This window comes from Chionomys nivalis, chromosome 11 (genome assembly GCF_950005125.1).
Source record: "Chionomys nivalis chromosome 11, mChiNiv1.1, whole genome shotgun sequence".
NCBI lineage: Eukaryota > Metazoa > Chordata > Mammalia > Rodentia > Cricetidae > Chionomys > Chionomys nivalis.
In genome coordinates, this window is record NC_080096.1 from 14,491,370 (window position 1) to 14,753,869 (window position 262,500).

A 262,500-nucleotide genomic window follows, 5' to 3' on the forward strand; every position below is an offset into this window, starting at 1 on the left:
AGCTGCTTGAGGCCCATGTCTCCTGTGGCAAGATCTTTCCCTCAGTAAAGAGTGTGATGATTTCCTCAACAAGGATGCTGAGACAGCCCAAGAGCAGTGACTCAATGAAACGCTGGTCTCTAAAAGCACCCTCACCAGGTGCCAGGCCCTGATCCCAGGGTTGGGAGGGAAAATACAAGATATGCTGTGGCATCTTACATTGTGTAAGTGCTAAAAGCAAGAGTGTGGGACAGCAAGGGGACATGAGCCTATACCAAGGTTTAGACAATGCAAACTAGAGTGCAAACCCCAACTTTTCTGGTTTTGTTTTTCAAGACAGGGTTTCTCTGTGTAGCCCTGACTGTCCTGGAATTTGCTTTGTAGACCAGGCTGGACTTGAACTCACAGAGATCCACCTGCCTCTGCCTCCTGAATGCTGGGATTAAAGGCGCGTGTCATTATGCCTGGCCCAATCTTTGTTTTTATGCAGTACAGAAACTCCCCTAGAGCAGAGGCTATGACGCTTTGTAGATGGTAAATTTTTGTTTCTAGTTGTTACTGGGAATTGGACATAGGACCTAACCTGTGCTAAGAATACACTTTGCTTCCTGTATCCTCAGCCTGTGAATGTCTGCTTAGAAAAACAACTCCACCACCCAACTGTGTCTACCCAGGAATTTAAAATGCATTTATTTTGAAAACTTGTTTTTTCTCCCCCTTAAAAAGGACATCTTTCAGGTTGCTGAATAACTGTCAACTGTTTTCTTTGCACCAGAGACACTTACTGAACAGGTAGCTCCTGAAGTAAAAATGTGTTTTACCCCCAGGCCCCGCAGAGCTTGTGTCTGGAAGCAGTGAAGGCAAGCCAGTTGTTGCTGCCTATTACTGCTTTGGGGCTTTGTGTATCCATGCGTGTGTTACATGCACGCTGTAGTAAGAGCACCCATCTGAGCAGGGTCTGAAGAGCTCTCTGACTTACCGCCTTCAGACAGGCTCGCTCACTGAATTGACTTTCACTCTGGTCATAATGCTCTCTCTGGATCAGCATGCGTCCATCTTCCCAGGAATGGGGTTACAGGCACACAAAACCATGCACACCTTTTTACATCGGTGCTGGGGATTTGAACTCAGGTTCCCAAGCTTGCAGGGCAAGCACTCTTACCAGTAGGACATCTCAGTTTCTGCAAATTGTCCCCCCTAGATAGACTCTCACTCTTTAGCCTAGGTTAATCTTGAATTGGCAGCAATTCCCCTGTGTCAGTCTCTCCTGTCCTGGAATCACAGGCATGAGTTAACCATATGTTTATCTTAAACTGGATCCCACCACACTCTGCTGGTAGCAATCCCAAGACTACACACTTGGCCAACAAATTGCATTAGTTCAATGTTCATAACTTCATTTAGAACTCAGAACTCATTAACTCCAGAATGACCTTGAGCTCAAAGCAAGTCTTCTCAGTTTCCCCCACTCCCATGCACACCACCAGCTCCTTCACAAAGCCTGCACCCCACAGGAGCTTCCTGGATGGGAATCATCTGCATGAGAGTCCTGGAGACATTACCACATTATAACTAATTCAATCAGGTGACTGTTCTGAAACTTCCAAGGCACCTAGGCTCTCTCAAACCACGTCCCAAGCTCACTATTATGGCTGATGCTGCTGACTCTTCACCACAGAGGAACAGGCTCCATGAACGCATCCACTTGGATTCTGAGTGTGCTCAGCCCAGTCCAGGAAAGCCCTTTACCACAGTAGAAAACTGCTCTGCTGCCTCACGTTGGCAGGTCTCCTCCTGTGGACACTGTTAGGCAGAAGCCGGTACAAATCTCATATTATGTGGATATGGAATACAAAGTGTTTATTTGGGATCAGGCTGGCTTTGTCTATAAATACATTTTGTAGGCCGGGCGGTGGTGGTGCACGCCTTTAATCCCAGCACTTGGGAGGCAGAGGCAGGCGGATCTCTGTGAGTTCAAGACCAGCCTGGTCTACAAGAGCTAGTTCCAGGACAGGCTCCAAAACAACAGAGAAACCCTGTCTCGAAAAACCCCAAAAAAAAAAAAAAAAAAAAAATTACATTTTGTAGGGTGAAAGCCCAGCAACAAACCCCATCTCCAAGTACTACCTTCATGGAGGGAAGGAGAGACAGCAGCAGCACAGACCCAGCAGGTCACCAGAGGCCTCACACCCATAGAGGGGCCTGGTGAAGCTCAAGTGGAGTGTTGTCATCATCCACACAGCTCGAGTGCTGCTGAACTCCACTCCTACCACAAAGCAGCATTTAGCTCTCGATTTTTTTCCCACTTTATGTATGTGTATGTGTGCGCGCGTGTTCACACGCATACACATGTACAGTGAGCACAAGCACACGGGCATCAGCATGCCTGGAGGTCGGAGAACAATTTGCAAAAACTGACTCTCATGCCAGCATGTGGGCCCAGGGGTCAAGCTGAGGCCTGCATGCTTGTCAGTGAGCACTTTTACCTGCAGTGGCATCTTGTTGGCCCAACTTCTTAGATTCCTTCCAAAGTTACCTTTGGGATTCTTTTTAATTTTTTTCTAAATGATTTTTTATTTTATGCACATTGGTACTTTGACTGAATACATGTCTATGTGAACGTGTTGTATCCCCCAGAGTTGGAATTACAGGCATTACAGTGGTGAGCAGCCATTTGTGTGCTGGGAACTGAACCCAGGTCCTCTGTAAGAGCTGCCAGCGCTCTTAACCATAGAGCCATCTTCCCACCCCACCTTTGGGACTCTTAACTACTATAATGATTAATGAGAGATTTAAAAATCAGTGATATTATGGGGTTATCTGTTGCCTAGAGTCCTCATATACACAGCTGCACTCCCATCTACACACAAGCACCCCCTGTATCCACACTGGACAGAAACACACATGGCTGCACGCACATCATCAGCCACACCATCAGAAGCAACTGGGAATACGTAGTTAGCAGCCAGCCAGCACCTCCCAAGCTGTCAAAAGGAGACGCCGCTTTATTTTAAACTTGCAATGCTTGTCTTTATTTTGTTCCTTATATTTTGAAAGTGAAAAGAAATAGTATTGAGTCAGTTCCTTTTTTATGTTTTTAAATATCTGTTCTATGTATTTACAAGCCTTAAGATTGCTCTAACGATTTCAATGGTATTCAGGGTATTTCCAGGGTAGCACTTTTTTTTTTTGAACAATTCTTGGATTTTTCTGGTCCACAGTACTTCCTTCTGTTCCGAGGTTATGTATGTTTTGATTACTAGTGTGATTTTTAACTTTTGGAAGCAAGCTGAGAGGCAGGCAGAAAGATCTGATCAGGGGTGGGAGTGGAACGAGAGAGAGAGAGAGAGAGAGAGAGAGAGAGAGAGAGAGAGAGAGAGAGAGAGAGAGAGAGAGAGAGAGAGAGAGAAGGAGGGGAAAAAAAGGATCTTTCTTACCTTGTTCACCCCAAACCTTCAAGTCTGGACTAATAGCTGTGTCTGAACACAGATGTGGGTGTATCTGAAGGGGAGGGAAATTTATTTCTCTGCTTTTCTATTATACAAGTTGTTTACAGAAACTGCAAATTAAAAATTACACACTGGCATTTGCAGTCCTTAAAATAAATTAAAAGTTCTCAACTGTTTTTTTCCTTTCTTTTTTTCTTTTTTCTTTTTTTTGCTAAATGTGTTTTTTTTTTAAGTATGAGTCCTCGTTTAAAAAGAAAAGATTAAAACAGAAAATATTTTCTATAAATAGTACATGTATTTTGGTTTTCGAGCTCCCGCCCTCAGGTTTGCTGTCTCCTTGTTCCAGCACCTTTATCCTCCATGATCACCTGTTTCCTTTTCCCTCTCCCACTCGTGCACACGTGGGGTTTCTGCGAGAGTTGGCCTTGCTGCACTGTGATTGGCGAAGAAGTGAACTTTTTAAAAAAATACTTAAATTGTTTCTTTTGTTTCTTTTGTGTATTTGAAGTATTAGTTATCCTCGGACTCCTCTTCTGCTTCCCGCAGCCAAGTGAAAAATGCTGTGACAGATTTGAGGGCCACGCCCTTCCCATTCTGCTCTGCAGGGTCCTTGCTGCTCTCCCATTTATAGAAGGCATCCTCTGAGATCACCTCCTCGTCATACAGGCAATCAAAAAACATCCGGAGCAAATCTGCAAGTGGGTGGAAACAGCCATTGGTTGGGGCATCACAGCAGCAAGGGAAGCAGTGATGTGTGGACCAGAGAGTGAGTGAATGGACAAATACTCACTTCCTAGTACCACGCTCTACACACTTTAGATGCTGTAAACATTAACAGCCATTTGCAGAGGAAAACCCTAAACAGTCTATATTACTTTTATACCTTTTATTTTATTCAAATTTAACATATTCAGATACTGGGGAAGTTGTTTCTTATTATATAGTTATCAAATTAAACACTTCACAAATTCTAAGGCTGTATGAAAAACAAAGAATGACTTTGTACAGAAAACATGAGCCAAGGTGATCTCTGCACTTTGGGGTATTAAATATCTCAACTGTTTGAATAATTGGAATTATTTTTCTCTTACAGTGGAAAAGGGAGAACACTGGTAGAGACATTACGCCCCCTTAAATGTATTTATTCTTCCTTTAAAACAGTTCAACCCACAGCACAGCAAGAGAGAAAAAGATAATTCTATCATGATGGGGTTTTACTATGTAGCTCTGACTGGCCACAAACTCACTATGTAGAGCAGGCTAGCCTTGAACTCACAGAGATCCACCTGCCTCTGCTCACTGAGTGCTGGATTAAATGTGAGCACCATCACCCCTGGCTCTTAGGACTCGCTGCAGCTGGCTTCCTGACCGTCACCCTAGCGGAGGAGGCAGTGTCAACTAGTATGAGAACCAAACCGATTCACAACCACATTTCTTGATTAATCTTTGTAATTATAATAGTTTAACACTGAAATAAATCATGCCAAAACCCAACAAAAATAAAATCAGAACAACTTCAGTTGATCTACAGGGAAATGGAACAAGACCACAAGTCTGATGGTGGCAGGTTCCCAAACCAACAGTTCCCAAGATGTCTGCGGTCGATATACCTAATGTTAACTTGGCAGCCACTTACTTCATCAGGCAGCATCTCATCTGAAAAGCTAGTGTCCTCTTCTGCAACACCTCAGAAGGACACTATCCTGTCACATGACCTCACATGACTTTGAGAGAAGGAAAAACAACTACAGTTTTGGATTCAGACTTCAGGGCCTCTCTAACTCTGAGGATTAGATGCTTTAGTCCTTCCTCTCCTCTCCCAGGAAGACTCAGGAGCACTTCCACCTTCAGAGGATAACTCTGCGAACGTCAGAACACAAGCAAAGTATCTGGGAACCACCACTCAAGGCCATCCCTGAAATAAGCCTACTCCATCCACATGTACAAACTGCAGTAATTCCTGAGGGTGTCCAAGATTCAGTGGCCAGCACCTGACACTGGGGTACATGGGTAACGGAAGCCTTGGTAAATGCCAGTGCTCAGGATGCTGAGATCACTGGCCAGCCTCTCAAGGCCATTAATCTGCATCCAAGATACCCACATGGGGCTACCTAAATGCAAGTTAAATAAAACGGGAAATTCAGTTCTCAGTCATAACAGCTACATTTACATGTACCACGGCCACAAGCATCTCAAGGTGGCTAGGTTGCCATACAGAGCAAGGTATACATCCAATGTGACAGCAGAGCCATTAGACCTGGTCCTATGGAAAGATCAACTCTACACCAGTTGCCTTTGAGCCCAAGCTGGCCTTGAAGCTATGTTTCTCTTGACCTAGCCACACCCAGGGATTATGGAGGAACGTTACCTATCCAGTTCAACTATGTATGTGTGTATCTGTGCACCATGTGCATGCCCGCTGGGTGTGTTGACCAGGAGACGGAGTTGTATCTCCTGGAACTGGAGTTAAGACTGGCTGTGGGCGGCCATGTGGGTACCGGGAACCGAACCTAGGTCCACTGGAAGAGCAGCCAATGCTCTTTACACTTGAACTCTCTCTCTCTCTAGGTTCTAAGCTAGACTTTTTCCCCTCCCAGAGTTTGAAACAGGGTTTCTCTGTGTAATAGCCCTGGTGGTCCCAGAACTTGCTCTGTAGCCCAGGCTGGTTTCAAACTCATAGAGATCCACCTGCCTCTGCCCTGAGTGAGGGGATTAAAGGCATGTGACACCACACCCTTCTTAACTAGACTTAATAGCATCATCTCACATAGGTTTTCACACTGCTGATTCTGTAAGCTGTTGCAAGTCATCCCACTGCCCATGTCCAAACCCCAACTTTCAAGGCTTACAAATTCTACCTGATTGGCTGGACTCACTGCACCAAGATGGAAACTTACTGGCAGGTTGGTCAAGTTTTACTATTGATGCTTGTAGTGCATAAAGTGCTTGTAGTTCCTTCTCTGTGTCTGAGTCTAGGTACTTGAGTAAGATCGGCACTCTCTGCTTGATGACAGCAGTGTCCACTCTGAAGGTAGAACAGTCGGCTGCAGCGACAAGAACCAGAGTTAACACAGAACCCTTTCTACTGCTGAGAACAGCAGACATGCACATCTATGGAAGGAGAAGTAAGGGGCTCTAAAGCAAAGACTGAACTCTGTACATTCTTCTGTTGCACTGAACCAAGTGCCTCACACACTTGGCAAGCTATCCCTGAACTTTTCATTTTGAGACAGGGTCTCACTAAGCTGTCTCATAGGCCTTAAATATTCTCTGTATCCCAGGTGGGCCTTGCGCTTTTGATCCTGCTGCCTCCACTTATAGGCCTCTGACACTAGTACACTTCTAATGGTATATTCTATAGAAAATGATATAATCCCTGAAAGGGAAACACATGTGGAAGGCAGATTTCGCGACTTTTTACCTATGTAAATTATAATGAAACAGTACCAAGGTTTTTTTTTTTTTTTTTTTTTTTTTTTTGGTTTTTCGAGACAGGGTTTCTCTGTGGTTTTGGAGCCTGTCCTGGAACTAGCTCTTGTAGACCAGGCTGGTCTCGAACTCACAGAGATCCACCTGCCTCTGCCTCCCAAGTGCTGGGATTAAAGGCGTGCGCCACCACCGCCCGGCAGTACCAAGGTTTTATGGCAACTTAAGAGAGCCATATTAATCAGGTATCTCATCATAAAATTGGAGAGCTGACAGATATGTTGATTAGCTTGATTTAAACATTCTACATTGTAGACATTATCAAAACATCACTTTTAGCCTACGAATGTGTACAATTATAATTTGCCATGCCAATTAAAAATATTACTAATTAATAATGTGGGAATTCAAATGAATACTTTAAAAATGCAAAAATAAAGCAAAATTGGGAGCTAGAGCTATAGGTCAAGTTTACATGGCATAGATATTTAAACAATAAGCCAAACTTGGTCACAGGTAACTATACTTTTAACACAAGGGAGACATAAGCAGGAGAGTTTGAGGTTAGCCTGGGCTACATGAGAGCCCACCTCAAAAAAACAATAAAAAATATTCAACCCATTCATGAATGGAAGACATGGCCTTGATGATGGAAAGAAAAAGTGGAAGGAAAAGTCTACGTGCACCCAAGGAGCAGTGCACAATTCCGCTCAACTGCAGAACATGAGGTAGGCAGGCGAGGGAGGCTCAGACCTGTTCTTACTGAGAGATCAACTATTCACCCTTGGCTGAGACAGCAGGTAGCATGATATGGATGCCACCATTTGTGCAGAAACTGCAAGTGCCAAGAAATATAAAATGAGATCATGAAACGCAGAGGTGACAATGTGTACTTTAGATGCTCAGAACCACAACCGACAGACACCACTCACCTATGATAGCTGCTTTGCAAACGGCCGTCATTAAAGCTCTAAGGAATGTAGGCGAACTCATCTGGTTTTCATCTAGATTAGCCTGGAAGTGAAAACAGAAAGAATGTCTGGCAGTGTAAGGTGCTTGCACTTGTCTGTGCAAACGCTCCCGGCAGCCAGGCAGGTTTGAGGACTTCTTCCTCTGCCCTCAGTCAATCACGCAGCATCATGTATTATGGTCATTTAGAGCTGCAACCATCCAACAACATTCCACCGTCACAACCCACAAGGAGACCCACCTTGTCTACGTATGCAAAAGTGACCACACTACAGGCGAGGGGCTGTTGCCCATGTCTAAATTTTAATTTTAGCACTGGGGGTTTGGGGAGGGAGAAGAGAGAGAAGACAGAGGAGGACGTTCTGTGAGTTCTAGGAAGCTTGGTTTACAAAGTGAGCTTGAAGCCAGCTAGAGCTACACAGGAAGATGCAGCTGCACCATGAAGCATGAATGCATTGTTGCCTGGATCATGTTCTCACCATGCGACTGCATTCTTGGACCAACACTGCTGTTCATTTTCATCTACAGCAAATAGGGCCGATTTCCAGAACAGTCTGGAACTTTTCAGGTGTTGAGAAATTCATTCCACAATGTCTAATGAAGTCAAAAGGACCCTAGATTCCACTCCACTGCATGGATGCTGCTTAGCCTTACACTAAGATGATGGGCAGCAACAGAAAAAGGCAAATGCACCGGGAGACAATCCCTAAAAAAGGGTTTCATATATTTCCATAGTATCCCAGGGACTTTCCATCAGAGAGTCAGCCTGAACACAGTGCCTGGCAAGAAACACTGAACATGTCATTGTTTGCTTCTGGGTTTGAAAGTTTAGCCATGTAAGGTCATTTAGAGACAGGCCAGCGTAGGACTTTACAACTGAGGCAGATCAAGGAAACCTCTTCCTGACACCTGCCCTCAATCCCACTCAGCAGGAACTTGCGGGATCAGTGAGGGCAGGCAGTCAGATGGTCAGCTCTTTGGGACCACCACTGTAGCTAGGAAGGACTTTATTCCATTAGAGTTTCATGACCAGGCCAATCGCAGAAACAGAGGCATGTGGGGCCAATGCCACATAGTCTGGGGACGGACTATGGAAAGCAGTGGGTGCCAAGAGACATGCTGACAAAATGCACCTGCTTTACAGCTGGCCACAGTGAAGCACTGTCTGGTGAGCAGTGTGCGCTCCAGGACTGCCTGATCTCTATAGAGACACCTTCTCTCAAAAAACAAACTCAAGATAACCAACAACAACAACAAAAACAAAAAAGGACAAAAACAAAAACCACAAACATCCACACACAAAACCACCCATATAGCCGGGCGGTGGTGGCGCACGCCTTTAATCCCAGCACTTGGGAGGCAGAGGCAGGCGGATCTCTGTGAGTTCGAGACCAGCCTGGTCTACAAGAGCTAGTTCCAGGACAGGCTCCAAAGCCACAGAGAAACCCTGTCTCGAAAAACCAAAAAAAAAAAAAAAAAAAACAAAACAAAACAAAAAAACCCACCCATATAACTATATTTGGATTGAAGCCAAGCCTCAAAGAGTTACTTTTTCAAACATGGGAACAACTATTTCTGAAGAATAAATAGAAAAAAAAGTGTGTTATTTTAAGATAATGGGCTTTTACATTTTTATTTACGTATGTATGTATGAATGTATAGGCAGGGCTTCTCTTTGTAGCCCTGGCTGTCCTGAATCTCACTCAGTAGACCAGGCTGGCCTCAAACTCAGAGATCCACCTGCTTCTGCCTCCTGGGTGCTGGGATTAAAGGTGTGTGCTAGCACTGCCAGGCTAAACTGACATTCTTAAAAACTCCAAACAGGGGGCTGGAGAGATGGCTCAGAGATTAAGTGCACCAGTTGTTCTTCCAGAGGACCCAGGTTCAATACCCAGCACCCATATGGCAGCTCACAACTGCCTGTAACTCTGGCTCCAGGAGATCCAACAGCCTCACACAGACATACATGTAGGCAAAACACCAATGCATATAAAGTAAATAACAACTTACTTGTTATTTTTTTAAAAAACCTCCAAACAATTTTTTTACTTAGCTTTCAGTTAGGCTGCTGGAATTAAAGTTGTACACCACCACTGCCTGGCCATTCAACAATATTTTTAAAAAACAGGTTACAGAGCAATTCTAAGTACTGGACAATACTTGAAATCCACAAAGGATGAGATTCCAAGCAAGGGAGCAAATAAACCAATTAACTAAATGTAATTAGACAACACTTGTAGACCATTTGAGTGTTTCTCCTCGACAGCTACAAGGGAATGAACTGCTCCTTCCTTGTACAAATAAGGACAAGTATTCTAATCCTAGCATCTCACAGTAGAAAAGATTTGGAGAAAACGGCAAAGAAGCCTCCAGGTTAAGCAACAAAGTGAAGGAAGAAGGATGCTGGGCCTGCCGAAGGCTGTCGACAGCCAGACTCAAAGGCACTGAGAGATCAGCCACTACTATGGCTTTCCTGCTCTCTTTTCTTGTTTTTTAAAAAGTTTCTTGCTGGGCGGTGGTGGCGCACGCCTTTAATCCCAGCACTTGGGAGGCAGAGGTAGGCGGATCTCTGTGAGTTCGAGACCAGCCTGGTCTACAAGAGCTAGTTCCAGGACAGGCTCCAAAGCCACAGAGAAACCCTATCTCGAAAAACAAAAAAAAAAAAAAAAAAAAAAAAGTTTCTTTTAGCCGGGCTGTGGTGGCGCACACCTTTAATCCCAGCACTTGGGAGGCAGAGGCAGGCGGATCTCTGTGAGTTCAAGACCAGCCTGGTCTACAAGAGCTAGTTCCAGGACAGGCTCCAAAACCACAGAGAAACCCTGTCGTGAAAAACCAAAAAAAAAAAAAAAAATCCTATGGAAAAAAAAAGAAAATCCTATAAAGCTGAGTGTGAAACCGGGGAAGGATTTGGGAGAGCTAGGGAGGTGAAAGAATATTAAAATGTATGGAATTCTCAATTATCCCTGCTAAGACTGTTGAACTGAATCCTAAAGAAACTACTGCAAATGTTAGTGCAGTAGAACCTAAGAGTGGACAAACATATGCAATTTTTTGGTAAAGCAATGTTAATTTATAACGAAGTTGGACAGTTTAAAGAACAAAAAGTAAAATCACAAGTATGTAGTGAATTCTGAAATGAAAGTTCGACCACCGACACATTGTCCATCTACAAAGTCATGAGGGGACGGCGCTAAGCACGTGAGCTGAGACCTGACTTTCAGAACAGAAAGCAGGAGACCCACGGCTGAGGCTACCCGAGTTCAAGAATAAAAACTGGTGCTGCTGGCACAGTGGTTAGCACAGCTGCCGTCTAAGAATCAACTATAGCAGAATGGGTTAAGATTAGGAAAGAGATGGCTACCCACCTCTGGGAGGGAGTCCCAGAGGAGGTCCTGTGCTCACAGATAAGCACTGCGGGAACCAGGAATGGTCAACACGCAGGGGTCCTGCAAAGGAAGGTATACAGAAGCTGCTACCCATCCAGAAGGCTGGGAGACCTTTTGGGCTGTGTGGAACAGACTATACTGGATCCTCCCCCAAACCCTTATTATGAGCTTCTCAATCTACAGAATCCATCTTTATGGAAGATGTCACATGTAGTCAATCTACAGAACCCATCTTTATGAAAGATATCACATGTATTTTACAAAGTTTCAATGTAGTCATATCTTAAGCTTTATTGTACACTAAATTTTTTTTTAACCAAATTGTGCTAAGCTGTCTAAAATAAACTACTTGGGATTAGATTCCGAAGTTTGGATGAACATGGCTACTTAGTCATGTTGAACCAAGCCACCTTCGTGCCTCCCCCAAATTGTTACTCTGTTGATCATGATAGTCACAGAGACCCCTGCAGCTACACTAGAAGCAATATTCAGAAAAATGTAGCCATGTTAAAGCAACCTTTAATCTTAATTACTCATCTTAGAATGAGACACGATTCCTGAGTTCCAGCAAGGCATCTGAAGCTATCTAATGATGGATCTTCCCTTGTCGGTGAGGTATAAATGCTAACTACAAAGCCAAGTGGAGGACAGCAATGTCCCCAGGTGGGGGAGCTGGAAAGTTCGCAGTTTTGTCCTCAGAGCACTCCACTCATCCATCCCTCAGTTCCCCTCAGACCTAAGTGACAAGGCGGGCATATGAATGAAGTCTGAGGATGATGAAAAGTGAAGACAGCAGATGTCACGATTCAACCCAAATCATGAGTATTCTCAGACCAGAAAGCTATCTGACTGAAAACTAATTTGAGTCCAGTGTAGGAGTTTCCAGGGAATAGCCCCAAATCAAAGTGGAAGATAAGGCTGGTGTGGTTGTGCACACATGTTACATAGCATCAAAGAGGCGGAGCAGGAGGACCAGGAATTGGAGGTAGTCTTTAGAGACATGGGGGTCTGGAGGCCACCTTGGGTAACATGTGACTCTGTTCAAAACAACAAAAACAAGTATCTATACAATGTATTTCATGACCTAAACTGCTGGTCTGCATGTGTGGCCAAACTCAGACAGCACAAACAGCTTTCAAAGGAATGCCAGAACCTGGCTGTCATTGTTAAGATGGTTCACTGGTCGAGTGCTTACTGCTCATGTCAAGAGCAGAGTTTGCATGGGTGGTGGTGGAGCATGTGTTTAAACCCAGTTCTCAGGAAGCAGAGGCAGGTGGATCTCTGTGAGTACAAGGCCAGCTGGTCTACAAAGTGAGTTCCAGGATAGCCAGGGTGATACACAGAACACATAGAGAAAACCTGTCTAGAAAACAAACAAACAAACAAACAAAAAAAAGAGTATCCTTGCTGGGCAGCTAACAACAACCTACAAATAATAAATAAATAGAGCAGTGATTAAGGGCTTGGAGAGATGGCTCTGTAGTTAAGGAAACTTGCTGCTTTTGGAGAGAACCTTGGCTTGATTCCCAGAACCCACATGGTGGTTTACAACCATGACCATATGACACACTCTTCTGGCCTTCTTGGGCACTAGGCATGCACACAGTGCAGACATATATGAAGGCAAAACACCCACATCATAAAATAAAATATTAAAACTATACATACACACACACACACACACACACACACACACACACACACACACATATAAAAGCAGTGATTAAAAAAAAGAGAGAAAGCAAGATTTCAAGAAAAGATTACCAGGTACCAACAAGAGAGAAAAAGCAATCAAGTTATTAGGGTCAGTCGCGTTATTTCTCAATGCCTGGAGTGGTTAAAGACCACAGCGGGTTGTTGTAAGAGAGGCCGCTTATTGGTTCCTGGCTGCTCAGCCCCGAAATAATCACACAGAAACTATATTAATTAAATCACTGCTTAGCCAATCACTTAAGTGTATTGCTAGCTAGCTCTTACATCTAGTATTAACCCATCTACAATATTTTATATTTTATCATGAGGCTTGTGGCCTACCGGCAAGGTTTCAGCATATCTGTCTCTGGTGGAGGATCAATGGCTTCTCCCTGACTCCACCTCCATTCTCCCAGCATGTAGTTTAGTTTTCCCACTTAGCTAAATTCTGCCTTGCTACAGGCTCAAGCCAGCTTTCTTTATTCATTAATGGTAATCACAGCACTCAGAGGGGAATCCCACATCAGCGGACACAGTGGGGTAAGGGGGAATTCTGCTTCTGCGACCTCACAAAAAGCCTGTAAGCACCTTCACAGATGAGCATTACCACTCAAAGGAATATAGCAACAGGTTAAAACGCACAACATGCCGGAACACTGAAGAAAAGTCAGAGTACGTCACAGCAACTGCATGCTGCTCATCAATTTCATCTAAGCTAGTATACAAGTGATAAAATATGGAATGCATTCTAATGAAATGAGGCCCAGAGAAATGGGTCTGTGCTCTGAATAGGTTTTTACTTGACTTGTTAAAAACTAAAATTGACTGGGCATGGTGGTGTATACAAGCAGAGGCACGGAGATCTCTATGAGTTCAAAGCCAGTCTTGTTTACTTAGCAAGTTCCAGACTAGCCAAGGCTATACATGTGATCTTGATTTAAAACAAAACAAAAAATAACCAGACAAACAATCCCCCAAACAAACCAATAAATAAATAAAAGTGATAAAGAAGACTGAGTACTTGTAAAAACCCTCTGAACGGTCTTTGAATTTCAAATACGCTACACACACATAGGCACAAAAGCCACGGGGCATGGGGTGAAAGGTCTGAGGAAAAGGACTGCCGTGGGGACTCCGGAGAGACAGACAGCAGAGCGTGCTTGGTGTCTGTACCTCTATCCAGTCAAAGATCCGCTCGTCGTCTGCCCTGTCCTCCATGATGAGTTTCTCCAGCCGCTGAGACAGCTCCTCAGCAGAGAGTTCTTTCTTCAAAAGTGCTTCAGAGGAACAGGAACTTTCTGACTCTATGAAGTCCAATTTCTGGAACCAAATAGGTAACACTGATATCATTCGCTGTGCCGATTACATGATACTGGTATTGTTCAATGTGACAATTATGTGAGACACAGGTAGTGTTCACTGTCACTACCACGTTCAGTTCCATGGACAGGGAAGGCTGGCCATGAGCAGCAGACACACTCCACACAGAGCTGTGAACGTCTGCTACTTCAGCAGCATTTCCATGAGTCTCCAGCCTTTCAAATAAATTGTATGTAGGGGACAGAGAGATGCTCAGTGGTTAGGAATGCATAGGCCCTGCGCTTGATTCCCAGCACCCACTAGGGTATAATTCACAACTGTCAGTTACTTCTAGCTCCAGAGAGATCCATTGCCTCTGGCCCAAGGGCATCTGCACTAAGAGACACATACACTTAATTAGATCTAATTTTTAAATTGAAAAAAATCTATTTAATATTTGTATATATGCACATGATATGGAGGCCAGATAATAACTTTTAAAAAAGTTATTTTAGTTTTAATTACGTGTCCTTATGGGCATGTGCACATGCAAGCGCAGGTGCTCTCAGCATCCAGAAGAGGGCGTCTGACCTCTTGATGCTGTGAGTTACAGGTGGCAAGACATCCGCAGCCTGCCAAGGAACTGACCTCCACAGCAACTGTACACACATTCTTATCTGCTAAGTCATCGCTCCACCCACACTTTGCCTTTCTACCTTATGTGGGTCCCAAGGAATGAACACAGGCCACCAAGGCTTGTGTAACAAGTGCCTTATCTGCAGCCATCTTGTCAGCCCAATCTTCAAACTTTTATATTGTGCATTTCTATGATCCATAAAAAGGCAAACTAACTCCCTATGGTTCTCTCTGCTTTGCTACCTCCAGATCACTGTGAACTGCAGTCCTGCAGGAAGTTAGGATGAGGAGGCCCTGAGGGCTAAGTCTGCAGCTTCTCCATAACTCATGTCTGGTGTTAGTTCTACAGAGACAGCAGCAGCAATAGGCCCTAAGGATCCTGACCATGCTAACCACAAGGGCGAAAAATGATGTTATCAACTGTCATGGAAACAGTAACCAAAACCCACACTGTTCCGGCAGGCAGTAAGTAAGATACATGGCTGTGCCTGGCTTTACACCATTATTTACACAGGAGTACTAAAGATCATTCAAATCAAGTTTTCTCCAGTGCTTTTTAAAATTCAGTACCGATTAAAAACTAAAACCCGGAGCCGGGCGGTGGTGGCACACGCCTTTAATCCCAGCATTCGGGAGGCAGAGACAGGCGGATGTCTGGGAGTTCGAGGCCAGCCTGGTCTACAAGAGCTAGTTCCGGGACAAGCACCAAAGCTACAGAGAAACCCTGTCTCGAAAAACCAAAAAAAAAAAAAAAAAAAAAAAAAAAACCCAAAACCCGGGCTGGAGAGATGGTTCAGAGGTTAAGAGCACTGGCTGCTCTTCCAAAGGTCCTGAGTTCAATTCCCAGCAACCACACGGTGGCTCAAAACCATCTATAATGAGATCTGGTGCCCTCTTCCAACTCATTTGGATTCTGTTTTTGATCCCAATGTTTTATTTCTTCCACACACTGCCTCTCCTATCTCTCCTTCTCCCCGCTTTTGCAGTTTTTAGTGGAATCCGAGACACACACTGCCTCTCCTATCTCTCCTTCTCCCCGCTTTTGCAGTTTTTAGTGGAATCCGAGACTACGAATAAGCATTCTGGCACTAAGCCACACCAGCCCTGCCCAACATTGTTATAAAGTATTTTTCTGTTTCAGTGTTGGTAAACAGTATGCTCCTCAGATTTCAACACACATAAAGAAGCCTAAGAGGACAGCCATAAGCTTTTTAAAGAATGATCAAGAGCTGGAGAGCTGGCTCAGTGATTAAGAGTATTGCACTGGACACTCTTCTAGAAAACTCAGGCTCAACTCCACCCACATGGTGGCTCACAACCATCTGTAATTCCAGTTCCAGGAGATCTGACTCCTTCTTCTGGCCTCCTTGGGCACCAGGCATCCACCTGGAGTCCATACATACATACAAACAAAACACCAATCCACATAAATAAAAGCCATCAGTGTGTACAACTGTAAACTTTCCATGACATGACCCAATGCTCTGAGGGATTAAAGTATCTACAAGGAAAACCTAACATTTCACCAGAATTTACAGAACTTACTTTGAGCTATGAAGCAATTAACAGTATTAACATATCAATAAAAGTAAAAAAATTTGAAAACAAAGCTTCACCACTGATGAAGGCAATGCTCAGGGAAACACTTGTATGAGTCCCTGTACAGTATTTGTAAAAGTTACCTCTCTTCCTAGAACCTTGAGCACTGGGCTGACTTTCACTTATTCCCAAGTTCACCATAGCAGCTTTTATTGTTGTGGGGTTTTGACACAGGGTCTCTGTGGGAGTTTGAATGTACTTGCCCCCAAGTGGTACTTCCTTGTTGAAAGAAGCATGTCATTCTGGGGGCAGACTTTGAGGTTTCCTAAGCTTAGTTTCTCAGCTGACTTCCTGTTGCCTGCAAGATGTAGGACTCTAAGCTACTCCTCCAGCACCATATCGGCCTACATGCCACCATGCTCCCACCACAATGATAAATGGATTGAACTTTTGAAAATGTAAGTGAGCCATCTCAATTAAATGTTTTCCTTATAAGATTTGCCGTGGTCATAGTGTTTCTTCAAAGCAATAGAAACCCTAACTAAGACAGTCTCACAGGCTAGGTTGGTTTCCAATTCATTATGTAACCAAGGAGAATCTTTAACTCCGCACCTCCCAAGGGGTGAATTATGATGCTTGATCTCATGTCTTTGAAATCACAGGCAACAAAGGGAACATAGCCTGAATCAGAAGCCCACTTTTACACTGCCAGGAATACCAGAGGGTCTCCTTTCAAGTATGACTTCTGCATTGCTTCCCAGTACCCCGAGTTCAGCCTGAAGCACTGCTTGATTGATATCAGCAACTTCATTTCCCTGTGTTCAAGAAAGAATTTTCAGCAGGGTCTCACTATGTGGCCTTGGCTTGGCCTTGAGCCAAGAGATCAGCCTGTTTCTGCTCAGTGAGGACCAGGAAAGTAGACACACTTTCTTGGTTTCCTACAACTGAAAGATTGCTTTGTGGAGTTCAGTATTATTTAGTATTACTAAGTCTTTAGATATGTGTAGAATTCACAGAAAGACCATGGATTCTCGATTTGTCTTTGTAGGAACATTTTTAACTACAACCTAAATTCTTGTTCTGGATACTGGTTCCCTTCAATGAGGCTAATGGGTACATTAGCATAGAACTGACTCAGACATCTGACTCACATTTTGGAATAGAATTCATAATAATGTCACTACTTTCTGTTGCAGTGGTGAGCACTCTTGCCTTTTCCTTTTTCCCTAAAACTTTTCTTCTAGCTCTGTGGTGGTGGTGGTGGCGGCACATGACTTAGTTTTGTTCTGTTTTATTTTTGGATACAGGGTTTCTCTGTGTGGCCCTGGCTGTCCTGGAACTCACTTATGTAGACCAGGCTGGTTTTGAACTTACAGAGATCCACTTGCCTCAGTGTTACCTACAGTGTGAGTTTAAGACTAACTGCTCAGCCATCTCTCCAGCCCTGTGGTTCTTCCTTCTATGAGCATGTCACTAGTATACCTAGACTACATTCACAACTGAAGTAAATGCACAGCAACCCAGTCACTGTCTCTGTACCCAAGATGACACTTCCTTGCTTTGGTTCTGTTATACTGCTCAAACTGGCCTCAAATTTCTGGTAAACAAGTGATCCTCCTGCATCAGGCTTCTGAACAACTGTGACTTCAAGAACATCCACCCCATAGTGCACATCTCAATACACTGCAAAGCAATGGGCTTGCCATTTATTTATTTTTTACTACTGTGGGGTTTTGTTGTTGGTTTCAATTTTTTTCCCCTTTGGAGATAGGGTAACCCTGAATAGCTTTCTCTATGTAGACCAGGATGGCTTCAAATGCACAGAGATGCCCTGCTGACCCCTGAGTGCTAGGATTATGTGCACCAGTAGGTATGGTCATTACTGATTATGTTATGACTGGCCTTAGTTTAACTTTGTTGGTCTGAGACAGTATCTCACCATTTAGTCAGACTGATCACCTGTAGATCCTACCTTCAGCCCCCACGAGGTGGGATTCCAGGGACTGGCACACAATGCCCAAACTCAAGGGATTCAGGATTTAGATTTGCAGAGGTTCTGTGTGCCTTGACTTGGTGTCTTACAGTGGCTTGTTTAGTACCAGAATGTACTCTAGCTTGGAAATTTCTGCATTTGGCTATCAAATAGGAGGAAGCTAAAGAAGGTTCTGGTTTTAAGATCCCTCCAACTAGTATCAGTGGGGTTGTAAACAGTCTGTCCACAATTCTCTCTCTTATAAGTGGCATTCTAGTCCCACCTCCCGCCCCCCACACTCAAGAGCACCTCGTGGCTTCAAACTGGAGCTCAGGACACTGGCAGCTTTTGTGATGTCACTACTTATCAAGTCCACTTCTGGATCACCAAGTCAGTTAAGTATTCTTTTTTAAACTATGTGTGGTATACGGGGCTATAGTCATGTGTGTACATGTGCATATATAGGTGTATATGCACATCCATCTACCTTGCTTTGAAACAGGGTCTCTCACTGGCCTGGAATTCACTTACCAGGCTAGACTGTCTGGCCAGCAAGCTTTACCAATCTTCCAGTCTCTGACTACTCAGTACTGGGATACAAGTCCACACCATTTTTAACAGAGGATTAAATTCAGGTCCTCAATGCTTGCACAGCTTCCTGGTGTTGAGAACAGAGGAAGTCCTGAGTGTGCGGTTATCCTTGGTGAATGTGCTACACGTCAAGGACCCATTAGCCTCAGATCCAGGGGGAAATGGCAAAGCCTTCTTTTCTGGTCCGTGCAAAAATGATGATGGTGTGCACAGAAATGTCCACTAACAGCCTTTCCCACTAGATATTACGGCCTGACGACTGCCCCTGCAGAGATTGCGCCGACTGAGATTCATTAAAATTGTCTCTTCATTTATCTGTATGCAGAAATCCCGCCTCTCTGTCCAACGCTCTATAATAAACACGCTGAGTTTCCCAGAGAGGCCAGTTCACCCAAATAAAACTTTCCTGCCCATGCACCTACTATCAACAGAGGGTCCTGAGATGTGCTGGATGTGGTACCTACTATCAACAGAGGGTCCTGAGATGTGCTGGATGTGGTACCTGACAGCTGCCTTTACTATGGTTCTCATCTAAGTTGCTGAAATGTTGGGGTCAAACCTAAGGCTCTACTGAGCCAGTATCCTAGCCCCTCAACAGTACTACTTTGATTTATTTATTATTATCATTGTCTTCATCTGCAATGATGTGGCTAGAACCCAGGGTCTCATGAATGTTACATAAGGGCTCTAACAACCTCAAACCAACCATCGTCAAAAGGAACTGTTACTCACCTGCTCCAAGAGAAAATTATGTACATCTTCCCCTTCTGGTAGAAAGTCCTTCCAGCTGAGGTCAGCCTCCCTCCATAAGGCGCCTACTTTCTTATGGCTCTAAGACAGAGATAAACCACCCATCAGTTTTGCTTGCAAGAAGGAACAAACTTTTGCGTGATATACCTCTAGAGACTAAAAATAAAATAAAATTCAGTACTGATCCTTACTAGCGGGACTATTCTCTTCCAAGTGGAAATGTTTGAATACATGCAATTGTAATGGTGATTCTGGCCACACCAAGAACGCCCATACTTAGGAGGCTGAACTCATCTTGAGTTCGAAGCCAGCCTGCACTACATAGTGAGTTCCAGGATAGTCTGGGCTACAGAGTCTCCCAAACCTAAAAATAAATATATACATAAATAAATAAATAAAACGGTGAATGACTTAGCGTAACTGCTTATGAGTCAACTATTCATTTGCTAGATGCTTAATTTAGGACACTGCCAGCAATTACTAAACATCCTAACCCACTAATTTTACATGTTTATACTGCTTCCCCCTCCCAGACAGCTCTGCTTATACACCTCATGAAGCAGACACAGGCCTCTCTGGCACCCCATCAGGGATCACCTTTTGACTCAAGCAGAACCACACTCAGCTGGACACATATGAGCAGGTATCCTTGCTGCTTCACAAAGATGATGTAACAGAAAACACTAGAGGCTAATGACATCATCATATAGTAGAGCAAGAGAAGAGTTGGTTTCAGTTGCAGTGTGGCACATGCTTACAATACCAATACTTGGGAAGGTAGCAGGAAGACAGTTAAATAAATCTGAGGCTAGCCTAGGCTGTGAACTGGAACTCTGTCTCAAAATCATAAAAATATACAAGTAAAAAAAAAACCATGAAAAAGAGACAAAAACACACATCAAAATCCTGGGTTTTGTTATTTGCTTTCTGTTCCTGAAAATTAAAGTGGATAACAAATTTAAAGTGAGAACTGAAGGGAGCAGAGGGAAAGCTGAACTATAGAGTTCAGTAAACACTTTAGTGTTGCAAGACAGAGAGAGCTATCACAAGACAGGAAGTCCCCAGAAGTGGGCTGTTCAAAGTGTCTAGCTTTTTTTTTTTTTTTTTTTTTTTTTTTTGGTTTTTCGAGACAGGGTTTCTCTGTGGCTTTGGAGCCTGTCCTGGAACTAGCTCTTGTAGACCAGGCTGGTCTCGAACTCACAGAGATCCACCTACCTCTGCCTCCCAAGTGCTGGGATTAAAGGCGTGCGCCACCACCGCCCGGCTTAGCTATTTAACACAGGTTCCACAAATGGGGTCCTGAAGGGCTTCTGCATGTCAGAGTGAGACAGAAAACTGTGGTTTAAAAAAAATAAAAATAAAGCTAGGCAGTAGTGGCACACACCTTTAATACTAGCACTTGGGAGACAGAGGCAGGCAGATCTCTGTGAGTTCAAGGCCAGCCTGGTCTACAGAGTTCCAGGGCAGGCTCCAAAGCTATAGAGAAGCCCTGTCTCATCTACAGCCATACCACCCTGAACGCGCCCGACCTCGTCTGATCTCGGAAGCTAAGCAGGGTCGGGCTTGGTTAGTACTTGGATGGGAGAAGCCCTGTCTCAAAAACCAAAACAAAAAAGAATGAAAGCCTACTAAACTGTAATCTATTACCCCAGTAGTACCTCCAGCTCAGACAGCAGCACAGCAGGAGCCCCCAACATCTTCCCAGAGTCCTGCTGTGCTCTGACATCCTCTTCTAGGCAACATTGCCAGGATGGAGCACTCCCACCCCTTCTGCGTGAATGGCTCACCCCTGCCTATTTCCCTCTCCAGCCTACACAGACATTGAAGGCTCAGTTATCTTTGAGTAACAGACATTTCCCTGAGAAAAATTCATCATCCTGCACAATCACTTTACCACTTATCTGCAGCCAGATTAGACTAGACCTCGACAGTCAAGGTAATAAAATTAACCATTTGTGACTCCAGAAGCCCTGGAGCAGAGTTAGAGTCCTGAGTCACTATGTGGGTGCTGGGATCCGAACCGGCATACTCTGCAAGAGCAGAAAGTTCTCTTAATCACTGAGCCATCTCAATTCCAAGTATTAACACAGTCATTTTGTTTCAAGAAAAGACAAACTCACAGTCACAAACACTAAGTCTCTTCAGATTCTTTAGAACTATTATAGCAAACCATTCTAGTTGAGACTGAACAATTCTTCCCAGAGATCCTGATAAAAGAAGAGTGAAGGCAACTCTGACAGAAACAAGCCACTCTTATTCCCAAGATCAGAAAAGGAACAGACTCACTGTTCACATCACTGCCCTCTGACTACACCAACAGGCCTGATGTTCAGCTAACGCTCACCATTTGTTTGCATAGAAGGTGCAGTATTTCAGAAAGCAGGATCCCAGCTCTTCCCACGGGAAGCAAAGGCTTGCTAAATTCTCTGTAAAAGACAGGAGCAGTTGAGTGAGAACTGACATAGTTTCTGTTCCATAGCAGTGCACATCGGAGGCGTGCCAACGGAGAGTGTGTGGGCCAGCTACTCAGACTTCCTGGCCACCTCAGGTTTGGTGGATGAACAGGAGTGGGACTGTGGAAGCCCTGGATTTGTCTTTATTGTTAGCACTTAGGTGACTCTACTTACCTGCGACATCAAATGAAAGAGTGACGTTCATTTAAGGCTCAGTCACAAGTACAGTTAAGACAGAAATTTCTTTTCTTTATGGTATTTTCTGAGTGAGGTGAAAAGAAACCACTGTGCCATAGTCTAACCCAGTCTTTCCTAAACTCAGTTCTCTAGGGCCAACATTGAAAGCTCCCCAAGAAAGGGTTCTTCTGCCAAATAAATGAGACTATGCCCAGTGAAATCGTTTTTCTTGCTTTTTTTCTCGTGAGAGTCTCAAAATCCCCAATGTGCACTTTGGAAATCTTTAAGAGGAGGGTCACATGATACACGCAGTCAATCTTTAAGAGTCATGTGGTTTGCAGAGTGTGACAGTATGAACTGCTATAGGGACAGCAGTGTTCTGAAAGAGAGACGCATCAGTAACACAAGCAGCACTGATCCCAATTCACACCCAGTTCAGGATGCTGCCATTTTAACTGTGAGCCTGGGATGTAGCAGAGCAGTTCAGCAAAGGCAGGCACAAACAGAGACTAATAGGAAACTTCCAGAAACAACCACTTCCTGGACTCTGAGCTATGTCTGCAATGACTGCCACCCTCCAAGGAGCACAGGGCTCTTGTGTCCCAAACATATCTCCAGTGTACACAATGTAACAATTTCTCCTTGAAATTGAAGGCTGAGAGTCACAGGCTGTGTTTCATGAGTGTCCAGAGGCACCATTGGACAGCACTATGCCAGAGCAGGGAAATTTTGAGACCATTTACCTTAGCAGATGTTACAAAGAACAAATACAACTTACACAATAAGTTCTCTCATGGAAATTCCCCCTTCCTTTAACAAGGGGGTGACTAGTTCAGCCAGGTACAACCAAATATGGGGAATATCAATGGCCATGTCATCTGCCAATTCCAAGGTTTCAGAAAAACTGAAAAAAGAACAAGAGAAAAAAAATCACTGAAAATGCAATTTAAAAGTTAAAATAACACGGAGACCCAAACCAGTAAGGTACGAGTTTGTGGACGCTAAGCCCATCCTTTGTGAAGGCACTGGTCAGCTGCAGAGGGACGCGAAGATGGGTGCGATGCTCTGGAGCTCACGTTAGTGTGGGGCGGGAGAGGCCTGAGCAGGGAAAGGCAAACTGAAGACAGAGCGAACAGGCAGAACGGGCATGATGGGTAGCGCCAGTGGGGGGCAGAGAACCTCTGTACGGACGTGACTTCCCAAGTACTTAGCCATTTAAAGTGTGGGACTAAACACATACTACCATATATCCAGAGACACGGGAGGAGAGACAGACTTCTGTATCTTAGGGAGACACAGGACAGGAAAGCTGAAAGATGACGGCGGACTGCTACAAACACTATTCTAAGCTGCAAGTTATGATGGTCGAAGAGTTCTGGCTTTTGTGCTATGAAATGTAGGTATTTCTTAATGTGAAGTAAAATAAAGAGGAATTAAATATAAAACTTAGGAGAGAGCTGGACGCAGGGTCACATTTCTGCATCCCCGGCTGTTTGAGAGGCTAAGATGAGAAGGCTAAGATCAAATTTAAGATGAACTATAACAGAACCTGTGTCTCAAAAACACAGAAAGAAAGAAAGGAAGGAAGGAAGGAGGGAGGGAGGGAGGGAGGGAGGGAGGGAGGGAGGGAGGGAGGGAGGGAGGAAGGAAGGAAGGAAGGAAGGAAGGAAGGAAGGAAGGAAGGAAGATGATACATGGTAAAAGAAAAGGCTTCTGGGAGTCAGTAGAGTCATGTGTGTGCTGAAGGCTGCAGCCATGGACAATGCAAACCATTCAGGTCTGTTAATGGTTTTCCTGCCTCCCTCCCTCCCTTCCTCTCCCTCCGCCGCCCCGCCCCAACTCTGGATGTCCTGGAACTCACTCTGTAGACCAGGCTGGCCTTAAAACTCGCAGAGATCCGCCTGCCTTTTGCCTCCCAAGTGCTGAGATTAAAAGCATTTGTTACTACGGCCTGACAATGGTTTTCATATACAACAGATTTTAAAAGATTTTAAAACCAGAGGCAAAAAACATGCACAAATCTGTCAGCAAAGTCAAAAGAAGGGAGGAATGAAGGGCAAGCCAGGAGCAGTGACTGCTGTGTCCTTAAATACCACATGTGCTTTCCAAGGTTAACACCATATTCCAGTCAGGAGTCACCCAGCTGGGGGGAGGGGGGGTGGCGCTCCACACTACTTCATTTCCATGTAAAAGGAGCTTGCTCTACAGGAGCTACCATTTCAAAACATTCATACACATCATCTAACTGTGCTTTTCAGATATGCTACTGTCAATGCTTTGACATCCACTTGCCACGCAGAAGAGACTAGCCCATGCTCTCATTATGTACGCACACTCTGAGGTTCATGTGTCTCTGGGGGACACAATGGAAACTCCAGGATTTCTGGGTTAATGACTTGATCTTGCCCACTCATGTTCAGTGGGCTCTCAGCATATAATGTGCCCAATAGACAACCGAAACTATCCTTGTTATTCAATAATAATACACCATTTTCATCTCGTAGCACAACTAAAAGACACCCATATTCTTATTTTTGTGTTTCCACTTTGCAGTCAGCCAGTACACCTTGGAGCAGCTGACAAGACACAGCTGGGAATCAAATCCATACTGCTGATAAAACCACCACCTTTCCCCCTTCTGAACATAGGGTTTCCATAGTACAAGTTTACAGGTATTTTTTCTTTCTCTCTTCTTTTTTTTTTTCCTTCGGAGGGGGAGGGAAGGACAGGGTTTCTTTGTATAGTCCTGGCTGTCCTGAAACTCAATCTGTAAACTGAGCTGACCTCAAACTCACAGAGATCCACCTGCCTCTGCCTCCAAGTGCTAGGATTAAAGGTGTGAGCCACCACTGCTCAGCAGTATTTCCTTTTTTTTTAATATTCATTTTATTTATTATGTATACAATATTCTGCCTGTAGGCCAGAAGAGGGCACCAGACCTCATTACAGATGGTTGTGACCCACCATGTGGTTGCTGGGATTTGAACTCAGGACCTTTGGAAGAGCAGGCAATGCTCTTAACCGCTGAGCCATCTCTCCAGCCACCAGTATTTCCTTTTCAAGTTTATATAGTTAAGAACTTTTAGAAGAAAAAAATTTTGGGTATGCAAATTACTTCTATTTGCATCACTTAACCATCTTCTATGTGTTGAGGGAATGAGAGAGCAGGACCATGCCCGTGTCCATGTATGCAGTGACCACAACGTCCACGGGGCTGCGGTAAACTGTGCTCTGTACAACGAACAGCAATCCACTGACCAAGGAAATCCCTAGGTCTAAATCTAACCAGGAAAGTAAAAGACCTCCACCCTCTTTAGTGGGAACCCTGAGGACATCAACAAAATGTGAGGGAAAGAAAAGCCATCTTAAGACAATGGATTAGAATATTTAAAATGATAAAACATTCACTATCATTACAGACATAAGATGGATGTCTCAGAGAAAGCCAGAAGATGGCTGCACAGCCTAGCCTAGTCTGGAGATTGCCATTATATCAATCAGCATTGCACATGATGTTAAAATACTACAGTAGACATAAAGGTCATTGATGGCGTGAGGATACCAACCCTTTGATAAAGGTCAGCTTAGGTGTGGTGTGAGGATACCAACCCTTTGAAAAAGTCCTGCTTGCTGAGTTTTTCTGACTGCACCAGCTGATACAGTAACTGGCCCATGTGATCCCTGGTGATCTGGCTCCGTTCCAGGGTGAATTCGACACCCACCTTCACAAAAACATGCAGTGGGCCCTGGGCACCCAGCTCCTCAATGCACTGCGTGGCTTCCTGTTCAAACAACAAATAAAGGCTTGCTTCAAAACATACTTACATTAAAAGCAGTACAAAGCTTTATAAACAAGACAGTTTCAAATCTAAGCTTTTATCTTATTTAATGTTAATAAAGCTTTTATAGCAAATTCCTAAAAGAAAGGAGAGAGGAAAGAAATAAAAATGTTCGGTCAGGTATGGAGACATGTCTTAAGACAGGTAAAGAAGGCTGAGGCAGAAGGATGCCTGGGCTATACACTGAGTACAAGACCTGCCAGGGTGACACTATTAGGGCCCATATCAGTAAATAAGTAGAAAAAAAAAAGTATCTAAATAAAATCTGAACATGGTGATACACATCTGTAGTCTTAGTTGTGATCAGCTGGTTGGAACGTTGAGGCAGGATGATCACTTTAATCTGGCTTGAAACTGGGTAATTCAGTGAGACTTTGAGTCTCCTTCCCCTCTCAAGAGGATGGCCTTGCCGGGCGGTGGTGGCGCACGCCTTTAATCCCAGCACTTGGGAGGCAGAGGTAGGCGGATCTCTGTGAGTTCGAGACCAGCCTGGTCTACAAGAGCTAGTTCCAGGACAGGCTCCAAAGCCACAGAGAAACCCTGTCTCGAAAAACCAAAAAAAAAAAAAAAAAAAAAAAAAAAAGAGGATGGCCTTACATGGCTGACACTTTGGGTGCATTTTAGATTTATCTTTGTAATTTACGTGTGTGTGTATGCACCTGAATGTATGTATGTATACCACAGGTGTCTAAGAGTCTGATGAATTAGAGCTAAAGTTGGTTATGAGCCTTGTGGGTGCAGGGAACTGAACCTGAATCCTCTGCAAGAGCAGTAAGGGCCCTAAACTGCTGATCCTTGTCTGCAGCCCCTAGGTCAAAAGTAATTCAAAGGACCAGTATCAAAATATGTTCCTAAACAGAGTGTGATGGTTCATACCTGTACTCCTAGCACTCAAGAGGCTGAGGCAGGAGGACTGTCACAAGTTTTGAGGCCAGTCTCCACTACAGTAGGAGAATGTTTGAAAAAAACAAAAACAGATAACATATGTGTGTGTGTGTATTATTTTATACTGTTTACTGACTTTGAAAAAAGATGTTAATTAACATTTATGCATATAATGTATATGGATGGTAGGTTGGTCATAAATCATCTTAAAAATCTAAAAACAAGATACTGTAAAACAGAAAACCGAATACCAAAATTCAAAGACCTTAATGTGAGTTGGAAGTGGTGGTGCATATCTTTTGTCCCAGGACTGTTTCACAGGGGACCTCTTCCCCCAAATACAAACAAGACCTAATGTCTCAATGAGATCAACCTGCCTTGGAATGCCAGCACTGGCACAATCTTCCATTACAGAAAGTTACGTGGATTATGGAGCGACCTGGCTAGGCAATTCTCTGAACTGGAGAACAAAACCCCATCTGCCTGGCCTACTCAGTTTCCAGAGCAGCTCTCTGCCTTCAGCTACTACAAGGGCTGGGGGAGGCGAGAAGGTGGCCACTGACTGCAGCAGAAGTGTCTGCAGGTGTCTCTATTCCGTCTTCCCACATGTGTAACAAGCTGACACTGGGACACAGGCTACTGCTCCCTAAGGGCAATGCAGCTCTTTGTTGGTGTGTTCAACAGAGAGCGGTACTCCTTGTCATGCTGTGTCTTTAGAGCCCTCTAGGTTACCACAACCCTGACATCTGAGACACATTCTTGCTTGTGACTGCTGCCTTTCTGCTCACCTTATCTTTGGTAGGAGAAAGCACAGATGCAAACTATTCAGTCTCCAGGCAGCTGCGCATGACATGTGCCATGTGTCCCAGGAGACCCATGAGTTTGGCTCAACACATTTCAGATGACATGTCACATAGCTGAACATGGGCTGGTGAGACAGCTTAGCCATGGGGCATGGGAAGAAAGATGACAACTTGCAGTTCACGCCTTCCTTCTGGTCATGCGGGACCAGAGGATTAACTCCAGGCCTGCTAGCAGGGCAGCAAGTATCTTTACCTGCTACATCATCTTGTTGGCCTTACTTTCCTCTTTCTAACTTCTGCCTGTCAAATTTCCCCACAATAGCCCACTATGCTATTTACCATATTTACTGCAGTAAACCTAGGTAGCATTCCCTAAAATGGGGTTGAAACACTTTAGGAAGTTCAGTAAGTATAGATAGCATAGGTTAAAAACATACGTTAGAGGATAGCCTGGTTTATAAAGAGAGTTAAAGGACAGCCTAAGCTACATAGTGAGAACCCGTCTCAAAACAAGAAACAAAAACATACATGGCAGAGCAGGACAAATAGGAAGTCTTAAGTTCTGGCTCTGCCTATATTACTATGTGATTGCAACAGTATAATAATTTCTTAGTCACACACACACCACTCCACCTCCCAGCTGGGGTTCACATGTAGCCAAAGTTAGCCTTGAACTCAAAATCTTTCTACTGTTCCTACCTCCTGAGTGCTGGAATTGCAGGTACACAATAAGCCTGCTAACTCTAACCACAATTTTCTAAGAATGTGTGTATGAATGCATGTGAATATGCACTTGAGAACTACCAGTCACAAAATAAAGGTTCTGCAAACGTTACCTTGCACAAGCACTGGTAACAGATAGCTAACAGAGCACTTAAGAAGGTAGGAAGCGCTTCCCTGGAGTGAGCTCTGCAGGTCCTTGTGCTAACACCCTAACACTGCATAGGACATGAGATGAAGCTGTTTGTGGTGTGCAGCTAAACTCAGTATCGTATCTTCCACAGGCGACTCAGAATGGCTTTACATCTTGTTTTTCTTTCTGCAAATGCAACTTTCAGCATAATGGAAACTTCAGGACTCATGAGGTAGCTCTATCACTGGTTTTAAGTGCAGGAAGTACTGGGTCCAATTCCAAGGAACCCATAAACCAGGCATGATGCCATGTGCCTGCAGTTAAGGCAGCAGGGTCAGGAGGTGAAGGGCATCGTTGGCTAGATACATTGGGAACTTGAGGTCAAAAATCAAGAGGCCAAAATCACTTTCAGAGGGTACCATATGGATTATGCAAAGCAATATATAAACGACTCGCAGAAAGCAACTAGCACACAGCAAACTGTCAGAAATGTCTATCACTGTCTAGTCCACACAGCCCGTCTGCACGCACAGCTACCTTCTGTGGAGAACAAATGAGGCCCTACCTGACTCCAACAGTCCCATCCGGGAAACCTGGCTCAGCCCTATTCCTCCTGAGTTTAATAAGAACTTCCCCCTGGCTGGGTGGTGGTAGTGTACACCTTTATCATCATCAAAAGCCAATTTTCTAGCTGGGTCTGGTGACCCATGCCTGTAATTGCAGTAAGGAGGAAGATGAGACAGGAGGATTGCCACAAGTTCAAAGCCAGTCTAGTCTACAGATTGCATTCCAAGTTAATATGTGCTACTGAGCAAGACCCTGTCTCAAAATAGAATAAAATAAACCTGTGTCGGTGGTACAAACCCAGCACCTGGGAAGCAGAGGCAGGAGAACTAAAAATTCAAGGTCAGACCTGGCTACGTGAGGCTGTTTCAAAAGCAACCAAAGCCAAAGCAAAACAAACACAACCAAACCAAATACAACTCCTCAAAACAAACACAACCAAACCAAATACAACTTCTCTGAACAAACACAACCAAACCAAATACAACTTCTCTGAACAAACCCAACCAAACCAAATACAACTTCTCAAAACAAACACAACCAAACCAAATACAACTTCTCAAAACAAACACAACCAAATCAAATACAACTTCTCTGAACAAACCCAACCAAACCAAATACAACTTCTCAAAACAAACACAACCAAACCAAATACAACTCCTCAAAACAAACACAACCAAACCAAATAAAACTTCTCAAAACTGAAACTTTTCCTGCTCCCAAATTATGGACAATATTAATTAGAAAGCCTGGGACACACACAGTCAAGAGAGATGTACACAAAAAGCAGGTATGGACTATGTTATTCAGAAAAATGGATGATGAAATTTTCGATACTAACGCAAAATTATTTAAGTTGACAAATGTTGAACAGAAGAAACACTTCCTGACCTCAGCAGAGAACTAGATTGTGTCACGTGACCTTTGCCATTTGACAGCTCCTCCAGCTCAGAGGATATTTGTGGAGTTATCTGCTCTGTCTGTCACTGATTGGACTGTGAGTTTCTCTCAGGCAGAAGGCCTATCCTACTGACCATCATTTTAAAGTCTAAGTGGAGAAGTTAGAAGGGCAAAATCACCTAAGGGTCTTGAAGTGTTGTAAGGCTGCCTGACTTGGAACACACAATGTCCTTCCGTGCTTCCCACTTACAAAATAAAGAAAAGTGGTGGCACCCATAATTCAGGTCAACATGAGAACAACAAGGATGTGTTCAAGGGTTCAGACAGGTGGATGTGGAACCAGGAGAAACCAGCTGTAACATGCTGCCTCTGCTCCTAATGCCACAGTCAGTTTAGTATCCACTCGGTTACACTGTCACTAGGATCCATCTCTTCCCATTACATTTGTGAATGAGAGAGGATCAATTTAAAACATGGTACCTGTCAGAAATGCATGAGTTAAGCCGGGCGGTGGTGGCGCACGCCTTTAATCCCAGCACTTGGGAGGCAGAGGCAGGCGGATCTCTGTGAGTTCGAGACCAGCCTGGTCTACAAGAGCTAGTTCCAGGACAGGCTCCAAAACCACAGAGAAACCCTGTCTCGAAAAACCCAAACAAACAAACAAACAAACAAACAAAAAAGCATGAGCTAAGCAAACTGAACCTTGAGGACTCGATTACTTAATCTATGTCTTATTCGCTCATAATGACACTGTTCAGACCCAACCCCACGGCACTCTGACTCGGGCTGCCTAAGAGCTACTTCCCTTAGTCACTGTCAACATTTACCTTAAAGTCATTGATGTGCAGGAATTCATCAATGATAGACTTGGACTTCCTCTCCACTTCTTCTTCTGACAGTGCAGGCTTGTCAGGGGCTGACATTGCACACATGTCTGATTTCACTACGAATGAGACCACAAAGAGCAGGAAGTATCAGTAAAGCAGGGTCATGCGGGTAATATTTACATGCCTTTACATCAGTTTTGCAATGCAGATACTTTGTAGATAGCAGTTTGACAGAATCAGACACACGAGAGCAGAATCAAGAAGCCCTTTACTTTAGAACAGACGGGCACAGAGTAAAGTAACACCGTGGTCTGATCTATAGCCACAAACAGGAGTTGGGATATTGTTAACCTTTAGAGCCACAGCGCGACACTTTCTTTATTTTGATTTCCCTGCAACATTCCGAGGTTTACTATACAAAGGCCTATAGCACACACAAGGGCTGGGGTTCTGTAGGCCACACTGGTGCAGTGTGGTACCTGTGTAAACACACCCTGGCTTCTCCTACTGCAACTGTGCATGCTGCTCCCTCAGCAGAGCTTCCCCTGCTTCATATCTGCTCATCTCTACCAGGCATCATGACCTCTAAGACCATTCAAAACCACTCTATCAGTTTTGATCCAAAAAAATCTTTTTTGTTTTGTTTTGTTTTGTTTTTCGAGACAGGGTTTCTCTGTAGCTTTGGTGCCTGTCCCGGAACTAGCTCTTGTAGACCAGGCTGGCCTCGAACTCCCAGAGATCCGCCTGCCTCTGCCTCCCGAGAGCTGGGATTAAAGGCGTGCGCCACCGCCACCCGGCCTCCAAAAAAGTCTTTATGCCAATTTCCCACTTTATTTTTGTAAGAACTGATAGAGTGTAGGTGCACGGAAATAAAAACAGAGCCCAGATTAAAGACATGAAGGAACAGTTACAGCATCACCAAAGCAAGTTTGGGGAGCACATGCATACTAAATACAAACAGACCCCACAGAAGTTACCAGAGAGATGAGACTAGAAAAGACACTCTGATACCTTCTCTTTGTTAAGCAGAAATAACAAGAGCCTTCACATCCTTCAGGGTCTTTAACCAGCACAAACACTCTAATGACAGTGGACAATGAGGGGCTGAAAGGATTGGTGAGAAACTCAGAATGACTAACATAAAGAAAGAGGGCCCCGTCACCCCGACACTCCAGAGACAGGGAGATCGAGAGCACTGTGAAGACAGCTCAGGAAAGAGATCCATGGCAGCAAATGACGCTGCTGTGCAGGTGCTGCCAGTGTGGGTCCTGGCTTCTGCCCATGGAGGAAGTCTTTGTGGTTTTCACTACTCCTTATCTCCATTCATGGGTATGAGTGTTGTGCCTGCACCACTGAGTGCTGTGTCCACATAGGTCAGAAGTGGGTGCCCAAACTGGATGGCTGTGAGCCACCATGTGAGTTTTGGGAAGGATCCCCTGGAGGAGGAGCCGGTGTTTTGAACTGCTGTTTCTCCAGCCCCTGCATTTTGCTTCTGAATTTTATGTCAAGAGCTAGTTCTGTCTTGTTCCCAAGAGCCCTCTCACCTAGCTCCCTCGGCTTGCTTCGGTCAGCATCGGAGCTGGCCCTCTCGGCGTCTACACCTCCAGTCAGCTGCTTCACAGTCTCCAGCATCTCTCTGCGCTGCTCCTCCTGAGACTGATTGTCTAGCAGGTCTTTGCTGCTGCCCCTCAGGAAGGTATTGGGACGGGCTGTTCCAGCTGGAAGTGGCTTGTCACTCTTCTCCCTGCCCATGCTCCCACGACTTAAAAGACAAAAAAGGTATGTATTAAAAGACACTTTATATTCAAACCACAGAACAACACTGTAAGCATCACCAACTACCACTGAAAATGCAGGTTTTCTACATAGAACTTTATTTTACACGCGCATGTCATGGCATTCAAGTAGAGGTCAGAAAGCAACCTTAGGGAGTCAGAGGTCTCCCCCACCTTAACATGGGTACTGGCGATGAAATTCAGGTCATCATCCTTGATGGCAAGCACATGACTAGCTGATCCACTTTCCAGCTTCCCACATGACTTTAGATAGAAGGCACTGACTATATTTCAAAGCATACTACTCTTGAAACAGGCTCAAATCCAAGTTTCCAGAGGAATACTCCCTAAGATGGTTTCATTTCACCTGTAGTAGGAAAAAGGATACTTCTTTTTTAATTTGTGTGGTCTTTGATTTTTTTACTTAGAGTAATTTGATGGATCTTATATATAAAGTGCGACAGTTTTACTTTCAAGGATCAAAGGACTCTAAAAATCCCTGCATGAGCCAGGTGGTGGTGCTTGTCTTTAATCCCAGCACTTGGGGAGTAGAGGCAGGCTGATCTCTGAGTTCTTGGTCAGCCTGGTCAAGAGAGCAAGTTCCAGGACAGCCAAGGCTACAGAGAGAAACCCTATCTCCAAAAACAAAACAACAAAAACCACCAACAAAGCCGGGCGGTGGTGGCGCACGCCTTTAATCCCAGCACTCGGGAGGCAGAGGCAGGCGGATCTCTGTGAGTTCGAGACCAGCCTGGTCTACAAGAGCTAGTTCCAGGACAGGCTCCAAAGCCACAGAGAAACCCTGTCTCGAAAAACCAAAAAACAACAACAACAACAAAAAAAACAAAAAACAAAAAAACCACCAACAATAAAAACACCAAACCAACCAAACAAACAAACAAAGACTGCAGAGTCAGGACCATGTGAGCCATGGCCTGCTGCCTATGCTCCTGTGAATGCCCTACGCCAGGGAGCATCTGGGCAGCTCTAACGCTACAATGGTTTCAAATATAGATTTGTATGTATAAATAAAAAGGAGCCAGGTGGTGGTGGCGCATGCCTTTAATCCTAGCTCTTGGGAGGCAGAGGCAGGCGGATATCTGTGAGTTTGAGGCCAGCCTGGTCTACAAGAACTAGTTCCAGGACAGGAACCAAAGCTACAGAGAAACTTTGTCTCGAAAAAAACAAAAAGTAGAAAGTATGAAGTTGGAAGGAGAATATAGGGGAGGAGGGCCCAGTGGTTTATAGGAATGTGAATAGATCTAAATACAATGTATTCATACATGAAATCACCAAAGACAAAAAGCTATTAAAGTGGAGGACGGTGAGAGCTCAGCAGTAAAGGAGCGTGCTGGTAACCTAACGACTGGAGTTTGTCTCCAGGACCAAGTCTTCCCAGTTGTCCCGAGCTCCGCACATATCACTGCACCTGCCGGCCCCTCCCAATGCACACACAAGTGCAGAGTGGAGGACAGAGCTGCTTCCTAGAAACACCGAGAGTCTATGTGACAAGACTGCAGGCCTACATGGCACAGCTCAGAAAATTTTATTATCAACTGGATGGTTTTGAGTATGGAGGTCTGAGATTAAACCAGGGCCTTAAACTGGTTAAGCATACGCCACACAGTCTAGGTATACCTCCAGTTTACTGAAATATTTTACAAGTCAATGCTAATTCCTTATTCGTTTCTAGAACAGCAATGAAGTGTGAGCTGAATGAATGGCAGGAAACAACCATTAAGAGAGCCCAGACTCACAGCCTGAGAGACCCGGGAATTACCCGAGAGAAGCACAAGTAACCTTCACCAGCTAAAGGCATGCACTTTATTATCTCAAGAGAACTCTGACGTCTCCCTGATAATTTATTCAGACAATTCTCGACTGTTGCGACTCAGAAGCAGAAGACTGATGGGGGGTGGGGGGGAGGGTGCAGAGGCGGACAACTCAGGCTGGACAGAAGTTGACCCAAGGAACGTAGCACATGAATATCAGAACCACCAGAGTCACAGAAGCAGCAGGTCACAGACCAGGTACTCAAGAGACCGCTGCAGAAGCCTCAGGAATGAGTGACACGGTCTAGACATCTACTAACGGAATACAGTATTGAGCTTGAAGAACACAAGAGACAGACCTAAACGGCTGGCTAGTGACTGCTCGAGTGCAAGGATATTTCCACGCTGGAAGAGCTTTCCAAGGCCTAGACCTGCCTGCACTGTTCTCTATCTGGGCCACCAGACTTTCCTAAGGAAAAGTAAGGCCAGATATCCTGCTCTTCCCTGATTCCACCCGACCCCAAAGCCAAAACGTGATTATATCCCCACCTTAGAAACTATGGAGTGTCAAGGTTAAAGGAAGACATTAACTTTAGGAATGACAAGAATGCATGCAAGGATTATTACCATAGCTCACATGTGTTACAGGGAGAGAGACAGACAGAGGAAGGGACAAAATACACCCATGTGCCAGGGAACAGATAGCCATTAGTAAATGGGAAAAGTAAATTCTCACCTGGTTAATGCCCTTCGGGAATCAAACTCTAAAGGTGTGGCTGATGGCGACCCTGAAGGTGCTGGAGGTTGCAGAGGAGAAAATCTATTTAAACTGGAAGGACTTGACCGTAAGGCATCTATAGGTGTTATAGATTTAGAAAAAAAAAAACAAAACAACAAAACAAATTACATGGTCAATATGTAAATACTCTGTTTTCTTGCCTCCCGGGAATAAGGAATAAAAGCAGGAATTTCTTTCCTTTTAAAATCTAAAACAGGTCTATGTTGTCCAGGTGAGCCCTAACTCTGGGGACTTCAGGGGAACTCCATGCCCCCCACTCCCCTGCCACCCTTGTTCCTTTTTTGATAAGAACTCATATAGGCCAGGCCAGTATAGAACTCACTATGTAGCCGAGGATGACCTTTAACTTCAGATCCTCATCACGCCCATCTTCTGCACGCTGGAACCACAAGCATTCTCCACCACACCCATTGCTTGAGTTACTAAGGCTCAAACCCAGTGCTCTGTGCACGCTAAGCAGGGACTCTACCAACTGAACTGCACCCTAGCCCGGAGGGCAGAAACTTCTCTAAGCAAAAGAGTGGAAACGGACAGTTTATCAAGCAAGAGAGCCAAGGAAGGTTAGAAGCTCAATGACCAGTAAATGTTCCCATCCAAAGTTCTAACCAGGCCCACTGCTTAGTGTCTAGCAGTAGCAAAGGGGGCACGGCTACAGACAGTAGTTTTTTTTTTTTTTTTTGAGACAGGGTTTCTCTGGAGTTTTTGGTGCCTGTCCTAGAACTAGCTCTTATAGACCAGGCTGGTCTCGAACTCACGGAGATCTGCCTACCTCTGCCTCCTGAGTGTTGGGATTAAAGGCCTGCACCACCACCGCCCGCCCAACAGTGACTTCTAACAAGTGCAGCTCACACCTATCATATGCTGACAAGTACATTACAGGGTTTTAGCACATCAGAGCCTAGAGAGTTTGTTCACCACAAATCTCTCTCCTTAAAAACATTTTTAGCCAACCACAAAAAATGAACAGAAAAAGCCCCTAAGTATGTAAGTCACCTGAGTAGGGCACAAAAACAGATGTGGTAAGCAGGTGGAAGGGAACAAAGCAGGACACAGCACAAAACTACCCAACATAATGCTGTCATTTATGTAGAAGTAAAAAATAGACATTGGGATTGAAAAGGATTTAAGGAAACTTAAACTTTCTTAGTTTTCCTTTGATCACTGGGTTTCTCTGGTCGTCAAGACAGGTTTTTGATGGCTCAGGCTTTTTCCAATTTGGTCACACGTGCTAGAGGTGTGAATCTGGACCAAGATAAAACAATGACTGCAACAAAAACACTGCGAGATGGCAGTGGTGGCGCACGCCTTTAACAATCCCAGCACTCGGGAGGCAGAGGCAGGCAGATCTCCGTGAGTTCAAGGGCAGCCTGGACTACAAATAAAGTTTAAGACAGTTAGAGCAATTACACAGAAAAACCTTGACTCAAAAACCAAACCAAAAATACAATATTGTACTTGGGAGGCAGAGGCAGGCGGATCTCTGTGAGTTCGAGACCAGCCTGGTCTACAAGAGCTAGTTCCAGGACAGGCTCCAAAACCACAGAGAAACCCTGTCTCGAAAAACCAAAAAAAAAAAAAAAAAAAAAAAAAAAAATACAATATTGTGAGAATTTTGCATATTTGCAATAAGACTGTATGGTTCCTGAGTGTAAACTTAAAAAATATTTTTACTAATTCCTTAAGAATCATACAATGTATTCTAATCATAATTACTCTCAATCCATTCCCCTAAATTCTCCCAGATCCACTCCTAACTCCTCTCAAATTACTGTTCTTCCAAAACAAAACAAAACAAAACAAATGCCCCACCAAGTTCAATTTGTGCTGCTTATATTACTCATGGGCATGGATCATGACAGACTTATCAGAGACCATAATTATTTTGGGTTTTTTTTTTTTTTTTTTTTTGGTTTTTCGAGACAGGGTTTCTCTGTGGTTTTGGAGCCTGTCCTGGAACTAGCTCTTGTAGACCAGGCTGGTCTCGAACTCACAAAGATCCGCCTGCCTCTGCCTCCCGAGTGCTGGGATTAAAGGCGTGCGCCACCACCGCCCAGCTGGTCTGTTTTTTGAAACAGAATTTCTCTGTATACCTTTGACTATCCTGGAGCTGTCACTGTAGACCAGGCTCACTTTGAACTCAGAATGCAAAAGATCTGCCTACTTCTGCCTCCTAAGTGCTAGGATTAAAGTCATGAGCGGCACCATTGCCCTTTCTTTTTTTTTTTTTTTGATTTTTCGAGACAGGGTTTCTCCGTAGCTTTGGAGCCTGTCCTGGAACTCCCTTTGTAGACCAGGCTGGCATCGAACTCACAGAGATCCCCCTGCCTCTGCCTCCCGAGTGCTGGGATTAAAGGCGTGCGCCACCACCACCCGGCACCATTGCCCTTTCTTAAAGAAAACTAATCCTTCCTCCCTCAGAGGTCATCAAAGGTTAGTGTGGGAATGTGTGCCTTGCAGATGATAATATCCTGTCAGAATGTGACTCATTCTTAGTCCAAAAGTCAAGTCTGTAAAATACCTGCTCTTTCTCTCCTCCCCTGCTGCGGAGTGGCCCTTGAGCAGCTAGGCAAACAATCCATCATAAGTCACACACTGGCCTGCTCTTTGTTTCTGAGACATGGTCTCACTGGCTTGTAGCTCTGCTGGTTTGGACCTTACTGTGTTGCCAAGCTGCATACCCAAACTTACAGCAGTTCTCCTGCCTCAGCCTCATAAGGGCTAGTATCACAACACCTAGCTGCAAACTAGCTTTTTGAAGATATGTAACTTAAGCAGGCTTGAACAGAGGATCTTCCCATCTTAATCTCTTGAATTCTAGGAATTCAGGCATTTGGAGGAAAAACAAAACAAAACAAAACAAACCACCTAGTGCTGGCCTGGCATGTCTTTAATCTGAATACTCGGGTCTATATAGTGAGTTCCAGGCCAGTCAGGGATACAGAGTAAGAATCAGTCTCAAAAAAACAAAACAAAATGCTTAAAAATAAAACAAACAGCTTAACTAAAAAAGATATTTTCTCTAAAGTTTAAATGTTACTCAGGCAGTAGTGGTGCACGCCTTTAATCCCAGCATTTAGGAGGCAGAGGCAGAGCAACACACAGAAACCCTGTCTCAAATTACCACAAACAAACAAACAAACAAAAGCAGTAAATGTGGAGAGGGCTGAAGCAACAGCTCAGTGTTTAGAACACTGAATGTTCTTCCAGGCAGCTTATAACCACTTGTAACTCTAGGTCCCAAACTCCAGACCCTCTTCTGACCTCAGCAGGCAAGAAGCAGGCATGTGTATACATCCAAACCTCCAGGCAAAAATGCTCATACTGATAAAAACAAATCTAAAAAAGTTTACAATTTTTTTCTAAATATCGAGAGAGCCCTATAAAAAAAAAAGCTTCTATGTGATGTTATCGAGAGGCACTGAGGAAGTCCAGGCAGGTTAGACTATAGACCTTTTCCTAACAGTTCCAGACGCTGGGAAAGTGACACAGGGCAACGGTATTACATACCCAGGCAGCCGTAAAGGGCCCTCCACACATACCAGTCTCGCTTGCCTTTGCTCCACCGCTGCTGCCTTTGCCCCAGCTGCCCAGCTGTGCCTTAGGAACCAGCTGAATCTTCTCGTCAATGGTGGGCTGTAACAAAAGTGGCCAAGGATTATTCACAGGTAAATTCTAGAATGGTTTTCTTCAGTGTAGTACAAATAATTTTAACAAACAAACAAACAACAAAAAAAGTTGGTGTTTCAGTTTAAGAAACTTGAATTTCTCTGTAGCTTTAAAGCCTGTCCTGGAACTAGCTCTTGTAGACCAGACTGGCCTCAAACTCACAGAGACCCGCCTGACTCTGCCTCCCAAGTGCTGGGATTAAAGGCATGCGCCACCGCCACCTGGCAAGAAACCTGAATTTAAGCAGTGGTTCACACCTTTAATCCCAGCACTCGGGAGGCAAAGGTCCACACAAGCCTAGTTTAACATAATAAATTCCAGGCCAGCCAGGACACCCTGCTTCAAGGTAAAACAACCAATTTTCTTGGATTAGGCAAACCAGACCTGCATGATGGCCACACTGGTTTCCAGGGTACTCAGGTCTGCTCAGAATGGCTTATTAACTTGCCAAATGAAACACAGTTTCAAATGACTCTTCTAATATAACAATGCCAGAGTTTGCAAACTGTTTTGTCAATTTGTTTACATAGCCCTGACTGGCCACAAATTCATAGCAATCCTCCTGCAGTAACTACCAAAGTGTTATAGATTTACAGGCATGTACTGCCACACTTGGCTCTGCAGAATGCATGTATATGTTTAAAAATTTCAACACACACACCATACACCTATTTGGGGCGTGTGGGGGAGCAAGGTTTCATGTAGCCTAGGCTGGCTGTAAATTGCTGTGTAGCTGAAGAGGACACGAACTTTCTCTGATCCTCCTAAGCACTGGGATTACAAGTATGCACCCAGTTTCGTAAATTTTTTAAAGCATCATACTTGTTGGGCAGTGATGGCACACAGCTATAATCCCAGCAGAAGCAGTGGACCTTTGTGCGTTTGGGCCAGCCTGGTTTACAAGAGCTAGTTCTAGGACAGGCCCCAAAGCTACAGAGAAACCCTATCATGAAAAACAAAAACAAAATAAAACATTATGCATCATAGTCACCTTAGTGATTTTCAGAAATTTGGAGGGGTCCAGAACTCGGCTGTTCTTGGCTCCTTGAACAGTATTCCATCCACCTTCGTCCACTCTTTGAACACCTGCAAGGAGGACATAATATATCAGTCTCTTATCACCTCAAGTCAGTCTGGTACTAGGTGAGCAACACTGACAAATGAGAGATGCCAGGAGATGACAAACAAAGTTATTAAAATATTAATGACATCCCTGTTGAGAAGTTTATTTTCTTTTTTAGAGACTGAGTTGTACTGTGTACCAGGCTGGCTACACATGGATGTAAACACGACACTTGGTCAAGAACCCACACAGTGTGACAACGTGAGAACAGGCACTGACTCTCAACAGACATTACCAAGAGATAAAAACAACCGACACAAATGACTCCTAGCTATTGGCTGAGGAGGGAGAAGTCTGGTGTGGGCAGAGCTAACAGTAACTGTATCTTCCCCATGGAAAGAGCTAAATGAATGGTTCTGTGGAATGGGCATGCTTTCCTCTCTCTCCTGATTGATCCTTAGGTGCTCAGGAGGAAAATCCTGACTTCTTTCCCTTTCAAACGTCATTTCTAATTGTAAGCTCTTGCCAAGTACACCTTTAAAATATATGCAAAGCCACGCATGGTGGCACATACCTGCCAACTCAGAATTTGGGAGGCAGAGGCAGGAGAATCAGGAATTCTAGGCCAGTCTGGGCAACACAGAGTTCCAGCCTGGCCACATATACATAGCAAGACCCTATCTCAAAAACAAAAGATAAAAGAACCAAATCACATAGAATGAGGATGGAGCCCTTTTCAGGTTGCTTAGTTCATGGCAGCTCTAATCAAGCTTCTAAGATCAGGATAAGAAATGGCTTTGGCTCTGTGTCATGGCCAATAATGTGTTCTCTAGCCAGGCGGTGGTGGCGCACACCTTTAATCCCAGTACTTGGGAGGCAGAGGCAGGCGGATCTCTGTGAGTTCGAGACCAGCCTGGTCTACAAGAGCTAGTTCCAGGACAGGCTCCAAAACCACAAAGAAACCCTGTCTCGAAAAACCAAAAAAAAGAAAAAAATAATGTGTTCTATAAAGTACAAACATATTGCTGTTGTTCTGTTTGAAACACATCTGGTTGTCGTCATCCTAATGAGAAAAAGACAAAATGTACTAACAAATGGCCTACAACTAGTTATCAGTTTTGTGGTCCCTAGTGCTCTGCCCCTGTCTTCTGTGACCCTTTACCATCTAGGTCCAGAGCTCTAAGCACACTCTTCCTGTTGTGGGCCTTTGAGCTTTCTCTCCTCTGTACATCTCCCTCCTTACTCAGATGTGCACATAACTTCCCAGCCTCACCTGTTTCAGGCTGGCTTGGCAGCACCAGCCTCTCCCTCATCTCCCTGGTCAAAGTCCTCTGGGATGGTGAGATGGCTCAACAGGTAGAAGCAGCTGCTGCCAGACCTGATGACCTGAGTTTGATACTGGAACCCACATGGTAGAAGGAGAAAACAAGCTCCTTCAATTTGTTCTCTGACCTCTAAGGCACGCCATGTATAAAAACTATAAAAACTGCATCCACTCCCTTTAACTCTTGTATTGCCCTCATTTCTCTCTTCTCACTTGTTCCATGGAACTGAGTAGTTTGATCAATGAAATATTCTGCTTCAGTACTTATTTACTGCTGCCCAGCACACGACCTAGTTAAGTGACAGGCACTTGGAACTTGTTGAACAAACAAAGGAATGAGCGATCACTTCACTGCCTTCTGAAAGCTGCTGAGCCACACATGGACTAATGGCTACCTGATCTTGGTGCCATCAACACACTCGCGGCTTTCAGTGGCACCAACACTCTAGCTCTTTCCCATCACTTTGCTGTCAACCACTTTCTTTTTTAGTCACATGTGTACATCTCCTATGAATTAGGCCTTAACAAAATCTCTGATTCTTTCTCCATTTTGCTCACCAGTAAATAGAGGTCATTACCTGAAAGGCATGCTGCTAAGTCCTTGGTGGGGCAAGCCCTTGAAACACAAATGTAAACTTTGCTTTCCTGACTGCTCTACAATGGGTGAAACTGTCAGCACCAGCCAATAGCAATTGAATGTTCACTCCAAGCCAGATGTTACTGCTAGACAAGGCAAAATTCCTTAAGTCCACCTTGCAAGCAGTATCTTGTGCAAGATCATACAGCTATGAAGTAGCAGAACTTACGCAGGGAGCCAGCAGCTCCAGAGTTCATGCTTTTAGCCATTGCTCTACAAAACCGAGCCGAGTATGTCACCCACAGAGATGCTAACTACTGTGCCTGCTGTGCTCAATGACAGCGGGGCACACTAACATGACCTATGTTTACCTGTGACAAGTTCAAAAGAAATTGACTCTTTTGGGAATGTTCGGAAAGTTTCTTTCTTCTTCTTCTTCTTTTTTTTTTTTTCCGAGACAGGGTTTCCCTGTGTAACAGTTCTAGCTGTCCTGGAACTAGCTCTTGTAGACCAGGCTGGCCTCAAACTCACAGAGATCCATCTACTTCTGCCTACGGAGCGCAGGGATTAAAGGTGTGTTTCAGCACCACCCAGCAAGTTTGAAAGGTTTCTACTTCTGCTGCTCCGAGGCCAATTTCAGACAGAAGGTGCCTTCTGCATTGACTTCACACAGCTGCATCTGTGGGCATGGGTGTTTTGCCTACATGTATATCTATGAACCATATTCACCCTTGGTGTTCTCAGAGGCCAAAAGAGGTTGGATCCCCTGAGATTTTAGAGTGACAGATGGTTGTGAAGCACTGTGTGGTGGTGGGAACAGAACCTGGATCCTCAGCAAGAACAGCTAGTGTTCTTAATCACTGAGTTATCTCTCTAGCTCTGATTCCTTCTATTTCTATTGGTACAAAGTCTCAGTTCCTTATACACAGAACTTCAGAGACAGTTGCAATGCTGAGTTTTGAGGAATATTACTTGAACTATGTAAGGATGCGCTACATTTGTTTAACCATGTAAAGATGTGTTGCTTTGCCTGCGTAAGGCACCTGATTGGTCTAATAAAAAGCTGAACAGTCAATAGCTAGGCAGTAGAGGAATAGGTAGGGCTATTGGGCAGAGAGAGTAACCAGAAGGAAGAATCTAGGCTTGGGGCGGGGAGGAAGACACCTCAGGCTGGCCAGCCAGCTAGCCAAACACAGAGTAGGACATAAGTAATAAAAATAAAGATAAAAAGACTCGAGGTAAAATGTAAATGAAGAGAAACATGTTAATTTAAGTTATAAGAGCTAGTGATATAAGCGTAATGATGAACATTCTTAACTAATATTAAGTCTTATGTCATGATTTGGGGGATGGTTGGTGCCCCCTCCAAAAAAAGAAAAAAAATTGCTACAATGGAGTTTAACAAACACATATGATTGGTGCAAAAAGCCACAAGCTTGGAGCTTATAGGAAATCAACTGCAGCCTGTCTACCTGGCACACAGAAGTTACTAGCTTCTACTCACAGCCCTCCTACCCCCAAAGGGACAGGCATTCTCTTGTTACTACCACTTGCTTAACATCAGTCCTTTGTTTAGAACACTTAAGAGGGGCAGAAACTAAGTTCCTGATCTCAGTTCTCCCAGCAAACAATGTCCACTCGGTCTGAACTTGAGAAATTATACCCGAGACAGGCTGCTTACTCGCCTTAGGAACTGAGTGTTTATTCACTTCACAATGAAAACCCTTTCAAATAAAAGCCAGGTTTCTTCCATTTCTGGGCTCCTCCCTTAGAACTTCACGCCATTCTTAAATCTAAATTTTAAATCCTACATAGAGAATCCGTCTGCACTGAGGACAGCCCCATGTTCTCTGCACATTATTTCCTGCGGGAGTCAAGCCGTGCAGTTCCAAGAGAGTTGTTTTCCACTGCTTCTCTTACCTTGCACGGATAGTGTGGAGGGAAGATGCTCACTGCAGGCCTATGAATGCCTGGCTTTGCATAAGTGAACACCCATTTCCAAGCTGCACTCTCTTAGTCAATGGTTGGTCTCAGGTGTCTTTGTGTTGCCTGACAACCACCTCTCTGTTCTTTGTGACCTCATTTCTGGCTCTTACCTAAGAGTCCCAGCACTCCATCCTACCCTAGCCATCTCTGCCCTCACCTGGCCTTCTCTTCTCCTTGGTCATCAGCTGCTGGACTTTCCTCTGCTCTTCTTGTTCTTCTATTTTGGCCTCTTTGTGAATCTGCTCAATAGTTTTTGGGCCCTGATCTGCTCTTCGGGACACCCAATTACACTATGAAAGAAGAAAATAAGGTTATTATTCAAGTAATGCAAAATGTCACAAAAAGGGCGGGGAATCTTGCTTGGTGCTTGCCTAGCATGTACAGGAACAATAACATAGTAATTTTCCAAATAGAAATAAATTAAATGCCTATACTTTTGCCTGGTAGTAGTGGCACACACCTTTTATCATAGAACTCCGGAGGCAGAGGAAAGTGAAACTCTGTGAATTTGAGGTCAGTCTGGTCTACAGAGCAAGTTCTAGGATGGCCAGGGTTACAACAAAGAAACCCTATAGTGAAAACCAAACAAAAACAAAACAACAAAACCTCCCAACTCCATCCTCCACCAAAAAGAGCCTGTAACTTTCCCCACAGGGAACCAAAGGAACCCAATAAGATAGCAACACAAAATGAACTATGCTCATTCTCAGCTGGTCACAGATGATGTATGCTCTAGAAATTCAGCTAACAAAATGATCAACTCTGGCAGAGTGCAGGGCACATTCCAACAACTGGTGGGTGAAAGTCAAAGGAAAGAAGGGTCCGATACAGCCGTCATTACTGTCATCACGAGGAGAGGAAGGGACGTGGACCAGGAAGAACGAGGATCCCCCAGGACCTAGTAACATGAGGCCTTGCCACAGTCCAGAGGGTTCTGCGTCAAGGGCGATGGTCAGGTTTAGTCCATCAATAACATGACTCTGATCCCAGAACTAGAATGCCACATCAAACCGGTCTCTCTCTCTTCAGGAGACAAAACTGGTCTCCCTCCATCCTGGCTACCTCTCAACAGTTAAAATGAGCAAGTTTGGTGGAGATGGGTAGAATTAAGTGTGTGGGATCTAATCATCTGGTCACAGGTTTTGCTACTGAGGTCACACCTAGGTTTAGTGAGACAAAGAGGCCTCATCAATGCCATGGGGACTGGGTGTAATGAAGCGGGGCCTAGGCTTTCAGCTGCGGTAGTCAACATAGGGCTTAAAGCAAGAGAAAAGGAGGAGACAAACACTGCAGCTGGTGTGACAGGGTGCACGGAGGGACCGAATAGTACCATCTAGGAGTTTGCACTGTACAGTTATCTCACTGAACATTTGTAAGACCTCAAGGGTAGCAACAGTGCTATTGTGGAAAGGAAAACACGAGGCTTAGGAGTTTAACATGTTCACTGTGGAGATGAGGTTTTGAGCTTACAAAGAGTGGGTCTCACTGCCCACCACTGGATTCAGATGGCCAACATCAGAGCTGCAGTGTGTGAAGACACACTCAACAGAGGGCAACTTCCTCCTGTCAGTTCAGTGCTGGGCAAGAAGGAAAACACCTTTTCACCCCTACGATCATCACCGTCTTATTTATCCAATTCCTTAAAACAGATGGGACTCCATTGGGGTTTTGTGTTTCTTCTTTTTTCCTTTTTTGTCACCTTAACACAGAGTTGTCTAGGAAGAACCTCCATTGAGAAAATGTTCCACCCAGATTGTCTGTAGGCATTTTCATAATTAATGTAGGTGCATATAGAACCTGGACTGGTGATCCACGCCTGGTCAGCGTGCTAGTGCACACCTTTGATCCTTCATTTGGGAGGCAGAGGCAGGCAGAACCCAGTGAGTTTGAGGCTAGCCTGGTTTACATAGTGCTTTTGGTTACGGTGTTTATCGAAATGACAGAAACTGAGCATACCAGTCTGAGGTCTATCACATCCTGAAGCATGAATCGAATCCTGGACGAAGTTTTTCTTTCCTTGACGATTTTCTCCATCTGGTTAAAGTACTGGTCCATACGTGGCTGCAACACATAAAGCCACCAAGATTTCTGGCTGAGAAACCCAACTTTCTTCTTTCCATGTACTTTTTTTTTTTTTTTTTTTTATTATAAAGGGTCTCCTTCTGCAGCCCAGGCTGCCTTAAACTTGTGATCCCCCTGCATCAGTCTCCTGAGTGCTGGGATTATAGATATGTGCAACCATAAGGTAGCAAGGAAATTCTTAGGTGATTTAAGAATAAGATTTTAGCTGGGCGATGGTGGCACATGCCTTTAATACCAGCATGTGGGAAGCAGAGACAGGCGGATCTCTAAGAGTTCAAGGCCAGCCTGGTCTACAGAGTGAGATCCAAGACAGGCTTCCTGTCTTGGGAAAAAAAGGAAGGAAGGAAGGAAGGAAGGAAGGAAGGAAGGAAGGAAGGAAGGAAGGAAGGAAGGAAGGAAGGAAGGAGAGAAAAAAAGAGTTAGATCTTGCCAGGCACTGGTGGCGTACACCTTTAATTACAACATTGGGAGGCAGATACAGGAAGATCTCTGTGAGTTCAAAGTCAGCCGGATCTACAGAATGAGTTCCAGAACAGCCAGAGCTATAGTGAGACCCTGTCTCAAAACAAAACAAAAAAAGATAGTGACTTGAGGTATGCATGGTGATGCACACATGTCACCCCAGGGTGACATCTCAAGAGGAAATAAATAATCCTACTAGCTAGTTTTTACTCCCATTTTCAGGTCTGGTGAGTTTCTTAACCCATTTCTGCTTACAGCCTATAAAATGGTAAAGAGAAAAAAAGAGAAGGACCAAACAAGCTAGAGAATCTACAAACTGATCTGCATTTAACTAGGGACCTCCTCACTTCAGATCTAAAGCAACACTACAGCCAATTTCTGAACTTGACTGAGAGCTGCTACTGCAGCCTTCTGAGTCCCTGGGTCTTTACCTTTGCTTTCTCGAAGTCCAGGTCCTTGCCGATGGTGGTGAGCAGGCGACACAAGCACTCCAGGGACTCTTCATCATGGTTCTTCAGTAGCTTCACCACGCAGTCATGCATTATGGCCTCTGTCAGCATCTTGAGTTTAAAGAGTTCTCCAATAAACTTGATGTTGCCAATGGATCTCCGACGGGCTTTGTCCTTGGCTTCCTCCAGTTCATCATGAAGCCTTGTCCTCTCCTCTGGCTGTTGGGTAAAAAGGGGTAAGAGCATCTAAGATATGGGGCCTAACGCTTTTTGGACTGAAATGCCCTCTGGGGCTCTGACATAGAACAAAGAAAGGGCCTAACTCCTCAGAAAGAAAATGACTTGCAGAAATGTGAATACATCAAGATTTATAGAACCCAGCATCCTCTCTCAAGGACAAAGTTAGACTGACTTCTAGTATGGAGTTGAGTGCCCCTGACATTGGGCAATAAAACACCGCTATATGCACACACACACACACACACACATGCACACGCACTAAAAATAACAGGTCCCTTTGCATCTGCCACAGCTAGCTGTGGGACCATTCTGGCAGTACTTGATGCGAAGTCCTTACAGCACTGGCAGCTTCCAGTTCTTTCTGCTTCTTCTCAAAGACATCATCATCTGCTTTATCTTTTTCAAACTCCTTCTGGCAGCGGTTTAGCAGCAGTTTCCGGAAATTCACTGTGTTACCGGGCTTCTCTGCCATGGGAACCTTCAGCTGCATTCAGAGAGTAAAGAACAAAGGCAGCGAGATTACTTAACGCAGATACACAAAAAAGTAAGCATTCTAAAAAAGGCATTTCCACAGTCCAGTGAAAAGGAGAAAAATGACACACCCTCAGACACACCTCTTGTCTTTTGTGAATATGCTTCCTACCAACATCTGCTATCAGCACAGCTGTTAGCCTGGGTATACCTAGACATAACTGGGGAGGGTTACCTCTTTGTTTAAACCTTATTTATTATTGTATTTACACAAGGTGTGTATGTACGCGTATGCTCATACACACACATGCTTCATGGTGCATTCATGAAGGATTCTCACTTTCCACATGGATTATGGAGATAATTCAGTCTATCAAGGTGGTGTGACAGCGCCTCTGCTCACTGAGCCATCTCACCAGCCCTTTTATCTATGCTTTGTTAAGGGCTCGTGCGCAACCTAAGTGGCTCTGAATTCTGATCCTCCTGCTCCACCTTCCAAGAATTTGGAATGCAGGAGTGCCCTACCATGCAGGGATTCTGCACAGCATTGGGGGTAGGAGTTGCATGTATGCCAGCCACCCTACTGCCTGAGCCACACCCAAAGCCCCTAGATTAAAAAACAACACCACAATGATTTAAACAATTTTGGCTTAAAGGAACAAAAAGAAATAACAAAGTAGGGAGAATTCCAGGGCCACAGCAAAACCTGGGAAAGGGCAGGGCTTTTGAAGACTGACTGTTGCCCTAGCTTTTCTCAGAAGGACGTCCTCACACTGGACCATACTTAGCAAGACTATCAGTATGCAGTAGGGTGTTTACTTTTGTTTCTTTTGGAGACAAGCCACAGAGTGTTGCCTAGGCCGTTCCTGAATTTACAGCCGTCCCAATTCAACCACTAGAGGCATGCACCACAACACCAAATCTTTTAGGTGGCAAAAGAAAGATCGTGTTAGATTTGAGTTTGGCCTACAATTAGCCATTTTAGAAATTTCCTGACAGCAGAAAGACCAGAGTGGAAGGGCTAGTTCACATGGAGGCAAGCAGTGAGGGTTTCTAGCTACTCCCAGTAAGAACTGCTTCCCAACACCTTCAATGGCTCCCTCCTATTGTTCCTATCACCTGTAATACCCTCTTCCATGAACTTCTCCTGAGCAGTTACTGTACAACATCCAAAAGGGCTTTTCGGGGCTTACAAAGAAGATCCAACAGTTCTGAAATTGCACTGGAGGACAGAGCCGTGCTACCGTAGAGCACGGGACGACAGAGCCGTGCTATGGTTGAAGACTAGTCAAGTGCTCCCTCTGATGCAGGAAGAATTATTTACAGTTTCTCCTCAACAGTCCAGGGGCCAACACAGCAGCAGGAAACACTAGCCTAGGAAGCAGGGCAAACTAGGAACTGCAGTTTAGACAAATGCAGCAAAGCTGCCATAAACCAGATGTCAACCCACAAAGCACAGCAATGAGATCATGGTGCAGTCAGGCCCACAGCCTTCAAGATGACAGAGACTGTGATGGCCCATGTGAAGTGGCACAGGCCTGCAAATCCAGCATTTGGGAGGTGCAGGTAGGAGAGGGAGGGTCAGAAGTTCAAAGTCATCTTTAGCTATAGAAGTTGTTCTAAGCTACAATAGACTCTGTCTTAAAACAACAATCCCCCCCTTTGAAATGAGAGAAATGAAAGCAAATGCCTTCCAAAGTCAAAGCCAAAGCTAGACCATGCCATCTACTATATGACACCCAATATATGGCAATGACTACAAAATACAGCAGAGAATCAGGAAGTATACCTATCAACAGGTTGGTATATGAGAGAACACTAACCTGACTAGATTCTAGAAATACCTAAAGGTTCTTAATACCCCTATTTCTATACACTTTGGTGCTGTCCAAGAACACAGTCAGAACCAACACAGTTCCACCAGCATTGTGGAAAACCCACCAATCTCAATTATAATAAGTGCAAAATAGAGTGGAATGGGAATGACAGGCTAATTGTCCATGGTGGTGCATACCCCTGATCCCAGCACCTGGGAGACTGTTGCAGGATAGTGAGTTCCAGAGCAGCCTCAGCTATACAGAAAGGCCCTATCCCAACAGGCCCAACCCTACGCCAAGGGGGTCTGACACTATACTATCAGCCCTTATGGGATGTTTCCTGTAGTAGAGATTATGTAGAAAATGGGAAGAACTTGGAAGGCAACAATGCTTGCAGAGAGGAACCAGAGTCAGAAGTGCACTACCCACAGTACAATGAAATAAACACAACTCGTGATGGTCTATGCAGTGGGAAGAAATAAAAATGAGATGAGTCGGAGATGGAAAGATGGCTCAGCAGTTAAGAGCACCTGCTGCTCTTCCAGAGGATCAGAATTCTGTTCTTAGCACCCATGCCTAGCAGGTCAAAACTGCCTATTAACTCCAGCCCCAAGAACTCTGACACCCTCTTCTGGCTTCCATAGGCAGCCTGAACACACATAGCATGTACTTACACAGAAACACATACACATACAGAAAAAGGAAAAGAAATCTTAAAAGAAATGAGCTGAGTGAAGCATGGGAGAACTCCCCACATACAACAGAGGTGGAAGCCCCACACTGCAAGTACAGGGGAATGTTTAAAGCTAGGCTGAGAGAGCAAGGCCAAGGGTTCAAAACCTCAAGTTCCAGTTATTTATGTTCATATGTAATTATGGATTGGATTAAATGTCTGTGGACTTTTTTTTTTAACATTTATTTATTATGTATACAGTGTTCTGTCTGCATGTATGCCTGTAGGCCAGAAGAGGGCACCAGATCTCATTGCAGGTGGTGGTGAGTAATCATGTGGTTGCTGGTAATTGAACTCAGGACCTCTGGAAGAGCAGTCAGTGCTCTTAACCACTGAGTCATCTCTCCAATCCATCTGTGGACATTTAAAGAATAGGAAGGTATATTTATTTATGTGCTTTTTGCTGTTGATAGGGTCTTACTCTGTACCCTAGGCTGGCCTATCCTAGCACGCCTTCTCCTGAGTGCTCGGATTGAAGCAGGAGCTAATATGCTCAGGAAGGCAGGAAATGATCAGATTTTTAACATTTTTTGTGACAACTATCTTTTCATTTCCAGAGGCCAGAATTAGAACAGTTAATTTAATTTTAAATTTAGTTCATGTTAAAGTTAGCAGCTGCTCTAGTTCTATAAGATGACACTCCAGAATAAAATCGTTGCCTAGGACATAATTCCACATTACTAACTTAAACGTTCTCAGTCTTTTCAGGTTGGAGGAATCATAAGCCTATGCCAATTTCAATCAATCTCCACAGACCCCCCAGTGGTAGGGACAGACATTACTTTAGCACAGATTCTTTTTAATCAATAAGGACACTACACATGAGTACTAGCAATATATTCTCCCCTTTCCATTGCCCCAATAACACTCTGGGAAGAATGTGCAGTGAGGGGAGAATATACCTCTTGGCGGTTCTGCTTTTACTGCTTCCTCTCTTCTTACCGTTACTAGGCATCGACACATGTTTGCATACGCCACAGAGAAACTGGGCTCATCAATAGCCTTCTCAAAGACCAGGTCGATGACTCCCTTCAGGCGCTCCTCGGTGTCCACGGTAAGTCCCGACACTTGCTTCATTAGTTGGTTGAACATCTGTGGTGTTAGTTTGTTTAAGATACTGCGAACTTTTCTGAAAAGTTCCTGGGAGGGTTAGAATAAAAGGAGCATGAACTAGTCTTGCATACATCCGCGTAAACAAGGCCAGTGCCCAACACCCACTTTCGGTTACTGAGCATTTTAGGAAGGAAAGACTTCAGTTACTTAAAGGTCAGAAAAGTCACCTGCAGTTTTAATGCCCCCCATGGCCCCAGGAATTCCACCTGGGGCTCCCAGTACCCTATATAAGACCAACTGCAGAGCAGCCCATTGTGCCTTTCTCAGACAACAGGAGCAAGAGGCAGCTAAAACTTTAAAAAGGTTACATGAACTTTTAAATCATGATTGTTTTTAGAAATTTATTACTAATTAGGGTTAAGTAAAAAGAATTTAATTAAAATGAATCTTTAAATAATGTAGAAATGATCCAGGCAGTGGGGGAATATGCCTTTAATCCCAGTACTCGGAACGCAGAGGCAGGTAGATCTCAGTGAGTTCGAGGCCAGCCTGGTCTGCTACCAAGCGAGTTCCAGGATAGCAAGGACTGTTACACAGAGAAACCCTGTTCAAAAAAAGTACATGCATGAAAATGCCATAATGAAACCCATTATGTAAAAAAAGCATGCCTCATATAAACACAGTGAGAGAGCCACAGAAAAGGACATAGTGATTTCTTCTTTTATCTTTGTATTGGGGATCAGACTACAGCCTTGCCCAATCTCGGTAAGCCTTTGCAGAATGACATTTAGATCCACCAGTAAAGACAAAACAGATTATCATTCCTAAGGCTTACAGAACAATGCCATTAGAAAAAAAGGATAAAAAGCCAGGTATGATGGCTAACATTTTTAATGTGTCAGAATCTCTATGAACTGGAGCCAGCCAGGACCTGTCTCAAACAAAACAAAACAAACCTTTCCACATACTAAAAAAGGCAGAAGAACTTACAAGGGAAGGCTCAAGCTCACAGAGCACAGGCACAATCCCCTCACCTGCGTTTTAATGCTTTCAGGGTCGTCGGCCTGGCTGTCCCGCTTCTGGCTGGGCTTCCAGGCATTCTCCGCCTTTCTCAAGTGCACATCTTCCTTTACAGACACGGTGATGATCTTTCTGGGCTCCCTTCTCTGGCCAGGCTGAGACCTTCGAGGTCCAACATTCAACAACTGGGACAAGAACATTACATTCATTCAGAGAACCCAGAGTGCCTGCGTTGCAGGGCTGCTCAAGCTTCATGTTCACAGCAACCTTCTTGACGAAAATACGAGGCATTAGGTGTTTGAGTTAGAAATAATCTTAAGAGGAAGAAAAATGGTCTTGAATACCATCACTACAACACCTCTACCTCTTAAAGTGCCAAAAGGATAAAAAAAAGGGGGGGAGGGGGTCCCATCTCTGATAAACTGCCGTTCCCAGTCCTGCTCAGGAAACCTGTGCTCCAGGGAAGCTGCACTGCACAGGTCATGGTGGCCGAATCACAAACATTCACAGAGTAGAACACAGTGGCAATCTGCCCCAAACACTAGCTGTTAAAAAAAAAAAAAAAAAAAAAGACAAGGAAAGAAGAAACTATTTGTACCAGTTGTGGTAGCACACACCCATACACCTGTCATCCCAGCACACGGGACAGAACACAGAAACATCCACCTGAGCTAAGGGTGAGACCCTGTAGTCATATTTTGTTTGGAATCTAACAAACAAAGCTTGCCTGAAGATCAGAGGGCAGAGTTAAGCCATTAGAGGCCAGGAAGTGGTGGCATACATCTTTAATTCCAAGACTTGGGAGACAGAAGCAGAGGGATCTCAGTTAGTTCAAGGCCACCCTGGGCTACTTAAGATTGAAATCTGGCTAAAAAAAGAAACAGCTCATACAGAGGTGATCCTAGCACTAGGAAGGTGGAGACAGGAATGATACGGCTGGGTGGAGAGAGGAATGTCAGGAGGGAGGAGACAGGAGCTCAGAGCAGTCTGAGGATCACCCCTGCAGTCTGAAGGACATGATGGTCCCCTTCAGTTTGAACATCAGCAGACGTAAAAGTTCTCTCTAGTGGCTGCCGCACTGCTTCGCTGATCCTTCAGTTTTAATCCCCTAATATCTGACTCTGGGTTTCTATTATTAAGAACAATTAGAATTTGTGCTACATTTGACACCCAACTTTTGGGGTACGAATTTATGAAAACGCCACTTTCCTTGTAGGTTTGGAGCCACTGGCCCACCAGCTAGGTTTTCCTTTTTTCTTTCCTGGTGGGATTTCCTTGGACCCTGTTCTGGGACTGCTGCCAAACTAGGTAACTGTCTTATACCAATCATCAACCACGCACTAGGAATGGTTGTGACAAGTGGGCATCAGAATAAAAGTTTGAATCACCATTGAGATTGTCAGAAGAACAAAGTAAGGACACAACACTGATGACAGGGTCGCAAACATAAACAAACAAGTAGATGGGGAGACGGCTCAGTGGTAAACAGCATCAACTGCTCTTCTAGAGGACCCAGGTTCAACTCCTAGCACTCATGGCAGCTCACACCTGTCTATAACTCCATTTCATTGGACCTGACATCCATGGGAAAACACCAATACACAAAAAAACAAAAACAAAAAAACAATATGGGTTAACTGAGAGACACTGAAGACTAGGAAAATTCCATCAGGGACAGTTGCTAAACCAGGCTCTAAGGACACTCACTTACAAATGAATCTTCTACATAAGATCTAGGTCAAACAACTCTGTTAAGACACTCACTCAGCCAAAGACAATCTGGATTTCATGATCCAGATGATGTTCCTGATGCAGATCCTGTGGGTAAGTTATCTTTCCATCTGGTGGATATAATTCAAGAACAACAATGTTTCCAGACATTCAATCTAACACACACGTGGATATGAAAATGTGTCAGAACAAATGCACTTGGGTAAAATGAAATAACAAAAAGTCACGGAGAAGTCATGGAATGAGGGATTGGGAGACGGATCGGGTATTAAAAAGCAGGCTGCACAAGATAAGGACTGGAGTTCAGAATCTTCAGCATCCATGTAAAAGACAGGCATGCATGGACGTGACAAAGCATATCTGTAATCTCAGTGATGGTGGACTGGGGGGGAGACAGGTGATCCTGGAAGCTTGCTGCTAGCCGGTGTAGCTGAAATACGGTCTCAAAAAGTAAGGTCAACTGTGATACAGAAGGGCACCAGATATGGAACTCAGGTATGACCATGGGCACATACCCTGTCACACATGTGCATCATACACACATGTACCCCATACAACAAAGACTCTTATCTGAAGATAGTCACTTACGAAGACTACTGCAAACACCTGTAAGCAGTCCTCGAGACCATAACCTGCACCATCTCTTCACCCGCTTCAATAAATTCCCTGGGTTAAAAGGTCACGTACAAGACAAACTGATGTCTGAGCTTCTGTGAACCTGGAAAGCTGAATGTCACAGGTCCCAAGTCACACTGTCCTGGCTCCCTTATTATGCCATTTATTGTCCATCTCTGTGTTTGACCATCAGGCAATTCTCTTGGCATGTACTCACAAAGCGCTAGCTTCCACTAGCAGAGGGGCTAAGAATGTCATCCGACAGCCTGTGAGGCCCGAGGCCACAATTTCTCTGCTTGGTTATAACTCCCTACCTAAAATCTCCACCAGTATATTTGAAGAATGATACTCTTTTGCTGTTAGTACAAAAAGTCACAGAACTGCCACTAAGTTAGAATATGATATTTGACAAAACCTGGATCTGTTTTCCTGGGCCTTGACCACTCATACTTGGCTCTGGGATAAACTCTTACTGGAGTTTAAGATGAGAGCTGTAGTTTCCACTGACACTATAAATCATCAAATTTGAAGTATTAAATATATATATATATATTCTTTAAAAATAGTTCCATATAGTGAATGACTTACATCCCACCCATCCATGTACATATATAATTTGAACCCACACATGGGATCCTGTTCTGTGATTATGACAGATTGAAAAGGAGGTGCAGGGGTGATAGGTGAGCACTATCATGTCTACACCTGGCTTTTCACATGAGTTCCATTCTAGGAACTGAACTTGGGCCCTCAGGCTTAGTGGTAAGCACTGTACCAACTAAGTTTCACTATTTTACAAAATACAGCTTGTCCTCAACTTACACGGCTTCCTCTGGTTCAACTATTGGAAAACAATGAAAAAGCTGGGAATAAAAACTGGGAAGGTACATGGCAAGGAGGCACCTTAATCTGTAACATTCAGGAGTGATTTATGAACAACACTGAGCAAAACGGGAGTAGCACAGATGTCACCAGCCAGAGAATAACCAATCATCCCAGACATCTGCAGCTCTGCGAAGAAGTAAGCAGGGGCAAGTGTGATGCCCAGCTCAGAGCCCCTGGGTATGCCACCTCCTCCTTGGAAAAGCCTGCCACTGTGTATATGACAACCTGTAGGTTACCAGTACTACACTTGTCATTTGTCTAAATTTCGACTTCATGGCCTAGAGTAAATAAGAGCAAACAAAAACTACATCACCACAGACATGTCTAAAAAATAAAAAGATCCAGTCAGTACACCCCTATAGGTAAACTCTTTAGGGGTGACACAGACATCACCACCAGTGGAGTGCAGCCTGGGGCTGTCCTCAGTTCCAAAACTGGCAACCCATATGTACTAAGTAAATCTGAGGAAACAAAGTCAGAGAGGATGAGCTGAGTGTCAGCGGACACTCTAGGTGACCGTGATGTCTCAGAATCCTACCAAGGTTGGTGCTACAGCAAAAGTATGTGCAGGCCACTTCAATAGAGAAGTCAGAGACAAAGACCAGACCAACTCAGTACAGAAAAAGGCATGCAGAGGTGCATTGTGTTTTTCATTGATATTCATAAGGACGCTATGGAGGGTCGTCTTTGCCTCTTCTACTTCTTGATCACAGGACTCAACATACAATGACACCACTTCCTGTCCTCAGATAAGATGTCTACCACAGCTTTCTAACTGACTCGGTTATTGTAGGGAACAGGCACTTACAGGCACGCCTCTTCCGCCAGGCGTATGCCTTCCGAAATCAGCAAAGGCTGGGGTGAAGTCGGGTCCGCGAGGCAAAATGCGAGGGTCCAGGGTTCGCATTGGCAATCGGGGCTGGTTGATCTGCACACATGAAGAAGCACATAAAAGCTAAAAGCACACAAGTTCCCGTTCATTCAGGGCCAGAAAGTTACCACATACTTCTGTGATGCTGTGAGCTGACAAGCTAAGTCCTGGACTCTCCACCAAAGGAATTAGCTCCTGAGGCACTAGGATGTCAGTGGCTCTCTCCAGGGACAATCATTTGGCCTGTGAGGCGAGGGTTTTACCCATGCTTCACCTCATGCCCTTACTCTCTTTTTTAAATAAATAGCCCTGATTTTAATAATTTTCATCGTGCACCATATAAACCAAATATAAAGAGGAAGGAAGCTGGGGCTGGGGAGACAGTTCAATGGTTAGAGCGCTTGCTGCCCTTGCAGAAGGCTGGACTTTAGTTCCCAGCACCCACGTGACAGTTCACAACATCTGGAACTCTAGGCCTAGGGGATCTCATACCCTCTTCTTGCCTGTATGGACGTTAGGCAAACACGTGATACACATACAATCATGCTGGCAAAATCCCACAGACATAAAGTAAGAAATACATACTAAAAATTCAAAATAGGAGGGATGTCTATCTAAATGCAAAGGTCTAGAGACTTTAATCACCTTAAGTAACTATTAAGACAATTTTTATATATACAATATCTGAATTATGTCTCCTGCCAGTGAAGCTTCATTTTGTAACTATCTCCTCGGGTTTCTGACCCCTCCTTGTTGCTACCATATCAAAGTTTAGAACCCGGGAAAGAGCTCTATGAATGCAGCCTTGTCTCCTCCACCTCACAGAAGGTTTTATCTCATCACTAGAAGAATAAACAATAAACAGACACATTAATACAGTCTAAAAAACCAACACTCAGGGCTCAGTAGTTAAGGCACTTATTCTTGCAGCAGACCAGGGTTCAGTTACCAGCACCTACACAGTGTGGCTCACAAATATCCTCAACCCCAGTTCCAGGGAATCTCTGACACCCTTTTCTGACCTCACTGGGCATTGGAAGCATACATGCAAGTGAAACACTCATACACATAAAATTTAAAAGAAACAATAAAAAATAATCAATACTGAAGAAGGGGCCTAAACATGCTTTTCAATATACTAAAGAAGACAGTAATTTGGGAACACCTAGTTCTCAAGCATTGTGTGTGGTACTTGGATGCTTACGATCAAGCATTTCCCTAAGAGCTGCTCATACTGCACCTGTCACACGAGCACTCAGACCACCTGGCTTTCTCCCGAGCATGCGGCTTACCTTGTCGAGAACCACGTCGCTGATGGGAGGCAGCCCCTCTGGTTTTTGGATACAGGGAGGCATATACTGGAAGTCCAGTAGGAACTCCCTGTCATATTGCTTCTTGCCTTCGGTATCCACAGGCTTCCAGGACTCTAAAAAAGCATCATAAGCAGAAACCGTTTGTCCAAACCTGTTTCAACACCTCCTCAAGGAAACAAAGGAGCCAGCTAAAAAGCCAGCACAGGATGACAGCCGAAAGAATGAACACTCCAAACCAGTCTTGGCTCTTTCAAAACTGGGAAAGCCAAAGCAAGGAGCAAGCACTTTCTACACATCCCCATGAGAACCTCTGGACAGTCTCATAAGGACATACAGTAGTGCTTTTAGTAAATAAACCTTAAGCCAAGAAGACCGTAGGAATCGGGTAAGACGTAGATTCCTGGGAACATGGTCAGCATATGGTTGGTTGCTCACATAAAAATGTTATTTTAGAGAAAAGGTAAATAAAAAGACACAAAGCAAAATCAATTTACTTCAGACAATGAAAATTAGTCAGCTGAATAGAGATCTTCTTCTCTGTCTTCAGCTTAATTTGAAGAAAGCTGAGAGTACCCACACCCTTCCTCTACAACACCCTCACTTACAGGTTCTCTGAGTGAAAATGTCATTGTGTGTTTGGAAACAGTGTGTCACTATGGAGTTCAGCTCAGACTTCTGGGGCTAAAGTGTGAACCGCCAGGACTGTCTTAGCTCTCATCTTTATTAGGAAATTTGAATTAGTAGTTTGCCATAGAATTCACCTTTCTATTTGTACTATATGAACTATATAACCTCACCCTTGTAAAAAAATCAGTTAAAACATTTAATTATGTGTATGTATGTGTCTGTGTGTGGGATTGTGCCCATGAGAGCAGGGCCTGCAGAGGCCCTAAGAGGGAATAAGGATCCCCTAGATACAGGCAGTTGTGAGTTGTTTGAGGTTAAGGCTGGGAACTGAACTTTGGTCTACTGCATGATCAGTATGTGCTTTTAAGGGTGTAGCCATTTCCAGACCCATGACCTTACCTTTATTATGTAAAATTAGAAAAATTCTATATGAAATTTTATTGGACATTAAAAGCAAGCCACTATCTCTTTCTCTCCTTTCCTTCTTTGACAAATCTCATTGAAAACAAGCCCCAGGCTGTAGTGGTGGTGGTGGATGCCTTTAATCCCGACATTCAGGAGGCAGAGGCAGGCAGATCTGAGTCTGAGGAGTTCCTGGTTTACAAAACAAGTTCCAGGACAGCCAAGGATACAAAGAGAAACCCTGAGGGGAAGAAGAACAGAATCAAGCCCCAGATCATGCCAGGGTAGCAATCTATTTTATATTAATTATATTTATTAAAAATTAGGTAATTTATTGGGCCTAGGATTTAAACCGCCCCATTCCCAACCACTACTGCTACACACTGGATTACAAAGTCAAAGGATGTCAGAGAGCTGGACCCTGCAACTGGGCAATGACATTACTGTTATCACAATTTGTGAAGAATAGGCTGGTGGTCACCATCAGTGTTTACTGATCTGGTATAAGACTGTACCTGAAATACTGTTCCTGAAATTTAAAAAGAAGTTTTCAGGTAAATGGATTTTTTTGTTTAATAGTTACAAAATTCAATGTGCAGTATGAATGTAATACCATGATTTCAAAAACCCCACCCACAGCAGTGGTACCACACACAACAGGCCACTTGGGGAAGTATATGCATGTAAATCCCACTTCTTCTGGAGGCTGAGGCACAAGGACTGCAAGCCAAGGTCAGCCTGGAATACAGAGTGAGTTCTGCTGTAGCCTGGGTGACATCATGGCAGACAGTCTCAAAAGTGAAAAGAAAAATAGGGTTGCAACACAGCTGAATGGTAGAACATTTTCCAAGCATTAAAAACCAGATAAAAATTTAAAAAATTAGTACTTCAAAGTAGGAAATATAGGCTAGTGGCTTCCAAACATTCTAGACTACACAAATGTTCACCGGACCTGGGGGAAGCGAGAGGAAAGAGCTGGAGAGCTAATATGATCAAGATGCATTGTATGTGTTTATTAATTTGCCCAAGAATAAATAACCATTTTTAAAAAGTCAGGAGTGGTGGACGGTGCCTATAATCAATCTCTCATCAGGCTGAGGCAGGAAGATCGACACAAGTATGAGGACAGACTGGGCTACATAACTAGATCTTGACTCAAATAAATTAATGAAGAAATAAGGATTTCATGAAGTTAAAAATAGAACTGAAGTAAGTTTCTCAGAGCTACACTTACTTCTACGACAAAAAAAAAAAAACAAAACAAAAAACAAACCATAGCAACATTTTTCATTTATTATGCTTTGCAATTTTACTGTTTATTGCTCTGCAATTGCAGCCTGTACAAGGAGTTGAATGCAGCGGTTTGAAAAGCCCTGGCCCGGGCTATCTCTAAGTCTCACATTTTTACATTCTAATTCTGCAACTTTACTTTGTACTGGTAGTGGAATAAAACTTTTCACCAATCCCAAACTTCTCATGCAAGGAGCCATCTCTCCACACGCTGACAGCAAGGCCCTCCATAATGTCCCACAGCAATTAGGCGTGCAGTGGTTACTGAGGTGCTGAGACCAGATCAAACCTCCATCATGCCAGGACAGGATCTGTATGCACCCACCATGTCCGGCTGTGAGTGAGACCCTCCAGAGTTCATGACCCCAACTCTGCAGCACCTCCACGCTATGCAGGTCCACTCTACCTGGCTGGTCTGTAGAAGCATTCAGTCACTAAGAGTCAGTTCAGTCAGGGAAAAACAGACAAACCCCTGAACTGCAGCACGGGTAAGGCCCACTCTCAGGGCACTGCTTACCACTACAATATAATACCCATCTGACCAGCACAAAGAGAAAAGCCCCGTTTCCTCAAGCTGCGCTGCAGATTCCCATTGGCTGCTGCTCTCGGGCAGTAAGGTTTGGACAGGACTCTAGATTTACTAGTCAATAAGCGCCATATTGGGCTAACCTATCTGTCCTGTAAATCTTACTTTAGAATGAGTATTTCTCTGTGGAGACATCTCCTTAAGACCACGCAGGAGGAAAACATGAAGGGACACAGGAAGCCAGGGCCAACTTACCTGCTTTAAATGGTAAGGTGATCCCATCCCCAGAACTATCAGTAGAGCCTGAATTGGCATCACCTCCTTCCCCCTCAGAAGTACTCTCGGCACCATTGCGTAGAGGCTCAGCTTCTTCTCCATTTTGTTCCCCAGCTTTCACTCTTTTCAGGGCAGAGGGGTCTCTCTCAAAGTGAAACCCTTGGTTCATTTTATCTTGCTCAGGTTCAAGTACTCTGTCATCTGGAAGCTCCTCTTCAGTTTTAGGCTGGAGCAATAGGCAACACAGAACTCACATGAAATATACATAACAAAGACATACACTACTCCATCAAAACAAAAATAACAAAACACAGGAAAACATGCCACTCAAGCTGAGTATCTGGACCAGCAAACAGTATAAGAACCATTTCATCAGTTACCACATGACAGACAATTCAGACAAGCTACTGAAATGCCTCAAGCTGGGGCCGATGGAAGCTAAATGTAGTAAAGGCTTTGTGAAAGAACTGCTAACTCTCTCTCTCCTTTTTATAAGACAGGGTTTCTCTGTGTGTAGTACTGGCTGTCTTCGGAACTCACTATATAGACCAGGCTGGAAATCAAGAATACTCCTGCCTCTGCCTCCCAAGTAGACCATCCCCAGCTAAGAATTGCTAATTGTTAAAAGCTTATGGCCATGAAAGAATTCAGGTCAGAAATCTAAGCAAGTAAGTTCCTCTTGCTACCACAATTCATTACATATCAAAAGACACTAGAGGGCAGAGGCTCCTACATGCCTCTAGCTTTGAAACAGAGTATTGGGGAATTGAATTAGAGTCCTTTAATCATACTCTACAAAGAGGCCATAGGTAGTTAAAAATCTGTTGTCAGAATCCAAGAGCATGTATAAAGAATACACATACAGGGGCTGGAGAGATGGCTCAGCGGTTAAGAGCATTGCCTGCTCTTCCAAAGGTCCTGAGTTCAATTCCCAGCAACCACATGGTGGCTCACAACCATCTGTAAAGAGGTCTGGTGCCCTCTTCTGGCCTGCAGGCATACACGGAGACAGAATATTGCATACATAATAAATAAATAAATAAATAAATAAATAAATAAATATTAAAAAAAAAAAAGAATACACATACACAAGAATAATTACAGAAAAAAAAATCTCAGAACAGTGTCTTTATGGGAGTCTATTTTATAGGCCAAGAGAAACTATTATTCCTCAGTTCATTTCTACCAAAAGTCTTGGTGTTGAGCAAGATGTCAAAGGTCTTCATGAGTAGCTGAACTCTTGAGCCAGGTTCTCTGTGAAGTGAAGTGTCTGGTAAAGGGGGTACCCTGAATACAAGCCTTCCCAACCAGCACTCACAAGGAAGGGGTTCCGACGGAAGGTACTTGGCAGATAAGCAACGGAGCTGCTGCAAAAGTGCACTGTCCTGCACACAGGATGCTTTACCTTATCTGATTCATGTTAAATCAATTTTGTTAAACTCAAACATTTTTACTTTATCAATTGAGTATTGAAAAATACTAGCAATGTTTTCCTACAATATATCAGATAACAAGGAAAGACACATTTTAGCGTTTTATCAACAGATATGGATGATGTAAAAGACCTACACCTGCCGAGTGGTGGCACACACCTTTAATCCTAGTAATTGGGAGGCAGATCTCTGTGAGTTTGAGGCTAGCCTGGTCTACAGATCAAGTTCCAGGACAGGTACCAAAGTTATATAGAGAAACCCTGTCTCAACAAAACAAAACAGACACAAAAGACAACAACAACAAAAACCTACACCTACATGATAACACACATACCACTTACTATTCAAGGTCATCCTAGCTACATAGAAAACTTTCTAAAATCAGTAGCAGGTGTCATGCAGAGACTTGAGGGCTAGTCTGTGATCTAGGAAACACTGTCTCAAAACAAAAAAGAAAGCAAGCAATCTAAACTTTCAAATGTAGGTATCAAATTCTAAGAAAACAGACTGGAAATAATTTGTTTTCAAGTAGGCCACTTTCAACTTTTGCAAAAGGAAGACTGGGTGAAGCTACATGGTTAAGAGAAGGGCCTCAGTTCCATGCAGCTGGCACTTTCGCATGCTCTGAGTACATTGACAATGATCTTGAGTTACAACTTTCCACTTCAGTACAGGTCATCCAGGAGATTCCACTGCTGCAGCTTCCAGCAGGGGGAATCACAGGCTCTACTATCACTAGACCATATCACTATTCTTCCCTGCTCCCCCACAACAGTCTGGCTGTTCTGGAACTAGCTCTTGTAGACCAGGCTGGCCTTGAGTTTACAAAGATCCTGTCTCTGCCTCCCTCCCGAATGCTGGGATTAAAGGCATGTACCACTACCGCCTGGTCTGTATCACAGTTTTAAAAATTCTTACTTAAGACCTTGCAGGAGAATTGTCTACATTCTGTCAATCATGTTTCAAATAAACGCTGATTGGCCAGGCAGGAAATATAGGCGGGAAAACCAGACAGAAAGTAGAAATGACGTAATGAGAACAGGAGAATTCTGGGAAGGAGGAAGTTGATTCCTCCCACTCCTGCCCAGACCACCAAAGCAGCAGGATGTGATCTGCCCCACTGAGAAAAGGTACTGAGCCACATGGCTAATATAGATCAGAAAAATGGGTTAATCAAGATGTGAGAGTTAGCCAGTGAGAGGCTAGAGCTAATGGGCCAATCAGCTTATAATTTATGGAGATCTATGTGAGATTTTCTTTGGGGCTAAACAGGTGTGGGGTACTGGGCAGGACAAAAAAAACACAAACAAGCCGCCCCATTCATGTAAAGTGTAGAGGTGAAAGTCATTTCCTAAAACCAGAAGCAGGCAATCATGTACAAACGCAGACTTGACACTTGGAAATTCAATTTGTAACCACAAAAGAAGCACAAGACACCCGTGGCATGAATAGTAAGCCCTAATGTAAGGAGGATACAGAATCACTGAGGAGACAGTCTTGCTGGTTCTTTTTTTTTTTTTTTTTTTTTTTTTTTTTGGTTTTTCAAGACAGGGTTTCTCTGTAGCTTTGGAGCCTGTCCTGGAACTAGCTCTTGTAGACCAGGCTGGTCTCGAACTCACAGAGATCCGCCTGCCTCTGCCTCCCGAGCATCTTGCTGGTCCTTAAGGAGCAATTTTAAAGTATTTTCTTTTCCTCCTATTTATTTGTTTGTTTACTTATTTATTTATGGTTATTTAAAGACAAGCTTTCTCTGTGTAGGCCTTACTGTCCTGGAACACACTCTATCGCTCTATAGCTCAGGCTGGTCTCAAACTCAGAGATCCGACTGTGTGTGCCAACAAATGAGTGTATTTTCATGTACATTTTTAAGGCTATAAATGACTGAACAAAACATTTGTATGAACACCAATATGTAGTCCCACATTAACTATTCCTAAACTATATTATTTTTAAAGGCTGAGAAAATAATGCATGAAAGGGCGAGACTACCTGTGAAAATTAAGGTAATGCATCTGTATTTAATCCACTGCTCTAATGTTGTTATAGTAGGAAAGCATCTAGTATTTAATCCACTGCTCTAATGTTGTTATAGTAGGAAAGCATCTAGTATTTAATCCACTGCTCTAATGTTGTTATAGTAGGAAAGCATCTAGTATTTAATCCACTGCTCTAATGTTGTTATAGTAGGAAAGCATCTAGTATTTAATCCACTGCTCTAATGTTGTTATAGTAGGAAAGCATCTAGTATTTAATCCACTGCTCTAATGTTGTTATAGTAGGAAAGCATCTAGTATTTAATACACTGCTCTAATGTTGTTATTTTAGGAAAGCATCCACTGCTCTAATGTTGTTATAGTAGGAAAGCATCTAGTATTTAATCCACTGCTCTAATGTTGTTATAGTAGGAAAGCACTGGACTACAATTCCTGAATGAAGACTATATGAAAAGGAGAAAATATTTTAAAAATTATAAAAATATTTCATTTCTGTGAGTGTGTACGTGCACATTCATGTGGGTGCAGTGCCCATGGGGTCCAGAAGAAGTCATCAATCCTAAAACTGGAGTTATAGGCAGTGATGGGTTACCCACTATGGATGCTAGGGTGTTCTGGAAGAGCAGCCCATTCTCTCACCCCTCTAGCCTCACTACTTACAATTTTACACTGTGTGGTTAGAGAGTAAGTGGCTGCTTCGCAAGGAACCAAAGCAGTTTTCACATCCCCACAGCAGGACAAAACAGGGCTACAACAAACTCTTGCCCACAGTCTGGTTCTGGCTGGCAAACTGCTTTCTTAAATTGTACAAATTAAGGATAATTTTTATTTTTGCTATGGTTGCTATACCAAAAAGAGCATGTGTCTTTTAAATACAAATTCCAATTTGCATACACATTAATAAGTTTACTGGAATACAACCACATTTCATCACTGACACAGTGTATACACTGTGTGGCCTGAAGGGTTGTGGTGGGAATATTAGTACCACAACCTTTTAAAAGGAAGAGGTCCTGACCTCCACACTAAAGAAAACAATGAGTACGTGAAGGTTCATCCATTCAGTATTCAGTAACTCCTAGAAATGGGTCCAGAGCACAACATGAAAAGAGTAAACTAAATTGAATGAGCCAAACCCGGTGACGTCTCCAGAGGAATCCACGTGCGCTGCTCAAGCCTTACCCGGACTGTGTGTGACTCCCCAGCCTCTAGGAAGTATCTTATCCTCTGCAGGAATATCATTTTCTCAGCAAGCTTCAAGGCAGGAACCAACTACTTATACCTCTCTAACCTAGTGCTAAATCTTGTCCCTCAGCAGCACAATGATGTCATATCCATACACCTTTTTAGTGGTTGCTAGGGAACTCACTGTGACATCAACAGAGCGCCGTATAAAAAAAATAATAGGACTGTAGAAGCAACAAAGGATGCCGTTAGATTGTGAACAAGACCGAGTTTTTCATAGAAACAACGGCCTCGCCGGGCGGTGGTGGCGCACGCCTTTAATCCCAGCACTTGGGAGGCAGAGGCAGGTGGATCTCTGTGAGTTCGAGACCAGCCTGGTCTACAAGAGCTAGTTCCAGGACAGGCTCCAAAACCACAGAGAAACCCTGTCTCGAAAAACCAAAAAAAAAAAAAAAAAAAAGAAACAACGGCCTCATAAGAAAATTATTTGAAAGCTGCCTTAGGCAGCGAGAAGCCTCCACAGGCAACACTTGCCTTGAAAGGCTGATGACATGAGCTGGATCCCCAGAATCCACACAAAGGTGGAAGAAAGACCTGACTCCACAGGGCTGTTTTATGACACATGGAACATGACATAAATGCAGGTACACAAACACAAACACAAGCTGACTCAATGGAGTGAGGCTGAGAATCTCTCTCCCCAGTCCAAGTCTAAGTTGTAAATATGGCCCTTCCTTTAGAAAAATACAGCAACCCCTAAAATGTAATCATATAGTATCTTCAGTAACACGTAAATGGAAGAGTTTAAGGGACTATCAAGAAAGTCAGCTGGGAATGTCCACTACGAAGTGCTGGCACAAGGAACCATTTGACTTTGGGTCCCCAGAGCACAGAAAGGCCTATCACTGGAACTCAGTGACCAGCCCAGCTAGCTCATCTTCAGGTTTAGTGGCGACGGACTAGAAAGTTATGGATGAGGTGACAGAGTAAGACATCCAATATGGATGGTTTATACACATCTAATGTACATGCATGTACCTCAATATACAGATTCAAACAAATGTAGACGTATCACACACAACACACAAAACAACAAATAAAACCACAAAAAAATCCTAAATACACAGTTCCTAACTAGGAAGAGTCGACCAAACTTAACTATTTATAAAAAATGTTTTCACAGAAGAGCAACAATTATTCAAGGAAATCAAACATGTTATCAAAAGTCTTGAAAACAAACAACCCACCCCTCCGACATTAGATTTTTAGCTTGATAAACCAAGATCTGATTGGAAAATGTTATCTCAAGAAAGCCAAATGTTGCGAGGTGATGGTGGTGCACACTTTTAATCCCACCCAGTACTCGGGAGGCAGAGGCAGGCGGATCTCTGTGAGTTCGATGCCAGCCTGGTCTATAGAGTGAGTTTCAGGAGAACCAGGGCTACACAGAGAAACCCTGTCCCAAAATGACAACAACAAAATTCCCCAAACAAACAAACAAACGAAAGTGGGGGCTGGAGAGATGGCTCAAAGTTTAAGAGCACTGACTGCTCTTCCAGAGGTCCTGAGTTCAACTCCCAGCAACCACATGGTGGCTCACAACCATATATAATGAGATCTAATGCCCTCTTCTGGCCTGCAGGCATGCATGGAGGCTGAACACTGTACATAATGAATAAGTAAATATTTTTTTTTTTAAAAAAGAAAGAGGGCTGGAGAGATGGCTCAGAGGTTAAGAGCATTGCCTGCTCTTCAAAAGGTCCTGAGTTCAATTCCCAGCAACCATATGGTGGCTCACAACCATCTGTAATGGGGTCTGGTGCCCTCTGTTGGCCTGCAGGCATACACACAGAATATTGTATACATAATAAATAAATGAGAAAGAAAGAAAGAAAGAAAGAAAGAGAAAGAAAGAAAGAAAGAAAGAAAGAAAGAAAGAAAGAAAGAAAGAAAGAAAGAGAAAGAAAGAAAGAAAGAAAGATGTCTTCATGAAATGACATCACTGGTCTTGGGAGAAGCTCAAGAGAGCTGTCACTCACCTCTGCCTCTGCATCTAAAACCTCATCCGGGGTTCGGGTTCGCTCTTTCACTTTCTTCCATGTCTTTGGTGCAGTGGTGATGGTTTGTACTGAAATACAAGATCAGTTCTGTTACTTACCTCTACAGTCTGCTGGGGACTGACACGTAAAACATCCTTGCATTCAAACCCAGCAGCACAGAGAAAATCACCTATGGTCAGGAGGCAGATGACGGTCAAGTGAACACTCGTATGGCAGTAGCCTCACTAATGCAATGTAAGGTAAGTGTGTTAGACACAGCACAGCTTTCCACCGGTGGCATGTGATTCAGAAGGGATGGAACATCCCTAATCTAAAACTTCAGAACCTAAAGTTTTGTTTTGGGTGGTTATTTTTGAGGCAAGAGCTCACCATGATGTGCTGGTTGGCCTGCAACTCTATGTAGACCAGATAGATCTTGAACTCAGAGAGATCTACCTGCCTCTGCCTCCAGAGTCTGAAGCAGCTGGACTTTCAGTTAGAGACACTCCTCTAGTCGTGTCTGCACATGCACTTCTGAACTGCAAAGCTGAGATCTGAAAGGCTGAAGTTCTCAACACATCAGATCACGGTGACACAGACTGGCAGGAGAGCTAAGTCTAAACCCGAGTCTGGTCTTACTAGGCAAATGTGTGATCTTGAGAAATCCCCAGTAGAGGTCAGCTAAGACAAGGTTTTTCTTGATATTCAGGCTCCGAAAGCTCTCTGTGTAAGGTTTTTCTATGGGAGGCAGCAGTGACCAACACCCACCTTCATCTAAGATCAATGTCAATGGCCAAGGCTTTCATGGTGCTGGGGAAAACTGACCATAAAGGTAACTTTTTCCAAGTATTTCTATTGGATCAAAATTCTAAATGGAAGATTGAGTTCACAACGGCTTTTCTCTTGTTGTTGTTATTTGTGGTGGTGTGGAGGACTAAAAGCAGAAACACAGCCATAAAAGAAATAAAATATTCATTAGACTTATGGATCTCTCACAGATTCCATGTCTGTGTCAATACACGGATATGAATTTATCTACAATTTAGTCATCACAGGGTGAGCAGAAAACGTTAGAAGGACCCTACAGAAGGCAGCCCAAGGGCCACTAAAGAGGACTAAAGATAGATGGAATTTTGAATTAAGGAAAGTCACTTAACAGAAACACAAGCAAGTACACAAGCCCAGAGTAGAAGGGCTCCATATCTCCATGGCCGTACTGTGAACACACAAACTGTTTAGGATCGTCAACATTCTCAAAATCACTCCGCCATCACAAACATGCTACCATCACTGTAGGAACGTGACCTTTAATCTGTTTTTCTTCAGGGATCACACTCAGCAAGGAAATATTAAGCCAGCTATTATTTTTCTTTTGCAGCCCATATGAGGTAAAACATTTTGTCAGAGTATAGAAGTTGTGGGGATATATATTCTGGAGTTACCTGTTTCTCATGGGTCTTTTGGTCTGATATAGACACAGCCTATTTAAAACAAGTCTGTAGGGATAAGCCCCGCCCCTTAGGGGGCGTGTTCGCCTCGGGCTAATGTTTACCTATAAATCTGGCGAGCATGCTCACAGCGCTTGCTTCTGCTTTGCTGGTCTCCGCGGGAACGGTGGTTCTGTAAGTCTATTTCCCCATTAAAGCTGTATATATTTTTACAATCTATCTGCATTCGTTTACGCTGTTACATTTTGGCGCCCAACGTGGGGCTCGAACCCACGACCCTGAGATTAAGAGTCTCATGCTCTACTGACTGAGATAGTTATAGTTTTCCTTAGTTATGATAAAGATAAAATAGATGTAAATATTGTAACTGTAATTCTTACTTGATAACTGTTTTGCTATATGTAATTTTGCTATGTTAAAGTTAAAGCCTTCCTTTTTTGTTTAAACAGAAAAAGGGGAAATGATGGAGGAAGGTCATTGGTTAAATAATAAAGAAACTGCTTGGCCCTCATAGGTTAGAACATAGATGGGTGGAGTAAACAGAATAGAATGCGGGGAGGAAGAGGAAGTGAGCTCAGATGCCATTTCCTCTCCTCTCTGGGGCAGACGCGATGCCGCTCCTCTCCAGAGCAGACGCAATGAAGCAAGCCGCCAGGTCGGACATGCTGAATCTTTCCCGGTAAGACTGATGCTACACAGATTATTAGAGATGGGTTGATCGGGATATCAGAATTAGCCAGTAAGGGCTAGAGCTAATGGGCCAAGCAGTGTTTAAAAGAATACAGTTTGTGTGCTGTTATTTTGGGGCATAAGCTAGCTAGGTGACCAGGAGCTGGGGCGGCAGGAACACAGCCCGCAGCTCCCCCCCAACGCAATTCTCCAGAATGGTTTTGGTTTTCATTTTGCTTTCACCCTACTAAGAGACACAGAGTTTGAAAAATCTTAGTATTTTAGGTTTCATTTATTTTAATATTGGACTAAACTTGGTCCTAAATTCCATTCACGGAAAAGGCAAGGACATTTGAAGGATGATTTTTTTGTGTGTGTGTGGGAGGGAATTAAATATAAACTCAGAAATAGTTTTCTATAAACAACAAAACAACACAAACATGAAAACCTATCAGTGATTTCTTTCAATAAGCTATGAAATACACCGAAGACTTAAATCTAATAAGCAGCAGAAACTGATACTAATAACTGGTAGCCGCCTTGTTCAACTGGCTAAAAAGTTACTTAAAGAATCTGAAGCAGTAAGTTGTGGCGCACTGGACTGGGAAGTGAATAAAAGAGATACCCCTTCCTTCTGAAAAACTGAGTGCTGCACACAGAAGACTGCTCTTCTATTCTACCATGACTGACGGGGTGGAGCAAAATGCGGGAGTGAGAAGCTACAAGCCTACCCCTAACTGTGCGTGTACTGAGAACAGTGTTCCACTCTCTACACTAATACCACAACTGCCCTCCAAGCCCTGCGCACAACATTCTGGGGGCTCTTCTAAAGTCACCCCCATTCCTTTCCCAAATGCGTAAGAGCCAAGCAGGAGGAAATCACAGCAACAACTTTACTTTGCATCACAACTTTTCTATTATACTCTATCAGACTATCTGTGATGGAAAATATGAACAAAACAACCCGAGGCAATGAAATCGTCAACTGAACTAGAGGAATTTGTTATGGTGGCCAAGAAGCAGACAGGAGAACAGTAGCAATAGCTGGTTCTCCCTTTCACCTCCTTCCACTGAACCTGGGCCCTTGCCAGGCCTTTCCCCATTAGCTAACCTTCTCTAGGAATGTGTTCACCCCAGCAGTGGGCTCTACTCATCTCCAAGGCACTCTGCACAGTTGAGAGCACAGTAAATATTATCCAGCACAGTCCAGAAGCCTAACTCATGCACTTCAGACATGATCCTTTGCAAGATGGGGGACAGGAGAGGGGTCAACCATAAAGCACAACGCTGGAAGCCATTTTATCCTGAAGTATCAAGAGATTTTGGCCAATTTTCTTTCTGTCATTTGGAAATAACAACTGCAGGGCGGTAGGGCACACCTTTAATCCCAGCACTTGGGAGGCAGAGACAGATGGATCTCTTTGACTCTGGGGCCATTCTGGTCTACAAAGCAAGTTCTAGGACAGCGAGGGTTATTAAACAGAAAAATTCCATTTGATTGTTGTTCTTAATAATAATAAAAACCGGGAGTCAGAAATAGGGACGGGTTAATGCTGAAAGGGTTAATGCTCAAGAGTTCTTACCTCTCTTACCAATGCTCAGACCAAAGAGGTCTCTACAAATCCTCAGACTGCATGCTCTGACCGAATCCTCAGACTGTACCCGAGCTCCTGTCTCCTCCCACCTTATATTCCTCTCTCCTTCCAGCCACAGCACTCCTGTCTCCACTTCCCTAGTGCTGGCATTAAAGGTGTGGGATCCCAAGTGCTGGAATCACCTTTGTGTAAGATGTTTCTCTTTTAGACTCAATCTCGTGTAGCCCAGGGTAGCCTTAAACTCAGATTCATCTGTCTCTAAATCCTGGGATTAAAGGTGAGTGCCACCACTGCCTGGCTTCTATGGCTAACTAGTGTCTTACCTCTGCACTCTGATCTTCAGACAATCTTTCTTTGTTAGAACGCAAACAAAATAGCACTACACCTATCTCAAAACAAACAAAAAAACCCCATAAAGATAGAAATAACAGTTACATATATATTTCATGTTTAGTTTACAGTATGGCTATTTTTTTATTAAATTTTTAAAATTAAACAAGAATCTAAACCTTTAATGTATTGGACTTTTGTGGAAAGTTCCAACAAACCAACGGCCAAAATTACTACATATTCACTGTAGGGTGAAAATGGCCCAGGAAAAAACACCCTGCCCCTGAGTAGACTCAAACATGGGTGATGGAGGAAGGTCATTGGTTAAAAATAAAGAAACTACTTGGCCCTCATAGGTTAGAACATAGGTGGGTGGAGTAAACAGAACAGAATGCTGGGAGGAAGAGGAAGTGAGCTCAGATGCAGGGCAGCTCCTCTGAGAGACAGACGCCATGCTCCCCTCTCCCAGGCAGACACAATGAAGCAAGCCGCCAGGTCAGACATGCTGAATCTTTCCTGGTAAGACTAGTGCTACACAGATTATTAGAGATGGGTTGATCGGGATATGAGAATTAGCCAGTAAGGGCTAGAGCTAATGGGCCAAGCAGTGTTTAAAAGAATACAGTTTGTGTGTTGTTATTTCGGGGCATAAGCTAGCTAGGCAGCCATGAGCCGGGCTGTGGGAAGAGGCCCACAGCTCCTACTACACATGGGCTTGAAATCCCACCAATCCCTAGCCACCCTGAAAGTTCTAGCCCCACAAGAAATCTTATATAAGCTCCAAACCCTGTCTAATTTGCTGTTTCTCACCCTAGAGTTAGTCAAGCTCCTGGATTTTTCCTTCCCAATAAATCTATTGAAGCAGTTTGTTGTCTGTGTGACACTTGCCAGATTGGAGCCCAGCTTTAGCATTTGCCCAGAGCCAGGACAGAGCAGAGCTGTTACACTCTGTCAACACTTTCTCCTAGAGAGCCGAGATGTAACACTTGGCAGGAGCAGGACCTGCACTGGGGAACCCTCCCCTGCTGGAGTAGAGCTCTTACACCTGCACTGGGGAAACCTTTCCCCGGAGCAAAGCTGTAAGCGCCAGGCTTACATGATTTTGTGGTGTTCTTTGGCTCCTAGCGGCTAGGACACCTTGATAATCAGAACAATGCTCACACTGGCTGCACCGAATGGGCCTTAACCTTAGCTTATATTAGTGTTCTGGGGAGAAGAAAGTGCCGAGTCCCAGGGGCAAGGCTAAGGTTTCAGATGTAATAGGCAGTGAGAAGACCTGAGAGCTAAAGGTACACGACTAAGAAAACGGAGTCATTTAGTTAAGAGCAAAGGAACAGGAGGTGGCTCTGATGCAGGCATCTGCCATTAAGCAAGATAACCTGAATTCAATTCATGAGTCCCACAAGGTGGAAGGAAAAAAAAATCAATTCCCCACAAGCTGTCCTGACAGTCTTACAAAGTGTTGCACACGTGGGTATACTGACAGAAATGCACAAAATAAAATGTTAAAAAGACAGTAAAAAAATAGGAACAGAATGGGATGTTAGACAAGCCTATGCAAAGTTCGTATCAATATGAAGTGAACAGGCTTGCACATCCAGGGACTTTGATGAGCCACTGTTGGTGGCAGGTCCTAGAATCTGGAACATTCCCTATGTCAGCACCATCAATCTACACAAGATCGTGTCCTTACTCCTTTCCATAGGACCCATTCTACACCTGCATCCCAGGGATATACATTTTATCAGGATTAACACTCAGGGTCAAGAAGCAGCCTCCATAGCTTTGTCTCCCTGTCACAATGGGACTTCTCACCCAGGTACCAGGCTCTAGCAACTACCAGTCTGTCATAAAGACCTGAGTTGTGCTTTTTCATTTGAACAGAAGCAACTAACAGAAGGTCACTGCAATTCAGGATGAACAAGGTGGGTCCCTGACGAGATGGCTGAAGTAAGGGGAACTACAGTTTGGGGAATGGTACATGGTAGTTGATGTAGTACAACATCATGGTTAAGACCAGCATGGACATAGGGAGTTCGAAGCCATGTTGGCCTACACAGAAAAAAAAAAAAAAAGCTTGATGCAAGCAGGCAAGTGCTACTATCACTTACGGTAGTCATAGCCACCAATTAACAGCACAGAATACAATTATGTCAGAGTTACATCAAACTAATTTTTAATTTACTCATTTAGCTGACTTGAGCATAGCTCATGGAGGTCAGAGGACAAGGAGCTTGTCCTTGTCTTTCAGCATGTGGATTCAAGTAGAAGCCAGGTCGTTTGGTCAGGGCTGCAGGTTCTTAGGTTCTGAGGTCTCTCTCAGGAGCTTCCCAGGGTACTCAGCCAAGTACTAGCTTTAATAATGAAGTGGTTTTGCTGCTTTTCTGTATTCCTGTAAATTCTTCGGACTGTGAAGAGACGTTCACTCTCTTGTCGCAATCTGGTAATAAGAATTAGGAGTATGGCCGGGCGGCGGTGGCGCACGCCTTTAATACCAGCACTCGGGAGGTGGTAGAGGCCAGCCTGGTCTACAAAGGGAGTTCCAGGCAGGCTCCAAAGCTACAGAGAAACCCTGTCTCGAAAAACCAAAAAAAAAAAAAAGAATTAGGAGTGTGGCTGCCAGACGAGCCTCAATTACAGAAGGATGCTTTTCCTCCTTTCCACTCTCTGGACTCGGTGTGCATTCCCCTCTAGTTTGGACCAGTGTGTTCAGAGTACAGGGTTCGGAGCTCAAGTGACATAAAAATGAGAAAGCATTTCACCTGCTGAAGAGGGGCAACTCATTGTCACAGGCGTACACATAAGCAGAGTAGAATGTTCCAGCAATGGAACTCTCACAGAGTTCCTACTCTGGACACCTGGCTTTCAACCCTTCTCATACATTCTTTTCTCATTTTAGTTTTCCTCTTAGCTCTCTGCCCTTCAGTCAGCACTAAATCACAGTCCTCACACTCCCAACCTCTGGGCCTCTACCAGGTTTCTTTAGGCAGTGTAAATTATTTTGTCCTCCCCAGTGACATTTTTGTTTGTTTCAGAAATTCCCATGGGATTCTAGAGAAAAAAATATCGATTTATCTTGGAAACAAGGATAATATGGGTGAGAAAAGAGAAATTTTATAGTGAAGACTGCAGGGCATGATGGCAAATGTCTTTGATTCCAGCACTGTGGAGGCAGAGGCAGGTGGTTCTCTGTGAGTCTGAGGCTAACCTAGTCTATATTGTGAATTCCAGGACAGCAAGGGCTTGTCTAAAACAAAACAAGAACACCCACCACAAATGGCGACTACATAGATAACTTCAAAGAATCTCAACAATGGGGAGATGCATGAACGATGCCTAGGAGAGAAGCACTCAGGATGCTGCCTCTGAGGCTCCTGTGAGGTTGGTAACTGCTTCATGTTTGGTTTAAAGATTTTCAGGGCTGAGCATCGGAAACAAAAATAGTATAATAAAAACGAAAGGTTCAGCCTTATGTTCTACCAAAAATAGATAACTAGATCTAACTAAGAGTTTTTACTTCTTGCTTTAACATTATTCCTCAGTAAGGCTAATTAATGGGTGACATCTAGGTGAATTCTATTGATGTTTTCAATAAACACCTCGTATTTTCTATTTTTAAATTTTGCTAATAGCCGGGCGATGGTGGCGCACGCCTTTAATCCCAGCACTCGGGAGGCAGAGGCAGGCGGATCTCTGTGAGTTCGAGACCAGCCTGGTCTACAGAGCTAGTTCCAGGACAGGCTCCAAAGCCACAGAGAAACCCTGTCTCGAAAAACCAAAAAAATATAAATAAATAAATAAATAAATAAATAAATAAATTTTGCTAGTTTTATCTTCATTTTTCCCTTCCTTTGAATTTAATAACGGCTTCTGAAGGTGGATGCTGAGACCAAAACTATGAATCTATTATTCTTTCAAAATATATACAATTATTGATTTAAATTTCTATCTAGTTGGGTGGTGGCGGCACACACCTTTAATCCCAGCACTCAGGAGGCAGAGGCAGATGGATCTCTGAAGTTGAGGCCAGTCTAGTCTACAGAGTTCCAGGACAGCGAGGTCTACATAAAGAAATTCTTTCTTGAAAAACCAAAACAAAATACACTTTTTTTTCCATCTAAATAATCAGCACTTCAGTATACTATGCAGAATAGTATCACTCAAAATGCTCATATCACAGCCCTACGACATCATATATGGCAGTGCCCTTGCAGATGTGGTAAAATTAAGCATCTTCAGATGGACAGGAACCCATTATCGCCAAGTAACCAAAAAGGCGTTTTAAGGTAAAGGAGGCAGGAGCACTGAGGGAGATGTGTGCAGGAGGACTGCACAGCAGGAAACAGTGACTGAGAAAGCAAAGGACAGGCTCCCCCATGAGAACCCCAGAGATCCGGGCCTCTCGGAAGCTCCCGTGCATGCCATTGTGGACTTCAGACCCACAAAACTGTAAGATAATAAATACCACTGTGCGTACTAAATTTACAACAGCTGCTGTAAAACAGCATGAGAAACATTCCAGAAAACCTGCTATGCTTCTCATTCTGCTACAGATGACAATGTTTGTACACTTCCCTTTGGCTTTTCCTCTGACCTACCAGGAAGTAATGGTGCCCGGATTCCAAGTGCTGGAAAGAATTGCAGAAGTGGTTTTCTCGATGATTTCCAAACTGAATTGCTCCATGGCAAGAGAGAACACCTGCTCTAACTTAAAGCTTAAGGAATTTAAGATACTGATTGTGCACGTAGGACAGAGGACAGCTTGTGGCAGCTGGTTCTCCACCATATGGTCTCTGTAGGGAAGCACGTTATCAGTCATGGCAATACATACCTTTAACCATTGAGCCAACTTACAGGCCCAACTAGAATACTTTAAGACTTTCTAGCCAGGAAGTGGTGACGCATGTCTTTAATCCCAGCACTCGGCAGACGGATCTCTGTGAGTTCGAGGCCAGCCTGTTCTGTAAGAGCTAGTTTCAGGACAGGCTCCAAAGCTACAGCAAAATCCTATCTCCAACAAAACAAAACACAACAAACAAAGACACAAACAAGAGACTTTTTAAATGAACCAAAACGAAGTCCGTCTTGGTAAATTTATCATGTGCACTTGAAAAGAATGTATAATATATGTTTTAAGGCTTTCCCACTAGAATTTCTTTTTAATTTATTTTATGCATTGGTGTTTTGCCTGCATGTTTGTCTGTGTAAGAGTGTCAGATTCCTTGGAACTAGAGTTTCAGAAAGTCATGAGCTGCCGTGTGGGTACTGGGACTTTAACATGGGTCTTCTGGAAGAACAGTCAGTGCTCTTAACCCCTGAGCCATCTCTCCACCCCTCATATTAGAGTTTCTATTTATTTATTTGTTTGTTTGTTTATTTATTTATTTATTTATTTATTTATTTATTTTCGAGACAGATTTTCTCTGTGGCTTTGGAGCTTTGTAGACCAGGCTGGCCTCGAACTCACAGAGATCCGCCTGCCTCTGCCTCCCGAGTGCTGGGATTAAAGGCGTGCACCACCACCGCCCAGCTAGAGTTTCTTTAAAAAAAAAAAAATATCCAATTAATTAAACTTGACAGAGTAGCCTGCTCTTTTTTCTACACCATTTTTGCCTTTCATTTTGCTGGTCTTGTCAAGTCTGTGTATTCCCTTCCTGTCAATTCGTGGTCTCCACAGTCTGGACATAATAAAACAGTGACAATATCAGCAGGACAAGGACAACTGGTCAACCAGACTGTAAGGTGTGGGTGAACAGGACCTCTGTTTACTCAATGAAAAATACTACCAAATATTTGAGGGAAAAAACAAGTATGCAGTTCTATATCATCCTAGGAGGTCATTACATACATTATATAAATATGATAATTAGCCAGAAACAACACTGGCATGAATTTAGATGCAAGAATAAAAAAAACAAATAAAAGCAAACACACAAAGTTTAGCAGGCAGAAATTCAACAATAAATACTGCCATACAAACCTTCTGATTTCAAGTTACTGCCCAGATTCCATGGTGGGAGGAAAGAAAACAACTCCTGAGAATTGCCATCAGACTGTCAGAGATGCACCATGGCACATGTGGTCCCATACTGAGACACACAAACATACATGCAAACACAGTAAGACAAACAAAATGAAAAATTTATTTTTAGATCATGATCAAGTTTTATCTCATGAAATCAAATTTGGTTCAATACTTACACAATACTAAAAAGAAAAAGTAAATTAAAAAAGAAAGTACTAAGAACATCTCAATGGATGAAGGAAGAACACTGAACAAATTCTATTTATATGCCAAAAAATAATTTCTCAGCAACAAGAAAAACTCTGCAACTAACTGGGTACAAAATAGTGAGTGTGTGCTTTCTTCATGCAAAGGAAGAGAACAGGGATAACTAGACTAGAGGTTCAACTGTGTTGACAAATGAAAAATATCAAATCTAGTTACAAATGTGTTGAGAAAACATAAAACTGGTAAGAGGGAATAAAGGAGATGGCTCAGGACCTAAGTTCGACTTTGAGAACTCATTAAACAATGTATGGAAGCCAGGGACAGTGACACAAGGTTTTAACCCCAGCACTCAGGAAGCAGAGACAGCCTGATTTATGTGGAAAGTTCCAAGATAGTCAGAGTTACACAGATAAGAGTCTGTCTCAATCCCCAAACTCAGTAAAAAAAAAAAAAAAAGATTCCAAAAAGTTATTTGACCTCTACAAGTGTGTAATTGTGCATGTGCATGCATACATGATTGATGAATGTGTGACTATACACACAATAAGAATAAAAAGCAAGAGGCATAGAGAGATGGCTCAGAGATTAAGGGCACTAGTTGCTCTTCCAGAAGCCGTGATTTCAATTTCTAGCACCCATATGGTGGCTCACACCATATAGAATGAGATCTTGTGCACTCTTCAGTTTTTATTTTTATTTATTCATTTGTATTTCAAGACAGGTGTTTCTCTGTAGCTCTGAAGCCTGTCCCAGAACTAGCTCTTATAGAGCAGGATGACCTCAAACTCATAGAGATCCACCTTCCTCTGCCTCCCGAGTGCTGGAATTAAAGGTGCACACCACCACCACCCAGCTAAGATCTGGTGCCCTCTTTTTTCATGCAGGCATACATGCAGGCAGTATACTGTATACTTAATAGATATTAATAATAACTAATATTAAAAATAATAAGTAACCTTTAAAAAATAAAAAAACTAGCTAAGTGAGCTTTACCAAGGTTTTCATGATGAGTTCAATATTGACATTTCTCACACCAACAATGAATGAGAACAGACATAAAAGATGAATGAAAGTGCTATCTCACTGATCAGCAGTTAAGAGCATGTGCTAACCCACTCATGAAGACCCATCGTTCAGATATTAAAACACACATAAGAAGCTGAGTATCTACTGTGTCGGGACAGGGAAAACGCTGGGAGGAAGCAGGAAAGCAACATGGCAGAGTAAAGGCAATAAGGCTACCAGGAAGAAAGTAAATGAATAAAAATGGATTAATTTATGTTAAAAGAGATAGTTAGAAAAAAGCCTAAGCTATTGGCCAAGCTTTGATAATTAATAAGAAGTCTTGTGTTGTGATTTGGGAGCCAGCAGGAATAACAGAAAACAGCCACCTACAAATGGTGCCCAACGTCTGGCCACATATAACTACACAAGACCCGAGAAAATTTAAAAAAGGTTCTAAATACACAAAAACAGAGTCAAATGTGGCTTCCTAGTCTCATGTCTCTCATACTGGCTGCAGTACAGAGAGAGACATGTCTCTCAGCAGCTGCCTAGTGTGTCATGAGCTAAGCCACATGCGTATTTAAGGTTTTGCTCATGCAGACAGAAAAGGTTACAGATGGACAGTAAAACAGGTTTATATGGGAAAAACCTCTTGATAGGTTACAGTATGCTTAACCATGTATATAAGCTTAAAAACAAGCAAATGGATATAGACAGTCATATTAAAAACAGTTTAAAATAATAACGTCTTTATCTTTTCTTTTTTTAAATATTTATTTATTTATTTTTGTTTTGTTTATTTGTTTTTCGAGACAGGGTTTCTCTGTAGCTTTGGAGCCTGTCCTGGAACTCCCTTTGTAGACCAGGCTGGTCTCGAACTCACAGAGATCCACCTGCCTCTGCCTCCCGAGTGCTGGGATTAAAGGCGTGCGCCACCACCGCCCGGCAATTTATGTATACAAATATTCTGTCTGTGTGTATGCCTGCAGGCCAGAAGAGGGCACCAGACCCCACTACAGATGGTTGTGAGCAACCATGTGGTTGCTGGGAATTGAACTCAGGACCATTGGAAGAGCAGGCAATGCTCTTAACCTCTGAGCCATCTCTCCAGCCCAATAATAAAGTCTTTAAAGAGAGAGTAAAGTGATAAAAAAAAAAAAAAAAGGCCACGTAGGGATGGAAAATGTACAAAAAAATTTGGAACCTATATAATAGCTTAACTTTGAATTTTTTATATATAATGTACAAAAAACAAAACAAAAAAAACAACAAAAAAACAGCTGCTGAGAGACACTAGATTATGGAAACTAGAAAATTAAAAGAACCTATATATTATAAAAATGTCTTAAGTATGGGGCTGGAGAGATGGCTCAGCGCTTAAGAACACCGGGTGCTCTTCCACAGGTTGTAAGTTAAATTCCCAGCAACCACATGGATGCTGGCTGAGTAGCCTCACAGACCACTTCAGCCAGGACTTCCGATAAACCCTGTACCTTCCCATTGCACAGAGACTAAACAACAAATAATATAGCAAACTATACCACAACTTAAGCATTATCCCAATTTTCCCAGGGGCTCCTAAAGATACCAGCACCCCTGGGCAACAGAAAGTCTAGAGAAGAGACCCACATTCCCAACAGGTGAAGTAGATGGGTTATAGATGTTTCGGATTTTTTTTTTTTGAGGGGAGTGTGTGGCTGGTTACAAGCTATTACTGATGACATTATAGAAAAAAGTCGAAGAAATCAGATTCAAGAATCCCTGAAAGAAAGGATATAGTATAGAAATGAAGGAATAAAGAGGTAGATTATTGAGTCTACATTTACACAATCACTAGTCCCAAATATTTGACACTGTTATGGACTTCTCTACATCAATAAAAACTTAAGGTTTTTATTTATTGATCTCTATATTTTTCTCTGCCTCTCCCCTCCCCACTTCAATCCTCCCCCAAGGTCCCCATGCTCCCAATTTACTCAGGAGATCTTGTCTTACTCTATTTTCTACTTCCCATGTAGATTAGATCTATGGAAGTCTCTCATTATGTCTAAGTTCTCTGAGATTGTGGTTTGTAGGCTGGCTTTCTTTGCTTTATGTTTAAAAACCACCTTTGAGTACATGTGATAATTGTCTTTCTGTGCCTAGGTTACCTCAATCAAAAAAAAATGTTTTTTAGCTCCATCCATTTTCCTGCTGTGTAGTACTCCATTGTGTAAATGTACCACATTTTCCTTATCCATTATTGAGTCGAGGGGCATTTAGGTTGTTTCCAGGTTCTGGCCATGACAAACAAAGCTGCTATGAACACAGTTGAGCACATGTCCTTGTGACACAATTGAGCATCCCTTGGATATATACACTGGGTCTTAAGGAAGGTTGTTTCCTAATTTTCTGAGAAATTGCCACACTGACATCCAAAGGGGTTGTATCAGCTTGCATTTCCACCAGCAATGCAGAAGTGTTCCCTTTTCCCTACAACCTCTCCAGCGTTAAGTTGTCACCAGTGTTTTTGATCTTGGCCATTCTTACAGGTATAAGATGGAATCTCAGAGTTGTTTTGAATTGCATTTCTCTGATGACTAAGGATGTTGAACATTTCCTTAAGTGTCTTTCAGCCATTTTAAATACCTCTGTTGAGAGTTCTCTGTTTAGGTCTGTACTCCATTGTTTTATTGGATTATGTGATCTTTCAGTGACCAATTTCTTCTTCTTCTTTTTTTTTTTTTTTTTGGTTTTTCGAGACAGGGCTTCTCTGTGGTTTTGGAGCCTGTCCTGGAACTAGCTCTTGTAGACCAGGCTGGTCTAGAACTCACAGAGATCCGCCTGCCTCTGCCTTCCAAGTGCTAGAATTAAAGGCGTGCGCCACCACCGCACAGCTGGTGACCAATTTCTTGAGTTCATTGTATATTTTGGAGACGAGACCTCTGTCTGATGTGGCGTTAGTAAAGATCTTTTCCCATTCTGTAGGCTGTCGTTTTGTCGTGTTGACTGTGTTCTTCGCTTTATAGAAGTTTTTCAGTTTCAGGAGGTCCATTTATTAATTGTTTCAGTGTCTATGTTGCTGGGGTTATATTTATGAAGTGATTCCCTGTGTCAATGCGTTCAAGTGTATTTTTCTCTTCAATTTTTTTTTTTTTTTTTTTTTTTTTTTTGGTTTTTCAAGACAGGGTTTCTCTGTGGCTTTGGAGCCTGTCCCAGAACTAGCTCTTGTAGACCAGGCTGGTCTCGAACTCACAGAGATCTGCCTGCCTCTGCCTCCCAAGTGCTGGGATTAAAGGTGTGCGCCACCACCGCCCACCTCCACTTTCTCTTCTATAAAATTCACTGTGGCTGGTTTTATGTTGAGGTCTTTGATCCATTTGGACTTGCGTTTTGTGCATGGTGATAGATATGGGTCTATTTTCATCCTTCTACATGTTGATATCCAGTTATGCCAGCACCATTTGTTAAATATGCTTTCTTTTTTTCCATTTGATATTTTTTTGCTTCTTTATCAAAGATCAGGTGTTCGAAGATGTGTGGATTGATATCCGGGTCTTCTATTTGGTTCCAGGTTATTTTGTATACTGTGTGTGTATATAAATATATATATATATATATTCTTGTTTAAGGTATCGTACCTATGTAGCTCCTTTTAAAGAGTTATATTTAGGATAATAAATACAGGTTAGTAGTTAGTGATCTAAAACTATCAAACTTGTAGTCATGTTAGGTATGTTTTCAAGGTTATATAGAGATATAGATAGGTAATCTACAATCCCTTCAAAGGCCTATAGAATACGGCATTTAAAATGTTTTAATAACAGGCTTTTCTTGACAATGAGACATGTATGCTCCTTGAGGCACCAATCTAAGTCATAAAAGAATGATGGGTTTCAAGTAACCTCCATATGGAGTTTCTTTCATTGTGGCAAAAATCCATCCTTTCGGACAAAAAACTGCCCTTGCCTCGGAAGGCTGACAGTTTCCAAACTGGACAAGCAGAACACAAAAGAAAGAGACTACCAAACTTTGCTAAGACAGAGTAGGACAGTCCTTCAAAAATTCCTGCTTCACAGAAAAGTATGTCAGATATCATAAGCCTGTAGGCTAAAGATATATGCCCCAACATTATTGAGAAACACTGGGTGACAGTTCCATCAGCCAAATATCTATGTGGTTTTGAAAGTGGCTTGCAGTACACTTTCTGTTCACACAGGTAATAGGATATCCTTCTGAGGTCTTTGGTCGAATTGAAGAGTAGATAGCTATACATACAGTCTTCTTTAGTAATGATAATAATAGAAGGTAAATTAGGTACAAAACTTTGGACTCACCAAAACAGGATAAAGAATGTAATATTTTCTTCAAAACTGCCAAATACAAATGGACTGAACATCGTAAATATAATTCTGACCTGATAATTGTTATAATTGCTTATAGTTTTATTATGCAAAGAGTTACAACCTTTCCTCTTTAATTAGATAAAATGGGGAAATGTGGAATATCCCTTTATGTGAAGATATTTTATTGTGATTGGTTTAATAAAAAGCTAAATGGTGAATAGCCAGGCAAGATTTTCAGGGCAGAGAGAAGACAGGGAAGAAGGGCAGAGGCCAGACATAGAGGAAGCAGGAAAACAACATGGAAAGAATAAAGGAAGAAACCCATGAGGCAGAGAGTAAATGGACAGAAATGGGTTAAATTTTAAGAGCTAGTTAGAAACAAGTCTAAGTTTTTGGGCCAAGCTTTCATAATTAATCTGTGTGGTTATTTGGGAGCTAGCAGGCAGGACAGTTAAAGTCTGCCTATATGTATTAGGCAAATGCATTTAAATTCAAGCTCCAATGGTACTGGCATGTACATGTACCTACCTGTACCCACATAGGCATGCACAAGTAGGGTTTCTGACATGATAAAAGGTAGGAGACTTACACATTATACTTTAAAAGATTGCTGAGACAGTGACTTACATAAGTGAAAAAACACTATACTGAAGATGAGAAGCCCTCAAATTACCAGATGTCAGTTAAGCTTCAATTGAATGAAAAGCAACTAGGTCTTATCTTACTTTTTTTTTTTTAAACCAGACAGGTTCCTGCTATGTAGCTTAAAGTGACCAGGAACTCTCTGCAGTAAAGCAGGGTATTTGTTTATATACAAATACACACACAGGAAACAACAACAAAAAAACCTCAGGACTTAAAAAAATCAAAATAAACTAAACCAACAAAACAACCAAAGAGCAAACAACCAAACAAGAAGAATGGAATGAGGAACTTAACAATATCTGACGTGAAGACTTAGCACATACCCCTGCTAATCATGCCCGTGCAGGGCTAACGTGAGTAAAAAACCCACAGTCAGGCATGGAGGCACATGCATGGAATCACTGACGTCTCAACTCAAGGGACTGGGTCATGGTGCTAGGGCAATGAGAAGAAATGAGAGAATCCTGAAACACGTAGTACACTATGAGGCGAATGGACTCAGGGCCTTGATCACTAACACACCTAACATCATAGGTAACTTTCAGAATTAAAAATGTTAATAAAGCTGAAACTGCAGGGACTTATGAAATGTAAAGAAGCAGCATTGCCCCCACCCCAAAGACAGGGTTTCTCTGTGTGGCCCTGGCTGTCCTGGAACTTGCTCTATACACCAGGCTGGCCTCAGACTCAGAGATCAACCCACCTCTGCCTCCCAAGTGCTGGTATTAAAGGCGTAATACACCATCATCTAGCTAAAAGAAATATTTCCATTTGTGTGTGTTTGTGTGTCTGTTGTGTACAAGCTCATGTGTGTGTGCTTGCATGGCTGTGTGTGCAGGAATACAGGTGGCTGAAATCCTTGGAGCTAGAGTTGTAGGCACCTCTGGGATGCCTGGTTTGTTTGGGTCTTCTGGGAGAGCAAGCACTTCAAGGTAATAAATATGGCCATGTTAGATTGCCTAACAAGAGTAAATGGTTGTGAAAATTAATTAAATACATAAAGTAGTTTTATGTAAACCATCATATCACAACTATATTTCAACTGACAGTGTTCGGGAGTCTGAGTGGTGCATAAAACATTACATGCATGCAGCCTAACAGCACGCTCACAGACAGTGGATTTCCTTTGATGAAAAGAAAGAGTAGTAGGCACCCAGACACCTTGGTCCAATTTCTTCTGATTTCTTTCGCTTTAAAATTTTTGTTGTAATGGCTGGTAAGATGGTTCAGCAATTAAAAGTACTGGCTGTTCTTCTAGAGGTCCTGAATTTAATTCCCGGCAACCACAACCACATGGTGGCTCACAACCATCTATGATAAGATCTGGTGCCCTCTTTTGGTGTGCAGACAGAACACTGTATACATAATAAATAAATAAATCTTTATTAAATTATAAAAATGTCAACTAGAACAAATAACCATAACAGTAATGCCTATCTCAACTAACACACGCTCCTGCCACGGTGAACTTTGTCTACAGTACAGAAGTCTTGGGTGTAATTATCTTCCTGACCAGACTCCTCCACATAACCAAAACAGACAAGCACATTTACACACTGCAATAGTGACTGTACAAGTTTCCTTTTCACTTAAGAAAATGCCCCCTGGGGCTGAAGAGACAACTTGGTGGTTAAGAACACTTGCCTGGAGCCGGGCGGTGGTGGCGCACGCCTTTAATCCCAGCACTCGGGAGGCAGAGGCAGGCGGATCTCTGTGAGTTCGAGGGCAGCCTGGTCTACAAGAGCTAGTTAGTTCCAGGACAGGCACCAAAGCTACAGAGAAACCCTGTCTCGAAAAACCAAAAAGAACACTTGCCTGTGCAAACCTGTAGCACTGAGTTTAGATCCCAGAAACTACATATCGGGCCAGGCACAGCACAAACATCTGCAAACCCAGCTCTGAGAGAGGTTATCTGACACCCTCTTCTGTATACACCAGTCTTTTTTTTTTTTTTTTTTTTTTTTTTTTTTGAGACAAGGCTTCTCTGTAGCTTTGGTGCCTGTCCTGAACTAGTTCTTGTAGACCAGGCTGGCCTCGAACTCACATAGATCTGCCTGCCTCTGCCTCCTAAGTGCTGGGATTAAAGGAATGCGCCACCACTGTCCAAACTGTATACACCATTCCTTCTTCAAGACTTTCTGGGTTGATGTTTTTCTTGCTACAAAGCCACATACAGACTACATGCACGTGCAGAGATGCACACAAATGCTCCTCCAATGATACTGTGACTCCTGAGAATGTAGCAACAAAATTAAACATAGCTTTCCCCTTATATATTTACTATATTGCCACATATTTTCAACAAAATTTAAATTTATATTCTAGCTCACATAAGATGCTTCCTTTTCTTCTATTCTCACAGGTATTCCATAAATAAGTTATTAAATAAAAAATATTAGAAAATGAGGGCACCGGGCATGGTTAATAGCAGCACTCTGGAGGCAAATGCAGGCAGATCTGTAGGTGAAGGCTAGTAGAACAGTTCTGGACAGCCAGAGATAGAGATATTGTATTGGGGGCGGGGGAGGATGATAATCTTTCCTATTTTTTTTTTTTTTTTGGTTTTTCGAGACAGGGTTTCTCTGTGGTTTTGGAGCCTGTCCTGGAACTAGCTCTTGTAGACCAGGCTGGTCTCGAACTCACAGAGATCCACCTGCCTCTGCCTCCCAAGTGCTGGGATTAAAGGCGTGCGCCACCACCGCCCGGCAATCTTTCCTATTTTTATAACTACATCCTTTCTCTGTAAATTTACTAGTTATGTCACATATCAAATATGCAATTTATTTCCCTTAAGGAGTAAGACAATTTACTATTCATATCTCCTATGAAATCTTAGTTTGATTTTTCTTTTCACTGGCAACTGTTCTGTATAAGTAATTTTTATTTCTTGTCTACTGACATCCTTTTTGGCAGGACAAAATACTCAATTCTACTAGCTATAACATTATTCAGAGGTTTCTCTACTGAGTATGTGCTACCTTTGAAAACTATGCCATCAGGGAAACTGAGAAGGACAAGTGCTTCTGTCCTACACATGGCAGAGACAACTGGGGGGAAGACATAGCCCCTGAAAAAGCCAGGGGAAGCCATGTCATATTTAACTGCAACACTTAGAAGGCTGAGGAGAACAAGCCCAAAGCCAACTCAGGCTACACTGAAATCCTGCACCTAAGCCAGGAAGCACACCTCCCAGAAGAACTGCTGGGTGGGCGAGATACTATTCTGTTCTAGTTACAGATTCTGAGATCACAAAGAAAGGATATTAACAAACCTTCCTAGGGGAAGCCCAATAGTAGGTTCGTTTCTGTTGTTGACAGGGCTACCCTGATGGACAGCAGAATGGACATGATATGGTGTACTGTAACGGGTGTCAGCTACCCTTCTGAAGACAACTGTCATGACACAAAACTGAAAAAGGGGGCATCTGATTGACACAATATTGACCAGTTGTTTAACATTGTAATAAAGTACTAGAATACCTGAAAACTCCCAATAAAACTCAGGTAGACACTATTTGATATCTGATGGTACACGTTGTTAATTTCAGCATTCAGTGGAGTATACAGAAAGAACTTGTCAGTCTACCAACTAAATAAAAACTAGCCTTCACTTACACAGTGAGTTCATGTGAGAAACTGGTTCAAAACAGAAAAAATTTTTTTCTCCTAATTTTCATTAGTAGATGATCAGACAGCTTATTCCATATTTTGGGAGGAGGGATTTAGGTACATGGAAAACAAAGAGAAACCAACTTATCAAGGTGTGGGAAGTGGGTGTATCCCACAGAACGGCAACAAAAATGTGTGGAACAGACAGAAACATGATTCCTATTTCCAAGAACACAAAGTTAATAACTTTAAAATTATTTAATCATTTGTCTGTGTGATTCTCTCTTAGCCTATCTGTGTGGGTTCTGCGGCTCTAACTCAGATCTCCAGGCTTACACTGAGGCATTTCACTCACCCTTGCACAATTATGCTTGAATTTAGCTATTTTGTATTGAGAACTAAATTAGAATTCTAAGCGCAATGAGCCTTTGACAGTAAACACAGTTCAGCTCTTACAGCAGAAATCATCATATTCTCATTTTTTTCTATTTTATCTGTTCTGACCAAACCCAGGTGGTCTCAGGTTTGCCTTTGCTTCCATTTATCCTCAAAGTCCTGACCTGCACTTAAGGACTTGATGATAAACCAGGTGTGTTTTGTACCAGCGCCCTTGCTCGTACTCTGGGGGTGCCGCTTTGGAACCCATCAATCTGTGCCATGGAAAGCTCACGTCCCTGAATTGCCATACCTGCTGCATTAACATTCATTTGAAACAGTCTGCCTTCCTGCTGCTCCTGGAAACAGGCCGTGTGGCTCATCTAAACGTGTTGTTGTTTTAGGTAACTGATGTAGTGATGAAAATGTGTACAATTTGTATTTAGCCAATTTAAAATTACTCTACATGAAATCGCAAATGTACTTACTTATAAAGATAAATTAAATGTATAAACAATCTCATTTTTCCTCTGATCCAAAATTTGTTTTGTGTAGAACAATTTATTTATAAAGCAAATATAAAGTCCAAAAAGGTTAATGTAATTTTGAAACAGAATAAGCAGTTGGAGGGCTCACATCATGTGACTAAATAGAATAAAGAGACAGAAGAAAGGAGGCCGGAGGCCACTGGTACACGCTCAGAGAGGAGTGTAATGGAACTGTCCTGAGAGCAGAAATGCTGCACCAGCTCAGCATGGACTTTCTAGAAGCTGACCTCAGTCCCTGAGTGTGCCCAAAGCACAGTTGCTGGGCTCCAGGCCATGATGGGACCATAGGACTGTCATTGTAGCAGTTAGTCACCCATCATCAAACTGGACTCCAGCATGAGCAGCTGCTTCTGGAGTCGTGTATTTAGCTGGTCACTGCTGCATCTGAGTGTCTCTATGGCCTGCAGCCTGGGACAGCAGCAGCATGAGGAACTCACATAGGCTTCTAAGCCTCTCTCTTGCTTCATTCAGCCCATTCGGTCTATCTGTCTGGCAACTGTGGCTGTGTCCCCAGACTCTTTTGGCTACATGGCTGAGATTGGCATTAACTTTTCATTTCGCACCATGTCCTCTCAATCCACGGTGCCTGCATCTGTTTGGGTGTCAGAACTGTCTGAATTCAATGTCCTTATTCATCTCTATCCTCAGAATTAGCTGTGACATTCGCAGAGTTTAATCACGAAGTCCTTCAGCCTACATTCCTACCAGGCACCATGTTCTGCTCTCCATCTCAGGACTGTTTCAAGTAACGATTTCAGATGACTGGCCTCTTGTAGTTTTTACAGTTTTAAAGGAATTAATTCTGAAATGAATTTACTTATACAAAAGTAAAACCACCAAGGTACTTGACTTAGGACCCCTCTTCAAGACCCTTCACATAAGCTCAAAATTTAGCTTCCATTTGGATATCAGATCCATTTTCTGCTCTATTGTGCCAAAATGTTCGCCACACTTGATTGTGTCCTTGCTATTCTTCACAAAGACTTGCATGTAGGTTAAGTGTGTTATATGAGTTTAAGCATTTTAATGGAAAAGGATTTATTTTATTGATCACGTCTAATGCAGATGCTTACTGAAGATGCAGTAACAAATCAACAGCACATCTAGGGCAGTGGCTGCTTAAGTCTTTGTGCCACGCAGCTAGAGTTTGTTCAGTGCAGTTTTAGAGCGAGGAAACTATACTGCACAGAGAATAACCTAGGAAGTAAAAGATCGCATGGGAATGAAGCCCAAAGGCTTTAACTACAAACCCTTGTCCTTCCTATGTATCTCACAACTTTGCTTTCTTTCTGTGAAAGTTCCTTAGAATTTCAGCTGCACTTCGTCTCTTCACCTCTGTAACTTGTAGAAGGTGGGACAGGGAATGCAGCAAAGGAGAACAGAGTGAGGAATATGTTTTGTTTGTTGGCTGATACACATATGAAAAGTTTGCTCCAGCACACTTAGCAAAGAGCAGCCCATTGAGTGACTTTGTCACCAGTGAGAACACAGATCATAGCAGCGAGACATTTGGCAAAGTCTGCATATTATTACAGGACTTCACAGATTCTTCGACTAAGTACTTTTGTGTTTCTTTTACCATCATCAAACTGACTGCAGCTTAAGGTAAATCTAGTACAGATGCAGATAATATGGATCTTGACAGCACCAACTTATAACTCCGAGAAGAGACTCCAAGACAAATAACTAGCTTTCCCTCTACAATGCTCTTCATCTCTGAACGAGAGGATTCCTGGGAACATGGAAAAATGTCCCATTTTCTCATCTAAGTCCTGGGGCCTACAACGTGGAGGCTGCGAAGACCTTCAGTTAAGCGAAGCTTCACAAGCCCAAAACACCCCAGTGGTGGCTACCACTCCTGTGGCTCTTCACCTTGTCCTTCCTGGAATTTACAAACTTGTCTCTACAGAAAACCACTCAGAGGAAAGGAACACCAGTCTCTTCTGGAGGTCAAAGGTCAGAAGATTACTATGTTACATGCAAATGAAAATCACCTAAAAAAATAAAATGAGGTTATTACTCAATTTAATCCCAGATTTCTGACAATACAAAATTTGAGTATTTTTCCCCCTGCTCTAAATTGTGAGTAAGAAGATGTAACCAAAAAGGTATTCTAACTTATTTAAAACTAAACACCAGGGCCGGAGGCACTACTCGGGAGGCAAGCACATGACTGCATACACAGGACTCCAGGTCCATCCCAACACCTAACAACAAGAACACATGTGCCAACAGCTGTCAGGAGGCCTGTGCTCCATCACTAGACATGCAGAGAATGTCAGCACCACTTACTGCAATTAGAGCTGCTCAAATGATTCTTAAACCAACAGTATTAAATAATGAATCTAAGAAAGTAAACATTTTCTGCAATCCATTTATATGAAAATCTGACCTGAGGGGCTTGCAGTGAAGCCTGCTGACTTGAGCTTGAGCCCCTGAACCCATAGTGATAGGAGAGAACCAACTCATGGAAAGTTGTCCCCTGACCTCTCTCTCCTATTCACTCTAAATTAAATATATAAATCAAATTTGTGACAAAATATAAAATAAAAATATAAAAATTATGTATGTACACACACATAACTAAGAATATATACATGTGAAACCAATTATACAAAATAGTTGGGTGGAAGGTAGGCAACTTGGTTACTAACATCCTTGAGGCTCTGGCATATTTTATATGGAAGATTTTTCTGCGAAAATACATTTCAAGATGTCTGAGAAGAAAAAGGGGTGGGGGAGAGAAGTTTGGACACAGGTTCTCGGTCACAGAGGAAGACAATAACATACTTTAAGGAAGATATGTAGAATGCATGGATGATCAACAGATGCATACATGGAAAGTAATAAAGGCTGAAGAGGGAGCTGGCTCAAGAGAAAATGGCTCAACAAAAGCAAAACGACACAAGGACCCGTTGCATGCACAGGAAGCTGGGCATTCATTATTTCTCCAAACACTGCCTTTCTGGGTTTGAGCACAAGGACCACTTCCAAGGCTGCTTTCCTGGCCCATCCAGGTTCCTCATTTGTGATGTTACTGAGTGTTGGTGGCTTTAGAATACTCAGCAGCTACCTCAAGACAAGGCTCTCAGACTTAGTGAGATGGAACTAGTACCAGTAAGAATTGTTTGGGAACCATAAAATCTGGGGGTGTATTTCAGGTAGTCAATAATGATGGAATTATAGCAACCTATTTCCCAAACTGCCAAGCCATTGCTCCCCTAAGACATTAGAGTTCCTGTCCAACTGTTCGCTTTCCCAACCCCTGACAAGCATTCCACTTTGTTATGGATATTTCCTAGAAATGAAACCATGTTTTATGAAAGTGAAAACATTTTCAAAGGTCTGGTTTCTTCTGAAGCAGAGCAGATGCCAGCTTATTGTGCTTATTGTAATGTTAAAATGACATAATGTGTACAAATCCTTTAATCAAAGTCACATCTCCATAGGGAATATCCTAGAAGATGTTGCAATGCAAGATTTTTCAGTCCTGGTCCTGGTAGTGTACACAGCTTTGATCAAAGCACTTAGGAGGCAGAGGCAGGCAGATCTCTGTGAGTTCAAAGCCAGTTTGGCCTACATAGTAGTTTCAAGCCAGCCAACGGTACAAAGTGTTTCAGTGTCTTGTTTCCAATTTTTTTCCGAAAAGGTATCAATTTCACTTGTTTCGTATGATGTCACTGAGGTATTATCAAATAACTGACAGACTGCTCAGCAGGCATACACTGAGAAGTAACACACTTTTGCTGTGGGACAATGGTCTTGTACTTAGTAAAGATTTGTCACTTGTATTTTAATAAAACGCTGATTGGCCAGTAGCCAGGCAGGAAGTATAAGTGGGGTGACTCGGCAGGAAATAGATATAGGGCAACAAGAACAGAATTCTGGGAAGAGAAAGCTCAGTCTGCAGACATAGAGGAAGCAAGATGAGAACACCTCAATGATAAAGGTACCAAGCAATATGGCTAACACAGGCAAGAATAATGGGTCAATTTAAGATGTAAGAATTAGTTAATAAGAAGCCTGAGCTAATAAGCCAACCAGTTTATAATTAATGTAGTAGACTTCTGTGTAATTCATTGGGAACAGCTACAGGACTGGGCGGGACAGAAACCTCTGTCAACACACGTTACTGTAACAATTTTGTGAAGGAAGAAACACAAACTTAGGGCACAGGAATGAAAAAGGCTATGGCTCAGGTGTTTGTTATTTACCTCCACATATTACTGCTGAAGTTTAATCAAAACCAAGAGAAGCTGTATTTAATCATATACTACACACAAAATAACAGGCCCAACTTTATGTGCTGGCTAGTTTTACATCAACCTGATAAAAGCTGGAGTGTTTTGAGAAGAGGGAGTCAGTCTGTGGGACATTTTCTTGGTTGATGATTGCTGTGGCTCTGCTAGTGGACAGGCGGTCCTGGGCTACATAAGAAAACAAACTGAGCAAGCCAGGGGTAGCTCTCCTCCATCAACTCTGCATCAGCTCCTGCCTGCATATTCCTGCCCTGACTTCCCTGAATGACATACTACAAACTCTAAGATGAAATAAACCCGTACTGCTTTTGGCTGTGAGGTTTGTCAAAACAACAGAAACTGTGGCTAGGAAGCTTCACAAATGGTCTTTCATCATGAATGATCTCCAGATTCGGGAGCCGTGATCCATTTGTGTAGATGATACCTGAGAGGTCTGAGAAGAGCGATAAGTCAGAGAACCATTGAGTAAAACCCAGGAGGCTCAGAGTTTATGGGACAAGAAAGAGGCCCGTGGTTAATACACATGACTACAGCATTACAAGACTGTCAGAATTCATGAGACTAATAACAAATTACATCTTACCACATACAGATTAGACTCAATGATCCCACATAAGGAAAGGAAAAAGCAACAACTGCATTAACAGCAAGCACAACAAAATGATTAGGGATTCTAATGAAATTACTAGGTCCTATTAATGTGAAAGTGAAGGAGTGACTGCCATGGCAATGACTGAAAGATACATGAAAAGGTGTGGAGACTCACAACTGTAATCCTGGGCAGGAAGATCTGTGTGAGTTAGAAGCCAACCTGAGCTACACAGTGTTTTCCACAACACTCTAGAATATAGTTTAAGGTATCTCAAACATACACAACCAAGTATCTGTAATAAGAGTCTAAAATTTAAAAAAAAAAAAAAAAAGTATTGTCTCCGTGAGACTATGCCTAACCACTTCTTGTTCTGTTTTCTTTGAGGCAAGGTCTCGGTTCTTGCTATGGAGTAGCCCTGATTGGCTTAGAACTTGCTATGTGGCCCAAGATGGGGGCTCTGACTTGCAACACCTCCTTGTATCCATCTCCTGACTGCTGGCCTTACAAGCATGCATCACCACATCGGCTTCCATGAAGTAACACTGAATTTTCTCTCATAATTCCTATTCTTGTACAAGAACTTAAGTTTTCATCACTTACTAAGAAAACAATGACAAAGATGTACACTAAACGAAACACATTTGTGCTTTAAAATCCTTATAAACAATACTGTGGCTTCTGTACAGGGTGAAGATAGCAGTGGAAAGCTGGGCATCATTTAAAGATAGGGAAATTATATTAGACTGTCTGGAAGCAATAGATCTGTGGCAGGAGGATCAGGAGTTTATAAAGTCATCATCAATTACACAATGAGTCTGAGGGCAGTCTGGGCTTCACGAGACACTGTCTCAAAAAGCCAAAAGCCAGCATAAAGATTCCCAAGACCACAAAAGAATCATAAAAACATCTGGCTACTCTCTGACACTTGTTTGAGTCTAGAAAGACAGACACAATTCTCACTTTATATGGGCAGTCATTCTTTAACCCCAATTATGCAGAACTGCAGCATCCTGATGCACCCATGACCCCCACCTGGAACAATACAATGGAGTACAAGGTCCACTTTTACCAAGTTTATCTATTAAACAGTCAGGACAAACCAAGTGGCACCTGAGTTTTCAGCACTGGGAATTGCTGATAACCAAAAGAAGTGCCTATCAACCACAGGGCATATTCATTGCCCATATGAACCCAATGTTCTAAGGAAAGTGGTTCAACTGCCGAGTGCACAGAGCACAAACCACACAGCCTAGGGCAGTGCTGCAAAGGACGATTGTGCAACTCAGATAAGTCAGCACTTATATATTCTGAGCTGCCACTGCACAGTCAAGTGGGAAGTGCCAGGGAAACTTTGGTGTTTGATAAAAAATCTCAGGCTGGAGAAATGTCTCAGTGGTAAGGAGGACTGGCTGCACCTACACGGCAGTTCACAACCATCCGTAACTCGGTGACATCATCTCATCACACGCATGCATGTGGCACACATACATATATGCAGGCAAACCTTATACTCATAAAGTAATCTTAACATTTTTTAATTGATAAAAATTAAATCCAATCAACAGACCTAGGTGATACTACGTTAAAAAAGAGTTGAAGACTCTAAGAGTTTCAGAATAAAAACAAATATAGAAAAACTTAAGGCAGGAGTGGTATACCGTCCTGACAGGCCAGAAGTCACTTTGTAGAGAGGGTAGCCTCAAGTTCGAGGGTGACCGGACCCTCTTGCCCCGATTCCTGAGTGCTAGGATTATAGGTGTACACTATCACTCAAAGCCAGTGAAACTTAGAAAAGAAAAAGAGAAAGATTCAAGTATCTACCAAATGGAGCAGCTGTAACCTGTGGTGTCCTGAGGGCTCTTTCCCTCAACAGCTCTTCATGGCAGACATTTACTTGTGGACTGGTCAAGAAGACAGGATTGGGAGCTACAGACCACGCTGGTTTCCATGCCAGCTTCAAAGTAACAGAACAAAACTCTTGAGGAAATGAGTTTAAAAACAAAACAGAACAACAACAACTCAACATGTATAGAGACATATACCTTGGAGGCAATTAATTAGTGTATTTGGGAACTCTCATTTGCATTTTTAGACAATGGAGTAACTCTTTTGCAGGCTGTACTAAAAAACAAGCATACCACTGAAGAAATCAGACTAGGAATTTCTGCATTCATTCGATGTTTCTGGAAGTCAAGGAAAGTAGCCAATTAAAAAATAACTCCATCACTGCCTCTTCTTCATGGTCAGCAAGCATAAAATCATTAAGGGCAGAACGGCTTACCTGGGGCAGGGCTCCTTCTTGAATTTAAGTTCTGAGAATCCACAATCTCTTCTGCTTTCCCAACTACTTTTGCCTCCGTTTTGTTCAGAGTCTCATTTCCATCCTCGCCAAGGCAAGTTCTTATGCTCTCTCCCTCTTCAGCGACTCTCTGGACCACAGTGGCGGCAACAGGAGAACGAGCAGAGCAGGCAGAAATGACAGGAGTGCAAGGAGGAGAAGTTGGGGGAGTTGGAGGAGCTGGTGAAAAGGAAGGCAGCGTGGAAGGGGTAACAGGATTTGGGGTACACTCCACTTTCATTTCTTCCTGGGGATATTGCAGAATCTCCAATTCAAGAGTCAATGGCAGCACTTCCTGTTTTACCATGTCCACAATGCTTTCCTTGGCTGGCAATTTTTCACCAACTCCATTCATTTCATTAATTAGATTAGTACTAGAAATCAGCTCAATATTGTGAGGTGCTACACTACAGGGGTTCTTGCATATATCATTGTCATCTGTTAGTGAAGGGGTTGATGTAGCTGTGCAAGATGTGGGACTGGGTACAGGAAGTGCAGCTTCTTTTGAGGGAGGGTGTTCACATTTGTCCTGGAGAACAGTAGTGAATAGTGGCTGGCTACTCAGGGCAGCGGAAGTGGGGGAAGGAAGTGGAGGAAGGGTGGCAGGTGATGAAATCCGAGGAGGCTCTGGGGTAGTCCCCCTTGCAGTAGTCTCAGGCACTTGGCCTGCTTGCTCTTTCTTCTCCCCACTAAGGACAAGCCGAAGGACTGTGGAAGGAGACTGGAACACTGGATCTGGTTTTGGTTTTTCTTCTGAAGAAAAAGAAATAAAGAATTTTAAGAATAATTTTGAATCACAGATGACACAGTACCACCTCAGACCAAGTTCACGGGCAGCAAAACGGAGACTAAAAAAATACTGTCCTGTTTGTTTCTAGTCACACTTACTAGTGCTTCGTCTCCAGGTCACAAGACACTTATTTTCAAGGAAGAGAGGGAATCAGGTCCCCAAATGATGAGTCACAAACGAGCACACGAGGAAGACTCATAAAAACTAAAGTTAAATCTTTGCCATTGTGACACAGTCTTACTAGGTACCCTGTGCTCATGATCCTCTTGCCTATGGAATGCTGGGATTACAGGCATGTGCCACCCTATCCAGCCAAGTTCAACCACTTTTTATAGTAAAGCTTTTATCTCTTCTATATTTTATTCCCTGTGACTATTAAAAGCACACAACTGGGCATACCAATTTAAAGACAAATAATTAGGAACTTGTTATAAACGCCATTTTAATGACCAATGACATCAAGCACCTGAACATGAAATATAGTTTCAAACTCACTTCCATTTCTCGGAACAGCTTCTAACCAAAACAACAGCGGTGTGCAAACAGAATCAATTGTTTAAGTAAGCAGTTCCAAAGAACCAAAGAGAACCAAAGTAATGATCACATGAATCAATCTGAGAAAAAGAACACTGGACATTTCTACGCGGGAAATATGTAAAAATAATCTGTGTACAGAAAAAGTAAGATCAAAACAGTAGGAAATGAAAACCATAAAGGTACCACAAGTACAACAAAAAGGAATGCTAATCAACGTTGACTATCTCTTTCCAAGCGAATGACTTGAGAATCAAAGGGAGAGAAGCTTCCTGACACTGCCGCGTGGGCTTCCTTAAACTTCCAGCTCTCCTGTAAGAGAAGGCTAAGAGACTTTCCTTTCAATGCTGTATCCCAAATGTGACTACATGGCAGTGATGTCTGTGAATGAGACCATGGCTACCCATATCAAAACGGAACATATCACCACGCTAAGGTCAATGCATTCATAGCTTTGGAATTCACTTAAGTGACGGGCATGGAAGCCTTAAAAGAGTCAGTGTTTTCTCATAACTGTAAAGTAAGAGCAGTAAGTGCTCACTGTCAAATCTCTCAGATTAAGCTATCAGGGCAGAAACCAAAAATACATGGGAACCATAAGCATTCATTATATGTGTGTGCTCTCTGTGCATCTTGTTTAACAGATATACATTTATTACAGCTCTGAGTAACTCCCATTTTGTGATCGCTAAAAAGGTGCCATGGTCATTTATTAGGCAGAAACCAAGAATAGCAAGCATCCTCCACCTGAGGGACAGACCTGCCCTGAATGCTAACAGAGCCCAACAGAGCTAACAGCTGGGTAAGTGCATACAGTTTCTGAATGCAGAGGGAATGTCTCCAAAAATCACTTCGACTGACTGTAGAGAGTGTTTTACCCTTGTTTCAACACACCTGACTAAAGGAAGCATCTCCCTCAGGAAACAGAAAGTGTCCTAGCTATACGTACTGTCAGAGAGAAACACTGATAAATATCTTTATGCATTTAATAGTTTTTCTCTTTAGAAACAAATGTGAACTACTGTTTATCTTTACAAAATGCTAAACAAAAGGGAAATAGTACATCTGTCTGTAACATTTGACTTGTTAGCCATTCAGCTGCTCATGTAAAAAAAATTCTGAGAGACCAGATTACTAATGGCACTTGGCATTTATTAAGCACCTAGCAGAAACTGAGTTCAACAGCCTGCATACATTGTTCTTCATTTCTTAAAAGCACCTACCAGGATAGAGACAACTGTTTGACTAGCAAATGGTTTAAGTTTGATTTGAAAAGCCCATTTTTCCAAGCAGGGTGGAAAGGCTCATGAAAAATAAAAGCAGTTAGATGGCTCAAATAGGAGGGACATTCTGTCACCCAGTGCAAACCCTCAGTAGTGGCATGTCCATTGGTAAGAACAAGGACATGAACATCTCCCTGTGTAGCCCCAAGCCTGGGACTACATATGTACAAAAGGCTAGCCTCCAAGGCAGAGATCTGCCTGCTTCTGCCCAAAGCTGTGTGCCAACTTACAACTCTTTTAAGTAAATGAGTGCATTCCTCCATACTTCCCTCTCCTAGAAAGAACTATAATCACCAGGTGGTGGCACACGCCTTTAATTCCAGTACTCGGGAGGCAGAGGCAGGCGGATCTCTGACTTTCAGGGCAGTCTCAAACATTTGCCAATCCACCCATATCTCTATCATGTCAGATCAAAAGGCTTTAATTTAATTTAATTCAAATTTCCTCTAAGCAAACGAAACAAAGCAAAACACCAAACCTGAGGGGATTCCACATCTTCCCTTCTTGAAAATGTCAAAAACATGTATTTTTAAAAACTTAGCATTCCTTTTCCTTGAACAACTACATGTAATGCTGTTTCTAGGAAGGTCCAGATCATCATTATTCAGCATGCTGTGGATGGTTTATAGCTGAGCGCAGCTGTGGACGAAGTAAGCATCCTCATTATTTATGCCCCTGCAATGCTTACGCATGCACGGGCAGCCCGTTTATGGAGGTTCTCCAGGGGTTCCACAGTCTTTCTTTTATGCTATCTATCCAGCATTTTTTGGGCCTTCCTCTTATCCTGTGTACTCCTCCAAGCAGTGCAATCTTCGGGTATCTGCCGTCATTCACCTCAAGCGCCGTTGAAAGTTCCTTCCTTCTACAGATGGAGATGTTACTTAATGTCATCATTGCGTAGCCTGTCTCTTCATGTGATGCTTAGAATCCCCGAGACATGCCATCTCAAGCACATTCAGGTGCTGTCTGAGGAGTGTTTCATTGTCCAGGTTTCGGAGTTGTAAAGAAGACAACTGAAGACAAGTGTCTCATATTCTTGTAATTTTGTTGTTGTTGTTATGTTTCTTGCTGACCAGACCTTTCCTAGTGCCTGGAATGCAGCCCTTGCTATCCCTATCCGTCTCTTAACATCTGAAATAGTTCCCTCCTTTGAACTGAGGCTTCCTCCCAGACAGACAATGCTGACTGTTTGCTTGAGGTTCTGACTTTTTATTACAATGTTAAAATCCTTGTGTGCCCTTCCCATGGGTTGTATCTCAATCTTCTCAAATGTTTACTTTCATACAAGGTTTTAACTTACTTCCACTACTCTATTTACCATGGCCTGCAGCTCATTGGGACTTTCAGCAAGTAGAGCTTTATCGTCAGCGAAATGCGAGTTATTGATTCGCTCACCACCTAATGCACACCTGTCTCCTCATTCTCCTGGGCTATTATTAATTCCTGCTATTATTATTTCCAGGGATATAGTAAAGAGCAGTGGTGAGGATGCAGTATCCCTGTAATACTCCTACGATAGTCTTAAACTGATCGCTTGGTTCTCTAGATTTTGATGGATGCAAAGGTATCTTTATAGGCATTTTCTGGTATTCTTATAATTGTCTCTGGGTACCTATAGAATCTCATTGTTTCCCAAAGTCCTTTCCTCCAAATGCTATCGAATACCTTCCTGAAGTCGAAGTATGCAAGGAAGATGTATTTAACAGCCTTGTGCACGGACATGCTTAATTTGTCCAGCATAATTCTGAAAAGAATAGATTACATTTGTACAAGAGTGTACTAAAATTTTAAAGGAAAGCTCCTAAAAAGTAATTGTTACTAAATGTAAAAAAGTTTCCCTCGATTAACAACAGCCTCTGCTACAATTCAGCATCAAGCTCCCATGAGCCTTATATAGTTCTGCCAGGGATGTACGCGACAGCCTTCCGAAGCATGCCACCTATGGGTTTATTTCTTTTTGGGTTGAAAGTTTTAATGCCACTTGTCAATACTCATGGGTGTGTGTTGTGTCCTGTATTTCACATTATCTTTTCATCTTGTTGACAAACTCTGAACTGGAGAAGTGCCTATCCTAGCACTCAGAAGCCTGAGGCAGGAGACTCACGGTTTAAAGGCAGCTTGCACTACAGAGCAAGTTCTAGGCTAGCCCAAGCTACAGTGTGAAGACTATTTAAATAAACCCACCAACAAATGGGAAAAAAAAAAACACCACAAATTAGATCCATTTAAAAGTCCACGTTTCAAACTTTTGTGTAATTAATTTATGAAACAAACCCTCTTAAAAAATAAAAATGGAACCATGCTAAAATTAAAAATATCTGTTAAAATATTTCTTTTTTTAAAGATTTATTTATTTATTATGCATACACTGTTCTGCCTGTATTCCAGAAGAGGGCACCAGATCTCATTACAAATGTTTGTGGGTTACCATGTGGTTGTTTTTTTTTTTGTTTTTTTTTTTTGGTTTTTCGAGACAGGGTTTCTCTGTGGTTTTTTTGGAGCCTGTCCTGGAACTAGCTCTTGTAGACCAGGCTGGTCTCGAACTCACAGAGATCTGCCTGCCTCTGCCTCCCGAGTGCTGGGATTAAAGGCGTGCGCCACCACCGCCCAGCAAGTGGTTGTTGGGAATTGAACTCAAGTCCTTTGGAAGAGCAGCCAGTGCTCTTACCCTCTGAGACATCTCTCTAGCTCCTGTTAAAATATTTTTATCTTAAGGACCATCCCAAGTATCTTTTAAACAATTATGTTTAAAAAATATATTTAAAATTAACTAGCTCTAGTAGAAGAGACTTGGATGAAAGCGGTCAGCACAGAATGGTCTCTACTCACTGGAGAGTGAAGCGAGAAGCAAGAGAGAGCATGCTCCCTGCTCCCTCCTGAGAACTAGTGCTGACTTCAGTGAAGGTACAGCTAAGATCTAGTTCTCAGGAAAGAGAAAATTTCCTTTAATGTTCATGTTTCTATCCCAAAAAAATTCTATATTTGTTCTTAACAAACAGCGGGCAGCTCCTGCCCCTTGTCAGAGCGCCATAGTAGGGTTCCTACATCAGCAACAATGGCTATGTTTACCAAGCAGGTGGGAGATTTGCCCACCAGTGAAGAAACTGGAAAGTGCAGGTGAGAGGCTTCAGCAGGACATCACAGCTGCCTGTGTCTGCTTCCAGTGCTCCAACTGCTTGTTCTCTAATGGGGTTTGGTGCCCTAGAGATATGTTATCTTCTATAAGAAATAGCAACATTCCCTAAAAATGATGAACATATGAACCTGTGCTGTTCTTGTAAAGTAATATATAGAGAGAAATGGTTTAATTAATCTCCCCACACAAATTTTGTTTAAAAAAAAAGCAAACAACAGTTGAAGGCAGCTAAGTAGTTACTTACACATAGAAACCAAGCGCGAGGCAGGTGAAATGTAAGGTCCTTTCCCCTAGTTTCCATCTTAGATTTGCTACTGAGCAGGTATCTGAGTAACTCTCAGGTATCTGATGGAACACCAAGATCAATAAACTTAATAAAAGAGACTAAAGACAAAGGGAGGAAACAGCCACACACAAACCTTGCTTCTGGTCGCTAGCTGCAGTGACACGGGTGCTGGCAGCAAGATGAGCGCTCTCCACAGTCCCATATACCACAGGGCTGTGCTCGGGGGCCTGGCTGGGCAGCTGCTGGGATTTGAAGTACAAAAAAGGGTGATAATGAGCGCATGAACAGAAAAACTAGCAACATGGAACTCAAGCAAGGAGGGGAGACACAGAGAGGAAGAGGTCACAAAATTAAAAGAAAAGCAGGGTGGGGAGGTAACACAGGGCAATTGAATAAAAGCAAGGGCAGGGAGGGGAGGAAAAAAGATGATTACTATTAACCACAGCAAAAACAGACAGCACAGGCATCCGTACATCCACTCCAGGGTTCCTTTCAAGCACTCACTGACTTCTAGCAGTAATGGCTGCCAATGGAACAGGATGCCACAGTGGAACAGATCTTAATGTCCTCCCAGACTAACTAAAAGTTTTGGTCAGCTTCACTTCATCTGCCCAAAGCAGGGCAAACCGAGAACATGAAGACTTTTTTTTTTTTTTTTTTTTTTTTTTGGTTTTTCGAGACAGGGTTTCTCTATGGCTTTGGAGCCTGTCCTGGAACTAGCTCTTGTAGACCAGACCAGGCTGGTCTCGAACTCACAGAGATTCACCTGCCTCTGCCTCCCAAGTGCTGGGATTAAAGGTGTGCGCCACCACCGCCCGGCTGAACATGAAGACTTTTAAACCCAGTAACTGACTCAAATAACGTGTACTATCAATACCACTGAGATCTCAGAAGAACATTAATGGGCAAAGCAGCTCAAGGCACTTCTACCTTCGCAATAGCTGCAGCTTTGGAGACGCTTTAAAGAATCTGAAACCTAACTAAAGTCTCTGGTTTCTCAGGATGATGAGATACTCTCATTTTGCACTATGCCATTCTCTGGGACTAAAAAACGCCTATCAAAATTGGAGCAAGCAAGTCGAGGAAGCTACAGTCATTGTGCAACTTAGAGGGAACAGAATTACACAAGAAAGTACAGACACACTCATCTGTACCCCATCGGGGCCTGAGGGTCACAAGAAAGCCACAAAAGAAAGCAGTGTCTCTCCTTGGAGAGCTAAGGCCCATTTCTGACAGCCCAGTATCATGAACTGCATTCTACAAGGATTGCCACAGAAGCCCCGCACTGCTCTATGTAAGAAGGGAGCAGTGTGGGGTGATTAAGATAGGAGGATGTTTAGGGCAACAGGGCCACTCAAATGTGAGGGCTAGTAAAAAATATTTTCAGTTCAATGTCTGCCTTAAACTTCCTAAAGGAACTATAAATGGAAAACATTGTTTAAAATAGGTAACAAATGATTAGATACTGTCTATATAGAGCTATATGTGTAAGGGGAAAAAATAAGAAAGGAGATGATGCTACAATTTTGCACATGTATTAGGCCATGAAAGTGTTCACACTGGGCTGGAGAGATGGCTCAGAGGTTAAGAGCATTGCCTGCTCTTCCAAAGGTCCTGAGTTCAATTCCCAGCAACCACATGGTGGCTCACAACCATCTGTAATGGGGTCTGGTGCCCTCTTCTGGCCTGCAGGCATACACACAAACAAAATATTGTATGCATAATGAGTAAATAAATATAAAAAAGTGTTCACACTGCACAATTATTTATCAATGATGGCTACAAAAATTATATTGAAAGATATAAAGTCACTATTTTTATTTTGAACTACAGAGAAACAAATGCCAACTACCACAATTGTACAGAATTCTTATTTTCAGGGAAAACATTATGTTAAATAAGAAATTAGGAAGGCCTCAAACCAAAACTAAAAATGTTGATTTTGTTCAATTCTATGGGCTAAAAGCAGATAAGGAGAAAAGGAAAGACAATAAGTTATTTAGTGCTTATTAAGCAATTTACTACACAGGGAAAAAAGTTTTGCACAATGTGTTGATTATCAGAAAGAAAGAAAGAAAGAAAGAAAGAGAGAGAGAGAGAGAGAGAGAGAGAGAGAGAGAGAGAGAGAGAGAGGAGGGGGGGAGGGAGGGAGGGAGGGAGGGAGGAAAAAAGAAAAGAAAAGAAAAGAAAAGAAAAGAAAAGAAAAGAAAAGAAAAGAAAAGAAAAGAAAAGAAAAGAAAAGAAATACCCTCTACTTCAACTGCCCTGAAGATCAGGAACTAAAACCCAAGTTAACAAAATAGGAATAAACAGCTCAAGACAGTAAACAGTAAATCTCTCCAGCACAAAGAACTCTGTGATTAAGGACTTTAAAACAGTGTGAATGGAGCAACTCCTATTCACTAATTGGAAACAAACTCTTGGTATACTGCCGAGGTTGGTTCTAAAGTCCTGAAGTCAAGCAGTCCACGTCTCAACTTCCAGTTAGGGTGATAGGTGTGTATACACTCTGATTGTGCCATAGCTGGGAAACAGATCCCAGGTCTCTGGCACGGGCAACCATTCTAACCCCTAACAGATCTAGAAACAAGCATCGTAAGAAAGGCAGATAGAGAAATGGATCAGATACTAAAGTTGTCTGTCACATAAACATAAAGACCTGATTACTTGTGTAAAGCCTGGATGTGGTGGCATACACCTGTAACCTCAGGGGAAGAGGGTGGCAAGGTAGAGGCAACAAGATCTCATGAGCTCACTGGTCAGCCAGTCTGGCTAAATGGTTCAGTGAGACTAAGCCACAAAACAATGAGGTGGAAGAAGACATCTTACATTGACCCTTGGCCTCCATACTTGAGAATCTGAGTTTCAATCCTCAAAGCTCATGTAACAAAAGCACTAGAAAGCATTTCTATAATCTCAGGTGGTGATGGTGGGAGGGGCTGGTGCCACTGGTGGATACCTCAAAGTTCACTGACTGTTCAGCCTTACCTAATCCATGAGCTACAGGTTCAATGAAACCATGTTTCAAAAAAAATAAAATAAAATAAAGGAACTCGGGCATGGTAGAACATGCCTTAATTAATCCCAGCATTTAGGAGGCAGTGGCAGATGGATCTCTGTGAGTTTGAGGCTAGGCTCATCTATAGAGCTAGCTCCAGGACAGTTAAGACTGTTGTTACACAGGGGAAAAAACAAACAAACAAACAAAAAAACCTATCTCTAAACACAGAAACAAAAACAACAACAACAACAAAAGGTGGATAGTGGAACAAATGCTATACAAATAACCAATCACTTTCGTATTGGATTTAAGATCCGTTCCGTAAGATGGAACCCATACCTGAAACTGCTAAAGTAGCCAAGAACCTGGGACTGGAGAGACCATAGGTCCTTTGGGAATATCCACTACTATACTACTATTCCACTAAACAAAGCAATCAAACCGACTCCTAATAACATACATTGCTATACTCATAGATGGGTGCTTCTCTCAGCCCTCATCAGAGAAGCTGATTTTTGCAGCAGATAGGAAATGAAACAGAAACAGAGACCTACAACTGGACAACGTAGAGATTTTAGAGCACCCAACTCTAAATGGGATGTCTTCATCAATTCCCTTTCCCTCAGGGCTTAGGGATCTATGTGGAACATTCACAAATATTTTAAGAGTCAGAGATACTGGGTGACGCCAAACAAACTCCAAGGCAGACTCATGTCCAGGAGCAGTTGACCAACACAATGGATTCCATTTTATTTGCAGGCAGGCAGGTTTTTTGTTTCAATACTTTTGTCTTATTGTTTTGTGTGTGTGTGTGTGTGTGTGTGTGTGTGTGTAAGAGAGAGACAGAGAGTGAAAGTGAACACACAAGCATTCAAGAGCACATGGAAGAAGTTGGGTGGAGAGGGAGGAGAGAAGATGAGGGTTTGAGGGAGGGGAAAGAAGTTGATAAAAATATATGAAAAATTAATAAAATAAAAAAGTAGACTGATTAAGAGAAGATACCCAACACTGTCCTCAGATCTATAAACACTCACATGATGGCAACTTGCACAATTATGTACAATATATGCATTAACAAATACCACACACACTTAGGTGCACACATGCACACTGATGAGCACACAAGTGAGATGATATCTTGAGTTAGCAGAAGTTCTGAGCCCAAGTACCCACTGGGAAGGTGTGAACCCATAACCTTTGAGGACATGCTGCTGATGGTTCACTGTCTAATGAAGATCCACTAAAGGGTCTATGCTACCTTAAACTTGAACATTTCATACCTCATAATATTATGAAAATGACAATATTAACATAGCATATGCTTTCAATCTCATTCTTCATTAGTTTTAATCTAGCATAATCTCAATTGAATCACCATGAGCCTAACAGAGGAGTCCTCTATCTTCCTAAACCACAAATAATCATAAACTGCTTCACCTAACAAGTCATAAAAATCAGAAGTACGCAAAATATGAAGATTCTAATATAAGCATCTGGACCCATGTAAAGAAACTGAGTTCCACCAAGAATTCACAGGACCCCCAACCACTGACTTCAGGCACATTCCCTATCAGTGGGAATGATAATGTCAGAAAGGACGACTTAGATGAACATATGAACAAGAAAGATGCTAGGAAGTCACCGGTACAGATTGATGGAGGAGGTAATTTCATTGGTTAAATAAAGAAACTGCCTTAGCCCTTTAATAGGACAGAAAATTAGGTAGGCGGAGTAGACAGAACAGGATGCTGGGAGAAAGAAGCCGAGTCAGTGAGTCGCCATGATTCTCCCACTCCAGACAGACGCAGGTTAAGATCTTTCCTGGTAAGCCAGCTCATGGTGCTACACAGAATATTAGAAATGGGTTAGATCAATATGTAAGAGCTAGCCAATAAGAGGCTGAAACTAATGGGCTAGGCAGTGTTCAAAAGAATACAGTTTCCGTGTAATTATTTTGGGGCATAAGCCATGCGGGCGGCCGGGTGCCGGGGACGCAGCCCTGCCACTCTTATTACAACAACAGATCACGGCTAAGGCAGCAAATCTCTCCACATTGTTTCAATGGTTTATAATCTGTGCCAATGCTAAATTGTATCCTGCTAACCCTTGCTAAGATCCATGTTGTCACGAATAAGAGGAAACCAATACTGACAAACACAGTGAAAGGGAAGTTTCAATGAGGGCAGTAGACAAACTTCCAATAACACAGGAAATGACTTTGTTTTCTAACTTCTGGTTAAGATGATCACTCTTTACGGGAATTTAAGAGTCTACGATTAAACTTCGGGACCCAGGAGCAAATAATAGAAGGCCTGGGCCCAAATATCGGAGGAATTCACTCCTGAAAAGCAGGTTAAGCCAGGTATAGGCTCAGTCTATATAATCCAGCAATGAACAGATGCTGAGATAGGAGGCTTACCACAAATTCAAGCATGCCAGCACTGTAAATCTTGTCTCACAAAGGAAACACACAACGACAACAAAAGCATCTAATTATTTCCCTGCTAGACAAAGCAAGTAGCCAACAAGCTGCCCTGCACTTGGAAGGCTGAACAAGAGACCTACAGGTGTGAGGCCAGACTGGGCTATGTGATGAGAATCTGCCTTGGAAAAGGAAAATAAAAGGCAACAGAAATCTGAAAATTGTTCTCAATATTTCTTTGCATAATTGAGTTCTTTATATTACAGTCCACTGTTTCTGCCCCGAGAGAGTTACTGCTCTCAGTATTCCAGCAGAGGGTCAGCACGTGTGGCACAGGGTGCACTGGCCAGGTCTGGACTTCACCAGAATATTGAAAGATACACATTTTGAAATAGTTGGGGCAGAAGAAATCCAGAAAAAAAAAAAAACCCAATACTTCAATATGTGAAAATATGGGTTGGTGCCCATGAATCCCCTGCACTGGAGCAGACATTTGGTGTCACACATGGCTGCTTCTCTGCTGAAATGCTCCAACCTACAGCACCAAAGACAATGCAGCAAGATTAGTTTTAATCTAGCATAATCTCAATTCAATTACCATGAGCCTATGACTCTACCAGCCCATGATAGAAAACATTTGCCCACCCTATTACAAATGAGAGGAAGGCAAAGACTTCCAATAATTATGTACAAATAAGCAATAAATCTAGGGCATTCGCTGCCGAAATCAAATACCACTTCAATGTCACATATTCTATCTTTTCCAGATTTACCTGGTTTTCCTAAAAGGCCATTCAGTAACTTTAGAATAAACCTTATATAAAATGTCTCACATAGCCGGGCGGTGGTGGCGCACGCCTTTAATCCCAGCACTTGGGAGGCAGAGGCAGGCGGATCTCTGTGAGTTCGAGACCAGCCTGGTCTACAAGAGCTAGTTCCAGGACAGGCTCCAAAGCCACAGAGAACCCCTGTCTTGAAAAACCAAAAAAAAAAAAAAAAGAAGAAGTTCAAGGGCGTCCTTGGCTACACAGCAAGTTTGAAGCCAGCCAAGTCTCACATATTTAACATATATAGATCCAGAAAATAAATACATATAGACTTCAATGAGAAACATTCAAGACAAATAGCAAAATAACAGCACATTTGATAATGGAATTAATTCTTTCATGAGGAAGAAAATATGCTTCTTCCATAAGTGAGACAGAATTACCCACAATTACACAGCTGTGTTCACTATGTACAAAACACTGGGAACCCATGGGGAACTAAGACTAATGTTCCACAAATTTGGTATTTGGTGAAAGGAAATAAATACCAAGATAAAAACCACAAAAACAATCACCAGAACTCACCTGACTATCAAGGTGATACTGGAGGGTCAAACAGTATAAAGAAAACACAATCAGGTCTTACTGTATGAGAAGCCACATCTGGAGATGTAATGTGAGGCTGAGGGAGGTGAAGGAGAATGAGAGGTGCTGGGACGCCTACAGGAGGGAGTGCAGGAAGAGGAATTCCAGGCAGAAGGGAAGTTCATATGGGTGAATGGTCAGTTTATACGGGACTAAGAGGAAAACCCGAAGTGCCAGCAAGCTAGCAGAAGGAGGCAGGCCAGTCAGAACACAACAGGAGGACCTACAAGCTATACCTGGGGTTTAGGTTTTGATCTCCACGGCAAAGAGGAAGAAAAGAATGGACTTTTACTATCAATGTGGCACAATGCAGAATTCTGCTTTAAAAACTAACTCCAGTTCCAGGACAGCTAGGACTGTAATAGAAAAACCAACCAACCAACCTACCAAACAAACAAAAACCCTAACTCTAAGGGCTCAGCTGTTACAATCCTCTGTTGTTCCCAGGGCCAACATGGTGACTAACAAGTGCTGTGGGACAATGATCTTTTTATCCTGTAACTTGCATTATTTTTAATAAAATGCTGATTGGTCAGTAGCCATGCAGGAAGTATAGGTGTGGCAACGAGAATTATGGGAAGAAGAAAGCTTCAGTCCACAGTCATCACCCAGACTCAAAGGAAGCCAGACACAGAGCAAGCAAGATGTGATTGCTCGCCAAAAAAAGGTACCAAGTCACGAGGATAACACAGACAAGAATTATGATATAATTCTAATATACGTTATAAGAGTTAATAAGTAGCCTGAGCTAATATTCAAATCAGTTTATAATTAATGTAGGCCTCTGTATGTTTATTTGGGACGAAACGGATGTGGGACCTGGTGGGACTGAAGCCTTGGTCAACAAAGCCCATAACTTCAGTCCCAGGGAATCTGATGTCTTCTTTTGGCCTCCACAGGCAGCAAGCATGTAAGTTTATACATGCAGGCAACCCGCTCACACATACAAAATAAATATTTAGAATTTTAAAAGAAAAAATTAATTCTGACTACTGATAGCGAGGCAACTGGAGGGAAGAGTAAGCAGGCCACATCCATAACGTCAATACTGCCCTGTGAAGGAAGCATTATAGGTGGTGCTGAGGGCTCAGGGAGTTTTACCAAAATAGAGGAAAGAACCTGACAGGCCTTAGCCACTGAATACATACAATATGCATGAAAGATTTGGTTTCAGCTATGTATGAAGGTGGGGAGAAAAAGACCATGAATTTAATTGTTAACCTCAAAATGCTACAGTACACCACATTAGAGACTAAGTACAAAGCTGGCCAAGTGTAATAGTCAGGGTTTCTTCTGCTGTGAAGAGACACCATGACCACGGCAACTCTTAAAAACAAAAACTTTTTTTGTTTTTTGTTCTTGTTGTTGTTTTGGTTTGTTTTTTGTTTTGTTTTTCAAGACAGGGTTTCTCTGTATAACAGCCCTAGCAGACCTGGAACTAGCTCTATAGACCAGACTGGCCTCGAATTCACAGAGAGTTGCCTGCTGGGATCAAGAGAGTGTGCCACTACCACCCAGCTAAAAGGAAAACATTTAAATGAGTGTGTAGCTTACTGTTTCAGAGGTCCAGCTCATTGTCATGGTGGTACATAGGCAGACAGGGTGTTAAAGAAGCAACTGCTACATGTTAATATGCAGTTCACAGGAAATAGACTGTCTCACTGGGCATGCCTTGAGCTTATATGAGACCTCAAAGTCCATCTCCACAATGACACACTTCCTCCAACAGGACCACATCTATTCCAAAAAGACTCTATCTCCTAATAGTGCCACTCTCTTTGGGGGCCATTTTATTTCAAACCACCACACCAAGGAACCCAGATCTCTTAAGAATGGCCATGATGCAATATGGAATGGTACACACAACCACTTCCTAACCTAGGAGTGGCTACAGTGACCACCGGCAGCAGCAATAAAGTGACAGTAGGCTAATTCTCAGCAGAATTAGAGAACTGAGGACTGGAATACCTGGCAATGCCTGTGCAATCTTAGATAGGGCAGGGTGAGGCTGTGGTCAGAGCAAAGCCCCAAAACACAAATCATTAAGGAATATCTAGACTGCCCAGTGTAATTGACACACCCCTTTTTAATCCTAGCACTCAGGAGGCAAAGACAGAAGTATCTCTGTGAGGTCAAAGCCAGCCACAGCAACACAGAGAGACCTAGGCTTAAACAAACAAACCCCAAACAAGAAATGTTAAACATTTGAGACTACAAACATTCAAAAGCTTCTATGTATCAAGAAGGGCTATTAATAAAGGCAGAAGGAGACTATGAGACAGGAGAAACATATCATTGTAGTTCCTGTCTGTGAAGTTTGCTGCTGGAAATGTAATTGCCAATGCAACAGTGTAGTGGGTGGGGCAGGATTTGGTCATTATGTCATCAGGGCTCCCAAATGTATTCAAGTGCGAAGAGTAGGACTATTAGGGTCCACTGGGCGTGGTAGCAATTGCCCTTAGTCCTAATCCTTACCTCCTGAGTTTAGGGCCATGCTGGTTTACACAGGGAATTCTAGGCCAGAGAGGGCCTCATAGTGAGATCCTGTCTCCTACTAAAATAAAAAACAAAACAAAGAAAACCCAGCAAACTGTTGAGTAATATTAGTTTAAGATGTGTGATATTTATTTATGCTGTGGGGTACTTGTTTAATGATGCAAAGATGCATTGCATTCTTTTATGCTGCATTTGTTTAACTCTGTGAAGTTGTGTTACTTGCCTAAAACACCTGATTGGTCTAATAAAGAGCTCAACTGTCAATAGCAAAGCAGGTGAAAGGACAGGTGGGCTGGCAGGCGGAGAATAAGCAGGAGGAGACATCCAGTCTCAGAAAAAAAAGTATGTGGAGCAACAAAAGGAGGAGAGGAAGATGTCAGGGGCCAGCCACCCAACCATGGAGTAAGAAGGAAAGAAAGATATATAGAATAAAGAAAGATAAGAAGCCCAGAGGCAAAATATTGTTAAAGAGAAATGGGATAATTTACGTTAGAAAGGCTGGCTTAAAAAAAGGCCCGGAATTCCCAAGTAAGAATAAGTCTCCATTCAGGAGCTGGGTGGCAGGCCCCCAAAGAGTAAAAAAAAAAAAACCAACCAACCAAACAAACAAACCAAACAAACAAAAAGACTATAGAAAACAAACTAGCACGTTTGTTATAAATGAAAACACTCCCTTCAGGACTGCCAGTCCTCACTCTTACTGTTTGGACGGAACATCAGACTTACCCCTGCATGATCCTCGAAACCCTGATCCCTCTCATTCTCCGCCCCCCTCTCTCCCAACCTCGCCTGCTCAGTCTCTCTGAACAAAGAAAAGGTACCAAAAAAAAAAAAAAACAAAAAAAAAACAAAAATCAAAAACTCAGTTCTGCACTCTTGGCAGCTATTACAGCTTCATCCCCTGAAGCTGCCAGCCATCCAAGTCCCTGCCTAAACACAATCAACTTTTGATCATATTTGAGCATAAACTCAGCCTGTGGTTGACACATCATCACCCCTCACCTACAATCTATACAACTTTTCCACCCCGGCCTCGGAGCTCAACTTCTCTGGCCTCGAACTCTGGGACTGGAGAACCAGCACAGGAGTTGCTTTGCTCAATATACCTGTTGTTATATTATTTCAGTTTGGCTTGATCTGGCTTACTGCACACACATGCCACCACTGCAGACCTGCTTTTTACAGCTGCAATTCCACAGTCCAGAGGGCACATAAGGTGAAGCCTCACACTCTAAAAACAAAGGCTAACTCAGAATTTGATGAACTATAGTTTACATAAGTAGAAAAACAGAATCTAACGAGACGAACAGTTCATGTAACCAGCCAAAAGCATGTTTCCTCATAGCAGGAAGGAACTATAGAAGTGGCCTCAAGTCAGTGGAATTTCCTGATTGCTTTAAAAAAAAAACAAAAACAAAAACAGGAAAATCTAAGTTGTATTTTTAAAATTAGATATTTTACCAAAAACAGACCAAGTGAAAGTCATTTCTTGGGTACACTTCACTCTAAACAACAGAACAGTTTAACAAGCAACAGGCCCTGTTCACCATAACATCATTTAAACACAAAAAATGCACGCCAGCTTAGTACCCAGGGTTTGCCAAGTTATCGAACAGTGCCGTACTTAACTCAAGGGCTGACACTAACACTACTACATTAAAGGAAGAACAATGTGGCTCAACTTCCTAGCTGCTATTTTACTGCGGCCGCTGTTAAAAACCACAACAAAATGCTTCCCAGAAGAGAGTGGCCAATTTACTGTGCCAAAGACATGGATGACACAACTTTAAAAGTTAAGACAAGCCGGGTGGTGGCGGCGCATGCCTTTAATTCCAGCACATGGAAGGCAGATCTCCAGGAGTTCAAAGCCAGCCTGGTCTAAAGCAACAGAGAAATTCTACCTCAAAGGAGCTAAGACAAGACTTTTTAAATGGTTCTGCCTCTAAGCTGTACATGCAGGAACTTGGCTCCTCACTGTAGTTTATGCAAACATCAACAGCATTGACCTAAGCCTCCAACCCAACGTGAGGAAACAACTGGCTGTTAAAGCATAAAATAACTCAGCAGTAAATGGTCACAGACTTCCATTTCCCAGAGGCCTGCAGAGTAGTTCTGTAAGGGACAACTAGCCTGCTGGCATTGGCAATTTTCCAAAATACAGAAGAGGATTTCCCCTTTAAGCAATCAAGTTTCCAGCCTTTTCCTGACCATGCTCTTTGGTATAAGACCCTTTCCCAAGCTATAGCTTTGCTTTACTCTAAGGGTGATCCTAAAAGGGATGAGAAGAGGGGAAGGAGAGGTAGAGGGTGAGAGAGAATAAAATGAAGAGCATTTTTTAAAAATGTATTTTGGGGCTGGAGAATTGGTTTAGCACTTAAGAGCATGTGTTGCTATTATAGAGAACCCAAGTTCAATCCTAGCACCCACATGGCTTTGCAATGACAGCACATGCAGCTGTGTCCAGAGAGGTAACGAGAGCCCATCTGCCATGGTGCACCAGCCAGATGCAGAGCAGAATTAAAGCACTGTTATGGTTTCTTGCAGATACGTATACACGTCTGCCATGCTGTGCTCAGGGGCCTGGGCAGAAGATTGCTATCAGTCCGAGGCCAGTCAGGGCTACATAACAAGACCTTACTTCAGAAGAGATCAAGAAAACGAGTTACAGTCACTCTCGGTAGTAAGAGCTGTAAGTTGGTTCTGGGAGCATTTCTTCTGAGGCTCCACCTGGTAAACAGGCGGAAAAGCTGAGGGTGGGACAAGCAGATGCCCTGTGTAGATGTTGTAAACACTCCTGTGCTAGCCTGGCTACCTTGAGCTAAAGGGCTGTCAGTTCAACAGCTGGGCAGACAAGTCTTATGTCAGTAGTGACCATTTGGAACACTCGATGGATTCCCTAAAAAAAATTAAAAAATTACAGTTACAGATGCTTGCCCCAGCTTCTGAAAACATAGCCAACCAGGTCTGCTGCAGCTGTCAAGTTTGTGTTAGCAGTTCTTGATGGATTCCAGATAACCCTGTAGCCATTTCCATCTGGGACACAAGGGGAGCACTTCACTTGCTGGCCTAGCAGAAAGGCTGTGGTAACGGATGTTAAGGAGACAAGACCGTGATTGGAAGAGACATAAACCTTTGTTTGCATGTAAGGTGAGTTGTGATCAACTCAAAACACCTCTCCTATGGCTCCACAAGAAGGCTGTTCAGGCCCAAGTAGTGAGTCTGGTGATGTGACGAAGTCCAATATAAGGCTTCAGAAGTTGCACTTTGCCTACTTTGGGCTGTATGGGACGAATTTACAAAGAAAAAAAGAAAGAGCAAGGTGACATCAATGGCAGAGAATGTGAGCAGGAATATCACTGAGAGATGGAGAGGTGGCAGGTTATACAGCAGAAGAGGCAAGGCAGTCGTGGCTGCTTGGCAGCCAAAGACAAGACAGCTGAATGGTTCAAGAATAGACAGTACAAAAGAAGGTGGAAGGAAGATGGCAAGGGAGGAGCAAACAAGAATGAAGGATAAAGACTGCTGACGGACCACAGGGATACAAAAACTGCAGAGCCTGGTCACTGGAAAGAGTTCCAGAAAGCTCTTGTACCTAAGAGCTGCAACACTGCTGTTAAACACTAAGGGATCCTGACTGACCAGACTTACACAAGAGCCACAGCACTGGCTGCATCATGGACTCAGCAATCCCATCTTCTTAGACCTACATAACAGTTAACACTGGAGGTGCCACCTGCTCTCACACACCCAGAACCTGCTCACCTACCAACAATTTCACCTGAACAGAGCAAAAGGACCCTAACCAGAAACAAAAGAGGGTATATTGTGAAATCAAAAAAGACAAAAAAGACACCGTGACACAGAGGGCTGTCCCCACAACAGGTTTTAAACCAGAAAGTCATTCAAGATGGAGCTGAAGGCTAGGTGTGGTGGGGCACGCTTTTAATCCCAGATCTCAGCAAGCAAACAAAGGCAGGCAGCTCTTGTGGAGTTTGAGTCAGCCTGGTGTGCACAGTGAGTTTCAGGACAACTAGAGCTAAATAGTAAAACAATATCTCAAAAAACAAAACAAAAAAACAGAAAAGAAAAGAAAAGAAAAGAAGGAAGGAAGGAAGGAAGGAAGGAAGGAAGGAAGGAAGGAAGGAAGGAAAAGAGAAAGAGGTGGATCTGGAATTGTGTCTGACTTGCAGATGTGTATTCTCTAGGCCCAAGGCTGAGGGCTTGCATTGGTCAGCACTGTTCTTCCTGGTAAGAGAATTCAGTGTTAACATCAGAACCTACAGCCTCAAGGAAAATAGCAGACCAGCTTCTGATAGTTAGTGTTTCTTCTCATAGTTAATACTTTTTGGCACAGTAGAACAAGGTCAGCCCTGTGCACAACTTTCTATGACTTCCCAGAAATGAGGTCAAGAGCTGTTGATTTTCTTATGAAGAAAAATATACATATTCATTTAAAAATAACTATGCATCCATCACCAAAACTTGATGCATGCACAAAGACAAGATTTAAATGTATGTATTCAAATGTGTGTCACTTAATAAGAGACACTCATGCAATATAGAAGAGACAATACTCAAAAAGAAGCTCTTCCATTGTGGTCAATGACTGTGTCTCTACCTGCTACAAATGTAGCCAATGGGTAGCCAATGGGTTCAGGATACACTGACACCAACAGTTGTGTTCATGTCCATGATCTCAAGAAAAGGGGGAAGGACTAAGATGGGCTGGAAAAGCATAGGATCACACTTGCAAGATTAAAAGACAGGAACATGTTGAATAGAGATGGACCAAAAGCACTCATGACCTGAGTTAGGTTCCTAACACCCACATCAGCATCTAACTCCAGCTCCAGAAGATACTACCTTCTGGCCCCTAAGGGCACCCATACATGAGTCAGACATTTACACAAACACACACATACACACACACACACACACACACACACACACACACAAAAAAAAAAAAAAACTAAACAAAAACAACCAGGCTGACCTTACCAAGGATTTAAATGCAAAAAGATAGAGAATTTAAAGACAATCAACAGATGTTGTCAACTGCACCCTATTTTAACTCATGTTTGGAAACAAACTCAAATATGAATGTCCTGATCAATCAATTGTAAACTTTCCTATAGTGTTAAGACACGGCTGTCCATGTAGGTAATTTCAAATTAGAAACTCTCCCTATTGCAAGTTCAAATCTAGAGAAGAAACCATATTCTTAATCATTCAGACGTTCAAGGACAATTTTTTAAAAAAGTTCTTTAACAATCTTGAAACTCTCTTACCTAGGTGGCCACATATTCTTCGCTGCTCTGTAATGGGGACTGAGACAAACCATCATTCAGGAAGAATCATCATTTCCAGGTGAAATATACCATTACACAACAGAGCTATTCAAGCTAACTCTAGTCCATGGGTGTATAAGGGTTCTAAGTCAAACTAGCACTCAGCGGCCTCAATATTTAAATGTACACCTTCCATGTACTTCTGTGACAATAAGTCGATGGGTCGCTATTCTGATGTGTCTTCTGCATTACCTATTTGTATGCTAGTTCTGGGGACTCAACTTCCAACCACAGAGAAAAGCAAACCATACCCTTAACAGCTGCTTCTGTCTGTTGGACTCTAGGCGACTGAGAAAACTGGAAAGTCACCCAGCAAATAAACAAAGTTTCAAATTTAGGAAACCAATTTTATTTTTAATTACAAGTTACAGTTTGCTAAAAACTAGTTCCTCTTGGGATGCTAGGATTCCTTCCAAGACCATAGACACATTCTTCACCAGTTCCAACAAAATGTATATACAGCTCCTGGAAATAAGCAGAGGTGATCCACTCTACACAAGAAGCTCATCTGTATAGTCTTCAACAGTAAGAAACGCCTGTGATCAATCCATCCAAACTTGCTCTAACAGAGGCAGGCATCTGAAGCATCGCAGTCTGCTAAAATGCTTCAATTCTCAATGTCATCATGCCATTCCACAGCATTTCCTAAGGCTCTAGAGTGAACTCATAAAATGCTCATCCAATGAGGTGGTTTCCACACGAACATAGCTCCTCTGGATATCATGCAATAGGTCCCTAGGAATAGCGGCAACAACTGTGCTCTGAATGTGAAGTCAATACACAGAAACATCACCAATAATGTCTTAAAGCAACTGGGAAAGAGAAACATGTCTGTCTTAGCAATATTCAAGCTATGAAACAACCAACGTAAGTGGGAAGTACAGAAAGTGACCACTGGAAAAGAGAGCCAGTGGAGGTTAGTGAACCGGTGCCCATCACCCACCACCATACTCACTCTACTTACCTGAGGAGGAGTGGGTGTGGATGTGGGTCTTCCTATAGGTGGAGTGGGATTTCTGCTGCCACCTCCAGACATAATCTCCTCTGTTATGTCTTTACCTCCCTGATTTGGATCTCGAATTCTTATCTACAAAGTTAAATAAAATGTTAAGTATAAATCTAGGTGTCTATGTACGAGATTTAGATGATGAATCAAAGGTACACATGGAGATAACTATTAAATTTGTTAATCTCCACAATGGATTAAACATCTCAACACAAATGTAGGCAACAAGCTGCAACCCAAACTGAATATAAAAAGAACTAAAAGCAAGGAAAGTAGGACTGAGCTGACTGAATTTCTAGGTCAAAAAAGTAAAATATCTACGCTTGTATAAGACTGCCAAATACATTGATTCTACTTATAGTTCTTAGATAGTTTAAGAATAACAAAGTGCCTGAATAGGTTTTAAAAGTTCTAAATGGTCCTCTGAGGCTCACTAACAAAATACATACATTTGCTAAAATTTAGGCGTAGGATTTCACCTGCCCAGAACTTTGCATACTTTTATAAGGGCACTGGCTGCAGCATGCTCTGTACACTAGTGCACTCCTGTGAGGATGCTGGCTGCAGAGTGCTCTGTACACTATGTGAACTCCTGTTAGGATGCTGGCTACAGCATGCTCTGTACACTATGTGAACTACTGTTAGGATGCTGGCTGCAGCATGCTCTGTACACTATGTGAACTCCTGTTAGGATGCTGGCTACAGCATGCTCTGTACACTATGTGAACTCCTGTTAGGATGCTGGCTACAGCATGCTCTGTACACTATGTGAACTCCTGTGAGGATGCTGGCTACAGCATGCTCTGTACACTATGTGAACTCCTGTGAGGATGCTGGCTACAGCATGCTCTGTACACTATGTGAACTCCTGTGAGGATGCTGGCTACAGCATGCTCTGTACACTATGTGAACTCCTGTGAGGATGCTGGCTGCAGCATGCTCTGTACACTATGTGAACTCCTGTGAGGATGCTGGCTACAGCATGCTCTGTACACTATGTGAACTCCTGTGAGGATGCTGGCTGCAGCATGCTCTGTACACTATGTGAACTCCTGTGAGGATGCTGGCTACAGCATGCTCTGTACACTATGTGAACTCCTGTGAGGATGCTGGCTACAGCATGCTCTGTACACTATGTGAACTCCTGTTAGGATGCTGGCTGCAGCATGCTCTGTACACTATGTGAACTCCTGTGAGGATGCTGGCTGCAGCATGCTCTGTACACTATGTGAACTCCTGTGAGGATGCTGGCTGCAGAGTGCTCTGTACACTAGTGCACTCCTGTGAGGATGCTGGCTGCAGCGTGCATGTACACTAGTGCACTACTGTGAGGATGCTGGCTGCAGCGTGCATGTACACTATGTGAACTCCTGTTAGGATGCCCGCTGCAATGTGCATGTAGACTATGTACATTCCTGTGAGGATGCTAACTGTACTGTTGCTTTTTCCGAGTAAATGCCCAGACACATCATTCAAGCCAATAGGGAACAGAACAGATCAATATTATCCTAAATTTTTATAGTTAAATTATCAAAGTACCACTAGGAAGGACAAGGCAGATCTAAATGTACTGACAGAGGATCTCTAAGCTAGAGGTGGAACACAACACAGTGGCATGAGTTTCCTGTGAACTTTCAATGGCTCTCCATGCTTATGGATGTCAAAGAGGATGGTGCTGTAATGAGAGTGGAGTACCTGGGTCCAGGACCTCAGAGCTGGGACAGTGGGGTATTAAGTAGGTTCCCTTCTGAAGTGTATTATCCTCCATAACTTAGTAAGGTAACTAATTGTTTGAAAACTTCATAGAATTCACTGTCAAGAAACTTTAGAATATCTGGAAGACTACAGGGACATAGGTGTCATTATCAGCTCTTTTTGTTTGTTTTTCAAACTGTCTTTCTATGTAGCCCAGACTGGCCTTGAACTCACTATGTAGCCCAGGCTGCTCTTGAACTTGATAAATCCTCCTGCTTCAGCCTCCCCAATATTCAGATAACAAGTGTGTGCCACCACATCCAACTTCCTCTTTTCTTATTAACGACCTTCATCATCACTACCTTTTACTTCTGTTAGTGCCATTTCTCTCAGCATTGCGGACTGCCATTCAGTCAACTTTACCATACTGACTTAACACTTTAAAGTCCCATTTCCTGCCTGCAGTGTCATGCTAAATTGGAGTGTTCTGTTTATGGTGATATGTTCATAAGTCATTTATTTCTAGTCAAAGCACCAAATTTGAATCCCTTACTTGTTTTAAATAAGAGCACTGCAGGAGTGCTGAACAGCTCCACTCCCTCCTGGGGCACCTGTGGAGATGTGGGCACTACTGACTGACAGTCAGCACCATCTATTGTGTATGTTCTGCTGGATAAAAGGCTAGAAGTCAGTCTTCTACAAAACATTCTGCAATATATATGTGGTGCTGGGCTCTTGGGTGTGTCTTACTAGACAGAAGCAACACCTTTATAATAATGTAGTGTAAATAGGTATATTTACTAAATTCTGCTTGCTGTTTCTGTCTTCCAAAGTTTCTTCCCCCTCCTTGTGACTCTTTAGGATTTTGGCTCCTTTTACTTTGGCGCTACTGTTTTCTTCTGGCAGTTCAAACTTGCTGCTCAGCACTGCAGTAAAGGAGAGTCAGGATCCACTCAAGCATGCAGTATGCCTAACTGGGAAAAGGTGACACTGGGGAATGGGTATGCAGTTTCTAGTTAAGTGCCCAGAAACACTGGGCTGGGGGGGCGGTGACACAAGGGAGAGGAAGAAGTGGCGCACTGTGCACTAAAGTTGATAGAATGGTCAGATATGCTTGGTTGAGAAATGATTATATGCCCCAATTTATGACAAATCAATGAAGATCTCTTACAGTTTTTTTCTCTCTCTTGGCTGGAGGGGGCTGCTGCTGCGTAGGCACTATGATAGATGCTGACTGATACACTGGCTGACTTGGGTAAAAAGGCGTTCCTAAGGAATCAGAACAGAATAAGAAGCATTCAGTTATTTTGTCAAACACTACAGGCCTGCAATGGTGTGGTGCCCTGAACAAGCTCTTGGGAAAATAAAAACAAACTACCGACTTTTCTTCGCTTCATATAGGGTTTGGACTCTGTGGCCCACATTGACCTGCAAGTCAGATCCCCCTGCCTCTGGTTCCCTGGGATGTAGGCCGGAGCCACTATAAACCTGGGTAGTAGCATTCCCAACCTCTCTCCTCCAGCTACTATAGTAGTCAAGAAATTACCCCTAAAATATGTAATATCTCTAAACACCAAAAGAATCTAAAGAAAACAGTTCAGTGCCCAATTCCTACAGAGTGACACCAGGATTATCTGGTGTACCCTGGTTACAGCATCACTTTCAAGAAGAATCTTGTCTTGAGGCCCACAGTTCACAACAGTGACTCTCTAAGTTACTGTCTTCTGGGACTTTTGTTTGGGGTAGAGATGATGCAAATTCTTTGGTATGAAGAGCCAGAGCTGCGGCAGGCCAGTGGTTAGGTGAAGAGGCACAGCTACAGAAGGCCAGTGGTTAGGCTCCCTACAAGTCCTTAAGGGAAGAGCTTTAACAAAAGATAGCAGGGAAGACAACATCCCAAAAAGAACCAAGCTCCAAGCTGCGCTCCAATTTCTGCACACTCACGACTACATCCCCTTCTACTCGCACCCTCTGCCTGCTCTCATCCCTCAAGCACGCTGACAACAAATCACATCCAAGTTCAAAGACATACTTTATTCACGCTGACTCTACTGCCCAGCAGTCAAAGCTATCTTCTCCCCAGACAGACCTAGATACACAAAGGTTTTTTTTTTAATATCCAAAATGTAGAATATTGTTCTAATTACTATCAAATCGTGGTACACAGAAGAACAGGAGGGGAGAGATGGTGCAGAATTAGAAAGTCAATCTTCAGTATCTGTTGACTGGATAATGGTGTGGAAGAAAACATTTAGAAAAGAACAATTGTTGAAGGTTGCTTTTGTTTTTTGTTTGTTTGTTTGTTTTAAATTTTCGTTTTGCCTGAGAGAAAGAACAGAAGAACTACTCAGGGAAACATGGAACATGAAAGAAATGGCCAGAAACAAAAGGATCTCAAGCCTGGAGCTGTTTGAGATGATCACTAGTCACACAACAGGCATGAACTAGGTGCCCTTGTATGTCTGGTTACTTTCATCCAGGGCATCAAACAACAAAGGCTGACACAGAGCTGCCTAGGCAGTCAAGACAGACCTGCACTTCCGATTCTCCTGACGTCACATTCCCAGTGCTAGAATCAGAAGCCTGAATCATGACACAGGTTTATGGGGTGTCCACGGTGAAACAGAGCTCTGTGCAGATTAAGCAGACACTCTACCAACTGAGCTACACCCTCAGCCTCTAAAGTTATTAATTTTGTAATCAGTAAAGGCTTTTTTGGTTTCTTTATTTTTCTGGAGAAAGGTTTCTCTGTATAGTCCTGGTTATCCTGAAACTCTCTCTGTAGACCAGGCTGGCCTCAAACTCAAGAGATCCAGCTGCCTCTGCCTCCCGAGTGCTGGGATTAAAGAAGTAGCCAACCAAACTAGCAAAGGCTTTTGTAAAAAGCAACACCAAAATCATGGGATTAGATAAATCAGAAAATGAGAGCAGATAAATAAGCCCAAGAAGCCATCTTTGTCAGAGGCCACAGAAGAAAAATCAGCAAGGAGGTAAACAAAGGCAACAACTACAGCTTTTCGAGAAGGAGGCAGGCATGGGGGAGCTGTGGGGCACGCAACCATCCCAGCACTGAGCTAAGGCAGCAAGATCCTGAGTTCAAATCCAACCTGGGCTACAGAGTAAAACTTTATCTCAAAAATAACAAACAGGAGAGTATATAGGTCAGTTTTGAGATTAGGGACAATAAGTAAGCACTCAGTTTGGCAGAGGGGGGAGAGGTAGGAACCAGCAGCCTTTGGTCTCCAAATGAGCCCCCTTTGTCAATCTGAGGCTGGGCTAAACTCTGTCAAAGCAGAAAGCATGCTTACAAAAGCTGCTGAGGAGAAAGCTCAACAGAGAGTGGGAAGAAAGAAAATAAAGATTGTGAAGATAGATAACCCTTTTATCTCCTTAAAAAGTTTGCTGAGGGGCTGAAGAGATGGCTCAGAGGTTTAACAGCATTGCCTGCTCTTCCAAAGGTCCTGAGTTCAATTCCCAGCAACCACACGGTGGCTCACAACCATCTGTAATGGGGTCTGGTGCCCTCTTCTGGCCTTCAGGCATACACACAGACAGAATATTGTATACATAATAAACAAATAAATATTTTTAAAAAAAGTTTGCTGAGCCAGGAGTGGTGGTGTACGTACTTAATGCTAGCACTTTGAGAGGCGCAGGCAGGCAGATCTCTGAGCTCAAGGCCAGCTTGGTCTACAGAGAGTTCCAGGCCAAACAGGGTTGCACAGCAAGACTATCTTTGTTATTTTTCAAGATAAGGTTTCTCTGTGTAACAGCCCTGGCTGTCCAGGAACTCCCTCTGTAGACCAGGATGGCCTCGAACTCACAAAGATCTGTCTGCCTCCACCTCCTGTGCTGGGATTAATGCCATGAGCCATCACCACCAGGCTAAGATTCTGACTTTTAAATTTAACATTTGCTTAAAGGAAAAATACAGAAACAAGGCTATAACTGGACAAGAGACTAGAAGCCACTGGCCCCATATTATTGTTGATTCCTGGATATAAAGGGTACCCTCCCTGGTGACTCATCCCAAAGGAAAAGTCTGAAAGTGACACTGCAGAAGAGAAGCAAGGGCTACAGCACTATCCTTAGGGTCTGATGCACAAGAAGGAATACTCTAAGGTCACTGCACTGTAAAATCTCGAAATGTAGCTACCTGGGAGCTGCACGAGGCAGTGTCAGGCTCTTTGGGTATCTGTGGCATCTGAAGTGGTTTGGAAAAGATCTAGGCAGAGGGCCACACTAGAGTTGCAGGAAGTTCAAAGGGAAAGAAGCCCTTCTGCTCCCCCGCCCCACTGCAGCAAGCATACTACTATGGCATCAAACACTCAGGCTGCTCATCTGGCCAGACTTCCTGGACTAAATGAAATAAGATACAAAAGGTGACACGAGAGAACAGAATTGGTGAGGCTGTTTTGTCAGACATACGCCAGATGGCTGATCAATCAACGAGGACCAAATTGCTGATCTCAGCATAGGCTAAGCACAATCAGTAAGACATGGAGCTTTCTCAGCTTTCCAGGAGGGCAGGAAACTGAGTGAACCAAACAAGAGTTCTCTTTTTATGAGCAAACCCAAATTCTGAGACCACCAAGAACACTTAGGAACACATAACTATAAAAATGAGAACATTTATCACTTAAGTTAGTTCATGTTTCTTGATCTCAAGGTTCTTGAGTGGGAAATGAGACAGGGTTGCTTAGAACAGGACTCAGTCAACAATGAGCAAAAGGCAAAATCAACCATTTATTTTATAATTAGGTGTTCTACTGAAGACACGCCCATTGAGTAGCACTTACTATCTATCTGCAGTAGAGAAGAAAAGAGCAAAATTAGGGACCACAGCCTTCAAAGCCTGAGACGCCCACCTTTTCAGACAATCCCAGTGGTTCCCCAACCTAGACCACATGAAAAGCAAGAATGAGGTGAGTAAAACTCACACACTAAGAACCTCAAAATTCACATACACATAAACAGTCTGTTATTTACTTTTCTAGCACAGGGGCCTGGCTGGCCTGGCTTCTGCCTGGAGTGCTGGGATTCCAGATATTTGCTATCATACCCAAACTTACTTATATATTCTTAAAGATTTTTCAATGTGACATCTTTATAAATAACTGGTGCTATTTTTAAGTTATGTCTTGTTTCTTATTGAAACATTCTTCCATTATAAAATAATACTGACAGCAAATAGCAGTTTTTAAAGGTCTTACTGGCAAAATTAAAGATGTACTAATCCCATATGGTTTAGTTTTGATTATGTTAGGTTTTAGCCATTTTACTTGCCTAGGATAGTGAAAAGATCAGGGAATTAGTGATGTACATATATTCAGTATTTAAGGCTTCATCTTATTGGTAAAATTCCAAGTATAACAATTAAACATGTACTTTGAGATGTTAAAGACAGAAATATCTTTACATCTACATTCTACAAAATATTTAACACAATGTCTTGTACATCATAATTCTGGGGGAAAAAAACAAGAAAATTTGCATTGGCCTTAGAAATGAAGATAATGTAGTGATTAAGTGTCCAGTAGGAATACCTTACGACACACTCAGAACAGCAGTTTTGTCATTGTCCATCAACGTCACAACACACAGGATCTCTTTGCTGGAGAATAGAACAAATGCCTCTAGTTTTATTTTATCATAATTCAGTTTCCCGCTCACTGTACAGCTCAAATGTGCCTGAGGGCTCCTAGTAGCTCAATGAGCCAGCGTTCCAAAGAGGCCCCAGGAGAAGAAGGAAAAGGTACAGGAGGGGTAGACTAGGTCAAAACAGTGTAGCAAGGCCTGTCATCTGGCAAATTTTCTCTTCTTTTCTTTATCAATATTAACTGCTACCACTAACCATACCCTTAAAAATCTAAAACTTCTGTCAACATGGGAGGCTAGTCTAAGCGTTCAGCACTCTACTTTCCTCAAAATTGTCAAAAACACTTCAAGAATCCTACCTTTCCAGACACTGAAGGAGAGTCACGAACCTGGGAACTAAGGGTGGGAATCTAACTCAACGGTAGAACATGCACCAAGGCCTCTGTCTGGGAGACGAGGACTGAAGGAGTGGAACACAGAGCTAGGAACCTATCCCACATACACTATGAATCTATACCCAAGAGAGGCGCAGGACTAGAGAGAGAAAAGTATCTGACAGCAGCACAGCTACAAAAAGGGACTCCAAGAAGGTGGAAGAATGCCACAGCACACCATGAGTTGGTCAAGTGTCTGCAACTAATGGAACTAATGTAGTAGCCCAGAATTCTGATTATGATAAAAGCACAGTAACTGGTAACACATTTTTACAGCTAAAAGTATCCATCCAAATGATGAAAAAATGTGAGTAGAAATTTGATTTATGATTTGTTCTAAAAATAGTTTGTACTATTTTTAAAAGAAACAAATGTGAATGGCACAGGAACTTTCATCTGGCGATAGATCGAGAGAGAGACAGAGACCCAAATTGGAGCAACGGTCTGAGCTCTTAAGGTCCAAATGAGGAGCAGAAGGAGGGAGAACATGAGCAAGGAAATCAGGACCACGAGGCGTGCACCCACCCACTGTGACAGTGGAACTGATCTATTGGGAGCTCTCCAAGGCCAGCTGGACTGGGACTGAATAAGCATGGGTTGAAACTGGACTCTCTGAACATGGCGGACAATGAAGGCTGATGAGAAGCCAAGGGCAATGGCACTAGGTTTCGATCCTAATACATGAACTGGCTTTGTGGGAGCTTAGCCTGTTTGGATGCTCACCTTCCTGGGCCTGGATGGAAGTGGGAGGACCTTGGTCTTCCTGTAGGGCAGGGAATTTGGACTGCTCTTCAGTATCGAGAGGGAGGGGGAATGGACTGGGGGGAGGAGAAGAGGAGTGGGGATGGGGGAGGGGAGTGGGGGGAGGGGGCAATGTGTGGGAGGAGGGGGAGGGAAATGGGAAACGGGGAGCAGTTGGAAATTTTAATTAAAAAAGAATAAAAAAAAAGGAAAAAAAAAAGAAACAAATGTGGGATTTTTTTTTTTAATTTTTTAAGGTGAAGAAGAAGAGAGGGCAAGATAGCTGCACAAGGGTTCCTGCCAACATGCATGATGACCAGATCCCCAGAATCCATTAAGTGGATTCTGCATTGACCTGTAACCTCTACATGTACACACACACATGGAGGGGGAGAATACCAAAATGGAAATGTGTTTGAGAACACACTGAAATAGGAAAAGATGTGTGAGATTTCTAAATGCCCAGAAATTTCATGATACTGAAAACAGTTAAGTGCCACTTGAAATAAGTGAAAAAGAAAATAACAACTGTTTGTGTTATTTCTGAGGGACAGTAGCTTTCTGCATCCTGCTCTTTGAATTCTCATCACTGTTTTGGTTACTGACATAGTTGAAATGGAGATCACTTTTGAAACAGTGTAGTATAGAAGATGTTCGGCCTACATCACGGCTATAGGACATGCCTAATAATTTGTTTGTGGGAAAGGGACTTGTCAAAAGAAACAGATGTCAATCACAGATGAGTTGAAACTGCGTATCAACAGAGCTGCTTCATAACGATAAGTAAAGCAGTGTACTTGGAACAGGAAGAAAAGTGAAAATTTTAAGAGATTTATTTATTTATAATGTCTAATATGTTCTGTCTGCATATATGAACGCATGCCAAAAGAGAGAGCCACATCTCATTACAGATGGTTGTGAGCCACCATGTAGTTGCTGGGGATTGAACTCAGGACCTCTGGAAGAACATCCAGTGCTCTTAAGCTCTGAGCCATCTCTCCAAAATGAAACACTCATTTTTATTTTTTTAAAAAAAGTCAGTGTTTCTCTGTATAGCCCTGGCTGGCCTTGAACTCAAGAGATCTCTGCCTCCTGAGTACTGGGATTAAAGGCATGCACCATTGCCAGGCTAGAAAAGCCAATATTTAACATGACAGATTGACAGCTACATATTACTCTTATAAGAGTCATACTAAGAGCAACAGCAAGCAGATGCTCCAAAATGGAAGAAGAATTTAGTATGCTATTTCAGAGTCAAAAGATCATTCTAGTAACCTGTAAGGAAGCTGCATATCGCAATTCAGGGAGGAACCATTGAAAACGGTTCTGTCGATCAGAACATGACCCTTTGCAACATGAAATTTAAGGGAATATTAATTTTAGAATCTTTACTCTGAAAATTTCAGCTTTTCTAATTACAAAATTTCTGGATAATATTTATTGTGATAATACAAATTAACAGAGCTGACCTATACTTAGGAAAACTGTTGAGGTCTTGAGATTTTATAGCTTATAAAACAAATCATTTTTAAACAGTGCCATGAGGCAGTACTGACCCACAAGATAGAAAGGTTCAAACTCCAAGAACTTCACCACCAAAAAAGACTGGTTACCCCCAAATACAAGTAACTGTAAAGACAACATGGTGCCACTAAATCCAATGGGAGAGACTCAGTGAGTGGATTACTGCGTTAAGTTAGTTGAAGCCCCAATGCCTCTGCTTTGCTAGTACTACAAAAGACCACTGATGACTGAACCTTAAAGCTTCATTTCCTAATATCCTCTAATTTTCCTCCTTGCAGTTCAGGTTCTGTGGCATGAAACAAGTGCCATATACAGTAAGTGTGCTAGACGAGTACTCGGCATGACTTCCGAGTTCCCTGACAACCCACAGGCCAACTCTTAGTTGGCATTTACATCCGTGCACTAAGAACACCTTTAAAGCTGAGGCAGGAGGATTCTGAGTTCAAGGACAGCCCAGGCTACCCACTGAGAACCTGTCTCCTGTCTCCTTCCCCCACAAAAAGCATTTTTATCTCAACCAATCCTCAGAACATGCCCAGACAATAGCGCTGACTGAATATCTACAGGTAAGGAACACACTCACTGCCAAACTCCCCAGAGTAGCCATTCATTGTTCTAGGGGCTTGTGTTATAACAGAGAAGAGAACAAACTGAAATATCTGCTTCATGGATATTATATGAAATGGGGGGAAAAGTGGGTTGACGATAAAGTTCGGGGCGTGGGGGGTAAAACTCAAAGATAGGAGGCAAATTTACATTATACTATTAACCAAACATAAAAATGTGTGTGACAGTTGTTTGGTGGGAGAAGCCAGAAACCTACCACATGGATTCAACAGGAAAAAAAAAAGTTGATAAGATTTTATTTAAAAATTCTTCAAACCTTTAAGTGGCAATAGCTAATGTGACCCAGCAAAGAGTAAGAGGAACATGACAAATGAGCAGAATGGCTTGGCTTTTTACTCACCATAAGCATTAGCAAAGTCCCCAGGTCCTGGTCCAGGATAAAAAGGTCCCGGCCCCGGTGGCTGAACTGGATATTGCTGTGGGGGCCCCACATACGGAGGACCACCGTGGCGGTACTAGAAGAAAACACACATTTGCGGTTGACACAGAGGGGAGTTTTAGAAAACACAGCACTGTGTACAGAGACTGTTGAGAAGACCTGAAGGTGTGGCCGTTAAATGTTTGTTTGTCCATGACAGCGAGAGTGAAGCGAAGTGATGACATGAAACAACACCATAGGAAGGATGATACTGGGGAATAATTTCACTACCAATTTGTAAATTTGTGTAAGAATCTTTGTACAGTTTTAGGAAAGTTGGCAAAAATGGCTAGACTTGCAATCAATTAAAAAGCTCCCAGGACACTAAAATCCAGTCTATTGATCACCACCACCACCCTGATCCCCATTAGAAGTCAGGCTCCCTTACCTGTGGTATACAGTACTGAGGCCCCTGGGGAACAGGGTATGGCATAGGCAGATGGTTAACCATCATGATGTGCTGGTTGGCCTGGTACACGGCAGTGGGAGTCTGTGCACCAGGACGAATGGAAGGACTGCTGTTTGGGATGGTCGCTCTGGGAGGCTGGATCTGAGGCCTCTGGAAAAACTGGGAGAGGAAGAAAGAATTTTTATTTATTCACAAAGGGTAATATATAGATCTAATATCTTGAGTTTTCTCCTCCCCGCCCCCCCCCGCACACTACTAAACTGATTGACTTAGAGTTAGAATATGCAGAAGACAATAGGTTGTCTAATAACTAAATTCATAAACTATCTTCACATGGAATCAGATTCTGGTCCATGTCTCCAGGCAACACACAACAGGGCAGTCTCAATGCGTTAGCTTCACCTATTTAAAACTGAAAGCCATGCACTCTATTATTTTTAACATCAGCGATAAAAACAACAAAAGAAGTAAGTGGTATTTCTCTACATGTTCTGTTTTATAAAAAGCACTGGCTTCTGAATAAAGAGAGAGTTGCTCAAAATCAAATCATTAAAAATTAAAAGTAGTCAACCTAATACAATACTGCCAGGCATTTGTAAAGTATTTAGGAGGACAAGAATCTCCATGGACACAAGCATTTTCATCCAAGCCCATCAAGCCAAATTAAAACCAGCTGTAAGGCTGTCACATACAGAAAGAAGCCTGTCAAAATGATGATACAACCTCACTCTAAACTAAACCCAATTTTGCCTTCTCAAACATTTTGCAATAAAAGTGGAGAATCTAGTCAAGCTTCATAATGGCCTGAAATGAGCAGAGCTCAGCCCCTCCCAGGTGGCAGCCATCACTGTAGTTATGCACAGTTCTTGATGCTTAAAGCTACACCCTATAGTGCATTTCTAGTATGACTAACCATTAGCAACTGCGCTGTAAACTAACAAGAAGGCAGAGTAATAAAGAGGCCATGCAGAACCAAGAGCTTGTTACCTGGATGGGTCTGAATCCTCCCTTCAGTTATGAAGCAAGCAGCAGCAGGAAACAGAAAGAAAGCCAATGGAAAAGCTTACAGATCAGTAGGAAGGGCAGGCTATAGCATGCAGCTCAACAAAAACAGCTTTCTGTTCAGTAACTCAGGAGAAGAATGAAGACTAGAAAATCAGAATGACAAGTCTTCACTTGAGGACACTAGGACACATGGAATCAAAGTTCTAATATTTAGTTGAAAAATTGAGAAAAAGAAGAAATGCACCCACTGATAAACCCTTCTAGCGGCTTCTGGTTATCACACCCTAAAAGAAGTACGTGGTAGCTAAAGTACAGCTGGGACTACTGACTCTTATTTGGCTCTTAAATGTCCAACTGCATGACTTTGGGTTATTTTTCAACAATCTAGTTACTATCTTAAATAGGGCATTAAAAAAAAAAACCCACAGAAACCTCTAAATCAAAGAGCTCTAACACCAAGCTGAAAACATTGGCCAAAGTCTGAAAGCCCCTGAATTGCCTCCTGACCTCTGGCCCTCTCGGGTCTTTTTCCATCCTTTTGTTAATAAGCATCAAGATATTCCAGGGGTCAGAGTAAGTTCTCACTTTGTGCTAAAGTGGGAAAACGGTATGTTTAAGCCCAACCCTCACTCCCATTCAACCTTCTACAAGGAAAGCCCTAAGGAGGTAATGCAGGCGATAGGAAGCTGTTGCAGGAGAATGGAGTGAGTGAGGAATCCACTGGGGGAGCCAAAAAGGAGTTGATGCAGATGAAAGGCACAAGAGGCAGAGTTGGTGTCTTAGGAAGAGGAAGCTGGGGAATGATAACCAAAGTCCCCTGGTTGTCTGTCTCCACCGACAGCACTTCTGTAGCTGCAAACAAGAAGGCTGAAATGACGGTTCTCCCTTCCATGGCCAGCAGACACATTCGCAGTTATATAAATCTGCTGTAAATACATTTTTTAGAATAAACTTCAAAATTTCTAATCCATTGTCAATGTATCAGGAGGCACGAAAGTATTGCTGGCTTTAAGGAGGGACAGTCATTCACCTATCAACTAATGAACAGTGCAGGATGCAGGAAGGATGAAGAGATCCATACTGTGAGATCCCTTTCCATCAACTCAGAGGCAATCAAGACAAGAAAAGCCACAAACCTAGAGGCACTATCTCTTTTGCCAGCTCATCAAATGACATTCCACACTCGCACCTCCCCTAAAGAGTCAGTCCTATTACGGACTGGCAAGAAGAGAAGACAAGGAGATACTTGGCTCACTTACAAGTATATGGAAGGCCGACAGGGCAAATACTCCTACATCCTGTGCATGAGTGTTTCTCTCACCATTCTGATGGATCTTAACCAGCTTATCCAAAAGAGTAACTGAGATTACCTTATCAACAGGGTTTCTAAACAGCGTATTTTCTTCAGTCATGTCGAATCTGAATGTTTCTGATAAAATTGATGTAAACATAGCCAAGCCAACACAACATAAAGTAAGACATTTTTATTATTTCAACTTTGAAACTGGGTAAAACCTATTAAGACAAGCACATTAAGTGACAACAAACTAGCTCTCTCAAGCATTAAGGAGCTACCAAACTCGGCCAAAAGCTTTAACATAACACTAACTCACCCTCGCTCTGTCTCTAAGGCATGTGCTACTGTGGACGCCACAGATGCAAACAGAGAAGCAGAGTTTCACTAGAGGGCTGGGTATCCTCACCTGCAGTTTAAACACGTGGGGTCTGGACTGGTGGCTATCCAGGACTTCTCATGAGATAGAAGAAATGTATTCATTTCAAAGTCCAAGGGGACTTGGTGGGAGCTTGATCCAGTACACTAAAGTACAGCATATCCCTAATCATAACTAACCAACCAGAAAAATGCATTGATTACTTTATGAAATTACTGTCTCCTATTCAAGGCAATACCTTTCTCCTATCCCAAAACTTATTATGCCCTTTAAAGAAACAGGCACTTGTTTATGTCCATGTGCATGTTTCCCACACCATCTGAAAGACCTATTCAAACTTTACTACATGACACTTTAGAAAAACAAGCTATGTAGAGTTGATCTATTCCTCTTACACATACAGATAGGTGCAGATGTGCACGCGCGTGCACACACACACACAAACACATGCACACGTAAAGGACTACAAAAGCCGTGATGCGTGGAAACACAAAGTAGGGACTGAGTTTCTTTTCTACGCCCCTTCCTAACCATTCACTGGTATATGAATCCTATTTAATAGTGGAGTAAGAAATGTAGGTTATTTTTCAGATGGGTAGGCATGGCAGTAAATTTGGACTTATTAGAAATATTGGAAACTTGGAAATATTAGAAACTTGGACAATGAAATACGTACCTGTTTGGTACTTAAATGAGTATATGTCTTTCTTTTTACTGGCTCCAAAGTGTTCAATCTACATCACCTATCCACTCATTCACTGTCTGTCTCTGAGAACTACAATTATGCCTAACAGAAGGGACAGTTCTCAATTATCTGAAAACCACCATCACATTTCAAGTGATTGGTGCCATACGCAGCCAGCGCTACAGTAGCGAAGGGAGTGAAGAGCTAAATGCCCACCATCACAAAGAGTTCTGGTGAAGTGCTGCCATAGAGGGCTGTGTCAGGTAGAAGAGAATGGGCCCCAAGGGTTCTGTAAAGATCTGCTCTGTCAAGTGGGGAGTCTGGAAGTGAACATCCTTTTAGAACACTTCATTCCTAGTTGTAAAATAATTGGGATGGAACTGGAACTGTCCATCAGTGGGTAAGAGCACTTGCTGCTCTTCCAGAGAATCCTAGCTCGATTCCCAGCACCCATGTCAGGTGGCTCCCAGCTGCCTAGAACTCCAGTCCCAGGAGGGATCTGATGCACTCTTCTGGCCCATGTGGCTTAAGCACATGGACATGCACACATGGGGGAAGGGGAGTGCCAGAGACCTTTTATTATATGCCAAATATTTTAACCCTTGAACGCCCACACAGCAAATCAAGGAAGATCCTGCCGAACCCATTTTGTAGATAGGAATGCTGAAGCCCAGGATACTCTGTAGTGAGGCTAATCAGTGAAAGCCAGCTTTGTACTTGTTTCCACAAGTACACCAGGTACTTGTTTCTACAACATCCTACTACACCGTCAACAAGACACCAGATTAGAGTGACCATCGTGGTCATTCTCCACACTCGGTTCCACCCGTTAGCACAGCTCCCATGCCTGGTCTGGTGCCCTATTTACTTCTACCATACTCTGCTGTACCCAGGTGTGCCCTCAGAGGAAGGCTGAAGCCTTTACTTACTTTTCTTTCCACATCTAAGAAACTGTCTACACAATACAGACATATCTCAGTAGTACGCTTCTCTGTGTGAAACCAAGTCTATGATGGGAAAAAAATAAATAAATCACAAGCCAAACTGGCTTTAATGTTTTAGCAAAACAAAGCATGCTACAATAGGAATCCATGCATTTTGGTGCTCCTCCACAGTGCAGACTGTCCCAGCACACTCAGCTCATCCCTGCTTATGCTAACAGCCGAGCCCTGCAAACATGACTTATTAGTCAGCATCTGTCAATACCACGCAAACAAAGAGCATGGAAGCAACTGCAAAATGATTTTGTGCTAAGATACCAACTTCCTGGTTTTCTCTAAAAAGACAGATGGGCCGGGCATGATGGTGTATGCCTTTACTTCTAGAACTCAGAAGGCACAAATAGATGGATATTTAAGAGCCTGAGGCCAATTTGTCTACACAGTGGGTTGTGGACCAGGGAGGGCTATACAATGAGACCCAGTCTCTATAAAATAGGAGAAAAATAATAATAATAATAATAATAATAATAATAATAATACTAACAACAACAACTGACAAACTACAAAAAACTAATACTTTATCTCATTGTGAAACCCAAAAGCAGAATGAAGGTAGGAATACAGGGAAGTCCAAACTACACAAATTTCAATAACTAAATACATCAAACAACTACTAGCATGAGAAGAGTTTAACTCACACCGAGTGGGTTGTGCACATCTGCTCTCTCAGGTTCTAATCAGGTTGAGATTTTCAAGCAAGAAGGAAAGATGGCTAGCATCTTTTTAAAATGGCTCAGCAAACATCTGCCTCTTCCTTGGAAGGAAAGTATAATGCTCAAAGTTCTGCAGTTACAAAATGAAAAAATAGAAAAAAACGCCAAGATCCAACAGCATGGAGACTGGTTCAGAACTCACTGGAGCATGGCCCTCCTGACAGGGCTGCAAAGCTAACTCTAGCTTACCAAGTACAGTTAAGGACCTTATAAACAAAAGCAAATCCATGAGATTTTCCGTAATTCACATAACCCCATTTTATACAGGAGAAAAAAATTATAGTTTTTAACTACATGAGACAATGTTCTCTTTTCACAGGGATCTCTCCAAATAATCTTCAAATGATAACTCCTTTCCATGCCTACTGAGACAAGTACCAAGCTACAACAAGGCACACATTTGCCACACAATCACAATTATCCGCTAATGTGGGTTACTTTACAAAACATGGAAGGATAGAGAAGACAAGGAAGTGACCGCTGATGAAAGACATGAATCCGCCAGTCTCAAAATCCTGGGGTAGGCAACGTGAGGATTTTTGTGTTAAAAATTTCACTGAGTATTTGGGTTGGTTTACAAATTAGGGTGCACTTGCTTCAGGCTCCTAAGCAGTTGGCTAAATCTAAGGCTAATTCTTTATTGGAGGAGGAGGGTAGCACTGGCTGTAGCTAGCACTTTGTAGCCCTGGCTATCCCAGAATATATAGACAAGGCTGGGCTCAAACGCACAGAGATCTGCACCTGCCTCTAAAGTGTTGGATCGCAGAAAAGTACTACTATGCTCCGTTCTGAAGCTAATTCTAATTCCTGCTTCAATCATATCTGACCAAAACAAACGACCACAGGTAAAAAGTCTTTTGTAGCTTTAATTTCTGCCTGGGTCATAACAAGCCTACTAGATCCTAAGACCAAGATGGACACATGCTTTTCTTTAAAACGTGTGTTTATGAACTTTGTCTCTGAACAGCTTTCGCTGTGCGGCTGTCTATGTCCTGTTATGTGGAGCTCTGCAATACTGTGCCCCTACCTTCCTCTCTCCATAAGGAGATGGCATATACAAATTCATCAAGTCCCAAAGGAATTGTGGCACCATCTCCATGGGAGTGGATGGAACAAGTAGGGCAGGATGTGTATTTTCTGTCACTTTGAAACTGGCTGCAGTTGGGGGCCAAAGAGTGTTAAACACCGCATATGAACACTGGAATTTACACGATGGTTGTCTACAGATGCTCATGCCACACATATTCTTTACAGTAAGCAGACTCTGTCCTGTGGAGGCAAGGGAGCACACTGTTCCTTTAAACAGACATACACCATGCCAACACTGGGATAGGCAACTCCTGCTGATAAAAGGTGCTTCAGTCCCTTACCTCTCCTCCACAGTAACAAGCGCTGCTGCTGGAGCTAGGTGGACCGTCCTACTTTCTGTTCACAGTCAAGGCAGGCCTCAGTTCCCACTACTATGCCCAGCTTAAAGTTCCTTATTCACTGAACTCTATGAGGTGCAATGAGGAGAATCTAAATGACATTTGAGCTAGAAACAGAGACCACCTAAATTTTCTGTATTAAAAAGTAATGTTCTAGGTTTCTGCACTTCATCCCAGGAACTTGTCTAATGACCATGAGAAACTATTTCTTTGAGGCTAAAGGTAACTTGGTTGGTACCATGTTTTCCTAGCATGAGTTCAAGCTCCAGCACCAACACACAGACCATGTGTGGGTCACCTGCTTACAATCCCAGCACTTGGAAGGTACAGGCAGGAGGATCCCAAGTTCAAACCTTGGGCTGGTAAGTTGGCGCAGCAGGTAAGGTGCTTGCAGTGTGAGCCTAGAAACCCGCACTGGATCCCTCTAACCATGTGGGGTGGAATGAGGACAATGCCTAAGTGTCCTCTGGACTCGGACATGCACCACAGCACACACAACCACACATAGACAAATAATAATAACTTAAATGACAAACAAAAAAGGTCATCCTCCATCACACAGACGGCTCCAAGCCAGCTTGCAGTCACTACCCAATAGCAGCCCGGCCTCACCAAAGCAAGCAATGACCTTTCCTGCTAAAGAATATAAGTGTATACTTCTCTATTTAGCAGCAGAATTTTTTAATAGATTATCTTGTAAATAGTTTTATATATTCTTGAGAATTTCATCCTTTTTTTAAAAAGCAATCAAAAAAGGCCTATTCTTGTTAAGTACGTGTTATAACAGGAAGCAAGGCCAACCACCAGTAACATGTCCCTAAGATGTGCTGCACAAGGGGCATGGCTACTAAAGCCATCTTATCTCCTGAAAACCTCTGAAAGCCCATCCCACACCTCATGAAAAAGCTTAGGAAATGAGTGCTCAGAGTCAGTTGCTGGTGAGTGTTTGATGCAGCACACACCTTCTGGCCACTGCAGCCCATGCCTTTCTGCTTCTGCTCCACTCTTCAAGAAAGGGTTTCAGATTAACCATCCTGAGAGACTGTCACTCTAACAAGTGGGGCTGATACTAGTAACATTGCTTTGGTTTTTCAGGATTACCCTCAAGTCAGTAATCTGTACTTCGCACCACCTACCAAAAGAAGAGGAGAAGAGCGGCCAAAGGCAATCCTAATTACTGCTACTGGCGGTCTTCCCTGAGAAAAACCAATGTTTAAGAAACACAAATGTGAGTGAAGAAACTCAACAGTGCCCCTTATACCAAGGAACTCAAAAAGGCATTGTCCTTCTCTCTACTGAACTCAAAACACCCCACTTCTTTTCCCTCTGCTTCGTGGGCACAGATGCCCCATTTCTCTCTTAGGAGCATTTGGTCTCATCCTGATTAAAATAAAAACTTTGTCTCTGCAGAATTGAATAATTTCTTAAAAATTATAGTAATCCTGGATCTTGGGGGATTGCTGTGGTTAGAGCACTGGCTGACTCAGATTCAATTCCCAACACCTACGCAGTGGCTCACAACCATCTCTAACTCCAGCTTCAGGGGATTCAGTGTGCTCATCTGGGCTCCAAGAGCAACAATACACACATGGTGCAGTCATACATGCAGGCAAAACACCCATATATATTAAATAAAATAAATCTGCAGACAATTCTATCATATTAATGATATCAATGCTAGGGAACTCTATTTCTAAGCCGGAGCAAGTGCCGTGTTCCACTGCATCCTGCAGGCCATCTGTATTATATTACTGGTCCTCACATGCTTTCTTCTTTAGCATCATTCTCATCCTAGAGATGAGGAAACTGATGCTGAGGGCAGTGAGTAACCCGAACACTCAATTAATAAAGGGGAGGACACCTCCATCTGTCCTAGTGCCAACATTCCCAAGTCTGTGTGGTAGGGTATCTTCAAGCTGAAAAAAGAATCAAGTTACATTCTTCCCCCAGGAAAATCAAAGAATAGCCATCCATGGCATATCTATGCTTGGAAAACCTCAGAATCCAGTGGCCTTGTCTCCTCCAACTTGTTAAGACTACTTAAGAGCCGGGCGGTGGTGGCGCACGCCTTTAATCCCAGCACTTGGGAGGGAGAGGCAGGCGGATCTCTGTGAGATCGAGACCAGCCTGGTCTACAAGAGCTAGTTCCAGGACAGGCTCCAAAACCAAAGAGAAACCCTGTCTCGAAAAACCAAAGACTACTTAAGAAATGGAGCTTTGTATTAAATCCCTCAATAAAAAGATTTGAAGTGAGGCAACACCTTTTAGTGAACAATAAGAATTCTGAACATAGGAATGAGTTAATATAGGAAGGGCTCACCTCATGTTTCTCAACAGAATATGTTGCTTTAAAACATCATTAAAAGCAGCTGCCACTGACTGTTCAAGCTGTGTCACATGCTGTCACATCCTTCACACCTCCTGAGAAGGGTGCTGGCCCTGTTTCATCTGCTCACACAGAAGGGGCCTGAGGCTTAGAAAAAGCCTTGCCTAGTACAGCTGGTCACTGGTAAACGTGAACCCCAATATGTCAGACTCTAACCTTAGTTCTTCCTACTTCACCAAAGAGAAAATGTCTCAGAACACTTCATGAAGTGTTGGTGTGGGAGCAAGGAGATAACTGGAGTCTTTATTTCTCGCATAAGGTCACCTTTACTGCACACCTACTAAGTTACATAGGACCGGCCCCTTTACTGCACACCTACGAAGTTACATAGGACTGGCTTCTTATTTTTTTAAACTTTAATTCCTATTAGGTTCTCATCTTTCAGAATTAGTCTAAATCATTCATTCAGATTAAGTATGGTATAGGAAGAGTTCTATGCAGCAAATGAGAGCACCTTGTTGTTGTGTTAGTTTCTTATAAGGTCTAAGTTAGTAATTCACAGTAGCTTTAGAGATCCTAATGCTGCTCTATACATCGGTACCAGTTACAGTAGAAGGTTAACAAAAACCCTTAGAATGGTGCCCGCTCCATTAGGTTAAATTTATTAACAAGGCCTGTGAGGACTTAATATACCTAATGTTCCACAGTTATCTAAATTCAAAGTAATCTTTTCAAAGAAAGAAAAAAGTTTTTAACCTTGCTATAAACATAGGCAAAGGGGCTTGTTAAAAACAAAATATCATGAAAAACAAGGCCAACTGACTCTGACTGGACAGAGGCTGCTCTTGAGGAGTCATTAGGGATAGCACATGGGGTGGCAGCATTCTAAGGGCCAACAGCTACTAAGCCCCACATATTAGTCAGAGTAACAGTGAGGGGCAAGGGTACAGTACCTGATGATGGGCAGGTCGAGGCCCCGCTGCAAACTGAGAGGAAAAGGGAGAACAGACACAAAGGGAAAGGCACAAAGAGTCAGAAACACAACAAAAACCAAAGTTACACAATATACAACAAAATAAAAGCTAAAAACCCACAAGAGAAAAAATAAAAACACAAAACATTAAAGGCTTTGCTGCAGGACAGTGACAGACAAGCACCAAGATCCAAGAGGTCAAGACCACCACCCAGATCTCTTCTCATTCAGAAGCTGGGGAGAAAGTTATTAAGCTACCAGCACGTGGGTGCTCACTCATAGGAATAGCATGAATAAAAAACCCTCCCCCGAAAAAACAAAGGGAAGTGTGAAACACTAGATGGTTGCATTGAAACAAACATGAAAACCAAGTATGCGGCATGAAACTATACAGCTGGAGGACACCAGAATGCTTTTAGATCGCAAAAGCACACTAAATGGATGTCAGAGATTAGATTAAAAATTTCTTTAAATGTAATGGGTGTCTGATACACAGGCTTGACGTGTGTATGTGTGCATGCACACGTGCTGAAATGCAATTAACTAGGAAAGTTAAATAGCCAGTAAAGAACAACCGTCTCTAACATAATTGGTCAAAATGGCATTATCATAAACTGGAGGAACATGGGCAAAAAGTACAAGATTTCAACTCTATGTGCAGCTTGAAGCAAACACTGGAAGCCCCACTGTGGGGCGTGCTTGCCCAGATACTAGACACTGGCCATGAGAGAAGGAGAACTTAAGTCCTCTGGGATTTCCAGCAGTTGACATGCACTTCCATTTGGCCTCTCTCAGAACAATTTCCCAGTCAGGATTTAAAAAAAAAAAAAGAGTCAAACCTCTAGAATCGAACAATTTCTCAGAGCAAAATTTGGCTCCTAATGATAATTTTAACTAAAAAGGACAAAGAAAATACATCATACAAAGCCATACCTAGATGCTCAAATCTCCTCGGATCTAATGCAGGCTACTTTATTCATCAGTGAAGAGAAAACATACAAAAGCCATTCTGCACGGGCTTTTATTTACAATATGTAAGGACCGACTATCTGCACCTTCACAGCCCCGAGGAACCAGGCTGCACACTGAGATCACTCTTTTCTACTTAGCACTTCATCTACAACAGGAACAGACCATGGTGTAACTCTCCCAACTAAGCTACCCTGTGCTCAAAATGTCCAAAAGTGCCATGGAACACACAACCTCTGAACACATTTCTGCCAAGAAATCTGCCTCTGAAGCTATAATGTCACCAAGTGTTTAAAAAAAGTGACTTGATGGTTGTGCTTGCTCAGGGTGTGAGAAAAGCTGCCAATTTTGGCAGATCAGTTTTCCAGAATGATGGAAGATGGCAATTAAGAATCTTCTAGAAATTTCTCCTATCCAAATTGAGGTTTTGAATTTTAAGATTTTCATTTATGAGAACAGAATAGATCGTTCCTCCACTATGGGCATCAAGTTTTGAGATTAGGTAATACCATTCATAAGCTAAAAAGTAGATGGGAGAAGAAGAGATCTCTGCATGACACATTTGAAGAAAACAGAAGAGAGAGAAGAGCCATTTCAGACACCAAGCTGAGTGAGGGGCCAGTCTTCTCACTGTTCTGCTGAAAGGCCCCAATTCCAAGATTCTAACAAGAAAACCCAACTTTAGATAGGTGCAAAGTTCCATTCAAGAGAGAAGTGTGTGTGTGTGTGTGTGTGTGTGTGTGTGTGCGCCTGTGCGCGCGCGCACGTAAAAAAAACCCTAACTCAAGTCAGTCTGAAGTCCTGGCTATCCCCTGGACTACTCTGGCCTGGTCCCTGATGGCGGAGGGGGTTTCCCTGCGGAGTGCTACCAGTCTGATCCTATGGATGGCTGTAAGCAACAGAACAAACTGTAGTCACTGCTGGCCCGTGTTAAAAATAGAAACTTTTCTCTTAAAAGGTAGAACTTTGAGATGGTGAGGATTATAGATATAAAAGAAAACAGCCTTATGTGAACTGGAATCCAGTGCTAGTGCCACTCACCCATGTCCTCACCCTGCTGTGCACAGTTGGTAACTGAGTATAGCCAATGAACAAAAAAAGATTACTACAAAAGCCAAATTGTCCCCACTCCAAATAGACTTCTAATAACTTCACTATTTTTTCTTAGACCATTTAAAAATAGACTGCAGTTTGAAAAGCACCATCAAGAAAGTGGGGCAGACAGGCAACATTTTTAAATGTGGAACAAGATTTTCCATATTATGAACTTAACTAAGAGACTATGTATCAACTAGAAATATAGACAGGAAGAGATCCTGAGGGAGGGAGGGGGCATCTGGAGCCAGCAGGATTGAAAAAGCAGATGATCAGGGAAGAATGAAAAGGCTATACTATGCATTGCCAATGGCCTATTAAAGCAGAGATAGAATGGAAAACACTCTCACTGCTCAGCAAGTTGCAGGGGCCCTCCACACGGCCCCACGCCTCTCCTTCCCAGTCCAAGCAGCAGGAGAATGAATGAGACTAGACCATGGCAACTTGGGATGGAAACAGAAAATACAATCCTGCCAAGTTTCACTGCAACTCTACCCTCCCAGCACGAAGACAAATGAAATAAAAAAGGTATCAGACCCAAGACAACAAGCAAGAGTAGTCTGTGCGCTGCCAGTCTTGCACTTGCTTTGGGCATGTAATGGAATGTGTTACCTGTGGGTTTGGGTAATGTGGGTGGTAACAGTCACTACCAGAGGAAATGACAAAAAAATTGCATAAAGGATGGCATCTGAAGAGTTTATGACCACAGGGAAAAAATGGCTGATAACTGCAGACAATTGCCCCTTGATAATCAATTATAAAGTAGAAAGGGTAGACAAGAAACCTTGAAATTTATCTTTTAAATCCAAATTATCTTTTAGATTTAAATCAGAAAGGGATATTCCACTTCACATTTAAAATAAGTGGAAAAAAATGTAAAACGCAAATTATTCCTGTCTGATTCCCAACAGAAGACCCACCCAATTTGTTATGGTTTTCCCCCTGTGCCTGGCAGAAACTTGCATGCCAAGCCGGACTTCCAAAGAAGAAGTGATCAATACACTTCTGTTCATCAGCCAATATGTGGATGTGGTCAGAAATAATGCGTGCCAGAGGCACTGCTGCCTGCAAGAAGTACAGTTTGTTATATTGCTTACAATGCAGTATTTTATCCAGCCTCTTCCAGCCAAGGACCTGTAAACGGGAGTCTGTTCCAAAACCTTCCTCCTCTTCCAGTTGTCTGTGCAATGTATTGGCACTGTTCTGCTGGGCTGTCAAGAAAACTGGTTTAGAGATGCAGCTCTTCAGTCGGGTTTTGCGCCAAGCTCTAACCATGTAATTTCACTCTGATTGTCTTCCCCAATCATTAAAATGGGAGAGGGGAGAGGGCCAGAGAGTTCTCTGAAGAGCTTACCATAACATTCCATGCTTAACAATCAGAACCAGGGCCTATGGAAAAGGATCTGTTGAGACCTCAGGCCCATCCAATAGACAAGTATCCACATCCCCAAACCACTCTCAGAACAAAACTTGCACCAGACATTAGGTTCACCATTTCAGTGAAAAAGGAGACAAGCAAGCAGGCAACAATGACTGAAGTCCTACAACTCTAGAAATGGTTTCTCTGACCTCTGGGGAGGATCAGGATCTAAGAACAGGTATTGGAAAAGGCACCAAGGGAGAGGAAGGCAGGAAGAGGTGAGAAAGACAGGCCACTGTGTGCAGTCTAGACTCCTAATTCTTCAAGCAGGGCTCCGGAACATTTCAACAATTCAAACTTCATGCATAAAATCAAATGAGCAGGAGCTAATGCAATGACCTTCCTATGCTATAAGCAAAAAAGCAGGGTGCAAAAAGAAGATCCCTGTATTCCAAGAATACACAGAGCTCAAGTACAAAGAGGGATGTGGGGTACAATGAGATGTCACAGACACCTTCTGCCCAAAGCTACTCATGCAGGGTAGGAAACGACGCTAACAGTTGGACAGCTGAAGCCACTGTGCACTGTGAAACAGGAGGATGACCTGGAGTCCATCTTAGTAAGTGCTGCAATCCACATGAGGGGTGAACAAGGAGGATGACTGCATTTACATCTGTATGACAATAAATCTACTACTGAAGAAATGAATACACCTGGGTGAATGTCATGCACGTGATCATACTGTCGAGTGGTTAGAACGATCTGGTGGCACGTGTTCAGAAACCCTACTTCCCACAGCACTCAAGTCCGAGGCGAACCAGTAAAATCCAATCCGCTTCTAACATCGTTTCACTTTTCATAATTTTGAATAATACAAATAAGACATGAAGGACGTGAAGGAGAAAACCCTGAGTGTACTGGATTGTGCAGAAGGAAGCTCATGGCACACACAGTTCCACCCTCTCCTCCCTGAGAAATGTAAACAACACTGCATCTAAGCTGGTGCAAACGTGAACGCTGCCAGCCCCAGCACTGACAGTGTAGTGGCAGTGGTGATGATGACAGTGAGAAGTCTTCCCAGAGCACAGTGAGGATTCACAAAAAGATCCCAGCAGCTGCACAAAGGAGAAAGCTGCACACTTACCGGAGACCGGGTCTGAGGCTGTGAATTCATTGTCTGAGGGGCTTGAGGGTAGACCAGTGTAGTTGGACCTGCATTCTGTCCAGAGGGATAAGGGGTCTGTCAGAGAATGGCAAAAACAACATTTAAAAAATACATATGACACAGCAACTCAAATCCAACACATTTTTTAAAGTTCACAGAAGTGGTTTGCACTGTGGTCTGCAGCTGTTTTTAAAGTTGTAACTTAGTCAATGGAGATTTCAGAGTCAGTGTACACCTCCTGACAGTGCTATCAGCAACCCAAATCTAGGCACAAATTTTTCAAACCAGGAGTGCAGAAAACCTGCTGAAATCCCATCTACTTCTTGTGTGTGCATGTTGGGCGGGGGGGGGGGGGCCTATGGACGTGGAGGCTAGAGGGTGATGAGCAATGCTTCAGCAGTGACCCCACTCCATACAGACAGTTCCACAGCAGACAGAACACCAAAGACTGTCTTGAGTTCTTTCCTTAATCCAATCCTATTAAGTCTAGCCACAAATTGAACAACAGGGCAGTAAGTTACCCGGTCATAATTATTACACATAGTCAATAATTAGATGGAACTGAACAAGATGATTCAAGGTTTCATTTTATCTTACCAAAAATATTTTCATCACATACTGCATCGAAAAACTTCTCCATACCAACTTTTTCATAGTGTCTGGTGCAGGAACACACACACAACACATAGTGTCTGGTGCAGGAACACACACACACAACACATAGTTTCTGGTGCAGGAACACACACACAACACATAGTGTCTGGTGCACGCACACACAAACAACGCACAGTATCTGGTGCAGGCACACACACACAACATACAGCATCTGGTGTAGAACACAAATGCACACAACAGTGTCTGTGCAGAAACACACACACAACACATAGTGTCTGGTGCAGGAACACACACAACAAAGTGGTGCAGGCACACACAACGCACAGTGTCTGGTGCAGGCACACACACACAACATACAGCACCTGGTGTAGAACACAAATGCACACAACACACAGTGTCTGTGCAGGAACACACACACAACGCAGTGTCTGGTGCAGGCACACAAACTGTTCCGTTACAGTATAATCTTCTGTGCCCTCAGTAACATATGCTCTTCATCAGTACCATTCTGCCAACAGCGCTGTCGCTGGGCATTTGTCCTGTTGTGCTCTAAGCAGTGTAAGAAGCAGATGCCTCCGAAGCCTTTATTCCTTTCCTACACGTAAAGAATGACTAACCACATTTCTTGATGGACTTCTTAACTTACTATAGTGTTTTACTAAAAATTACACAAACACTTCAACAAAAACATTCTGTTTTAATATTTATTTTTCACCATGTGAATATGTTTCTGTGTGTGGTATGTGCATGCGTTGAGTCTGGTACCTGCAGACTCTAGGAGACAGTGTTGGGTACCCTGGAGCTGGAGTTACAGATAGTTTGAGCCACCCAATGTGGGTCCTAGAAATTGAACGTGGGGTACTATGCAAGAGTACATACGCTTAACCACTAATCTATCTCTTCAGCTCAAAACATCTTTTTCTTAGTTTTTATAATGTGTTTCTTTATTCTTGGTATGCGTGCTCTTCCTGCACATGTTCATGTGTCACTTTGTGTATGTAGAGGTCAGGATCCGGTTCTCTCTTTCCTCCATGTGGAACCAGGAAGTGAAATTCCAGCCATCAAGCTTGGTGGTGAATGGCTTTACCCACTAAGACATCTTGCCAGTATCAGTACAAAGATTCTTTGACCTGGCTGCATAACATCAAATGCATAGAGGGCAAGGAATAAGTTGATGAGGTAACATTTCAAGAATTACTAATGGTTTTGACAACTGTCCCTCTACAATGACTTTCAAAGCCTTCTCAAGGCTGCAGCTGGAACTCTGTGGTAGGTCAACTGCCTAGCACATACAACACCCTCAGATTTAATAGCTGACACTACAATAGAGGAAAAAAAGTAGCACACATCAGAACCATCACAGTGATTTAGTCTCACAAGAAGGACTACACAGCACTTCCTGTATACTGTGCAAGTTCATAAAACCATAGACGAATATTCAGATTTCTGTAGCTTAATGTTTTAACTAATAACCTGATAGCAGTGCAAGGTAACGAAGACAAGTCAGCTGCAGAAGGTCTTAGTCACTTACACAACTTTGAAGGCGATAATTTTTATTTATTATGTATATAGTACTGTGCCTGCGGGCCAGGAGAGGGAGCTAGATCTCTTCTACACAGTTGGGAGCCACCATGTGGTTGCTGAGAATTGAAAGCAAAATCTCTGAAACAGCAGCCAGTGTTCCTAACCACTGAGCCATCTCTTCAGGCAATAACAATGATTTTTTTTTTTTTTTTTTTGGTTTTTCGAGACAGGGTTTCTCTGTGGTTTTGGAGCCTGTCCTGGAACTAGCTCTGTAGACCAGGCTGGTCTCGAACTCACAGAGATCCGCCTGCCTCTGCCTCCCAAGTGCTGGGATTAAAGGCGTGCACCACCACTGCCCGGCTAATAACAATGATTTTTAATCACTGATTTTTGACAGTGAATTCCACTGGAAGATGAACAAAACTGCAAATAAGCTACAAGACTCCAGACATAAGACACACGGGACTCACACATGGACCTAAGATGAATTTTCTATTTTTACAATGGAAAACAACAAATTTAGCTAACAAAACAATGATGATATAAAACATATAGCCTTTACTGCATTTCACATGCTACTTGCTGTTAAGATTTTAAACATAACTCAGAGATTAAAAAGTCATTTCTTGTTTTAAGGTAATCTGTTCACCTTAAACAAATAATGCCATTTGGACTAAACTCAATATGGTGTGTGCATGACATTGTACACACAGAGGACTGAGTAGCCGAGCTGCAAACTTCTCAAGGGCTATAGGGTGATCTTTACATTACTGACCTCCCTGACCCCAAAATTCCATCTCTAGGAATGCAGTCTATAGATGAAACTCATGCTTCCACCAACCCCAACAGAAACATTCTACACTTCTTTTTCTTTTCTTTTTTTTTTTGTTTTTGTTTGTTTGTTTTGTTTTTCGAGACAGGGTTTCTCTGCATAGCTTTAGTTCCTGTCCTAGAACTAGCTCGTGTAGACTAGGCTGGTCTCGAACTCACAGAGATCCGCCTGCCTCTGCACCCCAAGTGCCCAAGTGCTGGGATTAAAGGCATGAGCCACCACCGCCCGGTCATTCTACACTTCTGAAGAGATGATGATGATTAGTTATTATTATTTGGATCTCGCTATCTAGCCCTAGCTGTCTTGGAACTTGCTAAGTAGTTGAGGCTGGCCTTGAACTTAAAGAGACACACCTCTGTTTGCCTCCCACGTGCTGGTATTAAGTGCACCACCACGTCTGGAGAGATAATTAATCTTAAAAGAATTAGGCAAATGTACATATATATCAACACCATAGCGTCTTGCACATAGAAATACATGTATGAGAAGGAAGATCATAAGTTCTAGGTCATTCTGCACTTATGGAGTGAGTTTAAGACTGGCCTGAGCAACTTCCTGGCACCTTGTCTTAATTTAGAAATAAGCAAAGCAGTGGGGGGGGGGGCGACACACACACAAGGAAGACACTGGGCCTAAATCTAATGGCAACAGCGTGCCAGATGTATAAAGAAAGCCCTGAGTTCCATCCCAACACCACAAAAACAATCTTATTAACTATCTTAACTACTGGAAGTGCACAGTACAGCAGTGCTAGCTCTTTATACAGCCAGCAAAGCCCCTCCAAACCAGAAATTGATTACACTAGAAAAGTATTGTTCATGCTTATTTTGTTTGTTGTTTTGTTTATTAGGTAGGTCTGACTGCATCCTCCAGGGAGATCCACCTGCCTCTGCCTCCCAAGAGCTGAGATTAGTGGCACTCAGACCTGACAGTGCTATTTACATGCAAATTAGCTACTCAATTACAAGTACTAACCATTCTGTTTAACTGCAATTTAACCACTCAATTTAAATTTAATGGTGGCATGTGGCCAGCATTCTGTTAAGCACAGGTGTAGAAAGAAATAATTAATAAGCTTTCCTCTCCTGTAGTCAACATTTTCTGTCATTACAAAGGGCTGCTGTAACTCCACTTCTACAGTAGTTTCAAGGTTAATTCCTCTGGAAGATGAGCCCAACAAGACCGCACATGGGTTATAAAGACTTCAGAAACAAACACACAGAACTAAGATGGATGTTCTACTTTTACAATGGAAAGCGATAAATTTAGCAAACAAAAACACATAGTTCTTGCTGCAGTTTACATGCTGGAGAGGTTCAGCAGTGGCATGTCAGAGACTGCTGGGCTGAAATTTCCAGTCTGAGAAGAAAAGTAAACAGCCTGCAGGACACATGTGCACCAGCAATCCATGCAACTCTGAAAAAAGATGAGGATACTTAAAAAAAAAAAAAAATCAAACTTCAATGGGCTACGGAGGGCAGGGGAACAGGCTCACACAAAGTACTGTAAAACGTAATGGGGAAGGTGCTATACCGCGAGACTGGGAGGCCAGCTCGGTCAACACAGCACTTGCTAGGAAGACAAGAGAACCTGAGCTTGATCCCTAGAACTTGGGGGGGCTGGCAGACAGCAACACAACCCATCAGTACACACCTGACCATCACCGCTTCCTTGTGGATCTTTCTGTAAAGAGGATTGTGAGGAATAGTTCATTTCCAAGGAAGGAAACTAAGAATCCAGGCAGAAGACACTACTTTCTCATTTTGGAAAAGAAACACTTTCTCATTTTACATGCAAGAGGTGTCACTTGAAAACAAAACCAAAATGCCCCAAATGCCAACAAGAAACATCAGAGACCTAAAAGGACTCAAGGAAAGGAAATCATCTACTTGTGGCAACCGGTGGGGCACGGAAAGTTCAGAGAGGAGAGAGAACAGTAGTCTCTCTCTCTTTCTATCCGCAAATCTGAACTCATCTCTGTATAGCACCCAAGTCAACCTAAAGCTTTATTATTTATTCTTTGAAACAAATTATCAGTTCAGCAAAATGCTAAACTTTAGATTGTTTTTAGAACCTTTTTTAAAACATGTATTTGTTTATTATGCATGTGCCCATATGCACATCACGGTACTTGGGGAGGTCAGAGGACTTGAGTCATCAATTCTTTCTACCATGAGGGTGCAGGATAAAATTTAGATATCAGGTTTGGCAGCAAGTTCTTTACCTTCAGAGCTATCTTATTTTAATAATCAAAAAAGAACAATATATGATTTATCAATTAGGAAAGGAGTAAATATGGGACCACATCTAACTAGTGGCCTTGTTGGAATTCCATTCAAATGGTATCCGAGTCGGGTCCCACTGATGTGAAATCAAACAGAAGACACACGATTACAATTCCATTGTAGGTTAGCACAAAATTTCTAAGGACTGTATTAACTAAAAAGTACTGAAGGGCTGGAGAGATGGCTCAGTGGTTAAGAGCATTGCCTGCTCTTCCAAAGGTCCTGAGTTCAATTCCCGGCAACCACATGGTGGCTTACAACCATCTGTAATGAGGTCTGGTGCCCTCTTCTGGCCTGTAGACATATACACAGACAGAATATTGTATACATAATAAATAAATAAATATTTTTAAAAAAAAGTACTGAAATAGAAATGGTGCTGGACAGTCTAACCATATAATGCTGGAAGGCAGATCCTCGGTTTATTAACATTCTTCTAAAAGTGAAATGGGCTGGGTAAACCAGATCTCAGGAGGCAGAGGCAGGCAGATCTCAGTGAATTCAAGGCCAAGTTGGAGTGAGTGGTAAGCCAGGCAGGACTGCAGAAAGATTCTTGTCTCTAAATAAAGTAAAATAAGTCATGAAACCAAGTGCACAGCTCCCTGTGTTGTCTTTCTATCCAGCACCAAGCTCCATGAGAGGTGAGTAAACTCACATGGTGACCCTTTATCACAACTCAGCCAGGCACTTGGCAAACAGAACACTGTACTTCCTTCCTAATGAATCCAGGTATCCACTGCCATTTAAAATAATCTGGAACTCATGTTAATGGAGGTACTTATGATGAATCTCAAAGAACAGGAGCACCCAAGTATCAAAAAGAAGTGTCCGTCATAACTCCTAGTTTCCCAGATAAATGAGCAGAATGTGATCACGTGTGCTTGGGCTTCTCCATGTTCTTGCCCTCAAAAGCCAGACGATAAATAGGCTGGTGCATCACAGTCATGATCACATCTGGACACACTAACGGCTCAGTCACAGCACTCGTGACATAAACACTCCTAAAGGGTGAGTAAGGGCGAACCATTATGTGGGCACTGCCACCAGTATTCAACAGCAAGGAGAGCCAACAAATACCTACAATGACTTGCTATGAGGAAAACACAGTTCTTACATAAAAATTTAACAATGACCACTGCATTAATGATGGCACAAAAAGGGCCTATTTGAACAAAAAACAAAATGAAAAGGTACCTAATTGCTTTTTAGAGAATAAGAATATCTTCAAGCCGGGCGGTGGCGCATGCCTTTAATCCCAGCACTCGGGAGGCAGAGGCAGGCGGATCTCTGTGAGTTCGAGGCCAGCCTGGTCTAGAAGAGCTAGTTCCAGGACAGGAACCAAAAGCTACGGAGAAACCCTGTCTCGAAAATAAAAAAAAAAAAAGAAAAGAAAGAAAGAATATCTTCAATTCCTATTCTGTATTTAAATATCAGAGCAATAGTACAGGAGGAGGATATAATGCCATTTATAAAAGAAAGCACTCAATACTGGGTCTCCAATATGACTTTCCTATCTTGCAATACTAAACAAAATATAAAAACAAAAACTACACAAGTTATAATTAGTTCATGGCTGAGCGGGATAAGTCAACATTACTTGCTGTGTAATATGACTCCCAGAGAATTCACCCTGAGGACAAACATCACATGATAAAGTTCAGAGAAGAGCTGAGTCACCCACCTCTGGCTCTCCACTTTGATTTCCAGAAACTTGGTGGAATCAACTACAGTCCCATAACTTTCTCAGCTGCTCTTCCCACTTCCATCAGTAAATCAGTTTCCTTAATTAGGCTGGCGGGACACTTGAACCCAAGTGTACCCTATCTGTGTCAGAGGCAGCAGCCTCTATCCACCTGGGGGAAGTATCAAGCACGCTACGTGACTTGTGCATTTTGAACAGGACCAATACATCCCTAGGGCTTCATTCTGGCACATCCTGAACAGTAAAACTGCTTGATTTTCCTCTGGGAATGCTCATTACATCAACAGTAATCAGCATTTGGCTCCCAAAGTCTTTTTCTTCAGATCTGAGTGAGAGAAGCAATTCAGCAAATGTATGGCATTCTGGGTAGATATTGAGAACAGTAAGGCAGATGAAAAGGTGGGAAAAGATCAGTTAACAAGGGATTCACAATTCATTAAACTGATGGAGGAAGGTCATTGGTTAAATAATAAAGAAACTGCTTGGCCCTCATAGGTTAAAACATAGGTGGGTGGAGTAAACAGAACAGAATGCTGGGAGGAAGAGGAAGTGAGCTAGGATGCAGGACAGCTCAGAGCAGACGCGATGAAGCTCCAACCCAGGATGGACGTAGGCTAGAATCTTCCCGGTAAGCACACCTTGGGGTGCTACACACATGAACAGAAATGGGCTAAATTATTACATGAGAATTAGCCAAGAAGAGGCTAGATATAATGGGCCAAGCAGTGTTTAAAAGAATACAGTTTGTGTGTTGTTATTTCGGGGCATAAGCTAGCCAGGCGACCAGGAGCTGGGGCGGCAGGAACACAACTGGCAGCTCCCACAACATTAAACAACTGTAAAATGTAGGTCATTACAGGTATGTAGATAATAAGTAAAAATATACAATGAGAAGATTTCACTGAGAGGTATCCAGGTAGCAACAGCAATGACAACCTAGGAAACAATGACCTTCGACTAGTCATCAGTGTAAAAAGAGCAGCATCCTGGGGAGGCAGAACAAAGAGAACATGTTACCTAAGCAGGAAGGGTCCGCAGGGGAAGAACTAAAGGAAACAGAGTGAGGTGAGATTGAAGAATGAGGTTTTAGGGCCATACTAAAATCATGTGTCAAGAGAAACAAGAATCATCTTAGAAGATGCTCAATGAGGCAGTGTTTGCTATCCTCAGATGTGCTAACTAAGAGAAGTATTATACAAAAGGGAGGCCATGATGGAGATCGGTGTAGCTATCAGAAAAGAGTTCAAGCACATGGTACCTGCAGTGAGCCTGAACGAACAAAGTAAGCGAAACAAATAACAAGAAGGGTTAGCCAGATGGCTCACCAGGTAAAGGTGCTTGCTGACAACTCGGGTTTGCTCTCCACACAGTGGAAGGAGAGAACTGATCCCCACAGGGGTGTGAACATACACATAACCAAACTCAGGCACTAAAAGCTAAAAACTAAAAGTGAAAACAGTAGCAGGACCCTGAGCAAACAATCAAGGCTGAGCTCTGACATTCCTGAGGGAGCACACAACTCAATGACCGAATGGCCAGGACACTGATAAAGTATTGGGCCTAGGACCCAACTGTCCCTGGCTCTTGGGGACACATCCAGTCATACTGGTCTAGTTCACCAGAACACGTGAAACATTCAGTTTCCCTGATCTAGATTTTTAAAATGCAAACAATAAATTAATTTGTGCTATGCTAAACTTATATAAAAAGAAAATCCCATAGCCGGGCGGTGGTGGCGCACGCCTTTAATCCCAGCACTCGGGAGGCAGAGGCAGGCAGATCTCTGTGAGTTCGAGGCCAGCCTGGTCTAGAAGAGCTAGTTCCAGGACAGGCTCCAAAGCTACAAAGAAACCCTGTCTCGAAAAACCAAAAAAGAAAATCCCAAACAAAAAACGAGAGGCTATAAAACATATAAGAGAAGTTAAACTCAGAGGAAGCTATGGACCAGGACAGAAAATAACAGACTTTCTAAGGGAAACAATCCCTCTGTATCAGCAACAAATAACTGAAAAAGAGGGGGGTATATTTAGGCAAAAGAAAAAGAATCTTTTATTATTTTTTGTTTTGGGGTTTTTTTTGTTGTTGTTTTTTTTTTTTTGGTTTTTCAAGACAGGGTTTCTCTGTGGCTTTGGAGCCTGTCCTGGAACTAACTCTGTAGACCAGGCTGGCCTCGAACTCACAGAGATCCGCCTGCCTCTGCCTCCCAAGTGCTGGGATTAAAGGCATGTGAGTCATCACCACCCGGTCAGGAAAAGAATTTTAAAGTTGGACACTGGGCCTGGCAGACAGCATATAAGACAGTACTGACTCCCACAAGCTGTCCTGATTTCCTCACACTGGTTGTGGCACATGTACACATATATTCATCCCACAGATGAACAAACTGTAATTAAAACATTACAATGGAGAAAGATGGACAATGTCAAAGTGGAAGACACAAATTCCCTGAATATCAAGTTTATTTCCTGATAGGCACATATCTACTTTAATTATACAAAGATCTCTTATGAATTTTTGTTTCTTGTGTTTTGTTTGCTTTTTGAGAGAGGGTTTCTCTATGCAGCTGTCCCAGAAATCATTGCATAGGCACGGCTGGCCTTGAAAGCTCTGAGATCTGACTGCCTCTTCCTCCCCAGTGCTGGGATTAAAGGTGAATGTCACCACACCCAGCCTACAAATTATTTTTTCAGTAAGAAAATATGAGATGACTATAGATATCTTTGCTGTGTTCTTAATCCTTCAAGTTCTGTGAAGACACTGCCTATGGGTTTTCCGTGTGAGGCTTCAATTCTGTTGAGGTAGTTTCCTCCTACGTTGGATAACCGAGTGCTCCTGTCAGGAGAGGACTTGGGCTGGGAAATGTTCATGTGTCAGTTGAGCTGGTAATTTTTATGCTTGTATGATAGGCTGCAACAATCAGTTTTCAATACGGAAACATCCTTGCATTCCAGAATTAAATAAATTCTAGGAAGTGATGAGGTAAATCTTAAAATATACGGCATAAAAAAGCAGTTCACGGGGGTTTAAGAGCCAGGAGCGTATTTTTTTTAGAGGACCTGAGTTCAGTTCCAACACCCAGGCACAGTGGCTGGCAACCACCTGTAACTTCTGCTCCAGGGCATTTGATGCCCTTTTCTGGCATCTGCAGGCCTGCACGTATGTACACAAACCAAATTAGACCCTCTCCCCACCCCGCAAAAAAAAAAAAAAAAAAAAAACTGTCACAAAGTACCACACATTTTCATAATAAATTAAAAAGGTCAGAAAAGTAGAGCTACAAAGAAACTGCCTCAGCATAACAAATGCCACACACAAATCACAACAAACACCACACGTAATGGAAAAGTCTAAGCACTGTCCCAAAGAAGAGAAGGACCTGATCACCAGTAGAAGATCCAGCAAACAGGAAAGACAGGAAAACTTAAAGCTCCCACACAAGGCAGGAAGGAAGACTCAACACTGCAGGTGGTCACAGCAATAGCAGTGGCCTCCAAAGCAGCCTCAAACCCTCCTGCTCCAGGAGGAGGAACAAGTACCAAACGCTCTGCCCTGCTTACACCTGAAGCATTCAACAGAGCCACAGTCCCCAATGACAACAATTGGAGGAAAAGGGACGCCACCCACCCATCCACCCAAGAAACACAGGCTCTACTGTTCCAATGAGGAAGAGATAAGCAGACAGCAGTGCAGGAATACACTCAACAACATAAAGAGCAATGCAGCACGAACAGAAACGAGGGATTCTACAACAGCAACAAAGACCTGAACGTCCCAATGCAGATAAAGAAGAAAATGACCTTAAAAATAACTTTATGAAGATGATTTAGGCCCTTAAAGAAGAAATGAAAACTTCCCTTAAAAAAGTGGAGGAAAAAAACCCAAAAAGTTGGAAGAAATCATCAAATCCCTTAAAGGAAACCAAAAAAAGCAATCAAACAGGTGAAAGAAATGATTCAAGATTTGAAAACTGAAATAGAGTCAAGAGAAAACACAACCGAGGGAAATCTGGAAATAGAAAATCTGGGTAAATGATCAGGAACCACAAAAGCAAGCATAAACAACAGAATATAAGAGATGGAAGAGAAAATTTCACGTGTTGAAGATACAATACAGGAAATAGATTCATTGATCAAAGATAATGTTAAATACAACAAATTCTTAACACAAAATATTCAAGAAATCTGGAACACCATGAAAAAGCCGAACCTAAGAATAACAGAAACTGAAGAAGGGGAAGAAGTCCAGCTCAAAGGCACAAAAGTCATAAGAGAAAACTTTCCCAGTCTTTCAAAGAACATGTCAACGAAAATACAAAAAGCTTACAAAACACCAAATAAACAGAACCAAAAAGACAAACTTCCCTCACCACATAAAAATAAAAGACTAAACATACAGATTAAAGAAAAAATAAGATGAACTGCAAAGGAAAAAGGCCACATAACATATAAAGGCAGACCTATCAGAATTAAACCCTAATTCTCAATGGAAACAATGAGAGTCAGAAAGTCCTGGTCAGGCATTATGCAGACACTAAGAGACCACAAATGCCAGCCGCCCAAACTACTATAACCAGCAAAGCTGTCAACCAACACAGACATCCCATGACAAAACCAACACAGACATCCCATGACAAAACCAACATAGACATCCCATGACAAAACCAGATTTAATCTACAAATCTACATTACAGAAAGTACTAGAAGGAAAACTCCAACCCAAGGAAATTAGCAACACCCAACAAAAACACAGGAAATAGACAATCACACAACAGCAAATCCCAAAGAAGAGAAACCCACACATATACCAACAACAACAAAAACACAAAAATAACAGGAACTAGCAATTGCTGGTCACTAATATCCTTTAATACCAGTGGACTCAATTTGCTTGTACAAAGACACAAACTAACAGACTAGATACAAAAACAGAATCCATCCTTTTGCTGTAGGGGCCAGCCATGATAGGCTAAGTATCGGCAGGTCACCCAAAGAAGTTCTTTACTTCCAATCATTATCACCTGCCAGAGTAGAACTTGGCCATCAATAAATTTAATAAGAGGCCTGAGTCTCAGTAGTTTACCCTGAGGCAATGCCTGGCTGCAGGAGAAACCACAAAGTGAGATTACCTAGCACCACCCAGAACAGACCATCCAAAGGAAATGCCTGGGATTCCAACTGCTGTAGATAGGACCTCCTCCTAGTACACACTCACCACGACACCCCTAGACAAATGTCAGCCAATCAAGGGTCCTAAATCTCAGAAACCACTCACCCCCACCTTTACTACTATAAAAACCCATTTCTAACTGAGCTCGGGGCTCTCCAGATATTCCAGTAAACTGGAGAAGCGGGGAGACAGAGTTTGCCAACTTGATTAAAATAAAGGCTCTTTGCTTTTACATATGGGACTCAGTCTCCTTGTTGGCTTTTGCAGGGATTTGGGCATAACATCTGCTGCATACAAGAAACACAACTCAACTACAGAGACAGATACTATCTCAGAATAAAGGATTGGGAAAAGGTTTTACAATCAAATGGATCTAAGAAACAAGCTGGTGTAGCTATCCTAATATCTAACAAAACAGATTTCAAACTAAAATTAGTCAAAAGAGATGAAGAAGGTCATTTCATATTCATTACAGGAAAAATCCATTAAGATGAAGTCTCAATACTGAACATCTGTGCCCCAAATACAACAGCACCCTCATTTGTAAAAGAAACATTACTAAAGCTTAAAAAACACATCAAGCCCTACACTAAAATGTGGGAGACTTCAACACCCCACTCTCACCATTGGACAGGTCTACCAGATAGAAACATAACAGAAAAATAAAGGAACTAACAGATGTTATGACTCAAAGATGTTACAGACATCTATAGAACATTTCACACAAACACAAAAGAATATACCTCTTCTCAGCACCTCATGAATCCTACTTGAAAACTGACCACATACTCAGTAACAAAGCAAATCTCAACAGATTACAAAATACTCCAATAGCCATGTCTTATCGTATCATCATGGCTTAAAGTTAGAATTCGACAATACTAATTATTGCAGAAAGCACAAAAACACATGGAAACTGAGCAAGGCTCAACTGAATCACCACTGGGTCAAGGAACAAATAAAGAAATTAAAGACTTCCTAAAATTCAATGAAAATTATTGTACAACATTCCCAAACTTATGGGACACAATGAAAGTTGTGCTAAGAGGAAAGTTCATAGCACTATATGCCTATATGAACAAGCTGGAAAAATCCCACACTAGTGAAATAACAGAACACCTGAAAGATCTATTGCAAAAAGAAGCAAACTCATCCAGTAGTACTAGACAACAGGAAATAAATTGAGAGCTGAAATCAACAAAATAGAAAAAAAAATCAAACAAAAACAATACAAAGAATCAATGAGACAAAGAGTTGATTCTTCAAGGGAAAAAAAAAATCAACAAAATAGACAAACATTTATCTAAACTAACCAAAAGGCAGAGAGAGGATATCCAAATTAAGAAAACCCAGAAATGAAAAGGGGGACGTAACAACAGACAAGGAGGAAATTTAGAGAATCATCAGGTCATATTTTGAAAATCTGTACTCCACAGAATTTGAAAAATTAAAGGAAATGGACAATTTCTGGATAAATATCACTTACCAAAATTAAATCAAGGCCAGATAAGCAAATGAAATAGACCTATAACTACTAAGGAAATAGAAACAATCATCAAAAGTCTCCCAACCAAAACCACCCAAGACCAGATGGTTTCATCATAGAATTCTACATGATTTTCAAAGAAAAACCAATACCAATCCTCCACAATAGACACAGAACATTGTCAAGCTCTTTTTATGAGGCAACAGCTACCCTGATACCGAAACCACATAAAGACATTACTAAGAAAGAGAATTACAGGGCTGGTGAGATGGCTCAGAGGTTAAGAGCACTGCCTGCTCTTTCAGAGGTCCTGAGTTCAATTCCTAGCAACCACATGGTGCCCTTTTCTGGTCTGCTGGCACCAGAACACTGTATACATAATAAATAAATAAATCTTTAAAAAGAAAGAAAGAGCCAGGCGGTGGTGGCGCACGCCTTTAATCCCAGCACTCGGGAGGCAGAGGCAGGTGGATCTCTGTGAGTTCGAGACCAGCCTGGTCTACAAGAGCTAGTTCCAGGACAGGCTCCAAAACCACAGAAAAACCCTGTCTCGAAAAACAAACAAACAAAAAAAAAAAAAAATAGAAAGAAAGAAAGAAAGAAAGAAAGAAAGAAAGAAAGAAAGAAAAAGAAAGAGAATTACAGACCAATCTCCATCATGAACATTGATGCCACGATACTCTATAAAATATTGGCAAACCAAACACATCAGAAAAATCATCTACCATGACCAAGTAGGCTTCATCCCAGAGATGTAGGGATGGATGGTTCAATATTCAAAAATCCGTCAATGCAATCCACCATATAAACAAACTGAAAGAAAAAAAAAACACACATGATCATCTCATTAGATGCTGAAAAGCCTTCAACAGGTCTTGGAGAGAGCAGGGATGCAAGGAACATACCTAAACATAATAAAGGCAATATAAAGCAAGTCAACATCAAATTAAATGGAGAGAAACTCAAAGCGATCTCACTGAAATCAGGAAAAGACAAGGTTGTCCACTGTCTCCATATCTATTCAATATAGTACTTGAAGTTCTAGTTAGAGCAGTAAGACAACAAAAAGAGATCAGGGGATACAAATCGGAAAAGAAGTCAAACTTTCATTATTTGCTAACAATATGCTAATTTACATGAGCGACCCCAAAAATTCTACCAGGGAACTCCTACAAATGATAAGCACCTTCAGTAATGTAGCAGGATACAAGATCAACTCAAAAATGTCAGTAGCCCTACTATAAACAGATAATAAATGGGCCGAGAAAGAAATCAGAGAAACATCACAAATAACACAAAATATCTTGAGGTAACTCTAACCAATCAAGTGAAGGACCAGTATGAAAAGAATTTTAAATCTTTGAAGAAAGAAATTGAAAAATCAGAAAATGAAGAGATCAGCTGGGCGGTGGTGGTGCATGGCTTTAATGCACCACCCAGCACTCGGGAAGCAGAGTCAGGCAGATCTCTGAGTTTGATGCCAGCCTGGTCTACAAGTGCTAGTTCCAGGACAGACTCCAAAGCTACAGAGAAATCCTGTCTCCTGTTTTGAAAAAAAAAAAAGAAAGAAAGAAAGAAAATTACCGAAAGCAAGAATACCATGCAAGAAAAGACAACACAAACGCCTCTGCTCACTGATGATACACGTTTTATATGCAGAAAACCTTAGGGAGGCTGTGATACATCTCAGTGGTACACTGCCTGCAGTTTCTCACAAAGCCTTAATTAAGTTTGGTGCCCAACATTAGCTAGATGGGGACAGGGTGGGGGGAAGAATCACACAAGGATATCTTTCACTACCTTCCCCTGACATACATACATACATACATACATACATACATACATACATACATGCATACACACACATACATACATACACACATACACACATACATACATACACACACATACACACACATACATACATACACACATACACACATACACACATACATACACATACACACACATACATACACACACATACATACACATACATACATACACACATACATACATACACACACATACACATACATACATACACACACATACATACACATACATACATACATACACACACACATACATACATACACACATACATACATACTCCACTCACAAAATATTAGAAATAACGATTTCCGTAAAGTAGGGTACAAAGTCCACACATAAAAATTATTGTAGAGATGCAACTATCTGAAAAGAAAAACAGAAAGCTTCAATTTACAAAGTATTTTAAAAGAATTAATGTCAAGTGGTGATTAAGCTAAGAAAGTAAAAGATTCAAACAAAAAACCCTATAAAACGTTGCCAAGCCAGGCGGTGGTGGCGCACACCTTTAATCCCAGCACTCGGGAGGCAGAGGCAGGCGGATCTGTGTGAGTTCGAGACCAGCCTGGTCTACAAGAGCTAGTTCCAGGACAGGCTCCAAAGCCACAGAGAAACCCTGTCTCGAAAAACAAAAACAAAAACAAAAAAACAAAACAAAACAAAAAGTTGCCAAGAGAAGCTAAGGAATGAGCAGGAAAATGTTACCTATTAACAGAAAACAATGTCAACCCAACAGGACCTATCCAGCCAATACAATTGCTATCAAGGCCCAATGAACAGATGCTCTCTAGAAACAAAAAGCTCATTTGAGTGTGGGTATTGGCCTCCAAGGATTTTTAAACAGCAAAAAAGCCATGAAAAGAACTTAGCTGGGTAGCTCAAGCCCCTCCTCTTGAAATTTTGTCACAGATCTACAAAAAACAAATCAAAAAACAAGACCACTGACAAGACTAAGGTGATGTGCTCAGAAAAACAGAAACAAACAAACAAACAAACAAACAAAACACAAAATTCAAATATATGGGAAATGACCACCCAAAGAGGAAGTGTTTTTAATCAATGGTGCTGAGAAAACTGAAAATAGACAAGCCTGGCAGGGAACATGCAGGCTAAGGAGTGACTCAGTGAAAGAGAAGGTCCCACTATACCCACCAGCCCAAAAAAGGATGCAATGGTATGCACTCTGTACCATACACAAAAGTTACCTCAAAATGGGTCAAACATCAAAGCACAAGATCTACAACTCTGAAAGTACTACGGAAGAAAATCACTTTAGGACACTGGTAGAGACTGAGTAGGATTGTCCTGCCTCCAGCAACAGCAAAACTGCCAGTGCTGAGAAAAAGGTCTCTGCATACAAGCGCAACAATGACTGGGTGCAGGAGAAACACTATCAGCCAGCCAGCCATTGTGGGTGGAACAGTCACAATGTAAAGAAGTCAGGATTTCAAGCACCAAAAAGCAACTGACTTAAGACGGCTCAGCATGTCAAACACTTGCTGTTAAAGCTCAGCAAGCTTGTGTCCACCCTTCAGAAGCACAGAAAGACAGAAAGAGAAAACCAACTACACAGGCATCCTCTGGCCTTCACATGTGAGCCCCTATACACCTCAAAAAATAAAAGCCTATATATATCTGCAGAAGCTGATTATGTGCTTAACTATGGATTAATTCCAAATCCACAGGAGCAGACTGAGAATTTAGGGCAAAGAGACAGAGAACAGAGGGCCACCGTCCACCACTTCCCTTCACATAGGCTCTATGCTGCCTTAACACAAGGGCTGCTGAGTGCTTCTAGGAAAACTTCAGATTCACTCTTTCTGTTTCAAAACAGTACTAAGGTCACTAACTTCTACCTCTGAGGGATTTTCTGGATTTTTAATGCACTGTATTATACACACAGTTTTTTGAAGGTTTTTGTAATCTTTTTAAATAAAAGTATAGGGGCAGTGGGAAAGGTGCTAGCCACACAAGCATGACTGCCTGAGTTCTTCTTTCCATGAACTGAAGTTTCCTCTGACCTCTCACAACCACACATAAGCACACACCTTGCATGCATACACACACAAGTAAAAATACATGATTATCCACAGCAATCCCAGTGAGGATCTTACCAACAATGCCTTGAGTATAAAGTGCCGTGACCTGAAATCAAAGAGGAGATAAGGCACCAGAAATCTGCTATGGAAATTCAGCAATGCCAGCTTTAATCCTAGCACTCGAGAGGCAGAGGTAGCGTCTCTCTGTGCAGCCCTGGCTGCTCTGGAACCCACTATGTTCAAGACCAAGCTGGCCTTGAACTCACAGAGACCCTCGCCTGCCTCTTACTCTCAAGCATTAGGACCTGGACCAGTTCACTATTTTTTAAATGACACGCTGGAGAAATTACTCAGTTGATAAAGTGCTAACAGAGCCTCCCTTTCAAATATACAACTTTTGTTTTGAGTAAGGGCAGGCCACACTATGTAGCCCAAGTGGGCTTCAAACTCAGGACAACTGCTTCAAATGGTGGGATTATAAGAATGTACCAGCAAACATGGCTGTCTAAGGCTGCCTTTATGCCACAGTGAACTGAGAACTTTTTTATATTGTGGATGTGCTAGAGGGTTCCCTAGCCCATAGAGAATACAAATGTGCAATCAATCCCCTTTTAGCTCTCTAACTCAAAGAAAAAATTTCCCAAGAAGTTTACAAAATACTCCTCTGCAGGCCTCTTCACACAATGCTCCAGTGGAGAGGTTATTCATTCTGAAAAAAACTGCCTTTCAACACCAGGGGAACTGTACAACTGTAAAGGGCTATCTGCCACAAATACTACTCTACTTAATGGTGGCTTGCGGAAAGTTCTGAATTAATGTTTTAGGCAACCATCCACATTAAGACACAGTACATAATTAGTCCACATTAAAGTCATGCAATCACCCTGACTGTTACCTTGTAAACCGACAGCTAATGGGCACTGTCCTCAATACACAGAAACAGCTTTAGTCATTCACCAGCACCCATCTCTACGGCTCTACTTGTCACCCTCAGCAATCCAAGTCAAAATATTGATTATCTACAGAATCCTAGAATGTGGTCATTCTGAAAGCAAACTGGTTTTTCACCACCCTCTATAAACTGAAATACCAGTAACATAGTACAAAAAAAAAAAGAAAGAAAACATGCATATAAACAAAAACCCCTTAATCTCTCGTGTTACATTTTTTAAAATACTTTAAATCAAATAGGTGGGAACAGTATTTCGCTATACCTAAACACTGCCCATATTTTCATAAATGCTTATTTGCTGACTATGTTCTGGAAACATTCAGCTCAGAAAAAGATAACTCACTCTCTAGGTCACGCCCACAGTTTCCTGATTTTCCAGCTCAGGAACTCAAGGGAGTCTTCACAGGAAAGGGTAGCATGACTGAAGAAATCCTTCCTCCTCAGAAAAAGATCTCCACGGGCAGACTCAGCATTTTATAGCTAAGCTTCTATGGTCAAAAAAAATAAACTTCAGCCAGGCGGTGGTGGCGCACGCCTTTAAATCCCGGCACTCGGGAGGCAGAGGCAGGCGGATCTGTGTGAGTTCGAGACCAGCCTGGTCTAGCTAGTTCCAGGACAGGCTCCAAAACCACAGAGAAACCCTGTCTCGAAAAACCAAAATAAATAACTAAATAAATAAATAAACTTCTACTCAAACTTTATCAGTACCCACTCACTCTTAATAAAAGATCTTCTCTTTTATATAAATAAAGCAAGCATTCACATCGATAAACAGTCAAAGAAGTAACTGCCAAATTTCATTTACAGCTATTGTTCTCTGGTCACACTCAGGACGTACTACAGGTCAAGTCAGGCACTACAAATCCTATGGCGGGATCTGTTTCACTGTCTTCAAATGCTTGGGAACAATTGAACTTTAGTTTGAAACCCATGAAGACCTAACTGCACAAAAGGGAAGCACCTGCAACCAATCAACAGTTAAAGCCTCAGGACATAATCCGGCTCTACAGCCAAAAGCTAGAGAGGACACAGCCACAGAAGGAACACCTCTTGCAGTACTACATAAATATGGCTTCAGTCAGATGAAGAAACAACCCCATCTCTCTCTCTCTCTCTCTCCTCTCTCTCTCTCTCTCTCTCTCTCTCTCTCTCTCTCTCTCTCTCTCTCTCTCTGTGTGTGTGTGTGTGTGTGTGTGTGTGTGTGTAGGACAGGGGCTGCATGCTCCCGAGGAGTAAAAGGGCACTTCCCACACTTGTCTTCTCAAGGCTAGGCACTCATCACAGTACCCAGACTGAGACCCAAGCAATGAAAAGTGCATCTGTGAGCAATGGGACTCACAGTATCAGCTGATTCCAGTAGGAAGGTAAGACTAAGAACTCCTGAGATGAGTCTCATTTTTGAGTACTGACATCAGAGAGAGCTCCATGGACAACCATTTTCATATTCTTTTTAATTAGTTCAAGGTGACATGCCATGGTTTTCCCTGGGCCTTGATAGGCTCATCTAAAAGTATGGCACTCAGAAGACATTTATGTCTGGGGTGCTTCATAGTCTTGCAATAGTAATGATATTGTTCACCCTACAAAGCCATGAAACATCAGGTGCCGGCAGAAAGATCCTAATGGTTCACTGAGTCCCCAGGCACCTACAGACATTGCAACATCTACTCGGCTGGGCCTGGGCTAGACCCAACACCACCTGAACCTGCTCTGAAATCTGTGCTGCTTTCTTTCTCCCACTAGCCACACCTTTATTTAAGTCTCTAGATTCTTCCTTGCATTATCTGCAGTGATGGCTCCGATTCCATGCATCTGTCAGAGCATACGCGATCTTGTGTGGGTCCTATAACCCCTCTTCTTTTTGAGTACTGAACAGATAAATGTTTCTGCTTTTGTGTTTTGAGACAGGTTTCTCTGTGTAACCCTGGCTGTCCTGGAACTCGCTCTACAGACCAGACTGGCCTTGAACTCAGAGATCTACACACCTCTGCCTTCCTGAGATTTAAGGCATGCACCACTACTGCCAGGCCTGTACAAATAAATTTTTATAAAGTTCAATTGTTTAGCAAAGGTTCTCAAGTTGACTGCTTAAAAAACTGAAATGTATTGTTTCGTTCTGTGTGTGTAGAGTGTGTGCCCCCACATGTGTGGATGCACAGGTGCGTAGTCATGTGTGGCAGATCAGGTTATCATAATCAATTGTTCTCCATCTTTTTTCTTGAGACAGGGTCTCTCATTAAACCCAGATTTCATCAACTGGCTAGCTGGCCAGTAAGTCCCTCCCTGGTCCTGTCTCTCAGAGCTTGAAAATATAGACACATGCCATCACGCCTAGCTTTTTATGTAGGGGCTTGCCCTCCTCCTTGGAAAGCAAGTGATTATCTACAGGGCCATCTCCCAACCCTAAAACATATAATGAAACATATTATTACACATGTGTGAGTGTTTCCCCCACACACACCGCACACACACAGGAAAAGGAGGGTTTCAGATTACCAGCACCTAGAGCTAGAGGTAAAGCAGCACGCCTGATGTAGGTTCTAAGACACGAACATTCATCTCCAGGACAAGCAGCAAGTGTCCTTAACTGCTGAGCCATGTCTTCAGATAAGAAATGGTATTTCAGGGCTGGAGAGATGGCTCAGTGGTTAAGAGCATTCTTCCAAAGGTCCTGAGTTCAATTCCCAGCAACCACATGGTGGCTCACAACCATCTGTAATGCCCTCTTCTGGCCTGCAAGCATACACACAGACAGAATATTGTATACATAATAAATAATAAATATTAAAAAAAAAGAAATGGTATTTCAAAGGACATATCGTGAATGATAGTTGTGTTTCCAGAGTGAGCTATAAAAGCCTCGCATGCCTAAAAATGATGTACAATAGTGAATTATGAGAATACAAGGAAGACAGTCAAGAAGCTGGGAACTGTAGGCAAACAATGTGGCTGAGTGGTGGAGCACTTACCTCAGATGGGTGATGCCCTAAGTTCAATTCTCAGTACCAGAAAAAATAAATAGAAGCTGGGAACTGGGGGTGCTGACTTTGTTGTCTGCCAAAGATGCTATCTGAAGACACGAGTCAAAACATTTCACCTATCAAATCAATCTGTCTCATTCTACAAAATGAAAATAACCACAGCTGTGTCACAAGGTGCCCTGAAACCGTAAGTGTTGACCATCCAGCTGCTATCATCCTGGCAATAGCAACCTGGAACTCAGAGTGCCTGTGCTCTGTTGTGATCTAGGAAGAACAGCTTTCAGTATTTTAAATTCAATTACTTTAATGTTTGTAGAGTCAGACATGCCTGACACCCATCTCTAGTCTAAGGAAGATCTGACATGTTTTACAATTTAGCCTTCAGACGCCTGAAGACTGAGTGCTTCTTCAGGAGCTTTTATTGCACTATCGTTCAGTGTGACATTATCCTTTTCAAAGATCCCAGAGAGGGCCACTCTTCAAGAAGTCTTTATTCCTTACAGTTTTTAAGAGTTAGGACAAGCTTAACAGAAGACAAAAATCTCTTGTGTATGTACCTACCATTTTTTTTGGGGGGGGGGCGGAGGGAGGCAGGGTTTTGAGATAGGGTTTCTCGGTCCTGAATGTCCTGGAACTCTATAGATAAACAGGCTGATCTTGAACTCACAGAAGAGATCCATGTGCCTCTGCCTTCCGAGTGCTGTGATTAAAGGCATGTGCCATCGCCCTCTACCCATCTTTTTGATAGTTTTCTTTTTCTTTTTTATAGAGATAATACTCTTTCTAGTATTTCGATATTTGTCTACAAATAGTTTCTGCCTTTACTGATGCTCAAGCTGCTTTAACCATGCTCAAAGCAGAAGAAGCAAGAATGATACCTGCAGGTCAGCCCTCCATACATCTGATCATTCCAGGCTAGCCTCCAGTGCCTAAACTACTTCCTCCCTTCTAAAGGTTGCCAAATGGTTATGTAAATGAGCCAGCTGGCTTCTGAGTCATCACTCCTATTCCCAACTTCTCCATTCCCAGTGTGAACCTTGAATAGCTCTATGAGCCCTTAACAGCAGTCAGAATTTCAGTCACCCCCTAAACATGGAAACTGGACAGCTGACCCCCCCTCACTCCAGGGGAGAGGCGAGTGACAGCTGTTGTTCAAATATTGGTTTCTATTACCTGTCTACTTGGTGACCCAAAATATTTCTCTCTAAACCTGCTCTAGTTTCCTAAAAGAAAATCTTCATGTATGTACAATGCTAAAAGCTTTGCAACAGGCAGGAACAGGCACGGTGGCACACAGTTATAATACCAGCAAGGATGAGGCAGGATGATAGAGAATGCAAGCCAGTTTGGGTTATACTGCAAAACTCTTCAAACAAGCAAGCAAACAAAAACAAAGTCTACTGCCAAATGCCTCTTTAGCAATCCCATTCCCTGGGCAGGCTCGAGAACAGTCAGGCGGTGATGCTCTGAGCACAGGAAACTACAGCCTGAACACCATGTCCTCTTAGTCCTCTAAAGCTACGAACAACATCAGGAAAAATAATAAAAAGTACAAAGTGGACATATGACACTAAGAAATAACTTGGATTATAACAGAACTGATAGAAACTTCAGAACTTATCAATGAAGGGCATCTCATGATGCTGGGCACTGAGGAGGCCTATCACCTTGATCCAGAACTTCATTCCGAATCACTCTAAACACCTAGGTTTTTGCACTACCACCATTTCTATTTCACCTCTGCAGCTGTGTGGATATCAGCTGTTTATCGCAATGTTCATTTCTAGATTACATCAGGCTCATATTAATCATTTGGCCAATACAATAAACTGATGTTGTGAATACCCTCTCTTTGAAATACCTTGCTGGATGGTGGTGGTACATGCCTTTAAAACAAATCTATTGAGCCGGGTGGTGGTGGCGCACGCCTTTAATCCCAGCACTTGGGCGGCAGAGGCAGGCGGGTCTCTGTGAGTTTAAGACCAGCCTGGTCTACAAGAGCTAGTTCCAGGACAGGCTCCAAAACCACAGAGAAACCCTGTCTCGAAAAAGAAAAACAAACAACAACAACAAAAAATCTATTGAGTAGATGGAAAAGGAGAGGTGAAATACAATAGCTTGAGAGCCATTGTGTAGGAAAAGTAAATGAGATCCATCACCTGGTAGACGGTTTAGAAATGATCTTTGCACTTGCAAGGCAGAGGAAGGCCTAGACTAAGTTACAAGAGAACCTGTCTCAAAAGAAAGGGAAAAGGAGTTTTTATACACTGTTCTTTGCAGTTCACAAACTTTCAAATAACCTTCCTGTTTGCTCCCTTTAGAGCCAACAGTCCTTTACTGAATTGTTCTGCTCCACTCCCTACACCCCTGACAGCTACCCCAGCAAATTCAGCTCCTCTCTGAGTGTGATGCTCATTCCCTCTGATGATCTTCCCTCTGGGGTCCCGCTGGTCCACCCCAGAGCCGCCTGCTCAATCACATGCATGCAGAGGGTATTTCTGCAAGAAATATTACCAGCACTTGGAGTGATCAAACTGTCTTGACTTCCTAGTCTTTATAAAAGCAATCTGTTCCAGGACCGCGGCTCTAGCTCAGTGGCAGAGCACCTGTATCACACACTGATCCCCGGTAGAGCACTAAAGATAAACAAAACACTACCCTACTTTATTCTCCTTTCCAAGATTCACCTTCATGTGCTGATTTCTGAGTGGAAATAGCAACACATTGAACTATCAAAAACAATGAATGAATGAATGAATGAATGAATGAATGAACCAACCATCTGTATGTCTCATTAGTTCTAGAAAGTGGCAACACTTAGGCCAGCAGCAATCAGAGCTACGGGAAGTACAGATCTACATGAAATACAAGTGTCCACAGAAGGAAACCTGCATGGTAAAGGAAGGCCTTTTGTTTATTTGTTTGTTTGAAGCAACTTGCTCAAAATACCCTGGGATAGGAAGGGGTGGGGGGCAAGAAGAGTCCCCAGTTGTACTCAGAAAGTTATTCTTTCCCCTGGCAGAATTTAGGCAAAAATGAGGAGCACCAATCACAAGTTGATCCCACATAAAAGACAACAAGGAATGTCTATGAAATCACATGCTTGATTCTTATAAAATCGTTTCATTTTCTAATTTTCTAGATTTCTAATATGGATTCTACCTGTGTAGGTGAGATAGCTTTGCCAAGCAGAACCATACCCTCTGGGCTCACTGTATGCCATCTGGGTAATAACCAGTTATTACTCTAACAACAGTACTTAAATATCAGGCAGGGGAATTTTCTACGCCACTGGGCTATTTTTGCAACTATGAGAAATGCAATGCAAGGAAAAGCACAATGAAATCAGCATCCGAAGCTGCTCTGCACGTCGGTTCACGGTGAGGTGGTGAGGGAGAAGACTGCAAGGTGAGGCATCCGCAGGAACGCACAGCGAAGTCCTGTGTTCTAACTACAACTGCACTTGCTAGGGAGAGATGGAAACAGAGGACTGCCACAAACAAGGCCTGCCTGAGCAACTTAGTGAGACCCTATCTCAGAACATTAAGTAAACATAGTTCAGGGGACACACCTGCCTGGAGCATATGTGGGTGGATGCGCGTGTGCACATGCTCTTCACTTACTGGATCCACTCATGAAATCAGGTGCAATCTTAGCAGACAGACCCACAAAGGAACCCAATATAATAACTGGTGGTCCTTCTCCTAAGGTTCCTAGCTATTCATGTGTTCTAGTATCTAAGAAGAGCTGATGAAATGACAGAAAGGATGGCTATTGTGGCCTCACAACTGATACCACTGAGAACACATCTTTCCTTAAATGCGAACTGTGCAATTCTAGTGGATTTCAGGAAATTGAAGAACTTTGGACCAGCTGCTTTGGTCAAATCGCACACTGAAAAGGTAAAAATCTCAGTTGTGGAGGACTCTCTCTCCTTATTCACCAACTGTCAGCTGCTTGCTTTCAGATCAAAAGTTGCCTTGTTAGTCTGTGATGGGAAAATGGATCTGGCTCTATAAATTATCTCAGCATCTCACCTGGAACACTATTGTCAACAGAGGGTGCTACGTAGGCACCCTTCAGGAGACATTGCCTTCCAGCCAGAACCACCTATCCTGGCTCCAAACTCTGGTTTCTCTGCTGGCCAGTTTCCAGATGGGCACAGCTTACTCTGAACAGATGCCTGGTGCCGTACAGAGGGGCAGCAATGCCCAGCAGCAAACAGTTAACTACCTGGCAGATTTGTAGGAAAGAACGTTCCTGAGAACGGCTTTCCTTCAACAGCACAAAGGGAGAACTATAGCCCGCTCCAAAGGGTAGATCTCCACCAGGGCCACTCAGCAAGCCATACCACTCCCTTTAAACAAAACCCAGAACCAGAAAGGGGACACTATGTATCTGTGCTTGTTAAATCTTTGTCAACTTGACACAAAATAGAAAACCTCAATTGAGAAGATGCTTCTGTCTTAGCTACAGTTCTGTTATTGTATAGAGACACCATGACCAAGGCAACTCCTAAAGAAGGCATTGTTTACAGCTTCAGAGGGTTAGTACATGACCATCATGGCAGGAACATGACAACACACATGGCATCTGGAGCGGTAGCTAAGAGCTACATCCTGACCCAAAGTGGGAGAGAGGGGAACTCAGAGATGGAGAGAGGAAGAGAAAAAGGAAGAGGAGAGAAGGAGGGAGGGAGTAAGGGATGGAGACAGATAAGACAGACAGACAAGGCCTGGCATGAGCTTTTGAAACCTCAAAGTCCACCACTAGTGATATACTTCCTCCAACGAGGTCACACCTATATGAGTCTATGGGGGCCATTTTCCTGAAACAACCACAGCCTCTATCCATTGGCTTGCAGGCAAGCCCACTGTGTACTTTTTAAATTGATGATTGATTGATGTGGGAGAGCCCACCTCACTCTGGGTGGGGCCATCCCTGTGCTGCTGATCCTATACACTATAAGCAAGAAAGCTGAACAAGGCCCAGGGAGCAAGCCAGTAAGCGTTGTTTCTCCACAGCCTCTCCTATATTTCCTGCCTCCAGGTTTCTGTTTAAGTTTCTACCCTGCCTCCCTTCAATGATGCACTGTAGGTTGTAAGCTGAAATTAATGCTTTACTCTCAAGTTGTTCTTGTCCAATGTGGTGCTTTGAAAGGAAATGGCCCCAAAGGGAGTGTGGCACTATTAGGAGGTGTGGCCTTATTGGAGCAGGGTGTGGTAGTGATGGAGGAAGTGTGTGCATCTCAAGCCAAGACCAGTGGGACAGTCTACATCCTTTGACCTGAATATCAACATATAGCAACTTAGTCAGTACCATGTATGCCTATACACTGCCATGTCCCACAATGATAATAGACTGAACCTCTAAACTGTAAGCGAGCCACCACAGTTCAATGTTTTCCTTTGTAAGAGTTGCTATGATCATGGTGTCTCTTCACAGCAATAGAAAACAAACTAATAATATACTATATTTTAAAAATTGCACAAAGTTTAAGAGTTCCTTTTGCATTTTCTATGCAATGAATTGTAAGCGGAGACTGCTCGTTTGTTTCCCGGCTGCCCAGAACCAAATAATCACGCAGAAACTATATTAATTACAACACTGCTTGGTCAACAGCTTAGGCATATTTTTACCTAGCTCTTATATCTTAAATTAGCAAATTTTTATTAATATGTATATTGCCACAAGGCTGTGGCTTACCAGTAGGTTCTGGAGTCTGTCTCCTTCAACAGCTACGTGGCATCTCTTTGAATCTGCCTACTCTCTCTCTATCTCTGTTCAGACTTCCTGCCTGGCTTTACTCTACTAAGCCATTGGCCAAAACAGCTTTATTCATCAACCAATAAAAGTAACACATATACAGGACATCTCACATCATTTCCCCTTTTCTGTCTAATTAAAAAAGAAGGTTTTAAGTTTAACATAGTAAAATTACATATGACAAAACGGGTGTTAACCAACAACTACACTTACAATATTTAAGTCTTTGTATTTGAAAAGTTTCATATCTAATTTATTTTTTATCATGACTAAGGAAAACTTTATTTATCTTCAACTTTTCAAAGACCCTAGAAGAAAACAGAACAGAAAGTACAAAGCAGCTTTATTCATTAACTAATAAAAGAAAAGCAACACATATACAGGAGGACATCCCACATCAATGAGTACTGTATTTCTAAAGTCATTTGGAAGTTTTAATTTTAGTGAGGAAGAGGACAAAAAGAGGACAAAAGGAAATTCTGCAGCAAGCACAGCTTGTGCCACAGCTTCCACCACTGGTGACTCCTAACCCATCCACCTAGTCGCTGTAAGGCCTGGACCATTCACACTGCAGCAGCTCTTTGTTAGAGATCAATGGAAGAGAAAGAAACTTTCCCAACATTCTACAGGCCAAGCTTCTAGCAGGTTCCAAAGGAAGCACTGTGAGCAAGCTCAACTGTGCAGCACTAGAGACCTTTCTACCATAAGGAGTCACAGCTTCGACATCAGCCCTAGAAACGGGTTCTTTCTTCACCCATCTGCCCTTCTTACATCCTCAGAGTCCCTTCTTTTCATTCAACCCATCTCCACTACATTTTTCTCTTGATGAGATTCAGACTAATATACCTTAATAACAGTTTAGACAGTTCTGTCCAAGAGCTAAATAAAAAGAGTTTAAATAAAGATTTATTTATTTAATATATGAATGCTCTATTTTCAAATACAACTCTATGCGAGAAAAGGGCATCAGATTCCACTAGAGATGGTTGTGAGCCACCATGTGGGTGCTGGGAATTTAACTCAGAACCTCTGAAAGAACAGCCAGTGCTCTTAACCACTGAGTCATCTCTCCAGCCCTTAAATATTTAAAATTGAAGTTCTATTATATAAAAACAAGCATTTCACAGAATCCATGAAAAATTAATTCATATAGTCCTTAACAGAGCAACAAATTGATTATGATCTAGCAAATTATAATTCCTGTTGGAAACATAAACTCTGATTAATAACCCTAAACGTCATAATCACCAGTTTTAGAATTGTTTTTATTAACTTTAGAAGCTTCCTAGTAGTCAAGTTCTAAAACGCCTAAACTATGAAAACAAAAGTTTTAAATGGAGGCCGGAGAGACGGCTCAGCGACTACAGTGCTTGTCGTTCTTCCAGGGGACCAGGCTTCCTTTCCCAGAGGCTTCCTAAGTCTAGACCACTCTCAAGCACAAGGGAAAAGAACATGTGGTCACAGGACAGTATCTAGGGAAGGGCAAAGGATAGACCCAGTGATGCTATAAAGTAGGATGAACATCTGTGCTATCCATCAAGCAAAACCTGCTGACAGAGTCCTGATACAAAGCAAACCCAAGAACTCCTTGGGGGGGGACCCAAGTTACCCCATAAAAAAGGCCATCTGCCTTTCACAGAAGCAGAAAAGCACTGTCCCCTCCACCAAAAAGAAACAGGAAGGGCGGAGGACACTAAAAGGCAGGCTCAGCACATCTAAGCATCTTCTCTTAACTAGTTTTAGAGTCACTGACCAGTTTCTCAAACAAATGGGAAAAACTAAATAAAAAGTCAGTTTCTTTCTTAATCACCCCAAGACAAAAAGTATAAGTTCCAGCTGCCAGCAGACACACAGGACAGGGACCCGAGCCTTCAAGAGCTCTGCACTAACTGCCAGCGAGCAGAGTCGAATTTAGAGAAACTGAAATACAAGGATTATAAGGAAATGTCTTTTAAAAGAAAACAACACAGAAAACCTGCATTTCTTACTTGAGAGAGTCCAGGGGACGATGCATGTCCCGGGGGCGTGGCCGCAAGATTGGGATGCCCCTTGTTTATTTCATGTGCTGAGTAAGGGGAAGGGGCTGGGGGTCCCGGCTGTCTTGCTACCTGTGTTACCTGTGAGGAAGTCAAAGAACAGTACATTAGTGACCCAATCTACGAGTACAGCTGAAATTATTAAACCTGGACTCTATGCCTCACAAGTTACAATAACTAGTACTAGACTAAAGAGCGGTTTACTATCTTAGAATACATGAATATTTCCATGTTTGATAAATTCCTAAAGCATATAATCTCCAGACAAAGCAAAAACCCTAAAACAAAAATAGCTAAATGAAACTGTATCTAGCATTTTATAAAGACACAGAAAATCGACGGCTATGGGAGTGGAGAAGAGAGAGAGGAGGCTCAGCTTTTCTGTAGCATGAGGTGAGACTCATAGGACTTGTTAGTCAAGACTCTCAGAACAGCCCCTGTGATGGCTTTTTTATAATCCCAGCACTCTGGAGGAGAATGTTGAATTCAGGGCTGGCACCTGCTCTTCCAAAGGTCCTGAGTTCAATTCCCAGCAACCACATGGTGGCTCACAACCATCTGTAATGAGGTCTGGTGCCCTCTTCTGGCCTGCAGGCATACATGTAGACAGAATATTGTATACATAATAAATAAATAAATAAATAAATAAATAAATAAATAAATAAATATTTGAATTCAGGGCTGGCTTGCGCTCAACAAAGACTGTCTCAAGAGAAAAGGGAGAGGCTGGAAGAGGGCTTTTGTCTAATACGTCATCAAGCCTAGGGGCAAACCTGGGCAGCACATAAACTGGGCTTGATGGTGCTGGCCTGTAGCCCCAGCTCTTGGAAAACGTGGGTAGAAACAGCAGGAGGAGTTCAAGGTCATCTGTGGCTACATAGCAAGCTCAAATTCAAGGCTGGCCTGGGTTCCATGACACTGTCTCAAAACAAAACAAACAAACAAAAAACTGTAGGATGGAGTGGCCTGGGCAGTATATGGAGCCACTGGCAATGGGACCAGGATCGAACTCTAATGCATGAACTGACTTTGTGGAGCATATTCTCTATGGAGAGACTGGGCGGGGGGATTGGTCCTGCCTCAAAGAGGTGACGGGACACAATTTGTTGACTTCCCGGCAGAGGTCTTACCCTCTCCGAGGAGCAGATGGGGATAGGGTGGGGGAAGGGGAGAGTGAAGAAGAGGAGAGAGGGGGGACCTGGGATTGGTATTTAAAAAAAAAAAAAACTAAGCCGGGCGATGGTGGCGCACGCCTTTAATCCCAGCTCTCGGGAGGCAGAGGCAGGCGGATCTCTGTGAGTTCGAGACCAGCCTGGTCTACAAGAGCTAGTTCCAGAACAGGCTCCAAAACCACAGAGAAACCCTGTCTCGAAAAACCAAATTAAAAAAAATAAAATAAATAAATAAATATTTAAAAAAAACTGTTAAGACAAGGACAAAAGCAGCTATATTTCCTAGTTAAAACTGGCTTGACACCCACTTGCTGAACTTCAGACGGCACGAAAGCACACCTGCAAGTCAATGAATTATAGCAGCTAAGCACTACTACAAAGCCCTCTGCCTGACTACAGGCTAGTCTAAATGTTCTGAGGACAGCAAAGGCAGCTACACTATTCTGGAGTTTAGATTCAATGTATTTTCAATTGACTCGAGTGAAGCACTTGCTACAGAAGCATGAAAACCCACACAAAAGACACATGGCCACTCATGCCTGCAAACCCTACTTTGGGGGAGAGAAGGGCATGCAGATTAGGAGCTCCAGAGATCAACAGTTCACCTGTCTAGACAACTGGTAAGCCCAAGACTCACTAAGAGAGGCCTCCAAAAGTTAAGGTGGACAGCCATGAGTAGGGCCTGCTATCAGTCTCTGATCTCACACAGTCCCACACAGGAATGCATACTGTCACGTATGTGTGCACGTGCACACACATACATACATACACACACACACACACACACACACAAAATCTAATACAGCCCAGCTCCCCTGGACATTCTAAGACAATGAAAACTGCAGCAGACTCGTAAGATTTTTCTTTCTATATTTCTCTTTTTTTATATTCTATTTTATTTTGGGACAGGGTTTCTCTGTACCATGGCTGTCCTGAAATTCTCTCAGTAGATCAGGATGGCCTCGAAATCACAGGAATCCTCCTGCCTATACCTTCCAAGTGCTGGGACTAAAGGCAAGCACCACCACAGGCCAGCTGACTTGTGAGTTTCTCCTCAAGATTTCTACCTAAAAATAATCTCCTGCAAAATCAATGACATTTGATAGCAACTCAGAAAGATAATGCAAATTAAACTGTTCATTAAGTGAACTGGTTCATCTATCAAGCACTATCTTAACTAATTTGATCAAATATAGTAATTTAGAACTACCTCAATATGCTACCATTTTCAAATAATAATTACAATGTGTGGTGAGGCAGGAGCCTGAACATGAGAATCCTTTCTTAGGAAACACGGGGTAGCTGACCAGACATAATCACATCTGGGAAGAATGGCCACTAGGAGGCGGGGCCAGGCAGGAATGTGGACTAGTAACATAATCCTCTAAACTTCCATTAGAAACCACAACTGAGGATTCTGTATATAACCACAGTGCAAGCTACTAAGTCATACACTGCATCTGAAACACAGAAACAGTCACTGTGGATGCAGTTAGGTCATCTCCGCAGTATCTCCAAATTGAGGCAATGCAGATGCATTGTTAAAAACCCACACAAAGCACTCCTTAGTCATATGTCTTTAAGTTTGATGAAAACACATACTTAAGCGCACAGTAAGTCTTTACCAAATAAATAAATAAATCTGACATCACCCAGAGTCCTATCAAATATATTAATCTCTCTTTCAGCAACAAATTATCCCTATAAGGTCAAGGACAAATGGCTTCCATCGACGTCACCACTCATTACTTTTCTCTAAGCCTGACTGGTGGGCCGCATTTGTAGTCCCAGACAGAAGGATCAGGGATTCAAGATTCTGCTATGCGCAGAATCCCAGGTCACCATGTATCACATGAAATATCTTATTTCCAAAAGCCAAATAAAATATAAAAATAAGTGCTCAGCAATTAAGAGCACTTATTTCATGTGCAGAGGACCCAGACTGAGTTCCCAGCATCCAGGTGGTGGTGCCCAACCATCAATAATGCCAGATGGATTCTAGGGGATCCAACACCTGCTTCTGACCTCTGAGGATATCAAGCACACACACACGGTGTAGACACATACATGCAAACAAAATGCCCATACACATAAAATAGCTCAGTAAAATAAATACAAAAACAAACACTAACATTCAGATGGTCACAGTCCCACAAAATGGCTACATTTAACCAGGGTGACAGACAGATGCCTGAGCTTTGCTTTCAGACGTGACAGCCCTCATCAGTTTCCTACCATTCTAGCTCTTCCCTCAGAACATGTATTTTCCCAAACAGATACTAGAAAATAATAAAAGCTCATATCTGCCGATATGACCAGTAGATAAAGCACTTGGAGCCCAGAGACCCAAGTTTGATATTCAGGACCCATGTGGCAGAAGGGAAGAACAGTCATCCACTATCTGTGTGTTGTGAGCATGCACACCCACATACACAGATAGACACAGAGTAAATGTAAAATGTGTACACATACAGTATTCCCTAAATGAACCAGTACAGTAGATACTAAATAAATCTTATTGAACATCATAACAATTTTCAAATTCTGATATCACCATTCATCCACAGGAAGGAAGAACTGACAGATGGGAGGACATGAGGAGGAAGGCTTTCTCCCTTTTTCTGTTCTACACTTTATTAGCTTGGGCTACTTGCAATCCCAGGTATTCCAGTACATTTTGACCTTTTATAAAACAAGTAATTCTTGCTACCAGACTGTCTCATCCAGTTCTAACAGATAAGGTGCCGAGCCTCACTGCTACTTGATATACCATGGCTGGTAGATTTCCACGGGAGGGAGGTCTGCCTGTATCCAAAGAGAAACAATGGAGGAGGAGTGGATGGAGTGGGGGTGGGAGGAACTGGGATGAGGAGAGGAAGGGAAGCTTTGATTGAAATGCAGAAACAAAACGGATGGGTCGAAGGACAGAAGGACAGAGAAAAATCAAACAATCAATTCCATGAGTCCTCAAGTCATGCTTAAGCATAGAAACAAGCAGACTCCATATGTTTTATGATGAACTCAGAACAGGGCTCAGTTATGATGGATGTACCAAACAAGCAGATGTTTATTTTGTTAAAATGTACTTTTTGTTTATTTTGTAAACAAATTGTTTTATGTGTCCTGTTTATGTTTATTTTGTAAGTATGAACTCAAACAATGAAAAGGGGATACCTCTGTACTATTATTTATATAAAGCATTTTTCTCAGAACTGAAACTAGATTATAAAATCAAAATAGCAATCAATTCTGGAAAACACTAAAGATGCCCTCTGTGTCCTATGGTATCAAACATTTAGACAAGATTTAATTTCTTATACAAAATTAAGTTCAAACATTCATTTGCATGCAAATTTGATTTTGTCTTTAATACAACGAAAGAAACAATGTGTGTGTCTGTGTATACCAAAGAACTGTTCCCAAAATTTATTCATGATTATTGTTGTGCTGGTCTGGAAAAAAAAAATTAACCCCAAAGGTTCACAGGAGGCAGCACTATTAGGAGGTGTGACCTTGCAGGAGTGGGTGTGACTTTGTTGGAGAACTGTTAAGTCACTGGGGGCGGGCTCTGAGGTCTCAAATGCTCAAGCCACACTCAGTGTGACGTCTCTTCCTGCTGCCTGCATATCCGGAGGTAGAACTCTCCAACTTCTTATCCAGCACCATGTCCACCTGCATGCCGTCACGTCCCACCATGATGATAATGAACTATACCTCTGAATTGTGAGACCAATTAAATGTTTTCCTCTATAAGAGTTACGATGGTCATGGTGTCTTTTCACAGGAATGAAATCCTAAGACAGTAGCAAATATTTACAAAACTATTTTGTAAGGCCGGGCGGTGGTGGCACACTCCTTTAATCCCAGCACTTGGGAGGCAGAGGCAGGCGGATCTCTGTGAGTTCGAGACCAGTCTGGTCTACAAGAGCTAGTTCCAGGACAGGCTCCAAAACCACACAGAAACCCTGTCTCGAAAAACAAAAAAAAACCTATTTTGTATATTTATAAACCAGGACCATATAAGAAAACTCTAACATGAAAAGGAGTCATGGACAGACAAGTATTAGAGTCACAGCAGTAAAGATAGAGAATGTAGACTATATCTTAGAGGGAGAGACTACAAGCATGACAAGACAGAACAAGAGAACAGGGCTGGCTGCGAGGCTCACTCAAATAACCAGTATTTATTGATGGAATTTACACCGTGTGAGAGACCAGTGAGCAGGAGAGAGTCCTACCTCCATGGACCTGCTACTCATGCTGACCTAAGACACATTTAGAGTCTCCATGTGAAGATATGAGTGGCCACCAACGTGATATGCAGACCACACTCCCCCAGCCTCCCAGGCATTAGTATTATAGCCTATGCCCAGCTTGTATACTACATTCAAAGTCCTAACTTCACGAAAATCAGAAATCCTTTGGAGTTGTGGCTTGAAGTACTGGGTCTGGGGAAGTGCTGTTCTGAAATGAGAGGCTGAAAAGCAGGACAGACGGTAAGGGAAGAGTAAGCAAGAGTCACGATACACCACCTACCAAATAGCTGTCCAGTGGGAGCAATGAGTACCTGCTGGATCTGTATGAGCTTGAGGAGCTGGGGTCAGACCAAAGAACCTAGGGATGGGTTCATTATCAAAACTAGCAAACAAAGACTTCTGAAAATGACACAAGACAGAGGGCTGACATTAACTTCTGGATCAATGTGGTCAGTGTAACTGTAGCGGTTAAGACCATATGCTCACTCCATGTAGTCACTGGGGTTTATATCTCTTCTTAAAACTATACAAGAAAAAAAGAACCAAAACTGTAGAATAAATCAATAATGGCTGCTAAAATTAAATCAAATCTCAAAATTACTAAAGTGATTAAAGGGTTATCATAATTTCAGCTGGTCCAAGAGTAAAGCAGATATCACAGCAGAGAAACCAGAAACAGAAGTTGTCCAATTGTTTACAAATAGGAGAATGAATACATCATGGTCTCAGGGACCGCATCAAGTCAACAAGACTAACTGCTTCTACCATGCTACTGAGAAGCAGCACTGGGCCAAGCACCGGGAATTGGGCCTTCCAGCTACAGATAAGGTCCTGCCTTCCTTCTAGATCCTTAATAGGAAGAAGAGCCACAACAAACAGAAATGGGTAACTGTAAAGTGTGCTGAAAACCAGCAACAGTTCCAGGGTCTGAAGTGGGAGAACCCACATGTTCTTCAGGAAGGGAAAGGCCGAGTTCAGACTTATAGGTAAAGACGATTCTAAAAAGAAAAGGCTAGAGTTGCCACAGCACATCCTATAAAAAGAAAAGAGGTCTGCGTGGGAAGAGCTGGGGAAGAGAATTACGCGAAGAGAAGCCTGAGTTGAGACACTGGCGAGCTTGTGGAAACCGCCCACATTTCTCCTGGTGGAGACACTTAGCAAGCAGGGGCCATGCACTTGCAGCATCATTACTAACTGTAGTATGTGAAGCCAGCCCTGAACAACACTAGGGCTGAGGGTGGCAGTTAGGACCCAAGGAACGCAGACTCTGTCAAAAGGAATGGAAATGTCCTAAAACTGACTACAGCGACGGGATACAATAAAATCTACTGACCTGGACACTGAAATGGGTTGTATGCTATCGTAATTATGTTAGTAAAAATGGGGGAGAAAAGGGAATGGTTAGGCAGGCTAGAGTTTGGCAAATGAGGTTAAGTAGCCAGAAAGGAGATGATTTTCCCAAAGCGATCAAGTCAGAAGACCCTATTAAGAAACAGCAGTGACTCTAACCCAGACTGGCGAGCGCTATTGCAACTACATCCCAGTAAGAAATGGTGCTCAGACAGAGACTGGGAAAGTTGGGAGGGCACCTCACACTGGACACTGCAATACTTGGAAGCTGAGGCAGGAGGACTACTGAGAGTTCATGTCGAATAGCACACAGTGTGAGTTCCAGGCCAGCCTGGGCCACCTGAGACCCCTGACTTTAAAGAAATCAACCAAAGAATCATCTCTCACTGAAAGAAAAGTCACCGTCAATCTAGAAGTCTCTCTCCCATCACTAACCTCACCAGTAGTTTTGTAGCAAACACTACACTTCTTAGCTGCTATCCCTCCTCCTGTCTCTTACACCTTAGAACTGAAATCCTAAAGGCTCACACTGGCAACCAATCATGAAGAGAGAAAGCAGGCAGACCAGATTGATTGCTGAACTATGTAACATGGTTTCACTTTCCTAGGTGTAATAACAATACATTTTAGAAAGTATCCAATATAGTGTTTGATATATAGAATTCCCACCTACTACAGTGTCTGCTCACATACTAAACCATGACCTCATGACCCAATCTCTTCCCGGCAATCCTAACCTTAGCATATGAGACTTTGGGGACCTTTCAAACTCAACCTATCACAAAAAGTAATGGCAGAGAGACAGAAACTAAAAGTGCTCCCAAGTGGCTCCATCTAAACAAAGGAATGAGTAGGAATTGTTTCTATCATTAGAAATCCTTCTATGTTATTTTTTCACGCCACATGCATTCAATTATTCTGATCATTTTCTTTAAGAAGGACAAATGCCAATAAGATATTTAAGGATCAGCATAAAGAATTAAGACAACAAAGACCTATAAGCAGGGATGCTCAACACAACAAATACAAGAATACTGGTATAGAGCTGAAAATGTGGCTCTGTTGGTAGAGTGCTTGCCTGACATGGGTAAAGTTCTAGGTTCAATCCCCAGCACTGCATAAATCCAGGCACAGCGACACACACTTACAATCCCAACACTCAAGAGCCCGAGGCAGAAGGATTGAGAAGTCAGGGTCATTGTTAGCTAGAATCAAAGCCAGCTGGGTAACCTGAAACCTTATAACTCTACCTAAAAAAAACAACAGTAATACAAATGCCATAACTTGAGAAGTAAGACTAAGCTGAGGAGAACAGCAGCAATACCGATAACATCCTGCCCCTGAAAAGGTCTCTTCTCAATATACCCAAAAGTTGGAAATGATTTCTTTCAGTACTTTATGGTACATCCAAGGTCTACTAAAACAAGGCACAATATATATGATAATAAAACAATATATATGATATATATATATATGATAGATTAAGAAAAATGCAAAATGTAAGCTGTGTTTGAAAGTATGAATTAAAGGTGCCAAGAAGGCTCAGTGGGTAAAGGAGCTTTGCCACACAAGGTTGGCCAATCAGAGTTTGAATCCCAGAACCTACATAAAGGAAGAAGGAGAGAACCAAATCCACAATGTCCTCTGACCTCCAGTGTGTGTTTTGGTACGCATGTCCACATATATCCACCAAGCACAGAATGAAACAATTCAGTATTCTAAAGATGTTAAGTATGAGTTTAGCATGTACACTTCCTATGTCTATGAAAACTCCTTCTCTCTAAACTGTGGGTATTTATCTAGAACATAAAGTAGTATCATAATTCAGTTCTTACAGTTTGGGTATGTTTCTGTTACTATTTAATCAGGAAAGAAATGTAGGGCACGAATCTGCTATTTGACTATTACATTTGTGACAGTAAAATAACCACAGAAACAAGTCAATTGGGAAACAAATCCTTAAAAAAAAAGTCTAAAATGTTCCATATTTTTCTGTGTGTATAAGGCATGTGTGTGAGGACGGATACATAGGCATCGTGCAGGGCTCGGCAAACAACTTTCAGAAGGTAGCTCTCTTCTTCTACCTCGGTGACTGAGGAATCAAGTTCAAGTCAGCAGACTTGCCAGGCAAGCTATTTTAGCTGCTGAGCCATCCCACAAGGCCAAGAAAAAAAAAATACAAAAATGGGTGGCATGAGCTCATTAGCCAGACAGTGCAGCAGCACCACCACCTGCCTTACATTTTAATCTGTATTTCTATTCTTCTAGAGAGCATCTATTACTTCAATTCTGCTATTTGGAACTTGGAAGTTTCCACAATGGTCTATAAAATTTCACGCAAGATGCCAGAGTATGGCACACAACTGTACACCCAGCACCTGAGATGTGGGACATGATGACAAGTTTGACCCCAGCCTGGGATACAAAGCCAGACTGAGGCCAGCCCAAGACTCCATAGTAAAACCTTGACCCCCAAAAGAAAGAATGGCCAGTGTGAGCCAATGGGTGAGCAGAGGAGGCAGCCTGGCCTCAAACTCACAACAATCCTCTACCTCAGCTTTCTAAAGGCTTGTCTCCAGGCTGTGTCCATCCAACAGGACCCCATGTCTTCTTTCACAAGTTCAAAAAGCCCACTGTCAAGAACTCAGCTTTCAGACAGGCTCCAAAACCACAGAGAAACCCTGTCTCGAAAAAACAAAAAACAAAAAAAAAGAACTCAGCTTTCCCAGCGCACTGTCAAATACAGCAAGGGCTACCTCGGAATCAGTTGCCATCTTTCCTTCTATTTTGGTTTTTTTCAAGGCAGGGTTTCACTTTGGCTGTCCTGAAAGTCCAAGCTTGCCTCAAACTCACAGAGATCTGCCTGCGTCTGAATCTGTGTTGGAATAAAGGCCTGCAATACTACCACCCAGACAATTTCCATCATAAAACAGATTTTCACATTTATACTTTGATTTTACTGCTGACCTCCCATTGTTAATGAACTGGTTACAAAACTGATCCAAGGCAATTGGCTCTAATTCCAAGGTACTAGTGGAACCCAGTATAAATTAATAATAAATTTAATAAATAATAAGTTCAAATGTGTTATCAAAATCAAATTGTTAGATTGCTCTGGAATAGCACATGTCACAGAAGAAGTGTCACTATGTCCCCATTCTGAGGTTAAGTTACAGATCATTACCTACCAGACAAAAACTTAAAACAGAAACCTGTAGACTGCAAACAAGTTTTACCTATTAATAAATACCTGTCTATTTCTTAGTTCTGAGCTAGTGTGGGATTCCTTTTATTAAGCGCCAGACCTCTCTGCGATCAAGGGCTGTTCACCTTCAAACAGTATCAATCATACATCTGGAAACACCCTAAATATAATGCTACTTCTCCCAAATGGAGACTCTTACAGCCCATTGTCCTATGATGCAAGCAGAACTCTAGTTACTGCTCAGTTCATTGCCCTCCTGCAGTATATTCAATAAACTTAACCTTTAAAAAAAATAAAAAAATAAAGGTTATCATGTGAACTTCTTTATGAAATCTGTTAAAAGACATATGCCTCACAATGCTGGAATAAAGTACTTAAACATGGTAGCTACTGTGTTTAATTTTGTTAACAACATTTAAAATGTAGGTTTTAAAATCCTGAATGACAGTTTAGACTGAAATGACTGGTACCCTGACTTTTATTTTCACACCTGGGAGAATAGGAGAGGTTTAATCTAATGCAGTTGGTGTCTCTAGACTAGAGACACTGGCACCACCTGGGAGCGGGATAAAAATGCAGAACTACCAACAGTAAGGCCCCATCAGTGCTGGCACAGCACCCCAAATGTCCTGCTTGCTGTTTTCAGCCCACAGGACCATAACACAAATTAGCTGCAGACAGTCTACTGGACACGCACATGCTATGCTGTGTGACCAATGCGCACAACACAACCTGCTGCCACAAACATCCAGGCCTGAGCTTCTTTCCCAACAAGCACTTCCCTTTGCTGCCTCAGTCTATCCTCTCCACATCACACATTTCTATAATCTACACTTCTGAAATTCACACTGGGGTTACAAAACAGCCTGAAAGCCCTGGGGAATGATACAAGCTACCCAAATTTGGAGCTACCCAGGAACTCTCACCTCCTCAAACAAAGACGTTTGTCTGCACCATGTACTCCACTGACAGACCTCCTGACACTGTACACCTGATATGGGGTGTCCTTCTGAATGCTGCAAATTTGTGTTGCTTTTCTTGGTTGACGAATAAAGCTGCTTTGGCCTATGGCAGGACAGACTATAACTAGGTGGGAAAGCCAAACTGAATACAGAGAGAAAGAAAGCAGAGTCGAGGGATATGCCAGCAGCCACTGGAGAAGCAAGATGAGCAATAACAAACCACGAGCCTTGTGGTAAAATATATAATAATAGAAAGGTGGGGGGGGGTTGGTTTGTTTTCATTTTTTATATTTTGGCTTTTTCAGACAGTTTCTCTACAGCTATGGAGCCTGTCCTAGAACTCTCACTGTAGGCCAGGCTGGCCTTGAACTCTCAGAGATCCGACGGTCTCTACCTCCCGTGTGCTGGGATTAAAGGCGCATGCCTCCACCTCCTGGTCCGAAATGGGTTAATTTAATTTTTTTGTTTTTTTTTTTTGGGGGGGGGGGTAATTTCATTTTAAGAGTTAGTTAATAATAAGCATGAGCCATCGGCAAAACTTTTATAATTAACATTAAGCCTCAGAGTGGTTACTCAGTCACTGGCAGGCAGGAAAGAAACCTCTAGTTACATAAACATTTTTAGGCACATGTTCAACACTATGACTATTCAACTTCTTGCATTTTTTGTTTGTTTTATTCATCTTGAAACAAATCTCACACTATATTAGGCTGGCCTTGAAGTCAGAGAGCTACCTTACCTCTGCCTCCCAAGACTGAGATTAAGGACATGCAAAGCCAAGCCCAGCTGTTTTCTACAGATCTGTGGAGTCAGGGCAGCACACTACTACATTTGAAGCTATTCCTTAACTCTCATACAGTTCATGCCCTCAAATTTCAACAAACAATATTCTGATGTTTGTATTTTTAGTTCCCTAGCATGCTCTAATGTCACAAGCCTATGTGCCCTTTTCAATTACATAGGTTTTGCTCAATGTATAATTTCAAGCTAAATCTCATCAAGAGGTTAATTCAACTCAACACTGCCTCCATTCCTGGGTTTCCACATTTTCCCAACCTTAAGGAAACTTTAAAGCATTGCTGGTTTGCTTCTAAGAAAACTGCAGTCACTCCTTTGCTCAGGACAAGCGCTTGAAGACACAGCACCTCATGGGGGTGTTTCAAACATGACAGAAGAGCAGGGGCGCAAACAACTTTCTGCTTGGCCTCAAAGGAGTCTGCTTTTGTTTAAGTGTTTCTAGCTGATATGGGCTTTTTTATTTCCAACAGAGGCAAAACCATTTCCCTTCTCCAGATCTTACAGCTTGCTCTCCATTTCAGCTGAAGTCTAACCAGGGTGAGGTGACCGCCCTTTCCACTGCTCTTCCTTCTGTGGCACCTACCCTACACATAACAAACAAACGGAGCCGGGCGGTGGTGGCGCACGCCTTTAATCCCAGCACTTGGGAGGCAGAGACAGGTGGATCTCTGTGAGTTCGAGACCGGCCTGGTCTACAAGAGCTAGTTCCAGGACAGCCTCCAAAACCACAGAGAAACCCTGTCTCGAAAAACCAAAAACAAAAAACAAAAACAAACAAACAAACAAACAAACGGAACCCAGGGCGTGGATCAGGTAAATCATGCCTGTTAATGCCAACACTTGGGAGTCAAGAGGCGGACAGCCCTCTGAGTTCAAGGCCAGTTTGGCCTACAGATGGGGATCCGGGTTCTCCAGGGCTACATAATTGGATCCCTTCTATAAAAAATAAGTAAACAAGCAAAGAGGAAGAAAGACTTATGTCCCAAGCCCTGTCTAGGGCAAATGTTTTGTGCTGTGACTGCCTGGCTTGTACCAGAACACAATGAGCACTCCAGAAAAATGTCTGACCAATTTCCAAACTGTAATGATTTTTCTTCCATAAGTTTCCTACCCAATCCAGCTATCATAGATTAAGAACCTATCAGAATCATACATTTCGGCTGGCGAGATGGCTCAGCAGTTAAGAGCACTGACTGCTCTTCCAGAGGTCCTGAGTTCAATTCCCAGCAACCACATGGTGGCTCACAGCCATCTGTAATGAGATCTGGTGCCCTCTTCTGGTGTGCAGGTGTACATAGAAGGAATGTTGTATACATAATAAAAAATTTTAAAAAAAGAATCATACATTTCAATATTATGCCTCTTTCACGTGTATATGTGTATATATGTAAAATTATACTAATGAAGGAAAGACAGACAGACACACATGCATAGCTCTGACCTGGACTTTCTAAGTCTCTTCCTTTGAGGAAACTTAAAATAATTACTTCACACATGCTCCTAGTTACATTTTTTAATTTTTTTTTTAATTATAAAAGAATGTTTATTTAACAGTGTAGTATGGTGTACGCATTTAATCCCAGCACTCGGGAGGCAGAAGCAGGTGGATCTCTGTAAATTAGAGGCCAGCCTGGTCTTCGAGTGAGTCCCAGGACAGCCAGGGCTATTACAAAGAGAAACCCTGTCTCAAAAAACAAACAAATAAAAAATAAATAAATAAATAAATAAATAAGAATAAAGGGGTTGGAGAGATGGCTTGGAGGTTAAGAACACTTATTACATTTTGAATTCCAGAGGGACCTGAATTCTGTTCCCATCATCCACATTGGACAACTCTCAATTATCTATAACTCCAGCTCCTGAACATATATATGATGCCCTCTTCTGGCCTCTGAAGATACCACAGAAACATACATACCCAGCCTCAGGCTAATTCAAAGCCAGTCACTAAACAAGGGCTCTACCATGAACTGTGACCCCAGCCCCAGGTCACAGTGAAACACAATTGGCAAAACTGTTAATCCTGCTCAAGTTGTGACCCACAAGAATCCCAGACAGCCAGGTGTGCTCACAAAAACAAGAATAGCATGAAGCGAAGCCAGGCGGTGGTGGAGCACGCCTGCCTTTAATCCCAGCACTTGGGAGGCAGAGGCAGGTGGATCTCTGTGAGTTCGAGACCAGCCTGGTCTTCAAGAGCTAGTTCCAGGACAGGCTCCAAAACCACAGAGAAACCCTGTCTCGAAAAAGGGAAAAAAAAAAAAAAAAAAAGGCAAATTAGTTCTATTTCTCTTTCTCCTCCTTTTATATTCCATTATACCAGGTCTAAGTTTCAAAATCTCTACACAGTCTATAATTCCCCGTGTTGATGCCCCAAGTCCAACTTCTGTCCACACCAGCATCTGTGGTTTTGAACACTCTGCTAACCTACAGCTATCCCAGGGGTTCTGTACTGCAGGGGTGCTCTTTCTCTAGAAATCATCAATTTTATTTTATTTTGTTTTTCTTGGCAGCAAGAACTAAGCACTTCCAGAACTATGCACATACTAGACCAAGTGTCTACTAAGCAGCTCAAGCTAGCATGGAACTAGGGATCTTTCTGCCTCAGCCTCCCCAGTATTGGCATTAAAGTGTGCACTGCCACTCCAGGCTTTCTAGTTCCCTAAATGCCTTTTCCAAGAGAATTTCCTTGAGCGTGTTAGCTAGGGGAGCATATCCATCCTCTACCCTTTTTTTTATCTTACTGTTTCCACCAAAGCACTGAATACAACACCTGAACAATGTAAGCCTTTATTTTGTTAAAAGATGAATGCTCCAACTTTGAGCTGCATGCACTTGCCTAGCATTTCTGAACCCCTGGGTTCAAATCAATCTCTACTACTGTGCAAGAACTAAACTGATTCAGAACTCAAACTATTAAGAATCATATTACTTGGGACTGCAACCATTTATTGTCCCATTTCTGTCAGACTCTAGTTTCCTTTCAGAACAGGAGTAAACGGGCAGATAGAGAACAGGATATTAATAGACAGGTATGTCACCATGTCTCTTAAATTCTCATAGGTTCACTGGAGAACATCATTATAGTAACTGAATTTTAAAACTATAAAATGAATCTTCTCTTACAAATTCGTCATTCAAAACATAATTCAAACCTCCTCTTGGGTTCACTTGGCCAATATCTATGCATATTTTATATGGAATCAGGGATAGAAAAGGTAAAGGAAAAAACAATTAAGAAAAGGAAAACTGTGAGTTCAAGGCCAGCCTGGTCTATAGATCAAGTTCCAGGACAGCCAGGGCTACATAGAGAAAACCTGTCTGGAAAATAAAACTTAAAAAAATATATGTAGTCAACAAAAATTAAAATTCAGGGGCTGGAGAGAAGGCTCGGTGGCTAAGAGCACTCACTGCTGCTCTTGCAGAGGCCTCAGAAAGGATTCCAGCACCAACACGGCAGAGACAATCATTTCTAACTCCAGTCCCAGGAGATCTGATGCTTGTTCTTGGCCTCCAAGGGCACTAAACACACAGGTGTACAGGTACACATGCAGACAACACCCATACACATAAAACAAGTACAAATTAGAAAATAATAATTTAAGTTCGGTGTAAAAATTATTAATTCCAAGGGAGTGGAAGCATGGCTGCATGGTAGAATACTTAAGCTCCTGGTATGCCCAAGGACTTGCTCTATGTCCCCAACACTGCACAATAGAAGTCAGAGTTTAATACCTATAGCGAAAGGGGAACGGGCAGATGTCGAAGTCCAGCCAACCACATAACGGTGTTCACCCCACCTCCACTCTTAGATTACAATGGTCACATGATATACAACTAATTCTACTGAGAATTTATTAATCTTCTACTTGAAGCCTATGTCAATCCAACACTAACAGAAATTCCAAGCACTAATGTGTGCACACAGACAACATGACAGACACTTGGAATACTTACCGTGCTGTAGACTGCAGAGACGGTGGGAGGGAAGATCCGATCCTCCAGAGGCTGTTGTACGGGTCCTCTAGGAATCCTGGAAAGCGAGTTAAGGAGGCGAATACACAAACAGAATTGCTTAGCAGCTAGAGAAAATTCTGCCAATGACCCACTTTTTTTTTTTTAGCCAACCTGTTTCCAAGAAACTGGAAACTCAAGTATTTCAAATTTCCTATTGTTATTAGCAATTTCTCCAAAATTGCTTCCCACAATAACCTTCTATTGGAAATGAAAACAATGACTGAGTCCTCAAACTGTAGGCCCATTATGAGACTCGACCACCTTTAGACAGAAAAGAAGTGCAAGCAAGGTCAACAGACCACAACTGGCGCCTCCAGCATAGCGGAAACAGGGCTGCCTTAAGGAACTTACTCTGTAGACCAGGCTGCCCTTTAACTCAAGAGATCCACCTGCCTCTACCTATGTGCTGGAATTAAAGGTATGTACCACCACCGCCCAGCAAATTTCTCATTTTTAAAAAGAGGTTCTCCACCAGTCACTTAAAATATTTCAGAATACAAAGACAACATTGCATTAAAAGACAAAAGACTATCATTTTATTTAACTTCAAACTAGGAGACAAGAGCTGTCCTAGATGATGTGGTACCATTTTAAAAAGAAATGCTTACAGGATGTGACTTATATAAAAGGGAAAAAGATCACAGCACTGTCCCTGAATGACACAAATGCATGCCGGATTATGTCTCTCTACAATAAACACAAATGATACAAATTATGTGAATTTTACCTATTCTTTTTAACTCCAACAAGCCTGTAGTTAGATTCCAGTTGGCTAATTCATGACTAATTCATTTTTAATTATTATATCACTAATCCCAAATGAAAAAAATTTCCTCAATTTAACAAACACTTAATACTTCTTGTATAATGCTTCTTTCTAATTCACTGAGAGAGTTGGGAGGACAATGTAAGAGCTACTGCAAGTGTAGTGGCTGTCAACTGTGACCCAGTACTAAAGAGGCAGAAGCAGGAGACCACTGAAAGTTCAAGGCCAGAATGGTCAAAGGAGTGAGTTCAAGGCCAGTCAGGGTAATGCTTTACTGAAACTATTGCTTCAAAAAGAAAAGAGAGCCAGAGAGATGGCTTAGGAGTTAAGAACACTTGCTGTTCTTACAGAGGACCTGGGTTCACTTCCCAACACCCACACGGTGGCTTACAGCAGTTCCGCAGGATCTAATTCCCTCTTCTGACCTCTACAGATACCCAAGAATGCATGTGCTTTCCATACATACACGCACACACACACACACACACACACACACACAACACTCATACATATGAAATAAATCTTTAAAAATTATAAATAGAGTGAAAGAAAAAAAGTAGTGGATTTTTGTTTGTTTGTTTGTATTTTAAGAATGACTCAAAGTTGCCAAAGTCTGAATCATTCATTAGTAGATTCTTTATTTCCAAGCAGCAGCTTAGAAGACCGCAAACAAAACAAACACACCCTCTGTTTTAGTCATTAAAATGTCTAAAGAGACTACAGTGATCTCTAGACAGTTTTTAAACTAGCAACCTCACACAACAGTTAAATATTTTGTGTGCGTACTTGCTGTTCTGGGAAGCGATGGAGCTGAAGCATTTCATAAAGGAACCATTTCATTTTAACCACACACAACATGCATACCGCTCAATCCACATGCACCCTCCACATCCAAATTCTCCACACAATCTGCAAACACCCTCCACATCCACATTCTCCACACAATCCGCATGCACACTGCAAGTACACACATTTTACACCCACAATCTACCCAAACATAATCCATACATATATACACTATACACACATAGCACATACACTCACAAAGCACACTATACATGTATACACACTATACATACACTCCACACATATCACACTAAATATGCACACTACACACATACACACTGCACACACTATACACACACATCCTACACACAGTCTGCACACACTATCCACTCTCCACACAATCCAAGCACACATGGTATACATACACACTACACACAGCACAAACTTCACATACTATCCACACAATCCACAAACACATATGATATACATACATCCTAAACACACCCACACACATACACTATAAAATGCAGAAGCCTAACAAGTTCAAAGACAATGCCCTCATTATGAGCTCATAGCTCTTTAAAATCCAACTCTTCACACGAGCTCTACATTTGCGAGGCAGGTGGAAACGGAGCCATACTTTCTTCTGTGCTTCCAACTGCCACTGCTTTTTTACAGGAAGGACCTAATTCTCATCATGGGAGAAGCAGTTCTCAAGGAGTTCAGGACTCTGCCTGAGAAGCTGAGGCTGAGCCACTCAAGACTCCGCTTTCTGTTCCCCTGCTAACCAACCGGATGACTATAGTAACAAGAATGCTAGAGCATCATTTGCCCACGTTACAGAAGAAACTTTCTTCCTGTTTCTACAATGAAGAATGCTCATTTCATTTTTATATTCTACAAATAACTAAACTCTGCTTACATAAAACAAAACTTCAGTACTATCAAAAAATAATTTAAAAAAAAAAAAGTCAAATAGGAATCAAACAATGTATATAGCTCAAGTCTGGCTACAAGTCCAAACAATGAAAAAAATAAAACACCCTAAGGAGGTCGGCGTGGTGGCTGTAATCCCAGAGCTAAGGAAGAAAAGGCAGGATGCCAGCCAGGACTAGACAGAGATCTCTTAGCAAAAACTAAGGGAGCCGAAAAGACAGCTAAGCCAGCACTCACTGGTCTCTCACAGAAACTGAGTTCAGTTCCCAGTACTCATATCAGGCAGCTCACAACCACCTCTACTCATGGGCTCCTGCAAGTGCAAGCACACACACGCACGAAGACACACACAATAAATAATAAATAAGAAAAATAATTTAAATGGAATTTTTTTTTGTCTGTTTGTTATCCGAGGCAGAGTTTCTCTATGTATCAGTACTGGCTGTCCTGGAACTCGCTCTGTAGACCAGGACAGTCTCAAACTCAGAGAGAGCCATATGCCTCTGCCTCCCAAGTGCTGGGAATAAAGGTATGCGCCACCACTGCCCGGCTAAAGCGAAATTCTTTTTTTTTTTTTTTTTTTTTTTTGTTTTTCGAGACAGGGTTTCTCTGTAGCTTTGGTGCCCGTTCCGGAACTAGCTCTTGTAGACCAGGCTGGCCTCGAACTCCCAGAGATCCACCTGCCTCTGCCTCTTCCTCCTGAGTGCTGGGATTAAAGGCGTGCGCCACCACTGCCCGGCTTAAAGCGAAATTCTTAAAAACTCCAAATGGGGGCTGGAGAGATGGCTCAGAGGTTAAGAGCACCAGCTGATCTTCCAGAAGACCCAGGATCAATCCCCAGCACCCGTACAGGAAGTTCCTAACTGTCTATAGCTCCAGTTACAGGGAATCCAACAACCTCACACAGACATACACATAAGCAAAACATCAATGCACAAAAAGTAAAAATAAATTATTATTTTTTTAAAAAAAAACTCTAAACAAGTATTTTATTAACTTTCAGTTAGGCTGCTGTTTAGACCATCTCTCCACTTAAAACTCTGAGAAGACAGCCGGGCGGTGGTGGCGCACGCCTTTAATCCCAGCAGTTGGGAGGCAGAGGCAGGCGGATCTCTGTGAGTTCAAGACCAGCCTGGTCTACAAGAGCTAGTTCCAGGACAGGCTCCAAAAACCACAGAGAAATCCTGTCTCGAAAAACCAAAAAAAAAAAAACCAAAAAAAAAAAAAACAACCCTGAGAAGGGTCAGCCAGAGACAAGCACTGGGGATCTGTTCTGTTCAGAGACAGGTGAGTTCCAGAAGTGACTCCATCAGCCTGCAGCTGAGTGCAGTCCTTACATAGCTTAAGTCACAGGTTCCTTATAACCCTTTGAGCTGAAAGAAGCAAATTTTTTTTTAATTTTTCACAATTTTTTTAAAGATTTATTTGTACTTGTTAGCGTGAAGCAGGTATGTATGGGAGCCATCGGAGGGCAGGAGGACAGTAGATCCCTGGAAAGCCAGAAGAGAACTCAGATGCCCTGGAGCTGGAGGCAGTCAGGAGCTAACAGAGCAGAACAGAGTGCTGGGTACCCTACTCGGGCCTTTTGCAGCAGCGGCATGAGTGCTCTCCATCACTGAGACTACTCCCCAGTCCCTTAGCTGTTTCTTAGCTTGAACTGCAGGTGAGTAGTTTATAACTGTACATCAATGTGACAAACCCAACTTTGAGTGCAACTCACAAGAATGCTGCAAACCCCACCTGAACTGGTTAATCTGTTATCTACATAGAGCTACAGGGCCAACAAGATGTCTTTAGAAGGGTAGGAAATTATTTTGATTTTATTTGAAATTCTTTAATTTGTGAAAATAGAATCTATGTAGCCCAAGCTAGACTGGACCTGAAAACCTCCTGCTACCATCTCTCCAGTACCGGAATTACAGATGTGTACCATAGTGGCCAGGTGTATGTGTTTTTAGGTAAGAACAATATATGAATAGTCCCTTACATATAACTCCCAGCTTATCACACAGAGTATTAAAAAAATTGTGTATGTCCAAAGAGTGTGAGAGCTTGGTGAGGCACACACACTTGGAAACCCAACAATCAAAAGACAAAAAGAAAGAGGATTATAAATTGCTCTAGGCCATCCTAGAACACAGCAAAAACAAAAAACAAGGGGCAAGTAGTATGCAGTGGAGGATACCTTTAATCTCAACATTCTGGAGGCGGAGCAAAATGATTTCCAGGACAACCAGGGCTGTTCAGAGAGACCCTGTCTCATCCTGTGTCAAAAAACTGGGAGTGGGAGGAAGCTGGGGTGGGTGTGAGGATGATGACGACATGACACTGGAGAAATGTCACGCAAGAATGAAAACCTGGGGGGGGGCTGGAGAGATGGCTCAGAGGTTAAGGGCACTGACTGCTCTTCCAGAAGTCCTGAGTTCAATTCCCAGCACCCACATGGTGGCTCACAGCCATCTTTAATGAGATCTAGCGTCCTCTTCTGGCCTGCAAGCATACATGGAAGAAATGTTGTATACATAATAAATGAATAAATCTTAAAAAAAAAAAAAAATGAAAACCTGACCCTCAACAACTTGTTAAACAGTCGAGTGCAACAGTGGGAGCCTGGAATTCCAAAGATGGACAGAAGGGGAACACGAGGCTCCTTGGGACTCCCTGCTGATAGTGAGCTGCAGTTGGTAAGGGACTCTCCCTCAAAACTGAAGAGTCAGAAAGAGATGGCATTAGTCTCTCATCCTCACACCTGCACACACACACAGCACACACGTACATATACATATATGCACACAAAAGTTAAATGAGAAGTCAAACTGTCTTCTTGTTGCTACTAGTGTTTCTCTGTTTGGAGAAAGCACACTGTTAAATCACATCATCACTACCAAGAGTTGGGAGCCCACGACCTTGATAGACCTGAGGTGCTCACAGGTTACCCACCTTGGATTTGGAGCATTAAGTGAAACTATCAGTAAAATGAAAAGTGACAAGGAAAATCTTACTGCACTCACTGAAACAGCTCTGATCCTATCTCTGCACAGCAGACAGGCTGCCTAGGAAACTCTTATACTCCCCCAGGGCCAGAAATTCAGCATTCCTTGCACCTACAGTCAAGTACCTCCAAGTCAAGAAAAACTTAGGTGAGTAGGCCAGAGGCACATTGCTCCAGGAAGAAAAGCATCAGGGACCCCTTCCCTCAATCGTGCCATGCCACATTAACTCAAAAACGGTCATCCAATGAGGTCATCAAACAAAATCCAAAGGGTTTTTCATTCATGCTAGCAGAGAACCACTGTGCATTTGAGAAATGAAATATGAGTACTTATTAATGCTCTTTATGGAAAAAGAATGAGCTGATATGTCCACTGGTATGTGCTGCAGAAGGCACATTCAGTAAACAATGTGGCAACAGTGAGTGGCCCTCTCTGTTGCTTGCCTGGAACAGGTCTTCTATGGCAGCCTCAGGGCCACAGCACACCATTCCTCACTAAACCCTTGGGTATCCTCCAATACATCCCTCCACTCAGAACAATTCAAATCACCAGCAAAACAGCAACTCCTCGCTCTCTCACTCGCCCACCCCTCCTCCTGTTCTTTGGCAGTGGGAGGTTTGAATAGCTGAGCACAAGCCTCAGCCACTACTATCAAGTGTTTACCTTGGCCATGTACAGCACCCAATAGACCAACAGCTCTGGATGGATCCCTCACATCCCACAAAACCTTTCAATCTGTGAATGAGTACAGGCAATCCCAGCCTGTGAATGAAGCATATCAATTCTAGACCAACAGAGATTTACAAAATCACATGGGCCTCAGGAAGCTACCCATCAGCTACCCTACTTGCTGCCTGTCGACCGCCACAAGAGCTAAAGCTTCTAGAAACACCATCGTTCGTCATGAAAAATACAGTAATGCCTAATGCAAAGGGTTCCGAGTCCTGTTGACAGCAGAGAAGGCACAAACAGCAAACACTTCCCCCAACTAAAAGATTAAGATCTTGGTTTCTCTCCAGCAAAAAAGATCAAACTGAGGCCCAATACTTCAACAAACAGCAAAATAACACATTTTACCTTGAGGCACATTTACACATCAGCTTGGTGGCATGCAGGTGGATTTCTATTATAATTCCATCCTACCAAGTCACCAGGATTCAGATTCTATCTTGTTTGGTTTTTTTAGAAGTTTTGATTTAGTTTCAATTTTTTTTTTTTTTTTTTTTTTTTTTTTTTGGTTTTTCGAGACAGGGTTTCTCTGTAGTTTTTGGAGCCTGTCCTGGAACTAGCTCTTGTAGACCAGGCTGGTCTCAAACTCACAGAGATCCGCCTGCCTCTGCCTCCCAAGTGCTGGGATTAAAGGCGTGCGCCACCACCGCCCGGCTAGTTTCAATTTTTTAAGACAGAACCTTGTTACATAGCCTAAATTGGCTTAAAACTCACCACGCCGTCAAGGCTGACCTAGAATTCTCCATCTTTCAACCTCAGCCACCCCAGATTAGTCTTAGAGGCCAGAACCACTACACCTAATTCCTATTTGCATTCTTACTGGGCCCAATGCACACACACAGCTACCACCCAGCACCAGAGGTGGGGCAGATGTAGGCCAACTCCCGATTACCAAGCAAGATCATGTCTCAAAAATAATTATTTTTGCTGGGTGGTGGTGGCGCAGGCCTTTAATTCCAGCACTTGGGAGGCAGAGGCAGATGGATCTCTGTGAGTTCGAGGCCAACCTGGTCTACAAGAGTTAGATTCAGGACAGGTTTCAAAGCCACAGAGAAACCCTGTCTCAAAAAAACTAATTATTTTTTAAAATAAATCCTCCACTTCACATTTACCCGATGTGACCTAAAAACAAGAACTACCGGGCTCCGAGTGAGAACAGTGCTAAAGGCAAAGGCATGTACTGCTCTTGCAGGGGACTTCAGTTCAGCTCCCAGCACCCACGCAGGACAGCTTACAACCACCCACAACTCCACCTTCGGGAGGATCCAAAGCCTCTGGCCTCCACTGAACCTGAACTCAAATGTCCACCTGTGAGCACACGTGCACACACACAAGCACACACAAATTTTATTTTTTTTATTATTTTTTGTTTGTTTGTTTGTTTGAGACAGGGTTTCTCTGTGGTTTTGGAGCCTGTCCTGGAACTAGCTCTTGTAGACCAGGCTGGTCTCGAACTCACAGAGATCCACCTGCCTCTGCCTCCCAAGTGCTGGGATTAAAGGCGTGCGCCACCACCGCCCGGCGCACACACAAATTTTTTAAAAAGTGAACTGTAATACTATCTAACACTGGTGATTGACTTTTGTGGTTCATAAATTAATATAAAGCACAGTAATTCCTTAGGGAGCTGCAGCCACACAAAAACAAATTTCTTGAGTTTTAAATGCAAATTACCTGAGTTTTAAATAATCAAATATAATTTTTTTTTTTTTTTTTTTTTTTTGGTTTTTCGAGACAGGGTTTCTCTGTAGCTTTGGAGCCTGTCCTGGAACTAGCTCTTGTAGACCAGGCTGGTCTCGAACTCACAGAGATCTATCTGCCTCTGCCTCCCAAGTGCTGGGATTAAAGGCGTGCACCACCATCGCCCGGCTCAAATATAATTTTAACAAGACCAAGAAGTACTTCCACAGTGGCACTTTGATATAAAAAGGTACCTTTTCCCAATAAATAACAGGGAAGTTTTTGGTTTACATATATTTCAAGAAACTTGATTTCCCTTTTGCAACTGTGAGCTATTAAATAAAGAGGTGAAATTCTCAAAATAATACAGATGCAAAGTGCCAACAATGAGGTCGAGGGTGGCGAGCAAGAGAGCCAGTGTCAACCCAACAAAGGCCCTGCAGAGCAGCTCTGGAGACCCTGCACCATGAAAGCACTCCTTGTCTTTCTGGTGAATACAAGTCCTTTCAATGTCACAGTATATAGTTTAAGAAAAACAAAAAAGGGCAAGTGAAGTGGAGGACGGGTCTACTTCTGTGGGGACATCTCCTCAGCTGCCTATCTACGGCTGAAGCTCTGCAAGCCTGAAGCTACTGAGTATGTCTATCCGCAGAGACCAGCAAGTAAGACTCCACTGCTGCTCTCACTAGAGTTCTAGGAACCGCATTCCCATCCCATTGATCATTCAGAAGAAACGAAATGTGCTGTCATCTACCTCTGTAGATGTTATCTATCTCAAGGATAATTGCATCAGTTTTGTCTGATGGGAGAGCAGAAATGGTTAAGACAGACATCTGTGGGCGGCAGTGGCACATGCCTTTAATCCCAGCACTCGAGAGGCAGAGGCAGGCGGATCAATGTGAGTTTGAGGCTAGCCTGGTCTACAGATGAGTTCCAGGGCAGGCTCAGAAGCTACACAGAGAAACCCTGCCTCGAAAAACCAAAAGCCAAAACAAAAAACCCAAAAGACAGACATCTGTGCCGGAAGGTGGTGCCACTCACCTTTAATCTCAGGACTCAGGAGGCAGAGGCAGGTGGATCTCTGTGATTTGGAGACTAGAGTCTCAGCCAAACTCTTGATCAGGAAAAGAGAGAGGGTAAGGGAGTTCAGACAGACATTTGCACCAGGTGTTTTTCAGAAGGCTACAGCACCAAAGGACCTCTCTAACAAAAGGCATTAAATGCTGTATTTGCATAATAGTGCAACAAGATGCCATCTCCACCCACTATCATTAAGTGGCAGTAAGCAACCCTTGGTATAGACCACAAGTGTTCTGATCAGTGCCAATCTTCACCAATCAATACAAAAGTAAAGTTGCCATCCATGAACGAAAGTGGAGAAGACTTCAAGTGTATGTCCAGACACTACAGGTGACAAGCATCCAGACGTCATTCCCTCTGGGACTGTAAGCAAAGCTCCTTCTCTACTATAGGTTAAGAACAGAAATGGTGTTGGCTTCATATTTGCCTTTATGAAAGGAAAGTTTCAAGCTCCACCTCTACAAGACTTTGTGAATGCATGTGGCCAGTTAGTTTAAGGCAGTCACGACAACTGAGAAAAGCAGTGACAAGCCAAGCCAACGCATACTCTGCAACCTCTTCCCTAGGCTTCATAACCTCTGAGCACTCATCCCCCATACACTCCCAACGGCATCTGAACCCATACTGACTTCTGAAAAAAAGCACTCTTTCAGCTAGGCCTGGTGGGTACTTCAAGACCTATCTAGACAACTTAGTGAGACCTTGCCTAAAGTAAAAAGAGCGCTGAGAATATAGCTCAATAGCAGGGCACTGTGTGGCATGTACAGGTCTAGGTCTGACCACCAAGCCTGAAACAGTTAACTCACTTCAGTGAGAATAAAGGAATATGATAAAGAATGTCAGCTATCTTTACTTGATAAACAAAGGTTTAAAGACAGCTGTGGTAGCTCCTGTCTGTAATCCCAGAATTTGGGAGGTTAATGCAGAATTCTCCTAGGTTCAAGGCCAGCCTGGACTACACAGCAAAACCCCATCTCAAAATCAAAATAAAAAGTATTTTAAAAAAACAAGGCAAGTAAAATTAAAGATATGTAAAAGCTAGCCATAGTCTGTAGCTCCGCAGACATGCTGGATTCTTCAGTGTCTTTCTAAAGAATGCCTTGCTACCGGAGAAATGCTTACCCCATACAAGGGGCATTGCAACAAATCTCTAAGAAGGGTGTGGGATCCATCTCTGAATCCCCAGAATCACCATCAAGCTGCCTGAATCTGTGCAGAGAATGTCTACAAGTACACATTTTAACAACCGCTAAACACTGCTCCTAAAATTAGTGATCATTCTTAAATGATCCAAAATACCTAGTAACTAGAGGCCAGAAGAGAGGAAATGGCTAAGCTACCAGTCATTCATACTACCAAAACGTGATGAATATGGTTAGGAAAAGGCAATGAAAGGGGGCAGGTGATAAAAGCCTTTATTCGCAGTCCTCAGGGGGCGGGGCACTAGCAGGAGGATCTGAGTCGGAAGCCAACTGAGCTCACATAGCAAGTTCCAGGTTAGTGAAGGCTAAACAGACCCTGCCTAAAATTATGAATGAATGAATGAAGTGAAATAAAGCAAGAAAATGTGTCCAAGTGTTAACTGATTTCATCATCCCAGCTACAAAGATCATACTCAGCATTTATTTCCACACAGTAACGCCAACTACAATATACACACAAGATAAATGATGCTGCTTCTTTGGACAGTTGTACAATTTATTAACCTTTAACAGTCAATTTCATTTCCTCTGTTTCCTTTCAAATGCATTGGCTCAAGTTTGCTTTAATCCAGTAGTCATGCTTCAGAAAGGGAATGAGGCCAACCCCTAAGCTAGCAGCACTGCAAATTCGACATTTAAAAATCAGCATATGAGAACCAACGTGGCTACACAATCGCCATCACACGTTCCAACAGTTCTAAACTCAAGATGCATATATGTGTTTATTTTTAGGAGATGGGTGAAGCTCACCATAGTGCCAAGACTGAAATAAACTCAAGCAATCCACTTGCCTGGCCCTCTTGAGTAGATGGGGTATAGGCATGTACCACCATGTTTAGTTCAAAAACAACCAGTGTTAAACATGCATATCCTGACTGACTGATGGGACATAAAGACTATATAGTACTGCACATAAATCTCACCAACTCGTATCATCCAAGATGCATTGTAGTACAAGGGTAAGAATGTGAACTTTAAAGTCAGGCCTGAATGGCAATTTCAGGTCCACTGCTAAGCTTCCATTTCCTAAGCTGTACAATGACAGAAATGTGTTTGCTGAGACAGGGTCTCACTCAGCCCAAGCTGCCCTATCTCACAGCGTGTCGAGGATGTCCGTGAACTCCGACATTCCTGTCTCTGCCTCCAGGGTGCCGAGATTAAGATTTTTAAATGTTATTTATTTTTCTTTTGTTTTTTTGAGACAGGGTTTCTCTGTAGCTTTGGAGCCTGTCCTAGAACTAGTTCTTGTAGACCAGGCTGGCCTCACAAAGATCTTCCTGCCTCTGCCTCCCGAGTGCTGGGATTAAAGGTGTGCACCACCAACGCCCGGCTAAAGCGATATTCTTAAGCAGGAAGACACAAGGCAGAAGTTCAACACATGGGCATAATTATTATCACACTATCAGCATTTCAAATGAGAGCTCTCACAGCATGAGTAAATTATTTTATTTTAGTTTTGAGACAGGATTCCACAATAGAAGCTGAGTTTGCCTCAAACTTGCTGTGGTCCTTCTGTCTCAACCTGCCAAGTGGGGAGTTCCAGGCTCATTGGTGAAGCACAGTTTGTACACAGGAGACTTTACCCACAAAAGCAGTCACTAAGCAGAGATTATATTATGATTTAAAGATATTGAAAATAAATGTATTCCGTTCCCTCAGTTAAACACATGTGCAATAACAGTTAAATCTTTTAGAAATAAGAAAACTCCACATTATTATTACAACCTAGAGTTGAATGTCTCTAAGAAAGAGCACACTTCCCCTCCCACAACGTCTTGAAAACAACCCATACCTCAACCCTCAGCAGAGGGGTCTCCTCAGGCTAACCAAGGATTCTAGTTGAATACACACGACTTCACCCACAAATGACTATTTCCTTCCCTGCCCTCTGTCAGTGGCAAAAGAAAGTCACCACAGTTCCAAGCAAGAACGCCAGCTTCCCTCACTCTCAGCTATGAAATCCTTTATTGAGAGCGGTCCACATTTACCATGTTTACCTGCCAGCTCTACAGTTAGGAGTCACAAACCTGTAACTACAAGAGTTGTTCTGAACAAGAGGGTGTCCGTCTGCTAATCCTGCCCCTGAACGTCCCACACACAAGCATGGTGAGTGCAGGCCATCCTGAACTTGGCTTGAAGCACTTCCATCCCAACACTCAGTGTTCACCATCTGTCCAGAAGCCCAATGTGCAGAAGCCACCTGCAACCTCAACTTCCCCAACTTCCTTACTGCCCAAGTCAACTGTGTCCGACAACCATAACCGTGTGGAAAGTGGAAAGAGGGTGCAGTAGGGATTGAGAGCACTTGGCACCCAGCACCCACAACACAATACCTCTAAGCACAGACTCAGGAAATCTGATGTCCTCTTCTGGCCTCCAAGGGTACCACACACAAGCCACATACACACACACAGAAACATAAAATATAAAAAATAACTTATTTTGGGGCTGGAGAGATGGATCAGTGGTTAAGAGCACTGCCTGCTATTCCAAAGGTCCTGAGTTCAATTCCCAGCAACCACATGGTGGCTCACAACCATCTATAATGAGGTCAGGTGTCCTCTTCTGGCCTGAAGGCACATATTGTATACTAAATAAATAAATATTTAAAAAAAAAAAAAACTTTTTTTTGTTTTTTTTTGTTTTTTTCTTGAGACAGGATTTCTCTGTGTAGCTTTGGAGCTTGTTCTGGCACTCACTCTGTAGACCAGGCTCACCTTGAACTCACAGAGATCCACCTGCCTCTGACTCCCAAGAACTGGGATTAAAGGCACATATCATCACCGCCCAGCTAAAAATAACATCCTTAATGAAGGTCTTTAAATGAAGAATGTTTCAAGTAATCTGCTTCAGATATGCTCAACAAGTAAGTCTTAATTAGCCACTGCAGCTGAGAGTCAGGCAGCAGAGCAGGAGGGGAGGTTCAAATCCTAAAATCTGAAGACAAGTAAGAATGCACACTACTAAAATAAACAGAGAAAAAGCTCACTGCTCCACTTCAATCTGCTCCAGGCATGAAAGAAAATGTTGGGTAAGGAGGGAGGGGGATTATAAACCAAATATAGCAACAGTGTTTGCGGAGTCCTCCCCACCAAGTAAAGGATTCACATTTGTCACTTAATACCCTGAAGAGCACGTATACCTACAACAGGTGCTATTAACAGACCCTCACTACACCTTAGTGATTACGCAACTCCCTCCCAGTCACATGGCTAGTAAGACTCGGCACAGACTCAACTCAGGGCACCAAGCTCCTCTCCCAGCCAAGCCTGCAGCCACTATCTTCCACTATCTCACCCCCAAAATGAATTTCTGTGTTCCAGAAACAAGTTTAAACACAAGCTTTCAGGAGATCCTAGCAGACTATCGCATGCCCTTCATGCCACACACTCAGGATGTTCAAGACAGAAAACTCCTCACACCAAGGAATCAACTGGAACTACTAAACAAACAGGAACAAGAAGTCAAATACCCCGCTTCTCAAACAGTGGAAAAACAAAACAGGACAGGGAGCACCAGGCACACAACAGTTTGGGTTGCTCACTGTGTCTAGAGCACATGGGAGAGACCTTTTCACATAGTGCAGATGAATGGAACGGTCTCACATTTCGAAACAAGCGCCTCATCCGATGCACGGTCACACACCTGATGCTTCAATACTGCCAGTAAGGGCAGAGACTTTCTCATCCCAGTTTGTGCTAATTCAGGTTCAACTGTGATTCAATTACTACAGTCCAGGCTAACAACGCTGAAGTTTCTTGCCAGCAAGTAACACAATTGAAACGTGTGAAACCAGCAAGTAACACAACCGAAATGTGTGAAACACTTCTTTCCACTGCATTTAGCACATCAGCTGGGGGCTGGTCTGCCAGGCTGCACTCACTTGTGAACTGCGTCTAACCACACTGTACCAGCAGCAAGTCAGGTTCAGGCCGCTCTCACTTCAACTTAAAGCAAACTCAAGGTGAGGAGGACAACAGCAAAGGCCAGACACAAGGCCACACCATGTATTCAGGCACAGTGTACATGTGGAAACATGGAAGAAAATCTAACATAATCAACTCAATTCAAAAGTGGATTCCGGAGTCAACCTGACACCTGAGTTGAGTCCCAGAACCTACATGGTAGAAAGAGAACTGACTCTCAAAAGTTGTTCGCTGACCTCTAAACAGACCCAGAAGCAAAATAAAATACACAAAAGAAATAGTCAAATATAGTGGCCCACGCCTTTAATCCCAACACTCCAGGGGCAGTGGAAAGTAAATTTGTGAGTTCAAGGCCAGCCTGGTCTATATAGTGAGAGATCAGGAATAGCTATGGCTCCACAGAGACACCCTTTTGCCAAAATGAATGAATGAATAAATGAATAAATAAACAAGCCGGCATAACTGGATATCAACATGTAGAAGAATGAAAATAGACCGATATCTATTACCATGCACAAAACTCAAGTCCAAATGGATCAAAGACCTCAATATAAAGTCAGCCACACTGAACCTTATAGAACAGAAAGTGGAAAGTACACTTGAACGCATTGGCACAGGAGACCACTTCCTAAATATAACCCCAGCAGCATAGACACTGAAACAATTAATAAACGGGACCTCCTGAAACTGAAAAGCTTCTGTAAAGCAAAGGACACGATCAACACGACAAAACGACAGCCTACAGAATGGGAAAAGATCTTCACTAACCCCACATCAGACAGAGGTCTGATCTCCAAAATATACAAAGAACTCAAGAAACTGGTCATCAAAAGAACAAATAATCCAATTTAAAAAAAAAAATGGAATACAGACTTAAACAGAGAACTCTCAACAGAGGAATCTAAAAGACACTTAAGGAAATGTTCAACATCTTTAGTCATCAGAGAAATGCAAATCAAAACAACTCTGAGATTCCATCTTACACCTCTAAGAATGGCCAAGATCAAAAACACTGATGACAACTTATGCTGGAGAGGTTGTGGGGAAAAGGGAACACTTCTGCATTGCTGGTGGGAGTGCAAGCTGATAGAGCTCCTTTGGATGTCAGTGTGACAATTTCTCAGAAAATTAGGAAACAACCTTCCTCAAGACCCAGTTTAGGGTATATATCCAAAGGATGCTCAATCGTGTCACAAGGACATGTGCTCGACTATGTTCACAGGAGCACTGTTTGTCATAGCCAGAACCTGGAAACAACCTAAGAATGTTGTTTCCTCTCGACCAAAGAATGGATAAGGAAAATGTGGTATATTTACACAATGGAGTACTACATAGCAGAAAAAAAAATGATATCTTGAATTTTACAGGCAAATGGATGGAGCTAGAAAACATCATTTTGAGTGAGGTAACCCAGACCCAGAAAGACAGTTTTCACATGTACTTACTCATAAGTGGTTTTTAAACATAAAGCAAAGAAAATGAGCCCACAAATCACAATCCCAGAGAACCTAGACAACAATGGGGACCCTAAGAGATACATACATAGATCTAATCTACATGGGTAGTTAAAAAAGACAAGATCTCCTGAGTAAATTGGGAGCATGGGTACTTTGGGAGAGGATTGAAGTGGAGGGGAGAGGCAGGGAGGGGAGCAGAGAGCTCAATACAAACCAATTTTAAAAAAGGATAAACAAACAAATAACAAGGCTTCCTATGCAAACTGTTATTCCATGCAATGGTCAGGCTTTTCCACTTTGAGATGTCTTCACTATCTTCCCCAATCTTACTTAACAACAAATTATCTAAGTATTTAATGGTTGTACAACCCTGGTCTCAAAGACATGCAATTTTTATTTTTATTTTGTGTGCATTGATATTTTGTATGTAAGAGTGTCAGATCCCCTGGAACTGGAGTTCAGACAGTTGTGAGCTCCCATGTGGACGCTGGGAATTGAACCTAGGTACTCTGGAAGAACAGTGCTCTTAAGGCCTGAGTCATCTCACTAGCACCAACCTGCAACATTTTTTAATCTGTCCTCAGTACCACTGATTCTGAGGCTACCACAAGACACTGAGAAAGAAGTAAACGGGAACCAACCAAACAAAATAATAATAATAATAATTGTGTAATCCCAGTTATTCAGGAGGCTAACGAAAGAGGACCACAAGACTCAGGACAGTTTGAGCTACATAGTTAAAACACTGATGAATGAAAGATAAGAAAAAGGAGAGAAGAAAGGAGTAAGGGACACGGGGTAGAAGCCTGCTAAGCACTCAGGAGGCCCCGGATTCACTTTCCTGTACTAGACCAAAAGCTAAACACTGTGAAACCCCTCAGAGATGTGGCTCAGTTAGCAGAGCACTTGCCTGATATCAAAGCCTGGATTTGAGCCTTAGCACTTCCAAAAACTGAGCACAGTAGTTAAGTCTTGAATCTTATCACTGCAGAAGGGGAGGCAGGAGGATCAAAAGTTCAAGGCTGGCTACTTAAGACTGTCTCAAAAATAATATAAACAAACTGATCAAAGAAGACAAAAAAAGGAAGAGATGAGAAGACCAGTCAGAAGCCTTTAGTATCTACTTGGAAGGACATCAGAACATTTGCTCCAACCATCAGACTTAAATGTACTGACCCTTAAGTAAAAACAGGAACAGAGGACTGAGACTACATCGGACAGTTAACATTAAAAGCAAAACACAAACTTATCTGCAGAAAAAGTTCTTTGGAAGCTCATGATAAAATGACATTCTGCCACAGAGACACGGGGAAAGATCACACTCACCTATGCTATCATGCCCTGCAGAGACAAGCATGCTAACCAGCAGGTGTTTTCCAAGAGCATTGTTGGGGTTGTTAGCATTCAGGCACCTGCACTGGACCCCTTGGGGACCTGACAGGATAAGCACATGCTCTTGCCAGTGCTCATGCAGCACAAATGGTCTGCTCAGGATCCTGACAACTTGATCTCTGTGCACAAGTGCTATGTCCCCTCCCTATAAGAGAGAAGCTCCATCTGCCTCCTCTATCTGTCTCTCTGCTTGTTACTCTCTGTCTCTCTTTCCTCTCTTCCCCGTGCCTGTCTCCAGAGTCAGGCCTCCCTCATCTCCACTTCCCCTCCCCAATAAATAAACCCTCCATCTGTTGTGTGGCCTGACTCCTTCCTGCGATTTTTGTTGCTGTTGTTGTTGTTGTTGTTTTAATTATGGTGTAAAACTTGACAGGCTCTCCTGGTAGTTTCTCCTGCCTGTTGCCAGTCTGAGGCATGCCGGGACCCTGTCTACCCACAACAAACACCTTCCAGCTCACCACCCCATTTACCAATGGCAACTGCCTTAAGTTTTCCCTTCAGTCGGTGTAAACATTTACCTGAACCAAGAAAATAACCACTGATTGTCTGGCACCCCTCTGGTACTCTTAGGGGCGGAAGTACACCAGACACAGTCCTAAATGCTCTGACTGTCTCTCTTCACCTGACCCCACCTCCATCCTTAGAGCTGCAATCCTGCAGTTTCACTAAGCCCAACAGGGCTTTGTGACCCCATTCTTCACCTTTTCCTATGGATGTGGCCCCTTGGTCTTGGCTTTCATCCAGGCCTTCTGGTCTCTACAAAAGCTAAGGTACCAGGCACAGAGTCTCCTCTGACTTGGCCAGGCTAAGCCTGACCACTGCTGAGTTGGGTGACAACCCTCTGATTGGCTTGGTCCTCATTTGGTTCTTCCCAAACCTCAGGAACCCCACGACTACAGGCTGCAGTGACCCTTTTCTTTCCCTCTCTCATCCATGGGAACTGAGTCTTCTATACCCTCTTGTAATGACTCCTAGAAACCTTCTGCTTCTACATCCGGCACCTGACCTGAAGGGCCCTAAACTACTTCACTTTTACAATCAAATTTTGCCTCAACACCCCTTAGATATCAATCCAAATGGCCACTTCTGACAGCCTTTTTAACATTTTACGACATTTTACAGGACCTTTTCAACATTCTACCAGTGATCTGACAGATGGAAGGGGGTACCCTATTTTCAATCTTTCAAGTCCTTTCTCTATTGTTTCTAACTCTGCTTCTTTCATTAAAAAATTCCAATGTTAGTTTCCGCAGCAACAACCTGCCTCTGCTGCCAAAGTAGTTCCAGGTTGCCAGGTTCTTTCCGCCAAAAGTGCCCGCCAAGCAAAGCTCATTCTCTTTCCCTGTCTCTTGCCTTCCACTCCTTTGTCTCTAATTTCCTCTCTTGCTTCTCTTCTTCCTCCTGTCTATCTGCCTCTCAAGTCTGCACTTAGACACAGTCTTTGACTCTTTCCCTCTCCCCATTCCCTCTTGCACTAACTCTGTTGTGAGAGGCATATCTACTTAGTGGTAGGGGCTGCTAAAGGTACCCACTTTCTCCGCTGTCTTTTTCATTATTCCAAAACCTGCTGTGTCTGTCTGTTCTCCCTCTCTAAATGTCCTGTCTAGGTCTGCTTCAACGTGGAAGTCAGAGATGGAGAAGCCAGTTTCATCTTGCTCAGCACCCACCAGTTTTCTCTTTTAATGTATTCAACTCCTTTTTAAGATAGAAAAACATTGTTTTAAACAGAAACCACATGGCTTTCCTCCATCTTGGCTGGTGACCTCATCATGATGGAAGCAGCCATGTAACCAGCAGTCATCTTTTACTAAGGTTAAAAGTACACTTCTTAGCCGGGCGGTGGTGGTGTGCGCCTTTAATCGCAGCACTTGGGAAGCAAAGGCAGGCGGATTTTTGTGAGTTCGAGGCCAGCCTGCTCTACAAGAGCTAGTTCCAGGACAGGCTCCAAAGCCACAGAGAAACCCTGTTTCAAAAAATTTTTAAAAAGTACACTTCTTAGTCTTAATGAGCATTCACTGTATCTCTTTCTAGACTAAGGAAGCAACAAATCTCAAATATTTTTAGATTGGTATTGACTTTTGAACGATGATAAAATGTATGGTTAGATTTGTTACAACATACCATATATCTGGTCTAAAATATACTCTTATGGTGATAAAATTTAAGGTTATGAAGAGCTATTCAGACTAAAAAAAAAAGCTAACCTAGGATTTACAACTAAGTATGTCTTTGCCAAGTGTTCAACACCAAGCTTCTAGAAAACTTAGACAAATGGCAATATACGTTTGATAAATAAGGTATTTGACAAGATAGATATATATTCTATAATGAAATGCCTGGTCCCGAGAGGGGATCTTTTCCCAGAGTTGGGCATTTGGGCAGAGGCCCCCATGACCTGTCAAGGGCGAAGTGCTGGTCTCTCTGCTACCTCAGCTCCTGCCCATGGGCCCCACCCCAACTCACAAGCCCCCTTCTCCTGCTCCCATTCTGCCCTGGGACCCTTCCCTTGTCACTTTTCCTTGCCTTCCCAGGAGACGGCCTTTAACAGCTTGGTACAAACTTGTTCTGCTTTTACTCACAGAATTGCTATTTTGATTTCTTTACTGAACCCATTTTCTATGATTAAAAGATTTTATTTTGATACTAGAGGAGCTTCAATTCAAAATCATTATTTTAAAGGTAAAACCTAATAGCAACGGAATGCAAAGTCCTAGTCTTATGGAAGCTGCTAACATAGTGTAGAGTGTTAAGAAATACAAATCATCTTATAAATGATCAAGTTCTTTAATTGCAGTCATGCTAAGTGCTAATGTAATTAATTAATTACAGGGATGAGCCTTACTTAGTCCCCTGTATATGTTTTCAGAGTTAAGCTTAAAACAAGTAACTAGAAACACAGTTTGTCTACTCAGGTATACCTAATAGACAGCCCTCAAAAACTCAGAGATCTACAGAATATAAAATTTAAAATGTTTAACTAAAAAGATTTTCATACTCGAGAGACATGGCAGCTCCTGGCAGCACTGTTTCCTCCAAAGATGGGTGAGAACAGAAGAACCTCCACCCAGAACTTGCTTCAAAAGTGGCAACGTCAGCCACTAAACAAAGCCCCCTTTCCACCTCCACTGCTGCAAAGACCCTCTTCAGATGGTGGACAAGACAGGACAGTGGGAAATGGACTGCCTCACTTTTGCCTAGACAAGCAAGGTCTGTCTTCTGGGCCTGACAGTCGACTGCCCTGAGACCTCTGCCCTCAACGATCACGGAGGACTACGGGGTGGCTGTCTAAGCAGCCAGCAAGTAGGTCTCTGACATGTCAATCACTAACTCAGGTAAACACCCTCTCAGAACTCTGATACTGTCTGATGACTAGTAGCTCTGTCGGGTTAACAGCAGCACCTGAGACTTCAGTTGCCTTCTCAGTTCTCTGTGTAAAATCCAAGTCACAGGCTCCACTCTCTTTAGACACAATTCAAAAAAAGAGATAAACTCATAAAACTGATTTCAGGATAACCTTTTACCGTTTCTCTGTTTAAAGGAACTTGTTTTGCAGTGACTGCTCCCAGTGGTCAGTCACCTGAATCTCCTTGATGAATTAGGCAGACGGTGCTTTAAAGTTTGTTTATGAGAAGATAGAAAAGCCTAACTGGTAATAAGGAGAAAAGAATTTAATTTATTATTAAAATAATAAAATGTTTCAGATTTCTTTCCTTCACTATGCTACTGTTATATTAAGACTCCAAAAGTTCATAGTCTTAACAGTCAGTGATCAATGAAATTCTGACAAACTATTAATCTAGCTCTGGCAGAGTACCAAACACCATACTATACCATTATGTATGATCATAACCACAAGAACAGGATTTTAAATTCCCTTTAGTTGTTTTCTTTTTTTTTTTTAAGATTTATTTATTATGTATACAGCATTCTGCCTGCATGTATGCCTGCACACCAGAAGAGGGCACCAGATTTCATCATAGATGGTTGTGAGCCACTATGTGGTTACTGGGAATTGAACTCAGGACCTCTGGAAGAGCAGCCAGTACTCTTAACCTCTGAGCCATCTCTCCGGCCCCCTTTGAATGTTTTCTACCCATAGATTTAAAAGGTGCTTTTCATTGTGCTAAAAACATCTGTCACAGTTTTCTAGATAAAGAAAGTGATAATGCTTTCAACCAGAATCATTTCTGGTGTAAGTATAGGTTATACACAGTAGGATGTGAATGTGTCAAAAACTTACCTTTCTGGGGCTGGAGAGATGGCTCAGAGGTTAAGAGCACTGGCTGCTCTTTCAGAGGTCCTGAGTTCAATTCCCAGCAACCACATGGTGGCTCACAACCATCTGTAATGAGGTCTGGTGCCCTCTCCTGGCAGGCAGGCATACATGCAGGAGAATACTATATATATAATAAATAAATTTTAAAAAAAAATGTTAAATCTAGAAAAAAAAAAAAACTTATCTTTCCACAAACTCAAAGAATGATTGTAACCTCCAGGGAGTCGACTTGGATTCATCTTCATCAGGTCAGATGCACCCCTCAAGTACTAACAATCAACAGCCTAAGCCTCCCCACCTTCCCCTGGTCTTGGCACTCCCCTCACTCAATTACCAGGACCTAAGAAAATAATTTTTCCCTAAACTTGACTTTATCCTCTGCTCTGCCAGCATCTTGCCAGGTCCAAGAAGCACCAGACAGTTCCACAGAGCCTGGACAGCAGTGTAACCACCAGCTGTCCCTGGACGTAGCCAGAATCCCAGCTTTCTCAGGGCCCCCAAAATGTGACACCCCCAGGCCAACAGGAAGCAGTTTCAAGAACTCCAGTGTCTTCATCCCTGGCCCACCTGATATCTCCTTTAAATCCTCACCTTTTTATAAAAAGCAAAAGAGATGAATGTTAGCATTCAGGCCTACCCTAGGGGACCTGACAAGATACATGCAAGTGCTTGCCAGTACTCATGCCTGCTCAGGGTCCTGACTACGTGGGTCTCTGCGCACATGCACTATGCTCCCCCTTTTAAGAGGCAAAAGCTCCATCAGCCTATTCTGTCTCTCCGCCTCTCTGTTTTTCTCTCACTCCGTCTCTTTCCTCTCTTCCCTCACACCTGTCTCCAGAGGTAGGTCTCACCCCTTTCCCTTCTCCCTTTCCCTTTCCCTTACCCCAATAAAGAAACCCTCCAAGTGAACCCCGCTGTAAAAAGTGACTCCTTCCCGTCATTTTTTTTTAATGATAACATTCATAGTTTCTGGTCTAAACATCAGTGCAAGGGTTGGAAATACATCCATACCACTCTCTAACAGGTATTTTTCTTTTTCAAATGCAAGGTGTAGGACAAAGCTTTCAACAAACTGTTTCCGTCAGCACACTCAAGACAGCTGCCCAAGCACTGCACTGCACACACACTACCGACACACAGACACACAAGGGCAGTGGTAGCGCATGCCTTTAATCCCCATGCTTGGGAGGCAGAGGCAGGCGGATCTCTGTGAGTTCCAGGCTAGCCTGGTCTAGAGCAAGTTCCAGAACAGTCTAAAAGATGATAGAATAAGCAAACTTGCCACTGACAGGAACTTAAAGAGCAGCTTCAGTCACGTCTACAGAAAACCAACTCAGTCAATTGGATGGTTAATCTTGCATGATTGGACTGCGTGATATCTGAGAAACAATGAGGCACACCTCTGTGTCTGTCTATGGATGTTGCCAAAATCATTACGACATAGGCTCCCTCCAACCTAGCAAACTGACGGAATCCACTGACAGATTTTGAGGGAACTGGTCAGACCTGTCAGCACTGTAGAAGGCATGGCCTGATTACAAGAGGAGGTCACTGAGGGTATGTCCTGGGGGCTGGATTTCTCCCCAAAGCTTTCTGCTCTGAAGTCAGGAGCTCCTCCATACCCTCCCTACCAAGACAGACCAAGAGCAAAGAGCTTGTTTGCTCCTCCAAGTAACGCCTGGTCAGTGTCTGACCACAGCAATGACGGAAAAGACTAACCAAGGTGTGAACAGAGAAGCATCCAGGTCCCTCTGGTAAGGTGGACAGGAACCTTTAGAAGGCTTAGAGAAACTTGGAAAAAGTCTGATGTTCCCCAATGATCTGCTGATATCCATGTGTTGGCTTTTTAATTTTCCTGGATAGGCTGTCATACAGGAAACTGAAGAAGGGACATTTATTTTGGCCTAAACAGTTAAGTAATCAAACTTGCAGAGTAATACTTTCTGTAAGATTAGCATTCACAGGGCAGTGGTGGCACATGCCTTTAATCTCCGTGCTTGGGAGGCAGAGGCAGGTAGATCTCTGTGAGTTCCAGGCTAGCCTGGTCTAGAGCAAGTTCCAGAACAGTCAGAGCTACACAGAAAAACCCTGTCTCAAAACACTAAGCAAAAAAAGGAAAAAGAAAATTAAAATTAATCACATTTCGTCAAACTAAGGCCTTCATTTTTGTAAAAACAAATGCAATAAATAATCTTTTCTTCAACTCTTAACCAACGGAAGAAAATAATTAAGGTCTTTTATTACTAAAGTGTTTTCTTTATTTAATACCAAATAATCTAAAAATCATTTTCAGTTATCAGCTGTTTCAACATTCAAGTTAATAAAGAACTCCTGCAAGTCCTTTAAAGTGCTAAGTTCCGTAAACAGGCAATGCAGGCTACCAACAGGCAGTATCAACCGCTACCATGATTTCAACAAGGTGACAAGAAATTTAAAGTCCTAAAAAGCTAGGCTAGGAAAATGGGTTGATGCAGAGTATTTATAAAAAGATGAGAGTTCACATCCATAGCACACAGAGAAAGAGAGAGGGTGTGGCAGCAGACATAGAGTATCCAAGGAACAAGTTGATTAGCAAGCCAGAAAATTCAGGGAGTCCTGGTTTCTACTGAGACCTTGCCTCAGTAAATAAAGGTGCTTGACTTCAACACACACACACACACACTTACCCACATACATGCATACCAATATATTCTGTAAGAGACTGGAGAGATGGCTCGCAGTTAAGGGTGTGCTGCTCTTCCAGAGGACCCAGTTCAGTTCCCAGCACCAAGACTGGTTGGGTTACAACCACCTGTAACTCCATCTCTGTTAGGAGGCCCTGCTGATCAGAGGCTGCAGTCTATCATGGCCTGGCAGTTCTCTCCAAAGCAGAGACTCCCTCCCCAAAGAGACTTCTCTCAGCTGCCCTTATCTGGAGAAGGTCTCAAGGCCCAGGCCTGACCTTATCTGAAAACTGTTTCTAAGCCTGGATGCCTGGTTTATCTCTAGCATGACTCTTGGAAGCCTTTCCCCTGCTGCACAAGTGGTGACTAAGAATTGTACAAGGAGCTCTGCTATAGGCCCTGCTCCTACATATAAAGTCTTATGATAGGAGCATGCCCCTTAATGCAAATTAGGACTTGTCCCCAGGATTCCCAATCCTATATATTTCCTATATTCTGAAATAAAGCTAAGATGATTCACTGAAGTTATCGCCCAGAGCCGGGGGGGGGGGGTGTTTCACAGCTATCAGAACCCTGTTCCCAACTTCAAATCCCTTCCCCCTTCACAGACTGGCAGTCACTGATCCTAAGGAAAGAGAACCACACATCATCCAGCCCCTTTTATGGCATCTGTGGGCACTTGTATACATGTGGCATATGTACACAGAGACATAAAAAAAATTTAAAAAAGAAAATACTGGTAAAAAAGAAAATATTGGTAAGATGGCTCAGTGAGTGATGGGGCTTGCTGCAAGTTCTGATGACCTGAGTGTGGGTCCTAGAACTGATATGGTGGAGAGCACAAAGTCCTATCAATTGTTCACATGTATGAGCATATTCAAGCACACACACACGCACATGTGCACACACTGGATGGATGGATGGATGGATGGATGGATGGATGGATGGATGGAAGACTAATAACCAAGTGCTCTGGTTATGTGTTCTGTAATAGCTAACACTGGGATGGATACAGCACTCCACTGTCTTCATCTCTCACTGAGAATTTTCCCTTTTGAAAATAGCCTTTCAGGTCTGGAACGATAGCTTAGTGATTAAAAACAATAACTGCTCTTCCGGAGGACCAGAGTTCAATTCTAAGCACCCACACAGTAGCTCACAAATATCTTTAATTCCAGTCTCACAGGCTTACACCTTTTTCTAGTCTTTGCCTGCATGCACAATCTGCATGACTTGGGAAGCTTGGCCACTGCAGCACTGCCACATCCCATCATAGAGAGGGCAGAGGACAAGAAGGAGAGAGAAGGGCAGGTTGGTGGAGCCAGCAGTCAAGTTGACACTAGCTGCCAATGTGAGTAGTGTGTAACCAAACTAGAACTCTAGCAGTAAGAAGCATCACTTTACTAAAGATGCATCCTGTCCTCTGGGAACCACCTTGCCAGGTCATGGTTAAGTTGTTGTTTTTGGTTTTTCAAGACAGGGTTCCTCATGTAACAGCTCTGGCTACACTGGAACTCACTTTGTAAACCAGGCTGGCCTTGAATTCACAGATCTGCCTGTTCCTGCCTCCTGCGTGCTGGGATAAAAGGCGTGCACCACCACAGCCTGGCTCTTGGTTACGTTTTCTAAGTCCTACTCTTTATTTTTCATTGGTCTTAAGTTTTCTAATCCATTTTTCCCCACCTAGTACTTGAAGCATTTCCCCCGTGATCCTTCTTAGAAAGGTTGTCCTTGGAATAACATTTGAGACAAATTAGTTGAATAAAACCAACTAGTAGATTAGTAGATTTCTGTTTCTGATTAAAATACACAGACCTGCAGCAAAAATCACAGCAACTCTACAACATAAAAGGTTATGTAGCCTAAAATACAGCAAGCTGTCTTGAACCCATCAGAGCTGAAGTTGCAAGAAACAAAGATGACAGGAAACTGAGGAGAGTCTGCAAAGCTCAGGGATTCTTTTCTCTTACTCTGGTTTGGTTTCATTCCTGTTTGTCCTGGGGTTTGGTTAGAGTTTTTTTGTTGTTATTTTGTTTTGGTGTTTTTTTTTGTTTTTTTTTTTGGTGGGGGGGTTGGAGGGAATAGCAGAGTTTGGGCATGTATGGCTGGCCTGGAATTCACTATGTAGACCAGGCTGGCCGCAAATCACAGGGATCCATCCACATGCTTTTGTCTCCCAATGCTGGGATTAAAGGTGTGCACCATCACACCCAGCCACAGTGCAGTGATTCTTTTTTTTTTTTTTTTTTTTTTTGGTTTTTCGAGACAGGGTTTCTCTGTGGTTTTGGAGCCTGTCCTGGAACTAGCTCTGTAGACCAGGCTGGTCTCGAACTCACAGAGATCCGCCTACCTCTGCCTCCCAAGTGCTGGGATTAAAGGCGTGCGCCACCACCGCCCGGCTTCTTGACAGTACAGGCTGTCGGCCTTCAACGGATGCCCCAGCCAGACCACCAGTCTACTCCCACTTGCCAGAGATTTCCTGTGGGGCTCTTTGGAGAGCCAGAGAGTTTATAACCCAGTTTTGACTAAACATGACTTCCTTGTTTGCTCATCACTACACTTCTAAAGACACAAAGAAGAGCCTCATAAAGGTTAATGCTACTTCATAAACAGACTAACTGTGGAGATGAGGCATGGAAAAGGCATCTTGCCTCCGTGCAGTTTTAAAGGCAATCCTAGTCTCTTCTGCAGGGCACAGAGTTGCAATGCAGTCCTATCGACCAGGATGAAGCCACAGCACAGCCTGAGCAAGGCACTTTCTCCTGAAGTCATGTCGCTCTGTTAATTCTGAGGAAGTACCTAATCTGTTGTCAATATATTCTCAAACGGGGACAGTTTCTTCTAGAAAGAATATCAAATCCAACATGTAATGAATATCAGCCTTTAATCCCAGCACTTGGGAGGCAGAGGCAGACGGATCTCTGTGAAAACAGGTGCCATGGTGGAGTTAGGGAACCTGTAATCCCAGCTACTTGAGGCAGGAAGACTGCAAGGTGAATGTCTTCCTGCATTATAGGTCAAGACTAGCCAGAAAAACTGAAAAGCACTCTGGAAATAGAGCTCAGAAGCAGAGCATTTTACCCAGCATATAAAAGGCTCCGCAGGACCACAGGGAGCACAAAGAGAATGACTGCTATTCTCTGAATAGTGAATCAAATTTGGTTTGGTTTTACATATTTGCCATGTAAGCATTTTTACTTAACCCAAAACAAAACAAAAAGTCCTATTACACAAAATGACACTGTTCCAGAGTTGAGTAATACTACAGAGATGTGTTTCCTTGTGGAAGGGGAGTCACATGTATGTGCATGGTAAAAAGAGAGTCATTTGCAGGGCTAGATTCTCTCTTCCCACCAGCTGGATCTCAGGATGGAACCTGGGTCATCAGGCCTGGTATAAGCCCCTTTTCCAGATGAGCCATCTTGCTGACTACAGCAGCATTTCATTTCCCAGGCAGCTGAGGTCAAACACAAACTCTGCTTTCTGAATGACAGACAGTGCTGTACACCAATGAATAGCACATTACTGCTGCTTCAAGGAAAAGAGAGGCAGTCATCAAGATGGAAGTATCAGCCAGATGGTGGCACACACCTTTAATCCCAGCACTTGGAAGGCAGAAGCAGGTGGATCTCTGAATTTGTGGCCAGCCTAGTCTATAGAGTTCTAGACAGCCAGGGTTACCCAGAGAAACCCTGTCTCAAAAACAAACAAAAAAGATATAATCACAGAACAGCACAGGTTCAGAAGCCAGTAACAGGAAGCCACCAAGCTGCAGGTTAGCCTGGATTATATGGTGAGACCTTGTGGGTAATTTACAGTGGAAGAGTCTTTGTCCAGCAGGTGGAAAGCCCTTGAGTTTGCCCCTCAGCAATGCAAACACAAAGAGAGGGACTATATTCATTTTGATATACACCTATCTAGGTGGAGTGTTTTAAACAATGGCAAACTAGATTTCAAAAATATTACATTTTTTAAAAAACTCAGGCAGACCAGAAATAAAGCAGTAATGAAAACAGGCTGGAAGAGGAAACAAGCAGCTAAGAAGACCTTGAGAAACGCGAGCCTGCACGCATCTGAGTTCACAATGAGTAGACTGTTCCCTGACAGTCTAACAAGGTCTTTATTGGTGAATTACTAAGTACCATGAAATTGAATCAAATACACTATTAAGATATAATTCTGTTATTTGGATTATGACTCAATTATACTGTTTAAAATTCTTTTACATGTGAGCGTGTGGGCTGGAGGAAGAAAGATTTCACCAGACTACATCTCAAAAAACGACTTCATTCACAAATCCTGTTCAACAACTAGCAGATACCAACAAGCTTCTTGTGTCTCCATTTTAATGAACCATGGTGTAACTATTTCATTCATATATGTCTGACAAAAAAAAAAAAAAATACTGCTTTAAGCTAATCTGGAAAGAAACTGCTGGTCTTCGCAGGCACCTTTGCCATCTATTTCCAGAGAGTTGCAGAACAAATACAGTCTACAGACAAGCAAAGAGCGAGACAGGGCTGGGCACCCACTGACTCACCTATGATGGGCCCATTAATGCCAGATGTACATTCTCAATGAATTCCTCCCCACTTAAGACTGTTAGTTGCCTCTGTCAGCTTCTCCCCAATTTCCTTGATAAAAACAAAAGGGTCAGCTGGGCGGGCACGCCTTTAACCCCAGCACTCAGGAGGCAGAGGCAAGCGGATCTCTGTGAATTTGAGGCCAGCCTGGTCTACAGAGCAAGTTCCAAAAGAAGGCTCCAAAGCTACACAGAGAAACCCTGTCTCAAAAAAAAACAAAGCAAAAAGGGTCTAAGAGGCTCTGGTGTTCAAAGATGTTAGGCGACTCCTGTCCTCCCCTCTCCTTCCTGCTAACTGGGACACAAGCAAGCAGGACTGAAGTAGTTCAGCCAACATGGGGTGAGCATCTCTGACACCCAAGTGCCTCAATGGCTCAAGATCAGATAGCATGCTAATTAGGGATATTCTAATGAAAAAGATCCACTTCTATTTTATATCAGGGATAATACATTCATTCCTGCAGCACTCACCATCTTTTTTCATGTTTTGTAGGCTTATAGATTTTCAGAGAATCAGACGTCTTACTGACTCGCACAAAGTTCCCGTAAAAGAAACTGCTAGCTAGGAAAACCAACAACAGGACAGAGCTCAGTGGTGTGGAGCTGTCGGCCTGATTCCCACCCAACACCACAAAAGAAAAAAGACAGTTGACTTTACAGTGGGCAGGAAAACGGGTAGTGGCTGTCAGCAGCCATTACTATGTTAACCTGACAAACTACGTGCCAGAAATAAATGTTCTATGTTCTAAGAGGATATCAGGTGTCAGGCATGAAGGGTGGATTTTGCACATCAGGTCCCAAGAGATTTCAAAAGAATACTTAACTCGTTTGACAATTCTACTTCAATAGTAATGTAGAAATAAAAACTAAAGGGCATACCCACTGAGAAATTAAATCAATTCATTTTTCCATCTCTCTAGCACTCAATACTCCCAATGTATTCCTGCAGCAGGGGCTGGCAAGGTGGCAAAGAGAGTGATGGTGCTTGCTGTGAAAGTCTGGTGTGGAGGCCCAAAAATGTGAGCCTATTGCCACCTTGTCTGATAGCAGAGAGTTTGGAGGTTGCTCAAAATGGTTGACAAGCATAGCTGCACTTCCCAACTCAGGACATGATTACCTGGTTCTCCTGACATTAAGATGGCTCATACAAGTAGATCCATTCCATCCTAACCGATGGTCAGGATATGCAAAGGTACTTCTGTTCCTTCTTTTGTAATTATGAGATTACCTAGCAAATGGCTGTCTTCAGGATACTTGGTCTAGAGTGGTTTCACCTCCTAAACAAAAGAATGCTAATGACTTGATGCCTCAAATTTGTTGAAGCAATAAATTGTTCGGCTGTCCCTTGTAGCATGTTAAAGAAGTCTTTTGTTGCCTTTGTCCCCTTTTGTATTAGGATATAAAGCATATGGACGATTTCAGTATTGATTGGAATGTCCTCTCGGTACCGCTCTATGGTTTCTGTTTTATTATTTTCACAAACGTCTTCGTATTCTTTACTAATATTTCTAAATCCCCATGCCCCTACTCTGGAAAGAGGTGTTTTTGTTGAGGCCAGTTCCCACAGTCTGGGAACCAACTTCAATCCCAAGCCACTTAAAAGTGAAAGAGAACCAATTCCACAATGACACTGTCTGTCTCCACAGGGACACATGTGCCACATACACCACAAACAAACAAAAAAAAACAAAAAAAAAAAAACATAATAAATGAACTATAAGAAAAAGTATTTAAAAAAAAAAAAAAAGCCGGGCGGTGGTGGCACACGCCTTTAATCCCAGCACTAGGGAGGCAGAGGCAGGTGGATCTCTGTGAGTTCGAGACCAGCCTGGTCTACAAGAGCTAGTTCCAGGACAGGCTCCTAAACCACAGAGAAACCCTGTCTCGAAAAACCAAAAACCAAAAACCAAAAAAAAGAAAAAAAAAAAAGTATTGCCCGAATAACTATACAAGCCCCAATTTAACATCACATTTAATATTTTTTTTTAAAATATTTATTTATTATGTGTACAGCATTCCTTCCATGTATGCCCGCAAGCCAGAAGGGGGCACCAGGTCTCATTATAGATGGCTGTGAGCCACCATGTGGTTGCTGGGAATTGAACTCAGGACCTCTGGAAGAGCAGTCAGTGCTCTTAACCACTGAGCCATCTCTCCAGCCCCCACATTTAATATTTAAGACCTAAATTAACACCCAACTTATAGTTACTCTAACTTTCTATTTTTTTTTATTTATTTATTTTTTTTTGGGGGTTTTTCGAAAGCCCTTGACAGGCGCAGAATGCATACACTGCCACTCTCTGTGATCAGAATGTAGCTCTCAGCCACTTTTTTTTAACAAGAGTTGCCTTGGTCATGGTGTCTCTTCCCAGCAATAGAACAGTGACAAAGACACAGAGAAACACACTGTATTTTAAATAATAATAGTAATTAATAAGTAAGAAAGATTTAAAACTACATCTTTTTTTTTTTTTTTTTTTTGGTTTTTCGAGACAGGGTTTCTCTGTGGTTTTGGAGCCTGTCCTGGAACTAGCTCTTGTAGACCAGGCTGGTCTCGAACTCACAGAGATCCGCCTGCCTCTGCCTCCCGAGTGCTGGGATTAAAGGCGTGCGCCACCACCGCCCGGCAAAACTACATCTTTTTTATTTTTGTTTTGTTTTGGTTTTCTTGAGGCAGGGTCTCACTGTGTAGAACAATAGGGCCTTAAATTCATGGAGATTTTTTTTCCTGCCTCTACCTATCTCCTCAGTCCTGGGATTAAACGCCACCAGCCCCGTCATTTTTTAATTCTTTTACATTAGCATTTATCATTTGTACAAAATACTGGGTTTCGTCTGACATCTTGTATATGAATGCACTTGGTCACTTTCACAGAACTGAATGCTTTTAAGTAATGAAGGAAACAGAAAAGGGGCTGTGGCCTGGCATTAGTCCATGCTGTACACACAGGCCCCCTCCATACCTGACTCTGAAAAAGCTGAATGGAATCAGTGCCTCACTTTCAACCATTGCATTTATAAAATCCAGCTGGGAGCAGCTCTGCCACAAAGCACTTCCTTGGCATGAAAGAGGCCCTGGGTTTGATCCTTCAAAAGCACAGACAGTAAATGAAGTAAAAATGCCGTGCATGGAAAACCAACCCTGAGGTCATGCTGGGAAGTGAGACTAACGCAGGCAGAGGAACTGCTGGACATTCTGTGCTCCAGAAATATTTCCTAAGGAAATATCTGAAATACTGTCAATGAACTGCACAGAGATAGTCCCAGCAAAACTACTGGACAGCCATAAAGACCTCTGACCTACAAACATACACCTGCACACGCACACACCCTTTTTCGTTTTCTTTAAAGATGACAGTGTCTTACTGCCCATGGAGATATACTATTTCTTCCTGGTTGCTAAGCAGCCGATCCTGGTATCCGACATCACATCAAATCTGTGTCTAGTCACAGACAGAAAGGGCAAGAACTCAGGCAAAACACATCCACCCAACCGGCAGTGTATCCAGTACAGGGAGTGGCCCAGGGGTACACACAGCAACTTCAATTCCTAAATCCAACCACACCTACCTCTCACCTGGGGCTTCTTTCTGAGATCGGAGTATTCCTCACCCCAGCTGCACATCAGAAGAGACCTCTTTAATTCTGCCCCATTTGCCAATCACTTCACCCTCAATAACCATTTGCATTTCATCCAATTTACAAACTAATCAGCAATCTGAATCATTCTGCACACTGCTGTCATCAACTGCCAGACAGGTATGCCTTGCTGCTCCAAGCAGCCAACACTGCTTGGCAAACGACAGCATCTGCTAAGGTTTCTTGCTGCGGCAGAGAAGGGGTGGGTCCCTTGCTGAAGCTATAAATCCCAATACTAGTGGCATTTCCTCCCAACTGCAGCATCCCTATATACTCTCCCCTTCAAGCAATCCCCATTCTGGCAACAACAATGATTCAGAGAATCCTGACCCAGGGCACTGTCCCCCAGCTCCTCCTGCTCCATCCCAGGAAGAACAGCAGCTGGATCCTGTACCAGCCCTTACTGCAGTAGCAGCCATTTTTAGTTCAGCTCTGCTGGAGCTCCAGCTGGAAGGCAGGACAGCAAGAAAAGACGCCAAAGGACTTTGAAAAGGAAACTGCTGAACACAGTGTGTCTCACAAACACTGCACTCACTCTTTACGTCATTAAAAAGACAGCCCTCCTTTACATCAGATGAACAACTTCCAACTATCTCTTAGCTGCCAGCGTCCCAGTACCAGTGTGGCAACTGTGGTAAAACACAGACAAATCCTACTGATTCAGGAGCAGGACGCTCAGCGAGTTGGGCTTCTGTTTAACTTAAACAACAAGCAGGTTTTCCATGATTGCTTTGGGATGGAGGTTCAGTGGTGGGGATTACATCCAGGAGCCTGTCCACACTAAGCAAGCTCTCTAACATTCCCAGCACTTAAAAGCCAAACGGAAAAACAAACAAGTGCTGTGATAAGAAGCAGGATCGGAAGGTGGGAGGAAGCCTTTCTCCTCTTCTCCCTCACTTCCCTGTTGAACCTCCATAAATGTTATTTTTAAGTCCTCTTTTTGCTCTTAAATCAATGTAACTTAATCTGTTTTACAAATACAGGCCCTTAGAGAGCCAGATGAACTTTATCTCATTTTTCAAAAAAATGTTCGTGTTCCCAATTATAAAAGCAGCACACAAGGTCTGAGGATGCAGCTCAGTGGTAGAGCACTCATCTAGCACATGCAAGGACCTGGGTTCAAACCTCAGCACCAAGAAAGCAGTAAGTAATTAAACAAGTATCACTTATTATGTAAAAACTACCTACCCTCACTAGATGATCCTAGGAACACTAATATACACAGGACCTTTCCACATTTACAACTTTATTATCTTGTGTGTGTATAATGAGTCTGTTAGGCACACATGTCACAGAACTTCTATAAAGGTCAGAGGACAGCTATGTGGAGTCCGTTCTTTCCTTCCACATTTACATGCTTTCTGGGGATGGAACTCAGGTCACAAGCTACTGAACCATCTCGCTGGCTCCTCCAGGCATATTTTAAAAATAAAATTTGAGCCAGGCAGTGGGGACTTATGCCTTTAATCCCAGCACTCGGGAGGCAGAGGCAAGCAGATCTCTGAGTTCAAGACTCAGACAAAACGAGCGAACAAACGAACTACTTTTCAGTGGTACAGCACTTGTCCACCACAAGTGAGACCCTGGTGTAATCCCAAGAACTTGAAGAAAAAAAGAAAGAAAAGAAGCAGGATTGATTTGAAATCAATCAATCTGAAATCAGTTGCAGAATATTAAGGATATCTGAGACTAGAGAATAGGCCCAGGCTTTCCCTGCAACCCACCCCCCAGCACAGCAAGATGATTAAGTACTAAACATTATTTATATTTAACATAGTAGTAGAGCTCAATTTCTATTGTATCATCTACGGGAACAAAAACTAAAATCCCTGGTCAGCTGTCTCTCATCTGCCTTGTTAGGGAAAAGAGACTGGGTGGTTAGGCATTTGCTTTAGTTCCAATGCTAGATATTCATCTATAAACAAGAGTATCTTCAGACAAACGCTCGTATCAGAATCTTAAATCACTGATAATTTATGATCCAGGAGGCTGAGGGTGTAGTATCATCGTACATACAAAGCACTGGGTTTGATCCTAAGCACTACACACACACACACACACACACACATACTGGAGAATCAAGGTTCAAGTTCAAGACCAGCCTAGGCTACACAGTGAGAACCTGTCTCAAAAAGCAAAGGGAAAAACAAAAACCTGCTCCAGCCCTCCATCTGGACATCTCTGAGCCCCATCCCCAGACTGAAGGATGAAGGAATTAAAGTACACAGAAGAGGTTCTGCACAATCAGGTCCGTACCTGACAGCTAATCAAGCACCTCTAAGTTGCAGTGAAGCTGAAAGCAACAAGTGCACTGCCAAGCACTGTGAAAGCTGAGGAACAATCTCTAAAGATTAAAAAATAAAACAGAACAAATACTAAAGTACTGACCGAAGTGCTAACAAATTTAAATAAGCATTATTAAGTATCAGGTGAAACTGAAATAATGGTGTTCACCTTTAAGACCAGTAACGGGGGGAATAAGGATCCCTAGTTCAAGGCCAGTCTGGGCTATCCAAAGAACTCCTGCCTCAAAAAAATAAATATAAATACCTGGGGCTGGAGAAGTGGCTTAATGATTAAGAGCAATGGCTGTTTTTCCAGAAGACCCAGTTTCAATTTCTAGCACCCATGTGGAGCCAGGTGGTGGTGGTGCGCACCTTTAATCCCAATACTCGGGAGGCAGAGACAGGCGGATCTCTGTGAGTTTGAGGCCAGATTGCTCTACAAGAGCTAGTTCCAGGACAGGCTCCAAAACCACAGAGAAACCCTGTCTCAAAAAAAAAAAAAAAAAAAAAGAGCTAGTTCCAGAACAGGAACTAAAGCTACACAGAGAAACCCTGTCTCGAAAAACAAAATTAGATAGATAGATAGATAGATAGATAGATAGACAGATAATAAAATAACTAGCACCCATGTGGAAGCTCTCTTCCAGCCTCCTCAAGCACTGCATGCATGTGGCACACAGACAAACATTCCGGTAAATAGACAAACACATAAAATAAAAATAAATAGCCGGACAGCAGTTGTGCACACCATTAATCCCAGAACTCAGGAGGCAGAGGCAGGTGGATCTATGTGAGTTTGAGGCCAACCTGGGATACAAAGTGAGTTTCAGGACAGCCAAGGAAACAGAAAAAAAATCTGTCTCAAAAAAACAAAAACAGGGCTGGAGAGATGGCTCAGAGGTTAAGAGCACTGCTTCTTCCAAAGGTTCTGAGTTCAATTACCAGCAACCACATGGTGGCTAACAACCATCTGTAATGAAATCTGGTTCCCTCTTCTGGCCCACAGGCAGGCAAACCACTGTATAGTTAATAAATCTTAAAAAAATAAAATAAAATGAAAAAAACTCCAAAAAAGTTGTCAGCTAAATAAGCGTACACACAGTAAAATGTCCCACTGTTTCCCACTCCTCTCTCAAGTTAATGTTCTAGTTACATTTACATCTTTTCCAAGTCCAGTGGTCACTCTTTACTTCATCCTATGGTCATCCTGAGACATTACCGTGTGCTACTCCTACACCAAGCAGCGTTCAGCCACTGTCTCAAGAGTCTAAAGAGTCCTCATCTCCAGAATTCCTAGATGAAGTCCTGACTCCTTCAGCCCGGGGAAGGCTAGCTCTAACTCAGCTGTGGCATCTGCCATTGTAACATGTCCTTCTGGTAGCTAAGGCATGTGAGAAGAGACTGAAAAGAGGATTTCCGTGACCTACTCCAAACCAAACACTCTAGCTCTTTGCATCCTCAATTCCAACATAAAATGATGCCGGTTGCTGTGGGCAGTCAGACGCTGGCAGATGACTCAGCAGGTGAAGCCATTGGTGAACAGCAGTTTCATTACACTTTGGACAACAGAGAAGCCAACAAAAGACAGCTGTCATTGTTTACATTGCTGAACACGCTGTTGGGCTTCACAGGCTTGTAAAGCCACCTACTGTCAGCACGCCCATTTTCCTTAGTTAAGGGTTCAGAAGCATCAAGTTTAGCAAGGAGCTCCTAAAATGCTGTGAACAATCTCCTTTCCCGAAGGACAATGAACTCATCATTTCTGGAGAGCTGGGGACCACAAAGCAGGTAACTGAACACTCAACAACCAACCTGATCACTAAAGCCTGCCTCTAGTCACAGTAACCTGGGCTCCGCGTGGACAGACACAGGAAAGTGCTTCAGTAACACACAAACGGATGTCAGAGGCATTAAACTACTTAAAATACAAAGAGAGGAAGTGAAAACAAGTGAGATAGGAATAGCTAATCTCTCTGTGACAGTCACTTTGTGGCAAAGCACCCCTGAGCCACTCAATGAAACTCTGCTTTTGAATGTTCTCCACTCAGTTTCACTTCTAAGAGCCAAAAGCGATCATCTTTAAGGACCCTTGTGTCGTAAGATTTCCCTCTCCAAACCCACTTTTCCAAGTTTTCATTTATAACAGAATGAGTGAGAAGTTCCCACTGACATCATACACAATGGTTTACCTACATATTTTCCCCTGTAATCCAGTTACTAGGGAGGGTGGGGCAAGAGGATCAACTGAGAACCCAAGAGTTCAGGACCAGTACCCCAGACCCCATAAAAAAAAAAAAAAAAAAAAAAAAAAAAGACAGAGAGCCTAGAAATTAGCCATCAACATGAGGGCATGAGACCAGCTGAGTATCAATAGTTCCTCCTGCTTAAAACTGATCATCAGCCTTGCCCAGCGCTAGGAAGGCAAGGGCAGGCAGATCTCTGAGTTCTGAGGCCAACCTGGTCTACACAGGGCTTCCAAGTCAGCCAGCGTTATATAGTGAGACCTGTCTCAAGAAAATAAAATATAAAGCCTGATAAATAAGGGTGAGGGATAAAGGTACAGCTTGGGATGAGAGTGCACATTCAGCATGCAGGATCCTGGCTGCCAGGACACAAAACTTAACACTGTCCATCAATTGCACATCATTCCACATTAGCATTTAAAGATCTTTTATCCATAAGGAAGCTCAGCGGGAAGACTTCACAGCTGTCCCGACACACAGCAGCTTCCTTATCAGATCACCAGCCACAGCACGGACTCTCAGGACCTTCGCCTTTCTTGGTCCTTCCACTGTACTGAAATCATCACAGACTTGTTTTCCAACCCTTTCTGCTCACACGGTTTCTTCTCATTGCAAACCCCTTCAGGTATCTCCACTTACTAAACAAACTGAACGTGCCTTCCACTCACTTCAAGCCCAATCTATCCTAAAGTAATGAACACAATTAAACTCTACATCTTCCTTTATCTGTTCAATGACAGCAGTCTCCAAAGCTAGGAGTAGAAGGCCAGGAGAGATGGCTCAGCAGCAAAGAACACTGGATGTTCTTGCAGAGGACCAGGTTCTATTCCACATAGTGGCTCACAACCCATCCTTCAATCCAAGCTCCAGGGGATCCTATGCCCTCTTCCAACCTTTGCAGGCATTAGGCATGCATAAGGTACATACGTGGAGACAAAACACTCACACATAAAATAAAATCTAAACAAACCAAAAAAACCTTCCAACTACTGTGGGAGAAAAGCACAGACTGCACAACTAGATAGTCAAAGAGCCTCCTGAACTGCCCCACACATGAAACCTTCAATGCTTTCCACTAGTAGGTCTTCTGAACACAGCAAATTCACCATGGGCCATTTTTTAAAGATTTATTTATTTATTAAGCATACAATGTACTGCTGGCAAGGAAGGCACCAGGTCTCATTACAGATGGTTGTGAGCCACCATGTGGTTGCTGGGAATTGAACTCGGGACCTCTGGAAGAGCAGCCAGTGCTCTTACTCTCTGAGCCATCTCTCCAGCCCCCATGGGCCACTTTCAAACTGCTGAGCAAGACTGTAAAGGCTTGTAGGATATCACTCAACTGTGGATGGCCTTCTGATAACTAAAGTCCCCCTTTCTGTCCTCTAGTTGTCAACAATTTGCAAGGCTCAGCTCTGCCAACTCCACTGGGAGAACACCTCAACTTTCTCAACTATCCACTTGATGCCTAGGAGGCGGGGCTTTCTTTCGTACCTCCTTCAACAGTAAGTACACATGGAATCAACTGCTGCCTCTTTTGCTCTCTGAGTAAAAAAGGACTGTGTGCCAACTAAGCACCAAGCATGGCTAAGCCAACCCCTAGTGCCCAAACAACTGCTGTAAGAGCCAAGCACGCCAGACAGATGCCTACAGTAAAGGTGAGACTGGGGTCACGGGAGTCACCAATGTCTACTAACTTCAGTTTATTACTTATCATCATCATGTAAATAGACGTTATGCCTGCATGTATGTCTGTGAACCTGGAAGGTCAGAAGAGGACATCAGATATCCTGGGGCTGGGACTGGAGTAACAGATGCTGTGAGCAACTACACAGCTGCTAAGAATCAAACCCTGGTCCTCTGAAAGTGCAGCCCATGCTTCTAGCAGCTGAGCCATCTCTCTAGACACAGATTTTTTTTTTTTTTTCGAGACAGAGTTTCTCTGTGGTTTTGGAGTCTGTCCTGGGACTAGCTCCTGTAGACCAGGCTGGTCTCGAACTCACAGAGATTCGCCTGCCTCTGCCTCCTAAGTGCTGGGATTAAAGGCGTGTGCCACCACCGCCTGGCTAGACACAGATTTTTTTTTTAATTTTATTTATTTTTTGTTTTGCTTTTGAGACATGGTCTCTCTGTGTAGTCCACGCTGTCCTGAAACTCACTCTACAACTGGCCTTGAACTCAGAAATTCTCTTGCCTCTGCATCCCAAGTGCTGGGATTAAAGATGTGTGCCAACACCGCCCAGCTAAAATATTTTTAAAGTTCAAAACTATTAATATTATATGACTATCAAGATGGTTCGGCCAGTCAAACTAAGTTCAATCTTTCCCTAGGATCTACCTGGTAGAAGAACCTTCCACATAAATGTGCACATACAACCTATGATTCTGGCACAACGAAGGCTGAAGGAGAAACACAGACTACATAGCTGAAGTTGTGCCAAACAACAACTTAAAAAAGAACTGGAGTTCTGAGTATAAACTCAAAGATTTACAGTTTTCTATACTCAGAGGCTGAAACACAGCATGTACACCTGTGTGTGTATATGCGTGCCTTATTACATACTTAGCGTTCCCAGCTCTCTGTGTGCCTAGACCATGGCACCACTGAAAACTGAATGAATACAGTAGGGTGGTGCCGCCACCCAGGACCCACACTTTGTCTCCAGCACGGCCGCCAGTAAAGACAGGCAGGGTTGTGGGGGCGTGGGAGGCATATATGGCCTGTTCAGGGGAAATACTAGGTGAGTCTAAAACTAAAACACTTTTTAGAGCCAGAAAGTAAAAGAAACACTTTCTCAAGAGGGTGACTGGCAGGAAGGACCTGCACAGACCTGCAGGAACGCCTCCCAGCCAAGCTGGCACAATCTGAGCAGCAAACAATAATATTAACTGCAGGTTTTCCCTCAGAAGAAAGCACTTGAGCCCATGATATGAACAAATAGCTAAATATGAGAGCAAGCTTCCTGGAAGACTAAACAACCAATAGAGAAGGAAAAGGCAGAGGAGAGTCACAGTCGAGCATCACCAATGTGTGTGTGAAGGTGGGACCAGGGATTGGCAGGAAGGCCCTCTGCAGAAGCAGCTTCGCACACATCTCTCAATCAACTAAACGTCCTCACACTGCAGAGGGATACACCGCACTGGTCTCATGAGAAAACACTAAGAAAACAAGGGGCATTCTCTACAGTAACTCATCACTAACATTCTGAGTCAAGGACAGGAATACAGGTACAGGGCAGAGGTAGCACAGATGATTAGCATGTGATGCCCAGAGCCCAAACCCCAGCACCTCAACAAAAATAAAAATGTAGCCAGGCGGTGGTGGCTCACACCTTTAATCACAGCATTGAGAGGCAGGGGCAGGTGGATCTCTGAGTTCGAGGCCACCCTGGTACACTGACTGAGTGAGTTCAAGGACAACCATGCAACACAGAGAAACCCTGCCTCAAAAATAGCAAAAATAGCCGGGCGGTGGTGGCGCACGCCTTTAATCCCAGCACTCGGGAGGCAGAGGCAGGCGGATCTCTGTGAGTTCGAGACCAGCCTGGTCTACAAGAGCGAGTTCCAGGACAGGCTCCAAAACCACAGAGAAACCCTGTCTCGAAAAACCAAAAAAAAAAAATAGCAAAAATAAGCCGGGCGGTGGTGGCGCACGCCTTTAATCCCAGCACTCGGGAGGCAGAGGCAGGCGGATCTCTGTGAGTTCGAGGTCAGCCTGGTCTACAAGAGCTAGTTCCAGGACAGGAACCAAAAGCTAAGGAGAAACCCTGCCTCGAAAAATCCAAAAAAAAAAAAAAAAAAAAAAAAAAAAACAAATAGCAAAAATATGAAAATGTAAAGAGTACCGACGTTATGAAAGCTAAGACCACTAAGTAAATACAGAAGAGGAAATTAATTAAAGAAAAAGACTAGCCTGGTGGTGCTGCCCTGTAAATTATAGCTACCTGGGAAGCTGAGGCAGGAAGAACACAAGTTCAGGACATTAGCAAAAATGAACCTGAGCCTGACCGAGCTATGTGAGGCCTTATTTTTAAAATGCTGGGTTTGGGCTTGGTGCATATCACAGCCTGTGGCAGAGAGATAACAAATACAAGGCCAGCCTGGCACACATAGCAAGACCATCTCAAAATAATTTTAACGAACAAGGCATGGCTCACACCATCTCTGGAGTCCCACCACTCTGGAGATGCAGGCAGGTTTGAAGCCAAAGATTTTTGTCTCAAAAATTAGTACAAGCCAGATAGTGGTGGCGCCTCTAATCCCAGAACTCAGGAGGCAAAGGCAGGTCAATCTCTGAGTTCAAGGCCACCTTGGTCTACAGAGGAAGTTCCAGAACAGCCAGGGCTACATAGAGAAACCCTGTCTCGAAAGAAAAAAAAAGAACAAAAAAAGTGGAAGAGGATCACCGGACAGCAACTCTCCCAGAGGATTTATCGTAAGGTAATAGTTGGGGAGGGGGAGAGTAGGAGATACCTTCAGGGATGAAGTCACCGGTAAGGAGCAGATGCCACTAAGGCTCCTGTAAACAACTCTAACAAGAACCTGCAGGCATGGCCCAGCTAATGAACACGTACTGGTCTCCCAGAGGACACAGTTCAGTGCCCAGCATCATGTCAGGCAGCCCAGATGTCTGTCCACCTGTAACTCCTTGCTCCCTAGTCTAGCATCTGCCTGTACTTGAATACACACACACAGTAATTTTAAAATGAATCTTTAAACAATTATAATGAAACTCTTCAGTTCACCAAAAATTAGACATGAGAACCTCAGCAGGTAAAGGCGCTTGCCACCGAGACTGACAACCAGAGTCAATCCCTAGAACCTCATCCTGGAAGGAGAAACAACCCTTGCATATTGTCCTGACCCCCACATGTACTACAGCACTCATGCACCCACATACATGTACACCCACAATAAATAAATGTAAATAAAAAGATATAAAAGTAGAGGAGGACTGGATTCAGAGTAGGAAGGGGACAAAAAGGAGCTGGGAGGAAGGTGAAAAACAAAACACATTATATATGTGTATGAAAAAGGCATAAAGAAATCCATTATATGACCCCAGTTAAGACCCTAAGCAATAGTGGAGAGGGGGCCTGAACTGCCCTTCCCCTGTAATTAGACTGATGGCTATCTCAAATGTTATCATCCAGCAACTGATGGAAGCAGATGCAGAGAATCACAGCAGAGCTCTGGGCTGAGCTCCCAAAGTCAGTCAAAGAGAAGGAAGAGTGAGAATATGAGCAAAGAGGTGCAGACCATGATGGTGACACCCACGGAAACAGTTTACCTGGGCTAACTGAAGCCTTCCAACTCTGGCCTGACAGCGAGGAAACGAACATAGGACCAAGCTAGGTACTCTGAATGGGGGTGACAGTTGTATGGTTGGGACGGAATGTGGGGCCACTGGCAGTAAGACCAGGATTTATCCCTACTGCTTGTTCTGCCTTTCTGGAACCCATTTTCTCTGGAGGGATACCTTGCTCAGCCTAGATATAGTGGGGAGGTCCTTGGTCCTGCCTCAAAGCAATGTGCTAGACTTTGCTGACTCCCCATGAGAAGCCTATCCTCTCTGAGGAGTGTATAGGGGTGGGAAGGGGAGGGGAAGATGGAGGGAGCAGGAGGAGAAGGAGTAGGAAATGGATTTGGCATGTAAAATAAGAAAAGATAGTTTTAAAAAAATAATAAAATAAAAAAAAAGGTCAAAAAGGCCGGGCGATGGTGGCACACGCCTTTAATCCCAGCACTCGGGAGGCAGAGGCAGGAGGATCTCTGTGAGATTGAGACCAGCCTGGTCTACAAGAGCTAGTTCCAGGACAGGCTCCAAAACCACAGAGAAACCCTGTCTCGAAAAACCAAAAAAAAAAAAAAAAAAAAAAGAAATCCATTCTATATAACTAACATGCTATTAAAATGGAGAAATTTTTTTTAAAACAAGATTAAAATAGCTCAATGGCAAACAAGTGTAAGGCACTGGGTTTGATACCAGCAACAGAGAAGAGGAGGACAGAGAAAAATCAAAAGAAGGAGGATGATTCTGGAAAAAAAAAAAACATTAACAACAAATCAGGTAAAAAACAGGTGAGGTCTGCATCTTACTAGGTAGTATTGTGTGAGTGTCTCACTCCGTTTTTAAATTTTATCTTTTAATTTTTATTTTTTCCAGAGAAAACACAGGGTCTCTCTATATAGTCTTGGCTGTCCTGGAACTCACTCTGTAGACCAAGCTGGTCTCATACTCTGCCTGCCTCTGCCTCCCAAGTGCTGGAATTAAAGGTGTGCACTACCACCTAGCTAATTTCTTCCTCTTACTAATCATGCCAAGGTTATAAGAGATGCTAATAACAAAGTGGGTACAGGATCTCCTTCAACAACTTTCCTGCAATTTAAAAGCTAGTTTCTAGCTAGACAGCTCAGCAGAAAAAGCATTGTCAAGTAAATATGAGAACGTGAGTTCAAATCCTCAGAACCCACACAATGGCCCCAGTGCTCCTACAGGGAAAGGACAGAGACAGGAGAATCCTACATCATTCATGGGCCGGCCAGCCTGATGTTCACAGCCAGAAATGAAGTTCCTGTCACAAACCAGCTGAAAGGCAACACCCCAACACTCCAAAAAATAAATCAATAAATAAATAAAACTAGCTTAGTAGCTCTTCTTTTTTTTTGTTTTTTTTTTTGTTTTTTTTTTTTTTTGTTTTTTTTTTTCGAGACAGGGTTTCTCTGTAGCTTTTGGAGCCTGTCCTGGAACTAGCTCTTGTAGACCAGGCTGGCCTCGAACTCACAGAGATCCGCCTGCCTCTGCCTCCCGAGTGCTGGGATTAAAGGCGTGCGCCACCACCGCCCGGCCTTAGTAGCTCTTCTTAAACAGGGGTGTTGACAAGAATTTGCTCCTATTTAAGTTTACATGTTAATGTCACAGACCTTCGCAACTTGAAAAAATTAAATGAAATACAAATTACTGGACAAAGGGCTACCTAACAAAGCATTTCAGCAATACACCTAAAAATAACATGAAGCCTTCCAGCTCTAAATTCTAAAACAGATACTAGGTGGGGTAACCATATGACTTGCCATCCAAATCAAGAGAGTAACAGAAAAGGGGGCTACCCAATTAGATAACTGTCAGTGTTGCACAAGCTCTCAAATCACTAAGGGTTTACACAAAAGAAATGCTTAGGCAAGTGACCCTTTCCTTGCTAAGTCTCTTAAAAGCAAAGGGAAGATGGGGGCTGAAACCTAAATCCAAAAACCCCAAAATTCCCTTCCAACTTAAAAAAAAAATGAAAAGCTGGAGAGATACTCAGAAGTTAAGAGCTCTGCTGCTCTTGTAGGGGACCTGGGTTCAAGTCCCAGCAACCACACAGGTGGCTCACAACCATGCTAACTCCAGGACCAGGGGACCTGACACCCTCTTCTGCCCTCTATGGGCACCAGGCACGAATATGGTACAGACAAAAAAAACATACAAAGAATAAATTAAAAAGAAAAAGCCGGGCGATGGTGGCACACGCCTTTAATCCCAGCACTCGGGAGGCAGAGGCAGGCGGATCTCTGTGAGTTCAAGACCAGCCTGCTCTACAGAGCTAGTTCCAGTACAGGCTCCAAAGCAACAGAGAAACCGTCTCGAAAAACCAAAAAAAAAAAAAGAAAAGAAAAGAAAAAGAAAAAAAAACAGCTCATGGAAAGACTCTTCAAACTCTATTCTTCACTTTTTTGTTTCGTTTTTTTCAAGACAGGGTTTCTCTGTATAGCCTCACACAGAGACCCACCGCCTCTGAGTGCTGGGATTTAAAGGTGTGCACCACCATGTCTGGTGTTTACTTGCTGCTGTTAAATTTACTCAAACATATATTTTTAAATTTTCTAAATACTGAACTAAAGTACACTTAGATGTCTGGACAGTTATGATTTTTTTAAAAAATATATTTTCTTATTACTTGGATGTGTGTATACACAAGGCACGTGTGTGTAGGTGCTCAGAGGCCAGAAGAGGGTGCAGGATCCACTGGAGCTGGAATTATATATGCAGCCATAAGCCGCACAACTTGAGGACCCTCTTAACCACTGAGCTACCTCTCAAGACCCTCTTCGTAATTTTTTTTAAGTCAAGAACGGAATCACTGATTGTCCACACCAACACTCAGCTTTTAATGTTGCCTAAGATGCAAGCACACTCAGACACTTACCACAACATGAAGAATCTATACTAAGGTCAAGTGCTCATGTCAGCTTCAGAAACAGAAGTTACCTCAGGAAGTTGAACTGGTTCCAAATTCTACTTCTGAAAGATTGACAATTTTAATATTGAGAATACTGGCTGCCTCAATTAAGCCTCAAGAATTCAAAAATTTTAGTCGCTAGATACTTGATGGCATTAAAATTCTGAAGAGGCTAATGAATGAAGATCCACTTCTGCATTTTTATTAGTGAGACTTACTAAAAAGTAGATATAACCTTACTGTTCTAATATTTAGAATTCAAGTCATGGAAAAGGTTTTGTTTTTGTAGGGAAATTTTCTGGCTAAAATTAATAAAGCCACTGTTTTATTAAACTCATGCGGTTATTAAAATCCCTCTCTTCCTTTTCTGAGGAACCATCTACCATGCAGCACTGACTGATGTGCAGCTCTGTGCAGAGCAGCCTGGCCTTGAACTCATGACACTCACCAGCCTCTGCTTCCTGAGTGTGCACACAACATTAAACGTGAAAAGGCAGAATGGGAGACTTTGTCAAGTCTTTGTATTTGACAGAAGCCTTACATTCTGAATGGGAATAAAAACTAAAGACTCGGGCTGGAGAGATGACTCAGAGGTTAAGAGAACTGACTGCTGTTCCGGAGGTCCTGAGTTCAATTCCCAGCAACCACATGATGGCTCACACCCATCTATGAGATCTGGTGCCCAGAACACTGTATACATAATAAATATTAAAAAAAAAAAAAAAAAAAAAAAAAAAAAAAACTGAAGACTCAAGGGGGCTGGAGAGATGACTCTGCAGTTAAAAGCACTTTTTCTTGCTCTTCCAGGGAACCCAAGTTCTGTCCCTGGCAGTCAGTGGGCTTCCAACTACCTCTAACTCCTGCTCCTAACTTCTTCAGACTCATTCCGAGGCCCTCAGAATCTACATTCATTTTCTCAAGCATTCCACTACCAGAATCGGGTGCTCCCAGCACTTGGGTGGGGGACCCTTAGGACCCAGTTTCTGCTGTGCTTGTTTCATAGTGGATAATTAAGAGTCCCTACTCTTAATTCATTTCCTCTGCATATCCAGACCCTTTTCTCTTTACACCCATCTTTGCATTCAAGTTGTTTGCTTTCTGTTGGTGGCAGTGACAATGTTTTTCCCGAGACAATGTCTCGTGTCGCCCAGACAGGCTGTAGCCACGGATCACTTTCAACTTCCAGTCCTCCTGTGTCCACCTCCCATACTCAGCTTGCAAATTTATTTTCTATTCTTAGAAATTATTTACTGTGTGCGTATATGTACATGCATTTGCACAAGACAAAGAAGATGAAAAGACAGCTTATGGACATCAGTTCTCCACCCATGGGTTCCTGGACCCAAACTCAGGAGGTCGGATTAGCAGCAAGCGATGATAATCTGGCCAGTCCTCAGGTTTCTTATCAACTATCTTCCAGAGCCCTGCAAAGCTAGTAAAAAGACAAAAGGCGCCTCAGCCTTCCTCACAGGATTCTGCCTATCCTCAAGGATTTAGACTGCTGGTTAATTTTCTATCTCTACCTAGTTTTGCTGTCATTTCTAACTTCTCTTTGCCCCCCCTCAGCCCTGCTCCCTAACCCACTAAATCCCTCCTCTCCTGACTCACTCATCACAGAAACACTTCCTGAAACCAAGTTATGATCTCTATGAGTTTGAGGCTAGTCTGGTCTACAGAGTGAATTTCAGGACAGCCAGGGCTACACAGAGAAACCCCGTCCCAAAAAACCAAAAAGAAGAAGAAAAAATCTAAAACTATAGACAGACATTCTGACTGTATTTTCCAAAAACTAACAGAGTTTAAGTCTAATACAATTCAAATCCATACAGACCCGGTAGCTTAGCTCAGCAGCTAAGCATATGATTAGCTCACATGTGTACTGACAGGATACGCAACCCGGAAACAAGTACATTAATAAAACACAAGAGTACATTAATAAAACACAAGAGCCCAGGAAAGTTCAGTGGCCATACTCTACAAAACCCTCAGGCGTGGTGACATACACGTGAATCCAGTACTGAAGGCTAAAGCAGAAGCTGACCCTGTCCAAAACCAAAATCCAAACCCCTTCCGAATCTTAATCTTCTAAGGTTGACAGGAAATGTTTCCGAGCCAAAGTCTAACATCACAGGGGTGGAGGTCTTATGAGAAGACACACGTGTATTTTTTACTTCTTTCTGTTTTTTAAATTTTCTGCTAAAGCCGGGCACAGTGACAGTGCTTTCATCCCAGCACTAGGGAGGCAGAGGCAGCAGATACCTAAGTTTGAGGCTAGCTTGGTCTACATAGTAAACTTCTAATGCTACTTTGTATGATAAACCGTTTTAAATCTACAGATGTTGCTTCTGTGGCCTCTGCATGACACCCTAGTCCCCATCCCCATAATCTAAACCTCAAACCCAAACTAGCCACTTCAGATTTGTAAACTGGGCCAGCACTAATTCATCTCACAGGAAATCACACCAGATTTTCAATTTCATCATGGATCAGTATGAAACAATTTCAAGACAACCCGGAAAGCTGAAAGTGAGTTAAGATGCCCTGCACGGTACCCCTAAAACCAAGCACTATTTATTCTAAGTCCTGGCAAGCCCTCGGTGAACAGGATAGGCACTTGCATCCTATCAACAAACACTAATATCTTAGGAGTCAGGAAACACACAATGGGCTCAGCACACACCAAGAAGCTGTAGCTAATAAAGGTCACAAACTGACAAGTTTCAAATGCACTTAAAATAGACTCAACTATCTCCGGTTTCAGCTGAGGCACCAAGAGAGTGAAAGGCTCCTCCTGGTTGGCACAAATCCAAAGAACTTCAAGTCATCTGAGAATCCCAAAGTCGCATGGGACTCTGCGGCATTTCATCCGTTGCAATCTCAGCTGTGCTTCGGCACTGCTGAAGTAATCTGCCTGCCGAACAATCAGGAAATCGTTTCTTACTGTAGTAGCTCAAAACACTATCCCTAAAGTAAAACAGCTCTCTTCACCAGAGTTTACTCCAGAACCCACTTCCCCTCGGACCTCATAATAAACTAACTATCCTCACCCAGAGTGACCCAGTCACTGACCATAATAACCTTATTTTATGCTCTCAACCAACTTTATACAGTCTAGAGCATGACATGTCACAGAGACATTTCAGTCTCTGGCTAAATCTAGTAGGAATCCTTCCCTGGGTCCATGTTAGCATCCTTGGAGGACCAATAAATTGCCACAGAAACATGGCTCCACCAGACCCACAAAGATAGCATTAATTGGTCCAAATAAGTCCTGCCCTATACTTGGAATAGCAAAACATACCTCCAAGCCATCTTCTTCAAAATCCCAAGCCCTTGTAATTCAAGGTCACTAATCCCTTCACTTCAGAGAAAAGGAATAAGAGATATTCCCAATACAACAGCTCTAAAGACAGAAGAATCAGAAGTTCAAGGTCATCTTCAGTGATGCAGAGTTTAAGATCAGCCTGCCCTACATAAGACCCTGTCTCAAAATTAAATAAATTAGTAAGAGCAAACACAAACCCTTCAATTCAAACACAGCACTTCTGAATATATCAAGCTCAATCTTGTATTTTAAGGTTGACAGAGATTATTTCAAAATTGAAGTATAGTATAAGAAGGGCAATGATCTTTTTTAAAGATACGGTTATTTTAGATTTCTCTTATTATTTTATGTGTTCTGTGAGCCATGTGTGCACGCTTGTGTCTGTGGGGGAGGGGGTGCCTGTGGAGATGTCAGAAGAGGGCATGAGAGCCCCTAGAACTGAAGTTGCAGACAGTTGTGAGCCATCAAATGTGTATTTGGAATACAACCAGGTCCTCTGCAACAGCCAGGACTCTTAATCAAAACCAGTGCTCTAGCCCCAAAAAGTCAATGGTCTTATGGGATAAAACGGGAGGACAGCACTGAAGGGCAGGTGAAGCACAAATGCTCAGACCATCATGTAGGAGACACTTTGAATCTACAGCAATTACATTTTCAATAGTACTTCCTCTCATTCCCCACACTGAGGAGAGGCAGACAGAAAAGCAACATGACTATAATCTACTAACATTCTTTACAGCAGCCACAGAACTGAGGAAAGCCAGCTGGTGGGCAGGCAGCTCTAGGAAGCTGGATCAATTCTCAGTCATGAGTCTATCCTGCTCAGACATCAGCTTCGCCCAGGAAGCTCTAACTCTGCTGTCTGCAGAAAAGATACACAGCAGAGTCAACCCTGAGCCTGACCTCAAGAGTACCCTCTCTATTGGCCTGTTGGGACCAATCTCTCAGGGCAAGGTAACCTCAACCCTAGGCCTAGCCCCAGTCTGGAACACAGTAGGTGATAAATGAGTAAATTCATAAACTCAAGAGAAACAGGCAAATGCAGTCATTCTCGCTATCACAAGGGAAACACCGTTCTTAATTTTTTTTCAAAGAACGTCCCTGTCAAGATTTATCAGAAACGTCAGTGTAAAACATCAACCTATTAGTGCTGAGGTTGCCCACACTCTGTCTGACCAACACCCACCCCCGTCACCAGTCAACCCACTGAAGGTGGAGGCAGCAGCTGCGCTGTGACCCAGGTACCTGGAGAGAGTTCCTCTCCAATCCCATTTTGCACTGTCTCCCTTCCTCCCTCCTATGAGGGTCTCCCTTCAAAAGTTTGTTTCGCTTGGTTTGAGACAGGGTCTCACTGTATAGCCCTGGCTGGTCTCTAACTCAGAGATCTCCCTGCCTCTGTCTCCAAGCATTCAAGATTTGACACTTGCTTAACGGAGGGCTTAGGAATGGAGACATGCTGGACGCCATGGCAGACCCAGCATTCCAGCTACTAGCTATAATGGAATTTTGCTGGAGGCCTTGCTGACTCCTGAACAAACAGACACATGAGCTCAATCCAACAGAGGGCCCCTATGTTGTCAGGCTCCGTGAGAGAAGACAGCACACTTGTCTAGTAGTATGTGGCTGTGAACTAATTAAAATCCTGTACAGTGTGACTGTGTTCTAGATTACTCCACATGGCTTCTCTCAAATACAAGGGAAAAATGGATTCTTCCTCCCAGGCCCTATATGCAGGCTACTCGCCCAGCTGAGGAAGAGAGGTACCATGGGCTTAGCCTTGGTCACTAGTCTGCCCCCACACTACCTTTCACGAGCATAGGAAATGTAACTAACTTTCCTGAACATCAATCAGTACCTTGTCTGTAAAACAGACAACACCTACCTTATTAGACGTCTTGGAAAAGTTAAATAGACTCCTGCATGTACGACTTCTAGAGCAGTGGGTATTATCCAAATCTAGTCATCAGAGAGGCAAAAGAAAGCCATTACAAGCTTCACCCCGTAAAGACCAGCTTAAAATCAATGGGAGGAAAATTTAAAAACAAAACAAAACATAAAAAAAAAAAGAAGAGCAACAAGAATATTGCAAAGACAGAAAAAACACTTATGAATGACAAAGGAGCTAGAGACAGAAGTCATATTCTGGTTGACACAGATCTCTACCCATTTCTGTTCCTGGGAAGAGCTACTGTCTCGTGTTTGTTTGTTTGTTTGTTTGTTTGTTTGTTTGTTTTTAAGACAGGGTTCTCTGTGGAGCTCTGGCTGTCCTGGAACTTGCTCTGTAGTGCAGGCTGGCCTCAAACTCACAGAGATTCATCTGCCTGTCCTGAGTGAGGGGACAAAAGGTGTGCACCACCCCAGAACAGCATAATCAGCAAATGGCTTTTTTTTTAAGATGACTTACTTATTTTATTTCCTGTGCATTGGTATTTTGCCTGCATTTGTATCTGTGTGGAGGTGTTGGACCCCCTGGAACTAGAGTTACAAGCAGTTGTAAGTTGCTATGTGAGTGCTAGAAACTGAACCCAGGTCCTTTGGAAGAGCAGATTGTGCTCCTAACTACCAAGACATCTCTCCAGCTCCTCTGCCTTATTTTAACTGCTGCCCCAAAACAGTAAGAAGACTCCCCCAAGAGTTTCAGCAGCCCTGAGAGAAATAATACCCTCAAGTCCACTCTACACAAGGAATACTGTATTGCTAACATATGGGCACCTAACTCAAGTTCATTTATCTAAGATCTTCTGAAAGATAGGCAGGCAGTTTCAATCTAAAGAGCTAGGATTTTTTATTTTTTTATTTACTTATTTATTTTTATCTTTTTTGTTTTTTGTTTTTTTTTTTGAGACAGGGTTTCTCTGTGTAGCTTTGGAGCCTGTCCTGAAACTTACTCTGTAGACCAGGCTGGCCTCAAACTCACAGAAATCCGCCTGCCTCTGCCTCCTGAGGGCTGGGATTAAAGGCATACACCCAGCTAAGAGCTGGGATTTAATGGGAGACCCAGTAAGCCCCTAAAGAAATTCTGTGCAAAGACAAATTTTGATGAAAATGGCAGTTACTCTGTAGTAAGCCCCTAAAGAAATTCTGTGCAAAGACAAATTTTGATCAAAATGGCAGTTACTCTGTCAGCCAGAAAAAGGATGAACACTGTCAAGATTCTCAACAGAGCAGTCTCAACCTCAACAGAGAGCTGAGCATACCTCAAGACAAATATTCCCATATTCTCCTTGCTTTTAGTACTTTTCCTGTCAGGTAGGTTTTCACTGTCCTGCCCTGCCATCCACTGACTGACTCTCTGTAGTCTATGTGGCCATTTCTCCTTCACCTGGCCTCAAGATCCTGCTGTGCAAAACTGACGCCTGCTTAGAAATAGCTTCTCGCTTACAGTCAGATCCCTCGTTTTCAACACTTCCCTTCATTTCAACAACACTTGAACACTCAGAACAAATGAAGGACACCTGGCCATGCATCACCCCCTTTTTTTAAAAATAAACTGCTTGTGCTAATTAATATGAAGCAAGCAATTGTACCCATATGTTTTGAGGAAATGGAGATCTACTCAAGCCACGGAAAGAGCAACTCCAGCCCCTGGGCTTCACTGGCACCAACTTACTGCATGACGGCGCTTGACCAACCCAAATTCCCACATTCCCTCTAGTTCGAAACGCAGAATTTCTCTACTTTGATCTATTTCCAACCTCTTCCATTACCATATGACAAAATTTTACCACGGATGTGTTCTGAGACGCCTGTAGCCTATGCTTCATTTACTATCTAGATAAATGCTTACAATTAAGCAATGTAATCTTGCCAGGTCAAAGGCAGGGATGGTAGAATACACCAGTCTAAAACGCCAACTGCCACGACACGGGCAAATACGACCCTTAAACAACATGGCTGAAGCCAATATTGCCACAAAGAATTTAAAGTCATCTCCTCTGAAAAGGCCACCTTAAACCTACTCATTCTTAACAGCTGCAGTTTCTACTTTAAAGAAAAGATAAAAATTTAACTTGAAACACCAATCACTACTTTCGAGTTGCAACCAGCTCTGAGGTTTTCCAGTCCTTCAACTGTGAAGAGCACAGAAAAAAAGCACACTTGGGATACTCAAGTCACCCCGATTTGTATCCAAAGAAGCCACCAACTTCACCAAGGGCCGCCTGTCACATACAACACTGTGACTCCCTACTTGCTATTCTGTATGTCACGAGCACACACTACTCACTTCCTCTGGTTTAGCTCCCTAAAAGAACAGGTAATGAGTAACTCGCTTGGTCCCGAGACAGAAACCTACAAGCACAGACCATCAGGACAACAACCCTAAAATCAAGAAGGAATTTGAACTAAGCATGAAGGGAAGCCAAGCAGACCGAAGCGACCCAATTCTACACTGAAGCAGGCTGAACAGCCAACCTGCTCCTTCCTAGGCCAGCAGCTGCGCATGTGGGTCAGAAGTAACTGGGTTTTCCATGAAACACTAAACATTCTCAGCAGTGAGCGCTTAACAGAACAGAATCACGCAGGGTCAAAACATTATGAAATCAGTACACACACCACACTGGAGCACTGAAAGATGCGGACTAACAGCACCTGGAGAACACAGACACTTGACAGAAACAATGACATGAGGTGACCCAAGAAAGGAAATGTTTTTCCCTTCTCAAAGTAATCAATACAGACAAGAATCCAACTAGACTAAGACGATCTGCGGCCCTTGCTGCCAGGACTTACTAGCTCAAACACCACGACTACGTGTAAAGTCAAATACAGGGTAACTAATGCAAAGACCACAGCACAATAGACATCCAATAATCATTTGTTGATTTTCACAAGTACAAGGGACGTAGGGAGGAGGGGCGAATGATGAAATGTTATTCTCAAGTAGCTAACAAACACCTTCCTTGCCTGGCGGTGGTGGCGCACACTTTTTAATTCCAGCACTCAGGGGTCGGCGGCAGGAGAATCTCTTGAGTTCGAAGCCAGCCTGGTCTAAGCCAGGGCTACACAGAAAAACCCCGTCTTGAAAAAAACCAAAAAACAAAAAAGAAAAGGAACGCCACCTTGCCGAAGCTCCGTGGGAGCCGTGAATTCGACATTTCAGTCGGACTAAAACACTTGATCGCCAAGACTTTTCAATCAAAGCTATCCCGACTTTGACATCATGAAATTAAGACACGCTGGAAACTAGACTCTTTCTGGGGAGCCCTGGTACCCTCCAGATATTAGAGGCACACTTACTAAAGCCCTTAGGGAAAAATGTTCAGCATAACACCAGTCTTGGAAGAAGTGACACTTCTGGGGGTGCTGGGTAATGTGAGTTAACTTCCTCTTCCTTTAAAAAGGTCAAAGACAGGGAAGAGTCCACTGTAACATTTCCTCCTTAGCCGGTTCCACCACAAACCACAACACAACTCTAATTGCTTAAAATAAAAATATAAAAAAGCATTAGCCAGAGGGAGTGCTTTCTGTACACTTGTACGATATGGCAGGAGACCCAACTTACCTCGGGAACGAGCTGATTCGTTTCGAACAGGAAATTTACCAATAAAGTTTACCGTGGATTCTAAATAATAGGCCACCGAGCGAGCGCCGCTGACGGCAGGGCCTCCCGACAATCGGAAAAGCCTTGCCTGCAGGGCTGGTCCCAGGCACCAGCAAATTCTGCCCAATAAAGGGGAGGGGGCCTTCGAGGGCAGAGCTCCCCCAGATCCGCGAGAGCTGCAGAGGCATGGCCCGGGGGAAGCTAGTGTTCACGGTACCGCAGAGGGTCCCGGGGTCCCAGCAATGCGGCCACCGGTGCACCCCAAAAAGCTCGGACCAAGCCCCGTCCCTTCCCTTGCTGGACAGTTGGTGGCAGGCAAGGAGGTTCCCACCAAGGGTCGCTCTGGACCGCTGGAAGGCGAAAAGGATACTGTTGGGGCGCCGGGGTCTGGAGGGCCCTGATGTTCGGGTGAGGAGGGGCCGCCGCCGCCGCTGCCGCCGCTGCCGCCGGGTGAGGAGGCGGTACCGCCGCCGCTGCCGCCGCCGCTCCGGTACCGGGTCCGGTTCCTGCTGCAGCCGCTGAGCCTGATTTCAGAGCCGGTTTCTGCGGTAAACTCATGGCAAAGCGAAGCCACCAACCCCCCCAGAGCGGGACCGGGCGCGCCGGGGTGCAGGGGCCGGGGGCAGCGGAGGGGCGGGATGGGGGCAGACCCGGGGAGGCGGCGGGAGCGGGGGGCCGGGGGGAGGCTGGGAGGAGGAGGAGGAGGGGGCCGGGACCGGTCACACACGCCCTCCGCCGCCGCCGCCTCCGCCGCCGCCGCCGCCGGCAGCAGCAGCCGCCCCGCGGGCCAGCACCACCGGCTGCCGGTCTCCGTGACAACGCGACCCCGGGGAGGGGGGGGCCGGACCCGGCGGGGGCAGGAGGCGGAGAGACCGGACCTTTCACGGCAATATCCTCATGGGCCGGCGGCGGAGGGTTTCTGTCCCCCTCCCCGGGGGAAGCGGCGCCCTTCTCGGTAGCGGGGCTCGGGCGATGCGGACGGATTTTCTTCACTCAACGAGCAGAGCATCCAACATGGCGCTGCGGCCGCCTCCAGCAGTCCGGCAGGACGGCCGCTCGGAGCTTTTCGGCCCTTTTCGGAAGGGCTCGGCGGACCGAGGGTGGAAAGCTCCTTCGGCTCTTTCCGGAGACGGCGAACGGCCGGGATTCTTCGGGAGCTCTCGGGAGCGTCTTCGGCCGCCGTTCGGGAGAGCTGCTGGAGCTGACTCAATTTCTCGCGAAAGATCGGTGATCCGGGGCTGCTGAGGCTCTCCGCGGCACGGTACCGGGCGGAGGGGGATAGACCAAAGGAGAGGTTTGTAGGGCGAGAGCCCTCCCCTGAGGCCCAGCCTCAAAGAACAATAGTAACGGCACCCGAGGCCAAGGTCCGCCGAGACCTACCAGCAAGCGTCAAGAGGCGCCGGAGCGAGAAACCGAGTCGCTATAGAGAGAACGGCTAAGCCGGAGCACAAGGCGACTGATAGGAACCCGCCTGCCGCAGGGACTTATTAACATAACAGATGCCACTCGCCGGCACTTGACGTCGCATGTCACGGGCATTATGTCGACACGTCGTCCTCGGATGCTCTTCAGTGCGAAATGGAAAGAAGAGTCCCATTTGCGGAGGAGGCCCAGAGAAGAAAAGTGACTTCCTTAAGGTCACCCAGCTGGGATTGAATGAAGCGAACCCAAAATCTGGATTCCACCTTCTCTGGGATGAACCTTGCCTTCCAGGATGCCAAAGGTCCTGCCTTTCCAGCAACTTTAACCCAGGGCTCTGTAGGGTTTTCCCGAAACCTTCCCAAGACTGTAGTCGGCTCCCCATCATCCTTTGCTGGGATGACACTTGTTGATAAGGTCTCCTCCTCCCATTCCCAACCATACTTTGCACACCACACCTGCACCCCTCAGTAAGAGCCTTGCCCCCAGCACACAGTAACATTAACTGACAAGGAGTCACAGGCATCTCCGAACTGTGAAGACAAAGTATTTCATTAGCTCATATAGTCCCAAGAAATAGGTAATCCCATTCTTACTAATGAAGAGTCTGAGGACCAAAAAGCCTAACTATCATCCATGAAAGAGAGAGAGAGAGAGAGAGAGAGAGAGAGAGAGAGAGAGAGAGAGAGAGAGAGAGAGAGAGAGACTTGAGGCTCAAAACTGACAGTTTGACAAGGCCAAGTGATCACCAATGCTGTGAACAGAGGAAATTAGTGGATGTGAGGACATACTTCAGCAATAAAGAATGCTTGCCTTGCAAACATGAGGACCCAAGTTCAGTCCCCAGAATTTACCCAGAAAATCTAGCAGGATGAACTACCTGTGTTTACAATCCCAGCACTGAGGAAGTGGTGACCAGCAGGTCCCTCATGCTCTCTGGCCAACCAGCTGACTCTGTCTGGTGAGTTCTAGGCCAGGAGAGACCCTGTGTCAAAAATAAAAAGGTGGGGGCTGGAAAGAAAGATGGCTCAGTGGTTAAGAGCGGGGACTGCTCTTCCAGAGGACCCCAATCCCATTCCCAGCACCCACATGGCAGCTCACAACTGTCTGTCACTCCAAGATCTGACACCCTCACACAGACATATGCAGGCAAAATAGCAATGCAAATGAAACAAAAGTAAATAAATTGTAGATAAATAAATAAAAAGGTGAATAGCACTGGAAGTTGTCCTATGGCCTCCACACACATGAACACACATAAGATTGTGTCCTGGACAGTGGTAGTAAATGCCTTTAATCCCAGCCTTGGGGGTAGGGTCGCAGAGGCAGGTGGATCTCTTGAGTTCTAGGCCAGCCTGGTCTACCAAGTGAGTTTCTCCAGGATGGCTAGGGTTACACAGGTAAACTAACTCTCTCTCTCTCTCTCTCTCTCTCTCTCTCTCTCTCTCTCTCAAAAAGAAAAAAAAAGGAAAAAAAAGATTGTGTTCTGATTCCTACTACTGTGGTGGGTTTGGGGGCCAGGATATAGGTTAATATTTCTAGGGTTTTTTGTTAGCTTACTTGCTTTTTGAGAAAGGGTCTCAAGACTCAGGCTAGCTTCAACTCTTTGTGTGCCTTAGGATGACCTTGAACTCCTGATCTTCTAGCCTCTACTGGGATTACAGGCATCTACCACTGTGCCCTGCTTGGGTTTTTTGCTTTTTATTTTTGGTTTTTCAAGACAGGGTTTTTCTGTAGCTTTGGAGCCTGTCCTGGAACTAGCTCTTGTAGAACAGGCTGGCCTTGAACTCACAGAGATCCACCTGCCTCAACCTTCCTGGGATTAAAGGTTTGCACCACCACCGCCCAGTAACTTTTTTTTAAAGCTTTCCGTGTAGTGAATACTTAACTCGTAACAACTCCTGGGAGCCCCAGGTGCTCCCAGAAGGAGAAAAGAGCATCCAGATGGCATAGTCCCCACCACCTCTACCTGGCTAAGCCTCCATGGTTCCCAGCACCAAAAGGAAAGCCTCCTCCCCATCTCCTGACCAGGACACGGCAGGATAGTGCTCTCTCCTTTCATCCAAGTGTGAGACTTAGGCACAGGGCTATAGTTCAGTGGTAGAACAAACGTCCTGGCTTCATCTTTAGTGTGTGTGTGTGTGTGTGTGTGTGTGTGGTCTTTCAAGACAGGATTTCTCTGTGTAGCCCTGGCTATCCTGGAACTCGCTTTGTAGACCAGGCTGGCCTTGATATCATTCCCCTGGCAACACTGTAAAATGAGCACTATACCTCATTCACCGCAAAGAAATTAAGACTCAAGGACCTGAAAAGGTAATATATATGGCTTCTAAGTGGACACCCTGGGTTTCAAACACAAGGCACTAGTCCTTCTAGATCTGTCAGACACCTTGCCTTCAGCATAACAACCCTCTCAACACAGACACTGGCAAGAAAATCTGATTGGGTGTTAAAGAGAAGGTTCACAGGTTATGAGCACTAGTTGCTCACCCAGAGGACCCAGGTTTAATTTCCCGTACACATGGCACCTCACAACAATTTGTAACTCCAGTTCCAGAGAATCTGATGCCTTCTCCTGGCCTTCTTGGGCACCAGGCATGTACATGCACAGACATGTATCAGGTAAAACACCCCAACACATAAAAAAAAGATCTGATTTCTTCACCTTGTCCATTAAGAACTTTCTATGAGCCAGGCGGTGGTGGCGCACGCCTTTAATCCCAGCACTTGGGAGGCAGAGGCAGGCGGATCTCTGTGAGTTCGAGACCAGCCTGGTCTACAAGAGCTAGTTCCAGGACAGGCTCCAAAACCACAGAGAAACCCTGTCTCGAAAAACCAAAAAAAAAAAAAAAAAAAGAACTTTCTATGAGGACAATCGAAATGGCTTAGTAAGTGTGGGTTCCTACTGTCTGATGACCTGAGATTCACCGGAACCTGCATTGTTGAATGAAGGTGATAGGAACAGGCCCAAATGTGGGAATAGGGACCTGGTTGCCAGAGACTAAGGTAGCTACTAAGACTAAAGGTGAGAAGAGGAGCCTGGATTCTGAAGGATCTTGGATTTAGGCTAAATCTTGAAGGGTGCGGAAAGATTCATAGCATTCATGGAAGGCTCTTATTTTCATTTAAAAGTGTGTGTGTGGATGGTGGCGCGCACCTTTAATCCCAGCACTTGGGAGGCTGAGGCAGGCGGATCTCTGTGAGTTCGAGACCAGCCTGGTCTACAAGAGCTAGTTCCAGGACAGGCACCAAAGCTACAGAGAAACCCTGTCTCAAAAAACCAAAAAAAAAAAAAAAAAAAAAAAGTGTGTGTATGTGTGTGTCTTTACGTGAATGCTGGTGCACAGAGACCAGAAGAGGACATCAAAACCCCTGGTGCTGAAGTTGACAGGCTATTAGTGCAGAGAATTGAACTCAGGTCTTCTGCAAGACCTGTACACACTCCCAACCACTGAGCCATCTCTCCAGCCCCTAGAGAAAGGTCTTAATGCCCTTGAAGCTAGATTTTCCTCATCTGAGAAACTCCACCTCCTGAAGTGTGGGGAGTAAACACAGAGCGCTTCCCCAAGGATTCCCTCGTGCGCAGTCATTTATTTTTTTTTTTTTGGTACACTTTAACCGTTATGATCATTTATGCAGAGACATTTCATTGTCTTTTAAAAATCCCTCTGATGTGGCTAGTGCTCAAATGGAATATGAAATTTGGATGACTTAATAATTGTGAATTGCCAGAGGATTTTATGTTACCCCGCAGGAATCTCGGGCAACACAAGCCAGGCTCTGCCTCACCACACAGGAAGAAAGCAGGGCCAGAATATCTTAGAACAGGCAGACTTCATGCCCAAGAGGAGTGTTGTCAATTTGGACGGTCAGCAGCTATTCCCAGAGCCCACTGCACCTGTGGCAAACACCTGCATTCCCTGTGAGCAGAAAGAACACTCATTTTATGCATATTCTCAGTTAGGGACATTGCTGTTTGCATGAACATGAACTGACCCAGAGTTCAATGCCCAGGCTGCCTCTACCTCTAACTCCTGGGCTTCAACAATCCTGCTTCAGCCTTCCATCCAACCCTAGATGTAGCTTTTGTTCTTTCCTCCTTCCTCTTCCCTGCCCTCCTTCCCAGCGTTAGGGATGAACCCAGGATCTCATGTGTTCTAGACAAACTACCACTGATTTACAATCCCGGCCCATTCCCTTTTGTGTGAGTGTGTGTGTGTGTGTGTGTGTGTGTGTGTGTGTTTGGGGTTTTGGTGTTTGGTTGATTGGTTGAGTTTTTTGGGTTTTTTTTTGGGGGGGGGTTTGGTTTGGTTTTTAGAGACAGATCTGCCTGCCTCTGCCTTCTAAATCCTGGGAGTAGATAGGCAGATCTCTGTGAGTTCAAGGCCAACCTGGTCTACAGAGCTAGTTCCAGGACAACTAGGGATGTTACACAGAGAAACCCTGTCTCGAAAAACCAAAATAATAAACAAAATAAAAAAATTATTTTCTGGGCTGGGTAGTGGTGGTGCACACCTTCAATCCTAGCACTCAGGAGGCAGAAGTAAGTGGATCTTTGAGTTCAAGGCTAACTTGGTCTGCAAAGTGAGTTCCAGGATAGCCAGTGCTGTTACACAGAGAAACCCTATCTTAAAATATATATATAAAATATGGGCTGGAGGGGTGGCTTAGAAGCCAAGAGCACTGGCTGCTCTTCTCTCTCAGGGCACCCAGGTTTGATTCTCAGTACCCACAGGAGAGCTCACAATCATCTGTAACTCCAGTCCCAAAGAATCCAATACCCTCTTTTGGCGTCCGTGAGCACAAACATGGAAGTAATGCACAGACATATGTCCAGACAAAACATACACATAAATATAATAAAGGAAAAATACAATTATTTTATGTAACTATGTATGTGCCTGGATGTGTATATGTGTACTGCATGCGTGCAGGAACCTGTGGAGGTCAGAAGAGAGCCCTGAATGCTACAGAACTAGAGTTACAGGTGGTTGTGAACCACTGTGGTCATTTGAATGTACCTGGCCCCCAAAAGCTCATAGGGAGTGACACTATTAGGAGATGCTAATAGTGTTGAAGTAGGTATGGCCTTGATGGAGGGAGGTGTGTCACTGTGGAGGCAAGTTTGGCTCAAGCCACACCCAGTGTCTCAGACCACTTCCGGTTGCCTTCTGATCAAGATGTAGCCAGTACCACGTCTGCCTGCACACCACTGCGTCCCGCCATGATGATAATGGACTAAACTTCTGAAAATATAAGCCACCCCAATCAAATGTTTTTCCTTTGTAAGAGTGTCATGGTGTCTCTTCATAACAATAGAAACCCTAACTAAGACAGCCATTATGTGGGTGCTGGGAACTGAACCTGGATCCTCTGCAAGAGCAGAGCCACCTCTTAACAGCTGAGTGATCTCCCCAGCCCTCCATCCCATTCCAGTGTGCTGTCTTTCTGTTTTTTGAGACAAGGTCTCACTGTGTCACCCTGGTTGTCCTGGAACTCATTCTGTAGACCAGACTGGCCTCGAACTCAGAGATTTGCCTATCCCTGCCTCCCAAGTGCTGGAATTAAAGACGTGTGCCACCACCTCCTGTGATTTCTTAACTTAAAGCCTGCGAGGCTTGGTTCATAGAGTCCTGGTGATATAATCTTTAAAAAACAAATACCTTCCAAAACTATGTTGGCAAGCTAGAACTACGTGGTCCTTTTGTTGGTTTGTTTTTACTGGAGGAGCCAGCTTTTTGGCATAAAAACCAGCCATGTTAATGCCAAGAAATGCCATCTCCATTAGCCACAGAGGTTATGTGGTTATGTCATGAGGTTCATCTACTTGATGCATACCAAGCTTTGCTAAGAGCATGCTCAGTGCAGGCCTTGATGGCCCAAGATCTAAACACAATTAAGTGCAGACATGAAAAGCCCAAAGGAAAGAAAAACAGCATGTGGGAGGCAGAGGGAGGAGGATCAGGGGTTCACGGTGGTCCTCAGCTATTCAGTGCTCCCAGGCCAGCCAGGGCTGAGGTGGAGACATACTCTTGCAACTCCAACCCTTGGAAGGTGGAGGCAAGAAATTCAGGCATTCAAAGTCTTCCTCAGCTACCTGGCAAATGGAGGGTCACATGAGCATTCCTAGACCCTGCCCCCCAAATCAGAGAGCTAGAGAGGTGGCTCAGCAGGCAGAGCCCTTGCTGCACAGTATGAGACTGAATTCTCACTGTAAGTCCACACAGAAGCTGGTGGGTGCGTGTGTCTGCCCTGCAGTGACCCTAGTGCTAAGAGTGGAGACAAAGGATCCCTGGGGCAGGCTGTCAAGAGAAGCCAACGCTGTGAAAGAGCCACCTGATGTGGCCCTATGGCTTACATGTGTGCATGGGAGATGGGGAATTGGCAGACATGCTTGTGTGCACACACCTACATGAAGTGAGGGGTTGGGGGGGACAGATGGACGACAAAGACATCGAGATTGAGATTTGTTGGTATTCCAGAGACAGGAGGGCCGACAAGTTTGAGGCCAGGGTTAACAGGGAAGTTGCCAAGTTATCTCCACCTCCTGAACTGAATGCTTGGATTGCAGGTATGTGCCTTATAGCAGCCCACTACAGAGTCTATGGTTGAAGGTGACAGATGAACCCATCTTCACCCCACTACAGAGTCTGTGGTTGAAGGTGACAGAGGAACCCATCTTCACCCCACTACAGAGTCTGTGGTTGAAAGTGACAGATGAACCCACCTCCTCCCTCCTTGTCTAGCAAATCACTCAACACATTCAGGTCGCAGTAGCTGGAGCTGAGGACAAGGTGACTTGTGGCCATGCTGGTGCCAGGCTTCCTTCCTTGCACCAACCCCCTCACTTCAGCCCACTGAAAGGTCTCTAGACAGCTGTGCCAGGGTATTTCTCTAAATGACAAGCTCATAATATCTGGAATCTAGAAACCACATTCTTGTTCCTGGGTGGTCCAGCCCTCCCCTGACTCTTAACCTGAAACCATTTAAATATTCTGCTAAGCTGGGTGCCTTGGGAAGACCCTGGATTCTATCCTGCCTCTGTCTAGTGACTGGAGGAGGAAGCTGGATTTCCAGATGCCCACAGCTGGAGCCAGGCTCCAGGCAGGCTCCAGCGATCTGATCTTCATGGGAGCTCGCCAGCACTTCCTAACACCTGGAAAGAGGCTGGGGGATTGCTGTGTTCTGCCTTTGGTCACCAGCAGGAGACAAAAATAGCATTTACAGTTAGAATTAATTCTACAGTTTAATGTCTTTTGGTTTCCCAAATTCAGCGAGTCCCCCACCCCTCCTGTCTCTTTCTCCACCCTCATTACATGTTTTCTCTCCCACTGGAACAGAGAAGTTGAAAATGCCTGGAACTCCGTGTGTACGCAGCTTAAGCAATGAGAAAGAGAATCCAATGCTTGGCTAAACGCTCGCGACCCTGTCACATCTGGTTCTTGCCATCCTGGCTTCTTAATTCTTATTGTTCCCACCCACACTCTGAACTCCCCAAGGCTTTCTATCCAGTTTCTCTCTCCTCCCACCTCCACTAACCCCTGTTCCTGGAGTACCTACAAGCTCCTATTTATCCTTCAAAACTCAACTGAGAGTCAGGCATGCAACTGTAACCCAGCACTGGGAGGGCACGGCAGGCTTGCCAAGAGTCTCAGACCAGTTTGGGCCACATAGCAAATTCCAGGAGAGTCAGGGCTACATAAAAGAACCTGTCCAGAAAAAAATTAGGAACTGAAACAAAGTAGGAACTAGTGTTACAGTCTTATAGGATGAATTTGCCTCAGTTTCTCCTCTTCCTTAGTCTGATGCAACTGTTCTGTCCCTTCTGCTTCTCCTGTGTTAGGATGCTATTTCTTGTGATTCTATTACACCGTAGTAATAAGGGACTTACACAACTCAGTGCATGGAACATAGTAGGTACTCAGTAAATCACAAACACACACACACAGTCCCTAGACCAGACTGACCTTAACCACCACCCCACTCCCCGTGTAGGTGAGAATCTTTTTGCTTTTTTTTTTATGTATTTATTTATTATGTATACAATATTCTATCTGTGTGTATGCCTGTAGACCAGAAGAGGGCACCAGACCCCATTACAGATGGTTGTGAGCCACCATGTGGTTGCTGGGAATTGAACTCAGGACCTTAGGAAGAGCAGGCAATGCTCTTAACCTCTGAGCCATCTCTCCAGCCCACGTAGGTGAGAATCTTTAACTTTTGGTCCTGCCTCTGCCTTTGCAACTATACCGACCAAACTATAGCCCCAGCCCGTGAGCTGCTTTCCGCTTGTGAGACACGGTCTCACATAGCTTATGCTGGCCTCAAACTTGCTGTGTAGCCAAAGATGATGTTGAACTCTGATCCTCCTCCTGCTAGGATTCCAGGTATGTATACCCGGCTTCACAACTTCTTTTAACATAAAGAGAAATCTCTTGTGCCTTTAATCCCAGCACTCAGGAGGCAGAGGCAGGCAGATCTCTGTGAGTTCGAGGCCAGGCTGGTCTACAAAGCAAGTCCCAGAACAGCCAAGGCTACACAGAGAAACCCTGTCTCAAAAAACCAAAGAGAGAGAGAGAAATCTCATTTCATTCCTTAAAGTGAACCCTTCCAAGGCTTTCTCCCAGGGACAAGGGCTGTGACTTTCACTTTTGTCACCAATGTCCAGAGCCTGACTCACTGGGACATGAAGAAGGGCTCCAGATACTAGAGAGATGGTGATTCATCTTATGTAACTCTACTCTGGCCAGTTTGGGGGACAGCCTTCACTTGGAGAGGCGAGAGTCCTCTTCCTTCCTGGTGTATGTGGAGTCCTTTCCTGCTGAGGAAACGGAGCCCAGTTCTTGGCACTGTGACCAGGGACTATGGGATTAAGGCCCAGGGTTGACCTACTTCTGCAGCATAGGAAGTGGGTTTTAGAAAACTGTGGATCATGGCACCGAGACCAGCTCTGAGACTGTAGTTAAAGTGTTTCTCTCTCTGGGCCTTGTCAGAAGAGGCCTGTGGTAGTCCTGACCTTCCAGCAAAGTTATGAGAAGAAAGATCTAGCAAGATCCAGAGACATGCAGGATGTTGACAATAAATGAGGCAGGCACCCCTGCCTTTCTGGTGGTGATGGTGCATGCCTTTAGTACCAGCACTTGAGAGGCAGGAGGACTTCTGTGAGCTTCAAGTTAGCCTGGTCTACAGAGCAAGTTCTAGGACAGCCAGGGCTACAAAGAGAAACCCTGCAAGAAGAAGAGGAGGAGGAGAAGAAGAAAGAAAAGTAAGGAAGGATAAAGAAGAAAGAAAGAAAGGAGGGAGGGAGGGAGGGAGGGAGGGAGGGAGGGAGGGAGGGAGGGAGGAAGCAAAGTGCAGGTCTGACGTAGCCAGGTGGCTTGGGTTCAGATCTCTCAGCTCATTAACTGGGTGACCGCTGCATCCATCTTTTTCTCTCTGATAGTCACTCATCTCACCAGACTTCATAATGAAGTAGTGGAGAGTGCCCGGTGGGGACTGTGACTCATCGCTAGAACACGTGCTTAGCATCCACAAGGCCCCGGGGTGCAAATCAGTGAGAGTGTAAATCCTCACAAAAGCAGTGTGAACCAGAGCTCTTCCAGTCCAACAAGCTCACACACTGTCTTGTGTGAAACATCCTGCTAACTGCCCAGGGCCCGTCACGCCACCGGGACTCAGTTTCTCCGGAGAGTGTTTTGGCTTCCATTCCTTGCTGATTCTCACTCCAGTCCAGGCCTAGAATTGAAGGGAAACCTGACCTCAGTAAATGGACCCAGGTTTACGGCATGGCTCCAGTGTGTACCCCCAAAGTTCATGGACTGAAAACGGGACCCCCAGACATTACACTGATGGTACCTAGAGGGTAGAGGGTGGATCTTGCAAAGTAAGGAGGAGCCAGTGAAGCCACGAGAGAGTGGAACCCAGTGATGGTGTTTGTGGCATAATGTACACAGTACGTGTGTATGTATGTTCACATGGACATGCGTGTGCAGATGTATGCACACGTGTGAGCATGCACGTGGAGCTAGAGATCAGCTTTGGATGTTATTCCTCTGCAGATACTCACCTTGTTTCACGAGACAGGGTTCTCCTGGGTCCTGGGCTTGCGGATCGGCTAGGTGGGCCGGCTTCTGGTGACCAGGTCTACTTCTTCAGCACTTGGATTACAGAAATGTACCATACAGCTGACTCTTTTACATGGGTGCCAGGGCTCAAACTCCGCTCCTCATGCTTTCAAAGCAAGCACTTCACTGACTGAGCTGTTAATGGGCTTTTAGAAGAAGGAAAGAAGCGGCAGGGTAGATGGTTTAGTGGTTAAGAACATGTCCTGTTCTTGAGAGGACCCGACTTCAAGTCCTACCCTCCATGTCAGGTGGCTCACAGGCACCTTCAACTCCAGTGCCAGGGGACCTAGTGCCCTCTTCTGGCCTTCTGCAGACACACTCACCCACATGTGCACTGGCACAAATATCATTAAAAGTAAAATATGTGACTCAGGCATGGTGGCACATGCCTTTAATTCCAGCATGCAGGAGGCCAAGGCAGGCCGAGACCAGCCTAGTCTACATAGTGAGTTCTAGGACAGCGAGGGCAACAGAGTGTGACACCCCCACCTTTTGGAGTTTCTCTATGTAGCCCTGGCTACCCCGGAACCTGCTCTGTAGACAAAGCTGGCCTCTGCCTCCCAAGTGCTGGAATTAAAGATATGTACTACCACTGCCTGGCTTTTGAGACCCTTTCTCAAAATAAATAAATAATGCAGTCTGTGGTATCAGTTGCAGCAACAGTAAACAGACAAGGGAGATGTGCAAAGCCTGGGCTCTAGATCTGGATTCGAATCTCAGCCTCGTACCTCTCTACCTAGCGGGCTCCTCTTCTCCAAATCCCAGGTTCCCATTGAGAATGACCATATCCATCTCACAGAGCCGACTTGAAGAGTACATGATCAGAGGCTTCATTCTGGGGCCAGGCCTACTGCCAGTGCTCAGGGAATAGCAATTTCCCTCCTCACCCTCTGGCATTCGGCTCCTTCCCCAAGCTGGCACTACACACCGAATTCCAAGTGGCCACGGTGGCCATTGTTTCTGAGACTACAGCCCTTGGCTAGTCTGTGTTTTTTCAGCCGCACCATCCTCCAGCCCTCAGCATTTCAAAGGAGGAAAAGCCGAAGTGTTGTGCCCCGAGGTTGGCAAACATGCCAGAGAATCTGTGGACCAGCCACTGAGCCTGACACTCAGCCCCTCAGTCCCATTCACCCATGTCTGACAAGGTCAATGAGGAAGGTACACAGCAGTGATCATAAGGGCTGTCGAAAGCTCTCAGGGGCAACTCTCCCGGCAGGATATCTCACCACACAAAAGTGCATGCAGGGGGTGCTCCATAAAAGCTCCTCCACTCACAGACATCCATCATGCCCAGAGATACCAAAATCTGGTTCCCATGACAACACTGCTGCAAACGTTATATATAGATGTGTGTGCGCGCCCTCCTGTGTGTACACAGTCACCCAGAGATGCACGGAAATAAACTCTTGGCACAATCTCCCCCGCCCACACTCCAAACAGGAAATAACCTGCAAGGATTGATTGCTGGCGGGCCAGCTTTGGAATAAACAGGCTTCCAAACAAAGGCCTCCCAGTGAGTGACAGCTGTTTCGGTGTGCATGTGCTTTGTCTCCCGCACCTGGAATAAAGCCATAAATCACTGCTAAAAGAATGGAGAAGTGTGGCTCAGAGGTTAAGAGCAGTGACTGCTCTTCCAGAGGTCCTGAGTTCAAGTCCCAGCAACCACATGGTGGCTCACAACCATCTATGAGATCTGGTGCCCTCTGCTGACCTACAGGTGTATACTGTATACATAATAAAGAAAAAAATCTTTTTTTTTTTTTTTTTCGAGACAGGGTTTCTCCGTAGCTTTTTGGTTCCTGTCCTGGAACTAGCTCTTCTAGACCAGGCTGGCCTCGAACTCACAGAGATCCACCTGCCTCTGCCTCCCGAGTGCTGGGATTAAAGGCGTGCGCCACCACCGCCCGGCCAAAGAAAAAAAATCTTAAAAAAAAAAAAAAAGAATGAAGAAGTGTGCCGTGTACTGGGAGTGGTGGTGCACGCCTTTAACCCCACACTCGGGAGGCAGAGGCAGGCAGATCTTTGTGAGTTCAAGGCCAGCCTGGTCTACAGTGTGAGTTCCAGGACAGTTTCCAAAACTTTCCAAAGCTACACAGAGAAACCCTGTCTCAAAAACAAAAACAAGCCGGGCGGTGGTGGCACACGCCTTTAATCCCAGCACTCGGGAGGCAGAGGCAGGCGGATCTCTGTGAGTTCGAGACCAGCCTGGTCTACAAGAGCTAGTTCCAGGACAGGCTCCAAAACCACAGAGAAACCCTGTCTTGAAAAACCAAAAAAAAACAAAAAACAAAAAACAAAAACAAAACAAGCAAACAAAACCAGAAACAAACAAAAACCAAAAAAATGAATAAGTGATGGATAAAAATAAAAAGAAAGCTAGGTGTGGTGGCACATGACTTTAATCCCAGCACCCAGGAGGCAGAGGCAGGAGGATCTCTGTTAGTTTGAGGCCAGCCTGGTCTACACTACAAAGCAAGTTCCAGGACAGCCAGGGCTACACAGAGAACCCCCAAAAAGGGGGGGAGGGAGGACAACGATTGGGGCTGTAAATGTCTCGCTGGATGTCGAGCACATGTAGCCCATTTTGTTTTGTTTTGTTTTCCAATGGAGAGACTGAGGCTCATGAGGAGGATGCTGTCAAGTTGGGAGCGTAGCCCCCAGCCTCTGGCATCCATCCCAGCCAACCTGGCCTGGCAGTTACATTGCTCTGGACACCAAATCCCAGCATGCCACTCCCACAAGGTATTTAAATGGGCTCCCAGAGGAGAATCAGGTTTTCAGGTCTGCATGGGCTCCCTGCTGTCCTGTCTCCTCGCCATGTGCTTGGCCACCCGAGAGCATCTTAATAAAACGATGGGCATTTTGATTCTGTTTGATTTGACCTAATTGAATTTCTTGCACCAGCAGAGCTGCCCTTTTCTTATTATTTTTTCTTAACAGATGGAATTGTTAGGCATGGAAGAATCTGTAATCTCAGCACTAGTGGGGCAGAGGACCCGAAGGAGGAGGATTGCACATTCAAGACCACCTTAGGATAAAAAGTGAGTTCAAGCTCAGCTTGTTACACACAGTGAGATCCTCCCTCTAGTGATTAATTAATTTAATGAAATAAACCATCCTGGACAGGACATGACCATTGCACTCATAAACTCCCCTTAGCTGCGCTTACCTACAAAGGATCAAGTCAGCACTCTGGCAGGCCAGCACTAACTGGACTTGGTTACAAAAAACAAACCACCTGTCATCCTACCAACTGACACAAAAGAAAAGGACACACGACAGGGAGAGTTTGGGGTGGGTGGACATGGCTGGGGAATTTTATTCTCAGCTGTGTGGCTTCTGTTTATGCTGCATTTGATTAACTGTGAAGCTGTGAGTCTTTGTCTAAAACACCTGATGGTCCACTAAAGAGATGAACGGCCAATACAGAGGGAGGAGCAAGGATAGGCGGGGCTAGCAGGCAGAGAGGATAAATAGAAGGAGGAACTCTGGGAGCAGAGAGAATGAAGAGCAGCAAGAGAACAAGGAGAGGAGGACATCACCAGGCCCCAGCTGCCCAGCGACACAGCAAGCCATGGAGAAAGAAGGAAAGTAAGGTATACAGAAATAGAGAAAGATAAAAGCCCAGAGGCAAAAGGTAGTTGGGATAATTTTTTTTCTTTTTTTATTGATTTTATTGAGTTATACACTTTCCCATGCTCCCTTCCCTCCCTATCCCCTCCCCTTCAACCCTCTCCCATGGCTCCCACGTTCCCAATTTACTCAGGAGATCTTGTCTTTTTCATGTAGATTAGATCCATGTATGTCTCTCTTAGGGTCCTCATTGCTGTCTAGGTGCTCTGGGATTATGATTTATAGGCTGGTTTTCTTTGCTTTATGTCTAAAAACCACTTATGAGTGAGTACAAATGATATTTGTCTTTCTGGGTCTGAGTTATATCACTCAGTATGTTTTCTAGGTCCATCCATTTGCCTGCAAATTTCAAGATATCACTTTTTTCTGCTATGTAGTACTCCATTGTGTAAATGTACCACATTTTCCTTATCCATTCTTTTTTTTTTTTTTTTTTTGGTTTTTCAAGACAGGGTTTCTCTGTGGTTTTGGAGCCTGTCCTGGAACTAGCTCTTGTAGACCAGGCTGGTCTCGAACTCACAGAAATCCGCCTGCCTCTGCCTCCCAAGTGCTTCCTTATCCATTCTTTGATCAAGGGACATTTAGGTTGTTTCCAGATTCTGGCTACAACAAACATTGCTGCCTGCTATGAACATAGTTGAGCACATGTCCTTGTGGTACGATTGATATATACCCAAAAGTGGCATTACTGGGTCTTGAGGAAGGTTGCTTTCTAATTTTCTGAGAAATTGCCGTATTGACATCCAAAGGGGCTGTACCATCTTGCATTCCCACCAGCAATGCAGGAATTTACCCCACAACCTCTCCAGCATAAGTTGTTCTCATTGTTTTTGTTTTGTTGTTGTTTGTTTGTTTGTATTTCAAGACTGGGTTTCTCTGTAGCTTTGGTGCCTGTCCCGGAACTAGCTCTTGTAGACCAGGCTGGCCTCAAACTCACAGAGATCTGCCTGCCTCTGCCTCTGGGATTAAAGGCACGTGCCACCACCGCCTGGCTTCCTCATTGTTTTTGATCTTGGCCATTCTTACAGGTTAAGATGGAATCTCAGAGTTGTTTTGATTTGCATTTCTCTGATGACTAAGGACGTTGAACATTTTCTTAAGTGTTTTTCAGTCATTTTAGATTCCTCTGTTGAGAGTTCTCTATTTAGGTCTTTATTTCATTTTTTATTGCATTATTTGTTCTTTTGGTGACCAATTTCTTGAGTTCTTTGTATATTTTGGAGAACAGACCTATGTTTGATGTGGGGTTGGTGAAGATCTTTTCCCATTCTGTAGGCTGTCGTTTTGTATTGTTGACCGTGTCCTTTGCTTTACAGAAGCTTTTCAGTTTCAGGAGGTCCCATTTATTGTTTTTCTCAGTGTTTGTGTTGCTGGGGTTATATTTAGGAAGTGGTCTCCTGTGCCAATGAGTTCAAGTGTACTTCCCACTTTCTCTTCTATGAAGTTCAGTGTGGCTGGCTTTATGTTGAGGTCTTTGATCCATTTGGACTTGAGTTTTGTGCATGGTGATAGATATCGGTCTGTTTTCATTCTTCTACATGTTGATATCCAGTTACGACAGCACCATTTGTTAAATATGCTTCCTTTTTTCCATTGTATATTTTTTGCTTCTTTGTCAAAAATCAGGTGTTCATAGGTGTGCGGATTAATATCTGAGTCTTTGATTCAGTTCCATTGGTCCTCCTGTCTGTTTTTATGCCAATACCAGGCTGTTTTCAGTACTGTAGCTCTGTGGTAGAGTTTGAAGTCAGGAATCATGATGCCTCCAGAAGTTACTTTATTGTACAGGATAGTTTTGGCTGTCCTGGTTTTTTACTTTCCCATATGAAGTCGGGTACTGTTCTTTTGAGGTCTGTGAAGAATTTTGCTGGGCATTGCATTGAATCTGTAGATCGCTTTTGGTAAGACTGCCATTTTTACTGTGTTAATTCTGCCTGACCAAGAGCATGGGATATCTTTCACTTTCTGGTGTCTCCTTCAATTTCTTTCTTCAAAGATTTAAAGTTCTTATCATACAAGTATTCTACTTGTTTGGTTAGAGTTACTCTGAAATATTTTATGCTATTTGTGGCTATTGTAAAAGGCAAAAGGTTTATACGATCTGAAGAGAAACCAGAGTATTATTTGTGGCTATTGTGAAGGGTGATGTTTCTCTGATTTCTGTCTCAGCCCATTTATCATCTGTATACAGGAGGGCTACTGATTTTTTTTTTTGAGTTAATCTTGTATCCTGCTACATTACTGAAAGTGTTTATGAGTTGTAGAAGTCCCTTGGTAGAATGTAGCCCAGGCTAACCTCAAGTTCCTGCCAGTACAGAGATCACAGGTGTGATCCATCACACCGATTTTGCCTGTGCCCAGTACTCGGAATGATCTCAGTGAAAATTGCTGCCATGCGACAGACGTGCTAAAAAGTTCCATCCTACAGGGTCAGGGACGGGAACGGCAACTCAGAGAGGTCCCTCGGGACCTTGAATGCTCTCCTAGCTATAATAAAACACGGACTAAAATCAACTTGGGCACGAAAGGGTTTATTTCATCTTACACTTCCGATACCAGTTCTTCCTTGAGGGAAGTCAGCGCAGGCACCTGGGAGGCAGGCACTGACACAGGGACCATGGAGGAATGCGGCTCGCAGGCTCGCTTTTCCTGCTGCAGAGGTTTGAAGAGAATACCCCCCCCCCCCCATAGGCTCATATGCTTGCATGCTCAGTCCCCAGGAGCATGGAAGGATTAGGAGGTGTGGCCTTGTAGGAGGAGGTGTGGCCTTGTAGGAGGAGGTGTGTCACTGGGAGTGGGCTTTGACGTTTCAAAAGCCCACGCCAGATCTGGTGACTCTCTTGGCCTGTGTGCCTGCAGAACGGGATCGAAGGCTCCCAGCTATTGCCCCGGCACCATAGGGGCTGTCATGCTCCTGGCCATGATGATCACGGACTGACCCTCTGAAACTGCAAGCAAGCCTCCAAATAAACGGTCTTTTTTATAAGAGTTGTCTTGGTCATGCTGTCTCTTCACAGCCGTAGAATGGCGACTAAGACACCCGACGTGCTCCAGTACTTCCTTATCCAGCCCAGCACCCTGGCACGACCACAGTGGGCTGCATCAAATTAGCAATTAAGAAAAATGTCCTCCCCATGCCCGCAGGCCAATTTGATAGAGGCAATTCCTCAACTGAGGTACCTCCTTCTCAGGTGACTAATGTCAACCAGGTTATGGTTAGGAGTTGGCATGGAGATTAAACTCAGGTCCGAAACGCTGAGTTCTGAGCCCCCATATTGGCTAGCCGTCTCTGAAATGAGGGTGATGTGGAGCCTGGGCCTAGGCTATAACTTCTGTTCTTGTTACTGTTAAGGTTCAGAGATCAAAGTAACGTGCCCACGCCAGGAAGTTGTGGGAGAGGAACGAGGGACTAGAACTCACATCTCCAGGAGCCTAGTCCACGATTACTTTAAGTGTCCGCCCTGCCTTCTAATGTCTAACGCGTCAGGGTAGGTCCTGTGGCTAGATTACCAGGATGCGGACCCAGGCCTGAATCCTTTGTGTTTTGGCGCCACCTGGTGGTCATATGTGAACACTGTCGCGAGAAACTGCTTGCTTGAGCCCGCGTATGCCCTCTGAAGAACTAGACATGGAAACGGTGGGTAGAGCCCAGACACAGGTTCTTTGCTACCCTGGGTGTGGCACGCACCCCACTTTCCATGCTCCCTGACGGACTGCTGTTTCCATTTCTATTCCAGACACGTGCCACTCCAGTATTCATAGAGCTCCAGAACCAGCTGTGAAAAACCTTTAGTCTCGCCAGGCGGTGGTGGCGCACGCCTTTAATCCCAGCACTCGGGAGGCAGAGGCAGGAGGATCTCTGTGAGTTCGAGACCAGCCTGGTCTACAGAGCTAGTTCCAGGACAGGAACCAAAGCCACAGATAAATCCTGTCTCGAAAAACCAAAAAAAAAAAAAAAAAAAATGTCGATGAAGAGAAACAGGTTAAGTTACAAGAGCTAGCAAGAAACAAGCGTAAGATAAGACTGGGCATTCATAATTGAGTTTCCACATCATGATTTGGGAGCCGGTTGGTGGCCCAAGAGGAAGCCTGTTACAATGACAATGTAGCTTAGTGGCTGTAGCCCACCAGCACCGATGCTCACCCAGCACCACACCCACCTGCATACACACTCTCTCACAGATAATTCTGTTGGGATTTCGGTTGTGAGAATGCTGGTGCTGGGATTACGGATTGGCTTGGGGGAACATCTGAAGCATTTATGGTATGGGCCTTTCTGTGCGTGGCCAGGGGATGCATCTGCGCTTTCTCTCATCACCAGTGAAGCGATACAGTTCTTTGTGAAGTCATTTGTCCGTAGGCCCGTTGCTGTGCTGGTGTCTATGAGCACTGAATGGCTCCTCTAATCCCTCCGCGCACAGTATACCCTTCTGGCTCTCTGGCTCGGAGTTAATGACTTCAGATCACTTACGTTTTCAGTTCTTCTGAAGACACAGCAAGCCCCGAACAGCCACGCTGGAAGTTCAAGTCCTGCGTGGGGAGGGGCACGACTAAGGATGGCAAGGATGTATTGTTTTCAAAGAGGCAGGAGGAGAAGAGATGTGGGGGCTCAGGGCTAGGGACCCGGAGGCCATCTGTTCTCTTGGTTGTTGGAAAAGGGTCTCCTCAGAGTACTAACGTGCTGGGCGGTGGTGGTGCACGGGTTTAATCACAGCACTCGGGAGGCAGAAGCAGGTGGATATCTGTGAGTTTGAAGCCAGCTTGGTCTACAAAGTGAGTTCCAGGACAGTCAGGGCTACACAGAGAAACCTGTCTCAGAAAAAAACAAAAACAAAACAAAAACAAAAAATACTAGGCTAGGGCCTGCGGGTTAAGCAGGAATCTGACAGATGTTAGGTGTCTCTTCTTGGGAAAGGGGTGGGCAGCAGCCAGTGCCACCTCTGTCCCGTGTGTGCATGGATGTGATGCCCTCAGGAGCCAGGAGAGAGGCCTGGAGCATTCTTCCTGACATGCAGAGGAGGAACCAAGCCTGTCATCACCTTGATCTTGACCTTTGAGCTTCCAGAACTAAGAGGTAATGAATTTCTGTCATGTTAGGCAGTGAGTTCCTGATAACTGTGTTGGCTCAGAAAACTGACACACCCTAGTTGGAAAGAGAAACCTGTGTGGAGTAGGAGGTGAGGGAGGGCTTCCTGGAGGAGGTGATACTGCATGGGGCCTTGAAGGATGGGAAGTTTATGAGGCAGAGAAGCCAAGGGACAACACTGTAGACAGAGGATGTTGTGGGCTGTTTTACTCGTTTGGCTTTTTTTTGGGGGGGGCTCACCACCCAGATCTCAAGTAAACACATACATAGAAGCTTATTATTACTTATGAATGCTGGGCCTTAGCTTAGCTAATGTCTTGTCAGATTTCTTTAAGTTATCCCAACTACCTTTTGCTTCTGGGCTTTTATCTATCTCTATTTCTGGACATCTTTCTTTCCCTCTGACTCCATGACTCACCATGTAGCTGAGTGGCTGCCGCTGAAGTCCTCCTCTCCTTCTCCTGCTCCTTTTTCTCCTTGTTTCTCCTATTTATCCTCTCTGCCTGCCAGCCCCGCCTGTCCTTCTCCTGCCTTGCTACTGACTGCTCAGCTCT

General features: G+C 43.3%; 1 protein-coding gene across 17 annotated transcripts; it reads right to left on the reverse strand.

Moving 5' to 3' along the window:
• Nucleotides 1-3,130: 3,130 nt before the first annotated feature.
• On the reverse strand, nucleotides 3,131-242,578 carry Eif4g3 (eukaryotic translation initiation factor 4 gamma 3). Of its 17 annotated transcripts, none has more exons than XM_057785389.1 (35): nucleotides 242,055-242,578; nucleotides 187,901-187,976; nucleotides 172,156-172,284; nucleotides 142,966-143,040; nucleotides 141,559-141,672; nucleotides 129,582-129,602; nucleotides 128,574-128,753; nucleotides 128,108-128,222; nucleotides 120,015-120,112; nucleotides 117,107-117,229; nucleotides 101,597-101,705; nucleotides 95,378-96,187; nucleotides 67,466-67,554; nucleotides 60,794-61,040; nucleotides 57,673-57,806; nucleotides 56,318-56,437; nucleotides 52,293-52,463; nucleotides 51,148-51,345; nucleotides 47,522-47,668; nucleotides 46,927-47,163; nucleotides 45,908-46,012; nucleotides 44,109-44,241; nucleotides 39,993-40,087; nucleotides 38,875-38,968; nucleotides 35,273-35,390; nucleotides 32,534-32,751; nucleotides 30,990-31,105; nucleotides 25,928-26,100; nucleotides 23,097-23,222; nucleotides 22,033-22,114; nucleotides 19,671-19,769; nucleotides 14,075-14,221; nucleotides 7,787-7,868; nucleotides 6,326-6,472; nucleotides 3,131-4,120 (listed from the first exon to the last, which is right to left on the reverse strand). In XM_057785389.1, the coding sequence occupies exons 1-35, from the start codon at nucleotides 242,240-242,242 to the stop codon at nucleotides 3,939-3,941; spliced, it is 5,298 nt and encodes a 1,765-aa protein (XP_057641372.1). In that variant the 5' UTR covers nucleotides 242,243-242,578; the 3' UTR covers nucleotides 3,131-3,938. The 17 variants fall into 17 exon arrangements, with proteins under 17 accessions (XP_057641372.1, XP_057641370.1, XP_057641374.1 ...); XM_057785387.1 differs by having other exon boundaries at nucleotides 101,597-101,702; nucleotides 142,966-143,061; XM_057785391.1 differs by having other exon boundaries at nucleotides 35,273-35,333; nucleotides 142,966-143,061.
• Nucleotides 242,579-262,500: the final 19,922 nt, after the last annotated feature.

Coding starts and splice junctions, on each gene's coding strand:
- Eif4g3 (XM_057785403.1), bottom strand. CDS start 242,242: ATGAGTTTACCGCAGAAACCGGCTCTGAAATCAGGCTCAGCGGCTGCA. Junction 128,754..138,377: donor CTCGACCTGCCCATCATCAG/GTACTGTACCCT, acceptor TTCCTCTCCCAG/TTTTTCCAGAGGCCTCAGAT. Junction 38,969..39,992: donor AATTTCTGAAAATCACTAAG/GTGACTATGATG, acceptor CTTTTGTTACAG/CCCACCATTGACGAGAAGAT.